Raw genomic sequence first — 208591 nt, 5'->3', positions numbered from 1 at the left:
ATGAGAAATCATTCCTGCCCTCAAGAGGATTGCAGTCTGGGAATCCACACACCCTGGAGCCCGCGCCACAACTAGAGAGAGAAAACCCACACGCCACAATGAAGAGCCCACGCGCTGCAACAGAAGATCCCACATGCCTCAACGAAGATCCCGTGTGCCGCAACTAAGACCCAACGCAACCAAAAACATGGGAAAGACAGCTAACACAACCAATTATGATAGGATATTGGCTCCTGCTGCCTTAAACCTATCCCAAGGCCATTATCAAATACAAAAGAACAGACAGGAAGGGCACTGAACAGCTGAGCTGACTCTTAAAGAACAATTAGGGGGACTTCCCTGGAGGAGGAAAGGAGGGAAGGGAGGGAGGGAGGAAGGAAGGAAGAAAAGAAAAGAAATGGGTAAAGATACAGCTGGGAGGAACTCTCTCAGCTTCAGAACAAATCTCAAATACTGACCTTTGAAACTATCCCTTCAAAGAAGCCTGAATTTTTTTTTTTTTTTTTTTTTTTTTTTGCGGTTGGCGGGCCTCTCACTGTTGCAGCCTCTCCCGCTGCGGAGCACAGGCTCCGGACGCGCAGGCTCAGCGGCCATGGCTCACGGGCCCAGCCGCTCCGCGGCATGTGGGATCTTCCCAGACCGGTGCACGAACCCGAGTACCCTGCATCGGCAGGCAGACTCTCAACCACTGCGCCACCAGGGAAGCCCAGAAGCCTGAATTTGATTGGATCAATTTGTGGAGCCATTTATTCCCCCAGGGCGTTGTTGAAAAATATAGCAATCAGCCAGCAACTAGTGTAGTTTAACAGCTGGGTGTGGTCGGGGAAAGAGACAAGGAGAGATCTGTGCAAATCACTGTCCTGCTAGGGTGACTGTGGGCATAACTCCCCCCTAAGTAGCAATATCAGAGGCTTCACACTGTGTGTGTGGGTGGGCAGTGGGGAGCAGATAGACTCACTAACATAATCCTGCCACTCACTAAACAAGGAAACTGGTTTACTTGGACAAGAAACAAGGAATTGCTAAACTGGTTTCCGAGGTGGCTGCACCATTTTACATGAGGGTTCTGATTTCTCTACATTCTTGCCAACACTTGTTATTTTCTGACCTTTTGATTATAGCCATCCTAGTGGAGTGTGACATGACTTGAGTCAGTTTTAATTTGCATTTCTCTGATGACTAATGGTGTTGAGCAGCTTTATCAGAAGCCCTGGAAAATTCACAAATATATGGAAATTAGACAATACAGTCCTACATAACAAAATGAAAAACAAAAATGAAGTAGTCACACTTACCAATTTCAAAGCTTACTACAAAGAAACAGTAATCAACAAAGTGTGGTACTGGCATAAGGATAGACCTATAGATAAGTGGAATAGAATTCAGAGTCTAGAAAGAAACCAATGTGTCTATGGTCAACAAATTTTTGACAAGGGTGCCAAGACCATTCAATGGGAAAAGAATAGTCTTTTCAACAAATAGTGCTGGGACTACTGGATAGCCACAAGTGAAAGAATGAATTTGGAACCTTACCTTACATCATATATAAAAATTAAAAATGGATCAAACATCTAAACGTAAGAGCTAAAGCTATATAAAACTCTAAGAAGAAAACAGAGCTTCATGATGGAGGATTTGGCAATGATTTCTTGGCCAAGACACCAGAAGCACAGGGAGCAGAAGATAAATTGGACTTCATCAAAATAAACTTTGGGGAATTCCCTGGTGGTCCAGTGGTTAGGACTCGGTGCTTTCATTGCAGTGGCCCAGGTTCAATCCCTGGCTGGGGAACTAAGGTCCTGCAAGCCGCGCCATAGTGCAGCCAAAAAAATAAAAAATAGAAAGACTTTTATGCTTCAAAAGACACTATTAACAGAGTGAAAAGGCAACCCACAGAATGGGAGAAAATATTTGCAAATCGTATGTCTGATGAGGGTTAATAGCCAGAATATATAAAGAACTCCTCAACAACAACAACAAATTTTAAATGGGAGCATGACATGAATAGACATTTTTCCAAAGAAGATATACAGGTGGACAAAAAGCACCGGAAAAGATGCTTAGTTGTAAGGGAAATGCAAATCAAAACCACGATGAGATACTTCTTACCCATCAGGTTGGCTATTATAAAAAAACAAAAACAGGGACTTCCCTGGTGGTACAGGGGTAAAGAATCCACCTTCCAGTGCAGGGGCGCGGGTTTGATTCCTGGTCGGGAAACTAAGGTCCCACATGCTGCGGGGCAACTAAGCCTGCATCTCAGAGAGCCCACATGCCGCAAACTACAGAGCCCACGTGCCCTGGGGCCCGTGGGCCACAAGTAGATAGAGAAAACCCACACGCCACAACTAGAGAGAAGCCCACGTGCTGCAACGAAAGATCTCGCATACTGCAACTAAGACCCGACACAGCCAAAAAAATTAAGAAAATAAATAAAATAAATATATTTTTTAAAGGCAGCCTTATTGAGCCATGTCAGAGATTTAAAAAACAAAACAAAACAGAAAACAGCCACTGTGGTAGGGGATGTGGAAAAATTGGAACCCTTGTACATTGAAGGCAGGCATGTAAAATCGTGCAGCTGCTGTGAAAACAGTATGGTGGTTCCTCAAAAAATTAGACATATGAATTACCATATGATCTAGCCCTTCCCCGTCTGGGAATATACCCAAAAGAATTAAAAGGAGGGATTCAAACAGATATTTGTACACCCGTGTTCATAGCAGCATTGTTCATAATAGCCAAAAGGTAAAAACAGAAAAGTCCATCAATGAATGAATGGATAAATGTGGTGTATACATACAACGTATATTTCCTTCCTTAAAAAGGAAGGAAATTCTGACACATGCTACAACGCGGATGAATCTTAACCACGAAGACATTATGCTAGGTGAAATAAGACAGACACAAAAGGACAAATATTGTAAGATTCCCCTTATATTAGGCACCTAGAGTAGTCAAATTCATAAAGACAGAAAATAGGATGGTGGTTGCCAAGGAATGGGGAGTTATTGTTTAATGAGTACAGAGTTTCAGTTTGGAAAGATGAAAAATTTTGGAGAGACACGATGGTGATGGTTGCACAACAATGTGAATGTACCTAATGGCACTGAAGTGGATACTTAAATATGGTTAAAATGGTAACTCATATATGTTTTACCACAATAAAAAATGGATCAAAAAAATGGATCAGAGACCTAAATGTAAGAGCTAAGATTATAAAATTGTTGGAAGAAAACATAAGGGTAAATCTTCATGACCTTGGATTTGACAATGAATTCTTAGATACAACACCAAAAGCACAAACAGCAAGAGAAAAAATAGGTGGTTGGACTTCATCAGAACTAAAAATTTTGTGCTTCAGAGGACACTCAAGAAAATGAAAAATAACAAAAAGATGGGAGAAAATATTTGAAAATCATATATATCTGATAGGAGACTTGTATGTAAAATATATAAAGAACTCTTACAACTTAATAATAAAAAGACAAGTAGTCCAATTAAAAAATGGGTAAAGAAGCTGAAAAGACGTTTCTCCGAAAAAGTATACAGATGGCCAGTAAACACATGAAAAGATGCTCGACATCATTGGTCATCAGGAAAATGCAAAAACTGACTCAGATCACTTCACACCCCACTAAGATGACTATAATCAAAAGGTCAGATAATAACAAGTGTTGACAAGGATGTAGAGAAACTAGGACCCTCATATACTGGTGGTGGGAATGTAAAATGGTGACGCCACTTTGGAAACCAATTTAGCAGTTCCTTAAACAGTTAAACCGTTACTACAGGACCCTGACATTCCACTCAATGGAACGCAGTGAATCCCTTGCATTCCATTTTTATGCAAGAAAATACATGTCCACAGAAAAACTTGTACAAACATTCGTAACAGCATTTTACATAATTGCCAAAGAGTGGAAATGACCCAAGTGTCCATCAACCGATGAATGGATAAACAAATGTGATACATCCATACGATGAAACATTATTTGGCAATAATAAGGAATGAACTACTGGTACACAGTACCACATGGAAGAACCTTGAAAACATGCTAAGTGAAAGAAGCCAGACTCAAAAGACCACATCTTGGGCTTCCCTGGTGGCGCAGCGGTTGAGAGTCCGCCTGCCGATGCAGGGGACACGGGTTCGTGCCCTGGTCCGGGAAAATCCCACATGCCGCGGAGCGGCTGGGCTCGTGAGCCTATGGCCGCTGAGCCTGCGCGTCCGGAGCCTGTGCTCCGCAACGGGAGAGGCCACAACAGTGAGGCCCGCGTACCGCAAAAAAAAAAAAAAAAGACCACATGTTATATGATTCCATTTACAATGAAATGTCCAGAATAGGGAAATGTATATATAGAGAGAGTAGATTTGTGGTTGCTTAGGGCTGGGGGCAGGGAGGTGGGAAGGGATTGGGAGGTGATAGCTACAGGGCCTGGGATTGCTTCTGTGGTGACGAAAATGTTATAAAATTGACTGTTGGTGTTGCACATACCTATGAAGATACTAGAGACCACTGAATTGTATACTTTAAGAGCTCAGCTGTGAGAAGAAGAGAGACGGCAAGACGGAGAGGCAGGTGAGGGTGTAGGGAAAGGTTTCGGTGTCTGAGAGCCTGGGTCAAGGGCACAGGTGGAGAGAGGGCTTAACCACGGACAGCAGAAGAACCTCATTCTGAGCACAGCTTCTCAAGCTTTTCAGTAGGATGGGGGAGCCGAGCTCCATCGGACACCTTATTCCCAGTTGCAAAACTACCTCCTGGCATAAGGATGGGAGAAGTTTGTGTTTCCTCGCCATAAAGCCAATAAGCTAACACAGGTGGTGACCTCAATTACCAGGTAGTTATCTTGAGAACAGGTGTTAATGGGTTGTGTCTGCCTGGCTCTGGCTTTAAAAGGGAGTGAGACTCTTTTCTCTCTGCAGTCCCGGCAGATTGCCTGTGATGCTGCACACTCTGCTTTAACGTTTATTCAATAACAAAAGTATTTCCTTCCTCTACTACCTTGTGGAGACCAATTCTGGATTGGAAAACATTTTTGCTTTTTAACAGTTCTCAAGTTTGCACCTGCTCCAGGATGGGGTGCACCCCACTCCCGGCTCAAGCTGATACGAGTCTGAGGACCACGATACTCTGGCCCTAACTTCCCTCCACCTGCCAGCTTGGGCCAGCTCCCAGCACAACGGCCCTTAGGCAACCTGCCCCTTTAAGAGCCCCCCCCTTCCCAGCTCCTCCCTCAGGCCCGATGGCCGGATTTCCTGGTTCAGGCCCAGCCCTTTAAAGCTGTGGCTCTATCCTTCTGGCAGGTTGTGTACTGAGGCTGAGGGGGCGGCTGAGGGGGCCCTGGGTGCCAGGCAGAGGCACATGTGGGCTGTGACAGGTGCATGTGGGCTTCGGGGGCGCACAGGATGCTGGGACAGGGTGGATCCTGGACAAAGCAGAGCCTCTCGGTAGTGGGCCAGACGTGCCATCCGTTAAGTACCTGCTGTGTGCCAGGCACCATGCCATGCCTTTCCTGCACTTTCTGAGGGGTATTATTTTTCCCATTTTACAGATCGGGGAAGGGAACGGAGCTCAGAGCAGCTGGCTGAGTTACCCAGGGCCAGACAGCTAACGAGGGGCAGAGCCAGGATCCAAACTCAGGTCAGTGTGACCCCAAAGCCCTGATGTTCTCTCCCCCGCATCACCTGCCTGACAGGTTTCACTTGGTGTTCCTGTGCGCGGGAGAGTAGGGGGGAGGAAATGGGTTTTCCCCCCTCCCCCTAGTGCCAGTACTTGGGGGCCTTCCTCCTGCCAGGAGCTGCTTGGAGATGCTGCTGCCGCTGCTGCCGTGCCTCGTGCTGTGCCTCCTGCTGCTGCCGCTGGCCGTGCTCTGGCGGCGGCGGCCGTCCCAGGATGCCAGGCTGTCCTGGCTGGTCCATCTCCAGCACCGTGTGGCATGGGGGGCCCTGTGCTGGGCAGCCGCCTGGCAGCGGAAGAGCCTAGTGCGGAGCACGCTGCACGCGGGCCAGAGCCAGCAGCGGGCCCTGAGGCGGTGTCTGCAGGGAGCCCAGAGTCCCCGCTGTCCCCTCAGGGGGAGCACAGGTGTGTTTCCCAGGGTCTGGGGAGGTGGCCCAAAGAGAAAGAAACCCCATAGGACAGTCAGATTCCGGAAGCTGAAGACCTCCCTTCCCCCTTCTACTGCCAACACAGAGGGACCTGACCCAGAGACCCTACCCAGGCCCGAGATTGTTCAAGATGAATTTTCCCATCCTGGGCCCTGACAGCCCCTCTTCCCCCAGGCCTATTCTGGGTTCCTTCCTCAGGGGCCTCACCAGTCTTACCTGAAACTCTTGGGAAACTCTGTGGCTTCATGAGGATTTTACGATGTCTTTGGAGCTACAGATATAGGCGTCTTCCGGAATCATCTCCCTCTGACCAAGGCCAGCCAGCTCCAGGAGGAAGAAAGTGGAGTGCAGCTCTTGCCTCCTACCTCAAACCAGTACCGTGGGGAGGTCTCTCTGCAGGTAAACTGGGAAGGCTGGAGCCCAACCCCGCCAGAGACCCCTAACTGCAGCCAAACCCTCCCATCAGAATGGGAAACAAACAAACAAAATACCTGGGGCCTCAGGGTCTGGCTCAGGCCCAGGGCCAATGACACTGCCTCTTGTCTCCCTCCAGGCCACCTTGCTGGGTCTGGCAGCCCTAAAGAAGACCTGCCCGGAAGTGCTGGCCCCAGAAGGCACGGCCCGTGTGACCCCTTCCTCCCCTTGGCCCTACCCGCTCCCTTGGCCTTGGCATGCCCTGGGCCAGTTGGGCCCTGCTGGAGCCAAGGACCCTAGGGCCCTGCTGCTGGAGGCACTGAGGTCCCCGGGCCTGCGGGCTCTGGAAGCTGGGACGGCGGTCGAGCTCCTAGACGTCTTCTTGGGCCTGGAGGCCGATGGCGAAGAGCTGGCTGAGGCATTAGCTGCTGGGAACCCAGGAGCATCTCTCCCCAGACGGGCAGCTGAGCTGCGGGAGGCCCTGGAGCAGGGACCCCGAGGACTGGCCCTTCGGCTCTGGCCAAAGCTTCAGGTGGTGGTGACTCTGGATGCAGGAGGCCAGGCGGAGGCTGTGGCTGCCCTGGGGGCCTTGTGGTGCCAAGGGCTAGCCTTCTTCTCACCTGCTTATGCTGCCTCTGGAGGTCAGCAAGACTCAAGGGTAGTGAGGTGAGGGCAGGGGGCAGAGGTCACACAGCTAGCTGCCGAGTCGCAAGCCCTATATAAGCATCTCATCTAATCCTGCCCAACCAGCAGCTCCATTTTACAGATGAAAAAACTGAGGCTCATAGAGGTTAAGAGACACACACATTTACACCACACCAGCATTTAATCACAGGTCCATCACCTCCAGAACCACCGCCCCTTCCCAATTAAGACCTTAGAGGCAGAGGGCTGAGCCTGGGGGAGCCAGGAAGGGTGGAGTGGGAGGGCAGCAGTGGGATCGATGCTCAGAGGATTGGGGACTGGGATCCAGGGTGAGGGGCTATTGCCCAACGGTACCACCAGATGAAGAAGCCACTTGCTCCCCACAGGGGCGGTGGGCCTGAGTCTGTGGCCAGAGCAGCCCCATGGCCTGTACCTTCTGCCCCCTGGAGGCCCCTTTATTGAGCTGCTCCCACTCAAGGAAGGAACCCGGGAAGAGGCTGCCCCCACCGTCCTACTGGCCGAAGCCCAGAAGGGCAAGGAGTACGAACTGGTGCTGACTGACCACACCAGCCTCACCAGGTGACCACCTGGCTGCCCACCCCCAGGCCACCTCAGGCCCTCTGGAACCCTGCTGAAAGCCAGGGGCATGTGCTAATGGGCCTTTGGGCCTGACCTCACCCCCACTTCTACTCTATCAGGTGCCGCCTGGGTGACGTGGTCCAGGTGGTTGGTACCTACAATCAGTGTCCAGTCGTCAGGTTCATCTGCAGGTAAGTGACCCCCTGGGTGGCTGAGAGATCATCCTTTTGCCCTGGGTTCCTCTTCCTCCTGCTTCCTCCTCCCCAGGCTGGGCCAGACCCTGAGTGTTCGAGGCGAAGACACTGGTGAGGACGTGTTCTCTGAGGCCTTGGGCCGGGCGGTGGGGCAGTGGCCAGGGGCCAGGCTGTTGGACCATGGCTGTGTGGAGAGCAGCATTCTGGGTAAGCTTCTCCACTGGCTCCTGCCTCCCGTCCTTGGCTCGACTGTCCCCCAACCCATACCCATCCTGCTGGGAGATCTCTAGGAAAGAGAAAAGAGTTAGCCTGCTTTGCTGCTCCTAACAAAAGTCCTTCCCCATATCTAACTCCCATCCCTCCTGCTGCCTCTATCCATGTTCTCTCCATTCACCCCACTCCCTGCCAAGAAACTCCTTTTCTCCCCGCTGTGAACCTGGGAGTGGGGAAGAGCAGGTGGCGGCAGTAGGCTTCGGCTTTCGATGCTGCCTTGTTCACAAAAGCACGTGTCCACGATGCGGGGTTTGTCTACAGATTCCTCTGAGGGTTCTGCTCCCCACTATGAGGTGTTTGTGGCACTGAAGGGGCTAAGGAACTTGTCGGAGGAAAATCGAGACAAGGTACACGAGAGACAGGGACAGGGTATGACTGCATGTCCCTTTCACTCTGCACGCCCCCAGGTGCTGTGGGCACAGGGGAGAGATGGGGAGGAGGGGTGTGGGCGGGAGAACCTCCCTGGGGCTCTGGGAAGGGAGGGATGAGTCCCACGGACACACACGTATATGCATGAAACTGCTACCCACGCATTCCCTGGACACGGCCGTGCATGCCTCACCACACGCCACCCAGCCCCACACCAGCCTCACGCAGGCCGTTCTGTTTCCAGCTTGACCACTGCCTTCAGGAAGCCTCAGCTCGCTACAAGTCCCTGCGGTTCCGGGGCAGCGTGGGCCCTGCCCGAGTCCACCTGGTGGGGTGGGGGGCCTTCAGAGAACTGCGGGCAGCCCTCGCTGCCTGCCCCTCAGCCCCCTTCCCTCCTGAGATGCCCCGGGTCCTCAAGCACAGGTACCTGGCCCAGTACCTGCAGAGGAGGGTGCTATCCTGAGCTGAGGCCTGCCCACTGCCCTGTTCACCCTCACGGGCTGCCTCGCTCTTTCCTCTGGGGCCCCTCTGGATGGGGAGCCCTTGGCCAGGGTCTTCGAGTGTCAGCTGACGGTGGCCCATCAGAGCTGCTGGGCCTTAGGGAGGCCCGACCTAGTCTGTCAGTTCTGAGGAGTTGACTTCAGGGATAGAGCAGACACCAGCAGTGCCCCATCTGGAGCCCCCCGGCCCACCGTGGAAGTCCCTGGGGTTCCAGTCCACGCTGACAGTGCCTGTGTCTCTCAGCCCATGCACCAGGCAGGCTGGAAGTGTTGGGAGTTAATGCTCTCAGGAGTGACCCTCAGTCAGCAAAGGAACAGGAGCTGGTGATCGCAGACCTCAGCTTCTTCGTCCCTCAGTGGGACAACCTGAAGCGTATTCTGCATTGTCTCCCTCGGAGGGTCACCACCAGTTGCCCCCAGCGGTAACCCTCTCGTTAACAAAGTCCTTGGTTCTCCTTCTTTCCCTCCCGTCCCTACTCCCTTATGTGCTTTCTTGGATCACCGCCCAAATAAACCTCTTGCACCCAGAATCTTGGCTTGGGGTCTGCCTTTGGGGAAACCAGTGGTCCCATTCGCTCTGGTGCTGCTGCAGCCTGGGCTCCCCTCCCAGCTTCAGCTCTGGACACCAGGGCTTTCCCCACACTCCCCCTCTGGGCTGGGGCAGGCCCTGAGTGTGTGGGCCCACAGAGCCCTCGGGGACCCCTACCACAGCCGAAGTCAACCCAGAAGACACAGAGCCCCTCGTCCTACCTCTCCCCATTCCAAGCTTTACTTAAATGTGGAGGGGCTGCTCCCCAACTCCCCTTGCCCTGTCTTAGCACGAGTCCCCTTCCTGGCCCAACACCCGCAAATCACTTCCATGGGCAGGCCCTGTACTGTAACTCATAAAGAATCAGAGCAGGAAGCGGCTCCAGAGACCATCGGGCTTAACCGTCCATCTTACCAGTGGGGAAACTGAGGCTTCGTGGGGTGGTGAGGTTTGCCCAAAGCCCCGCAGCTCCTCCTAAGTACCTCGGCACCTGATCCCAGTCCGTGGCCAAGCCTCAGGTTCTGCCTCTGAGTTACCACTTCTAGATTCCATGCCCCACATCCAGGCCCCTGCCCCCTCCCACCCGTTCCCCCACCAGCCCACAACTCCTTCCTGCTCAAATCCTCCCACAGCGCCTTGGCGCCCGTGAGATCAAGACCAATCAGCTTAGCCAATAAGACCCTTTGACCCACCCTGGCCTCACTTACCTGTCCAGTCACCTCTCTCTTGTAAGAGAAGTGATCTGTGGACCACGCCTTACTTCCCGCGAGAAATAAGCGCTGTCATGTCTAGGTCTTTGTCCCTTCTTCAGAATGCCTTCTCCCCTGACCTTACTTGATGAAACCCACTTTTCATGCAAGGCTTTTTCAGAGGCCTTTCTCCACTGAGCTAGCCTTTTGCCGGGTCGCCTCCCCACCTGGACTTTGGAGCTCCTTGAAAACTGGGCTATATCCTATGCACACTGTCACTCCAGTGCCCAGAGCAGGGCCTGGCATGGAACTGGTGCTCAGTAGACAATGCCCTGGATAAGACATCAGCCTAGAGATGGCATGTGTCCTTCACCCCATGGTGGCTCTCTCCCTGCTGATGGTGGGATGGGACTCCATCCCTCCTGTCCAGGCAGCCCAGCCAGGTAGGAAGGAAGCTGGGGATGTTGAAGGATCTCACCAGGTTTTGCTGCTTTCCTCCCACTGCCCAGGGTTGGCTTTCAAGTTTCTCCATCTTGGAGGTTGGTGAAAGGGACAGAGGGAAGAAGAGAGACAGAGGGGAGGGAGAGCCAGCTAAGAAAGCTTTTCCGTGGAGGAAGAAGGCCCTGGAGCCTGAAGGCCCCAGGAGCAGTGACAGGAGGACGGGGGGAGAGGCCTGTTGCCTGGCTGCCCTCTCCCCCCACACACATCCTGTGGGGAGTGAGTCTCACGACTGCCTCCTTTCCTGCCCCTAATTAGCAGCTCCCCTGACACACTGTCCCACACCAGCATCCCAGGCAAGGCCTCTTTTGTGCTCCCAGATTCCTAGGTGCGAGTTGGCCTCATTAGTGCCCGGAGACCGCCCCATCTCCAGGGAGCAGGCGGGCAGACGGGGGCGGGGAGGTGGCCAGGAGCACAATGATCCACCTCCAGTCTCTGAGTGCCTTGGTGCCGTTCCTTGGGCCCAGCCTGGAGACGGCCCTCCTGCGGGAGGCTAATCTTAGATTTGCCATTGTCTGGCCCCAGAGTGGATGCAAGTGCCCATCTCTCCCCCGCCACCCCAGAGCACTATAAACCCCAGGACCCTGGTAGCGGGTTGCAGTTGACAGCCTCCAAGCTCCTGGCTATTTGGACGACTGCAGACGACACCTTTCCCGGCTACGCCACTCTGAGCTCCAGACACCATGAATACTCCTTCTACAAAGGTAAAGACCCGGGGACGGAGGGGTGACTCATTAGGCCAGGGGCAATGAGAGGGCCTGCTCAGGGAGCTGGAAGAAAGGTTGAAGGTGTCTAGCTCTTGGCCTTTTCCCATGCGGGTTCTGAGGCAGCGGACGGGGTGGACCCTTGGCTGAGTATCTGCCTTGGCTAACATTGCATTGTGCCGTGTTCTCCTAAGGGTTCATGTTTATTGAGCCTTCACTACGTATTAGGTGCTGTTTGCACCTGTCATCTCATTTCATCCTCCCAGAAGCCCTGCACAGTAGGAATTATTTAATACCCAGTTTACAGGTGAGGATGTTGTGCTCCCTGAGAGGGTAGGAAACTGGCCCAAAGCGACTGAGCTGTTTCCCCTGCAAGGGAGCAGCCGACAAGACAACAGCTTGGATCCTGCCAGTCCTTGATTTGCACGTGTTTGCCCACTGTGGGGGGGGGGAGGAGCGGATAAATAGGGCCTCTGTTTCCCTGAGCTAAGTTTCCACAAACGTCTGGGGCAGATTCAGACATGTCTGTTTTCAGGGGGAGTGGTCAGCGCTCTAATGGGTACCCAGAGGAGAGAGGGATTCATTCTGTCCAGGGGGTCTCCAAGGGTTTCCTGGAGGAGATCCTCTGCTAGGTCTTCAAGGACGAGTAGGTAAAGGAGCCAGACACGAGCCCTTCTCCAACAGAGCCCTTCAGACAGCTCTGCGCAGAGACAGGCAAGCTAAGCGACAGCGAGGGAGGAGCACAGGCCAGGAGGGGGCGTGAAGCCAGCTGTGCAGGGCCCGGGCGTAGGGGTTGGATGCGGGCGACCCTCAGCGCCCGGTCTCCGCCTCCCCAGGTCTCCTGGGCCACCGTGACGCTGCTGCTCCTGCTGCTGTTGCTGCCGCCTGTACTGCTGTCGCCCGGGGCGGCCGCGCAGCCTCCGCCCGACTGCTGCCGTCAGAAGACGTGCTCCTGCCGCCTCTACGAGCTACTGCACGGCGCGGGCAATCACGCGGCCGGCATCCTCACGCTGGGCAAGCGGCGGCCCGGGCCCCCGGGCCTCCAGGGCCGGTTGCAGCGCCTCCTGCAGGCCAGTGGCAACCACGCGGCCGGCATCCTGACCATGGGCCGCCGCGCAGGCGCAGAGGCAGCGCCGCGCCCCTGCCCCGAGCGCTGGTGTCCCGCTGAGGCCAGCTCGTCTGTTGCGCCCGGGGGACGGTCCGGGGTCTGAGCCCTTGCTCAGGTCCTGTCCTGGCCCTACCCTGGCCCTGCCCTCTCCCCTCTGTCAGCCCGCCCGGTGTCAGCCCTCATTAAAAGGGCAATAAAGACGAGTCTCCCTCTGTTAGTGTGGCTGCTCTCTGTCCCGGTGCGGTCGCGTCCCGCCCTCCAGGGGGCGTGAGAGTCTTTCTAACTATAAAGAGCCAGAAAACCTGGAGGCTCGGGGAAACCTCAGCTTGGGCGTCTTTGAACCCGAAACACTCTCGGGCGGGGAGCTCCCAGAGCAAGGAACTGTGCAAGGCCCTGGGGTGCGGAGAGAACCGCATATGTGCGTGCTTGGAGGGGAGGATGGGGACACACACGTCCCTCGGTGCTCTACCAGTCATTCTGTATCGCAGGGCCTTTCCGGAGAGACGCAGAGGAGAGAAAAAGCAAGCAGAGGAGCGGAATCCGGCTGGGAAGGAGGGAGCTGCGCCTGCCGAAAAGGCAGGGAATCTGAGGTTCAACATAAATCTTCCAGAGAGCTGCAGCGTGGGGTAGAGAGTCTGGGGGAGCAGTGAGGCGTTGAAGGGGAGGCGGTTAGGCTTGTGCAGCCCAGATTGTGAAGACCCTCACAAGTCGTCAGGCTTTTCACTTTATTCTGTAGGTAGCTGAGAGTCAGGAGAAGTTCTTAAGTGGAGATGCGGCAAGATCTTCCTGCAATTAACCGAACACACCTGGTACAGGTTGAATTGTGTGCACACACACACACCCTCCATTTACATGTTGAAGTCCTAACCCCCAGCACTTCAGAATGTAACCTTATTTGGAAATAGAGTCTTTGTGGACGTAATTAGTTAAAATGTGGTCATAACTGGAGTAGGGTGGGCCTCTAATCCAACATGATGTGTCCTTATATAAAGGGGGAATTTGGACACATGCACACAAGAAAAACCCACGTGAACATGAAGGCAGAGGTGGAGGGATGCATCTACAAGCCAAAAAAGGCCAACAACCCACCGGAAGCTAGAAAACAAGCATGGAGCAAATATTCCCCCACGGCCTTAAAAAGGAACCAACCCTGCAGTCATCTTGATCTTGGACTTCCAGCCTTCAGAACTGAGCCAAAAATTTCTGTTGTTTAAGCCACCCAGCTTATGGTACTTTGTTCCAGCAGCCCTAAGAAACTAACACCCAAAAGTAGAGATGTGGCACTTTTAAGCAATATATCATCCCAGATAATGCCCAGCTCAGACTCAGCGTGAGGGTGAGGAACACTGGCCTGCCCTCTCCCCAGCCCATCTTCCCTTTGTCACTGGCTTTGGCTGTCTTGTTCTGGCAAGCAGCCACCCCAAGCCACCACACTCAGCTGCCCGAGTAATTTTCTGCTTCCACAGTGAAAAAGTCCTGTGTCTGGTCTCACCTGGGTCCTTCTTGCTGCTGCACTTATTTCGTTTTGGAGAAGAACAAAATCCACCAGCGCACCTTTGGAGATTTACAAACTGACTGCCCAGCTTGAAACTATCTTTCTCAGCCCCAAACTTGCTTCCGGCCTCTCTTCCACCTAAATGGTAGCAGAGAGAAGGAGGGTTAAATCAGGATGATAGGAAGAGGGAGAATAGGGAGACAATTGCTCACCAACACATTGCGTGCCAAAGGTATGCATTATACTATTAAATTCTCACAACCATACGAGGTAAAAATTATTAGCTGCATTTTACAGCTGATAGTGAGAGGCAAAGTCACACAGTAAGTGGCAGAGCTGGGATTTCTACCCAGTGGACTCCAAAGCTCTTTTCATCCACACTGCTGAGCTTAGAGGCAGAGCTCGCCAGGGTGCCCTACACAGACTGAGGCACAGGTGAGGGTTAAGTAGTGCATTCTAGAATTTGAGTTTCCTGCCTTCCCATCGATCCTCCACCGGCAAAACTAGCCTCTTTAACACTTGCTGTCTCACACTGGAGCTCAGGGAGCTGGGGGTGCTGTGAAATACCCCAACTCCAGCAGGCGGCGCTGTGAACCAGACAAGATTCCCAGGGTGGGCGGTGCGCGGGGAAGCCCGAGGGGCGGAGACACAAGGAGCAGCCAGGGAAACACACGTGGGGGCGTGGCCACCCTGGAAGGTGGGCGTGTCTGTCATTCAAGCCCTGCCCCACCTCTTGGAGCCTCGGCTCCGGGTGGGCGTGTCCCGAATTCTCTGAGGGAGAGACACGCGTGGGCCGCTCCCCACCGGGAGGAGAGCAGCAGAGAGGGGTGAGGGTGCCTCTGGTGGCCCCTCCCCGTGCGGGGCCACGTGGCGGGCGCGGGCCGAGCCCGAGGGAAAGAACCTGGCCCGTCGGGAGGTGGGGGGGACCGAGGCGGCGCCGAGACGAGCGGAGAGCTGCTGGATTCGGAGCAGAGAGGCGGCGGCGGCGCCGAGAGGGAGGGGAGGAGGCAGGCGGGCGCATGGGGCGCCCCGGCCTCGCCGGCAGCGCGCCCCCTCCGGCCCGGCAGCGCTGAACGCCCCCCGGCGCCGCGCCTCGAGCCCGCGCCCCGAGGCCATGCCGGTCATGAAGGGGTTACTGGCCCCGCAGAACACCTTCCTGGACACCATCGCCACCCGCTTCGACCGCACGCGTGAGTGGGCCGGAGGCTGAGGCTGGGGGTTCGAGCTAGGGGTTAAGTCTCCTTCGGCGCTGCGGGTCTCCTGGATATGGTGAGAGAGACCCGAGGGGAGGAGAGAGAGTGGAGTTGAGGGTCTAGGAACTCCCAGAGCCAAGCCGCGGTAAAGGAACAGGGCTGGGGGCGCCCTGGGAGGGGAGGCGGGCGAGGACCAAGAGTGTGTGGGGGGCCAAGGTTGGGGTTGTGTGACTGGAAGCAGGAAAGGCTCTTTGTGCGGCAAAGCGGAGAAGAGTCCTTGGGAGCCGCCCACTCGCGGGCTGAGCGCTGCTGGAGGCGTGTGAGGGGGTATCCAAGACGCGGAGGTGGGACGAAATGGGCAGACGCTCTGGGGTCTACTCCCAGACGACTCCAGCATCCACTTCCCTCAGAAGAAAAAAGAGAGAGAGAAAAGATCAGACTTCGGCAGGACCTAGCTTGGATTGAGGTCACGCGCCCCCGAGCCGTAGAGCTTCTGTGTCTGAGGGAGGTGAGGCAGGAAGAGGGGGGTGGTCTGTGTGACACAGGGAACTGCCTACACCCCCATCCCAGCTTGGGTTCCAGGTTCAGCACCTTGGACAGCCACAATCCTCCTTACCCGCCTCTTCTCCCGCCGTTCCCTTTTCCTACTTTGGTACTGAGAGATCTCCCCTTGCCCCCTTTGGGACACCCTGGCTGGGATCTGGCAGGTGGGGGGAGCGGTACCTGAGGGCGGAAACCGAGCCGCCGGGGCCCTACCCGCCTCCCCACCCCGCCCCCACACACACCTCCCTTGTTTCCATAGCGCCCATCACCCAGGCAACGGGCCTGGGATGGAAGAAGGAGGCTGCTTGCCCAGGGCCCAGCGCCTCCCAGGCTTCTGCAGTATCCCCATCAGTCGCTCCACCCCCAGACACTCAGCCCTCCTAGCGCCCCAGGACTGGTTGTGTCTCAGATCCCTTCCCTCAGCTGAGACTGTCCCTAGATGGCCCACAGAGCCCCCCTGAGGCCTCCCGCCCATTGGAGCTGGAGGGAGCCAGCTCAGGTTCTGTTGCTGGGGTTGCTGAAGCCACACCTTCATTGCTCAAGCCTGTCAGACTTTGAGCACTGGGACAGACCCTCTGAAATTAGCTAAGGGATGCTAAAAAGAGGACCTTTCCTGAAAGGCAGGGAATAAGGATGCTACTCATCACTGTCTTTTTCCCCCAACAAAGGAGGTTTGTGAGTTTGGATAACTCTGCCTTTGCGTCTCCTATCAATAAAGTGGGCACGATCTCACCAGAATCTCTGCCCTGTTCACTCTCTAATAGGGTGATAGGACAGTGGCTATGGATGTGCTTTGAAAGCTGGGCGAATGTGGGGCATCAGTTCACCTTCTCAGTGTAACACTTACTATGTGCCAGGACTTGTTCTTCCCAGGTAACTCATGTAACTCTCACACCAACCATGCAAGGAAGATATATTATCCCCCACTTTTCACATAAGGAAGCTGAGTCACAGAAGAGTTCATTAACTTGCCCAAGGTTACACAGTCAGTAAGTGGCAGAGGTGGGTGCTGGAGCCCATGCCCTTACCATGCTGTGCTGCCTCCTACGGTAACAGCTCACCAGCTTGAAGGCAGGAGGATGAACCTCATGACTTCTCGGGGTTCCTTTTCCAACCCCCTAGTAGCCCCTCTCCCAATCCTCCCACCCTTAAGTCCTTGTCCTTTTGCTCTATCTCTTCTTACTCTCATTTCAGAATATTCCAAAGGGGATCCAGGAATCACATGGGAGCCTGGGAAGTTTCTGGCTCTGGGATCTCTGACCACAGCTTGGGGGAGGTATGGCCCACCTGGAAGCTGAGCTCTCCTTCTGGCCTTGACCTGACCTTGACCTCTTCTTCCCACAGACGGCAACTTCCTGCTGGCCAACACACAGGGCCCACGGGGCTTTCCCATTGTCTACTGCTCCGACGGCTTCTGTGAGCTCACAGGCTACGGCCGCACTGAGGTCATGCAGAAAACCTGCAACTGCCGTTTCCTCTACGGTCCAGAGACCAGTGAGCCAGCCCTGCAGAGGCTGCACAAGGCCCTGGAGGGCCATCAGGAGCACCGGGCTGAAATCTGCTTCTACCGAAAGGATGGTGAGGGGGCCTAGCCTGCCCTGCAGTCCTGCCCAGACCACAGGCCTTAGCCAGAGTCCACTTGGCACAGTGGAAGCCTGGGTGCTGGTCCCCACACTGCCACAAGCTGACTGTGTGACACTGAGTGCATCCCCGACCCTCTCTGGGCCGTGGTTCTCCCATCAGGAAGGTGAAGGAGATAGCTGACATAATCTCTGGGCTTCTTCCCAGCACTAAACCTTGGCCAAGCCCTTTGACTATGCCCAGGAACCAAGGGGGATGAGAGAGAAAGAGATGCCATGGGCTGCTCACCCTCTTCCTCCATCTCTCCACACCTACAGGCTCAGCTTTTTGGTGCCTCCTGGACATGATGCCCATCAAGAATGAGATGGGGGAGGTTGTACTTTTCCTCTTTTCCTTCAAGGACATCACTCAGAGTGGAGGCCCAGGACTTGGCCCCCCAGGAGGCCACAGAGACAGTAATCATGGTAACTGCAAGTCTGGGGAGAAGGCATGAATGATCAGAAGTCCTTGCCCAGGGTCACAGAAGACCTCTCCCTACTCAGCCTCATGGGATGCACCCCCACTTATCTCCGTACCCTTCTTCCCAACAGAAAAGTCCCTTGGTAGGAGGGGAGCCAGCTCGAGACTTCGATCCACCAGGAGGCAGAGCCATACTGTCCTACACCGACTGACTGGCCACTTTGGCCGCCGGGGCCAGGGAGGCATGAAAACCAATGTGAGTCCTATCTCCACCCCAGCATCTTCCAGCCGTGTTTCTGAGGCACCCTTGTTACTGTGTCCCTGTTTCTCTGTCTGTTTGATCTCCCTCCAGAGGCTTTTTCCTCTGTCCGTCCATTTCTCATGTACGGTTCTCTGCTCTATCCCATGTTCCCCCACATCTCCTTCCATCCCCATCTCCCTTGCTTCCTTGTGATTGCCAATACCCTGCTCTGATGATGTCACAAGGGGGGCACGAAATCACTAACTGTGGTTCCAGGGAGAAAGCCCCCACTGGGGGCCTGGCATCTAGCCCTGTGTACCACTCCTAGGACCCTGATGAAGCCACGGGTCTCCAACCATCTGTGCAGTGTGTTATGGCTACAGCGAGTGGGGTGCACCATGCCATCCTCCCCTCATCCCTGGGGTATACTCTTCCTCCACTGCACCCCTAGAACCCAAGAGGAACTTGAAGGAGAAGCTAGTGACCTCTCAAGCCAGGGCTTGTGCCTGATTTGTCATAATCACCTTCTCAAGCAAGGTGAAGGTCAAGCCTTAGAAATACCTACCCCCACAAAAAACATGATTGATTCAAAAGGGGGCCTGAGCAGTAAGTTGGCAGAGGAAGGAGGTGTCAGGTGCCAGCCCCGACCCCCTCTCCTGCACGTTCTAGCTCCTCTCGTGGTCACGCCTGCAGTGCCCACTCTCCCCTTCCCCACTCCTTACCTCTCCCTCCCCCCAACCTTGGCTCCTCTTTCCCCCGAGTGTCCCCAACCGCCACCCCTCTCCCCTTAGAACGTGTTTGAGCCAAAGCCATCAGTGCCCGAATACAAGGTGGCCTCCGTGGGGGGGTCCCGCTGCCTCCTCCTCCACTACAGCGTGCCCAAGGCCATCTGGGACGGCCTCATCCTCCTCGCCACCTTCTACGTTGCGGTCACCGTCCCCTACAATGTCTGCTTCTCGGATGATGACGACACCCCCATCACTTCCCGACACACCCTTGTCAGCGACATCGCCGTGGAGATGCTCTTCATCCTCGGTTAGATGCTCTGCCCCACGTACCCTGGCTGGTGGGCTGGAGGGACCCACTCATCCAAGCCTCGCTCCATCCTGGGCCTGCAGGACCCAGGCAGTCAGAGCCTACCCATTTCTGGGTCTTTTAGTCCTCATGGTCCGTGAGCCCTGACCCCTGACCCCTGGAGACTTCAGCCTTTAGACCTCTCCTCCCTAAGGACCAGCCTGAAGCCCAATGCATCTTCCCCATTCCTGCGTCCACCTCCATTCTGAGTCTCTTGCCCTTGGCCAAGGCCCCCTAGTAACAGCCTCTTGCACCCCCAGATATCATCCTGAACTTCCGCACCACCTATGTGTCCCAGTCCGGCCAAGTGGTCTCTGCTCCTCGTTCTATTGGCCTCCACTATCTGGCCACCTGGTTCTTTGTTGACCTCATTGCCGCTCTGCCTTTTGACCTGCTTTACGTCTTCAACATCACCGTGGTAAGTGTTCCCTGTCCCACCTTGCAGCCTAGCTGCCCAACTTCAGCACAGCATCTCCCATTAAGGGACCCACCTCAGTCCCAGACTCAGTCATCTGCGAATATTTGTCAGGCATCTGTGATGGGCAGAGCCCAGCGCTAGAAGCTGAGAAGGGTCCGAGAAGCTCTGTGCTCTTGGGGAGCTCAGCTCACAATCTCTGAGGGAAGCTGTGACAAATGAAAAGCTAAGTAGGGCTACCAAGGCGGCATTGGCCTGAAGCCAAATGAGCGGCACTTTTCACATTTCTATTTAACAAACAAAGGATGAGCATTTAGCTGTCTGCAAAGCACTGTGTGTGGCATGGTCACTGTGGAGAAAAGTGGTAAGAATTCAGCCTCTCGGTAGCTAAGCTGGTGGGAACAGCAGGAACAGAAGAGCTGAATGGAGTGCAAGATGGGACCAAGGTATTGCTGCGTGGGGGCTGGGCACGGAGCTAGCCGACCTTGGAGTTCCAGGCTGGAACGTGGGCTCCCGCAAAAATGATCTGAAATCTGGCCAGTGCCTAGGAAGCCAAAGCATGGCAGATGGGCAGAGGCTAGGGTGGTCTGGGAAGGGTTCCTGTGGGAGGAGGTGAGAGCAGAGCTAGACCTTAGACAGACTAGAACCTGACTGGCAGGAGACAAGAAGAGGGAGCATCTGGGGGGAGCATAGTAAGCCAGGACAGGGAGGTAGAGGCTGCGGAGTGGATTCGGAGGCGGAGAGTCCCAGGACCTTCATCCTCCCAGCTCCCCGGGGACTGCCTGGAGGCGCCCTAGGTGGTCAGCTCTGAACCTAGCTGGCAGATACTAGGTCTTCTCTGGCCCAGGGAGAGGGAGTCCCACCCTGTGTCCCCAGACCCCCTTGGTTGCTGAGTGGGGAGGTGGGGAGCAGTTTCCCTGTGTGCTCCTCTCCCTGCCACCCTCAGCTATAGCGGGAAGCCACCTACACGCAGCCGGATTTACCAGCCGCCAACGGGCTGTGGGCCTCTTCTCCTGGCTGTGTACACGTGTGTGCACGCTCCCACACACGTGCATGTGGGTGTGTCTGCCCTGAGGCTCCAGCCATTCCAAGCAGGGCTCCCCACCCCTCCCCTGAGTGCACCCCCGGCCCCCCGGGTTTTGTGCCCACCAGGCAGTTCCCCCTCCTCTGGTACTTTCAGGACCACTTTACAGTTTACTAAGTTCTTCCACACATCATCACATATGAAGCTCACAGTAACCCTTCAGGGCCGATTCTCGTATCTCTCTTTCTCAGAGGCAGATGCAGAGGCTCAGAGAGGTTGAGTGGCTTGTTGAAGGTCACACAGCTAGCAGTGGCAGGCAGGAGACTGGAACCAGGTCTCTAGACTCCTGGTCTGGTATTCTTTCCAGCGTGCTACCCTGCTTCCTGGGAAACCAGGGTACCTGAGCGGATGGCCTGGCATGAGGGGAGAGGAGGAGCAATGTGGGGCTGGAGCGAGGCCGAGCAAAGACGGAGGAGAAGTGGGCACCGGCAGAGTTGTGGACTTGAAGGAGCCAGGCCTGAGACATTCTGGTCCAAGGAGAATGAGAGGAGGGCCCCAAGGGAGCGGGGCCCAGGGGCAGGTGACAAAGGGAAGCCTTGAAGAACTCAAGGTTGGAGTCAGGAGCTCTGGAAGCTGGGGGCAGGCATTAAGCCCTGGAGAGGGTCCATGTGGGGGAATCAAAGCCACCTCCTCTGCAACTCCCTTGCCTAAAATTAGAGAAAATGGCAGGCAGTGACTCAGGAGCTGTGTAGGGCCAGGGCTATGGGGGATGCTCCTGGAGGCCCCTGAAAGGACAGTGAAGGGCCTTCATACCGAGATCCCCAGACGCTGCCCCAGAGCCCCCAGCCCTAGCCCCCAAGCTGCCCCACCCAGAGTATCAAGAAGATAAGCCCCCACCTGCTCATCATCTAAGACTGGAAGGCTAATCAAAGCACAACGAAAGCAGAGTGGTAACGTTAGCTAACGTTTACAGGACCCTTGCCAGGTGCCACTAGCTCCATCAACCCTCAGTGAACCCCACAGGGCCTGAGACCTCACAGCCCAAGCACCCTCATCCCTGCTCTCCTTCCCTCAACATTTCGGTGTGACCCTCTCATCTGCAGCTGACCCACAAGGGGCGAGGTCCCTAAACCTTCCCCTGTCCACAGCTGATTGTACCTAGGACACTGGGGACTTTGAGCACGGGCCAGAGATCTTTCTGTCTGTTGCCCCGCTTCTGACCCAGACTTGCCCTTTCACCAGCTGAGGTGCTAAGAGGCAGTAGAGCACAAAACGGACTTTGGTGTCATCTCAGATTTGAGTCTCAGCTCCATCATTTCCTTGATCTGTGACCTTGAGCAAGTAAGTAGTAGCCTCTCTGAGCCTTAGTTTACTCCTCTGCAATCTGGGAATGATGATGATAATTGGACTGAAGGCATACTTTTTTAATGAGGATTACAAATACTTAGCCCAGTGCCTGACACACGTAATACTTACTGTTAGCCATTATTAGTTTCAGTGTTACCCTCTCCCCCCTGCATTTCCTGGTCACCTTCTCAGCACAGCAGGGATACTTTTCCTGGGGCAGCTTCCCCTAGCTCTGGGGCATCTGGTGGCAAGGCGCTGGCAAGGGACGTGGGGTGCCGGCTGACAGTCTCCCCCACCGCACTCGCTCCTGCAGACGTCGCTGGTGCACCTGTTGAAGACAGTGCGGCTGCTGCGGCTGCTACGGCTGCTGCAGAAGCTGGAGCGGTACTCGCAGTGCAGTGCCGTGGTTCTCACGCTGCTCATGTCCATCTTTGCGCTCCTTGCCCACTGGATGGCCTGCGTCTGGTATGTCGTCGGGCGCCGGGAGATGGAGGCCAACGACCCGCTGCTCTGGGACATCGGTGAGCCATTGACCCCAGGCTTTCACTGACCACCCATCCACCTTCCCTGTCCACACAGGCCCCCAAGCTGACACCTCCACCAGGATCCCCACCCCTACTCCACATTCCTCCACTCATCCGACAAACATGCACGAGCTCCTTGCCGGATCAGGCTTGGGAATACTGATTTGAAGCCATGGGCTCTGCCTTGGGGGGACTGACAGCATAGCAGGGGTGCAAGACCAGTGACAGGCAATCAAAATACAGTATGGGAAACACTCTGAAGGTGGGGAGGTGTTCTGGGCAGAGGCTAAGTACCCCTGACAGGACTCATCTGGTGGCTCCCCACTGCCCTCAAAGTCAAGTCCACCCTCAGTCCACACGGTACATGGGCCTGCAGCCCTCTCTACCCCTACCAGACTTCCCTTCCTCCGAGGCCCCCTCTGCTGCTGCCACCCTGGCCTCCCTCCAGCACCCAGGATGTACTGCTTTCTCACTTTGGGCCTTGAACGTGTTTTCCTCTCTGGAATCCTCTCTCTTTTGTCTTCCCTCCCTTCTTCCTAAGCCACTTTTCTATCCTTGTGGTCTCAACTAAAATGCTCTATCTTAAGGGAGTCCTTCAGGAACCATACCCCCACCAAACTGGGTTGGCTCCCCCTAACCCATTATGATTCCCGAAGACATACTTCCTTTTTAGTAGCTGCTTTCCACCTGTAATGATTTATTTCATGTCTTTCCCCTCCAGACTGTAAGTTCCACCAGTGCAGGGAGCGTGTTTGGGTCAAGTCCCAGCACCCTGGGACACAGGAAGCGCTTAATAAACTATTAGGCACTGGAAGGGGCCCCTAAACAGTCAGCCGTGTAGGGAGTTGGTAGCCTTGAACTGCAACGGTAACCACTTCACCGTGGGGTGGCCGGGGCACGGGCTGCTCCTCGCATTTCTTGTGCAAACCTCCCCTCGCCTCTGTAAATACTCGACCAAGGTCAAGTGAAGGCAGTTCAAGGAAACCCCACCCTCCCCTGCTCGCGCAGCCGGGGCTCCTTGCATCCCTCCACCCCCTAGGCTGGTTGCACGAGCTGGGCAAGCGGCTGGAGGTGCCCTATGTCAACGGCTCTGCGGGTGGCCCGTCGCGGCGCAGCGCCTACATCGCTGCGCTCTACTTCACGCTGAGCAGCCTCACGAGCGTGGGCTTCGGCAACGTGTGCGCCAACACTGACGCCGAGAAGATCTTCTCCATCTGCACGATGCTCATAGGCGGTGAGGCCGGGCCTGCCAAGCCCCCGGGGTGGCCCTGCTAAGCCCAGCGTGTGGGTGGGGAAACTGAGGCCCAGGGAAGGCAAGGAGTCCACCCACGACCAGACACGCGTGCATTTATTCATAGGTGTTTGCTCAGCACCTGCTATGTGCTGGCCCTGGGGGGATGCCACAAACAGGAGGGTCTCTTGCAAAAGGAATGGGAAGCCCAAGTGCATGACTTCATGGGGCGGGCGGGCGGGCATGAGAGGAGCATCGAGTCTGACCCCTCTCAGGACCACCCTCTGTTCCCCGCCCCAACCCAGCACCTAGGCACGCAGGAGCCCACTGGTTCACCTGCCCCTCCCCCAGGAATCCCGAGACCCATCCAGGGCAGGGGGAGTTGCGGGGGGAGGAGGCCGGAGGGGTGGCCGCCCCTGACTGACTGCTGTGCGCCGCAGCGCTGATGCACGCAGTGGTGTTCGGGAACGTGACGGCCATCATCCAGCGCATGTACTCGCGCCGCTCCCTCTACCACAGCCGCATGAAGGACCTCAAGGACTTCATCCGCGTGCACCGCCTGCCCCGGCCGCTCAAGCAGCGCATGCTCGAGTACTTCCAGACCACGTGGACAGTCAACAGCGGCATCGACGCCAACGAGGTAGTGCGCGGGGCTCCCGGTGGTACCCAGCGCGCGGAGGTAAAGTGGGAAAGGGGTCGCTGCCTTTCAGCGTTTGGGATGGAGGCAAATGGGGTGCAGGGAGACGAGGTGCTGTTCACAAGGGCACGCACCCACCGGAATCCACATCCCTTTTCCTCTACACATGGCTAATGCCATGCTCCTTTCAGCCACCATCTTCGAGCACCTGCTTCCGGCCAGTCTCTGTGCTGGACACAGGGGGTTGCGGAACGATTACCCCCAGCCCTTGCCCTCGGGAAGGCACCCGTCTGGTGAGGGAGGCAGATGGGTAAACAAATAGTTACGCTGTGAATGGGACTGTACTGGAGGGACTTGGTGCAGTGGGTCCCTCATTTTGTCTGGGCCTAGAGGAGGCAGGGGAGGTGTCACAGAAGAGGCGACATCGTGAAGGACAAGAAGAAAATTGGCCTGGGGCCAGAAGGCCATTCCAGGCAGTAAGAGCAGTAGGAACACAGGTCTGGAAAGATTGACGCAAAAGAGCAGGGTGAACTGAAAATAGTTCAGCGAGCCTTCAGGAAAGGGTGTGTGCGCGCTGTGGAGGGGTGAGGGACAGAGGAGTGAAGAGACCAGGCTGGGGAGGCGGGCAGGCCCAGCTCATGCATGGCCTTGGATTTAGATTTTATCCTGCCACATTTTTAGGCTGGGGAGTGGCCTGCAGATCCAGGAGGTATTTCTGAGAGCAGGAGCCTTGGGACTTGGTGATGCGCTGGTTGCAGGAAAGGAGCTCAAAGTGATTCTCAGGTTTCTGGTTTTGGCCGAGGGTGGGATGGAGGCATTACAGGAGGAAGATTGGACTTAGGGGTGAAAGTGAGAGTCCAGGGTTGGGCCATGATGAGGGTGTGGTGCCTATGGGGGATCCAGGTGGAGGTTGCCCCGTGGGTAGTTGAAAATACAGGTCTGGACCCAGAGATAGGGCTCCGGGTTCACGGGGAGGTAGAAGTCCTGGCTGGTTGCCATGATGCAGGGAGAGTGTGGACAGTGAGAAGACAGCTGAGGAAGAGGAGCCTGGGGAAGAAAGGGGGACAAGAGGGAGAGGTAACCAAGCCAGGGTGGCCGAGGGGCTCCATAAGACGAGGATGGAACCAAACCATGAATGTTAAGTTTGGCTCCTGGGAGGTCATTGGTAAAATTCAAGGTCTAGTGTAACCCTGCGTTTTACAGATGGGGATACTGAGGCCCAGAGAGAGGAAATGGATTGCCCAAAGTCCACAGGGATTTATGCAGAGCTGATTTCTAGTCTCCTGACTTCCAGTTGAAGGCTGACCCACCAGGGATGGTCCTTGCATACATGGGGTTGAGTAACCAGGATGTGTGAGTGACCAGTGTGTGTAGCTGTGAGCAGTGGACAGACAGGAGAAGACCTAGTCTCTGCCCCAGGACTTGGGTTGGGAGGTCCACACACAAGTCAAATTGAGGTGAGACACACAGAAGTCTTCCTAAAGGTCAGAAATGGGTAACTTGAGCTCTGTCCTTGGAGACAGCTCAGCATATCTGTAGAGCTCAAGTAGCAGCTTCAGGGGGATGGCCAGAATGACTTATGCCCCTTATGCAGTTACTGCGTGACTTCCCAGACGAGCTGAGAGCTGACATTGCTATGCACCTGAATCGGGACATCCTGCAGCTGCCGCTGTTTGGAGCAGCGAGCAGGGGCTGCCTGCGGGCCCTCTCCCTGCACATCAAGACCTCGTTCTGCGCTCCGGGCGAGTACCTGTTGCGCCGCGGGGATGCCCTGCAGGCGCACTACTATGTCTGCTCCGGCTCACTGGAGGTGCTCCGGGACAACATGGTGCTGGCCATCCTGGGTGAGGATCCCACCACCACCCTCTACCTACCCCAAAACCTTCCCACAGAGGCCTTGGGAGTAGCCAGGAATCTAGGGACTGGGTACTCTCTCTTGGTCCCCGCATCCTACCACCATCCCCTTTAGACCATACCCCTTGGGCTCTCCCCTACTCCCAGTGGCCATCCCTGAACCCATCAACCCTTCCCCAGTGACTGTCCCCCAAGTCAACTGATCCTTTCCCATTGCACCATCTCCAATTCCACTGACCCTTTTCCATCGACCCTTGACTCCATTGACTTCTACCCTTTAACTGACCCTTCTGGCCATTCTTTATTGATCATCCAATTCCATCGATCATTTCTCCAGCTTTACTGACATCCCCAATTGACTGTCTCCCAACTTCACCAGTCATTCTCCACTGACCTTCTGCCGACTCCATTATTTCCACCAATCCCATCGATTGACCCCGCTTCAGCCATCCTTCAAACACATTGACCATCCCTCATTACCACTAATATCCTCTTGGTCCCTCTGCCCCAGCTGTCTGTCCGCATCTCTTACCCACAGGAAAAGGAGACCTGATTGGGGCAGATATCCCTGAGCCAGGGCAGGAGCCTGGGTCAGGCACAGCTCCAAGCTGCGTGCTGAAGACCAGCGCCGACGTGAAGGCACTGACCTACTGTGGCCTGCAGCAACTGAGCAGCCGAGGGCTGGCTGAAGTCCTGAGGCTCTATCCTGAGTACGGGGCTGCCTTCAGGGCTGGCCTGCGCCGGGACCTCACCTTCAACCTGCGCCAGGGCTCTGACACCAATGTATGTAGACTCCCTATGGCCTCCTCCTCTCTGAGGTCGCCTCCTTCAAAGTAGACCACCCCCCAGCCCCAGAGAAAGCCTCACGAATTCCTTCCACCCTGAAAACATCACCTCTCAACTCCAGCCACCCCCTTCCATTGCCCCTTCCATGCTTAACATCTTCCAACCCACTGACCCTACTCCACTGGCCATTATCCAACCCCATGGACCATGGCTCACCACGTGTACTTCCAACTCTACTGACCCATCTCCTGTTGGCCCCGCTTCCGCCTCACTCCAGACTCCTCAAAGGACCCACCCCCCCACTTCGTGTGCTTCTCCTCCATCAGTTCCCTCCCTCTCTGGACTGGGCCTCATCCCCTGGGGCTTCCTCTTCTCCACTCACCAAATGTTTCCTGGGCCCGTTTTGGTTTAGGCTCTGGGCCAAGTCTGTAGTTTACACCTTAGACCTTGGTCTTTTACTGCTTTTCAGACTTATGTTGCCACTCAGGATTTCTCTGAGTCAGAGTTGGGGGTATCTCTGACTCAATTCCACAAAAAGGCCCCACATTCTCAAACCCCACGACACTGATGGGTGAGACTAGGAGGTGGTGCACCGGGGGAGCCGGGAGGTGTGAGTCAGCCTGAACCCCGCCCCCCCCACCCCCCGTGTTCCTGCAGGGCCTCTGCCGCTTCTCCAGATCCCCTCGCCTCTCCCAGGTAACGCACCCTTCCTTGCATGGGAGAAGACGGGAGTGGGGGGCACCTTTCCTTGGCTGCTGTGCTCCAGGGTGAAGGGAGAGGGGATGGAGAGCGGCAACCGCCAGTGAAGGCTGTTGCTTACTGAAGGCGCCTGTTGGTCACTGCCCTGTGACATCAGCTGCCCCCTCTGCCCACAGACCCGCTCGGAAAGCCTGGGCTCCTCCTCAGACAAGACCCAGCCATCCGTCACAGAGGCTGAGGCTGGGGCCGAGCCTGGAGGTGGTCCCAGGCCCCGGCGGGCCCTCCTGCTGCCCAACCTCAGCCCAGCACGGCCCCGGGGCTCCCTGGTCAGCCTTTTGGGGGAGGAGCTGCCCCCATTCTCAGCCCTTGTCTCCTCTCCTTCCTTGTCCCCGACCCCTTCCCCTGCCCTGGCTGGCCGGGGCCACAGCCCCTCCCCTCATGGCCTCCCCAGGGGCTCTGCTGCCTGGAAGCCCCCCCAGCTTCTCATTCCCTCACTGGGAACCTTTGGACCTCCGGACCTCAGTCCCCGGTGAGACGCCAGCCTCCCCTGCCTTCCCTATACCCCTGCTGGCTTCCAGAACCTTCTCTGGGCTCCGTCCCCAGCATTCTGACCAGTGCTCCTCCCCATGTGCCCACCCCGCCCTACCTGATCCACCGCAGCTTGCAACCCCACTCGTCTTTGACGGCTGCTCCTCCCCAGCTCCCTGGCACCGCAGCCCCTTTCACCCTCTGCCTGCTGTGCTCTGGCCCTTACCCTCTCCCTGTGGGACTGATGACCACTGCCTCCGTCCCAGGATAGTGGATGGCATTGAGGACTCTGGCAGCACAGCAGAGGCCCCTACGTTCCGGTTCAGCAGGAGGCCTGAGCACCCTAGGCCTCACTCACAGGCCCCTCCTACAGGTAAGGGCCAGCAGTGGACTTCAACTCACGTCACCCATTCATCGGCCGTCCATCCATCCATCCCACATGTAGTAAGGGCTTACCAGCTGCCAGGTGCTGTGCTAGGAACACGCAGATGACCCAGACCTGGTCCACACTCCTAGCGAGCTTCCAGTCTAGTGGGGGAGACACCTGTGTACTCAGATAAACGATTCCAGAACAGGGTGCTAAGTGCCGTGACTGAGACAAAGAACAGGACTCTGAGGTAGGAGAGGAGGGAGCCTCTAACCCTGCCTCCTAGAGGAGGGGACACTAGAGGTGGGTCTTAAAGGGTGGGCAGGAGTTTGAGGGGTGGAGCAAGGCGGTTGGTGAAAGGTATAGAGGTATGACCAGAAGAGCAGTTGTGTTCAGATACCGAAGAGAAGGAACTTCCCTGGCAGTCCAGTGGTTAAGACTCCGCGCTCCCAATGCAGGGGGCACGGGTTCGATCCCTGGTCAGGGAACTAAGATCCCAATGCAGGGGGCATGCCACATGGTGCGGCCTAAAAAAAAAAACAAAACAAAACAGATAGCAAAGAGAAGCTCCATGCTTCTCCATGGGGTGGAGTGGGGAGGGGCTGGGGAAGTGATAGGGCCACGAAACCATCCTGAAGAGCTTGGGTTTCCCAGCATCCTGACCCCAGAACGTCCTCTCCCCTTGCCCTCTGCCTGCCCAGTGAAGGGCCCAGCCCAGGCTGTAGACTTGAGCTCCCTGTACTCACCCAGCATCCCTTCTCCCCACTCCGTCTGCAGGGACCATGCCCAGCCGGGAAGTGGCCACTGAGGCCGAGGAGGTGAAGGAAAAGGTCTGCAGGCTGAACCAGGAGGTGGGTTGGGGCTGGCCCCTCCCCTCCAACCTTGGGATCAGAGATGTGCTTAGTATAGGAGCATTTCAAAGGGTTTGGAGCCAGAGTCCTGAATTTGGATATTCACACTAGCTGGGAGACCTTGGGCAAGTCCCACAATCACTCTGAACTTCAACTTCCTCATCTGAAAATGGGGAAATCAATACGTTCTTCCCAGAGTTGTTGTGAGGATGAGATGAGGGCGCATACATGCCTGGCCCAGTCCCTGGCACACCGTAAGTACTCAGGGACAGCTACTTCCATCCCTCCAACTGGCTCAGGTGGTCCAGCCAGAAAAGAGGGCCTCTCCTCCCTCCACCGCCGTGGGATTTGCTCCTGCAGGGACCCTCCCCCCACTAAGTTACATGCTCCAGTCCTTTCCGGCCCTCTCCCCCCGACGAGTGGGGCAGAGGACTGGGAGGCTGAGCAGGCCTTCAACCCCAGGGAACCTGGACCCTCAGGTCTGAATCCTGGTCAGAAAGAGCCCTGATCCTGTTTGCCCAGGCTGTGCCTCCGCCTCCCCCTCAGGGATGTCAGAGCTGCGTCCACAAAGCAGCCAGGTCAAGCCCTTGAGCCCCCGGGAGTGCTCGGGGCCTTCCCTGGGTTCTGATAAAGAGCAGGCATCCCATGGGGCGCACCTGGGCTGGGGCGGGCCCTGAGGCTGGGGGCGGAGCTAGCCCCGGTTTGGCAGGATTCAAGGTCAGCCCTGCTTCCGCATGCGGTTCTTCTAGACCAGTGGTTCCCCAACTTGGGTGTCCATCAGTACCCAGAGAACCTGTTAAAATGCAGACTCCTGGGCTTCACCCAATCTGGAATGTCTGGGGTGGGGCCCAGAGATTGGCATTTTGACAAGCTTTTCAGTTCATTCTGTACTCCCTGAAATTTGAAAAACGCTGAATAGACACTTGAGCTCGTGTGGTGTATCACCTGAGAGTAAGCCTGCATCTGTCACTTCGCAGCTGTGCGGCCTCTTTGAGCACATTTTTCTACATCTTGTCAAAGTGTGTGTGGCGGGGAGTAGCAAGAGCTGTCGTCCCAAATCCTTTTTGGAAAGAGGCTGGGGTATTTACCTCTAGACAAAAATAACCCCTGTCCTGTCTTCTTCTCAGGGTGGCCATGAGCAGAGAGTGGGTACGAAAGAGCTTTGTAAACTGTGGAAGGGAGTGCACCTAGGAGGGTGGTGATTGTATGGCACCTGGGAGACAATGTGATGTGTTTTCAACAGATCTCCCGTCTCAACCGGGAAGTGTCTCAGCTTAGCCAGGAGCTTCGACACATGATGGACCTGCTACAGGCCAGGCTGGGTCCCCCAGGCCACCCAACAGTCTCGGCTTGGACCCCAGATCCTCCTTGCCCACCACAGAGGCCTCCATGCATCTCTCCCTGTTTGTCCAGACCACTGCCTGGCCTCCAGGATACTACCCTCGCTGAGGTCCACTGCCCAGCCAGTGTGGGGACAGCAGAGATGGGGGCTGCCCCCCCCGACCTGAGACCCTCCATGCTGTCCCCTTACCCCTCAGAGCCTGACCCTCTGAGACCCTCCCCAGTGCCAGAGGCCTTACCTCCGAACTCAAGCCTCATGAGGCACAGCTTCCGGTCCAGGTCAGACACGTTCCACTGACCCTGGCCACGGGCCCAGGCCCGTTTGGGGTGGGCACTGACGCCTGCCATCCAGGGAGGGGCTGGGCCCCTTGGCCTCCTGCCTTGGGTTAGCAGCCACCAGATGGTCTGGTTGGCTCTGGATTCTCTGACCTTTTTAACAAAGCCTGGTCACTTCTGACCCTTTGCCTTTTCCAAACCCTCCTCTATTCTCCTCTGTGAGGGGAGCCACCTGAGGCCGTGGAACCCAACAGGCATGAGATGGACCGCAGTGCCCACTGAGCTGGGCAGATGAGATGTCTGGCTTTCTCCCCAGGACCTGGAGGCAGGTAGAGATGGGGGAGCAGAGAGGGGAAGGGAAAAGCCCCCAGATCCAGCCTGGGAAATGAAGACTGAGGCAAGAGCAGGCAGGATCTTGGTGTCTACAGCAAGAGGGATGGATTGCAGATTCCAGTGCAGAGGTAGCTTAGTGATACCGTGAGGTCTTTTGTCCCAGCCCCCAGGTCTCTGCTGGAGACTTTGAAAGCAATGTTGCTTCCAGAGGGGTAGGTTTGAGATCCTGGCTGGCATTTTTTTTTTTTTTTTTTTTTTTTTTTGCTGCGCTGTGCGGCTTGTGGGACCTTAGTTCCCCAACCAGGGATCGAACCCCGGGCCCTCAGCAGTGAAAGCTCCCAGTCCTAACCACTGGACCACCAGGGAAGTCCCCTGGCTGACATTTGAGTAACCCAAGACTTCTTAGGCCTCCCACCATCAGCCCAAGCTGGAGGGGCTCACCTTCCCCACAGCTCACATAGGAAATGAACCGATGACCCCAGATATGCATTCTTTGACTCACAGCATTTTTTTCAAAATATGAATGAGTTGTCACACTGAAAATCAGGAGAGTTCACATAGAAATCCAGATATTCCAGCTTCTCTAAGCAAATTCGGGAGATCTGGCGACACTGGGCCAACGCCGCACCTGGTAATAATCAGCTGGTGTTGGGTGGCCACTGTCCTCTTTGGAAGAGACCTGCACTCTCCACTTCTTTGCAGTCCCCACATTCCTTGATCATCTCCTGACACCCAGCTAGCTTCCCTCATTTGAATTCTTTATCTGGTCTCTAAGGGTATCTTAGTTTGCAATCCCTGCCTTAGAGTGTGCTCCCAGGTTCCTTTACCCCAGTGGGTGCCTTTTGGGCCCAGTAATGTCTATTTCTACCCCTGGGCCTGGGCCTGTCAACATCTTTGTTTCTGTCTCTCTGCAGGCCGACACTGAAAGTGGTCTCTTCTGCTGCCAGCAACTTGCAACAGTCCCAGCAGCACTCCTCCCCCTCCCCCACCCCCAGACCTCAGCCACGCCTGTTCTCCCCCTTCCAATATGGTCTCACTCAGGGCTCTGACTTCTTGAAAATTCACCCCGGTCTCCAGCTCTCCTTTACCACCCAACACCCTGGGCTCACTTTTGGATAGGAAATAAACTCTTTATTTTTGTAGTTTCTGGCTCTGGCTGTTTCTGGAGGTTGGTCTGATAGCCCCAGGGCTTTGGAGGAACCTACACAATAGTCACTCCCCCACAGTACCCCAGGGCCCTGTTGCTGTCTCTAGGAGGGCAAAGGTGCCAACCAATCCACTTGGTACCATGTGCACGCCACCAGAGGCCCCAGAGATGAGGCAGAAACCTTAATGAGTCACTATGGGCCCATTACACCCACCCTCCCCCCAACCTGGTCAAAGCCACAGATTCAGACACGGTATGTGGTAAGGGCCCTGACTCAGGTCCACCTCCAGTCCTGGAAAGGTGGCCCATGGGACTCCCCACCAATCCTGCATTAACCGATGCTCTACCTGTTGCAAGCTAGGTACAGCAGGGTCTGGAGGAAGCCCTTGTCACCAGCCAAGAACCTGCTAGGAATCCTGCTCTACCCCATCCCCTTTGCTCTCCTAAGGTCTCTCTTCTTTCTTAGCTTTCACTTCTCTGATGATCACTGCAGGGGTGGGTGTTATGGATGTTAGAAAGAGGTACCCTGGTGACCAGATGTGGGCAGCATTGTGGCAGGTTGTCCCAGACAGGTTGCAGGTCGATTCTCCAGCTCAGGCTCCAGAGTATGATGGGTGTTGGCTGGCGTCATAGCAACAAGGCCCACAGCTGTCTATAGGGTGAGCTTTGATTCCATACAGGTTCCGAGTAGTGTCCCTGGGGGTGGGATGCAGAAGCAGAGGAGATGCTGGTCTGTGTTGGGGGGTCGGGGGCGGGCAGAAGCAGAAGTGGTCTTAATCCATACTGAGGGGAGCAGAAAAAATAGAAATAGTCCTGATCCATAGGAAGGGCAAAGTGGGGACAAACAGAAGTGGTTCCAATCTGCATTTATGGATGTATGGGGAGCGACAAGGCAGAAGTGGTCTGACTCAGTATTCGGCATCAGAGACAAGGGCCGGTTCTGGTTGTGGATGGAGAGAGGCAGGGGCAGGGGCGGAGGTTGGGGTTGAGCCAAAGACGGAGGGTTCCGGTTTACGGCTGGGCAGTAGCAAGAGCTCTCCCTGTGATCCCACCCAGTAGCCTCCAGAGAGCCCTTTCTATAGTGCTTCCATCATCTTTCTCATCTCAGAATGTCCCCAACAGTCGGGCTCCCAGAACTGACTTGGCCCGAAAGCTTGGACAGGGGTTTCTCCGCGTTAGGGAGCGCTTAGGGCTGGTCCACGCGGCCTTACGTGCATATTCATTCACACCATGTTTTTCCTTTCCCAATTCTGCACACACAGCCTTCTGCACTCTTGCAACGCTCCGTCAAACGCCTCCCCTCGGGGCGCCTGGAATCCGTGATGACGCGGTCGGCAGACCTGGCCTTAAAGAGTTCCCGGCCGGGCTCCGCCTAGCCGGCCGCCGGCTCCACCCTAAGCCTAAATCCCAGGCGGCCACCGGCTCCTCCCAACGCTGCGAACTACAAGTCCCGCCGTCCTTCGCGCGCGCTCTCCCGCCTCTCCCGCACCCACGCCGGGACCGCCTGTGAGTCGGCCAAGAGTGCCTCCCATTGGTCTCTCCGCCCTGTCAGTCGCCTGGGAGTATTGAGGGGCGGGTTGGAGGTGGAGATCCGGATCCGGAGCGGCTGAAAGGCGGAAGTGGAGGCCGGAGCCTGGGACACCGCTGGGGGGAGAGGAGCGGAGCCTGTCCGAGCCCCGGCCCCAAGTAACGCCGCCGCCCCGGAGCCGCCGTGAGTGTGCCTGTCCTGGGACGCAGTGTCTCGTTCGTGTTGAAGCCTCTCCGGGGCGGCCCTTCCTCCCGCCCAACCCTGGCTTAGGGGGATACTGACCCCTCCCCCGACCCGTAGCCCCCTCTTAAGGGGCTCCCCAGGCGTCGAGCCAAAGCGGGGGAGATCTTTTCTTTCCTTCCCTTCCCTGCCCTTCGTGAGCCTTGGGAAACTCCTATGGCTCTCCTCTGGCCTGTCCCGGTCCGGTTGTGGGAGGGAGAGACCCTAAGTTCCTCTCCCTCTGCTCCCAGAATTGGAGGAATCTTTGTCAGGTGTGAAAGAGCCTGTCCCCCTTCTCTTTTAGAGGTAGCCAGGAGTGTTGTCTGTCGCCTCTCTTGTCCCCAGCCCGTCCCCCCACGCCGCCCCGCCCCGTCCCACAAAAACAGTTGTCGCTCCAGCCCTAGAGGAATTTTATCTCGATTTCCTGGGGCTGGGGCGGGGTGGGGTGGGGGGGTCCTGGCTGAGACGGCTCCCACAACTCCTTAACTTCCTCTCTTTCCTCAAGCCAGAGAGCCACCCAGGATCTCAGCAGAGTTTAAAGTCTGGGTCACTCTTTAGGAATGAGCTGTCTTCTCCGTGCCTTGCCCCCTGAGCCCCCAGCCCTGTCCTCTGGTTGTGTTGTGTCGTTCTCTGAGTGTATCTCTGGCTCTTCCTGCCTCTGAACAATTTAGCTGAGGTTTGCTCGATCCTAGCTACAGATCACATAGATCAGGATAGATCTGCCCATTCATTATCATCTCTCTCCCCTCCTCCTCCCCCCTTGCTGGAGTCTCAGCCCTGTCCTCCCAGAGCCCGTGAGTGGTTCCAGGCTGCCTCAGAGGGACTGCTCCTCTTGGGACTGCTGTCTGTTGGTCCTTAGAGAAGAGAAAAAAGACCAAAAATAAGGAGTCTGGAACTGAAGAGTCCTGGGCTATCTCTTTCCCACCCTAAACACACATGCTCACCTCCCTGATCAACAGGTCACACCACTTTTAGTCCTAGGGTCTATCTCCATTCCCTTCTGGGCTTGATCAAGTAAGTTGTAGATTGCAGAGGATTAACTTGATGCCACTGTGGTGGCACCTCTGGGTCCTTAATGTGCAAATTTTTGTAGCCCAAGGAATTCCCACACATGCCACAAAGTGCTGATGCTCCCCACCTTTTCCGAGAGGCAGCCGGTACTGACATCTGATCCTTGTCCCTTGCTTGGGACTTAGGTGCGTGAAATGGCTGCTGTCTCAGACCAGGCTGGGAGGTTCTTTGTTATGTGGCCAAAGTACAGGCCAGAGACTGCACCTTAATGAGAGCAGCCTGACTCTGAGGCCATGACTGACCCTTGCTATCTACAGTGGAGGAAGGGAGGGAAGGCCATGCAATCTTTGGGAATTTCTGTATCTCTTCAGTGTTCTGGGCCATCTTTACTGCCCTTGGATGCTACTTATAAGTGTTAAAGTTGTTTCGTCTTGAGAGCTTTTTGACCTCTTCTGGACAATCACCAGTGTCTGACTCCTGCAAACTTTTGAGCTAGGCCTGGGATGCACTCCTTTCATTTTTTATGGAACAACAAAAAAAGTTTCTTGTCAGAGTCAGCAGTAGAATCACAAGCTCTCTCTCTGTGGACTTCTTTGGAGGGTTGTTGGAGACTTCTATGGCCAACCTGGTTTCTCTAATCTGGTCAGTCTGTGCCTCTACTCACCGGCCATTGGTCTCTGACCAAACTTACCTCCTCAGTAGTGGGCTGTAGTTTCTGGAACTCTTTGGGAGTCCCAGGATGAGGCTGGCCAGCCTTCCAAGGGGACCTTCTTTGTCTGGACTTGATCTCCCAGCTCTAATTCTAAAGCAAGCTTTTGAAGGAGAAGCTCTCCCTTTCAGTGAGACAGGAAGGCGCCAGTGCCCTGACTGGTTAGGTGGCCACTTCTGGCATGCACAGATTATAGAGTCCAAGCAGAGATCTGCCACTGCTTGGCAGAGAGGGGGACGGCTGTGTGTGGGCCAGAAGCCCCTCCCCTGTGATGCCCTTCCTCTCCTGCTTGCCTCTTACAACCAGTGGGTCTTTTTCTGCCTTTATACTATAGAAGGGTGGTAACAACTGATTTTTATAAATCAGTCTAAAGTTGCCAAGTTCTTTTCACATGGGTTCCTCACATGTGTTCCTGGGAGATTGTGGGAATTGTATCTCCACTTTAGAGATGCTGCTGAAGGAATGGAAGTAGTTTGTCTTAGATCACACAGTTAGAAAATGGTAGAGCTGGGTCTTGGGATTAGATGTGCCTCATCTTGCCTGATAGCGGGTCCTCCTTTGGTCTGTTTGTGGAGGGAATGGACGTGCGGGTGAGCAAGCAGTGGCCCAGATCAGATTCTTTAGCATCCTCATCAGTGGCACTCCTCCTCTGCTTCCGGTATTCTTCCCCAGCCCTACCGCACCCTCCTGTCTTCTTTCTCCTCTGCCTCTGGGGACCATGGCAGTTATGGGTCCTGAGTCAGTACTCTTCAGGGCCTGAGAGTTTGCTCACATCTGCATGCTATTAATTTCTTGGGAAACTGAAAGTCAGGATGGCTAGAAAATGAAAGTAAAAGTGAGTGGACTCAGGGGTCCCTCTGGGCAGGGTGAAGGGCACAGGGAACTGGTGGAGCTGGCCTCTGCTTAGCCCCCGCAATTCTCCTCTGGTGCTGCCTACTGCTTCTAGTGGGAAGGATGTGGCTATCTATCAGGTGCTCCTTTCACTAGAATTTACATGGAAACACAGAGTAAGGTCAGAAATTTAAATTCAGCCCCACCAACCAGGTACTTCTTAGACCCTTCTTCTTCTAACCCTTGCCTGGTAAACAGAGGCGGTGTGGTGGGGTGGAAGGCACGAGAGCCTTAGAGTCAACCAGGCCTGAGTTGTCATCTGGACTCCCTCATTTACCAGTTGCGTGGCCTTGGGCTTGTTACTTGACCTCTCTGAGCCTCTCTTTCTTCCAGTGAAATGGAGATACAAAATATCTTGCTGAATTAGAAACAAAGGGTAAAGCTAGTCCATTCCCTGGCACAGGATAGATAATCACGAGGTCCATGGAGTTTTGAAGGTACATCATAATTCATCCCTAGGATTCTGATTCAACATTTCTGCCAGTTTTCACTGGGATGCTCGGTGGTTTGATGGATGGTTCCCATACTGTCTTGTTCCATAGATGGTAAACAGAATTGTTGTGGGTTCTATTCCCATTTTACTGAAGAGAACGCTAAGACCATGACTGTGCGCCTCCTGCTGGGGTTCTCAGACCCAGTGGATACTCAGAGCCACACATCTCTGCATCTTCTAGGCACTTCAGTCTTACTCAGTTTTCAACATTTTTATACCAGAACAATCCTGGATCTATTACAGATTGGAATGCAAAGTTTGCATGTATTTAAGCTAAAACAGGAAACTTGAGGACAATATTTTGATTGCAGCAGGCTGCTTTGGGTTCGATTCCCAGATTCCTGGAAGTTTGCATTTTCTCTCCCCCAACTTGAGTCGGGATACTTTTGTTGGGGCCATTTCAGGTAGAATTTGTAAACTAGGATGTGCCCCAACCCAGGTAATAGTGCTTTCAAGAGCCTTGGCAGGGGAGAATTGGAATATTTCTTAAGGAGTTCTCTGCATTAATAGCTTGGTTCTATAAAAGATTAGTTTTCAGAGTAAACATCCCCATCTCTTGTATATAGGAACAATAATGCAAATAAAAGCTAAACTTTTTGAGTTTTGCTTCCGATGTGCCAGGCACTCTCCTTTGATCCTCGCAACAGCCCCAGGATGAAGGTACTGCGTTCAGTCCCCAGGTTACGGTGGGGACTCCATAGTGAGTGGCAGAGCCGGGGGAGAAAGTCTGTGCTCGGATCCCTCCTCACCCTGTCTCTGGGCTAACTGCGTGCTCTTCCCTTTGCACGGAAGGCCCTTCTCCACCTCCTGCCTGGGAGCAGCATCTCCCAGCTTTTCTCTCAAAGCGCAGTTGGAACATCACTTCCTCTGTGAAGCCTCCCCTCCCTTGAAGGAGGCTGAGGGCTTTTCTCTTCCCTGTACTTTCCTCTCATTGCTCCTTGTCTGCCTCCTTGTCTAGTGTGTGAGCCCTGTGGGGGCACCGATTGTGTCCTGTTTTATCTCTGTGTCCAGTCCCACTGTGACACCCAGCATAGTAGGCTGTGGTTGTCCAAGGAAAGGGCAGACATTCAAACCTCCCCTTGAAGCAAACGCCTGCCCGTTTCCTCTAACATACACAGCACAGATGTGGTGAACCTGAGATTCATGCTCACGTCCCTCCGATCCCAAAGTCTGAGCCATTTCTTCGTCCATCCTCCGCAGAGTTGCTCATAGATAAGAGAGCGGACAGGTAAACAGGATGAACGCTACAGTACAGATGATATAGGGGGTGGAGACAGGTCACAAACTAAATTTCCAGAGGGTACAGCTCTCTGTCCGGCACAGTTTCATCAGGAAAGGCAGCATGGCTTTGGCCACCCACGGTGTGCTGACCCCCCTTCCAGCATGCGTGTACCTGGTCAGTGTGCCCCCACAGCTGTGTGTGGTTTGGCAGCACCGACCCCAGGTCAGGGCTGGGCAAGGGTCTATGGAAGTGAACTCAGCTCTGGGCCCTGGATGCTCCTTCGCATATCTGCACAAGGCTCATTCTTGAATAAGGGTGGGCCTAACAAGGGGGGTGCCAGCAGAAAAATTGCAAAGGTGGTAGAGTTTCCTCCCAAACCGCCACACCTGGTCTCCACTGTGATTAACGTCTTACATTATATTGTACATTTGTTGCAATTAATGAACCAGTTATGATACGTTATTATTAACCAAAGTCCATACTTTATTCACATTTCCTTAGTTTCTGTCTAGCGTCCTTTTTCCGTTCCAGGATCCCATCCAGGACACCACGTTACCTTTTAGTTAGTCTTACCTTTAGTCATGTCTCCTTAGGCTCCTCTTGGCTGTGACAGTGTCTTAGGCTCTCCTTGATGTTGATGACCTTGAGAGTTTTGAGGAGTATTGAGGAGTCATGTTTTATAGCGTGTTTCTCAATTGGGATTTGTCTAATGTTTTTCTCACGGTTACACTGGGGCTATGGGTTTGCGGGAGGAAGACCTCAGAGCCATTCTCACCACATCGTATCAGGGGTGTGTACAGCCAACGTGACTTAGCGCTGTCAGCGTCAGCGTTGGTCACCCGGCTGAGGCGATTTTTTTTTTTTTTTGACTGCGCTGGGTCTTCATTGCGGTGCGTGGGCTTCTCAATGCGGTGGCTTCTCTTGTTAGGGAGCACGGGCTCTAGGTGCACGGGCTTCAGTAGTTGTGGCACACGTGCTTAGTTGCCCTGCCGTATGTGGGATCTTCCCGGACCAGGGCTCGAACCCGTGTCCCTGGCATTGGCAGATGGATTCTTAACCACTGGACCACCACGGGAGTCCTGAGGCGATGTTTGTCAGGCTTCTCCACTGTCTCCCCTCCCCCATTTTGTGCTGTCCTTCTTGGAAGGCAGTCCCTCTGTGTAGCCCACACTTGAGGGGTGGGGAGTTAGGCTCCTCTCCTCCAGGGCAGGGTATCTACGTGAATTACTTGGAGTTCTTGTACACAAAAGATTTGTCTATCCTCCCCCATTTATATATTCAATTATTTATATCACTATGAACTCGTGGGCATTTATTTTACACTTTGGTTTATAATCCAGTACTACTTCATTTTATTGTTCAAATTGTTCCAACTTTGGTCATTGGGAGCTTTTTCAGCTCCCTTTGACCTACCCCCATCATCTTGGGGTTTTTTGTTTTCATTTTTGTTAGCACTTCCTTACTTTTTGGCACTACAAGATGCTCCAGGCTTACCTTGTGTATTTCCTGCCCTGGTCCTGGAATCAGCTGGCTGTCCAAGGCCACTCCCTTTTTAGCAAACGCTTCCTCTCAGTTATGTTGATATGGAGTTTTGTGGTCAGAGTTATGTTATTTCTCCTCTTGATGGTTAGTTGTAGTCACCAAAGCCTCCAGAGGTAGGTGAGGTGGAGCTGCGCCTGGGAAATCCACCCCTGGAGACTCCTGGGAGCTGACCCCAATGGCAGGCGGTTGCTTCTCCATACTTCTGCTACCCCTGCCTCATGCTTTTTGACTGATCCAAAAATGGTCGGATTTGCTATTTACTCTGGAGTTTACTATCCAGTTGGGAAGGTGAGGTACATAATCATTGAGTATTTCAGGTGCTAAGTTCTCCAGCTAAACCTTCCAGGTCTGGTAGGCGAGTCCATGTGGTCTGGGCCAGCGTTCTTTTGCTGCCATTCAAAAATGGACCTCCCCTTTGGGAGGGTTCGTGCAGGGTTTGTGGCTCCAGGCAGGCTCAGGGCAGGCTGTCACTTTGAGCTGTGATCCTGAATCATTGAATAGCTTAAATCCTTCCGTTGTACTGTCATCCTTATGAAGATGTGTAACATGAGCCCTGCTGGAAACACTAACTTGGGATCTTAACAGGAGTTGGTTTACAAGCCTCTGGCCTTCTATTCATAGCTCCGTGTGTGTCCCCTTCAGGTGGCTCTGTCAGAAGCATCCCAGGCATGGGGGAGGGCGTGGGGGAGGGTGTGGGTGGCCTCCCTAACCCTGGCTGCTCTCCTAGTCATCAGATTGCTCTCCGAGCCGCTCCAAAGGCTGTGGTGATTAATGACACCAATTTCCAAACCTCTAGCATTTGCAGCCTGTTTTTTAAAAGGAACTCTGGTGTCTTTGTCAGCTGTCCTAGTCCTGTCCCCTCCCCCTCTCCACCACGGAACTCCTTCCCTTTCCTGAAAGAGGCTTTGAAATGGAAGGAACGGCATTTGGGCTTTAAGATGTTTTGTGTTGTAGGGTTTTTTTGTTTTTTGTTTTTTTTTAAGAGTTCATGACTTGCCTGGTTAGGGGCTTTAACTCACTGTTGATTTTTTTTGGTTGGTGGTGGTCGTCCCCCCCCTCCATTCTTGTGGCTTTGGAAGCCAGTCTCTAGAGAATAGAAGGTTCTGGTTGTTGACAGGACATAGGACATCAGCTGTGAGCTGCTCCTTTTTCTAGGGCACTGGTGAAAGTTGTTGTCTCAGTCTGTTTGGGCTGCTATACAAAATTACAACAGACTGGGTGGCTTATAAACGAGGAAATTTATTTCTCACAGTTCTGGAGGCTGGAAGTCCAGGCTCAGGGGGCCAGCATGGTTGGGTTCTGGTGGAAGCCCTCTTCCGGGTTGCAGATTGCCGACTTCTTGCTGTGTCCTCGCATGATGAAAGGGGCAAGGGCGCTCTGGGATTCTCTTTTAAAAGGGCACTAATTCCAGTCATGAGAGCTCTGCCCTTATGGCCTCACCTCTCAAAGGTCCCACCTCCAAATACCATCACAGTGGGGATTAGGATTTCAACATAGGCATTTGGGAGAGGGACAAAAATATTCAGACTAGAGCTGTTGTCCTACTCAGCATTCTCTCCAGATGAGGGGCACTGAGGAATGGGGTTCAGGGAAACGGGAAGCAGAAGCAATATGTGAATAAATAGTGTTTGAACGTTTACTCGAGGAATCCACTTCACAGGGACTTCCCCGCCACGAACGTTTATTTATCGAGCGCTTGCTCTGAGCCAGGCCCTTTGCTGGGAGTCTTCGGTGCATCCTTTACCCAGCAGCCCTGGGAGATGGGTGATGCTCATCTCTCTATTTTACACGGGAGGAGATGGGTTTAGTGACACAACACAGAGTCACCCTAGGAAGTGGTGGCTCCAGGACTTGAACTGAAGTTTGACTCCAGCACTTGTGCTCTTCACCCCTGTGTAGAAGGAACCTAAGAGGTCCTGTCTGGGGTGGCGAGGTGTCCCCTTTGCTGGGCTATGGCTCTGTTAGGGGATCCAAACTGTCTGGCAGATGGATGTGTATTGAAGCCTTCAGCTGCCCCGTTCACTTGCCAGACCTAACCGGGCTGCACCTACATCGCAGGCTCGGTTCACCACATTTATGAACACCCACTGTGTGTCAGGTTTGATGTTATGTGCTGTTAAAGGGAAACCCATAGTCTGCCTTTGCGAATTTTGTAGCATGATCGTTTCATCTGCAACATGCCCTTAGCTTCTCTCACTTTCTCACTCCCAACCCTCAAGCCCCCAAGTTGTCCAACCTCTTGCCACCCGCAACAGTCGTGAAGATTTGGGGCTATGAAGTAGAAGTGTGATTCATTCATCGAAACCTGTTGAAACCCATTCATTGCCTGATTTCTTCACTTCACCCTTCTACGTTTTGTTCGACAAAAATTTAATAAAGAGGGCTTCCCGGGTGGTGCAGTGGTTGAGAGTCCGCCTGCCGATGCGGGGGACGCGGGTTCGTGCCCCGGTTAGGGAGGATCCCACATGCCGCGGAGCGGCTGGGCCCGTGTGCCATGGCCGCTGAGCCTGCGCGTCCGGAGCCTGTGCTCCGCAACGGGAGAGGCCACAACAGTGAGAGGCCCGCGTAACAAAAAAAAAAAAAAAAAATATTTAAGAAAGAAAAAATCAGCCTAAAATATTGTTCTTTGGCACCAGGGCTCCTGAGAGCAGCCATCATCCCTCAGATCCCACAGCAGGAACTTTGACCTTGTTTCTCGTTGGTTGGGCAGCCTCTGACCATAGCGTGTGTGGTGTCTGAGCAGGAGGAATTTGGTTTTGCCAGATCTGATACCTGACTCTCTTTTCCCCTGCTTGCCTCTGAAGCATGACCTCTGCCCTCTGCTCTCTGTTCAGGAGCTGAGGGCAAAACAAAGAGGGTGGTAACTTAAACTGACTTTCTGTTTTTTTGTAAAGACAGGAAGGGTTTGTGAGAGGTGTCAGTTGTTGGCATGAGTAGCTCGATCAACAGGTGTTGCTGATGATCCTGACTTTCAGCAGAGGTTCTTGGAGTCTTTCTGGGCCTGGGGCAGCAGCAGAAGCAGCAGCTGTTCAGGCAGGTACTCCTGGCCCCTGCAGAGACCTTCCCAAGACAGAGGGATCAATGGGCCCTGTATTGTTGAGATCCTAGTTAGCACCGTCTGGGGAAATAGTAACTGCGTGAGCATAAACAGCTCAAACACAGAGTAATGGTGAGGCTTGTGGGTCAGCTGGTCTCCTGCAACTGTCCTGACTGGCTTCCGCATGACCTGTGCTCCATCCTGGGGCCGTGGCAGGTATAGGTTGTGGCCAGGGAAGAAGCTGAGCCTTGTCCAGCTATCTTTGTGTTCTACCTGGCACCAGCAGGTGAAGAGCTGGGGCGGTGGGGGGGAGGTGAGCCACCACACAGCCTTGGTCCCATTCCCCCCGCACCCCGTACCCCGTACCCCGTAGCTGGATGCGTGTGTGGGTTTGTGCCACCGAAAGTGCCAGACTTCAAATTGGGCTTTCGCTTGAGGCTTCTTAGAGAGCTGCCCCGCATGGGCCTGGAGAGTCTGCCACAGCCTTGCTGGCTGAGGTGTGCTGAGCCGGAGGCCAGGCCCTCTTAGGGAGATAGTCTCTTAGGAGTAGCACTCGTAGGGCCGAGAGCCCCCCCGGTGCCTCTTCGAATCAGTAGGCAGCACGAGCCTTGCCTGGTACAGCTGTAGGCAGACCGCTGTCTGGCTGGCTTTCCCCATGACCCCACCACCCAAGCGCCTGGCTCCTCTGTGGCCAGCAGGGCCGGTGAATGAGAACCCTAGAGCTGCCCCTGAATCCCGGGGCCCTTCCACAGATGGTATGGGCAGCCACAACGGCCAGGCTGTGTCAGCAGATCCCTGTAGATAAGCCCCTGCCCCCACCAGCAGCCTTCCTCCCCATGGGCACAGGAAGAGAGGGACTGGAGGTTTTCATCCGGGGCCTGAAAGTTAGCGCTGACTCTGCTTCTCCTCCTCTCCAGGGAGCCCGTCTGTGGTTGAGAGCTGAGAAAGCAGCTTGGAGATCGGAGAAGGATTTCTTGGTGCTCTTGCTGGGGCAGGGCCGCGGGAGGCTGGGGGTCTGTCCTCAAGAGTGGCTTCCACCCAACTCGGCCTGGCATCTATGCTGAGCGACACAGCCGGTCTTCCCGACAAGGGAGAGGGCTGCAGGGGCAGCTGTGCTCTGGCTGGCTGCTCCTGGCACAGTTCCAGGTTCAGCCCGGACACCGGGCAAGGGCCACTCGGTCATGCGTATCCAGGGTTTAAGCCTCTTGGTGCCCCTGCACACTGGCCCCTTTTGCAGGTGTTGGTGGAGTTCATGGACTCCATGCTCACAGGCGTCACTGTGGTGCAGGAGTCTGGGCACTCAGCCCCAGTAGAGTCTTACTGTTGAAAGGGGAGTGAAGTGAAACTGCTCCCAGTTAAGGGAGTTGGGTGGGCTGGGGCAGATTTAAGGGCCTGCCCCAGCGGTAGGGGGCCCCCTCTCCCTCTCAGACCCCCTCTGGGATGATTTCCCTCCCTTCCCCCTGGAAAGGGAGTTGTCTTGCTGTGGCTCTGTAAAGGCAGCATACCCTTCCTCTCCTGCTGCCATCTCCCGTCAGCCCCCTACTTACTGGTGGGAAGAGGCTACAGCCCTGGCCTGACACACCCTGTCAGCATCTCCCCGAATCTCAACCTGCACCGTTAAGCTTCTGGCTTCCAGGGCCCAGCTTCTTCTGTGACACGCTCCAGGTGAGAGACAGGCTCTCTGTGTGGCAATTCCATAGTCCTGGTCACACAAGGAAGACACCCCTCTCTTTGATTCCACCCCTAAACCCCTTTTCCCTCTGCAGATATGCTCTGGACTGGTTGGGGAGTGCAGAGCATCACACCATCATAACCTCTTTCTCCCTGCTGAAAAGACAAGCGTCAGCTTCTCTTTTTACTATCGTGAAGCTTTAAACAACTTTAAAATTCTTTAGCTCACAGTTAAGTACAAACAATAAATATATTCTTAATATGTATGCAGCAGGCACATTTGTTTATGGTGAATCCTGCTCTCTTGCCCCTTATTTGTTTGGGTATCTTTGTTCTCTTTTGGCCCTCTTCTAATTCAGACAGCATCTTTTTCATAGTCTTTTTTTTTTTTTTTTTAATTTGTTTATGACTGCGTTGGGTCTTCGTTGCTGCGCGTGGGCTTTCTCTAGTTGCGGCGAGCGGGGGCTACTCTTTGTTGCGATGCACGGGCTTCTCACTGCAGTGGCTTCTCTTGTTGCGGAGCACGGGCTCTAGGCGCGCGGGCTTCAGTAGTTGCGGCACATGGGCTCAGTAGTTGTGGCTCGCGGGCTCTAGCGCGCAGGCTTCAGTAGTTGTGGCGCACTGGCTTAGTCGCTCCGCGGCATGTGGGATCTTCCTGGACCAGGGCCCGAACCCGTGTCTCCTGCATTGGCAGGTGGATTCTTGACCACTGCGCCACCAGGGAAGCCCCTTTCTCATAGTCTTTACTCTGAATTGTTTTATACTAAGACAGAAAATATTTTATGTACAGGGGAGCTAGATTGGTATCATATTTCTAAGCTTTAATTTTTCATTGCTGTATGCAAAATTCTATACCAGCAGCATTTTTAACGTTTTTATTGACATGTAACTTACAAACAGTGAAGCTTACAAATCTTTTTTTTTTTAAATAAATAAATGTATTTATTTATTTTTGGCTGCGTTGGGTCTTTGTTGCTGCGCGCAGGCTTTCTCTAGTTGTGGTGAGCAGGGGCTGCTCTTCCTTGCGGTGTGCGGGCTTCTCACTGCAGTGGCTTCTCTTGTTGTGTGGCACGGGCTCTAGGCGCGCACGGGCTTCAGTAGTTGTGGCTCGCAGGCTCTAGAGTGCAGCCTCTGTAGTTGTGGCTCACGGGCTTAGTTGCCCTGTGGCATGTGGGATCTTCCTGGACCAGGGCTCGAACCCGTGTCCCCTGCATTGGCAGGCGGATTCTTAACCACTGTGCCACCAGGGAAGTCCTGAAGCTTACAAATCTTAAGTGCATTTTTACATTTGTAGACATCCATGTATCTACTTCCCAAATCAAGATATAAAACTTTTCCATCCAGCAGCATGTTTTTTAAATTTGATACAAACTCCTTTTCCCATAGTTAAAAGCCATATTTTATTAAAGCATAGATAGAAGGTGGTGGCCCCATTATTCTTAGTGGATGTGATGACGTTATTAATATTCTTGGGTTTTCTATCTCTGATGGTGGAGCCTTTCCGGAGTTATGAGTCCTGGGCTCGGGCTCTGCCACCACCTGGCTGTGACCCTGGGCAGGTCACCTTGCCTCACCTCCATCTCCTTCTCTGTAATTATGAAGAGGAGTTTTGAGCTTTGACAACCAGTGAGTCAAAGCTACTTAGTTAGGCTCTTAGTAGTATAACAACCCTGCCGTTCGTTAGAACCTCACCTTCAGGAGGGTACTGTACCATGCACACCATGTGTTGTTTCATTTAACAACTCTGTGTGACTGGTATTAAGTAATGCCATTTTATAGATAAGGGACTGAAGCTGACAGCGGTCACTCATCTGCCTTGGCCAAGGTCACTCAACTAATAAACGGTGGAGCCAGGCTTTAACCAAACCCAGTTCAGCCTCCCACGTCCTGACTGCTAGTTGTGCTGGGAAGGAGCGTGGGGACCTCATGGGGCTCTTGGCTTGTGTTGCTTCAGATTCTTCTTTCCTCTGTCTCTGCAACCAGCTCGAGGCCTGCGTAGTCCTGCTGTGAGTCTTCCCTGTGGTCCTGGGTGCCAGTAGTGGTGGTTTTCCCTTTGAGGACGAGCTGTGTTCTTGAGTCTACGGGTAAATCATCTCCCCTGCTGTTCTGAGCATTTTAATGTCTTCTACCTTAGCTTTTGAACCTAATTACCTCTCCCGTGTCCCCTGATTTTTTCATTTATTCTCTTTAAGCTAACAGGTTGCTTCTGATGTCCTCTTGCCCAGCTCTCAGGGTGTTAAATATTCAGGAATGCTTTTATCCAGAGTAAAGTGTAGCTGGAGAGTCACCCGCCAGAACCGCCTCCAGGGGCCCTGGGCGGGCTTGCTGGGTTCTCCGCACCACGCCCTCCCCACTCCTCTCCCTGTCCTGGTCCCAGGGGGCCCCAGGCTAACCTTGAGTGAGCCAGTCTAGAGCAGACCAGCCTCTGGCCAAAACAAAATCTGGTTGGTTTCCTTAATCTGCTCACTATCCGAGCTGTGCCGGGACTCTCAGCTAGAGGAAGTCTCCGAAGCAAACAGGAAGCACGAGAGAGACACCCACCAGCTGGAATTGCTCACTCTTTACCAGAAGGACAAAGAGTATGAAGTGGGTGACTTCATGGATTAGAGAAGAGAAAGGTGAACATTTCGAGTGGAGGCTGGGGGGAGGGGCAACATTCCAGCAGGATCTCGCATCTTGGAGAAGGCTTCAGGTGTTGAATAAAGCCAGGAACCAGTCTCCACCGCCAGCCTGATCCACCTGTATTGTCCACGGTACCCATCTGGGGGGCGCCTTTCTCACATTCCTCCCTCCTTCCTGTGTCAACTGCAGCTCTTGGGCTTAAATCAGCCTCCTAGAATCACTTGGGGATTATTTTGTTTTATTATTTTATTTTTTTGACCACGCCGCACGGCTTGTGGGATCTTAGTTCCCTGACAAGGGATTGGACCCGGGCCCCCAGCAGTGAAAGCACCCAGTCCTAACCACTGGACCACCAGGGAGTTCCTGGGGAACTTGTTTTAAAAACATTGATTTCTGGACTGCACCTCTAGAGATTCTAGATTCAGTTGGTCAGGCTTATTTTCTAAACGCCCCGGGTGATTCTGATGAAGAGAAGTTTTGAGACCCACTGACCTACAGTGTCCAGAGCAAGGAAGAGCAGCGTCCCGCTCTTCTCTCCTCTTTCTCTCCCCGCTTGGCCCCAGGATGGGCTGGGTGTGTGCCCATTATGCCTGTTCACGGGCCAGAGTGTTTAGGAGCTCCGATCCCTTCTGCCTTTTCATGTGCCCCGTGGGGAAAGGTGTAGGGTGCCCCCGTCCTCGAATTCTCTCCCGTTTCCTGTGAAGACGTGGGGTTGGGAGTGGTGCTTGTTCTCGTGGCCTCTGAAGAAACCAGGTTTCTGATTTGGAGCGTGGCGGAGGGGGTCATGGCAAGGAGGGGCCCTCGAGGTGCTGCTCTACCCATTTCAGCAGCTTCATGAAAATATCCAGGAGGAAATTCATCCCACTTGTGTGTTTTTCCTGGTGCTGGAGAAACTGGTTTTTAAAAATATATATATATTTTTGGCCTATTCTGTATCTTATAAGGAACTTTGACCACAGCTTTAGCTCTTAAAGGGAATTGGATTTTGGTCTGAAAGAAGGCTTTTACCGGGGACTTCCCTGGCCGTTCAGTGGTTAAGGCTCCGTGCTCCCAATGCAGGGGGCACGGGTTCGATCCCTGGTCGGGGAACAAAGATCCCTACAAGCCACGTGGTATGGCCAAAAAAAAAAAAAAATTATTAAAAAACCAGAAGACTTTTACTGTGCCATTTTGGGGTATAATTCCATCATTTGACTGTGCCTCTGGGTAACTCTAGCTGCTGGTTCAGGAGGAAAGATTCCCACAGTGGGCTTGCCTCCCCCAGACAGCAGGCAAGCTCAGTGAATTCACCTTTACCACCTGCCAGGGGCTCCGTCTCTGACTTCCCAGTCTTGGGAGGAGAGGGCATAGGGCTTCCTGGGGCTCAGAGTGTGGCCTTTGCCTGTCTGAGGCGCCTCCATGTCTCCATGTGCCCTTCATGGCACAATCCGCTTCCTCTGTGCTTTATTGTCTGGGAAGGTTCAAGACCTCTGCTCACGTGATCACTAAGTGGGTCCAGGTAAACCACGAGGCAACAGGCCATAAAAAAATGCTGTGTGTGCCTGCTCAGGTATCTGTGGAGGGCAGGACCAGCATCCAGGCAGAACATGTCACCAGGCGGTTTGCGCCAGGCGGAGCACCCAACAGCGCTTAAGAAATGCAGACACAGGCCCTTCTCCAAACCTTCATCGGATCTCCGGGGGCTGGCTGCACAGGTGATTTTGTTGTGCAGACACGGTTGAGAACTGAGAACCACTGCATGAAAGTTATTTGTCTCTCCTGGCTTGTTTAAAAAATCAGATTCTGTCTGGGCAGGTTTGGAAACGCACTGGTTTGATAGGGACGAGACTTAGATGTTACCTCTGTTTTTCTTGACTTGTAGATGCTGGTTACCTCCTACCCCAGTGGCCCTCAGCCCCAGCTGCTTTGGTTTTCTTGGCATCAGAGTCTTCACCTCTGTTCCCCTCACCCCACTCATTCATACCTCCTTCTCCAGTGCCCCAGCCACACTCTGTCGCCTGGCCAAGATTATGTGTCACGTGGATTCGTGGTAATAACCAACCTGTAATTCCATCGTGGTTTCCCATCATTGCTGTTGCCTGGCCCGGCCCTGGGCGACTCCCCCCACTGGTGGCAGGAATACACAGGGACTACAAGATCACTGTGACTGTCAGCCAGAGCCAGCCCTTGCTGGGCCAGCAAAGCTGCTGCCACTAAAAGAGTCTCTCATTCACCCAGCAGCCCGAAACCAAACACAGAGGGTGGGCGTTGCCTCCACCGTTCTTCCTACAGCCGGGAGGATGGCTGGCGTCCAGGCACCGTCACCATGTGCTGGGTGGCCTTGAGCAGGGCATTTAACACCTGAGCGCAGGCTGTTTATCTGAAAAATGGGAGGTGGTTTTAAAGCTTAAAGGAGATAATCGTTGTGCAGGCGTTCAGTAAATGTTAGCTGTCTCTGAAAATCATTTCATTTGGTGAGCGCTCTTTGAATTCCCTGTGTGTCCAGAACATAGAGAGGAAGGCAGCAAAGAAGCCAAAAGCACGGCCCTCACCTCAAGGGCCATAGTGTAGAATCTTGCCAACATCACTGACTGGGGTGAAAAGAGAAAGCATCTTCAACTAAAATATTTCAAAACTGGCGTTTCTTGTCACTAATTGAGATTCCCCCCCCATGCTTCCTTCCTTGTACTCTTGGGGAATAGGTGGCCCCCGCTTCAAACCTCTTTTCCTTTAGTGCCGTCCAGAAAGGAAACTGTTGTTCCTGGTTAGTGAATCACTCTTCCTGAAGCTCACTTTTTAAATGAGTTGCTGGGAGAACTTGGACGTGGAGAAACGATTTGAGGTTGCACAAAGCAAGCCCTCTGTGCCTGCTTCTCGCATGAGCACAGACCATTGCTTCCCACAAACGTTCCCCTCTTCATTCACACCCCGTCCTTTGACTGTCAGGGAACGCGCTCCCTGCGTTCAGGGGCAGGTCAGGGCTGTCTTGCTCCGAAGACCCTTCCTGCATAGACTCTATTCTGCACAGGGCATTCTCATCCAAACCTTTTCTTCTCAGCTTAGGTTCAAATGCCGCACAGCGTGTTTAGGACACAGTACCTACTCACAGTGCTCGTTTGTCAAACATTCTGTGTACGTTCTGATACCTTTTAGTATAAGTCTTCTAGAGGCTTCTGGAGATAGCCTCCTCATCCTTCTTTGCAGTTCCAAAACTTAAAAAAAAAAAAAAAAGTTGGCGCCTCCGAGGGTACCACTGACTGAGTGACTAAGATGTCAGTGCAGGGGCTTCCTTGGTGGTGCACTGTTTGAGAGTCCGCCTGCCGATGCAGGGGACACGGGTTCGTGCCCCGGTCCGGGAAGATCCCACGTGCCGCGGAGCGGCTGGGCCCGTGCGCCGTGGCCGCTGAGCCTGCGCGTCCGGAGCCTGTGCTCCGCAACGGGAGAGGCCACAACAGTGAGAGGCCCGCGTACCGCAAAAAAAAAAAAAAAAAAGATGTCAGTGCAGGAACACCAGCTGCCGGGTGTGCAGGTCTTGGTCATGGTACCCGTGTTTGTCTCCGCCCTCCCACACCTCCCCCTCGTCCTCCCTCAGCCCTGCCTCTGCCAGTGGAGAATGGAACTGAGGTCTCTATTTAAAAGGGAGCTTTGGCAGCTGTCTGACTGCCGGCAGAGCTCGCTGGCTGTGGTGTGTGTTTGGTTTTTTAATGTGTGTGAGACTTCTGGCCCATCAAAAACGAGAGCGCTGGGGGGAAGAGGCTCAGGATGAGGGAGTGAAATAAGGCTTTGATTCCAGCCTCACACTGAGACCGGAGATGGCAGGACAAAACAGCTCTTTTGATAACGACTTGCACCTGGCCAGGCCCTGGTCCCTGAGTGCCCGGGAGGTTGGCCGAGCACCTTGTCTGAGGAGCTTCCCACCGGGACTCCCCGTTCCCTGGTTGGCCTCAGCACCCACTCTGGCTTTGCACAGAGGCAGGCTGTGATCTGAGCTACCAGACCGCACGCAGGTCAACTGTTTGTTGAGCTAGATCCTAGTGTCCGCTGAGCCATTTTCTGGTGCCCTGTGTTGCCTGTTGACTTAACTGTCACCAGGCTGGCATACGCCCATTCCTCTCCTGTGGGTGTTTATTTGTATGTGAATGTTCATATCTGGGGATGGGAGGTCAGTGTGTTTGCCCAGAACTGTGAGCCTAGAGTTGGGGGACCACTTTTCCCTTTACTGTCGGACGGCTGTAGGGCCAGGAGATGTGTGGTACAGCCTAGTCAGGGCTCGTGTCCTAACTTGCGAGAAGCCGGGCAGGGGGTTAGGGAGAGGGGAGGCAGTCAGCCAGGTCATCAGGGCGGGCCAGTGACCTGTGGTTTAGGGAGGGCTCACTGGGTGGCAGTCTTTGGCCTAACCCAGCACTTCCGATTTCTCCCTTGCAGTTGGAGGCCCCTCCCCACTAAGTGCCTCTTTGCACAGCACTGGCCCCCGCCCCCACGCTCACCGGCACCACTGCAGCGGGACGGGCCATGGCGGGTCGGGGAGGTGCAGCACGACCCAACGGACCAGCTGCTGGGAACAAGATCTGTCAGTTTAAGCTGGTCCTGCTGGGGGAGTCCGCAGTGGGCAAATCCAGCCTCGTCCTCCGCTTTGTCAAGGGTCAATTCCACGAGTACCAGGAGAGCACAATTGGAGGTGAGTGGGCCCAAGGGAGAGGGGGTGGCCTCAGGGAAGTGGAAGAAATGCCTTGGCGTGGAGGAGAAGGGAAGCTGACTGCCCAGAGGCTAAGCATGCCTGGGGCAGCAGCACCTTGCCTCATCTGGGCCCTGGAATCAAACCCAGCAGCTGGTCTCCATGTCAGAGTCCCAACAAGCATCTAGTAGGAATTAGCTGAGATTCGAAAACTGCCTTCCTCTCCTGGTTCCGTCTCTTGATTTCTTTGTGTGGCCCCGGGTACACCCTTCCACTGGCCTGGGGAGGGAGAGGCTGCGTCTGCCTCTCTGAGGGTTCTTCTTACCGCTACCAGGCAGTGCATTTATCCCGGCCTCCCCCACGTTCCAGAATGGGGAAATGGCCTCGTAAGTGGGCTGGTGTTTCTGAAGCTGACCTTTACCCCTTCTTGAGCTCTGAGCCCGTCATTGATTTCCCAGTGGTCAGCATTTAGCACGTGAGGGTCTGGACCCAGCCTCCTGCCTCAGTGGCCAGTACACACCCCGAGGGGCTGGGGCCGACCTTGGGCTTGAGTCATCCTTTTTCTACCCTCTTGGTCGGCAGGAGGTTTCCAGGCAGCTGGAAACAAAGTAGGCCGTGTCAGCAGTCTTCTGTGCCTCTGCAGCACTGGAGTCAGGAGCTGGAGAGGGGAAGTGAGGCGGTGCCCCAGGCCCCTCAGGGAGGAGGGGGGAGGGCCGGGCAGGAGAGCGGGCTTCCTGCACAGAGCCGTCGGGATCCTCTGCTGCGACTCCCACCTGCCAGCCCCAGCTGCGAGACTCCTTTGAAGCACGTGCACAAGTGCCGTGTGTTCCCCTGCCTCCTCAGGCCAGAGATGGGGTCACTGTGTTCCCTGAAGGTCAAGCCAATCAGGAATAGAGTCGAGGGCAAAGCCGAGGGTGGCGGCTAGCCAGCGTGCCTGGAGGTGGCAGGGGTAGCGGGAAGCCGGCCACCCAGCCCCCGCCTGGCAGTAGCACGGCGTGTACTTCAGTCACCCCAGCGTGGCTGAGTGTGTGTGAGAGTGTCCTCAGGACACCGAAGGCCAGCCATGCCCCTGGGCTGGAGCAGACGGAGGAGCTAGGACTGTTCTCTGAGGGGAGGGAGGAGAGGAGGAGCGTGGGCCCACCCTTTTGTGCTTGGAGCCAGGCTTCTCCTAGACTTTCCCTGTCCTGCCCCTCGCCGCTGTCCTTCAGAGAGGGCTCCTGAAATGGCTGAAGTACAAGCAGGCTTCCCTTCTCCTCCCACTCTTGCCTGGCTGGGTCTGTAAAGCCTGTGCAACCCCCAGCCCCCTCGACTCACAGAAGCGCCCGTTCCACCTGCCTTGTTCGGCTTCTCTGGCCGCCGGGTTGGGGGTTTTCGGGCTTCTAAGTGCAGATACATGAGGGTGTCTCCTCGGCCCCTCTGCGCCTGGTAACACTGCCCTCCCTCTTCCAGCGGCCTTCCTCACACAGACCGTCTGCTTGGACGACACAACAGTCAAGTTTGAGATCTGGGACACAGCTGGACAGGAGCGGTATCACAGCCTGGCCCCCATGTACTATCGGGGGGCCCAGGCTGCCATCGTGGTCTACGACATCACCAACACAGTAAAGATTTTCCCTTGCTTCTTGACCCTTTGTTCCTGAATGGGGGGGTGGGCACATTTCCTCTGGTGTTTGGGGGTGTCTCGCCAGAATCTCCAGGGTGATGACATCTTAGACACCTCGGCTCTGCCAGCGCCAGCTTCTCCAGTGAACAGCCCTGGGCAGAATGCCTGCTCCGTCCTGTTGACGCTCTGGCCCTGTCTCCCCAGGATACGTTTGCACGGGCCAAGAACTGGGTGAAGGAGTTGCAGAGGCAGGCCAGCCCCAACATCGTCATCGCGCTCGCGGGCAACAAGGCCGACCTGGCCAGCAAGAGAGCCGTGGAGTTCCAGGTGGGGGACGGACCAGGCCCCGGGGGAGGACGAGCCAGCTCCACTCGGCTTCCCCAGGCTGCTCGGGCTTTGTGAAGGGCTGCGTTGGGCGGCAGCAGGGGAGCTTCTGTTTGCTGTCCCCTCACGGCTCGAGCATGGGCCTAAAGGGGATGCCGTCCACCACTCCGCCTTCTCTGTCAGTGGTGGTGGGGTGTGTGTGCATATGGATAGCAGAAGCTTCGGCTAATTTTTTCTATGAACTGGCTTTTTAACGAAATGGTGAAAAAGACAGACTTTTTCAGGTAATATGTGCACATAGGAGATTGTAAACAGTACAAGAAGGTATACAGGATGAAATTTGGGTCTCTGACCCTAGAAACTCAATCTCCCTTCCCCCAAGTTCCTTGCAGTTTCTTGTCTTTCTGGAAACATGCAGAAGCGTATGAATCCCTTTCTTTACATACTATATACTTAACTTTTTTACCACTCCCCACCCGATGGACTTCTAGGTCGTGTGTAATTGCAAAAGACTGGAAACAGTGCCGTAGTCGACATCCACATACTTTTGTCCAAATGTGCGAGTGTATTTGTAGGATAGCTTTCTAGAAATATTTCCTAGCCTAGTGATTTTGAAGAGCAAGAAGGCAGAATGGGCCTATGGAGACCCGAGTCAAACTTCTGCTGACGTGTGTGAGCTGAGAGGTGCTGTATGTAAAGTGGGGGAGCTCAGAGCAGGGGAGCCTTAGGCCTGAACACCCCTGTGTTGTCTCTGTTGTGTGGAAGACACTGTGATCAGGGAAGATTTTTATCCTGGGCCTCAGCCCCTGCCAACTGTCAGTGTTTCCCTCCCACCCACTTTCTCACCTCCATCCAAATCAGGAAGCACAAGCCTATGCAGAGGACAACAGTTTGCTGTTTATGGAGACATCAGCAAAGACTGCGATGAACGTGAATGAAATTTTCATGGCAATAGGTAAGTTGCCTCGGCTCCCCTCCCCCAACCAGGGTGTGTTACTTGCCTGCTGTTCTGTAGTAGGTCTGTGGGGTCCCTTCACCAACAGATCTTTTACCATTTTTGATACTTTGATAAAATTGTTTTCTTTTTCATCTGACTCTCAGATATAGATCGCTCACTCCAGAGGTTTCTGAAGCCTGGGCAAAGTCTCACCCTTCACTTCCTGACCCTGCAGCGTACCACCCACCTAAAGCTGTACATCACCGGCCCCCTACCCACTTAGGATTTTGGGGGTCATTTGGCTCTAGAGTCATCCTGTGTGGGTTTGAATCCTTGCTCTGCCACTTACTAACTCTGTGGTCCTGGGCAAGTTATTTAACCCCTTTGCCTCAGTTTCCTGAAAGACCCAAAATATACTTGGCACGTAGAACACACACCCATCAGGATGTTGGGTGGCACCCAAGTGGACTTGGGAGAGTACTAGGGTTCCCCCACAAACACCCATCTTCCCCCTCGTCTCCCAAACAGCTAAGAAGCTTCCCAAGAACGAGCCCCAGAATACAGCTTGTGCTCCGGGCCGGAACCGAGGAGTGGACCTCCAGGAGAACAACCCTGCCAGCCGGAGCCAGTGCTGCAGCAACTGAGCCCCCCTTACCTGCCCACTGCCCCCACCTCCTCCGCCTCAACGACCCGACTGGAATCCACTCTAACCAATCGCACTTACCGACTCGGGCCACCACTGGGGGGCAGGGGGAGGGGCCCACCATGGTTTCTCCATATCATTTTGATCATAGGCCGGAGTGAGTTATTCCACCTGCACCTTTCTGTACAAATACTAATTCAATTTTAAGTCTTAAGTCACTTTTTTAATATATATGATCTGCTCTTCCCACTTCTGCCCTTTCTACTGCTCTCCCACTCTTCCTTTGCCGGTAGTAGCCACGTGCCCCTGTTCCCCCCACCCTGGTGTATGGGGAGGCGGGGGTTGGAGCAGTTCCCCTTCTTTCCCTCTTGCTGATTAGCGGGCTCAGCAAGAGCATCCGTATCCTTAACTGTGTTTGGAGTGCGCTTCGTTCTGGGTGACGGGGCAGGCCCCAGGGGCCAGGGAAGGGGGAGGCAGCTCTTCCCTCAGCTGGCTGTCATCAGGCTGCAGCGTCCCCTCCCCACCGCCTGACTCACAGCTGGGAGAGAACCCACAGCATTACCACAGCATTATTGTGACAGCCACGAACCCATTGCCCACAGCCCCCTTCCCCCTCGTCCTTGGTCACCCTGACCTCTGGCTCTGAGCCCTGTTCTGACCAAATCACAATGATGAGTATTTGGGGGTGGGTGGGTAAGGGGGGGTAGTGGGAGGGGATGGAACCAACTTTTTCTGTATTTTGTATTGTATGTTTTCTTCAACATGTAACCAATCAGTATCTTGTCAATATAGTCAGCCGATCGATCGACCTCCTGCTTGTCTTCCTTGTCTTTCTCTGGCAGAGTTTATCAGACCGTAGCCTCTCTAGCTTACTTGAAGTTAATTTAAAATGAACCTCTAAATCTTGTTAAACAAAAGCTTTCTTCCCCCCCCCCGCCCCCAAAGTGAGGGGATGTTGGTGGTCATGGTAACCAAGAGAAAGAGGCCAGCTGTTACTGCTCTAACTGGGTGGAGTGGGGTGAGAGTGAGCTGGGGCTGAACCTCACCAAGGTTGAAGTTGAGGGCCTTGCATTTGCCTCTCCCCCAGCCCCTCCAGGTCATATTGGGGTATGTGCAGTCTGTATTTGAAAATAGTTGGGTCTCTGAACACCAGAAACAACCTCTTTGGGGTTTTCTGATTAGTCTGTACTAGGCTCGTGAGAGATGGGGTCCTCTCACCCTCTTCTCTGAAGAGGAAGGAACACCGACGACCTCTGGAACCTTGGACTGGTCATAAGGCCAAGACGGCAGCCCCACACTGGGTCCGAGCCGTCTGCTCCCTAGTCTCTGGGGGGCCCTCTGCTGGTTCTGGAGTCAAGTGATGCTGGGGCCCTTTTGGCCCTCTGCTGCTCCCTGCTGGTCCAAGCAGTGAGCTGAGCTGAGTAAAGCAACACTGCCCACTCTTCCCCCAGCTTCCCGGGGGCCAGATTTATCGTGGACCACCACCTTGAGGTGCCTTTCCTGCCCCTCTGGGCCCTCCACCTGGCCTCCCTCTACCTTTGTTCTACCTCCCCCTCTGACCCCAGCCCCAAGAAACGACCGCAGACTCTGAAGCTGTTGTGTTGCTCACTACGGTGGTGGTTTACTGGGTCAGGCTAGTTTGGAACCCTTCTTAGAGGCACGGCTCCTGAGTCTCGAGGCGGGTCCTGTTTGGGCTTCAGGGGAAGGCAGCACCCGGCACTGGCCACGGACGCACAGCTGGCCAGAGGGGGTCAGGCAGCAGGTCACGGCGGCGGGATCCAGGTCCGGTGGTAATGACATTTGCTGGTGCACCTTCTGCGCCACGCGGAAGCCGCTCCCATCCGGGTCACAGCCCTCCAGTTGCCGCTGGCCAGTCACCATCAGGCATCCGCCGTCCACTTGAACCACCACCTCCTCAGGGGTGAAGCCGTGGGCATACATCTTCATCTGGAAGCCACCCCGTACAGCTGCCACATCTTCTGCGGGCTGCCGCACCGGCAGGGTGCACCTGGTTCTGTTCAGTAAAGGCCACGCTGGGACATCGGGACGCCGACTGGCTCCCGTTGGGGAGACTGCTACTGACCCGCTGCATCCGAGTGAGCAACTGCTGTTGAAGGGCGCGAGGCTCCGAATGCAGCCCTCGGCGCTGGGCCGGGGGGCGGACGCCGGGAGCGGGGGCCCGACGCCGGGAGCGGGGGCCCTCGTGGCCCCGCGTGGCTCCGCTCCTGCTCGCGCGACGCCTCCCCGCTCAGGGGGCTCCCTTGGCTTCCGGCGAGGTTGGCTTCCACAGAGTATGGGGTCAGCTGTGCACGTCCTACCTCCATGGGTCAGGTTGGCAGCCGCCCTGGCGTCCCCTGCTGCTGCTTTTATCTCGGATCCGGCCGCTTTCTCGGGCCCTTCCCCACCTTAGTCAGAGGGCCCGGCCGGGGCTGAGACCCAGCCGGATAGGCCAAACGGGGCTGGTGGCGCTCAAGCCCAACACTGGAGCTGTCACCAGTACGGAGCGGAGATGAGATTGAGCCGCCGGGCTCTTGCCCTTCTGAGAATCGGGCCTGGGGGGAAGGAGGACTGTCCTCTGAACAGAGCCATCAGTGTGACCGTGGGGTCATCCATTCTTGGAACGTCCTGCAGTTCTCTGACCACGCACAATCCTGCGACACATGGGGACTGGGAGGTGGAGGCGCCTTCCTGGTTTCCTTCATTCCATCCCGGGCCTACTGTGGCAGCTCAGAGCTGGGCTCTGGGACCACAATGATGAAGACTTGGGCCCTGCGTGGGAGGTGCCCACCGTGTGGGCGGGAGAGCCGTTCCGCCCTCCTCTGCCTCTACTCCCTCTCCACCTTGGGAGCCTTTTACCTGACCACGGCCATTACTGTGGCGCTCAGTGCTTATAAAATAAACCCTTTTTGTTGAAGTATAATGTACGCAGAGAAAAGTGCGCAAAGAGAACACACCCGTGTAACCACTTAACTGGTCAAGAAATAGAACTGCTGCTAAATCGCCACGCTGGGTGCAACTCTGTGTCCCGAGACGTGTGGGATAGGGCCAGGGTGGGGGCAGGAGGGAGATGCGCAAGAAGCCAACTCGACTCCAGGCCCCAGGCCTGCATTTTCACCCTTGGGCTTGGGAGGTGATTCCCCAAACAGAAGCCTGTGTTCTGGGGTACTTCTCCTTGTCCCAAGAGCAGCAATCTTTACTATCTTGGAAGCCTTCAGTAGAGATTACAAGTGAGGAGGAGTCAATCTGGGGTGCTCGCTCGGGCCTCACTTGTCTGGCCAACATCAAGAGACAGGACAGAAAAGCCTGGAAGCTGGAGGCAAAGGGAGCGACCGTGAAAGACTACAATTCCCATCATGCTTCGGGGCATGGACGCCTGCGCACTGAACGCCGGTTGCCCATGCGGCCCTAGGGCTGGGAGCGCCGCGCCGCGCTGCGCCGCGCTCCGCTGCGGGGAGGCCATGACGGAACCTTCCCAGGCCTCGACCCCGGCTCCGGCCGCGCAGCCCCGTCCTCTTCAGTCCCCAGCCCCCGCCCCAACTCCGACTCCTACCCTCAGCCCGGCTTCGGCCCCGACTCCGGCTCCCACTCCGGCATCAGCCCCAGCCCCAGCTACAGCCCCAGCCGGGAGCACAGGGACCGGGGGGCCCGGGGTAGGAAGTGGGGGTACCGGGAGCGGGGGTGATCCGGCTCGACCTGGCCTGAGCCAGCAGCAGCGCGCCAGCCAGAGGAAGGCGCAAGTCCGGGGGCTGCCGCGCGCCAAGAAGCTTGAGAAGCTAGGGGTCTTCTCGGCTTGCAAGGTGGGGGCGGGGCCTGGGGTGAGAGGGGGCGGGGTTTGGGGCATCCTAGGACTTGGGTGGGAATGGGGGCAAAGTTCTGGCTGGGGAACGGCTTCTCACCCCGGGTTACAGGGTTATTGACTGATTCTTCTGCCTCCAGGCCAATGAAACCTGCAAGTGTAATGGCTGGAAAAACCCCAAGCCCCCCACTGCACCCCGCATGGACCTGCAGCAGCCAGCTGCCAACCTGAGCGAGCTGTGCCGCAGCTGTGAGCACCCCTTGGGTAAGGCAGGTAGTGCCCTTGGAGCTGGGGGTGGGGGTGGAGGTGCCGGGTCCTACTTGGACAGGATGACTTAATGCCACATAGTTGCATCTCTGAAAGACCGAAGATGCCTCCTAAAGAGGAATTGGTCTGGGAGCGTGTATGCCCCAGGGGAGGAGAAAGGAAATCTGCCAGCCAGAAGAGACAAGAGGCCACCCAGATAGGAGCGGTCAGTCTCGTTGCCGGTCACGCTGATTGGAGGGACTGAGGGTGTGTCTTGGCTGGCGATGAAAAGGAGTAGGAAGCCCTGTTGATTTTTTCTGTTTCTTTTTCCCAACTGCCATTTATCCTTACAGCCGACCACGTGTCCCACCTGGAGAATGTGTCAGAGGATGAGATTAACCGACTCTTGGGGATGGTGGTGGACGTGGAGAATCTGTTCATGTCTGTTCACAAGGAGGAGGATACAGACACCAAGCAGGTCTATTTCTACCTCTTCAAGGTGAGCCTCTTCCAAGTGAGTGTGCGTGGGCGAAGGAGGGAGGCTGGGGGCCCTGCAGCTCTGTATTCCGCTGACCTCTACTCCTCCCTCCTCTTCTTCCAGCTCCTGCGGAAATGCATCCTGCAGATGACTCGGCCCGTGGTGGAGGGGTCCCTGGGCAGCCCCCCATTTGAGAAGCCTAATATTGAGCAGGTGGGATGAGGCAGGTGGTAAGAGGATTGGGGGCATCTTGGAGGAGTGGGGAGGCTGTGTTATCCATTCCCCCCCCCCCCCCCACCGCCCAAGCTGAGAACAGGGGAGAGGTTCAGAGAAAGGAGGATGCTTTGGGCTAACCTCAGGTGGGCATGGAGGTGGGAGGGGGTATAATTTCTCCTCACAGACAGCTCCAGAGCAAAAGCCGCAGAGAGCCCCCTGCCCTCAGGAAGCACCTACTTTTGAATAAGAAGACCCTGCTGGCTGCCCACACCTCCTCCCGTTTTGTCCCCTACCTACCTCCCCTTCTCAGGGTGTGCTGAACTTTGTGCAGTACAAGTTTAGTCATCTGGCTCCCCGGGAGCGGCAGACAATGTTCGAGCTCTCGAAGATGTTCCTGCTCTGCCTTAACTACTGGAAGCTTGAGACGCCTGCCCAATTTCGGCAGAGGTCTCAGGCCGAGGACGTGGCTACCTACAAGGTCAATTATACCAGGTAGGTCCAGCCAGGGACAGCATGGGGGAGGCTTGTAGGCCCAGCCTGGGCTTTCATTTACCACCTCCCTGCTCCTCATCTGCTCTGCAGATGGCTCTGTTACTGCCACGTGCCCCAGAGCTGCGATAGCCTTCCCCGGTACGAGACTACTCACGTCTTTGGGCGGAGCCTTCTCCGCTCCATCTTCACCGTTACCCGGCGACAGCTGCTGGAGAAGTTCCGGGTGGAGAAGGACAAGCTGGTGCCCGAGAAGAGGACCCTCATCCTCACCCACTTCCCCAAGTAAGGCTTATTCTGGCCTGTCAGGATCTTGCACCACGTTCACATCCTCCCTGTGGTCCCCTGTTTTCCAGGAGGACTTCCTGGATTGGTCCTTCCTCTCACTCCATGAATCTTCTGGGATGGATCTGGGCCTCTACCTGGGAGACTTGCCCAAGGCCCAGATATAATTTGCTAGCTCCTTGCCTTTTCCTGTACTAGTCTGGGGATGACAGGTACATGGCCCGAGTGCTAACAGTGCCCACGCCCCTGGTAGACATGACTAACTGTTTCCCATGGGGTGTGGACGCAGCTCAGAATCCTTCTCACCACAGCACTCCTCAAGAGCTTACACTTGAGGTGAAACTGCTTTTCACCCCTGTCCTAGCCCTTTCTGTAAGATTTTTCTCTGTTCTGCCACACCATCTCTTCATTTTAAAGCTGGCTTACAGCCACCCAGTTCAAGAAGCCTTTCCCAACTAATGCAGGCCCTCATGTGCTTCTCTTGCCACCAGGTGGCAGTAAGAGGTGGCAGGAGAGGGTGGAATCACATTTTGATACTGAGGCCCAGGGTGACTGGGTGCCCCGCCTGGCATACAGCACAGGATGGCTTTGGTTCAGACCCTGTCTCCCTGTGCTGTTCACCGTGGCATACTGGGCTTCTAGTCTCTGTTCTGGATCATCCTGTCCTCCTACCTTCAACGGGGGCTCCCAGAAGACAGGGAGCTGTGCCTCTTCCTCGTCTGAAGGCAGAGGCTGTCTCTGTCTCCCAGTTCCCTGAGGGCGGCCTCCAGGCCTTCCCGTGTCTGGCCCAGGCTGCTCCCTCGGTTGGAGGACAGAGCTGTGGGACAGACTCTACCCTCCCCCCAGATTCCTGTCTATGCTGGAGGAGGAGATCTACGGGGCAAACTCTCCAATCTGGGAGTCGGGCTTCACGATGCCACCCTCAGAGGGAACCCAGCTGGTGCCCCGGCCGGGTATGTGCCACACACAGTAGGCTTTCTGCTTGGCCCTCCTGGCTGACCTTAGCCCCGCAGTGGAGGAGGGGCTGCGAATGGCAGCAGTGGGGAAGTACAGGAGGGCTCAGCTGGGGGTGGGAAAGCCTGGATCCCTTAGAGGGACACACCAGCACCTTCAACCTCCATCCCCTGATTTTTTCATCTCTCTCGCAGCTACAGTCAGCGCTGCGGTTGTTCCCAGCGCCCCCATCTTCAGTCCCACCATGGCTGGGGGCAGCAACAGCTCCTTGAGCCTGGATTCCGGAGGGGCTGAGCCCATGCCAGGTGGGTGCTTGACCCCTGACCTCTACCCCTCATTCATCCCTCCCCCGGCCCCTCTTGCTGTCCCTGGGAGACTTTGCCAGCTTCCTCAGCAGGTGAGAAGAGGAAGCTCCCAGAGAACCTGACCCTGGAGGATGCCAAACGGCTCCGTGTGATGGGCGACATCCCCATGGAGCTCGTCAATGAGGTCATGCTCACCATCACGGATCCCGCGGCCATGCTGGGGCCTGAGGTGGGCAGCCCAGCTTATGGGCCAGTTGTGCTGGGGGTGGGGTGGTGGCTCACCACCTGAGACCCCAGCTCAACACCCCTCCTCCGGTGCCCAGACGAGCTTGCTGTCGGCCAACGCCGCCCGGGATGAGACTGCCCGCCTGGAGGAGCGCCGCGGCATCATCGAGTTCCACGTCATCGGCAACTCGCTCACACCCAAGGCCAACCGGCGGGTGTTGCTGTGGCTCGTAGGGCTGCAGAACGTCTTCTCCCATCAGCTGCCACGCATGCCCAAGGAGTACATCGCCCGTCTCGTCTTTGACCCGTATGTCCCCAGGAGAGCCCAGCCCCAGGCCACCACACCCGGGCACCTCCTCCTTGGCCTCCCCACTGCTCCCCAGGCCTCCTCCTCCAACCCTGGGCGATTCTTGCTCCTTAGTTCCCAGCACCGTGTACAGCTCAGGCCTCCGGGGTGGTTGTGAGCTCCTGGGGAGCATTTGGGGGACAGGTAGGACCTGTGACCTGACCCCTCTCCCCTCAGGAAGCACAAGACTCTGGCCTTGATCAAGGACGGGCGGGTCATTGGTGGGATCTGCTTCCGCATGTTTCCCACCCAGGGCTTCACGGAGATTGTTTTCTGCGCTGTCACCTCAAATGAGCAGGTCAAGGTGAGTCCATGCCCCTGGTCCCAGCTCCATCCCACCCCCTGCTTCTGCTCTGGACGAGGTCAGAGCAACACAATAGTGACACAGCTGCCCCCAACCCTTCTTTTAGGGGCCAGACAGTTCTTCACACCCCCACAAGGTGGCAGTTGTACTTTGATAACTGGATTAAGGAAACACTTGTTGACATATGGTACGCCAGAATCAGTAACACTTTTATTTTGTTTTCTTCTAGTTTTATTGAGATATAACTGACATGTAGGACTGTGTAAGTTTAAGGTGTACAGCCTGATGATTTGACTTACATACGTCGTGAAATGATGACCACAGTAAGTTTAGTGAACATCCGTTATCTCATATAGTTACAAAATTAAAGGAATAGGAAAAAAATGCTTTTTCTTTGTAATGAGAACTCTTCAGATTTACAGTAACACTTTTAAACGGACCTGTATTTCTTTCGTCACAAGAATGTTCACGTATGTCGGGGAGTTAACTTTTATAACAGCACTTGTGCTGGGTGATAGTCCTGGTTTCTGTCCTTTAATTGTTACAGTAGACCCACTAGTAAGGTCCAGGGTTGTCCTGTTTTATTTATTTATTTATTTATTTATTATAAATTTATTTTACTTATTTTATTTTTGGCTGTGTTGGGTCTTCGTTGGTGCGCGCGGGCTTTCTCTGGTTGCGGCGAGCGGCGGCTACTCTGCATTGTGGTGCGCGGGGTCCTCATTGCCGTGGCTTCCCTTATTGCGGAGCACGGGCTCTAGGCGTGCGGGCTTCAGTAGTTGTGGCGCACGGGCTTAGTTGCTCCATGGCATGTGGGATCTTCCCAGACCAGGGCTCGAACCCATGTCCCCTGCACTGGCAGGTGGATTCTTAACCACTGCACCATCAGGGAAGCCCAATTTTTTTGTTATTTATTTATTTTTTAATACTCTTTTTAAAAAATGTTTATTTATTTATTGTTTATTTGGCTGTGTCGGGTCTTAGTTGAAGCACGCAGGATCTTCGTTGTGGCATGTGAACTCTTAGTTGCGGCATGTGGGATCTAGTTCCCTGACCAGGGATCAAACCCGGGCCCCCTGCATTGGGAGCGTGGAGTCTTAGCCACTGGACCACCGGGCAAGTCCCTTGTCCTGTTTTGTTTTTATTTATTTACTTTGTAAAATGATGCAGCCACTTTATTTATTTTTGGCCTCGCTGTGCAGCTTGCAGGATTTTATTTCCCCGGGATCAAACCCGCGCCCTCTGCAGTGAAAGTTTGGGGTCCTGACCACTGGGCTGACAGACACTTCCACCGTTGTCCTGTTTTACATAACCCATATCTGCATGGTGCCTCTTTGGTCCTGACGTGTGTGGAAGACAGTCTCTTTGGGGTTCAGATATTGTGATGAGTGGGGCCCTTGTGATTCCCCCTCCCCTTTGCTCCAATTCTGAGGCCCAGGGACTGGGAACTAGCTGCCTGAGGACCACAGCTTCCTGGTTGGGTTTAGATGCAGGCCCTCCCTGCCATAGCTGGCCACCTGACTTGGACACATTTCCTAACATAGCTGAGTTTCAGGTGTTTTTCTGTAAAATGGAGGTAACGATAGCTGTTTCATGGGTTAACTTGAGGATTACTCTGTAAAGAACCAAGCACCACACCTGTTCCAGAGTAAGCTCTTAGAAATCCAGCATCCTTCGCTTTTCTCCCCGTAAACTCCCCTTCCTCTGCCAGTCGCCTTTCCTCCTACCTGACTTGGATCCCCTGGCTATTCCCACCTCCTTTCCAGTCTGCTCCCTCCTGTCCCTGCCCTCCCCTCCCTGCCCTCCTGAGACCTCTCTAGTCACAGGCCTGCCCCCTGCCCCCTGAAAAGCCCTGCCCCCTTCCCCTGCAGGGCTATGGGACTCACCTGATGAACCACCTGAAGGAGTATCACATCAAACACAACATTCTCTACTTCCTCACCTACGCCGACGAGTACGCCATTGGCTACTTCAAAAAGCAGGTGACCCTCACCTCACCCCGTTTGCCCACTGCCTGGGGACAGGGGTCATTCTGTCTCATCCCCAATGTGGATGGAGTAGGAGTCCTTCGTCTCCCCTGTTCCATCCCACACCTGCGGGGGAGTCCTTCACGCCTGTATTCCTCCCTCCTGCTGCTGCTCCAGGGAAGGATAGGGTTCTCTAGGGCAGTTGGGCAGGCTGGGGGAGCTGGGAGGTTCTGGGGGTGAGTCGGGGGGTGGGTAGCCAGCCTGGAAACATGCCAGGGACAGATTCAGGTTGGAAAAGGCTTGCTGATGGATTGGCCGTAACTCTCCACGCCTTAGGGCTTCTCCAAGGACATCAAGGTGCCCAAGAGCCGCTACTTGGGCTACATTAAGGACTATGAGGGCGCGACACTGATGGAGTGTGAGCTGAACCCGCGAATTCCCTACACGGAGCTGTCCCACATCATCAAGAAGCAGAAGGAGGTGTGTGTGCATGTGTGTGCGTGTACTCGCACACACACGCACGTCTCCATGGGGCTTTTCATGAACGTGCACTTGAGGGTGAACACGTGTGGATGTGTACCACGTGTACACGCATGTGCGCACGCACATGAAGAAGGATGGGCCAGGGTCTTGGTTCTTGCTCTGCCTCTTAGGGGAAATTAGGGGGGCCTGACTGTGGCCTGGGAGGGTGGTTGCTGGAGCTGGGTTGGCCCCTCAGACCCTTCCTTCCCTCAGATCATCAAGAAGCTGATTGAGCGCAAACAGGCACAGATCCGAAAGGTCTACCCCGGGCTCAGTTGCTTCAAGGAGGGTGTGAGGCAGATCCCTGTGGAGAGCGTCCCCGGCATTCGTGAGCAGGGGTCTTGGCTGGGGAGGGGGTGTACTGCTTGGGGTGTAGACAGGCATTCTTAGGGGTGTTCTCCCCACTCCCCACTTTGCAGGAGAGACGGGCTGGAAGCCGCTGGGGAAGGAGAAGGGGTGAGTGTTGTGTGGAGGGAAGGGAGGAAGGAGGGGGAGGCAGAGGGCCCAGGAGCCTCAGACTCGGCCTCTCTTGCCCCAGGAAGGAGCTGAAGGACCCAGACCAGCTCTACACGACCCTCAAAAACCTGCTGGCCCAGATCAAGGTCGGGAGACCAGGCTCCCTTCTGGGGGTCCCTGTGCCAATGGCTGCGGCTTTCTGACCCAGGGTGGGGGGTGGCTGTCTCGAGCTGGGCGGGGGCACAGTGGGCCTGGCCTCAGCCCGGCTCTCCTCTGCAGTCCCACCCCAGTGCCTGGCCCTTCATGGAGCCCGTGAAGAAGTCGGAGGCCCCAGACTACTACGAGGTCATCCGTTTCCCCATCGGTGAGGACCCCCCGTTCCAACTCCTTCCTCCCACACCTGCTCCGGCTCCCTGGGCCGTGCAGCCTCTGAAAACAGTGCCCTTCTCTCCTGCTGCCCAGACCTGAAGACCATGACGGAGAGGCTGCGCAGCCGCTACTATGTGACCCGGAAGCTCTTTGTAGCTGACCTGCAGCGGGTCATCGCTAACTGCCGCGAGTACAACCCCCCGGACAGCGAGTACTGCCGCTGCGCCAGCGCCCTGGAGAAGTTCTTTTACTTCAAGCTCAAGGAGGGCGGGCTCATTGACAAGTAGTCTGGCTTTGGACCTCGGCCTCAACCTGGAATGCCTCCACCTCGGCTTCTGATCTAATCCCTGGGGTGCCCTTGTGCCCGGGTCTGCCTCAGTTTGAGACACTCCAGCCAGGGGCCCTCCAGCCCCCGATCCTGCAGCCGTTTCAGGGCCCTGGGACACCCCCAAGCCTGCAGCTCTGTCCCACCCTTCATTGTGTCTGACCTTGGGAAGGGGTCTCTCAGGTCTGGGGTTCAGCCCCTCTAAGAGTGGCTGGTGGCCAGAGGATGAACCCTGTCCAGCCCTGGTGGCCCCCAGTCCTGCCTGATCCCCCCTTCTCCCCACCCCCACCCCCAACACACACACACACACACACACACACACACACACTCCCCCAAGCTATGGAGTTTTGGAGTCCTGGCCCTGGCCCAGGTCACTGTTTCCTCAAGGGCAGGATTGCCAACTTTAGCTTGAGTGAGGGGGCTTCAGGGGTTGGAAGTTCAACCTGGACTGGAGGGGCCGTGCCTCACCCTGCACTGTTCTGTTTGTCCCCCAGGGGTGGGGGGCATGGGGACCATTCATTTCCTGGCATTAATCCCTTGGAGGGAACAATAAAGTTTTGGGGTTTTTATTCTCAGTGTGATTGTTTCTTCAGTAGAATCCTGGCCTTAGCAGACTGACCCTGTTCCGCCAATACTGCCTGCAGGCTGGGGCTGTTCTTCTCAGCAAGCCTCATGCCTGTCCCGCGCCCCCGGGGCGATGGGGCTTGCCCGGCTGCAGCCCCCCACTTCTCCCTGCTGTCTGCTCCTGGTCCAGGTGAAGACTCCACTCCTGGGGGAGGGGCTAGCAGGACCCAGGAGGAAAGAGAGGGTGCCTTGCTGTCAGCAGCACTTCTCCCCCTCCCTCCACCCCTCACCCTCTCACTCCCCCCTCACCCACCATAGCCCCCCACCCGGGCCCCGTGGAGCGCACAAAGTTTTTTCTGTGGGGCAGCGAAGGGAGATTCCTAGGTTGATCTCTGCAGTGCTGGCTCCTCCCCTCAGTTTCAGTTTCCATTTCCTGCTCAGCGGAGCCCAGCAGCATCTGGGCTAAGCCGGCAGGGCTGCAGGTGAGACCCGGGCTGGCACGGGGCAAGTGTGGTCTGTGGTACTCAGCCTTTCCCCTGCCCAGATCGGTTTCCGGTAGGTCCCACCGTTGCCCTGCCCCCTTCTCCCTCAAGCTGGATGGAGTCCGGGGCACAGGGAGTTCCCTACGCAAGACTGAGCTGGCCAGGAGTGGAGAGTGGCTCTGAGGGGTGCCGGGCCTGGGAGGGAGCCAGGAGGAACAGTGGTCTGAGCTCCCTGCCATTTCCAGAATGGAGCTGCGACCCTACCAGTGGGAGGTGATCATGCCTGCCCTGGAGGGCAAGAATATCATCATTTGGCTGCCCACGGGCTCCGGGAAGACCAGGGCAGCTGCTTATTTGGCCAAGAGGCATCTAGAGACTGTAGACGGAGCCAAGGTGGTTGTGTTGGTCAACAGGGTGAGTGTCCTGCCCTCCCCCCAGCGGCGTCTCAACTCCTCGGGTGCCTCTCAGGACCCTCCGGAACTCCAAAGCGGCTGTGACCGTCTCTAAGCTCACCTGTCTTTTCACCCATTCCAGAACTCAGCCATGTCCTGGGGGTCACCTTACTCCCCCTATTCCCCAGGCCCTGATCCAGCTTCCTCTCCCCATCTCATTCTCCACCCCCAGGTGCACCTGGTGACCCAGCATTGTGAGGAGTTCAGCCGCATGCTGGGCGAACGCTGGACCATTACAACACTGAGTGGGGACATGGGGCCACGAGCTGGCTTTGGCCACGTGGCCCAGAGGCACGACCTGCTCATCTGCACAGCTGAGCTGCTGCAGAAGGCACTGACCAGCCTGGAGGAGGGGGAGCATGTGGAGCTCAACGGTGAGGACTGGGGGCAGGGGGAAAGGGTGCACCCCTGAGGCCCCCTGCCTGCCAACCCCAGGGCTCCTGTTCTAGTAAAGGTGTTGGGACATTTCATGGGATGAGGCGTTCCCCATTCACCAAACCCCAGCATACACCCCAGTAGAAACAGACCTGGCTAGAGTGCAGGGTCTTGGGCAGGTACCTTCCCCCAGCTGAGCCTCAGTTTACTAACCTGTAAAATGGAGGTAAATCGGCCCTGCCTGGTCCATTCTCTGGGGCCTAGCTGCAAGCCGTGAAGGGAGGAAGGAATTCTCAGATGAGTTGTGGGGACTACATGAAACAGCTTATGGGAGGAAGGGCTTTGCAAACTTAGGTAATAACCTTCTCTTGTGTGGCTCCAGCCTTCTCCCTGCTGGTGGTGGATGAGTGTCACCACACTCACAAAGACACCGTCTACAACGTCATCCTGAGCCGGTACCTGGAGCTTAAACTCCGGAGGACCCGGCCGCTGCCGCAGGTGCTGGGTCTCACAGCCTCGCCAGGCACTGGCGGGGCCTCCACGCTCAATGGGGCCATTGACCACGTCCTGCAGGTCAGCTTGGCCCCTGTGACCCTCCCACCAGAAACCTCCCTAACCTGTCCTGCCTTACGCCATGCCCATCAGCCCTCTCCAGACTCCCCCAGGCAGGGTTCAAGCCACTTCCCCACCTAAGCCCCAGCCTCGAATGACTTCTTGTCGCACTTATTCTATCTCCCAAGTCCACTCTGGCTTACAAAGTCCCACGTGACCTAGGCCTTGCCTACCTCCGACCCTCATTTCCTGCGCCCTTCCCCTCACTCCCACTATTCTGGCCTTCTCTCTGTATCTTGAGCACGGCAGGCTTGTCGTGTCTCAGGACCTTTGCACTTGCCATTTCTTCTGCCCTGAATGCCTTTACCCTGCACTTTACTTGTCAGGCTCTTTCTTGTCATTCAGGGAGCAGCTTAAATGTCACGTCTTCAGAGTTTTCCCTGATCATCACTGCACTCTTTTTTTTTTTTAATTATTTATTTAATTATTTATTTTTGGCTGCGTTGGGTCTTCATTGGTGCACATGGGCTTTCTCTAGTTCCGGTGAGCGAGGGCTACTCTTCGTTGCGGTGCGCGGGCTTCTCTTTGCAGTGGCTTCTCTTGTTGCGGAGCACGGGCTCTAGGCGCACGGGCTTCAGTAGTTGTGGCACGCAGGCTCAGTAGTTGTGATGCATAGGCTTAGTTGCTCTGCGGCAACTAGTGGGATCTTCCTGGACCAGGGATCGAACCTGTGTCCCCTGCATTGGCAGGCGGATTCTTAACCACAACGCCACCAGGGAAGTCCCACTGCACTCTTTCATATCATCCAGTTTTATTTTTTCAGAGCTAGTTAACACTACGTGAAATTCTCTCATTCTATTACTCTTTTTTTTTTAATTTTTTTTTTTTTTTTGCTGTATGCGAGCCTCTCACTGTCATGGCCTCTCCTGTTGCAGAGCACAGGCTCTGGACGCGCAGGCTCAGCAGCCATGGCTCACGGGCCTAGCTGCTCCGTGGCATGTGGGATCCTCCCAGACTGGGGCACGAACCCGCGTCCCCTGCATCGGCAGGCGGACTCTCAACCACGGTGCCACCAGGGAAGCCCTTAAATTTTAATTTATTTATTTGGCTGTGTCAGGTCTTAGCTGCGGCACACGGGATCTTCGCTGCGGCATGCGGGATCTTTCATTGCAATGGGCAGGCTTGTCTCCAGTTTTGGGGCACGGGCTCCAGAGCACGCGGGCTCAGTAGTTGTGGCGTGCAGGCTTAACTGCCCCGCGGCATGTGGGATCTTAGTTGTGGGGCCAGGGATCGAACCCGTGTCCCCTGCACTGGAAGACGGATTCTTAACCACTGGACTACCAGGGAAGTCCCTCATTCTGTTACTCTTGTTTATCACCTGTCTCCCCAACTCCAATGTAAGATGCTCTGTATCCCTGGTAACTAGAACAGCACTGGGCACAGAGAAGGAGGTCAATAGCTATTTGTTGAATACATGAGTCTCCACTCCCAATGGCCCTGCCTCAGCCCATCCTGCCCCAAAGCTCTGCCCATTGTCCCCACAGAACCCCCCATTCCAGTGAACCCCTCTCTGTTGCCCCAGCTCTGTGCCAACCTGGACACGTGGCGCATCATGTCATCCCGGGACTACAGCTCCCAGCTGCAGCACAGCCGCCAGCCCTGCAAACAGTACGACCTCTGCCACAGACGCACCCAGGTGCGTGGGGGGCGGGCCGTGGCAAGGGGTGGGGTCTGGTGTGAAGTTAGAGCACCTGGGGTTGAGCTCTGACTCCACCCTCACTAGCTCTGTGGTTTCAGGTTATTTGCTTTTGTCTCAGCCTCCATTTCCCCTTTTTGTGAAATGGGGCAGATACAGCCCATGCCCTCAGCCTGCTGTTTCGTTGGACTCAGATGCCACCGTGGGCATCTCTCAAAACCCTGGGCACGCTTTGCAAACCGTAAAGCTGGGCCACTTTGTGCTGAGGCTGTTCCAAGCTCTCTCCTGCGGTGCAGACACTGTCTGGTGTCTGCTATGACAGGGCTGGACAAGGACTAGACATCACTGTGCTCAGGCCAGAAGTCAAGGATTCCGACGTAGCAGGAGCGGGGGCGGGGGTGCAGGACCCCGACCTCTGCCTCCAGCCAGGACTCCTTTCACACCCCAGCCGGCCTCCCTGGGGGGCTCCCTCCTGTCCAGCTCCGATGTGCCGGCAGTAGCGGCGCAGCTTCACCCGGAGATCAGCGTCCCCGCTGGGTGCCCATTCCCCCGATGTGTGTGGGAAACCCCTCACACCCTCACTCTTCTTGTCCAGGATCCGTTTGGCGACATGCTGAAGGAGCTCATGGACCAAATCCACGACCATCTGGAGATGCCCGAGTTGAGACGGGACTTCGGGACGCAGACCTACGAGCAACAAGTGGTGGAGCTGAGCCGGGATGGTGCGAGGGGCGGTTCTAGGGAAGGGGTGTGCGGCCGGGACGGGCCGGGGCGGGGCCAGCCTGGGCGGAGCCTTTCGGGGGCCGTAGTCTAGGCGGAAGTGGGCCCTGGAGGGGCGTGGCCACTCAGGCCCTGCGAACCCTGCCATCCCTCAGCGGCTGAGGCGGGGCTCCAGGAGCGGCGGGTGTACGCGCTTCACCTGCGTCGCTACAACGACGCACTGCTCATCCACGACACGGTCCGTGCGGTGGATGCCCTGGCCACTCTGCAGGATTTCTACGACAGGGAGCGCACCACTAAGACGCAGATCCTGCGTGCCGAGCGCTGGCTGCTGGCGCTGTTTGATGGTGAGGCTCGCAACTGAACTGAAGGTCAGAGGCCAGCCAGGACGCAGGTGCCAACGTGGGTGGGGAAGGTGCCAACGAGGGTACTGGGGCCCGAATTTTCTAACCAAAAGTCAAGGCCGTGGATATGACAAAAGATAATATGCCCTCATTTGTGAAGGTTTGCATAGATATAAAAACGAATTCATGTTTTTGACAGAGATTTTTAAAAAACCATTTAATTGGGACGGTCCTTGAAGGTTTGGGATGTGTGGTACCTTTAAACTGGGAAAGTGAGGTGGTCAGAGGATGAAATGTAAGGCTAGAGGAGGCCTCAGCACAGGCTGGAGGGCAGGGATCTTTCTGAAGAGACCTGAGTTGAGTCAGACCCCAGGAGCAAAGATTAGCATGAAAATGTCCAGGGTCATCCTGGTAGCTGGGTTGAAGAGGGGTACTGGATGAGGTGTGTGAGCAAAGGATTCTACACTGTAGGCCCCCGACCTAAGGCTGGGCAGGCAAAGGGTATCTTTAAATGTGCTTTTGGTGCTGTTCAGGGGAATTAGGCAGGAGCAGGTGTCGTCAGGCACCCCCGGACCCCAAACTCCTGTAATCTTATCCCCATGAGTCCCCCACGCCCAACCCACGCCTTGCCCACCTCCAGACCTGAGTCCTGCGCTTCTGCTTGGGGCTTTTCTGGCAGACCACAAGAATAAGCTGGCCCACCTGGCAACTCGTGGCCCAGAGAACCCGAAACTGGAGGTGCTGGAAGAGATCCTGCAGAAGCAGTTCAGGAGCCCTGACAGCCCCCAGGGCATCATCTTCACCCGGACCCGCCAGAGTGCTCACTCCCTCCTGCTCTGGCTCCAGCAGCAGCCAGGCCTGCAGCCAGTGGCCATCAGGCCCCAGCTGTTGATTGGGGCTGGAAACAGCAGCCAGAGCGCTCAGATGATCCCGATGACCCAGGTGTGGGTTCTGGGGAAAGGCGCTGAGGGTGGGGCTTCCCTAGTGGAGAAAGGGAAGGGACAGGATCTTCAGCACAGAGCAATGGGGGACTGATTAGCTCCAGGCAGAGGGCAGAGAGCTGGGGGGAAGAGGTAGACACTGAGATCCCCAGTGTCGAAGGTTCCCCCAACCTGGAGATCTCTGGGGGAAGAGAGGCAGAGGCTTGGGGATCTGCAGGGAGAGGCGAGTGATGTCCTCAGGACAGGGAATCAGGGGTCTGGGGTCCCTTGCATGAGAAGAATAGGTCCATGAGAGCTCCTAGAGTAGAGGGGCAGGGACCTTTAGGGACTCCTAAGGGAGACGGGGGTTAGATGGGTACCTGGGAAGATGAGCAAGGTCCTGGGGCTACTTGAAGATAGAGGTGGGGACGCAGGGTTCCTAGGGAAAGGGGACAAGATTGTGAGTAAAAGGGCTAAACCAGGAGAGGCTGGGCTGGCAGGAAGATAGGCCTCAACCTACCTCATTTACCATCCTCTTTCTCCTCCCCCACTTCCCCCCAGAGGGACCAGCAGGAAGTGATCCAGAAGTTCCGGACTGGTACCCTGAACCTCCTGGTGGCTACGAGTGTGGCAGAGGAGGGGCTGGACATCCCCCAGTGCAAGGTGGTGGTGCGCTATGGGCTCCTGACCAATGAGATCTCCATGGTCCAGGTGCCCAGAGCATCCCTCCCTGAAACAGCCCTCAAAGGATGCTGTGTGGGACCCCAGCCCCACTCAGACCCCTCTGTTTTCTCTTTTCCCAGGCAAGGGGCCGTGCCCGGGCCAGCCAAAGTGTATACTCATTTGTGGCGGCCCAAGGTAGTCGGGAGCTGAAGCGAGAGCTGACCAATGAGGCGCTAGAGACGCTGATGGAACGGGCAGTAGCTGCTGTGCAGGAGATGGACCGGGCCAAGTACCAGGACAAGGTTTGTGGGCAGCCTGAGTACCCTACGGGGAAGGGGACTGAAGACACTCTGCCTAGAAGGTCTCTGACTGCCACACACATACACTCCCCTGGTCCCCCTTCCTCTGGGGGCTAGCCTGGCCCACCTGGGGAAGATCTGAATGAAGGGAAAGGTAGAGGCTGGGGATGGGGCTTCCAGGGAAGGCAATGGCTGTTCTCCAAAATGCCTTGGCAACAGGCCTTATCCAGGGCTTTGAATTTATCCTCATCACCAAATATTTTGTGTATCTGTGAGAGCCGCCTTACAGCCCTTCTGGAACCAGGCAGCAGGGAAACAAACAGACACATCCACAAAATAAGCCCAGAACCAGGGCTTAAGTCAGTTCCCCTGAGGCAGGGTCACTATCGTCCAGCCTTGTTCAGGATGGTCCCTATTTACTCCTGTTGTCCCAGCATAATTATTAATGATGCCCCATGTTAGATTAAAAGAAGCCACTTTGCACAAAATCCTCCAAAGAGGGAGTAAAGATTCAGCAAAAAGACTTGCCTTCCTCTCATATTTTTTTCCACCCCATATTTTTTTCCACAGAGCTGCTTCTAAAAAGTCCAGGGATGGTTGAGGAAGTCCCTTCTGGGTGCTAATAATCTGAGGTCTTTGGGAGCCCTTTGTCCCCCTGGGAGCATTCCTGGGGTCAGGTCTCTCAGGCCCCAACCATGCCCCATGTCCCCTCCCACCCCAGATCCAGGCTCTGCAGCGGGCAGCCTTGGTCAAGCGGGCAGCCCAGGCGGCCCAGCGGGAGAGTCACCAGCACAAGTTCCTGGCAGAGCACGTGCGGCTCCTCTGTGTCAACTGCACGGTGCCCGTGGGCTGTGGGAGTGACCTACGGAGGGTGGAGGGTACCCACCACGTCAATGTGAACCCCAACTTCTTGTGAGAACTGTAGAAGGGGCTGTCGGGATGGGAGGCGGGGAGAGAAGAAGGGTATGATGGGAGATGGAGAATCCCTCCCATCCAGACAGTGCTTTGAGGGTTTGGAAGGTTAAAGAGCATTTTAACAACTACCAAGTATGCGTTTTCACGGTAGTCTGAGTAGACAGGTCTTATCATCACCCCACTTTACAGGTGAGGAAACAGAGGCTCAGGCTAAGTGACTTGCCCAAGCTCCCACAGCCCCTATGTGGTTGAGCAAGAGCTGGAATTCAGGACGCCAAATGCTGAGGGGCCACAGACTGGCCCCCTGGTCCTACCTACTTTGTTTTTTAATATTTATTTATTTTTGGCTGCATTGGGTCTTAGTTGCGGCACTCAGGATCTTTCGCTGCAGTGTGTGGGTTCTTCGTTGTGGCGCGCGGGCTTCTCTCTAGTTGTGGCACGTGGGCTCATTAGCTGCAGCACATGGGCTCTGTAGTTGAGGCGCACGGGCTCAGTAGTTACGGCACCTGGGCCTAATTGCCCCGCAGCATGTGGGATCTTGGTTCCCCAACCAGGTGGTCCTACCTACTTTGAAGACATCAAGAGGGGCTAGTTGTCCCTGAGCCATCCCCTCATCTTCCACCCTCTAGAGGGTAAACTTTCCCTATCCTCCATCCCTTCATTATTTATTAGGTACCTGCTATGCCAAGGATCTTCACACAGGTTCTCTCATTTGAGGAGGTAGCATTTCAACTAGGACTTGTCTTGAAGGATGCACTGGGTTGGAATGTGAGATGAGGAGAGGCAGGGATGATGCAACGGGAATAATTCTGGTTGACTTGAGTGGAAGAGATGGTGAAGGTTGAGATTCTGAAGGAACACAGACTGGCCTGTGGAGGACCTTGAAGGTCGGGCTTGAAAGTTCAGCCTTTGTCCTGTAGGCAATGAGGAGTCTTGGAGGGATTTTGAGCAAGGGAATGTCAGGGTCAGATGTACATTTGTAGAGGGTCACTCTGACAGTTGGTGGAAGGATGATGTGGGGTTGAGAGTAAGGATGGAATGGGATGGAAGGACGGGGCAGGGAGAGCTGTTGGGGGACTGTTGAAATCATCCAGGTGGGTAGTGCTGAGGTCTGAGCGTGGCAGAAGAAGGTGCCGTGAAGGCAGCCTCTCGACAGGCAGGAAGGCCCAAGGCCCAGGCGCAGGCTCGGCAGGCAGGAGGGCATGAGATCTGGGGCTGGGGTTGGGGGTGTGGTCCATGAGGGCTGTGGCCACGCCCATTCTTCTCCAGGATCTACTACAACGTCTCCCAGGAGCCTGTGGTCATCAACAGAGTCTTCAAGGACTGGAGGCCTGGAGGTGTCATTAGCTGCAGGAACTGTGGGGAGGTAAGTGCTGGGGCCGTGGCCCTTAGCACGTCTTGAGAAGTCCTCGGTCTGAGAGAGGAAGCCCAGCCTCTGCCATCAGGGTGCCCTCACTGGGATGGGGGAGGCAGCCCTGCCCCAGGAGCTCCCAATCTGAGGAGTTCCACCCCTGTCTTAGGGAGCCCACAGTGTGATGGGGGAGATGGCTCTCAGGCTGAGGTGGGAGACATAGGCCCAGCATTCATGAACTCCGACCTGAGGAGAGAAGCCCAGTCTGAGGACAGAGGTGCAGACCTGGTCATCTCTGTCCCACCCACAGGGCTGGGGTCTGCAGATGAACTACAAGTCAGTGAAGCTGCCAGTACTCAAAGTCCGTAGCTTGCTGCTGGAGACACCGCAAGGGCGGGTCCAGTCCAAGAAGTGGTCCCGCGTGCCCTTCACCGTGCCTGACTTTGACTACGTGCAGCACTGTGCCCAGAGCCTGGCAGACTTCTCCCTGGACTGACCATCTTGTCCCTGCAGTGCCTGCTGTAGCCTGCAGGGGGCAGGAGAATCCACAGCAGCCACCGTCTCCTGGGCAGAGCCTGGGTCCAGCCCCTCCCTCCCGAGTCACCAGCTCCAGGCTCCCGGCTGACCAGCCACAGAGGAACCCTGGGCGCCCAGGCTGGCTTGGACTCCCACACTGAGGAAGCAGCTGGAGAGCCACAGCTCATCCCAGACCCCCCTTACACGTACACAGACACCTTCGTATGCAATGGCTGGAGCTGGTGGGGGGAAACTGAGGCAGAGGCCCCACTGTACTAGGCATCGCCAGTTTCCCTTGGCTTCAACATTCCTTCCCTGCCAAGGCCACTTGTAGGCTTTGAGATTCTCCATAAATTAAAAATAAAGAAGTAGAACTCATGTAGAAAGTGGGTGGTATTTTTAAAACAGATGTGTTGAGGTATAATTGACATAACTGTCCATATTTATGGTGTGCCGTTTGATAAGTTTAACGTATGTATGCGCTTCCACAATCAAGATAATGAACATCACCATCACCCTCAAAACTTCCTTGCTCCCAATGTAATCCTCTTCCCCTTCCCCATCCACCAATCTGCTTTGTGCTGTATTTCTCTCTTTTTTTTAAGTTAGTTTTGTTTTAATTAATTAATTTATGTTTTGGCTGTGTCAGGTCTTGGTTACGGCATGCAGGTTTCTTTCTAGTTGTGGCACGTGGGCTTCTCTCTAGTTGTGGCTTAACTGCCCGTGACGCGTGGGATCTTAGTTCCCCGACCAGAGATCGAACCTGCGTCCCCTGCATTGGAAGGCAGATTCTTAACCAGTGGACCACCAGGGAAGTCCCTGTGCTGTATTTCTAATGTTCAAATCTTTTTAAAAAAAAATTTTTTTTAACACCCCTCTTTATGGCTATCATATAACCTTGATTTGGAGAGAGCATCAAAAGTCTAAATTTGAGAGCCACTGAGAATGTGAGGCCTTTCTGCCTCCTCCACCCCATAATAGGCTCATACCCCAGTGCCCCCCTCTCCATCCTCTCCTAACCCCCAGGTCGTCTCCCCTGGGCTGAGGAGAGGCTGAGATCCAGGATTTGAGGGGTAGGGCTCAGGTAGGCATGGGGGGGTGGGAGAAGTTGTAAAGGCCTAAATTTTCTGTTCTCGTTTTAACAAGAAAGGAAGAAAAAGAAAGGCAAGATCTAGGTTGATTCTTCAGGGAAAGGGCTATTTCTGTAGTAAGCAGCCCAGCAGGCAGGAGTCACCTTCAAGAGGAAGGGAGGGGGCTAGGGCAGAGATTTGAGAGCAGGATGGCAGTCCTTCCTGCCATCTAACCTCCTTCCCTCTGGCTACATCCCTGGTCCTGCCTAAGGGTAGATGGGAAATAATGTGCACTCCCTTCTCCCAGCATCTTTCTTCATCTTCTGATTGAAGGCTGACATTTCAGTACCAGTCTTTTTGGCCTCCACTCCCCCAGAGAGTGTACCCCTCTTTCCTAGGGCCTCTCTTCCTGCTATTCTCCATGGCTCCAGGAGTCACCCTTCTCCTCCCTCCTGTCCCATCTCTGCCTCCCGGGGCCCCTTCTTCTGCCCCTCTGCTCCCCACTTCACCTTCACTTGTGATCTCTCCTGCCAGCAACGTGCCTTTTACAGGTCAATAAAATTAGCGACTGGGGGCAGCGGGAGGGGGGCAGGGGCCCAGGGGTGCTAAGCTCAATGGCCTTGAGTGTGGCTGGATGCGCGGAGTCCAGATGCCTGTCATTCCAGGGCTGAACAGTGACAGCTGAGGGACCTGAGCTGGTGTTGAGGGCAGGGGTGGGGGTGGCGTGGGGTGTGTGTGTGTGTGTGTGTGGCTGTGTTGCTGGGAGAGAGATGGACTGAGGATAAAGATGACCTGGGCACCTAATGGTCCCCTCGGTGGCCTGAGCCCCTACACAGCTGACCCCTGGATGGGGGGGCCCTGACTTTAGAGGACGTGTCCTATCGCGCACCCACCTTGCCAGGCTGGGAGAGCTTTCCTGAGCTCAGCTGGAAGGGGGAAGGCAGACGAGGAGGGGTTCCCGGGCTTGCTTCTTCGTGTGAGGGGGTCTTCATGCGGAGCCACTGCCTCCTGGGCACTTGGGTAAGGCTGCCTGAAGGAGGGCACTTCATGAGGTCCTCAGGACCCAGGAATCCTAATCCCAGCCCTCAGAATAGCTAGAGCTCCAGAGCCTCCCTAGTGGCCCGGATGCTCCCCCCCCTTTATGCCCACCTGAATAAACCGGCCCGCTCCTCCCCGCGGAGACTCGGGGCGGGGCTCGGCCGCCGCTCCCCCAGGCCCCGCCCCCGCGCCGGCCCCGCCTCCGCCTCGGCAAGCGCGAAGCCGCTGCGCTACGGAGCGCGGTGAGAGCAGGTGGCCGCGGCGGGCTCGTCTGTGCCCCGCAGGTAAGTCAGCGACGCAGGCTGGTCCACGCTGAGGACCTCGAGGGCAGTGCGGGAGAACAAGGCAGCCCCTTCCACCTGTCCTGTGCCCTCGCCTCAAAACTGGGGGACCCCAAGGGGCAGGGAGGATATCCCTATTGGATCTGAGCACTGATGCTGGGCATCTAGGTAGCGGGTGAGACTAAACTCTGGAGAAGTTTAGAGGGTCACGGCTGGCGTTCCTTGATGCCGAGGCAGGCTGTGAGGGACAGAAAAGGACAGAGCCGGACCTGAGGCACGCAGCTTTCTGGAGGAGAGCAGGTTACGGGTGGTGACTGCGGGGCTCCGGGTGAGGAACCTCACTGACTCAGAGTGCCCCGTGCCTCATTCAGTGCAGCATCCTACTCCCTCCTCCCACTTAGGGGGTGATGGGGTGACCCAAACGGCCTCTGAGGGAAAATGCGGTAAGAGACACTGCATACCTGAGTTGGAGCCTGGGTTTTCTGGTGTGCCCCAGGGCACCTGCATCATTTCTTTACACCCTGGAAACAGGTGTGTGGGGGTGAAGGGGAAGAGGGAGCAGGGGCTGGTCCAGATGGCCTGGGGAACCCAGAGAGCCTGGGGACTGAATAGATCTTCTCTGCGTCCATGTCCCAGAGCCGGATGGGGGAGGTGATCACAGAAGTGGGCGTTATTGTAGACGTGGGTGCATTTGCACCTTCTGTGTTGGGATTTGGGCTGTAGGGAAGGGGTCCTGCCTCCTAGGACCTCGAGGAAGGCTTCCTGGAAAAGGAGGTCCTGAGCTGACAGCTCAGATGGGATGCTTAGAGCTCTGAGCCACAAAGGAGAGTCAGACTTTGGGCCTAGCTGCTGTGTTAGGGTAGAGCAGAGGACCCCAGATAGTAGAACGGAGGGAGGTCAGGGTGCTTGTGTCTGGATCCAGCCAGCACCCCATGGACCTTCTAGAGATCATCACAAGCTAACAGACAGACCAAGACCCAACTCAGGTGGCGGGGCTTTCTGTGTCTGTCTAGTTTCCCCATTCCATTGTCTCCTCTCACCACATACACTGTCACTGTCAGGAAGTTCTGTCTCCTATCTGACCTTCATCCCTTCTGCTTCTGTGCCAGCTTCTTGCTTCTGGGAGGCGATGTGCTATGGTGGAAAGAGTGGGGACTCTGGGGTCACTTAGACTTGGGTTCTGTCGCCTCTACCTACCGTGTGACCTTAGGCGAGTTAGTTCACCTATGAGTTCGCTTCCCCACCTGTAAAATGGGGATAATAATAGAACCCACCTCATAGGGCTGCAAGGATTAAATGAGAATGTGGGCATAGAGTGCTTAGCACAGTGCCTGGCGCCTGGTGAGGGCTCAACAAGTGCAAGTGTCCCCTCCTGGGTAGGACAGCAAAGCCGATCTGCCAGGGGTAGGGGTGGGGTTGGAAATTCTTTTTTAAACTTGGCCAAAGAGAGCCGTGCCCTTCACCCCCACCCCCACCCAGCCCCTGCTGGTCCCTGGATCTTGACTGGGTCTGTCTGGGCTGCCCAGGTCCCCTCACCACCTTCTCCTTAGTCACCCTGTTTTTTGTCTCCAGGGTGAGAAGACAGGGCGGGGACCAGCAGCAGCCCACTTGGGGAGGGCTGTGCCTCAGGGGAACAAACTGGCTTAGAGACCCAACCAAAAAAAAAAAAAAAAAGCCCTGTTGTCATCACCTCTCTGCCCTCCCCACATCCAGAAATCCACAAGTTGGGATCAAGCTGCACTAAATTTTTCCAGGAAGATAAATAATACAAGTGACTGAAAGTCCTGTTTGGGGACTGTCCAAGCTGCCCTCCAATGGAAAGACAGCTCCCGTTCCTGGCCCGAGTTCTGGAGGCTGCCAGGGAAGTCTGGGTCTAATGAGCGCCCTTAAACCTGGGTGAGGGAGGGGTGGCCCATACCCTGGCTGGGTGCTTTCAAGGTCTCTGCTCTGACCCTCCTCTTGCCATCCCTCTCCCTGTCGGGTGAGGAGTACTCAGCAGGGCCAAGGGGATGAGCCTGGGTATCCCCTTCAAGACCACAGGCGCCACACCTGTGACTCCGGAGGTCCCTGCCCAGAAGGTCACTGGCTTGCTCCCAGCACATGCAAGCCTCTTCCCTGGGCCTGTTCTCCTCAGGGCAGGTCATGCCACTAGTGTGTGCACCCCTAGACCTGAAGGACACCTGAAGATGGCTAAGGGACAGCTGTTTGCAGGGCGCGAAGATGGAACCAGGATGTGAGTTGAGGCTGGGTGTCGACCTCCATGCCTATGAGTCCCTTGCAGTGTAGAAAGGAGCTGGCAGTAGGAGGGGGGGCTGCTGGCGGGGCGCAGGGTGGGAGTGGAGCTGTCTCTCCCTGTACAGAGTTGTTCTGCAAAACTCCCAGGAGTCAGAGGCATCTAAATTGGAAGCTGGTCTTCCAGGACATTATGAAAGTGTATTTGTCAAGGTGGGAGGTTAGAACTTATTTCTTTATTTTATTGGGTTTGCTTTTGGGCCGCACCACGCAGCTTGCAGGATCTTACTTCCCCAACCAGGGATCGGACCCGGGCCCTGGCAGTGAGGGCGCTGAGTCCTAACCACGGGACCGCCAGGGAATTCCCAGAACATATTTTAATTAGCAGTTTACTAGCTCGATTTATAACTTTTAAATATTTAGACATGGGCAGGTGGGCCCCCATTTGTCCTCCTGCTTCAGGCCCTGCAAATGTTAGAGGTGGGCCTGGCAGCATCTGTGACCGAAACCGCTATTTGGTGAATTCCCTTCCTGCTCTCTCTGTCCCCCAATAGCACCCCTGTAAAACTGGGCTTAGGACACGCCCACCTGGACCAGGAAGGAGCTGCAAGGTGAAATGAAGACTGTCAGCTGCCACCGACAAGCAGTCCCCCCTTGGGCCTGCTGACCTCATTCTCCATGCCAAAACTGGGACATTTAAAAAATGTCCTGTGATGCTTAAGAGGGAAGGGATGAGAGGGAGAGAGGTTGCTAATCTCCTGACTGTAGGGCGGGTGTGGGCACTCACTGGACCCAAGGAGCAAGCAGGGAGTTCAGTGGGGCTGCAGCAGCAGGAGGGATGGAAGTCAGACTGGAGCAAGATCAGGGCTGGACCATTTCTCCAGCTGCCCTTCTCAGAGGGCGTGGGGCCCGCAGCCAAGAAGGGGGCCGTGTGTCTGGAATGTGGGTCCTCCTCTAAGTTTGGATCTTGGGCTTTGGATGAGGAAGAGTGTGGGGGCCAGCTGGCCGGGCAGTGGGGTCATCCCCAGCCGGAAGGAATGGCACGTTGGTCTCGACTGGAGCTGAGTGCCCTGTGGCACCTGAACACACCGTCTGTTCAGAACGAGAGGCGCGCAGCCTTCTTGTGGCCGCCTCCGACTCACTCATGGGTCCTGACTGGGCTGCTTGAGGATCAAACCTGCTGCCTTGGCCTCATTAGCGCTGTGAAGTGCTTGGTTGAACTGGACACACACACACACTCGCATTCAGACACACACCCAGGCAAGCATGCCCACCCACACCAACCCACAGACGTCACTGAACCGTGGCGCACACCTAATCACCACTGCAAGTGCAATCCGAGATACAGATCCCCCGCGGACCCATCCTGACACGTGCACTACACCAGCTCCTTTGCCTTCATTACAGTTCACATTCCCTCTCCCCTATTGGTGACTTCTCATTCACCTTGGGTGACCCACCAGCTCCAGTGGCCAGGGCTTGGCTTACTTGAGGGTGGTTGGGGGCCAGATGCCTGCAGGGGTTCAGCGTTAGGGACAGGAGGCAGCCATGCCGCCCTCCTGGGACTCCCTGCAAACCCCGCCAGGCTCAACAATCGGCCCCTCTGTTCCCCCGCGGCTCTCAGGGAGTGTCTCCAGGTCCCTGTGTAGTTCTGGAAGCCTCTCAGCCTGTACGGGTGTCTGTCCCTGTGTCCCGTGTGCTCTCTGGGCGGCCCTCCCCCTGCTCCTGTGCCTGTCATTTTCTGTCTTTCTCTGAGTCTCTCCTTTTCTGTGTGTCTTTCTTTGTTCCTCTCCCCTTTTCTCTGTACATCTGTCTCTGTCTCTCTTAGTCTCTTTCTGTGTGTGGCTCTGCCCTTCCGTCTGTCTCTCTGGCACGGACACATGCCGCCTCACTCTCAATCTCCTTCCTTGTCCGTTGGCTCTGTGTCTCTGGTCGTGTGGCATCTCACTAGTTCATCTTTCTGTGTCTGTTTGTCTTTGCCTCTCCCCATCTTTGCCGCTAAGTCTAGGTCTCTGTCTCTCCAGTCTCTTTTCCTCTCATGAGGCGTCCCAGGGAACAGGACAGCCAGGTGTCTCTGAGTGCAGAAAAAGGTGATAAAGCGTCCCCAGGCACTGCCATCACCTCTGGCCCCTCCAACTGCCAGGAAGGGGGAGGACTATCAGGTTCTGGGGAGGACGGATGTCGGCCCACCCGCCCCAGCTCCTCTGTTGAGAACTTGAGAATCTGGGGGCTTTGGCTCCAGACAGAAATATTCACAGCATCTTCTTCTGCAACAAGGCTCCAGGTCACAGGCCTGGGAGCAGGGCTGGGGGTTCAGAGTGACGAGGGAGAGAGCCCCTTGTCTGTGGCCTTGAGCCGAGGGAAAGGTCTTGGGGGCTACGAGTCTTCCTCAGAAGCGTCACTGACCAGAAGCGTCGCTGACCACTGACGCTTTTCTTTTTCCTCGAAGCAGCCCAGCTCAGCGCACCCACCCCAGGCCCCAGTGGATCCAAACCACCACTGCGCTCCCCGCCCTGTTCCAAACATTTCTGCCAACTGCCCCAGGGCCGCGGGGCCTGTTCAAACAGCCTCCCTGCCCTCTCCCACAGCCTCCCCACTTCAGGGGGCCTCTCCTCACTGCCACGGCTTCTTGGCTTCTCTTACAGGAGCGGCTGTGTTGGCTGTTTGTTTATTTGACTAAGGTTTCCTCGGGTGGGGTGAGGACCAACTCCATAGGTGCTTTCTTCCCCCACTTCAGATGCCCAGGCCAGAGGCCAGGCCGGGCCCTGCCATGCTCCAGCCGCCCTCACTGCCCTCCCCCAGCACCCCCATCAGCCTCTCCTACCTCCCCAGGCCCCAGACATCTCTACCCTCCTGATCTCAGGTCTGTTGGTTCCTACATCTGATGCCAGCGACCCCCTTCCCACTGGCCGGGCAGGAGAGGGAGCTATGACACAGCCCTGCAACCCCCATCCCTCACCTGGGGTTGGCGGAAATACCCTGAGAAGGTGTTGGGAACTGGATCCCTTGGGTTCTCTGGGGGTTCCCAAAGAGAACACATGGGGTGTAGTTTTCAGAATGTGGGAGACGTCTGCCCACCTGCCTACCCACCCTCACTGGCTGAGCGTGGAGCCAGCGGTAGAACAAGACTTCAGTGGAGGAATATTTCTCTAATGGGTTTGGGGCCCTTCCCAGGATTCATCCCAGAATGATCTCCCTCGGACCCCAAGGGTTATTCTGTCCCTGGATTTTGTATGGTACTGTACTGGGTACAGAACTGCCACATCCCACCCTATGAAACCTGGAGAGGTCATGAAGTCCCCATCCAGGCAGAGTGTGGACTCGACGCCAGGTCTCCTCATTCCCCACAGCTAGGCCTCCTCCCCGGGCTGGGCAAAAAGGAGCCCAGGCTGACTTGGCACTCCCTGCATCTCACCCTCACCCACGCCTCCTCCATCTTCACGGGCTGCACTGGAGACTCCCGTGTCTCCAGCTGGGGAGGGAGTGTAGGGGCACGAGTCTTGTGACCTTGTTCCGAGATCTGCTGTCCTAGTTAGCGGCTTCCTGAGGGGAGAGGGACACGAGAAGCTTTTAGAGATGGTTGCAACCATCTGGGTGCTAATTGAGAATGCGACTGTCCCTAGGTTGAGGCCGGGGACAGCTATTCCGGGGCTGTGGGATGAGGTGTGGGAGCAGAGAGGCCAGAGGGGGGATCAGGAAGTTTCCCCAAATAGCCTGGCCAACAGCCAAATGTGGGAGCCAGGCCTGGGGGGGGGCAGGGTGCCTAGCCCAGCTGGGGTGGGGGTGGGGCAGCTGGCCAGTTGGCACATGGGCTCGGACCTTGGGAGGCTGGGCAAGGGGCAGAAATGAAGCAGAACTGGTACTGTCCCCTCCTTTCTGCTGAAATGGGCTTCTCCAGAACCTGGTGTCATGAGTAAGAGGGGGTTAGAGGTGGAAGACTGTTCCCTTGCCCTGTCTCTTTGCTCTCCCGGGGCTTTTGTAAGCCCTAACCCATCCCCCCGCCCCTCACCCTGGTGCTACTGATTTATTCATTCATTCAACAAATATTTATTGGGACTTCCCTGGCGGTCCAGTGGTTAAGAATCCACACTTCCATTGCCGGGGGCACGGGTTCGATCCCTGGTTGGGGAACTGAGATCCTGTAAGCCGTGTGGCACAACCAAACAAACAACTATTTATTGAGCACCTACTACGTGTTACAATTTGGTAGGCCCTGCCCTGGGAATTCAAGGAGGAATAAGACAGGGGGAATAAGAGAGCACATGAGGAGGCAGGGAGGACATCTACCTTAAAGAGGGCAAGGAAGGAAGGCCTCTCAACGGTATTTCAGCATCAGCCATGAGAAAGAGAGGTAGGAGCCAGGGGGAAAAGAGCGCTGCAGACAGTAAGAACAGGTTCTGAGACCCTCCGGGGTGAGGGAGAGCTTGCTGTGCTCCGGGGAGAGAAAGAGCCCAGTGTGGCTGGAGTATCATAAGAAAGGCAGGGAGAGGTACGAAAACAGATCCGAGGGGCACAGGATATTTTGACCTGGACATTTTGACCCAAAGGATGTTTTGAATGCAAACATTTTAAATCAAAACATACCAACACTGAAGACTTTTAGAAAGTGTTTTCCAGTTTGAACCCTATTCATCCAGCTTAACTCCTTGATCAGATTTTTCCGTTTTTCCCCTACAATTAAACAAATTTCCTTTTTTTTTTCCATTCTATTTTAATTTTACTGAAATTATTTTCACTGGCATCGATTCTGTGTAGATTTTGCCACCGAGATTTGATTCACTGATCAATTTCACAACGATCAAAGACCCCCAACCCTAGTCTCTGCCATTGCGTGAGTGACTGGGTAAACTCCAATTTTGGAAGATTCGAACGTAAAAAGAGATTTGTGGTCAAGATTAGATTCCTGTGTCCACTTTAGTCAATAACGAGTCTTCCTGTATCTGGTTCCTAGCTGTTACCAGTGTTACTTCTACCAGCCATAGCCTTAAGTGGAGAGTTGCATTTATATCTCAGTTAATCTGTGGGCAGGATGGTGGGTTGCAGAGGAGAAGGGTTTTGGGAGACGGGTAGGGGCCAGATCTTCCAGTCGGTAAGGATTCTCTTAAAGTGAAGGAGGGACTTCCCTGGTGGTCCAGCGGTTGGCACTCTGCACTTTCACTGCCATGGCCCAGGTTCAATCCCTGGTGGGGGAACTGAGGTCCCGCAAGCCGCAGAGTGCGGCCAAAATAAAAAATAATAATAATATAATAAGATAAAAATCAGGGAGTTCCCTGGTGGCGCAGTGGTTTAGAATCCGCCTGCCAATGCAGGGGACACAGGTTCAAGCCCTGGTCCAGGAAGACCCCACATGCCGCGGAGCAACTCAGCCCATGCGCCACAACTACTGAGCCTGCGTTCTACAGCCCGTAAGCCACAACTACGGGGCCCTCATGCCTAGAGCCTGTGCTCCGCAGCAAAGAGTAACCCCCACTCACCGCAGCTAGAGAAGCCCACGTGCAGCAAAGAAGACCCAATGCAGCCAAATAAATAAATAAGTAAATAAAATTTTTTAAATAAAAATCAGATTTGATATTAAAAAAATAATAATAATAAAGTGAAGGAGAAGCCTTTGGAGGTTTTATGCAGGAGAATGATAAGTTCAGATCTGCCTTTTTTTTTGCGGTACGCGGACCTCTCACTGTTGTGGCCTCTCCTGTTGCGGAGCACAGGCTCCAGACGCGCAGGCTCAGCGGCCATGGCTCATGGGCCCAGCCGCTCCACGGCATGTGGGATCTTCCCGGACCGGGGCACGAACCCGTGTCCCCTGCATCGGCAGGTGGACTCTCAACCACTACACCACCAGGGAAGATTTGCCTTTTAAAAAGGCTCTTCTGGCCATGTGGAGAATAGACTGGGAGTGTGGGAGGTGGAGGAGTGGAGGCTGGTGAGGAGGCTATGGTGCTAATCCAGGTGGTAAAGAGAAGTGAACAGATTGAAGACAGGTTAGGGAGGTAGAAAGGGCCAGGTAATCCCATCTCACTCCCTGGATCCCACCATGGCCCTCCCCACTCCCCCAGAGTGACCTCCATGTCATTCCTCACACCCTCAGCTCTTGCCCCTCCCTTCCTCTGAAGCCCCAGACACCCCAGGGTCCGACCACTTGAAGTTTGCACAGGATAGAGACCGAGAACTAGGGTGTTTTCCTCGGGGCTCCCTCCCAGTCTGTCTCCTGGCTGAATGTGGCGAGGGAGGGTGAAGGATGCCCTGCTGAGGTTGGGGTGGGGGGCTGGGAGGGGTGGGGATGGCCCTCAGGCCCACCTGCCCAGAGCACATGGCTGGAGCAGCCAGGGCGACCACAGATCTGGCCGTGAAACAGACCCAGACACAAGGCGCTTGTCTGGTCCGTGGCTCCAAGCTCTGGGTGTGACCCTGGGCAGGGGTACAAAGGGGCCTCTGTCGGTGCGGGGCACAGAGCCCACCTGGGCCAGGCCAGGCGCCTGAGGAGTAAGGGAGGTGGGCCTTGGGGTGCTTGAAGGGAGAAGGCTTGAAGTAACTGACCTGATCCTCAGTCTCCTCGCCTGTAAAATGGAATCTTAATCCCAGCCTCCCAGAACTAGCGCATCGTCAGGACCCACTTTGTTGACTGACTAAAGCATCACCTTCCTGGAATCGTGTATTTTTAAAAATTAATTAATTAATTAATTAATTTATTTATTTATTTACTTTTTGACCGTGTTGGGTCTTCATTGCTGCGCGTGGGCTTTCTCTAGTTGCGGCGAGCGAGGGCTACTCTTTGTTGCGGTGCGCGGGCTTTCTTGTTGCAGTGGCTTCTCTTGTTGCGGAGCATGGGCTCTAGGCTTGCGGACTTCAGTAGCTGCAGCACACAGTCTCAGTAGTTGTGGCTCACGGGCTCTAGAGCACAGGCTCAGTAGTTGTGGCGCACGGACTTAGTTGCTCCACAGCATGTGGGATCCTCCTGGACCAGGGTTCGAACCTGTGTCCCCTACATTGACAGGCGGATTGTTAACCACTGCACCATCAGGGAAGCCCGTGGAATCATATATTTTTAAATATTATTTAACAAACACACATAATGTACGATATACCTGTTTGCTAAACACTGTACAAATATTGACTCATTTAATCCCCGTAACAACTCTCTAAGAAAGATACTATTTATCCTTATCTTACAGATGGGGAAACTATGGCACAGAGGTGGCCAAGGTCCCACAGTTGGGAAGTGGCAGGGGCAGGATTTGAACCCAGTGTGGGGATATGGCTATACTACGCTGCTTCCCTAAAGGGTGAGCATCCCTTAGGCCAGGCAGCTAAAGCATGAGGCGGGGCGGGGACCTGATTCTTCAGCAGGGATGTAAGGGGATTCTCTCCCATCCCAGGGCCTGGCCCTTAGGGCAGGGCTGAGAGCGTAGTGGGAGGGAGAGAAGTCAGACTCCACGGGAGGAGTCCTGGGATCAGAGACCCAGGACAGGAGAGGGGGGTGGAGCAGGGATTTCCAGGAGCAGGTCACAACCCTGCCACCTTTGGCCCAGTTGTGGGAGCAGCTGTGTCCAGCAGAGGCTGGGGTAGGTTTGGTACTCCTTCAACCAGGACGAGTCCTACCTGTGGGGTGCCAGACTTGGAGCCACATGGTTGGACATGAAACATGGACATGGAACAGAATGGCGTGGGGGCTTCGGCCAAGAGGCTGAGGAAACAGAGTCCAAGCCCACAGCGGTGGGGACCTTCTGTCTTCACTGTTAAGCCCAGGAGCATGCGCAGAACTTGACGGCCTGAGAAAGGAGGCGGGGCTTCCCAGGCTGAGGTCAAACAGGTGGGTCCTTTTGCTCCTAAGCAGCAGGGCGTGGCTCTGGACAGGACAGTGCTGGAATCCCAGACCACACCTCTAGGCCTGTCTGCTCTTCAGAATCACCTGGGTGCTTGTTAAAAAGGCAGACGCTGAACCTCACGCCAGCCCCTGAATCTGAACCCCTGGGATTGGGGCCCAGCCCAGGATGACCAGCAAGCTCCCAGGTAATGTTCAAGGGGCCAGCCATTGGGGAAAACTGCAGGGTGAGGGGTTCTCACCCCTAGCTGCACGTGGGAATCACCTGGGCAGAATTGAAAAGTCCTGGTGCCCAGGCTGCACCCTGGACCAAGTTCATCGGAATCCCTGGGGAGGGGCCCCAGCATCATTTTCAAAGCTGCCCAGGTGATTCCAGTGAGCAGCTACAGTTGAGGACCCTCAAGCGGGCCTGTCCCTCACATCAGCCAGCTCTGGGCTGAACCGTCCTGTCCTCAGAGAGGCCTTTCCTGGCCTCTTGTTCTCCCTGACCTTGTGTGTTTGTCTGCGTATTGACCTGACCATCTCCCTAGATTGCAAGCCCCGTGAGGGACCCTTAGGACTTTTGTTCACTGCTGGATCCCCGGGGCATAGAATGGAGGGCCTGGCATAGAGTAGGTATTCAATGAATGTTTATTGAGTGAGTTTATCGAGCCCCTACTCTATGCCAGGCCCAAAGGGAGACACTCTCCATATATATCCCTTAATTTTCCCAACAACCCTGCAAGGCAGAGTCTATTGTGCCCATTTTACAGATCAGAGGGGTGAAGCGACTTGCCCAAGGTCTGATGGCTCCAGAGCCCAGGCTCTGTCCTGGGGCCCAGGCTGTCTCCCAGCCAAGGCCTTCTGGCAGCCTCTACTGTGGGAAGCAGCCTGGCAGCCTGGAGGCTGAGCGGAGGGCCTGGGGGGCATAGGGCATGTTGACACAGCCCATCCCCAGGGCGTTTCTTGGAGCCTCTCTGCTGGTTTTGAAAGGCTTCCTTCATGGCCTGCAACGGCCCTGTGCTTCCACCCACCCGACTGATCTGAGAGGAGGACTCCTTGTGGTCGGCAGCTGCTCCCTGGCCAGCAAGGTGGACCACGGCCACCCCACCATCTCCCTCAGCCAGTGGGCTTGGAGTCTCTCCCCCACCTCGTGCCCCAGGTGACCCCAGATCCTCAGGGTCATCCTCAGCCTCCCCCTGCCTCCATCCTTCTGAGGTTAGGATGCGTTAAGTTCAGTTACTTATACTGAGGAAGAGGAGAGGACCTCAGGGTCCGGTGGGGTGGGAGCATTCTGCTGGACAAACTAACTAAATAAAAGCATCAGGAAATGAAGGGTGGGTTGGGGAAACTCAAAGATCTTAATTTCCTCAGGGTTGATCCTGGCTGGTAGTCAGGGCCTCTCCCGGCCTCTTCTGAATACAGCTCTTTAAGTAAGAGGGAAGGTAGCCAAGGTCCCAGTGAGGACCCCTGGGCCCTCAGCCTTTCCTTCTCTTCCATGGGGCAGTATGGGGAAGTCCCCCCAGTAAGCTGACTGCCTTCTAGACTGCTGCTGTTGCAATGAATATTCTGGGGAGGGGGCTACCCCTGCTGTGGACACGTCAGTTCCCAGCCTCCTCTCCTCCAGCTTCGGCCTCTCCTACACAACACAGGCAGCTTTGCCAAGCTGAGTGAGGAGGTTGAAATAATTTCCATTGCGTTGGTAACAAAAAAAGTTGGATATAGCTCTGGGCTGGGAAAGCCTGGGGACGGGCTGATAGCCTTGTGAGGCAAGATGACAGGCAGGAGGGGAGGGGTCTAGTCTGGGTATGGGGAAGGGCACCCTGTGTTGGGAAAGGGGATCATTGGTGAGGTTTTGGGGGTTCTGCCCAGGCCCGTTTGTCTTCCCTCTCTTTTGCCCCATTAGTTTCCATTGCACAGCTGTGAGGAAGTTCTTTCTGCAGTCTTACCACTGTCCCTCCTGCTTTAACTAACAATGTCATCCCCTCACATCACAATGGCTCTCTATAGCCTGCAGGGTATTTTCTATTTGTTATCTTATTTAATCTTCTTAGCTGCCAGCCTTGGGTTAGGGGAGTTATTATTCGTTATTATTATTGTCATCCCCATTTCACAGATCAGGAAACTGAGATGTGGGGAAAAGGGCCGTGTTCCCAGTCACAGGTCAGTACGTGGCAGAGTTGTACTTAAATGCATGTTTCCCTGATTCCAACTTACTCCGGTTCTCATGAGACTCCCCCAGATTACTTTCACAGACACACACTTATCCCCTCCCCTGGCTCCTCCCCTTTCCATCTCACCACAACTCAGAAGCAGCCCAGGCCTGGAAAGGTCGTCCTGTCCATCCTACTGCCTCTAAGCCAGTGCAATGGAGCCTCCGTGTGGCCCGTATTTGGAGCTCATCTGGCCATGTTTCCAGGAGAGGGTGATGGTGGCAAAGTCAGGGGAGTCGAAGGCGTCAGCTGCTGCTGCTTCTTTTTATTGTTTGTTTGTTTTATTTTATTTATTTATTTTCTTATTAGTTATCTATTTTATATGTATTAGTGTACACATGTCAATCCCAATCTCCCAGTTCATCACACTACTACCACCACCGCCCGCCACGTTCCCCCCTTGGTGTCCATACGTTTGTTCTCTATATCTGTGTCTCTATTTCTGCCTTGCAAACCGGTTCATCTGTACCACTTTTCTAGATTCAACATATATGCGTTAATATATGATATTTGTTTTTCCCTTTCTGACTTCACGCTGCTGCTTCTTTTTGAGCAAAGACTTTTAAAGTTTAATGTGAGAATCTCATCCTGATTACTGAAAACTGAGGACCTCTTGCGCGTCCAAGAATCCACTACTGACCATGCGCGAGGAGCAGGGAGACTGTGCTGGGCCCTCCCCCCACCCCCCATCCTCATGCATGTTGAGGTGGCTGAGACTTTAGGTTTTGTGTTTTGTTTTGTTTTTGTTCTCAGCGGAAAGAGGTATTTTTAGATCATGGTAGGCATGATTTGGGCCTCCCTACTTCAAGACCTGGACCAGGGGATCCCAGTCCTTCCCTTTTACATCTAAGAAGTTGATGTTCTAGGAAGGAACTGCTGGCGAGTCTGGGTGTGAAGCCAGTCAGAGGGCACAGAAACTCAGGGACCCAGAAGGTCATCACGTCTCCCCACCCCATCGTCCCGGCTGGGAAACCGAGGCCTGTGGCTGTTGTCTCCACATCATGCCTGCCCAGAAGTAAACCAATTAGCACCGTGTCTGGTTCTGTGTTCCCAGCGCCTGTCTCATTATTTGGGGATTTATGTCTCGGTCACCGTGAAGGACAGCTGTCCCAGCTTCCCCTGGGGGGAGCCCGGCCAGCCATAGAGCCCGGCGGCGGCAGCAGGTTGTGCCATCCTGCTTCGGGCAGGATGGGGATTTAATTTCAGAGGGATTTGCAACAAGTGGGGAGACGCCCTGGGCACATGGTGGCTCTGGGCTATTTTAGGAGGCAAAAGGCTGGCCCCCTTGAGGGGAGGGCTCTCAGCCGTTAGTGATTCTGCCCTTTCAGTGGGAACGGAAAGGACCCATGATGGACAGGGCAGGCCCACCTGAGGTTGGGGCTTCCCCCGCCTTCCTGGAACACAGGGGCCTAGAATTACTCTGCACCCCCAACCCCAGGTGGGGCCATGAGCAGAACAGGAGCTGCTGTCTGGGCAGGGGTCTTTGGCTCCTCTCCTGAGCCCCTTTGCTACAGGCTTTGCCTCAGCTGGGGCCCTTGGTGTTATTAGTATAACCATCTCCTATCTTTGTGATAGGGATTTCTATTTATTGAGCACTCAGGGGAGGCCCTGCGGTGCAGGGAAAAGGGCACAGCCTTAAGGCCAGACATACCGGGCTCCCATTCTGTATGGGCCACTTCCAAGCTGGGCATAACAGCTTGTGTGTGTTACGTAAGTCCCTTCACCTCTCTGAGCCCCGGCGCCCCGTCTCTAAAGCAGGGACCATAACACCTCATTAATGATACCCGTTTTATTAATTGGGCACATATTATGTCAGTCATTCTGCAGGGATGATCTCACATCACCCTCTGCCATGTTATTATGTGTTCTTTTTTCCTTTCTTTAAAACAAATTTTTTTTTTTAATAAATTTAATTTTGGCTGCGTTGGGTCTTTGTTGCTGCGCGCGGGATTTCTCTAGTTGTGGCGAGCGGGGGCTACTCTTCATCGCGGTGTGCAGGCTTCTCATTGTGGTGACTTCTCTTGTTGCGGAGCACGGGCTCTAGGTGCACGGGCTTCAGTAGTTGTGGCTCGCGGGCCCTAGAGTGCAGGCTCAGTAGTTGTGGCGCACGGGCTGAGTTGTTCCGCGGCACGTGGGATCTTCCCGGACCAGGGCTCGAACCCGTGTCCCCTGCATTGGCAGGCAGATTCTTAACCACTATGCCACCAGGGAAGCCCTATTATCTGTTAATTGTCCTGTTTTACAGATAAGGAAACTGAAGCTCAGAGAGGGAAAGTAACTTGCCTCAGCCCACACAGCCAGAGCAAGGAACCCAATCCATTTTTTGTGCCCACAGTGAGAGTTGGTTCGTCCCTCAAATCCAGCAATATGTGTTGGTTGCATTTGGTGTGCCAGGCACTGTTCTAGGGCTGAGGATTCATCACAGACAAAACAGAGGAAGAGGAGATAATGGGATGAGACTGAGCAGCAGGGAGAACTGAGTGGCCCAACTAGAGACTCCGTAGCCTTATTTAGACTAAGGGTCATTTTTCTGGCGGCATTGGAGGGGGAGGACAATAACTAGGGGCCTGAATCCCTCCTTGGATGAGTGATGGGCGGGAAAGGGAGCACCAGCCCAACCTGGCACCTCCAGCTCTCATGACGAAGAAGAGGTTTTCTGTGTTTTCTTCCTCCTCACCCACCTTTATAGGAAAAATGTCTGGGTATATTGGGATAAGGCCTTTAGAGGCACCATTACATAGAGGAAAGAGGCCCTAGAGTTTAGAGTCAACCAGATGGGGTTCAACTTCAACCCTTTCTAGTGTGTGACCTCAGGCAGGTAAACTAACCTCTCAGAGCTTCCCTTTCCTCATCTTTAAAGTGAGGAGAGGAATACTGACTTTTCAAGGCTATTTGGGAGGATAAAATGGATCGATAAAGCTGTGGGAAGGGTCTGGAAGGCAGAAGGCTCACAGCTGAGAGCAGTGTTGTGTGTGTGTGCAGCGTTGGAGTTCAAGGGCGTGTTATCCCTGTGTATCTAGGTGAAGCCACGTCTTTGTGGTGGCACTAAGCTGGCACTTGTGGTCCTGCTGAATGATTTCATCAGGCTGGGCAGAATGGGAGAGCCAGCAAGCCCAAACACAAGGTCTGGTGGTCATAGTTCGAGAAATCACGCTCTGGGCAACTAGATGGGGAGGCTGAACTTGCCAACATATCACGTGAAAGTAGACATGGGAGGTCCCCTCAGCTCTATATAGAGCTGACTCAGGAGGGCAGAAAAGTTAAGGGCTGGGCAGCATTCATAGAGGACGGGATGGAGGATGGGGGGAGGTGATTATCTCCTTTGCTCTGTTCTAAGCAGGACATTGAAAGCCTAAGTAAGTTTAAGAGGGATGTGAGTGGGGTCATAAAACCTCTGGAGACAAATTTTTATTGAGTTGTGCAGTTCAGGTCACTGGATCACCATGCAAGGGACTGAGCAGAAGGGAATGAGTAAAGGCCCAGAACTAGCCTATTCAGCACAGTGGGATGGCTGGGGCAGGGTTTGGGGGACACAGTTCAATACAGTATGATAAGTGCAGTGTTAGGGCCCATAGGAGATGCCCTAGGAGCATGTAGGAGGGGCTTCCTGGAGGAGGTGGCCATGTAAGGAAAAGAATAGTTGAGGGAAATAGGTCTGTTTTGCTGGGAGAGGATGGCCATGTAAGGGAAAGAATAGTTGAGGAAAATAGGTCTATTTTGCTGGGAGAAGAGACCCCTGAGGAAGAGGCTGCCAGCCGTCTTCGGCAGGCTGTGGAAGTCAGGGTGGGTTTTTTCTGCATTACCAGAGAGCAGCTCTAGAACCCTTGCACAAGCATTACAGGAAAGCAACTTCCAGACCCCATATTGACGAGCTTTCTATCCTCGAGAACCATCCATCAGCGGAATGGGCTGTGTTGTGAGAGAGTGAGTCATCAGTATAGGCAAGCAGAGGCCAGAGGCTAACCTGTCAGGGATAGGTTACAGAAGGGACAGGATGACCGCTAAGATCCCTTCCAAGTCTGAGCAACTGCAGTTCCCCATGGACAGACACAGGATGTGGACTGTGACGGAGAGAGATGTGACTGGATCAAGTTGTGGGGGGGGGGGTGCTGGGGGATGGCGAGGTACCCGTGGGGGACCATGACTGTCAGCCCCACCCTGCACTGATTGATTTGTGAGTAACCACTTTATTGAGATATGTCACATAGCTTACAATTCGCCCATTTTAAAGTAATTTTATTTATTTTTGGCTGTGTTGGGTCTTCGTTGTTGGGCGCAGGCTTTCTCTAGTTGTGGTGAGCAGGGGCTACTCTTTGTTGAGGTGCACGGGCTTCTCACTGCAGTGGCTTCTCTTGTTGAGGAGCACAGGCTCTAGGCACGCGGGCTTCAGTAGTTGTGGCTCGCGGGCTCTAGAGCGCAGGTTCAGTAGTTGTGGCGCACGGGCTTAGTTGCCCTGCGGCACGTGGATCTTCCCGGACCAGGGCTCGAACCCGTGTCCCCTGTGTTGGCAGGCGGATTCTTACCCACTGTGCCACCAGGGAAGCCCAGTTCGCCCATTTAAAGTGTACACTTTAATGTGGATTGACTCTTAGCGTGGAAATGAATTCATGCATTCGTTCAACAACTCTTCACATGGAGCATTTATTAGGTACGCATCAAGCTTTGCGCTGGTGCTTCCGATATCTGGGAAATAAAGGCCCTGCCCCCATGAGGGAGACAGGCAAAAGCATTACATCCTGGGAGATGTGCTAAGAGGGAAGTTAACCAGGGGCTGGGATAAGGTATAATGGGGCTGGGGAAATGGGGTCCTGGGGAGGTGATACTGGAGTTGAGGCCTGAGTGACGAGGAAACAGCCCTGTGAAGATCAGTTCCAGGCTGAGGCAACAGCAGAGGCCTCAAGACAGGAGTGAGTTGGTGGGTGTGAGAACCAGAAGTGCTGGGAGGGAGCGGGCATGGCATCTCCAGGGCTCCCCACAGCGGGACCTCCTCTCTGGAAGGCCTCTTTCACGTGAAGCCTGCCCGGAGCATGAGGTAGGGTGCGCAGCAGTGGTACATCTTCTTTAGGTACATAAGCCATTCCTATCCCCTTTTGGGGGGACTCCCCAATAATGGAATGATGGCAAGAGCTGTTAGGACGTTATGCCACTGGCCCCTGCCTCCTGCCCTCCTCTGCTTGGCTTCATACCCCTGCCTTGTGCCCTGATGCAGCCCAGACCCAGTGCACTGATTCCCTGGGAAGAATCAGAAATGTCTCCCAGCTGCACACACCGGTGATATTTCCCCAGCAGGCGCACCGGCCTGGTTTGGTGCTCTGACCTCCCGGCAACCTGGAGTCTCCTTTTCGGCGCTCACTTCCTGAGTGACTTTGGACCAGTTGCTTAACATCCCCAATCTTTCATCTCCTGCTGTGTAAAATGGGAATCAAACCAATCTGGGCTGAGTTGTTATGAGGATTGAATGCCATCCTCCTGGCACCCAGGAGGTGCTCCATGAATGTCAGCTTCCTCCTTCTCCCTGAACTTCCCCTGAGAAGAGGGGCTGGTTTACAAAGGGGTAGGGAAGGTCACAGCAGGCCACTGGGAGGTGGCCACTTTGGGGTCCCCTCCCCTAAACTCTGGGACCCCTCTGAAGGCGAGGAGCGCTCAGGACTGGCCAGCCAGGGGTAGGGAGGATACTCACCCATGGGCCCAGCCCCGCCACCAGGAGAGCCCCTGGGTCTCCCCTCCTCTCCTTCCTGGGGAGCCCCATCGAGGGGAGCAGCCCCTCTCGCAGCCTGCTCGCCTGCCCTCCGTTCGGGGCGGCGTGGCTCCTGGCACCTGCTTCTCGCGGGCCGCCCAGGGGCGGGCTCCGGAGACTCCGCGGCTGCCCCGGGACGCGGGGGCCCGGGACTCACCCGCCGCTCACCTCTGGGAGCCGAGAATCCAGATCGCCCCGGGTGGCCGCGGGCGGCTGGATGCGGCCCCGCTCCGGTCGGGAGCGCCCTTCAGGTAGGGGCGGGCGCGGGCCATGGGACCGCACTCCTGGCTCCCCAACCGGGACCGACGCGCCGCTGGGGCTGAGCGCCCGAGAGGGCCCGCGCGCGGGGTGGCGGTTTTGGTGTCTCTGTAGGGCTAGTGGCAGCGGCGAGGACCCTGCCCCGCCTTGTGCTGGGGTAAGGTGGGAGACAAGAATCACGACTTAACCGGAAACAGAGGTTGGGAGCTGGGACAAGGGTGATGGCCAGAGGACTTCCAGCTCCCACGAGGTAGGGGAAGGGAGGCTGGGGACCACGGGGCAGAGACGGTGAGACTCTCATCCTAAAAAGGAGGGGACCGTTCTCTGCAGACAGGGGGCTCCACCAAATAACCTACCTTCTTCGTCTAAGTTGTTTAGAGACTCCAAAAGTCAACCCCCCCTTATTAGCCCCTGGGATAGAGTAGAATGGAAGGGGTGGGGGATGGGAGATCTGTTGTCTTTTGGGGCAGGGGTGCAAAGAGTATGCTCTCCACCCTCGGGTCCCATCCCCCTCATTCACCGTCTTTGGAGGCCTTCCTGCCCGCCCCTCCCCCTTCAAGCAGAATGCTTCCTCTTCTGTCAGGGTCAGGGGCAGAGGCTGGCCCTCGCGGTCCAAGGGGGAGGCAGGATTCTATCTCCCACCCACAACTCTCACAGTCTTAGGACGTCTCAACCCTCCTTCCTCTGGCTCTCAGGACGCATTCACTCAGCCCCAACTTGGAAGTGCTGATAGGGAGGTGCTCCCCATTGTGGGACAATCGCGATGGGGAGCACGGATTGGGGGAGCCGCTGTTCAGTCTTATGGGGAGTTGTGCTGGGCGAGCAGGCGGTGGATGAGGCTGAGCTGTGCCAGCGTCCTGGGCAGGCAGTGTGGAGGGTCTCCTGCACAACAAGTAAGGTTCCTAGGCCTTGCCTGGCAGCAGAGGCTAGAACAGGGGGTACTGAGGCTCATACCCCCTCCCCTACCCCCACCTCAGAGGCAGTGGTTCTGTGTTGCCACTGTGGACCCTGCAGGAGGGATGCAGCTTAGATTGCAAGAAGGACTTCCTTCCTGAGGGTGGCCTGAGGGTCTTTCAGGGGAGTCTCAGTGTCCAGGAGAGGCAGCCCTTATCTCTGGGGGTGTCAGGAGGGAAGGAGGCCCTCTGGGACTCCCAGCCAATAGGGGGTGAGGACAGATTGGGGGAAGAGAGGGCCGGGGGGGGGGACGGTGACCTCATCTCTGGGCCATCGCTCTCCGTCACCTCCCATGCCCCCTCTCTCCCATCCTTGGAGCTGGAGTGTTGACTTTCAGCACCTCTTATCCAGCTCACCCTTGAAATCCCCAGCACCCAGTAGTCCCCAGGGAGAGGTGACCGGCTTTCTCTGTCATCACTTCGGGGGGGAAGACAGACACGGCTGACTTGGTTTGCCTAATGGATCCCCACCCCGCCGCATCTGACACCTGGACCGGCTGTTGCCCAGCCCCAGGGCCTCCTGTTCTGGCCAAGCAGGGACGTGTGGGTTGGGGGTTGCCGTGGCTGCCCCCACTCGCGCCATCCCACTCCTCGAGGTGGGGGTCTCTGACTCCTTTGGGGAGTCTTTTGTGTGAGTTGAGAGACCCCAGCTCTCTGGGCCATCCCACGTCGGGTGCCGCTCTATGGTGGCCGCACAACTGAAGTGAGTTATTGCCCTTCCTCACCCTGCAAAGTGTCAGCCTTGGGAGAGTAGAAGTGGCAGGAAAGAGAGACCAAAGTGCTCAGTGGTGGCTCCTTGGGGACACTGAGGGGGCAGCCAGGCCCAGGAGGGCTCACACTCCATTAGGACGAGAACGGATGAGGCCTCTCTTCTTCCAGGCACGATCCCACACTCATGCTCGTGACCCTGTGAGTGACGGGGATGGGGGCCGCCGCGGTGTGCACCCCCTGCCCCTTCATCATAGGATGGTACAGAACTGACCCTTTTCACCTGCCTCTCTTTTCGACTGTGAGCCTCAGCTTCCTCATTTGTAAAGCCTCACGGGGTTGTTATGAGGGTTAACGGAGGTGCTGTCTACACAGTGCCCAGATGGCAATGGACACTCTCCATGGGGCAGTTCTTTCTCTATCCCCCACCCTGCCTTTCTCTGGCAGCTGAAACAGACAAATACAACTTGGCTTCCCCCCTCCCACCCCAATCTGAGAGGCAGCTGCTCTGTGTTGCCACTGCCCACCTTCAAAAGACCTAAGAGATTAGCCCAGCCCCACCCTCTCTCTTTGAAGAAGGGGAACTGAAGCCCAGAGGGGCAGGGACTGGCCCAAGGTTGGCTGGCCAGCCAGGCTCCCTTCTCAGAGGCAGGGCCTGGGACCTGGCTCAGGGACGCGGGAGGGTAGATATTGACAGACCTGGGGAAAAATACCGGAGTGTAGTTGGGCTCATTAAGGGTTTGGTGAGGGAGCCCTTCATGCCCTGCCAAAGGCTGGAACAGGCCTAGAACCTTCCTCTCCTGTTAACCCTTTGGCAAAAGCAGCGCTTTCCCGAGGACACCCTTCCCCAGGCTGCGGCTGAAACAACTCCCCGCTCTGCACTTACGGCCTCCAGAGTTCTTTCTATCCACCCCTCTTTGGATAGTACAGTCAGAGAATCCCACACAGTGCCCGAGGACTCCACTGAAACCTGGGGCCCTGGGACTTCCCTGGTGGTGCAGTGGTTAAGACTCCGCGCTCCTGGTGCAAGGGACCCAGGTTCAATTCCTGGTCAGGGAACTAGATCCTACGTGCATGCCACAACTAAGAGTTCAAATGCCACAACTAAGAAGCCCGCGTGCTGCAATGAAGACCTGGTGCAACCAAATAAATTAAAAAGAAAAAAAGAGGCTTCTCTGGTGGCGCAGTGGTTGAGAATCCACCTGCCAGTGCAGGGGGACACGGGTTGGAGCCCTGGTCCGGGAGGATCCCACATGCCGCGGAGCAACGGAGTCCGGGCGCCACAACTACTGAGCCTGTGCTCTGGGGCCTGCGAGCCACAACTACTGAAGCCCGCACACCTAGAGCCCGTGCTGGGCAAGAAGAGAGGCCACCGCGGTGAGAAGCCCGCATACCACAACGAAGAGTAGCCCCCCGCTTGCCGCAACTAGAGAAAGCCCGAGTGCAGCAGCAAAGACCCAATGCAGCCAAAACAAGAAAAAGAAAAGAAGAAACCTGGGGCCCTGAAGCCCACTGTCGCCCAGGAAGAAGGGATGGAAATGGGCCCTGGGGCCTGCCTGAGTGCTCCTTTCTGATCCCCTCTAGCTCCATATGGATGGACACACAGACAGACAGGCAGACAGCAGCCCTGGCCTCCATCAACTCTCCAGCGCTGCTTTGAGCCTGCCTTCAAGTACTGGCTCCCTCCCTGCTGCAGCCTCAGCCCATCTCTCGGGGAAGGTGAGAACAGAGGGAGCTTTACCCGCTTCCCGCATAAATCAGACAGACAGACACCTGGGTACACGCATGCTCTTTTCCTCTGCTTTCACCTGGTCTTTTCCCAAGTTAAGTTCAATTCTCCCCCTGTCTTCACACCCCTTACTCCCAGCCTCTCTGGCTCTGGCCCCCACTCTCCCTGCCCAGGGTGTAGCACCTCCCTGCCTGCCAGGTAGGGGCTGGGCATCCCTGAGCCTCCCCAGAAGCCCTTCTCTGTATCTGTAGCCCCCCTTCCCACCCAGCAGTTCAGATCAGGACTTGGCAGGCTTTAAGGAGAGGTGGGACGGGGCCATGAAACCTCTCCATGCTTGTTCTCTAATCTATGAAGTGGGATAATAGGTCAATAATGGTACCCACCTCATGGGGTTGTGAAGTTTAAAAGAGCTCCTGTGTGTAAAGCACCTGGCACACAGTAAGCTCTCGGTAAACAGAGGTGTAGTGATAAAGAAGAGGTGGTCTGGGCAGCTGAGTGGTAGAGAGGGAAGCAGGGAAGCTTCCAGAAGCAGTTCTTGTACTGCCTGTCCATGTACTTTGAAGCAAGTCCCCTCCCCTGCTCTGGGACTCGATTTCCTCTTTTGTTAAAGACAGTGTGTCCTATCCAAATGTGGGTCCAGCGAGGGTGAGTCATGCTGGTTCTGAATAGGGGCCAGCAGGGGGTGTACTGGCTTCTTGATGCCCACAGCAGGGGTTAGACTGACCTGTGTGTGCCCTAAAAATTGCCCACCCCTCCACATTTTCTTGCTGGGAGCCTTAGCTGAGCTGGAGTGGTGGAGCTCCTGAGAGGACAGCTGTGAAGCCGGGGTTAGGCAGGGCAGGCTGCAGCAGCCCCAGCAGCCTGGCTGGGGGGGGGGGGGGGGGGGGCACAATTAGCCCCGGAATCCAGGAGGGCTCTGTGAGCTCAGAGGCTGTATATCACAGGGGTTTAATCAGCCCCATGGCAGGTATTTTTGTCTGCTCTCTTGGGCTATGTCCTGGGCCTGCCTGTCATAAGTTGCACTGAGATTTCAAAATACCCCTGTCCCCTTGCTGGTGGAGCAGGCAGCTCTCCTGGGCATGGCCAGGAAAATCTCATTCCCCTGAAGCCTCTTCCCCCTGGCTGGTTGGACCCACCTCCCAATACCCAAACCTGGTACTTTCTTCCTGCTCCTCTTTCCTGCTGGGAGAGTGGGGGAAGACTTGTAAAGGCAGGAGAATAGCTGTGATGACCTCCATCTAGAGGTGAGAGCAGGTAGACTCTCACAAGGTGATGGAGTGACTTTCCAGTGTACCCTCCGTGGGCAGAGCTGTCCCCTGGACCCCAGACATGGTGCCCAGGAGTTTGGCATGGCTCAGAGGGGGCAACCTAGTTGCCTCAAGAGTGTGGAGGAGTGGGGTCCACCACCCTGCTGGGTGGGGTACCGAGTTCCACCTCTTATCTTCCCGCTAGATGCTCTCTGCGCCACCTGGAGGCTATCTCTCATACTGCAGCCCAGCCAAACCACCAGGCACAGTGCCAGGGCCCCTCAAGTCACCAGGCACCTGGGACTGCACAAGGGTCAGATCCATGGTGTATTCGTTTTCTAGGGCTGCCATAACAAAGCACTACAAACCAGGTGGCCTAAACAATAGAAATGTCTTGTCTCACAGTTCTGGAGGCTGGAAGTCTAAAATCGGTGTCATCAGGGTTAGTTCCTTCTGAGGGCTGTAAGGAAGTCTGTTCCATGCTGTCGTGGTCCGAACGCGGGTTGGAAAAGAATTTCCAGACACAAAGCAGAATGTAAAGAAGATGGAATTTATTAGAGGGAAGGGTCACTGCCAGAACAGCGGGCCGACTTCCTAGTAGTCTGGGAGAGTCGAGCCCGAACATGTGCTATTGATCAGTTTTTATAGCCAGAAAACAAAAGAATGGTCCGAGGTGAAAATTTCCTTTACTGATTGGTCGAGGCACATATACCTTCCTTCTATAGGGTGGGAGTGGGACAGGGCATATGCCTTTCCTTATTTGGGACAGGTCCCGTTGCCCAGGTGGGCGTCTGCAGGGCATGCTTCTGGTGGCCGCCCCCAGGAACCAGGGAGAAATTCCGGCCCTTCCCCCAGTGTCTCACGCTGGGCCTGGTTCATAACCTGTTTCCCCTGCCGGCCAGCAGCCTGCTGTTCCTGGTCTCTCCCATGACTCCCATGTGCTGACGTTTATAGGACCCTGAGAGGCGTTTTATATAGATCAGCTTGTCTAATCCTCACAGTGCCCTTATGACTTGGGAACTGTTCCTCATCACCCCCATTTTACAGATATACAGATGAGAGGACTGAGGCTCAGGTCACACAACCAGTAAGTGACAGAGCTGAGATGTGAAACCAGGTGGGGGTCAATATAGAGCTCGTGCTCTTTTTTTTTTTAATTTTAATTTTTTTAATTTTAATTTTTTGAATTTTTGGCTGCATTGGGTCTTCGTTGCTGTGTGCAGGCTTCCTCTAGTTGTGGTGAGCGGGAGCTACTCTTTGTTGCGGTGCACGGACTTCTCATTGCGGTGGCTTCTCGTTGCGGAGCATGGGCTCTAGGCGCGTGGGCTTCAGTAGCTGTGGTGCGTGGGCTCAGTAGTTGTGGCTCGCGGGCTCAGTATTTGTGGCGTATAGGCTTAGTTGCCCCGCGGCATGTGGGATGTTCCCGGACCACGGCTCGAACCCGTGTCCCCCGCATTGGTAGGTGGATTCTTAACCACTGTGCCACCAGGGAAGTCCCAGAGCGCGTGCTCTTCATTACTGTGCCCCTCTGTTCCATTCACTCACAGTCCCCACACACGTCGTGACAGCCCATTTTGTGGGAACATTGCCTGCAAAAGTGACAAGCAGCTTACTAAGAGCAGGAGGTGGGGTCCAGGGACTGCAGGCAAGCTTCTTGGCTGTGAACTTGAGAAATTAATTTTCTTTGTTCAGATGTGGGCTCCACTACTAGACATGTGGCCTTATGGGAACGTTATGGCATCACTTGACTTCACTGGGTCTAATTTGCAAAATGAACACAAGTCTAAAGACACAGGAAATGTCTTTTAGGAGGATGTATTGGTTCGCTTAGGCTGCTGTAACAAAGAACCACAGACTGAGTGGCTTAAATACCAAAAATTTGTTTTCTCCCAATTCTGGAGGATAGAAGTTTGATAGAAGTTTAGGCTCAAGGTGTAGGCAGAGTTGGTTTCTTCTGAGGCCTTGTTCTTTTGCTTGCAGATGGCCATCTTCTCCCTGTGTCTTCCCATGGTCTTCTCTCTGTAAACGTCTCTGTCCAAATTTCCTTTTCTTTGTTTTTTTTTTTTTTTTTTGGCCGTGCCACATGGCTTGTGGGATCTTAATTCCCCAACCAGGGATCTAACCCGGGCCCTCGGCAGTGAGAACATGGAGGCCTGCCTGTCCCAGCACTGTCAGCGCCTGGCCTGCCTTGGGCCAGGCTAGTGTCTCCAGTAGCCTTTCTGCTGGCTCTCCCTCCATGTCGCCTGCTTTCTGAGAGCCCTGCTCTCCCTCTGAGCGCTTTGCTCTGAGCCCTCAGGTGTCGGTCCCCCAGTGTGTGGCCATTTCTGACTCTTGCAGATACCCCTGCATTTTACTGCTGCTTGTTTAAAACAGCCCCCCTTCTGCTCCCTTTTGCCATCCTTGGGTTGCGGCTTTCAGAAGGCCAGGGAGTTTCAGCTGGGATATGGGGCACAGGCATCTCTGGGTCCCCAAGCCCTCTTGCTCCTTCTGTGTATTCATTGCACTCGCCTTTGTTTACTTGTCTCCCGATCTGCCCAGGTATGAAGCGGCCACTGAGCCCATCTCCCCCGGGTGAGAAGGAGCCCCCCGGAGGATCTGCAGCTGCTGAGTGCCCCCCTCGGCCTCCAGAACCACCTAAACCCAAGCGGGAAAGAAAACGGCCGTCGTACACCCTCTGCGACGTCTGCAACATCCAGCTGAACTCGGCAGCCCAGGCCCAGGTGCACTGCGGGGGGCGGGCCCACCAGAGGCGCCTGCGGCAGCTCAGCTTGGGAAAGACGCCCCTGGGGCCAGGTCAGTGTGGAGGGGCGCTGCTCCCACAGATTTGGTTCTGGGCCCCTGTGAGGGGCTCTGGGTCTGTGGCCTCTCTCTGTGGGGTCTTTTGGTCTGGGGTACCCTCCATGGGGTCTTAGAGTCTGAAGTTCCCCAGATGCCATCAAGTTTTTTTGCATCCGGACAGCCCTCTATGGGGTCTCTCAGGGCCTGAGGTCTGAGGCCTTCTCTGGATCTGGGGCTCTCCCTGTGGGGTCTTTTAGGACCAGGCCCCCTAAGCAGCATTTCTCCAGCCAGGAGCCCCCTGGCAGATAGTTTTCCAGATAAGGGCCTCACCTACGGGGCATCCCGGGCTCCTGCTCTGGTCTCTGAAGGCCAGGGTCAGCGAAGTACACGACACTCCGGCTAAGGGCTGAGAGGTGGTCAGGGGAAGAGCGGGGAGAAGCCCCTCTCCCTTTGGCCACTGGACTCCTGGCCAGGATTTCGGCCTCTCCCTGGCTGGCATGACTCTGCAGAGGTTGGGCTGCAAGAGGGCCGCTGGCTGCAAGGCAGATTTCTGGGCGAAGTGGGTGAATGGATTCGTGAGTATGATTCCAGCTGACAGGCACATGGGAGTCATGGGAGAAACCAGGGGCAGCAAGCTGCTGGCCGGCAGGGGAAACAGGTTATGAACCAGGCCTAGCGTGAGAGGCAGGAAGGGCCGGAACTTCTGCCTGGTTCCTGGGGGCGGCCACCAGAAGCATGTCCTGCACACACACGCTGCAGCCCAGGTTGGTAGCTTTGCCAGAGGGCTGCACTCTGACCTCTTGAGGGCTGCCTGTTGTTTGGGTGAGTGTTTATGGGATGCCCTCTGTGCTCCCCACACTGTGCTGGGGCCTGGAGACGTTCCAGTCTTGCTCCTCCCGCCACGGCCCCCAAGACTGAAACTGTCTTTTAGGCTGAGACAGATACGAAATGAGCAGATGAGTGTTGTGGGTGCTACATGGGACATGACCCCAGGGGTACAAAGGAGAAAGGGCGATTCTACCTGGGGTTACCACGAAAGGCCTCCCGAAGGAGGGGGGCTGCAGTGAGCTTCGGAACAGGGGTCAGAGGAGAAGGGACCTCGCAGAGGTCACTGAATAAGCAAAGCAGGGAATGCTCTAATGGCTGGTACCATCTTCCCCACCTGAGCACTTGGGGCTGGACCCCAGGATGTGACTCTGAATAAGGGCATATTCAACTGTATGGATGTTTCTGGAGTGTGCGTGTGTGTTCAAAATTCATTCATTAATTCATCAAATACTTACAGACAGCTTACTATGTGCAAGCTGCTGATTGGGGGTATTCATATTTTTATTTTTATTGTTTTTCTATCGAAGTAGAGTTGGTTTACAATGTTGTGTTAGTTTCAGGGGTACAGCACAGTGATTCATATATATATATATACATATATATATATGTTCTTTTTCAGATTCTTTTCCCTTTTAGGTTGTTACAAAATATTGAATATTGAGTATATTTCCCTGTGCTATACAGTAGGACCTTGTAGTATTTTTTATTTTTTTGTATTTTTCTTTATTGAGATATTACTGACATATAACAAATGTAAATTTAAGGGGTACAGTGTGATGATTTGATACATGTATATATTGCGAAATGATTACCACAGTAAGGTTAGTTAACACCTCCATCCCCTCACATAATTCTGAGTGTATGTGTACAGATAACAGTTAAGATTTACTTCCTTAACAACTTTCAAGCGTATAAGGCAGTTCTGCTAATCACAGCCACCATGCTGTGCATTAGATCCCTGGATCGTAGTTATCTTACAGCTGGGACTTTGTACCCTTTGACCCACATGTCCCCATTTCCCCCACCACCAGCCCCTGGCAACCACCACTCTACTCTCTTCTATGTCTATGAGTTCCGGTTTTTTAGAATCTGCATGTAAGTGAGAACATACAGCATTTGTCTGGGAATTTGTCTTTTTAAAAGGCAACAGAGCTGCCTGTTAGGAAAGAACTGTCTAGATAACTACATGCAGACAAGTTTGTCCAAGATAACAGCAGGCTTCATAGATGTGGGGATGGGCTCCTTTGAGAAGTGGGAGGGAGAGGTGAATTGACATAAGTCAGGGAACGCTTCAGAGAAGTGACACTGAAGGTGGATCTTGTTGGCTCTTGTCGCCCAGGCAGGGAGACAGCTACAGCAGCTAGAGCAGTGGTCCCCAACCTTTTTGGCACCAGGGACCGGTTTCGTGGAAGACAATTTTTCCACAGACTGGGGGGGTGGGGGAATGGTTTTGGAATGATTCAAGTGCATTACATTTATTGTGCACTTTATTTCTATTATTATTACATTGCGATATATAATGAAATAATTACACAACTCACCATAATGCAGAATTAGTGGGATCCCTGAGCTTGTTTTCACTTGCCACTCACTGCTAGGGTTTTGTTTTTTTAAAAAAAATATATTTATTTTGGCTGTGTTGGGTCTTTGTTGCTGTGTGCGGGCTTTCTCTAGTTGCGGTGAGCGGGGGCTACTCTTCGTTGCAGCGCATGGGCTTCTCATTGTCGTGGCTTCTCTTGTTGTGGAGCACAGGCTCTAGGCGCGCAGGCTTCAGTAGTTGTGGCACGCGGGCTAAGTAGTTGTGGCTTGCGGGCTCTAGAGCTCAGGCTCAGTAGTTGTGGCACACGGGCTTAGTTGCTCCGTGGCATGTGGGATCTTCCCAGGCCAGGGCTCGAACCTGTGTCCCTTGCATTGGCAGGCAGATTCTCAACCACTGCGCCACCAGGGAAGCCCCCCACGGATAGGGTTTTGATATGAGTCTGCAGGCAGTTGATTTATTGTGGTCTCTGTGCAGTCAGACCTCTCTGCTAATGATGATCTGTATTTGCAGCCGCTCCCCAGCGCTAGCATCACCGCCTCAGCTCCCCCCCAGGTCATCAGGCATTAGATTCTCATAAGGAGCCCACAGCCTAGATCCCTCGCGCGTGCACTTCACAGTAGGCTTCGCGCTCCTATGAGAATCTAATGCGCTGCCGCTGATCTGACAGGAGGCGGAGCTCAGGTGGTAATGCGAGCGATGGGGAGTGGCTGTAAATATACAGGAAGCTTCATTCACTAGCCCACCGCTCACCTCCTGCTGTGCGACCTGGTTGCTAACAGGCCACGGACCAATACCAGTCTGCGGCCCGGGGGTTGGGGACCCCTGAGCTAGAGCAAATGCACCCAGGCCTGAGGCCATGGCTTTGCAGGGACAGCAGGTGGTGCTGGGCTGGGCAAGTGGCTGGCGTGGCAGGAGGTGAGCAGGGGCTGCCTGTAAAGTCCTCAAAGCCAGGCTGGGCATCTGGCCTTCGTCCTGAAGGTGACAGGCATCGCTGAAGTGTTTTGAGCGGAGTAGTTAGTGTTTTTAGACGTCTCTGGTGAGGGGGAAGGGTGAGTCTCGCGGGTACATGAGAAGGAAGGGGGAAGGATGGTGGAACCAGATTCCGGGGTCTTTTCTGCAGGACTTGGTGACTGACAGGATGTGGGGCCAAGGGGAAGGAGGTGCCAAGGATGACTCTGGCTTAGGGGATGCTGTGTGGACAGTTCCGTTATCGGAAAGGGGGCGCTGAGAGGGAGGCAAGGGTGGGTGGGGAAGGCCATTCCTGTGACCAGAGGACTTGGTCCCACCCCTGCTCCCCTCTAACGCTGGCTTTTCAGGCCTTCCTTCCAGGCAGTGGTCCTTCCTTCTCTCCCCCACCCACCATCCCAGTGTGGAGAGAGCAGGTGGGGTGTGAGGAAAAGGACCGCAGCACTAGACACTGGTGGCCACAGACAGGCTGCCCAGAGGGATGGGGTCCCCCTTCACTTGGCTTCCCTTTTCTCACAGTCCTTATCCCCCGAGTACAGGGTAGGTTTGGGGGGTCACCAGGAGACACGATGCCTGGTACTCCCTCCCAAGATTGTTAAACAACACCTCGTAAGTCATTGGCCCTCCAGTCACCTGTCCTGCATCACCAGCCTTCCAGCCCTGCGCTGGCCCCGTGCAGGATGCCGGGATTCTGTACTGAGCAGTGCTGGGCATTCACGGTCTGGAGGGAAAGACAGCCACGGGGCCAGACCATCCCCCACCACCATGCTAAGAGGAGTGAGCGGCACTGTGGGAGCATGGTGGGCCGGGGGGTGATCTGTGACTAGAGCGAGGATGTTGCATCCTCAGATTTCTGGGAGCCCTGGAATCCCGGGGCTCCAGCGGAGAACCTGTGTTCCATTGGCCTGGTTATCTTTTTTTTTGGCCACACCAAGAGGCACGTGGGATCATAGTTCCCTGACCAGGGATCAAACCCGTGCCCCCTGCATTGGAACCACGGAGTCTTAACCACTGGACTGCCAGGGAAGTCCCTTGGCCTGCTTATCTTTGACCCTACTTCAGGTCATGACCCCCCAGCAAACCACCCCCTCCATGGACTCTCCTGTCTCCTTGGCCCTCTGGGAGTTGGGGGTGGGAGAGGCAGCCCAATGCTAGCAACTTTCCCCAGGGGTGAGGGAGTGGGGACCTCAGTCATGCGGAAGTCCTCTCAAGGAGGCTGGACCAGAGCAGAGAGCCCTGAGGGCACGGCTGACTGGGGCACCCTCCGGAAATGGAGAGAGTCACGTCTACTTTCAGGCAGCTTGAGGCAAAGTGTGAGGAGCCCTGAACGCAGGGCTTTGTTCCTGGACACCTGAGATCTCAGTCCTGTGGCAGCCAGGAGGGCCGCCCCTTCCCTGGGAGGGTGCTGAAGTGGTGGGGGTGACGGCCCAGTCATGCCCCTTCGAGGCTCCCTTTCTGGGAGGCCTCCTGGGGCTGTCACTCTGATTAGGGGTCTGGGGGGGCTGGTGCCTTGCACAGTGACAGGCCGTCACGGGCAGTGAGGCGGGATCCTGTCTGGAGGATCCTGTCCCTGAGGCCATCTGTGGGAGGGAGATATGGGGGGCGGCTGTCCCCTCTCTCAGCTTCCTCACCAATGCCTGTGTCAGAGGCCTCCTTACTCAGCCTCACCCAGCTGCCCACCATGAGTCAGCCTGGAACACCTAGGAAGGGGAAACAGCACAGGATGGGGAAACAGCAGGAACCGCACCCTTCCCCAGCCCCTCCTCCAGGTCATTCCCCCACCTGCCCTCCTCCCGATCTGTCTCCCACACAGCAGACCCTTTCATCCCTCAGGAATGAGCCATCTTTCACCCTACCTGCCCCCCATGGGAGGTGTGGGCACCAGGAACCTCCGCCTCAATGTGGCTGAACTCAATGACCCTACTGACCATCACACACACACACACACACACACACACACACACGTGCGTGCGCGTACCCCTAAACAATTTTAGGTAGTTCTTGAACATCTGTAGAGAGAAAGGTTTGCTGCCTCAACCCTCCTACCTCCAACCTCTAGTGTAGATGTTGGGCCAGCACCGGGCTTGGGGGACGGACACCTGGACCTGGACCTTGGGGAAAGAGCTGTGACCTACCCCCAGGGCCAATGAGCATGTACTTAGGAGATGAACTGTTTGCAAAGCACTTCCACAAGCAGCACAGCATTCCCTCCTCACCCAGCCATCCCCGGGCGTAGCTGACTGGCATTCAGCCCTCACTTTAGAAACTAAGATACTAGAACTCAGAGAGTGTAAGCAACAGGCCTGAGGCCACAGCGAGGTTCAGATCCCAGCATCTCTGACTCTGAATCCTGTCCCTCACGTGCCTTCCCCACCTTGCTGCTGAGGAGAGCAGCATACCTTAAGAGAAATAGAGCCTTAATGTTTCAGGAATGGGGAGGAGGGATGGCCCAGCGCAGGCAGACCAGCTCCCGTGACAGGCAGTTCAAGTGCTCAGAACCCCTGCCTTGATGTCCTCAACTGAACAATGGGGAGATGCCAGCCATCTCCCGCTCTGCTTAGGCTGGCTCGGGACAGGGAGGGGAGCCTTCTAACTCCAACTGGTTCCTCCCCCTGTCTCTTGGCAGGACTGACCCAGCTGCCCAATTTAGGGCGCATCCCCTGTTCCCCACCATTGCAACATGATACCAGCGGGGAGAGAAGGAGATTTCAAAAATGACTTAAGCTCTGGCTTACCGAAATGGCCAGACGGGACTCGGATGGGGAGCACAGGGCAGACACTAACGGGGACAAGAAAGCAGAGACGGAGTCAGACTATATTGGATTTCAGGGCAAAGTTGGCTGCAGCTGTACCAGACACCCCTGTGCCTTTGGGGACGGGAAGGCATCAGAGTGGCAGATGGAGGCTGTCCCCGGCCCTGCGCCCTCAGACCTCTCCTAGATCCCGTTCTAAGCAGCCCCTCCACCTCCTCTCCTAGTCTTTGACTGCAGAAGCCTCCGGCTGCATTCTGAGCCCCAGAGATCAAAGGCCTTGAGCTTGGGTCACCCCTGAGTCACTGGCTTGATGAGCTCCTCTCCCTCCACTCCCCGCAGATGGATTAATTTCAGTCCCATCAGGAGGCCCCGGAAGCCCTCCAGCCTGTCCCCCCGTGGCTTCAGTATCTCCCTGGGTTTCCAGTTCCTCCTCAGCACCCCTCCCAACCCATCCCGAGGCCTCTGCATGCCTGTTTCACCTTGGCTCCCGCAAGGCCACTAAGAAGTTCTTGGGGTCTAACCAGTGCCTCCTGCGGTTCTCCTTAAGTGGCCGGTGATGGCGGTGCCCTCACTCTCCCTGGACAGCAACCCCTCACAGATGTGAACCTGACCATCAGCACCTCCCCCCAGGGGCCACCAGGAAAGGCAAAGCTGTCTGGGTGGAAATTAGGGGGCTTAGCTCAGATCCCTGCCCCCGCAGAAGACAAAGGTTCCGTCTGTGTCTCTGGGTGGGTTAATTAGCTCTGGGCTTGAGTTTCCTTCCTCTCCCCACACCAGCAAGTCCTTCCTCCCACAGAGCCTCTTCCTAACAAACCTGTTTTCAGGGGCTGCTGCCGCCACCCCCTCCCCAGACCTTCTTTGCAGCTTGAGAACCGGCTACTCCAGAGATTACGGGTTATTGTCTGGTGGAGACAGGATGCTGGGGGGGTGGGGGGCTAGCGCTGGGACCCGGGCTTGGAATGCGAGACTGGATCCAGCTGTGGCTGGGCTGTCTCCTCTCCCGCATTCCACCCCCCTCCCGGCACCAGGTGCTCAGGTGAGTTAGGAGCCCGCAGGTTTCAGGAAGAGGAGGGGGAGGAAGAAGCCAAATCAGAAGAGAAAAGATGGGTGGGAGGGAAGGGTGCGGGCAGATGAGGCGCGTCAGAAGTTCTAGGTGATCAGATGAACACCCCTTCCCCGCTTCCTGGCATTGCCCAGGTAGCAGGTCCGGCAGTCCAGGTACTGAACTGCAAGCCACGTGCGCTCGCTTCCCCCTCTCTGAGCCTCGGTTTCCCCTGCAGCAAAAGGAGGTAAATAAAAGGGGATGGGGGGGCTTCCCTGGTGGCGCAGTGGTTGAGAGTCCGCCTGCCGATGCAGGGGACGCGGGTTTGTGCCCCGGTCCGGGAAGATCCCACATGCCGTAGAGCGGCTGGGCCTGTGAGCCATGACCGCTAAGCCTGCGCGTCCGGAGCCTGTGCTCCACAACGGGAGAGGCCACAACAGTGAGAGGCCCGCGTACCATAAAAAAAAACAAAAACAAAAAAAAGGGGATGGGGGCAGAGGATAAGTAAGGCTAGATAGGAGAACGGGGCCCCTGCGGCAGCAAGCCCTGAGGCAGGGCTTCAAAGTTCACAAGAAGAATTTTCTGGCAGGCAGAGAAGGGGCTGGAAGCACCTCCTGTCCTGGAGGCCTCTGTGGGCAGGGTCAACTCTTCGCTTCAGTATAAGAGGCACTAGGTCCCCGGACACCCTCCCCCTGTCCCCATACCTTCGGGGAAGAAGCGCCCTGTTCTTTCCACCGGTGGTTGGGATGGGGAAACCAGGGAACAGGCAGCGCCTTCCTGGAGAGGGGAGACAGGGCCCGGTAACCGTGGCTTCCCAGCAGAAGCAGGAGCCCCTCCCTCGCACCCTCCCCTCCTGTCCCTCCACTCCCCCACCCCTTCTCTCCGGCTGGGTCTCATTCGCTTCTCACTCTGCGCTCAGCGGTTCCTCCAAAGGCAGAGAATGCTCTTGGGTGAGTGCTGAGGACGCCTGAGCTGGGGGGTTGGGGCGGGGGCTTCCAGCCGAGAGTGGGCCTCTCCCCTCTCCCCTGCCCTATTCTTTTCCTCCTGTTGTCGGCCCCCCCAGAGTCGTCTGTTTAGAGGCTCCAGTAGCCAGCTGACTCTTGGTACCTTTTCCCAAGTTTAAGGATGGGCAGGGGGAGCCCCCACTCTGGCCGGGAGCAAAGGTGGGGCCGGGGTGGCAGGAATGGTCGGGAATCTGGAGGTCCAGACTGCAGGAATGAGGCTGCTGCGCTCTGGGGCAGGTGTGCATCATCCGAGGAGCCGCTACAAAGGTTCCTTGTATCAAATCACACCTTCAGCTGCCTCTAAGGGGCTGCCTGGAGGAGCAGGGGTCGGGGGTTAGAGGCAGTTGTTAATGCAGCAGAGGAGAGAGCCAGGCGCCCACTGAGGTCCAGCCACCGCGCTGGGGTCCACATCAATGCCCCCCGTGCTTCGCTCGTGGTCTCCGGGCTCACCTCCCCACACAGGGCTTGCCTGGTCCTTTCTGAGGGAAACAGCCGTTACCCTTTAAGGATGTGGGGGATCTCCTTCCACAAGGGCAAATGCTGGAGACCATGGGGCTGGGAGCAGAGTTCCTCTTGTGACTGGGCTCGGGGGTCTTCCTCAGGTGCAGGGAGGGCGGGAGTCTGGAACATCAACGCCTCCACAGTGCTGGCCAGCCCAGGGTGGGTTGGGGGCGCTGGGGAATGTGGGGAGGAATCCTAATCCTAGCGGGGAGTGAGCAAGCTGGGGGCTTGGTTCAACCTCTCATTCCCTGCCTTTGGCGCTCTCTCCCTCCTGGACTCCCTTTCTTCAGAGTTTTGGTTTTATCTGTGATAGAAACGGCAACTTTACTATTTGAGAGGTGTGTGTGTGTGTGTGTGTGTGTGTGTGTGTGTGTGTGTGTGTGTGTGTGTGTGTGCGCGCGCATGTGCGTGTGCATGTCTGCCTTGGGGAGGACCCTACCATCTGCCCCTATGGCTCGAGGCGGGGGTGGGAGGGGGACTCTGGGTTTGGCTACATGAGCTTGTGTGTGTGTCAGATGCATTTAATTTTGTAAGGGTGTGTGTGTGTTTCTGTATATGGATGTTTGTGCACGTGCACCTCTTTGTGATGTTGTGTGCCACTGCATGCCTGTTGTTCTGTATTGTCCGTATGTGCGTCTGTAGGGGTCTGCGTGTCCTCGTGTGTCTGTCCCTCTGGGTATATATGATCTGAGTGTGTCTTTGTTGCTCTTGCCTGTCTGTGTGTTCACGCATGCTCATGCGTGGCCTCTGTGCCCGCCCCTTGGCCAGCAGGGGTATCTGTCTGTCTCTGCGTGGGTACCACCTCCGTATGTACACACATCAGTGTGCATAGACGGTCTCACCATAGGGAGATGTGTGTGAGTGTGTGCCTTGGTGTCTGTCCCTGTCACTATCTGTGTGGATGCCTGTGGACCTCAGGGTGTGTGTCCCTGTGCTCTTCCGTGTGTATCTTTCCCAGTGATGGCAAAACAGCAGGACGTAGTTTCCCCGGATTCTCTCCCTTGGATGGCAGGCAGGGTGATGTTATTTCATGAGACACCTGCTCTGCGCCCCTGCCCTAGGCTCTGTTGGACCCCTGGGGGTGGCCTTTTCTCCGTCACTTCGTCTGGTTTATTCCTGTTTGATCAGAGTAGCAACCCACCCTCTTGAGGCAGCCATCCAATGAGCCCCGGGTCCCGGCTGTGGACCCCTGGCCAGGGGTGGGGAGGGACTGCTCTGAGACACTTAGCCAGGGTGGCTGTTCTGTTGCAAGATGCTACCCGAGAACACCCCCCAACACACACCTGACCGTTTTTGGGGTGCAGAATTCTAGACCCGTCAGGCTGTGTGGTACCATCTTGGGACGGGTGGGGGCTGCCGTGTCTCCCTTCATCTGAGCGCACCCACAAGCCAAGTGGCCACACGCGTGTGTGCATGTGTCATGACTCGTGCGTCATCCCAGCGGCCCTGGGGGCCAGGGCTCACAGTGAATGTCAGAGGCAGGTGGTGGGCGGCTCAGAGCAGCGCTGCGTGAAGGGGGCTGCGGGGAGCTCCCAGCAACCACTGGAGAGGCCCTGATCTCAACGTGTGCCTTAGGCCTTGAGTGGGAGAAGAGTGTACCCAGTTGTGCAGGGGCTGGAAGGCATTTCCCGGTGACTTTGTGCTGACCAGAAGGGTAGACTGGGTCACCAAGTGCCCTGCACCCCCTGTGCAAACAGCCTCCACACCCAGCATCTTATTTGGTCCTCAGACCCATTCCTGTCCTGCCCCTTCCTCCTTACCCAGCTGTAATTTCCACTTCACAGGTGAGGAAACTGAGGCTAAGTCCTGGGCTGCCAAGGCCTCAGAGTTTGATGTCATTACTGGAGCTCCACTGCAGGCTTCTAGGTCTAGGAGGGTGGGGTACCACCCACATTCCTCCTGCAGGGAAACCCACACAGGGGTGAGGGTCTCCTGGGCATCTGAACGTTCTAGGAAGAGGTCACTCCTCCCACCCACCCCATTTGTCATCCCTGTTACAAATAACTCATTAGATTAAAACACTGATTTCCTGGGAATTCCCTGGTGGTCCAGCAGTTAAGACTCTGCGCTCTCACTGCTGAGGGCCCAGGTTCAATCCACATGATTTTCTAGCTCACCCGCCTCCTGAGGTTCCCCACAAGGCCGGAAGGTCAAAATCCCCAGCATTCACTGTAGAGCTTCCATACCTCTGTTCTACCTTGAGCTTTGAGAACCTGCACTCGACTTTGAACTTCACGATGGTTCCCAATGGCTCTGCCATTCCCACTGCTGAAATGCCCTTTGCCTGGTGAAATCTCACTGACCCTTTTGTGAAACCTAATTGGCTCTCCAGGCTGATGACCTTCAGCTGCCCGCCTGCTCCTCTGTGATCCCAAAGCATTTTGTTCATCACTCGCTCGGGGCATTTGCCAGAGTGTAGCCTCCCTAGCGCTCCGCCTGTTTGGCTCTCACCAGTCCGCTCTCACCTGTGAGCTCCTCTAGGAACCCACGGATACCTGTGGTGAATGAATGACCACTGTCCCTCCCGCTGGCGGGGAGCATCCTTCCTGCGGTCTAACCTGAGCTGCTCCTGCTGCAGCGCACGCGGTGGGGAGGGTGAGAGCGACGCCGGGCTAAGGGTGCGCCGGGCCAGAGCGGCGGCAGGTGGGCGCGGCCGGCCGACCCCCGGGGGCGCCGCCGCCCTGCCCGCGACCCCGGCCCGCGCCGCCGCTGGCGCCTCTTCGCCCCGGTAACCGCTAGTGGCTGCTGTCGCTCAGTGGAGCCCAAGGAGACCGCGGCCAGAGCGTCCACCGCGCAAGATGGTGGCTCCCGAGACTCAGTGAGTGCGTGCGTGCGGGGGCCGGGGAGGGGAGGGGGCCGGGCGGGGCGCCCCCTCCAGGAACCTCCAGGCAGGGGGCGGCCACAGGGGCTGGGGGTCCTGCGGGAGAGGCGGCACGGCGCGGGCGGCGCCCATCGAAGAGCTCCTGCACCACGCGCCCCCCAGAGGAAGTTCCCCAGCCCTCCGCATCCAGGCCCCGGGAGGATGGGCTGCCAGGGGACGGGGCTCCTGCCCCTACTCTGCCGGGAGCGTGGACTCCTCTTGTGGGGTCCCGAAAGTAGGAGACCCAAAGAAGCCTGGGGAGGGGACTGGGGACCCCCATCCTGGGGCCATATAGACACTGTTTGAGGCTTAAGTGCTGGGTGGAGTGGGGACCACCGGCCAACACACATCGCCCCAGGGGCCCCTCAAGAGTCACGTCTTACATCCCGCCCCACCCAGCCGGTTCCCTCAGGTTGAGGTAGGAGAATGTCAATGGCTTTTGCCTGGTCTTTTAGAGCCGCGCTGTTCAGTAGAACTTTCTGGGATGCTGTATATGTTCTCTATCTGGGCCATCTAGTACAATAGCCACTAGCCACACATGGTTATTGAGAACTTGAAGTGTGGCTCGTGTGGCTGAGGAACTGAATTTTTAAAAATTTAAAATTCTGGGGAATTCCAAGGCGGTCCAGTGGTTAGGACTCTGCGCGTCCACTGCCGAGGGCGTGGGTTCGATCCCTGGTCGGGGAACTAAGATCCCTGCAAGCCACGTGGTGCGACCATAAAAAAAAAAAATTAAAATTCTGATTAATTTTAAACAGTCACATGTGGCTGGTGGCTACCCTATTGGACAGTACAGTTTCAGAATCTCCATCTTCCCAGGCCTCCTCCCTCCCTACTGTTTTGTTCTTTTCTCAAAAACCCAGAAGGGTGTCACCTTGACTTTGCACCTCCTCTCCATTCTAAGACCCTTTGGGTGGTGGGCTAGACAAAGTCACAGAATCACGGGATCTTAGGAGGAAAGGCCGTCAAAGGCAGCTGTTTTAGCCACCCATAAAGTGCCCAGGTGTCCTCTCCATTGCTCTCTCTGCCTGAGAGCTTGTGCTTCCTGATTCATTTACTGCTCAAATTTTGTGGAGCACCTGCTGGGGGCCAGCCGGTGGTTCCCTTCTCTGGAGTCCAGAGAGGAACAAGTAAATTACCTTACCTGCCCTCAGGGAATTTTCCAGGGGAGGGGGGCGGACGGCAAGAGCGCAAGCAATACACAGAAATAAGCATATCTGTAAACTTTGGGGAGTGCGCTGGAGGGAACAAACGGGGCAGTGACAGAAAATAAGGGGACTTGCTGGGGAAGGATAATTAGAGAAGCCTCCCCTGAAGACGTCATTATGCTAAGACCAGAGGGAAATTGGATTAGGCAAAGTGTTGGGAGGGAGGGTGGGAACATTCTGGAAGAAGTCGCAGCATGTGCAAAGGTTCTGGCGATGGGACTGTGGCACTCTGGAGGAAGAGAAGGCCAGTGTAGCTGGAAGGGAAGGGAGGCACAAGTGGCTCCCAGAGAGGTCAGCAGTGCCTGGGCATTTGGTAGGTCTTGAAAGGGATTCTGGTGCTGGCCTCAGAGCAATGGGCAGTCATGGAGGGATTTTAAGCTGTATGTTTTAAAAAGCCCCCTCTGGCTACTGAGAGTCTCTGACCCCAGACAGGGGTAAGAGTGGAGACCCAGAGTGCCATCGGGAAGCAACTGCCGTAGTCCAAGCAAGAGATGATGGTGGCCTGGACAGGGATGGTGGCAGTGGCATGGAGAGAAGGGATGAGTTAAAGGTAGATCGTAGAGGTGGAATCAACAGGACCTGTGGACAGACCAGGTCCTGATGCGGAAGAGAGTGCGGGTTGGATGGGCAGTTTTCCAGCCGGAGCAGCTGGGTGGGAGAAAGGGCCGTTTTCCTGAGCGGGGCAGCCTGGGAGAGGAGCATATTTTGTAGGGACAGATACAGGAGAGATCTGTTTAGAAAAGCCAGGAAGGCAGTTGGATGGAAAGGTGTGGTGCCCAGAGGAGGGTCCTGTAGAGATGGTTCTGAGCTCTTGGGACAGTTTGAGATAGGGAAGAAGAGGATGAGATGACATCAGAGGAGTGGCTGACGGGAGCAAGGAAAACCAGGGGCTGTGGTGTCCTGGAAGGCAAGAGAAAAGTGTGTTTCAGGGGGGTGTGATGAGCAGTACCAACTGCCACTCAGAGTCCAGGGGAAGAGGACCAGCAAGGTTCACCCACTTCTGGCAACATGGAGTGCTTCTCCTTACACTGAATGGGCTGCCCGTGGAATTCTACTCATCTGCCCTTACTCTACCTACCTACTAAGCGCCAGGTTCCACACAGGGCGCTGGGTGTAATATCAGGTGGGCAAGACAGTCACTGCTTTCTCAGAGTTTAGAATCAGCTAAACCAACAGCCTCAGAAACAGGAAGTTGTTGGGACTTCCCTGGTGGTCCAGTGGTTGGGACTTCGCCTTCCAGTTCCGGGGGTGCAGTTTCAATCCCTGGTCAGGGGAGCTGGGATCCCGCATGCCTCCTGGCCAAAAAACCGAAACAGAAGCAATATTGTAACAAGTTCAGTGAAGACTTTGAAAATAGTCCACATCAAAAAAAATCTTTAAAAAAAAAAAGAAGCAAGAAGTTGTTTCATATAGCCAAAATAATCCTTTCGTTCTTTTAAACAACCAGCTTTTGCTGAGAGCCATCTGCGTGCCCAGTCTTGTACAGGGACGTAGAGGTACAAAAATGAACAGATGTGATCTTGACCTTCCAGGAACCAAGTACAGAGATATGTAGAGCATCCCTGCGTTCACCATATTATGTCACAAAGACTCATCCACGGGGAATTATGGGAGAATAGAGGACAGGTACCAGCCCAGGTTCGGGGCGGGGGGAATTAGGGTGGCAGAGGGGATGCCTGAGCTGCTCTCCAGGTATGAATGGGAAATAGCCAGGGAAAGAGGAGGGATAGGGAGTTCCAGGCACAGGGGATGGAGGCAGGAGCAGAAAATAACAGTAACGTGTGTGGGACGTGGGAAGCCTTTGGAGCTGGCTGAGCAGACAGGAGTGGGAAGGCTCTGGAGGTGTCCAGAGGCTGGGGGGGGGGGGTCTCGCTGGCTCACGGTGAGGTATGTAGACTTAGGCAATGGACACCACCAGAGAGGCGGAAGCAGGGCAGTGACACAGTGGGATCTGTGTGTGGCCTTGCTCTCTGGCCGTTACGTGAGGTATGAATGTGGTGGAACAAAGGCAGAGGCGGAAGCCGCTGCGTAATCCAGGTGAGACGGTGCAGGCCAGGGTCTCAGCATGGCCTGTGGAGTCAGGGGGACTTGGGTTCTAATTCCACCTCAGCCACTTACTGCTTGGCGAACCTCGGGCAAGTCACTTAAAGCTCCCGAGCTTCAGTTTCCTCCTGTCCAAAGTGAGGATGATAGCATCCTCAGAGAGTACTTGCAAGAGTAATCTTGGTCTCCTGATGGGGTCACCCCAGTCCTTAGCACAGGGCCTGAGTCAGTTCGCACTCAGTAAATGGTAGTTCAGTAACCGTGGAGGGGAGGGGCAGGTGTGAGAGATAATGAGGAAGCAGAGGTGGCAGGTCTTGGCCATCAGCTGGACTCCTCATCCTCGCCTCGCGCCTGGCGTGGTGGTAGAGGGAGGGAGGTAGAGGCAACCAGCTGGCTGCCTTTAGTCTGGAACCCAGCCCTCGCTTCTGGGCTACCCTTCCCAGAACCACACAGCTGGTGTGTGTGTGAGCGTGCCCACGCGTGTGTTTAGGGAAGGGAGCTCCAGAGGAAACAAATCCCATTCCTCAGTCCTGTGGCTCTGGGAGCTCAGCTTCGTGCTAACTTCCTTCTGTTGACACAAATGACTGTGGCCTGATGGTACCAGTTATCCTTCGGGCGAGGAGCCAGGATTCAGCCCCGAGTTATTCGTGAGCCCTGAGAACCAGCGCTGTCTCGAGATTATACAGTGTGTTTGCATTGATGGTGCTGGTCTTTCCAGCTCTGAGTTCTGACATGCCTTGTCCTGGATACACGGAGACCCTTAGAGGGGGCTGCAGACCCCGTACCTCTACCCACTTTGGATAACGCTTTATGGCCCACTCCCAGTAGCCCTTCCCCATTGGGTCCAGTCCACCCCTCGCCCGGGGAGTCCTCTGTGGGCAGTGTGAACCCCCAGTGGACGCCTAACACCTCTCCCTTGTCTCTTTCACCTCCAGTCTCCCACCAGCGGAGTGGAAATAAACTTTCCGGGCTAAGTTAGATGGATGGTCCCCATTAGCCTGGCGGGCTGCCCCCCTCCTGCCTCCCCACCGACTCCCCTTGTCAAAGGAGGTGCTTCGGTGTGCGGGGCAGGCTGGGGGGACAAGAGCATCTGGGTGGGGGTTGGAGGCGCCCTGCCCCTCGAGCAGGAATGGTGCCCCCGGGGAAGAAACCAGCCGGAGAGGCTTCCAACTCCAATAAGAAGTGCAAGCGTTACTTCAACGAGCACTGGAAAGAGGAGTTCACCTGGCTGGACTTCGACTACGAGCGGAAGTTGATGTTTTGCCTAGAGTGCCGCCAGGCCCTGGTGCGGAACAAGCACGGCAAAGCGGAGAACGCCTTCACTGTGGGCACCGACAACTTCCAGCGCCATGCCCTGCTGCGCCACGTGACCTCGGGGGCCCACCGCCAGGCCCTGGCCGTCAACCGGGGCCGGCCCACTTTTGAGGGCCAGGCTGAGGGTGGAGGGACCTGTCCGGGCCTGGCGACCACCCCCAGCTTCAGGAGTGTCAAGGTGGAAGCGAACCCGGCCAAGGTGGCCGTGCTGACCACAGTGTACTGCATGGCCAAGGAGGACGTGCCTGACGACCGCTGCTCTGCCCTGCTCGAGCTACAGAGGTTCAACCTGTGCCAGGCGCTGCTGGGCATGGAGCACGGCGATTACTACAGTCCTAGGAGGGTGAGGGACATGCAGGTGGGTGGCAGCCAGGGCTGTGGGGGAGGGACTGAGGAGGGAGAACATCGAGCCATCTGGGCATGGTACCAGCACGCCAGGCCCCCGGGCAGCAGCCAAAGCACTTCATTCACACCTTCGCCCATCAGAGCCTTCACTGAGGGCGTACCAGGTGCCAGCTCCTGGGTGCCCAACAGTGAAGAGGCCGGACCAGGCCCTGTCCTCAAGGGCTCAGGTCCGCTCCCCTCACTACCTAGGTCAGAGGTTGCAAACTGGTGGCCTGGGAGCTCGATTGGCCCACAGATGTGTTTTGGTGGTTTTCACAGTTTTTAAGAAAACTTAAATTAGTCTCCAAGATAAACAAAAAACAACAACAAAAAAACCCCAAGAGATTACATATAAAAATGTGGATTTGTGACTTCTACTAAAAAGCTAGGTCCTGTGCAGTCAGGGCATGAAGTTCTGGAGTTGGAGAGCAGGGCATGGGCTTCCCCATTCCCTTTGGTTTATCCCTGGCCCACTTCAAGGTCAGTATCACCCATGTGGCCCCTGGGGGCATGCATGTTGCAGCTCTGTCCTAGGCACTGGCTGTATGAGTCCTGGGGGCTGGTAAGGGGGTGGGGGAGTTGGATCTCATCGCCCAGAGAGACGACAAACAGCACACAGTTGGGGCCCTTTGTAACTGGTAGGGAGTCAACGTGTCTAGCAGTTAATCCCTGAGCAGCAGAGCAGAGGGAGACCCCAGGAATAAGGCTGACAGGGGCAATGCTGTAGAAAAACACACACGCACAAAACGCTGTAGAATCTTTATGGTTCCTAAAGCATTTTTACACGTATAAGTACAACACAAAATTACATTGATGGGAATTCCCTGGCGGTCCAGTGGTTAGGACTCCACACTTTCACTGATGAGGGCCCGGGTTCAGTCCCTGGTCAGGGCACTAAGATATGAGTCACAACAACCTTTTGAGGAGCTTGGGGGCAGGTATCAGCCTGGCTTTAGAGCTGAGGAAACAGAGATGAACAGCGAGGTGAAATGATTTGCCCAAGGTCACACAGTAAGTGGCAAAGCTAGGGTTAGTCTGACCCCAGGCCTGTGCTCTTTCTATCACCCCACCCTGCCTGCCTCCCCTTCCCCGGACAAGCCTAACTCTGTCCTCCCTCCCTTTCTTTCCCTGGCTGTCCCAGGTGGCCATTGCCAGTGTCTTACACACAGAGGCCTGCCAACGCCTGAAGGCATCCCCGTATGTGGGCCTGGTGTTGGACGAGACCAGGGACTGGCCTGAGTCCCACAATCTGGCCTTGTTTGCCACTTCGGTGTCCCCCTGCGATGGCCAGCCTGCCACCACCTTCCTGGGCAGTGTGGAGCTACAGGAAGGCGAGGCCACTGCTGGCCAACTCCTGGACATTCTGCAGGCTTTCGGCGTGTCTGCATCCAAGCTGGCCTGGCTCAGCTCAAGCCTCCCCAGTGACCGCCTGGGGAGCGTGGGCCCGCAGCTCCAGGCTGCCTGCCCACTGCTCATGGAGCTGCACTGCCTCCCCGGCCGGACAGATCCCAAGCCCCCTGCCTACCTAGGTGAATATGAAAGTGTGCTGGATGCCCTATTCCGCCTCCATGGTGGCCCCAGTTCCCACGTGGTCCCTGAGCTCCGGGCGGCACTGGACCTTGCAGCTATTGACTTGGCAGGACCACGGCCAGTGCCCTGGGCCTCCCAGCTGCCTGTGGTGGAAGCAGTGGCTGAGGCTTGGCCTTGCCTGGTGCCCACGCTGGAGGCCTCTGCTCCAGCCTCACCTACAACCAGGGCACTGGCCCTCGCCCTGCGCCAGTTCACCTTTGTGGCCTTCACCCACCTCCTGCTGGATGCTCTGCCGTCCGTGCAGAAGCTCGCCCTTGTCCTGCAGCCAGAAGAGCCGGACTTGGCCTTGCTGCAACCGCTGGTGACGGCAGCTGCAGCCTCCCTCCAAGCGCAGCGCAGCTCAGGTGGGGCGCGTCTCCAGGGCTTCCTGCAGGAACTGGCAACCTCCAGCCCTGACTTGGGCCGCGGCCGCTGCACCTACCGCGGTGTGGAGCTGGTGGGCTACTCCGAGGCTGCCGTCCAGGGCTTGGAGCGGCTGCGGGGGGCTTTCCTGGACTCCATGCGGCGGGGGCTGCGGGACTCCTACCCCGGGCCCTCGCTGGACGCCGTGGCCGCCTTGGCGGCGATCTTCGACCCCCGCCGCTACCCGCAGGCACCCGAGGAGCTGGGCGCGCACGGCGAGGGGGCGCTGCGCGTCCTGTTGCGCGCCTTCGCCCCCGCCGTGGTGTGCCAGCGGGCGCTGGGCGACTTCGCGCTCTTCAAGCGCGTGGTGTGCAGCCTGGGGCGGCTGGGCCCGCGGGCCCTGTGCGCCAAGCTGGCGTGCGCGCGCTCTGAACTGCACGAGCTCTTCCCTGACTTCGCCGCCCTCGCCTCCCTGGCCTTGGCGCTGCCCGCGGGCGCCGGCCTCCTGGACAAGGTCGGCCGCAGCCGGGAGCTGCGGTGGTGGGGGCCGGGCGGGGCGGGGGAAGGCCGGGGCGGCCCCGCGGTGAAGATCGCGGTGGATGGGCCGCCGCTGCACGAGTTTGACTTTGCGCTGGCGGTGGAGTTCCTAGAGAGTGGGTGGGGCGAGGGGCTCCTGGGCTCGCAGCTCACGTGAGGGCGGCCTCCTCTCCTCTGTCCAGCTAACCCGGGGCCCTAGGCTCTCTAAGGGCCAAGCCGGACTTGACTGTGCTGCACCCAAGCTGACCTCCTAGCTGTGGCCTCCCATCCAACTTCGCCGTGCTTGCTCTGCTCCACGCTGAGTACTAACCCAGCCCCGTGGGCTGTGGAGGAGGGGCTGGATCGGGGGCGGGGCTCGGGCCAGTGGGCAGAGGTGCTGGGGTCTGGGGCACCCTAAATATCACTCCTGACCTTTCCAGAGTTTGGTGAGAGTAGCTCACCCCTTTCCCTCTGAACTCAGCCCAAGTTTTGGTCCTAGAAAAGTTGAGGGGCTATTGGTTGGAGGGAGGAAGACAGGGTCTGCGCAATTCAGGGGTTGAAGGAGAGGAGACTGGGTCCTTGACTGTTGGCCCCCACTTCTAGCAACATCTCTTCAGATGTGACTGGAGAGCAGATGACCACCCTTGTTTTTGACACACAGCACAGCACCCTCTCTGTGCACAAGCTAACAGTTCAAGGGAAGTGGTGGTGCCCTCCTCACCAGTAGGCTGCCTGAGGCTTTTCTCTATATGGCTGTGTATATCGACATACACATCTATAAATGTAAAATAAATCTATCCTATCTTTCACAGTGTTAATACACGAAATCTAAAAGGACTTACTTTGGTTTTGCAATGACAGGGTCCAAAAAAGTCCCAGGTGGACTCAATTTATTTCTAATTTTTTTCCTCCTCAAAATCTGGTTGCTCTCTAAGTTCCTAGCCTTCCCCTGCCCTTGCCTCAGACTTTTTTTTTTTTTTTTTTTTTTTTTGCCACGCCAGGATTTTAGATTTTAGTTCCTCGACCAAAGATTGAACCTGGGCCCTCGGCGCAGAGTCCTAACCACCGGGCTGCCAGGGAATTCCCAGCAGATTTTTTTTTTCTCGCCCACTGCTTGGCTTGTGGGATCTCAGTTGCCCGACCAGGGATCGAACCTGGGCCCCTGCCTCAGACCTTTAAGACCAAAGACTGTAAAGCCACAGTGCTGGACTGGCTGACTCCGAGATGCAGCCTCAGGCCCAGCACAGGGATGTCGGAGGGCTTTTTGCCTCCTGAAGGAAGCAGCTGGGGCCTCACCAGAGCTGGGGAACACATCCTTTCAGATTCCAGTGGGTTTCCCATCCCCTCTGTCAGCCCTTGCTGTGAACCATGTGGGGATCTGGACAGGGTAGGTAGTGAGAGGGGAGGGGGCTGGCCTCTCCCCAGGCCTCCTGGGTTTGGGTTTAATTTGCAATAAAGTGGAAACCCAGTGCATCGTGCAGTCTCCGTGGTGGTGTGTGTGTCAGGGGCCTGACTCCCTTGGCCTGACTCCCCTCTGGGCTTCATTTAGGTCGTTACGCTGCCCCTATGGGTGGGGTGGTGGTCATCCTTCTGGGCTGGCAGCCTGGAACTGTGGACTCCCTGCTTCTGCTTCCCCAGTGGTGGAGAGGAGAGGCACAGAAACGCGCTGTCCTCGCCCTGGACTCGGCCAGTGCTACTCTGTGAACAGGGAGACAGGGGCTTCTGCTCTCTCTCTACACCCAAGAAGCCCATCAGCCTCGTGTTCTGGCTGCGGAGGGAGGAGTGAGCCCCGTGGCTCCCCGTTTCAGACCCTGCCCTTCTTCCTCCTGCAGCAGGCCCGGCCTCCAGCACCCCCAGCCCCCTGCTGGCCTCCCTGCCCCTGCCCGCCAGGCCTCTGCAGCCCCCGCTGGACTTCAAGCACTTGCTCGCCTTCCACTTCAATGGTGCCACCCCGCTCAGTCTCTTCCCCAACTTCAGCACGGTACGGGCTGGGCTGGCGGGTGGGGGGCATGCAGCCGAGTGTGGGGGTGGAGGGGAAGGGGGGCTGCAAGGGCCCAGCTCTCAGAAGCTGGTCACCAGAGTGACCAAGTGCTCCAGAAATGGGGCCCAGCTCCCACTTAGGCCAGGGATCCAGGATGGTATCACCCCCTCCCCCCAGCAACTACTGCTGGGCCCTGGGGGGGCCTGTGAACTGCAGGTTTCACTTGAGTTTCTCTATGGGGATGTCTGTGTGCACTTGGGGTGTGCCTTTCTGTTTTAGTTTGTCTCTCTAGGACTTTGTCGTTCGTGGGTGTGAGCTTGTGCAGTGTGTTTATAAGCTCTGTGCCTGGGTAGTTGTCTGTAATTAGTGTATGTGCCTGTGTATCTGAGAGTTTTTTTGTGTCTTGGTGTCGACTGTGTATGTGTTTGGTGTGTGTCTGGCCTCTGAGTGTGTGTTTTTGGTGGTTTGGGTGACCGTAAGTGTGTGGATGTCGGTGTGTATGCCAGTGTGTATCTTCCTACTTGTCTCTGTAATTTGTAACTGCCTGTAAGCTTATGCGCTGTGTGTCTGTCTACTAGTCTGTATACACGGAAACATGTATTTCCATGTGTGTATGTGTGTAAATATGAAATTTACTTCACTACATGACCTATAAGGTACGTCCCCTTTTTTAAAAAATTTGGAAAATCAAATATAATCATTGATGAGCCCCACCCCATCCTGACAAGATGGTAGGAAATTCCGTCTCAGTCACCCTTGGGAGCTCCTTCCTTCCCACCCTCCGGGGTTGTGCAAACGTCCTATGGAGCCTGAGACATTTGGGGAGGGTCCTCTGGTCTTCGGTCCCCACTGTCACTTGCTGACATGCTCACTGTTCAGGCACATAATCCCTAAGAGGGGGTCAACCCGCCATCGTCCTCTTACTGGGGGCCCTGCAGGCCACTCTCCTCTGAAGTTCTGTCCTCTGCACGCCCCCGCCCTGGGTGCTGTGGGAGTTAGAGCCTCTCTCTCTTGTCAGGGAAGTTTCTCTCAAAGTTTCTGTTCTCTCTCTCAGGAAGGTTTGGAGAGTTCCTCTCCCAGACAGCTTCTGCTTTGGGCCCAACGACCTAGCCCCTGAGAAAAGGGAACATAAAAGCTTGGTTTGATAGAAGAAAAAAAATTTATTTAAAATAAGGAAAAGAAAAAAACACGCAAATTAATATGCCAGAGAAACGACCCTACTACTCGGGGAACCCCCCTCTGGCTTCCACTTGCTGCCCCTGCTGTGCCCGCCCAGCCCCCCACCGCCCCTGGGCCGTGGCTGTCCCTCTCCCTCTCAGACCCGGTGACAATGGCAGAGCTGATAAGATAAGCCTTATGTCCCCCAGCCCGCAGGTCCAGCGCAAGTCTGGGTTATGGGAGAGGAAATTCCAAATTCCTTTCTCTGCTTCTGCCTGCCCTCAACTCTCTGTCCCGATAGTTGTGACTCTTGCGAATGAGAAAAAAAAGAGACCAGAGGGGCGGCAAGAGATGCCAGTGTGATCGCCAGCGCATGGTTCTGTTCCGCAAGGTCATGGAGGTCATCCTGGCCATCCCCCTGCCTCTAAGCAGAAGCGTAGGCCTACAGAGAAGGTCAGCCAGGGAAGAGGCTGTTTCTTTTTCTCTAATATCCACAGACATGGGAAATTTCTTCCTCTGGGCTGGTCACTGCCCTCCTCCGTAGTCGTAGTTTTTGGCATTTTGCAGTGCCCGCCCCCTGCCCTTACTGAGCTGACCCCAAAGTTACTGTGCACTCCCACCCCCTTCACAGATGGACCCGGTCCAGAAGGCCGTCATCAGTCACACATTTGGGGTTCCCTCCCCTCTGAAGAAGAAGCTCTTCATTTCCTGTAACATCTGTCACCTGAGGTTCAACTCAGCGGTGAGAAGGAGTAGTGGAAACAGGCTGGGGAGGGGGCTGGAGACTGGGCTTCTGGGGTCTTTCCTGGAGGAATAGGGGTGGCAAAGGGACTGGGCTCCGTATTTTCTGTCCTTCGTTGCAGAAGAGCCCCTCCTGGTTCTGTATCCATCCCATCCTCTCCTCTCTCCAGATTCCTCTGCCCCGTCCCATCCCATCCCCCTGGGATTTCATTTCCCTCCCCTGTGCCTCTCTCCTGTGTCCTGGACCCTTCTGCCAGAGAGAAGGCTGCCCTTCCCTACTTCGGGTCCCAGGGGTCACCATCGGCTCTCGGTCCAGAGCTGAGTTCTTAATGCACCTGAGAGTTTCCAGAATGTGTTCATGCCTATCCTCTTAATGAGTTCTCTTGATACATCTGTGAGATGGATAGAGGTGCTATCATCAGCCCCACTTTTCAGATGAGGAAACTCAGCCTCAGAGAGGTTAAGTGACTTGCATGAGGCCACACAGCTGGTAAGTAGAGCTGGGATTTGAACCCAGGCCTGGCTGACCCCATAGTCCGCATGCTTTCTACCATGGCCCGCCCCTAGAGAGCGGACCTTCCCTGCTCTGGTGAGAGTGCCCAGGGAGGGGCCACGGGGGCCTGTCTTTCCTACTTTCGGGAGCAACAAGAAGGGACCTCTAGTGGACAGGCCAGATCTGGAGGGTTCCTCCAGGCCTTCAGGTTATGTAAGTCATGCAAGTGATGGACAGAGAGACTTCACTCTGAGGGAGGAACCGTTATCTTCTTCATACCAGGCCCAGCACAGTGCCTGGCACATAGCAAATGTTCAATAACTATTTGTTGGGAAAATGTACAAAGGGTTGAATGATCTGAGGTGCACATTCCCGAAAGTGTGGGGACTGTTCTGTTTTTCCACTTGTGCATTTATAAACCTGTTGGGAACTAACATTCACTGAGCACCTACTGTTTGTACTAGGCCCTTATCATTCATGTTCTCATTTTAATTCTCACAACTCTGTGAAATCAGTATTATCATCACAGAGCTCACGAGCGAGGAAACTGAGGCTCAGAGAGGTGACGGGACCTGCCCAAAGATGCACAGTTAATAAGCTGCTGAGGCAGAATTTGAAGCCAGGGGCTGCTTGCCTGGGAGCTCGTGTATGAGAATGCATTCTGTAAACCTCAGGGCCACACACATGCTGTGATGATGACAAGGATGCGCCCCCTGCGTGGCCGGAGCCGTGCCTCCCTCTGACCTGCCCCCTGCCCAGCGCCAGCTCATGGATGGGGCAGGTGGATTCAGCCAATGAATGGTGACCCCCATGCCCTCCCCTCCCCAGAACCAGGCCGAAGCACACTACAAAGGCCACAAACACGCCAGAAAACTCAAGGCTGTCGAGGCCACCAAGAGCAAGCAGAGGCCGCAAACCCTGGCCCAGGATGGGACGCTGGTGTCCCCATCCCCGACTCCAGCCAGTGGAGCCCCTGAAGAGCCACAGAGCAAAGGTCAGTCCTGAACTTTTCTCCCCCCATCCCACTCCAAATCTGGCTCTGACAAGGGGTTGAGCGATTTCTGCCTATTATTATTCCTGCTCGTGTGTATTCCATACATACAGGGAAAGGCACACATCACATGTGTAGAGCGCCACGGATTTTCCAGTCTGGATCTGCTGAGATGAAGAAATGTGTCACAAGCACCCCAGAAGCCCCTCCTTGGGTCCCCTCCCGGTCACTACCTTGTTGTTAGCTTCCTAGGGCTGTGATAACAAATGACCACAAACTGGGTGGCTGAAAATAACAGAGATGTGTTTTCTCACAGTTCTGGAGGTCAGCAGTTTGAAGCAAGGTGTCAGCAGGGTTGGTTCCTTCTGGGGGCACGGTTGGGTGGGGGGAATCTGTTTCCTTCCGCTCTTCTAGCTTCTGGTCGTTGCCGGCAATCCTTGGCTTGTGGATGCCTCATTCCGGTCTCTGCCTCCGACTTCACATCACATTTTCCCCAGTGTCTCTGTACTTTCACATGGTCTTCTTATAAGGACACCAGTCATTGGATTAGGGCCCACCCTAGTCCAGTATGATCTCGTCTTAACTAATTACATCAGCAAAGACCCTATTTCCAAATAAGATCACATTCTGAGGTTCCAGATGGACATGAGTTTGGAGGTGATGCTATCCAACCACCTACACCCCTCCCCCAGAGTAACTGTGAGCCTGACCTTTCTCACCAGAGATCAGTTTCACCTGGTTTTGGTTAATGATATACAGATGGTCCCCGACTTCATGGTGGTTTGGATTATGATTTTTTTTTTTTTTTTTTTTTTTGCGGTACACGGGCCTCTCACAGCTGTGGCCTCCCCCGCCGTGGAGCACAGGCCCCGGACGCGCAGGCTCAGCGGCCATGGCCCACGGGCCCAGCCACTCCGTGGCATGTGGGATCCTCCTGGACCGGGGCACAAACCCGCGTCCCTTGCATCGGCAGGCGGACTCCCAACCACTGCGCCACCAGGGAAGCCCTGGATTATGATTTTTTGACTTCACAACGGTGTGAAAGCCATATGCATTCGGTAGACACTGGACTTCCAATTTCGAATTTTGATCTTTTCTGGGCTAGCAACATACGGCAGTGGTCCCCAACCTTTTTGGCACCAGGGACCAGTTTCACGGAAGACAATTTTCCCACGGACCGGGGAGGGAGGGTTGGTTTCAGGATGATTCAAGCGCATTACATTTATTGTGCACTTTATTTCCATTATTATTACATTGTAATATATAATTAAATAATTATACAGCTCACCATAATACAGAATCAGTGAGAGCCCTGAGCTTGTTTTCCTGCAACTAGTTGGTCCCATCTGGGGATGATGGGAGACAGTGACCCCCGAAGTGTGTTGCTTATGTCCAGTCTACTCCGTAAGATGCAGCTTAATTGTCACTTGCCACTCACTGATAGGACTTTTTTTTTAAAAAAAAAAATTATTTATTTATTTATTTTTGGCTGCATTGGATCTTCGTTGCTACGCATGGGCTTTCTCTAGTTGCGGCTAGTGGGGGCTACTCTTTGTTGTGGTGCACAGGCTTCTCATTGCGGTGGCTTCTCTTGTTGCAGAGCATGGCTCTAGGGCACTTGGGCTTCAGTAGTTGTGGCGCATGGGCTTAGTTGCTCCACGGCATGTGGGATCTTCCTGGACCAGGGCTTGAACCCGTGTCTCCTGCATTGGCAGGTGGATTCTCAACCACTGCGCCACCAGGGAAGCCCACTGATAGGTTTTTTCTTTTAATTAATTAATTAATTTGTTTTTATTTTTGGCTGTGTTGGGTCTTCGTTGCTGTGCATGGGCTTTCTCTAGTTGCGGCGAGCAGGGGCTGCTCTTCGTTACGGTGCGCTGGCTTCTCATCGCAGTGGCTTCTCTTGTTGCAGAGTATGGGTTCTAGGGCACTTGGGCTTCAGTAGTTGTGGCGCATGGGCTTAGTTGCTCTGTGGCATGTGGGATCTTGCTGGGCCAGGGATCGAACCTGTGTCCGCTGCATTGGCAGGCAGATTCTTAACTGCTGCGCCACCAGGGAAGCCCACGGATAGGGTTTTGATATGAGTCTGCAGGCAGTTGATTTATTGTGGTCTCTGTGCAGTCAGACCTCTCTGCTAATGATGATCTGTATTTGCAGCCGCTCCCCAGCGCTAGCATCACCGCCTCAGCTCCCCCCCCAGATCATCAGGCATTAGATTCTCATAAGGAGCCCACAGCCTAGATCCCTCGCGCGCACTTCACAGTAGGCTTCGTGCTCCTATGAGAATCTAATGCGCTGCCGCTGATCTGACAGGAGGCGGAGCTCAGGTGGTAATGCGAGCGATGGGGAGTGGCTGTAAATACAGATGAAACGTCACTCCCTCACCCACCGTTCACCTCCTGCTGTGCAGCCCGGTTCCTAACAGGCCACAGACTGGTACCGATCCGATCCGTGGCCTGGGGGGTGGGGACCCCGATATACGGTAGGTGCATACTCTTTTGTGATGCTGGTCAGCAACAGCCGCGTGCCCAGGAGGGTAAACAACTGACACACAACCCATTCTGTGCCCATGCAAGCAATCTGTTTTTCACTTTCAGCACAGTATTCAATAAATGACATGAGATATTGAACACTTTATTATAAAACAGGCTTTGTGTTAGATGACATTGCTCAACTGTAGGCTAATGTAGGTGTTCTGAGCACATTTAAGGTAGGCTGGGTCAAGCTATGATGTTCCGTAGGTTAGGTGTATTAAATGCATTTTTTAAAAAAAATTTCCTTCCTTTTTATTGATTGATTGATTTTGGCTGTGTTGTGTCTTAGTCGCGGCACACGGGATCTTTCGTTGCGGTGGGAGGGCTCTTTGTTGCAAGGCGCAGGCTTCTCTCTAGTTGTGGCATGTGGGCTCAGTTGCCCTGCAGCATGTGGGATCTTAGTTTACTGACCAGGGATCAAACCCATGTCCCCTGCATTGGAAGGCAGATTCTTAACCACTGGACCACCAGGGAAGTACCTGCATTTTCAACTTATGACATTTTCAACTTACGGTATTTTCAACTTACGATGGGTTTATCAGGATATAACCCCATCAGAAGTTGCTGCGTGTAGCTGTATTTTGTCCTTTTTCATTGCCATGTAATATTCCATTGCGTGCCCCATCAACTCTTTTCACTATTCTCCTGCTGACAAATATTGGGATAGTTTCCAGTTTTCTCCGCTATGAATAGAGCTCCGTGAATATTCTAGCACATCTTTTGGGTGACTTCCACATATTTAACAGCTCCCTAATGACTGCAGATCATCAGGGCTGGGTGGGCTCTCTGAGACCACTGGATCCAACTTTATCATATCAGGTGGGAAAGCTGAGGCCCAAGGAGGCCCAAGTCTGCCCAGTGCTTTGGTGGGGAGTCTGGAATTCAGTGCTGGTCATATCTACACCAGGGACCCTTTCAATCTGCCATGCCACCCCCAGAATATCTGTGCTTAAAATCGTGGTCTCGAGAAATCATCTTGGGCCTCACACTCTTACCCCACGCCTTCCATCTCCCCAGCAGTTCCTGCAGCCCCTCCTCCTGGTCCCAAAGTCCAGCCACCCCTGAGTCCGGAACCCACGCCCAGGGAGCCGGCCCACTCAGACGTCTTGGATGCTGCCTCCTCTTCCTCCTCTTCCTCTTGCCCACCCTGCTCCCCAGAGCCTGGGAGAGAGGCGCCAGGGCCTGAACCGGCGGCGGCTGCTGTGGAAAGTGGTGTGAGTGGGGAAGGCAGGAGCGAGAAGGGGCGCCTCTACTGCCCCACGTGTAAGGTGACCGTAAACTCCGCCTCCCAGCTTCAGGCTCACAACACAGGTCAGTGCGCCCCTCACCAGCTGGAGTCCCGGGGAGGAGATGGCCCTCAGCAGGCGTGGGCAGGCGAGAGCTTCCGGGCACTTTGCTCCAGGGCTAGGCGACAGAGGCGCTGTGCTCAGCTATGGCTGGGCGGGCATTTCAGGTCCTCCCGGTAGTGCCTGAGGAGGGAGAGTCGGGGAGAGAAGTCAGGCAGCAACAACTGGAGGGTCATCACTGAAGACAGGAGACACCCCCCCATCTCTCCTTGCATCAGACCCGAGGGAATTGGGTTGGAATGACAGCCAAAGGGAAGCCGACCTGTTACTCAGCAACGAGGCCTTCCTTGGGGGATGCTGGCATGAAATGAGAACAGCCGGGAGGACCTTTGGGAGGGAAAGAGAAATCTCACATGGCTGGAGGGGCTGGCGGTGGCTGAGCAGCCTGGAGGCTTCAGGGGGCAGCCAAACTGACCTGGTTTGGAGGGGGTCTCCGTGGCCCCTGAAGCCCCTCTTTGGTGCTAGCAAACTGTCTTCTCTCCTCCCTCCAGGAGCCAAGCACCGGTGGATGGTGGAAGGTCAGCGGGGCGCTCCCCGCAGGGGCAGGGGCCACGCAGTGCCCCGGGGAGGAGCTGGACACAAGGCCAAGAGAGTGACGGGGGTCCGCGGGGGCCGGCAGGGGCCCAGGCCCCCTTTCCACTGTGCTCTCTGTCAGCTCCAGGTCAATTCAGAGACCCAACTCAAGCAGGTGGGGCAAGTGCGGCTGGGATTGGGGGTGGAGCAGGGGTGAGGGGGGTGGGCCCAGTGCCAGGCCAGGAGGAGGGAGCCTGCGGGGAGGAGGTGGGTAGAGCAGAGCAGGGAGCAGTGGAGGAAGAGGTGCGAGGCTCCTGGAAGGCGAAGGCCAATTCTTAACCTCCCCTTCCCAGGGCCGCTCCAGGGCCATGTGCATTAGGTGTGTGAATTGTGGGTAGAGGAAGGGTGAGCTAGCCGTAGTTTGGGGGTCCTTGGGTTCCTCATCTTGTTCCCAGTCTGTCTGTCTGTCCATTAGCACCTGAGCAGCAGGAGGCACAAAGACCGCCTGGCCGGGAAGCCCCCCAAGCCCTCCAGCCAGCACAGCAGGCTGCAGAAGCACGCAGCGCTGGCTGTGAGTATCCTCAAGGTATCTGTCTCCGGGCGACAGAGCTGGGACCCGGGTCCAGAGGGGAGAGGGTAAGGGGAGAGGGTAGGCCGGAAGGGAGGGCCAGCTGGGGGGCTGGGAGGAGGGGCAGGAAGGAAGCCACCCCCGTAGGAGGCTGCCTGGGCAGGGAAAGAGCTGGGGTTGGGTTTTTGGCTGTCTGGGGATCTGCTCAGAAACATTTCCGGGGGGAAGGTGGGCCCAGGTAGTAACCTCAGGGGCAACAGCGAGGCGTGGGCGTGCATCTCCCGGAGACCATCTCCACCCCCGCTCCCCATAGCCTCCTCCCTCGGCCCATCCTAAGATTCTCCTCCCTCCAGGCAGGAAGGCAGGTGGTGGAGAAAGCCCTTTGGAATGAATGTTTGGGGGTGGGAAGGGAGGAGGATTTAGGTTTGGAATCCTGACAGTCACGTTTCCCCCCCACTCCGCAGCAAAAAGCCCAAGGAGGGGGCCCAGGGAGGGGACGGGATTTTCCTGGGGTCAGAGACTTGAGTCCTTTCCTCTCTTCTCTGCAGTCTAAACTGGCCTTGCAGAAGCAACTCACCAAGACGCTGGCAGCCCGCTTCCTGCCCAGCCCGATCCCCACCGCGGCGGCAACCATCTGTGCCCTCCCAGGGCCCCTGGCCCTCCGGCCTGCGCCTACGGCAGCCACCACCCTCTTCCCGCCTCCAATCCTGGGCCCAGCTCTGTTTCGCACCCCAGCAGGAGCCGTTCGCCCTGCCACGGGACCCATCGTCTTTGCCCCCTATTAGCCCTCCTGGGGAGCCCGGGGCTGATTTCCCAGCAGTTGCCCTCCCCCTCCTCCTCTCCCCAAGATGCCTCGGTTCCCTGCGTCCCACAGGAGACTGCCTTTTACAGCCTAGGGGTTCCTGCCCAATCTAGGAAGAGCTGGGCTAATGCTAAGAGCCCTTCATTCAATCTGCACTGGGGATTCAACTAATGCCCCCACCCCCCCGGCCCGAGGACCATCCCTCTGCACCCTCCCCTCCCCAGGCCTCTAGGGCTAGCCCTGGGCTCCCCTCCATTTCCCATCCTGATTTATGGGGAACAAACTGGAAAATCCAAAGATCTATGCAAAATCCTAGCCCCAGCCCTGTGGTGCTCATTCTCCCACTCAAGACCTATATATACCCATGTGGCCGAGGTCCGAGGAATCTTACCTTTTCCTAGCCCGACCTCTATACCCATGCCCTGGGGGCAGGGAGGGGAGGCCCTCCCCATTCACTGGATTCTCTAGAGAATCACTGGTGTTGAGGGGGCCGTCTCAAGGGAGAAGCTAAGGGGACAGTCACAGCCATCCCAACCACAGGGTCTCAAGATGGAGTGGGTTCAAGGTTACCTGGACGAGCTGACCATTGGGGATGTGGTGGAAGACTGTGGAGGAAGGGAGCAGTGCTAAGTGGGGCAAAGCCAAGGGGTGGCTGGAACTGCAAGCCTCTGGGGCTTTCCATCCGCTCTGACAGGATGGGCTACGACGGGGAGGCCAGGGTAATGTGCTGGCCGGGCCCAGTTTTTAACAGAGGAAGTGCTCAGTCCCACACACGTCTCCTCTCTTAGCCTTTCATCGATTCCTCCTGAATCCCAGCTCTCGGGGCGGGGTGGGGGGAATGGGGGGGGTGACACTGGGTCTCCCTCAGACTATGGGTCCAGCTAACACCGAATCCCCCCAGGGCTCCCAAACCAAGAGCTTTCCCTTCCAGCTCTCACCCCAAACTGGCCCCTAGCGCTCAATTCAGCTTTCCCTTCCCCCACGAGCACCCCAAGGCCCCCTCACTGTGACTCACCTGAGTATTGGGATCCACTTGGAGCCACTCTCAAGACCCGTTTTCATGCTGTCAAAATTAATGTCATAACCTCCATCCCACCCCAGCAGCACTGCCACCCTCACCCCACAATATGGGACTTTGCCAGTATCCACCTGTATCTTTTTTAAAGCTGTTTCCAATGGGAGAACAAGAAAAAGCGGGGAGGGTGGGAAACTTTTTGATAACAGTTGTGGTTTTATTGTGTCCAACGCATCAATAAATCAATTTAAGCCCAAGCCTGTACACGCCCTAACTCGCCCAGCCTGGGCCACCTGACCCTGCTCACCTCTCCCATCTTGGGGAGAAGGGGCGTATACTGAAGGTCACCTGGCTGTAGTGTCTTCACCTATGCTAGGTGTGTACATCAGAAGCACGAAGTGGGCACGGGAAGTTGTGGGTCACCAGCTCACTTTACAGCGTGTTGGAAGTGTAACCACCCTTCTGAGCCCCCAGAGATCTGGCAGCTCCTGAGAAGCTGCTGTTGGCCGGCTTTACTCTGTTCAGGCATCTGAGGTAAGAGGGGAGGGCTAGACGAGCACCTTGCCCAGCCTCCACCATGGCGGCAGGCATATAAACACAGGTAATCTATAAATAGAAGTCCAGCTATCAGCTGAAAACAACCACAGGAAAGGGTGACGACCAGTCCCCAGGGCTGTGAGGTCCGTGGATCGGGCACTGGGCAGCCACTCTGGCAACTAGAGTGGGTAGTGCACTCCTGCCCCCTGGTGGTTGGGGGGTGGGGAGCAGTGTCCCAGCCTCCAGGGCCACAGGCATAGCACCTTGAAACGGGAGAAGCTAAGGGAACAGTGCAGCCAGCCCAACCATGGGCAGTACACACACAGGGCTGGAGAGGATCTAGATCATCTAAGCAACTGCCGTCACCTTACAGCTGAGAAAACTGAAGCCCCTGGAGGCGAAAGGCCTCGCAGGGCCACAAAGCCAGCTGGTGACTCCCAGCCCAGTCGGCATTCCATTCCACCTCAACCAAGAAAACGCTCCCTGAGCAGGAAGGGGAAGCAGGAAGCTGGGGGAAGAGTTGAAACAGAAGATTATGCTCCCAGCAGGCTAGCTTCTCTCAGCCCAGGAGAGGACAGGAGAGAGGTCAGGGTGTTGGATGAGGAGGCGCCCCGAACACCAGCACACACACGTGTGCACATCTACACACACACACACACACACACACAAACGAGACACCTGGATGCCCTTTCTCTAGAATCCAGGCTGGTGCCGTAAGCGTGTGAGTGTGTGTGTGTGAGGTTGGCAGGAAACCCGGAGGTGTAAGACCCCTGCGATAAGAATCAGACCCTAGACTGGGCACTTCCACACACAGCTCTGCTTCCTGTCCAGGGCCGGCAGAAGGGACAGTGATCCAAAACCACCCTAGACCTGCTTAAAAGCAAAAACTGATCATGTCACTTCACTGGCATAAATCCTATCAATGGCTTTCCATTGCTGTTAGGATACAGCAGGATGGGGGCTGCGGGCTTGGGGACCGCTAACCTAGACTATTTGCATTTCCCAGAGTTGGCAGGGAGCAAAAGTGACCTGAGCCTGGGACAGCCCAGCTGCCTGGCCTAGTGGGGAGCTCCCCCCTTGACTGGGAAGGACAGCTTGCCTAAAACCCCCCCTCCCTTTCCCCTCAACCCATCTTCCAGAGCTGGCAAGGCAGCTCTTCAGCCATCCAAGGAGCCGCTTCCCTTGTTCTTGCGGCTGAGGGGGAAGGCAGACTTGCTCTGGGGCTGGGTCATCCTGCTGGCCAGGTAGACGAAGGGCTCCAGCAGTGAACGGCGGTCAGCCACCGACACCTCCCAAAGCTTCACCTTCTCTGACTTGGCCCAGTGCTGAGCCACATCCGGGTCTACACGCCGCTGCTCCTGCAGGTCACACTTGTTGCCAAGGACCACGATGGTGACCTGGGGAAGAGGGACAGAGTAGAGGCCCGTGGCTGTAGCATGGACCTCAAGAATGGTCGTGAGGGCCAGTGACCACCTTGGGCTTGTAATGGAACGCCTGGAGGGGGTGCCAGATGGAGGCCAGAATTTGAACAGAGAGAGGAGAGGAAAAAGCAACCATTTCCACCTAAGAGTCCTAGGAGAGGGAAAGTCTCAATGGCTGATGGCTCATCTCTTCCTGTATTAGAAACTGTGAACGGGGGCCTCCATCTGGAGGAGTTCCATTACAAGCCCTGTGTCACCAATGCCTGATCATTACTGGCAGTCAGTTAGTTGTTGGCAAAGTAACCGGTGAGGAAGCGCTCCCAGAATGCCTGCAGCTTAAAGCGGGATTTGAGAACAAAAGGGCCTTCACAGGGGAGAGCACAGAACCATTATAAAGAAAGACTAGTGGGGACGTCTTAAACTGGAGAAGCCTCTTTGGTAGAGCTGCCTCAACATACGGCCACCTCTAGGAGTGAAGACACCCTCCAGTGGCCTCCATCTCCACCCTCCAGCTCTAAACCCACGTCCTGGCAAATCAGTGAAAAACAGAGCCTTTCCAGGCCTCCCAAAGCCAGCCCAGGGCCCACTCTCTCTCATCACCAGGGTTCCCACACACACCTCCTTCTTGTCTTTGGATTTGTCAATCTCCTTCTTGAGCAGCTCCACGCGCTGAAAGGACTCTCGGCTGTCCGTGCTGTAGACTAGGACGTAGCCGTCAGTGCAGGAGAAGCAGTGCCGGGGCAACTCAGCCCCATCTCGGAGCCCCCGGGTGTCGTAGAAACGCACCTGCTCCCGCACCCCCCGGTCAGTCTCAATGGAGCCCACGTAGATGTCCTCCTGCGTCTCGATCATCTCAGAACCTGGGACAAAATGAGGAGAAAACTTGTTTCTAGGGAGAAAAGAGATTGGGAACATGAGTGACTGAATATATCCTAACAGGCCAACCAGACAGGGAGAGAAAGGTACATGGGGGCTGAGGAGAGAGGGCCAAAGACTGCGAGTCTGGCCAGACTGGAATAACTTGGGGGGACAGCTCTAATCTCACGCTGATACCTTGCTAAACACAGTGTGACACGGAAGTTTTTCCTTCCTATCTCGGACATTGGGTTTTCTCTTTCCAGATGTCCTCAGTGTTGTAGAGTTGGGATCTTTCGGTGTAATGACCAGCAGCAGCGACCTTTAGCCTTTTCGTGTTGTGATCAAATCCTCTCCTCATTCTTCCACTTCCTCCACCATGCCTCACGCCCAGCAACACTCACCCACTACGTGGTTTCCGTACAGAAGCTGCTCCAGAATTGAAGTTTTGCCCACAGAAGCCTGGCCACACACGACCACCTTGCAGCTCTTCCCCATGCTTAGCTTTCAACCTTGAAGAACGGAAGCACACTGGGTGAGGCAGGATCAAAACCAAGGGCAAACTTCCCTTGACTGAGGACGCAAGTTCTGAAGTGGATGCATGGCCTCAGGGGTTCGGCCCTGTCTGCTACCCTAGGCAGGGTGTACTAAAGTGATGTGTCTATATCCACTACTGGACAGTTAGCTGTATATTATTCATCTTATTCCCAGTACGAGGCCAGTAACTGGCACAGAGCAGGTGCTCGGTAAGCGTTGCCATAAAGGGGGAAGAGAGTCGCTGGTTTAAAGGAACCACTAGCCAGGTTCCTTTCTGTGCACAGGATGTGGAGGACCAGTTGCTGAAGGGAGCTCTGGCTCAGCTCCCTCTCTTTAACCATGACCCCATGGGGAAATAAGCAGGACTATTATTTTGTGTGGATCTGTCTTATACCACTCTTCCTGGGGAGAATGGACAATTAGGAAGAACATTTTGCTTTCCCGTATGGCTTATCCAGACAATTAGTTCCCTCGAATTCCCAGTCAAGGCCATGGCTCAGATGAAAAAGACAGAAACAAAAGAGTGAAGGAATCTAAGGAAAAAAACGCTTCAGAAAAAAGAATAATTTTGTTTCTCTTGAACTGACAAACCCAGATAAGGCCTAGACACAGAAATCCCTTCTCTGTTTGGAGGTCCCAAACAGAGATCTCCTCGAAGGCATCCCAAACACAGGCTTCCCAGAAGGAGCCCCAGACGAGGATTCCGCCCCCGCCAGAGGAGAGATACAGAGATCACTCCCCAAAGGGATCTTAAACAGAAAGCTCTCCAAAGTAAACTCTTAGTACAGATCCCCCTCCCCGCGAGGGGCCTCATATAGTGAGCCCCGAAATTAAGGGATACCCCGACTGCTAGGCGGGCCTCCGGAACAGAATTCCCCACGAGAGGGCTCCCAGAGGGAATCGGAATCCTGCCAGCTAAAGGGTCCGGAAGCAGTGGTCGATCCCGGCCTCCCAGCTCCGTACCTCCTGGGGCCCTAGCAGCAGCCCGGCCGGGCCCCTCTACGCGCGGCGGGACTAGGGGTGGGGCAGCACGGCCGCAAACACTCGGATCTTCCTCCGGGTCTTTCCGGGCTCCGTCTGGCCCCGCCCCGTAGCTTCCATCCCGCAAGACCTATTTTGGCGGCGGAGAGCCGGCGCCAGCCGAACAGCGCCTCCAGAGGCCGGCGGGGAAATGACGGCCGGGACCTGGGCTGAATGGTCTCCAGAGCACAGGGTTCTAGGCTCCCTAGACCGGCCGGGTGCTGTTTTGGTGCCTCAGATGCCCATATGTTCTTTCTCTACAGGCTACTACAGTAACACTTTGTTTACTCAGTCATTTATTCATCCAATGTCTTCTGAGCTCCTACTCTGTGCCAGGTACAGGACCACGTACTGAGAAAAAGCGGAGGAATTAGACACCGTTGCCGCCCATTAGAATGTCACCATCTAGAGGAGCTAGACATCTAAACCAATAATTACAGTACAGCATGGTAAGAACTATTACAGAGGTGCTATGGGAGCACAACTAAGGGCATTTAACTTGGGGGCAGTGGGCATTACATTCTCCGTGGAACCTTCCTAGAGGAGGTCAGGTCCGTGTTGAAGTTTGAAGGGTGTGGGAGGAAAGGGTGGAGGAAATACGGCAAGAGTCATGGCATTTACTGGAACTACAAGTATTTGGGTTCATTATTGATGGTAGAAAGGAGCCAAATAATCAAAGGCCTGTGTGCTGGCCAAAGAGTTCAAACTGTATCCTAACAGCAGTGGAAAGCCATTGATACGACTTATGCCAGCGAAGTGACATGATCAGTTTTTGCTTTTAAGTGGATCACTCTGGTAAAAGAGTGAAGGTTGGAGAGAGGTGAGACTTGGGGTTAGTTAGACTATGGTAGTATTCCAAGTTTTCCAAAAAATGATGAGAATCTGAATTGGGATGGAAAGGAGATAGATTTGGGAGACATTTGGTAAGAGAATCAACAAGACTTGGTGATAACTTGGGAGTTTTAGATGCCGAGAACACAAAGGAGGAAGATGGTTAAAGACAGATGGGCCTCCTGCATTAGACTGTAGACCGTGAGCCATTGGCAAGCAGGTTAGATGGTCTGAGTCTGCGCTTTCCCAACCCAGCACAAAGTAGGTACTTTGGAGAGGGCTGTTGAATGACTGGCTGGCTGAATGACTTCTCTCTTCCAAACCCCTGAGCCTCTCCCATCTTCCGCTCCCCAGTGTTAGGTGTGATCTCAGCTCCCTCAGCACTGTGATAGGAAGAACCATGCAAGCGTCCTATGGACAATGGCACAGACTGTTTTACTGGAGAAGCAAGCAAGGGCGTCAGGGGTCTGGGGGGCGGGGTAAATCCTTTTAAAATTCTCTTGACCCATTCTTATTTTAGTACCCTTTAACTTTAAAATTTTAACCTCAAACTCCCCCAGTTTAACCTCAGGAAACCCCTATTTAACTCAAGTCCACAAAAATTACTAGTTTGGGTGAAGGGAAGTACTACGAAGGGCTGTGTCCTTGCCCCCTCTGAGTTCCCAATCCAGACTGCAATCGGCAAGACAAGCGTGCTGAGCACAGAGTTTATATGAGGGTTGGGAGCACTGAGGACACTGTAGAGCAGGGACCTCACCCCGCGAGCTACCTTATAAACTCCAGGACAGGGTCTGGGGCCCTGTGCCACCCTCCCTAGGCTTAATGCTGAGATGGCATTCCCAGGCGGCTGACATGAAAGCAGCCTCATAAAAAGGTCAGCGTCATTAGGGTGATGAACGAGTTGGTGCTTGGAGATCCGGAGGGGATGAAAGGCGTGGTGTGAAGACGCCCTGCGTTCCCCTCGCTTGGTTGGTCAGGGCTTCCAGGGGCCGATGAACGCTGAGGAAACTGGATTCAGAGTGTCTCTTCTTGCCTTTCGCGGGAGGAAGCTGTGGACATACTCCAAGGTCGGGAAGGTGGTAGTGGGGAGCACTTTCTCTCCAGGGTACAGGGTCACCGCGTCTCTACCCAACTCAGACTCCCTGAGCCTCACAGGAGACTCTCTAGGATTGGAAGTTGTTATGGCAACGAGGCTCTCAGAATACTGAGGAAAGCCAAAGCCTAGAGAGCCGACACCCTCCTGTATTCCCCCTTACGACCCACGGGTAAAGTGGCGCCTCCTACGCACAGAAACCGTCCTTGGGCCCCCGCTCCGGCGAGGAGACCACCCTGGACCTCCGGGGGCGGGAGGCCGCTCTGGCCCCAATCAGGGCCTCTCGCTGGTAGACGGGCCCGAGGTAGCCCCTCTGGGCGCAGCGCCGCCGAGCTGCTCGATGCTCCGACCGGAAGTGCTCTTCACCGCCGACCTCCCACCCGGCTCTCTGGTCCCGGCGGTAAGATGGCGGCTGCCGCGGAGTGCGATGTGGTAATGGCGGCGACCGAGCCAGAGCTGCTAGACGATGAGGAAGCGAAGAGGTAAGCGGGTGGCAGGGTAGGGGAAGGGGCGATCTTCAGCTCCATGGCTCCGGTAACCCCGTCCTTGCCGTGGTGCAGGCCCTACAGAGGCAATGCCCCGCCCTCCGAGAATCCCCCCTCCCCCATCTGAGATCGAGTCCGGATGGACCCCCTGAAGGGGCGCTCTCGGAGGTTTGCCCTCCTCTCCTGCTTCCGCCTGGCTGAGGAGCTGAGGCATGGCGTTGTTGCCCAGCAGAGAGGAAGGTTGTCCTCATTGTAGAGGCCGGGTCTCTAAGGGGGTCTCGGAGGTCTGTTGCCGGGGGGGGGGGGTGGCGGCGCGGCTGTGATGACGCCTTCTTACATCGCCCCCGACCCCTTCCTTCTCTTGTTAACTTCTGTATCTTGTGTCTCAGCCCTTTGCGTCTCCGAAGCTCTTGCTGTCCTCACTTCCTTTCCTCAGTAATTATACCCCAGCGAGCGCTAGTAGGGGCTCGAGGTATTGTGTGTCTCCGTTATTGACCTGGTGGTCCCTCGGTTACCCCAGAAGTCTAAGGTGATAGAGAAAGAAGGGTGAGGGGTTTTGTCTCGTGCTCCACACGTCAAACCCTCTCCTTCCACCCTTTCTAAGGTCATTCTTTCAGGGCTGTTTCTTAAATTAAGCAGCAAGGAGGAGGGCAGCTGCTTGGGCGCTGTTGGCTCTGCTGGGCAGCCGCAGTGGCTCGAGATTGCCAGTCCGGACTCGGCAAGGGAGCTGCAGAGTGAGTGGTTTTCGAGAACGCTCTGGATTTTGGCTACAGCTAAGGCAGGTTATTGGAAGTGGGGTTGGAACACAGTTGTGGGTAGTCATACTTGTCCTAATTCTGGAGCAGAATTAACGAAAAGCTTCTGGAAGTTTGGAGCCCTGTCCTCGTCAACCGCAGGTTAACTGACTACAGTTCTCTCAGTCTCCTTCCCACATATTTCATGTCTTTATACCAAGCCCATTATGGTTTCAGTCTGGAGGATTCGAGGTGGTGATTAGTTCATGAGATCTGAAATCAGGATTCCGAGAATTTTTACCTTTTTTAACTATCTAGGTTTGAAACATCAGAGGTATTCAGGGAGGCAGAATGAATAGTTATCAAGCTTAAGGGTAGTTACTACGGCCGGTGTCCCAGGTTCCTGATCTGTTGCGAGCAGGAGCTGAGAGCCTTGACAAAGTGTAGTAGGTCCCTGGGATATCAGAGAAGGCAGGAAACCAGAGCCTAGTCTCTGTCTGTTCCTGGTTTTGGGGTTTCACAAACCAGTTCTTTCCAGGTGTTTAGAATTAAGCATCATTAAGGAACTGCAAAACAGGACACAAAACTCCCACCAATACAGGCAGAACTTAAATTAATTGTAGGGATTTACTTTACTTGTGTTTGGAAGGAGTTCAGTGGTTCTTTGTGCTGTAATAGGGAGTTGGGCTATATGTAATTTAAAATAAACTCAGCCTATTTAGTATAAATCTCTGACGTAGGCACTGTCCTTAATTTGAGTTTCCCTTCAAAGTTCCTATGTAAAGCAAATTTTTTTCCTTAAAACAAAATCAGGCCTTTTATGATATTCTATCATAAAAAAACATAAAACAGGTGATGCCGTAATGTGACCACATCAGACACACAAAAAAGTATGGTATTTGGTAGCAGTAAACAGAATAAGGGAGGGTGTTGACTGATGTTAACTGCCTTATTTCATGGAGTTTTAAGATGTCATTGGTTGTAAAATGCACGATTGTTTTCTCTGCCACTAAGAAACTGTAACTGAAAAACGCATTCTTATGAAATAGACTTATATGTAAAACATACATAGATCTTTTTTAGACATAATAAAATGTAAATGTTTATTGTGTACCACTTATGTGAAAAAATCAAAAGGAAAATACAGTGAAATAAAAATATCACCATTTGACTTTCCGCCATATAAGGCATCCTTAGGAGGGTAAATACTGGGCTCTGTTAGTAAGAAAAAGCCTTGTTGATGTGTAGCTTTCCAAGGCTGAAAATGGAGTGGTGACTTAGAAGTTTTGGAGGAAGATTGTTTTACATTTTTCACATATCCTGGAATCCTCCTGTGTAGCCACAGCAGAGGGCAGGGATAGGCACATCTCTTACAAATGCCCTTTACTATCTGACTTGGTTAGTTATTAGGCCAAGTTCGTGTCTCTTGTTACAGTCCTACTCCTAGTTCACTTGGGGACACAGGAGTTGATGGGTCTCGGGTTGTTTTTGTAAAGTCCAGCAAGGAGTCCTTCTTTGCATCGTGGCCCAAGGGCATCCTGCTGCTGCTGCTGCTGAATTGTCACAGTCCCACGGGGGGGGGGGGGCGGGCACAGTGAGAGGAACTTTCAAGAAGTTGGACCTCATGGTTGTAGCATTTTAAATGGCTACATGTTTTATTTCCTTAGCATTAGAGTCTCTACAGAAAAAGAAATGGACTCCAGTTTTTTTGCCTGTCACTCTGGACAAAGTTCTTTTTCCCTTATAGCAGCTGAGAAGCTAAAATAAAAGATGTGTTATTTGGCACTCCAAAATAGATCAGGGTTCTGGACATGAAGATTATTATTTCTCTTTGCCCACCAGAATAGATAAAGCTGCTTGGGGAGCCAGAGGACTAAATTTCAGAGGTTTTACATTTCAGCTAATTTAAAAACTTACATTTTCCTGGGAAGTTGCTGATTGTTTTACCTAATACATGAATGCCTGTCTTGAGTGAAGGCTGTCAGGTCGTATTTCCTGGACTGGGGAGTAGTTTGGTCTCCGTAGGTGGTCTCTATTATGGTAAAATCGAAGGATTTCAAGTTGCTAATCAACAGAGGAAGTACTTCTGTGTCTCAGCATATATCTGGCCTGACTGGGCAGTGAGGTCCAAAAGAACCAATGGGAGCCATCGACTTAGGAGCCAAGGGCATCCTTACCTGATTCCTTGGGCTGATAATCTTAACTTCTCAGTGTCTGTTTTCCTGGTGGAGGAGAGCAAGAACAATTATTAGTAGGCCCTTTCTTAGTACCTAGGTATCGTAAACTCTTTTGGGATTTTGCCTTTTATTTTTCTATGAATATTGTTGGTGGGAAGCACTGAACCCTGAATCCATATCCTGGGGGCTGCTGTAGTTGCTATTAACTGCAGCTTCTTGGGGTGTTTTGGAGTTTGTGGCCTTAACTGCAGAGCTTGTGGGGTTACTTTTCCCCCTTCTTCCCCACTCTGTTTCAAATTCTTAGGTTTGTGTCCCCCTAAACTTTCTCTTGAAGTTCCAAGGCAGGCAGCTAGACAAAGCCTGCAAACTGAATGGGAATTTATCTTTGACCTGGAGCCCAAATCAGTGAGAAACACTGCTTTCAGCCTTCACTTTCATTTTGGTATGCTTTAATTGTGGGGTCAGAGATGAAGAAGTGGGACAAATAAGTCACGGTTAAGGAAGGGATAAAGCTAGGAATACAGAATCCTGAATACCAGCAAATAATTGATTGAATTGAACCCTGGTATTAACAAGTGGCAAAACTGTTAAATAGTCTTTACTGGAGCAAAGGTAGAGCACAGAGAAAGGGTCTCTCTGTTCCTTGCTGGTTTAATTCAGATTCATGTATTAACTGAAGCCAGGTAAATTGAGCGATTTTAATAAAATGTTGGGCCAAGTGAGTGGCAGTTGCTCTAGTGTCTAGGTCATTCCCAACAACCAGAACTCTGATTGGCTTAAAGATCAGCCTTATTGTACATTCCAACCAATCAGGAATTGGTTTAGTCTTTGAAGGTAGTATTTTTTAAGTTTTTAAAAGCTGCATACTGGGCACTTGCCTTTGCTTTCTTTCTCTAGGACTTTAGAAGATTGGAGAACAATGGTCAGTGGCTGCCTAGGTGCCTTGTGGTCTGCAAAGTCTCTGAGAGCCCATTTCTCCCTTACTCCACTAATGTTTGGTCCCCTTTCTCCAGTGCTGAGTGATGTGGAAGTTACTTAGAGGTCGTTCCAGGTATTCTTTTAAATTGTCTGGATTTCAGCAGTAAGAACAGGATTCAGCATGCAAGTTTTTCCAGTAGTTTATTCATTTTATTGGATTAACAGTTTTTTTCTTTCCCATGCAGATCCAAACAGCAGTTTCTATGTTTATCCCACCATGGCAGGGGTATGAGTGATTGAGGCTTTTGAGAATGGTAATATGATCAGGAATATTTGACTTTCAGAGTCTGATTCTGAGACCTAATACTCTGTTGGCCTATGATTTTGTGTGGGGTGGCCAGATTGTCAGATAAGCAAAGTGTTAACTGTCTTTTCTGATTCTAATATTAGGCTTTTGGGGAGGGTGTGTGAGGCAGGCAGGGCTCTCTCTTATTAGAGTTTCTGTCCTGAGAATTCTGCCTCGGGCAGTTTGCTCTGAGACAGTCAACCACCTGATGAGCTAAAGAACCACAAAAACTTGGGAAGCAAAATAACAGTTGACAGTGTAGACTTCTGACTCTAGTTCCCATCTCCATCTCCCCCCCTCTTTCCCCACCCCCACCAAAAAAAAACAACCAAAAAAACTCAGAAAGCAACCTTTTTCCTAATTATAGTTCCTCAGTTCTAGATTTTTTTTTTTTTTTTTTTGGCCGCACCACATGGCTTGTGGGATCTTAGTTCCCTGACTAGGGATCAAACCCGGGCCCTCGGGTGTGAAAGCACAGAGTCCTAACGACTCGACCGCCAGGGAATTCCCCAGTTCTAGATTTTTGATGAGTGCTAGTGTCCCCGTGAGGGTAGTGGGAGATGTCACAGAATGGGAAACCAAGGGATAGAAAATGGTGGGTTTGGGGAGGTATTATGAAAACAAGTCTCTGGCTAATGCCAAAAAGCCAGTGGCTTGTGTCCTCAGAGTAGCTTCTGAGAAGCTTATTTCTCAGAAGCAACTTCTTGGTTGTGTCTCCTGCCCCCAGGGGTAAATGAAGTTTAGGTAGGTGCCACTGATTTTGACACCTCCCATTTAAGGAACTAGCAGAAGTTTTTAACACAGTTGAGGCTGCTATTTCTGTGTGAATATCCTTCTGCCTGCAATGATGGAATTTCCGTCCGGATTGCTTGCTTGCTTGCTCTTTTTCCCCACTGAATAAGACAGCCACCTCCAGTGCGTTGCCTGGTGTCCTTCCCTACTTGAGCAGTAGAGAGAGCTGCTGCCTTGTGTAGTCTGTATCTGTGACTGCACTTGGTGCCTTTTGGTCTCTTCTGGCTCTGCCCCTGTTGAGATTCCCTGAGTGTCCAGACGGAGGACAGTTTGAAGTGGTATATTTTTTTCATCTTCATCTCCTTCTCTTTTTGGGGGGAGGGTGGGTGTTTTAACTGGGCTTTTAAGTGAAAGCAGAAGCTGCCTATTCTATAGGAAATTGGGTAAAGGAAGCTGGGTAGCCCACCCTTACCAACAGGTAGAAGTTGGATAGAGTCCACCCTCTATTTTCTCTGGACCTTTATGAAGCCTTTATTTGCTCTCAACATTTAGCGCCTTGCATTTTGGCAAACACTCTATCTGTGGAATTGTTCCCGCTCATATATGGCTTCCACCTATCCATGTGAAACTTAAATTGTTAGAGGATAAAAAAGAAAGAAATCGAATAATATGCATTTGGTAAGATGGAGTAAAAGGCTTCTGGGCTCCTTTTACTTTACTCTCTCATGAAGGTCAGAGAGAGTACAACATGAAACAGGCCCTGTGACATGCCTTTGGGAACAAGAGGTCTTGTGCTGTGGGAAGGAGCAAGGAATTTCTACTCTGAGACTGGCCAAGATCCCGTAAATTCTGAAGGGTGGAGGGCATTCCTTCATCAACGGGCAACTAGTAAATTTGACTGAATAAAAGAAATGGGTGCAACAATCTAGAGTAAGGGTGACATTTTGGAAGTAGTAAATATAATAGGAATGCATAAAGGATATTTGACTGGTTGGCAGTATAAAGTATTATTATTAAAGACCTGAGGGTAAAAAAAGGAAAGATATCTTTCTTTAAAGTTCTTCCTGCCAGTAAAATAGTCTCCAGGTCAGAGGCCCCTAAACGCTCCTCTGCTCTCACAAGAAATCACGTTGTCCTGAGTTGTAATTTTAGTAGATTTCTCTTCCACTTCTGGAGTAGCAGACTACATCAAGAAAATGCAAAGAAAAAGAAAAAAAAGATCTCATTCAAGCTGCTACGTCTGTTTTGATTTAAACTGGTATTAATGGCTATTGGAAGAGCGGAACTTTATTAAAAATACATTATTCTAGCCAAATACTTGAAATAAATAAGAGTACTGTGGTTCACCACCCCGCTTCCCCCCCTGCCCTTGGTCATTCAAAAATCTAATCAGTATTTCCTCAGTTGCAAATGTAGAATAGTGAAGCCATGTTAGTCTTTATTTTTCATGCAGTGGGGTAGAATAAATCTAAAAATGGTACATTACACATATACATGTGAAGTAATTCCAGAGAGAACCCAGAGATGTTGAGACGTTTTTTAAAAAAAATACTTGCCAGTGAATCCTGCATTAGTGAGAGTTGAGTAAAGTTTCTAAATACCTCTTTAATTTCTAGAAGATAGACTAGTTGGCCTAAGGCAAAGATATTGCTTAAGGTTCAACTTGGAAGTATTTAGAGAGAAAATGGAAGTTTTTATAGAGCATCTAATTTGGGGCACATTACGATTTCAACTGTGGTGTTTTAATTTGTTTTTAATTTATCTGTAAATGTGCAAAGTTGGCTGGTGATCATAAGCCCAAGTTGTCTGATTTGATCACATGATGCTGAGCCCTGCTAAGACCTGTGTGATACCAAATGATTCCCTTGGCAGTGTTTGTTGGAGTAATTAGCATCTGTGATGAATGAGTGCTAAATTGGGAGAGAGAATGGAACTGTGTGATCAGAGGATATACAGATTTTTCACGCACATGTAGTGTTAGAAGAGCAGGTTTTCATACTGCAGTTTTCTGATTGATGAGGTTGTTTCTGAAAAATAAATACATTTTAAAATAGCAAAGCAGAGCAAGAGTAGAATGTATTCTCCTTACCTACATCTGTCAGAGAGAAGGCCGGCCTGGCCCTCTGACACTGATCCCGTTGTGGGACACCCTCCCATCATACATCCAAAGAGGGCAGAGTTTTTGGAAAACCTTTCATGAGCTGTTTTCACAGGAATTTGTTGCTGGCTATTCAAGTGAAAGGACTGGTCTGGTAGAGGTAGTCATTCCCAGCATCTCTTGGTGAATCAGAGAAGTGAAGCTTTTTCTGCTTAGAGGTGATCCAAGGATTGGGTGGGGAACTGGATAAATTAGTTTTAATCCAAAAACCTTGCCACTCACAGGATCTAGCGGGGAAAACATGGGACTCTAAGATTTAGGAAACCTGTGCAGCCACCTTGGGTGCCTCACTAGCTCTTCGTCTGTTGGAGGACACGTGATATTATCACCATCACCACTTCAGAAGGCTGTTGTGAAGACCCTCATCGTAAATGTTTTGAAATTTTGAAAATGCACTAGAGATACAGTCTCTGTTAATAGTGTCATCGGGTCAGTTATGGCCAAGTCTATATTTTGATGTGGTGTTATATTTCAGGGTTTAGTCTGAATTTCATTCTGTGGCCACAGAAAATAGTCTGTAGTTTAATGTAGTCCCTTTTGGAATCTGTTCCTTTTTTTTACCTAATCCAGGTGAACTCAGTTAATCCTAATTCTTCCTTTCTTAGTACTGATGTGTTTTAGTTAGATACATGTTGTAACCTCACTTGGTTCTCAAATGAATTGACTGGCAGTGAGTGGAGTGACAGATGCCACCGCCAGATTGCCCTCAATTCCAGTGTTAACCAGCTCTTCTCCTTCTTTTCCAGTCCTACGCCTTTGACATCTCATCCTTCAGTCCCTTTGCTGTAAGGGCAACTTGAACAAGCTTCAGCCCTTTCTCAGACTCCCAGGCAGGACTTGAATGGATTTGACCCTGGAATTGTTCCTGATGCAGCCTTGTTCAGTTCTTGCTGCTGCCATGCTGGATTCCAAAGATCCACTCTTTCCTCGGCTGGTCTCGCAGGGTCAGGCCCATTGGTTAAAGCTTGTTGTGTATTTGGTGGGGAGGTTCAAGATGACGGAGGGACTCCACTTTGGGCGTTGGACCTGGAGGCAAAAAATAAGCATTCAGTCTAAAAGCACTAAGTGCCCATTGTTTAGGCAGCTGTTAATCAACCATGTTTCTATGAAAATAAGTCCTTTTCATAAGGCAGTTGTGTGGGAATAGCTAATTCTGGCCTGATGCTGTGCAGTGTGAGGTTAAAAACATGGTAACGTGTCACAACACAATTCTTCTTGTTCTTTTCTGCTGTGGGCTGACTCTACATTACTCGCTTTGTTTGCTCTAGAATGGAATCTACTCACCATTTACTAAAATGAAATGCATTTCTTGGGGGAGGCAAAGTCCAGTTCACTAGGTCTTGCATCTTAAAGGGAAAGGAGCCTTACTCTGTCTGTGACTGATTGTTAGGAATGTCATTTGGCTTGTTTAAATCCAGGTTGCAGTTCTGGAGTTGGATTTTATACGCTGGGCAGTTTTGTGTTTTAGTTGAAAGAAATTCATATTCATTGTTCTTAGCAGTACAGATTAATTTTTAAAGTCTTAGGCAATAGGTAGAGGTGAGTATTAGAGAGAGCTTAGCATAGTAGATAGGGCACAGCTCTGGGATCTGCAGGTCTGGGTTGACACCCTGACCCTCTGGACAGTTTTTAATCTCTAACCCTTAATTTCCTCTGTTGAAAAATGGGAATAATGAAACTCACCTGATAAGATAATGTATGGAAAGTACCTGGCCTCAGTAATAATTACTGATTTTCCACAGAAGTCGTCCTTTACATTTTTGCTGGAAAGCCAATGCTGAACTCATGGCCTCCACTGGAGTGAGTGTTTCAGGAAAGAAAGGGTATCTCTCTGTATTTCTACAGATTGTCCCCCCTTTGACTCACAAGCTTTATATGCTGATACAACGTCTGTCCAAGTGCTCAGATGCCTTTGGTTTTCCTCAAGGATTTGTGTGGTCTTTGCCACTAGCTGACTGAATAGAAGGCTAGATCTTTTCAGGTACAGTTTGGGCCTATTGCTTTTGAATTTACTACTCCATTTCTTCATAGTGGTTTAATTCAACTTCTGACATCCTGTGTTGGGGAAGCCCCTTCTTCAAATCTTTTGGCATGTCTGCTCTTAAAGGATAGGTTCTTCATAGTTCTTATAGTGCCTGGCTTAATTTAGAGTTGTTCAGCATGTGGAAAGTTTGTGCTTGGTCTTATAAGTCTTGCAGTTGGGGGATCCTTCTTGAGAACTTTTAATAGCAGATGGCCTCTTTACATCATTGTGACAGTTGGTGTAATAAAATTATTCAAATCCATCACAGTTCAAATCTGTCATTTATAGGTCATTTCCACTTTCCTTCTCCCTTTTTTTTGGCCATGCCACACAGCTTGTGGGATCTTAGTTCCCCGACCAGGGATCGAACCCAGGCCCCCTCAGTGAAAGCGCCAAGTCCTAACCACTGGACCCCTAGGGAAATCTCCCATTTTCCGTCTCCTTTCTGCTAGCAGACTTTTCTTGTTAATAGGGCTTGCCAAGACAGTGATGGAGAAGAATGGAAAGGGAGATCGCCTCAATAAAAGGAGGGTGGTTTTGCCAGTTTGTAGTTTAAAATACGTGAGTAAATAAAATCACAAATCTTCCCATTGCCGATGTCCATGGAATCAAGCTGTAAACTCCTATACCATCACCAAGGTTAAGAACTGTATTTTTGTCCCCACTTCAGCCAGCCCTTGAACTGGGCTTTTAGCATGCGTGGAGGACAGAAAAAGAAACAAAGATTCTTCCTTATAACAGAAATGCCAGATATTTAGCTATGTTGCAGTAATCATTTTGGTAAAGAATTATCTTTGTCACTCAAGTTGGTCATTAGAGTGATTTTGGGTATCTCTGATAGAGGTTACAAGTTTGTTCTTTGAGACATTGTTGGTCATGTCTGAATTGATTCTAGTTCTTTGGTCAAGAATATAATTTGCAATTATATATCATTGTTTCTTTTGGAAAGTACAGTTTGTCTCATGCACAGCTTCAAAAAAATGGATCTTGGAGTAGGGCAAAATTTTTGATATTCATAACCACGCCATTGGGTGGTTATACAAGGTACTAGAGGGATGGTTGAGGAGGCAGTTAAGTATCCACATAGATGTGATGGGCGGAGAGCATCAGTAGGTGGGTACTTGTTAGAGCATGGCACTGGCAGTCTATATTTTGTATGTCCCTGTCATCGAAGTTCTTGGTCTCTGCTGTCACTCAACTCTGTCCTCCATCTTAAACACCAATATGCTGTGCTTTTAACACCTTTGCGACCTGCTTTTGCTCTGCTTGTCCTTCCAGTGACAAATGCATGAGCCAGTTTTCAAGAGAATAAATCATTAAAACTCCAAGAATATGACCCATTTCACATTGAGAAATCAGTTGCCCCTGAACAGCATTACCTATAACTGACTTTCTGTAAGTTTGCTAAAGAGGCAGAAGTTGTGGCACAGTGGAAAGGAAATAAATATAAAAATTCTGTCTCTGTGAGAGAATGTCTAAATTTGCCTGTCCTAAGGGGAATGATTACAGGTAGGAGTAGTGAGGAAAGGTCAGGCGACATCAGAGAGGTTTCTTGATTTAGTTTGAATGTATCTAAGTGACAAAAAATAGCATCTGAAGAACTTGGATTCGTTCATTAGCACCTCCTTTTGGTCCATCAGCCCATCAAACAAATCTATAAATTCCTTCAAGTATCACATAAACTTTCAGCTCAATGTGCTGGGGGCTCTAGACCAAAAGATTGTTCCCATGAGATTACAGGGGTTATTCCCTCGGTATAGTAACATGATTCTCTTTCTCTTTCCTTTTCAGGGAAGCAGAGTCTTTCAAGGAACAAGGAAATGCATACTATGCCAAGAAAGATTACAATGAAGCTTATAACTATTATACAAAAGCCATAGGTGAGAAGGGATACACTGGAAAATAATTTGCCAAATATTGTTGTTGTTTTAAATTTTTATTTATTTAATTTTTTGGCTGCGTTGTGTCTTCATTGCACACGGGCTTTCTCCAGTTGCGGCAAGTGGGGGCTGCTCTTCGCTGCGGTGTGCCGGCTTCTCATTGCGGTGGCTTCTCTTGTTGCGGAGCACGGGCTTGAGGCGCCCGGGCTTCAGTAGTTGCGGCACATGGGCTCAGTAATTGTGGCTCGAGGGCTCTAGAGCTCAGAGTCAGTAGTTGTGGTGCACGGGTTTAGTTGCTCCGCGGCATGTGGGATCCTCCCAGACCCTTCCCGGACCAGGGATCAAACCCGTGTCCCTTGCGTTGGCAGGCAGGTCCTTAACCACTGCACCACCAGGAAAACCCCCCACCAAATACTGTTATAAATAGCTCCTCTCTAAGAAGTAGTCTTTCTGCATAGTGGGTTGATAACTGTTACTATGTGAAGTCTTTGGGTTTAATGTCCTTAGTGGCAGTGATCCCCAACCTTTTTGGCACCAGGGACCAGTTTGGTGGGAGACAGTTTTTCCACGGGGCGGGGTGGGGGGGATGATATGGTTCAAGCGGTAATGCGGGCAATGGGGAGCCGCAGATGAAGCTTCGCTCACTCACCCGCCGCTCACCTCCTGCTGTGCAGCCCGGTTCCTAACAGGCCGAGGACTGGTACTGCTTGGCGGCCCGGGGGTTGGGGCCCCCTGTTATGAGGGATAACTTTTTCTAGCTCAAGCAGGTAGTTCTTCATTTGGCAAATTAAAGGCAGTTCTAGAAATTCTAGATAATATGGCAATAAGATACCCACCTAAATGCATCTCAGACATTGCCAATTCATTTACCGTCTTAGAAAATGGTCTTTGTAGATATTAACAAGTCTTAGTTACCTCCATGCTCAATTTGCCAGTATATTTTAATCCCATGCCAGCATTTTTCTCACCTAACTTGTTTACAGGCTCCCCACCCCCAACTCAACAAATGCAAATTCATTTTCATGTCTTGTTACATAAAACACAAATCATTAAGAAGACAAATATGCTAACCCCTTAACCCATAAAGGATAATCAGTGGACTTTAAAGCTAAGTATAAATTATTATTATTATTATATATATATATATTTTTAAAGTATCCTAAGCAATTCTTTTCCCAAGCTTTTTTTTTTTAATGTTGGGGGTAGGAATTTATTAATTAATTAATTTATTTTTGCTGTGTTGCGTCTTTCGTTTCTGTGCGAGGGCTTTTTCTAGTTGTGGCAAGCGGGGGCCACTCTTCATTGTGGTGCACGGGCCTTTCACTATCGTGGCCTCTCTTGTTGCGGAGCAGAGGCTCCAGATGTGCAGGCTCAGTAGTTGTGGCTCACAGGCCTAGTTGCTCTGCGGCATGTGGGATCTTCCTGGACCAGGGCTTGAACCCGTGTCCCCTGCATTGGCAGGCAGATTCTCAACCACTGCGCCACCAGGGAGGCCCCATATTTTTAAATAACTTGTCTTTGTAAAGTGGTTGCACCATTGCTGCTGTCCGTTTGTCCAAGTAGTCAAAAATTTGGCTGTGGCCTTTTAGAGTATGTCAGCGTTCCTGTTACAGTTTGATTGCCTTGATATAGCTCTGAGGGAGACGGCCCCTGAGTTTTTGAAGCAGTGACCCATGCTAAACTTCGTTTCACATTCTTCTGCCTTTCCTGTAGATATGTGTCCTAAAAATGCTAGCTATTACGGGAATCGAGCAGCCACCTTGATGATGCTTGGAAAGTTCCGGGAAGCTCTTGGAGATGCACAGCAGTCAGTGAGGTTGGATGACAGTTTTGTTCGGGTATGTAATGGGGCTGTTTGGGGGGGTCTGAGTTGCTGTAGTTGGATTCCTCTAGCCCAGGGTTTCTCAGTTTTGACACTGTTAACATTTGGGGCGAGATAATTCTTTATTGTGGGGAGCTATCCTGTGCATTATAGGATGTTTTCAGTAGATCCCTGGCCTTTAACTACTAGATGTGAGTAGCACTCTCCTCCCTTCCCAGTTGTAACAACCAAAAATATCTCTAACGTCGCTGAATGTCCCATGGAAGGCAGAATCACCCCTGGTTGAGAACCGCGCTGCTCCATCCCTTGTTGGTTGTGTGTGCATGTTGCTGCTGTTGATTTCCTTTGGCTTGGCCAATCATGCTCCTTTTCTTCCCTCTTTGTGTTTCTTCTAGGGACATCTACGAGAGGGCAAATGCCACCTATCTCTAGGGAATGCCATGGCAGCATGTCGTAGTTTCCAGAGAGCCCTAGAACTGGATCACAAAAATGCTCAGGCACAACAGGAGGTATGGGTCTGATGCTGTCAGTATCAGAAGAAACAGCAGGGTGGTATATTTGGAAGGAATAGTGACTTGAGAATCAGAACTGAGATCTTGTCTCACTTCTGCCATCAGCCACACCTGGGTGAATGTGTGCAAGTCTCATAGTCTCTGAGCCTCAGCTTCCTTATCTGTAAAAGGAATTTTGCATATGATTTACAGCTTTGAAAATCTGTGCAATTTGGAGGGTTTCTGAGATAGCTGGGAGGATGGGCAGATGCGTCAAGGAACTGATTTGAGTGGGGTTAAAAAATTTGAATTCATATCCTGATTAAATTGGTAGCAGCTAGAAGATGTTTTAGTTGCATCTTCATATGTACCTAATTTACTCCTGGATGCATTTAGTGAGAATCTCACTGAACCTCTGACAGTGCCTTTTATTTTATGTATGTGTATCATGGCTCCTTTGTTTCTGACCTTAAGTTCAAACTGAGGGTAAAGGTTGGGCCTTAACCTTTCTGTTAAGGAGTCTCGGCTACATCTTCACCAAATTGATTTGTGAAAAGTCTGTGGTTCTGATTTTCTTGAAATAAACTCATCAAGTCCTTGTTGGTTTTTCTGGTTGTTGAATCTGCAACTTCATTAAAACTCTCTTATATGATTTTTCTGGTGTAGTTCAAGAATGCTAATGCAGTCCTAGAATATGAGAAAATAGCAGAAACGGATTTTGAGAAGCGGGATTTTCGGAAGGTAAAGTAAAACTGTGAGGAAGTCTCATCTACACTTTTCTCACAAAGTTCTCTGTGTGTGTGTGTGTGTGTGTGTGTGTGTGTGTGTGTGTGTGTGAGAGGTAATTAGAGGAGTAGTATGGTACAGAAGATCTAGAATAGTAAATTATCACTTTAATTTGGCATTGACCTTTTCTTTCCCTGTTTTTTTTTAAGACTTCTATTTATTGTTTTTAGAGTTTCAGGTTCACAGCCAAATTGAGAGGGAAGTACAGAGATTTCCCATATATCCCCTGCCCTGCACATGCGTAGCCTCCCCCATTATCAGTGTTCCCCAGAGGAGAATTCCAGAGGTACATTTTGTTACAACCAAGTTTTTGGCAATTATGAATAAAGCTGCTCTGGATATCTTTGTGCAGGTTTTTGTATGGATATAAGTTTCAACTCTTTTGGGTTAATACCAAGAAGCACGGTTGCTGGATCCTATGGTAAAAGTATTGCAAGATTGTTTTGCAAGAAACTACCAAACTGTCTTCAGAAGTGACCGTATCATTCTTCATTCCCACCAGCAATGAATGGGCGCTTCTGTCGCTCCACATCATCAACATTAAAAACTTTTTTTTTTGTTAAGGTTCTTATTTTCTTAGTTATATTTCGCTTTATCATAAAAAGCGGTATGAGTTTGTTACTTGAGTTCGTTCCTGTTTCTGATATAAGGTATGCTGGTTAGTAGAGGAAAAGCCAGTTGGAATTAAATATTAGGTTTGGATAACCCATTTTTATTAGAATAATGAGAGCTAGCTTTAACACCTGCTTTGTGTGATCTAGATGGAGCCATAAATAAAAGATAAAGGCCCCTTTTACATTTTTGAATAGTGTACGTAACCTGTCGTCATACCTTTTGATGTTAAGCCTTTCCACAGAAGCACACTACCGTCCTTTATGGAGCTGTGTGATAGTACGTGAAGAATGTACATGCCAAAGGGATTGACCTATGTGAAGTATGGGAAAGGTATCAAAGTTCCAGGTATCTTTCTAAGTCTTATTTGTAGTGGTTATCTCTCATCTGAGTAATTCCTGATTCCCTTCTTTAGATGGAACTTGGAAGTAGCTTTCACTAGAGTTTCAAAAGGGGAGGTAAGTGGCCTCCAAAAGGGTTAAAAACCACTGATCAGGATCAGTTTTCAGGATCACTTATGATTGTATCATCCAAGGACTGGAGTCGTCACTTCATATGTGGGAATTTGCTCAGTGCTTTCTGTAGCAGGTACTCAAATGCGTGATAAAAGGGTACAGTTAAGAATCATTCTTAAGTCACAAACTGTGACAGTCTTTTATTTGGTAATATCTGATTAGCTTATACAGAGTCCTAGCATTAACTTATTAGCGTCCCTCTTCTGTCCATTGGTTTTAATAACCACAGTGTCCTTGTAGTGCAGTTCATACTTTGTTTTGTGTGTGTGTGTGTTTGGAAAGCAATTCTGCCCCGTGTCACATTTTTAGAGCTTTGCATAGGCAAAAGCTTTGTCTCAAAAGGCGGTCTTTTGGGTTTCTTTTCTTTCTTGCCCACCCTGGAGCCAGAATCCCTAGTCTGTGACAGAATCCTCTGTTTGTGACATCCCAGCACCCCCACTGTAGTTCATGGTGATGTCACAAATGAAGAATTATGATCCTGGCAGGGGAAACAGATGAACTTGGAAGAAACAAAGATCTTCTTTGCCTGCAGCTGTCCATAGTCATGGGGAGGTGGGGGTGGGAAGTGAGGCTCCAACTGACACTCCCCACCATGAGCTAAACCCTCTCCGTACAGAACGTCACAAAGGCAGCAGGTTGTGGCTGCTTACATTTTGACTGACTGCCCTCCTCCCAATTCTTTTTCTGTTTAAGGAGGGGAAAATTAGCACCATGACTGCCCTGCTCAGTACCTGCATTTTCATATTGTCCTTAGAACATAAGCTGTGCCATTCAAGGAAAGGTGTCCCCACCACTGCTCTGTTGACCCTACGGAAAGCCTTGCCAGTGCAACAGCTCATGGTGTTTACCTACTTCCCTTTATTTTTAAATTTAAATATTTGAGTAGGTGCTATTCTTGGTTCAAAAGTTAGAAAGTATAAACAATTACTCAGTGATAAGTGCTCCCCCCAAACTTATCTTCCATCTGCCTATTTCTCACCCTTTAGGATAACCACTGTTCTTGTTCTGTTTACTGCCACAGTTTTGTTCTACATAAACAAATACAAATACAGCATTTTTTTGGCCGCGCCTCGTGCCTCGTAGGATCTTAGTTCCCCGACCAGGGATTGAACCCTGGTCCCAGCAGTGAAAGCACCAACTCCTAACCATAGGACCGCCAGGGAATTCCCAACAAATACAAAGATAGATTCTTAATTTTCTTTCTTTCTTTCTTTCTTTTTTGCATGAAAGGTAATAACGCTCTGCAAAGTTCTGTACCTTGCTTCCCCCCCCCCCCCACTTAATAGACCTTGGAAGTCTTTCCATATTAGTATATGCAGAACTTCTTCATTCTATTTTAGATCCACATAGTAGTTAGTGTTCTAGTATATGAGTGTCTACATTGCCTAACCAGTCTCCTGTTGATGGAATTTGAGTTATTTCTGCTTCCAGTTTTCAGACTTCATCTCTTCCTGATCCCTATGACCAGATTCTTAGAGGGAACGGGTGTCCCTTAACTCCAGATTTCTCCATTGGGTCAGTTATTCTTGGAGGAGAGTATGATTCAGGAAGGATTTCCCAGGAATAACAGATAAACCAAAGTGAAAGCTCAGAGAACAAACTCAGAAAAAATAGGAATATATGGAAGTCTTTATGAAGCTGAAAGACTGAAATAATCTCAGCTGTGTGTGTGTGTGTGTGTGTGTGTGAGAGTGTGAGAGAGAGAGAGAGAGAGAGAACCTTTTTGGTTTGTATAGCAATGTGTTAGGTATAGTTTAGGACTATTGAAAGCAAACTAATGATTAGATATTTCTGTACTAAAGTGGAAGTGGAAGAGTGGCCACCATGTGAGGCTTATGCCACAGGAAGGAGGGAACTGTGAGCAATTTCAGTAATATAGGGAGTAATGATTCTTTATCAGGTTCTCTTTTTGGTATTCCTTGTCTTATTAGTAGGCTAAGCATGATGAATTATGCAAAGTAGCAAATAATGGTATTTCTACTAGAAGAATGTGAGTTTTGATCACAGTCACTATCGATATGATTCCCTGTGGAGGCACCTTAGTATGGTGATTAAGGTTATAGGCTCTGGAGTCTTTGTGTCTAAGATCAAATTCTGTTCCTATTTGGTCCAAGGTCCAAGCTTTGGTGACCTTGAACAAGTTACTTAATCTCTACTTCAGTTTTTTCATCAGTAAAATAAGGGTATTAATATTACCTGCTTCAGAAAATTGTTGTGGGCATTAAATGGGTTAATATATAAAGTACTTAGTAAATGTTTGCTGTCATCATTATCATCTGGATCGGCTGCTCTCCTCATTTCAGTGGTTTAATCAAATAAATTAGGGGTGTGTTTGTGTGTGTGTGTGTATATATATTTGTTTGTTTGTTTGTTTGTTTAAACAGGTATATTCTTAAACTCTGGTATTACTTCCCTTTGAATCTGTTGCCTGTAACCAAACTAAAGTCAAGACATTTTCTGGAGTCCAGGATGAAGAACCTTATTTGCTTTCTTCTTCCCCATAGGTTGTTTTTTGCATGGACCGTGCCCTAGAATATGCCCCTGCCTGCCATCGCTTCAAAATCCTCAAAGCAGAATGTTTAGCAATGCTGGGTCGTTATCCAGAAGCACAGTCTGTGGCCAGGTATGAAGTCAGGCCAATTTTGTATTAAAATGCCAGATACCACTGGACGAATGCTGTCTGGCAGTTCCCTACAACAGGAGTTAACATATTGTCCTGTAGGTAGGCCAGCCAGGGTGATCAGACCTTCCTGGGACTTAAAGCCAAAGGTTAGACCGGGTATTATACCGAAAATCCAAAGGTATTTATGTAGGAGTTCAGTAGGTACTTGAGCTATATGTGAAAGAAGAGATGTGTGGATTTTTTGGTGTGTTTTTGTTTTTTTAAATGTCCGTTTCTTTCTACTCAAGGGGTTTGTGAACTCTAAAGGGCTGGATAGTAAATATTTTAGACTTTGCAGGCCGTGTTGTCCCTGTTAACAATTCAACTCAGTCACTATAGTGTAAAAGCAGCCATAGATAATAGATAAACAAATGGTGTGGCTGAGTTTCAATAAAACATTATTTACAAAAACCAGCAGCAGATAGGATGTGGCCTGTGGGCTGTATTTACCAACCCCTGATCTAATAAAGATTGTGAGACACAAGAAGTATATAAGGATAGATACAGGTGATTTATTTGGGGACAGGTTGGGAAGAGTGCTTGGGAATCTACTTTTGGATACTTTCCATATTAGACACATGGTCAAGAAAAAAACTGGCCAAATGATAGTAATGGTGGGGGAGATCCTAACCACAGCTGAATGTGCCCCTTTCTGGCTATTGCAGTGACATTTTACGAATGGATTCCACCAATGCCGATGCTCTATATGTACGAGGTCTTTGCCTTTATTATGAAGATTGTATTGAGAAGGCGGTTCAGTTTTTTGTCCAAGCTCTCCGGATGGCTCCTGACCATGAGAAGGCCTGCGTTGCTTGCAGAGTAAGTTCTAGGCACCAGATCTGGGTAGGAAAGAAAGCTTTCTTTTTGAGCCTTTTAGAGAGTTAGGGTGGAAGGTTTTAGAATCACAGGGAATGTGATAGCACTTCTTCCCTCCTTGCCAGGATGCTTGATCCTTTCATGAGAAATTATTTCAGGGCAACTTTTATTTGCCTAAAGGTAAATGTGATCTATAGGGTCAGATCCTTTTAATATGTAAGTGTGTTTTTTCTTTTTTTCTTCCTTCAGTGAAGAAAAGATAGTAATGCTTATCCTGGGGAGTGGAGGTAAACCCTGGGTAACACAGGTCTCATTGGTATTCTTTTATAAATCTTGGTTTCCCCTGTCCACTCTGTAGGAAGCACCAATGAGCAACAAATAGCCCAGGTGGTGGGGTTGCGCAGGGTGGAGGGCCATGTGATGCTAAACCGCTAGGATCTAAGCAATTGAAAATAGACTCTGGCCTCTCTGTGCAGTGGCCTCTCAGACGAGGCTTTCTGGATGTGAACTGACCTCCCCTTGCTTTTCTCTGTAGAATGCCAAAGCACTTAAAGCAAAGAAAGAAGATGGGAATAAAGCATTTAAAGAAGGAAATTACAAGCTAGCATATGAACTGTACACAGAAGCCCTGGGGATAGACCCCAATAATATAAAAACAAATGCTAAACTCTACTGTAATCGGGGTACGGTTAATTCCAAGGTAAGCACTTGGTCTGGGGCTTGGGGCCTATGGAGATATTTTTAAGGGCCAACAAAGCAGTCTTGGGAAATTTGCCCAATGAGGGTAAGCCAGATGAGAAAAGGTTGATGTTTCAGCTTGTTAGGAACTTCCTTCTGAGAGGCAAGCTTTTAGTTTTTCTGTGGAATTTAGGGGCACTTGAGGGACAGTTCGGAAGGATATTGCCACCTGTTGTTCAAGTTTCTTTCTTCCAGTAAAAGAATGGCTAGAGGCTTTGGGACAATTTTTAAAGCAAGTATTGCTTCTTTTTGCCTAAGCAAGTGATTATTTCTTTTTTAGGAGTGATTTGGAGGAAATTCGAGTATGAGGCAGGCTTAGTTTTTTTCTCCAGTATAACTGATGGTCACCATGCTCAGTTGAAAATGTCCTAAGTTCTGTCCCACACAACTGTCAGAAAGAATAGGCTCCTTGCTCTTGCAGAGTCCTAGTGGTTTAAAAATCACAGTAATTCTGATCCCTCCAGTTGGCCTCTGGAAGAATAGGAGGCAAGAACCACCCTTACTCTTTCCATGTCTTGGTTGGGCACTAACCTGGAATGGTAGAGGTGGTTTATCCTTGCAGATAAGTGTGCTTTGCTTCCATCATTTAGAAAAGAAACCAATTTTGAATTTGGTGTCCTTAACCCTCTGAGATACTGGCTTTCCAGTGACCAAGAATGAGTGTGGCGGTTAGGGGGCCAGCATGACTGATCGATCCTCCTAGAATTTTGAAGCCATGCCCACAGCTTCTGGGCTCCCTCAGTCACCCAAGATGTGAAGTATGACTGCTCCTCTTTTTCCTGAAGCTTAGGAAACTAGATGATGCAATAGAAGACTGCACAAATGCAGTGAAGCTTGATGACACTTATATAAAAGCCTACTTGAGAAGAGCTCAGTGGTAAGTTCCTCTGGTGGGTGGGAGGAAGAGGGTGTTGCTGCTGGCCTGCCAGGGGAATTGCATTATGGATGATGAAGCAGACCCAGGGATGTTGTGAGGTCATTTGGTCCTTCCCCCTGCCTCTAGGTGGGATTGTTCCAGCCCTAGACTATCTTTATAGACCTCCAGCGAAGGAGATTGCACAAGCTCCCTCAGTCTCCCATGCCAGTGTCTTACGCCCCTCACGGTCAGTAAGTTTCCTCTGATGCCTGACCCAAATTCCTTTTGTTAAAGTTTAAATCCATTTCCTTTGGAGATTTTATTTTGTGTCGTACACTTTTGCTCTAACTTGGCATAGTGCTTGGTGCTTGGCACACAGTAGGTGCTCACTCAATTAATGTTTGTTGAATGAACGTATGGTGCTTGGAAGAGGAGGAAAGGTATCTCTTGTGATAGTTGAGAGTTGTGCCTATCCTGTATGTTCTGGGTTAGGGAAGCCAGTCTTTTGACAGGAAGGGATTTAATCTGGCTCAGCCTTCCAGCAGTATATGGAAGCCCCTTTTGAAATATCCTTGTCTGACTAGGATACTCCTGCCTAGGTCTAGTGCTCAGATTTGCCTTCAGAGTCAGGTTGCTCCCCAGCATACTTGTTCATTTTATTCTTGACCCCACTAGACTCTTTTCTCCGGACAGGAACATGAGCAGGGGCTAGGAGAGACCTCTTCCCAGAATCCGTCTTTTCTTTTTTCAGGTTAATCTCCCAGCCGGAGAAGAATGTCCTGTCTTTAAAGTTCCTAAAGGAAGACCTATTTGTTGTATACCAGTCCTCCAACACCCATCCCATTCCTTGTCATGAAATGGCATAGCCAAAGACAGGTGCTGTTACTGCTACCTGACGAGCCCATAGTTCTTCAAGCTTTCCAGTCTCACCAGTTGTGCAGAGCATGGGCTACTCCCCATTTAGTTTTCTCAAAATTATCCACGTTTTTAAAAGATAGGAAAACTCCCGTGTGTAGTGCTTTTTTTTTAAGTGAATTTCTAAGTAGATGACTAAATCTGTCCAACAAACATACACGGAATTATATTACAGATTCTGTGAGACCAACTGTCAGTCATCTCATCTTTTCAAACCACTTGCAGACACACATGGAAGACAAAAGCGTACCCTTTGACCCAGCTAAAGACTTATTTTATCAGACACAAAATGCTATATACATGTTTACTGCAGTGTTATTGTAATAGCATAAGAGGAGAATCTCACCTAGATGTCTAGTGGGAAGGGGGTGGCTGGATACATAATACTGTATCAACTCAATGGAACACTGTAGTGTTTGAACAGCGTTGGGAAGAGAACAGAAAATTCTGGATTTGTTAGGAGGGTAATGGGATGAAGGACTTTGTTTTTCATATGTGCAATAAATAAAAATCAGGAATTGCTTTGATCAGATAGCTCCTTATCTTTGTGGTAGAAACAGAACTGTTCTCTTGAGTGGCTCTGCCATGAGATCCTGCCGCAGAGGACAGCGTGCACTGTTCGGCACAGTCGGCGGAGGGCTTGGCAGCAGTCCCCTCAGGCAGCTGGGATTGACAAGAAGTACTGGAGATTAGTTCAGGCCAGAGCCTTACGAGAGCCCTGACTACTGCCCCAGTCCGCCTCAGCTCACCCCTACAGGTGGGGAGAGGCCAGATCTTTGCTACATTTCCCATGATGGGCTGGAGTTTTCCATTTGTCCTAAAGCTCTACTTTTCTACTTTTTCTTCAACTTAAAAAAAATATTTTAATGTAAGGATGTCCTTGAATTAAAAAAAAAATGTGAAGTAAAAATGCAAGTCACTAATATAAGCTTATTTAGTACATTATGTAGGGCCTGGTAAGTCCATCAAGGTAGCTTGTTTGTCACATCATTTCTATACCCAGAGCTGTCAGTTCTTAATTTTCTGTTACTTCAGTTTATATTATTATACTCCATCCTGCAGATGGGTTCTCTGTACTCCTAGTAGCATTTGTGCCTTGCGTTTGTGGGGCATTGGTTTTGTCACCATTTTTTAAAAGTCATTAATCAAGATGTGGCCAGAAAATCAGATGCCTAAGATGTTGGGCTTCACTTTTGCCAGCCACATCAGTAGTGCTCCCCCTGCTCTGGCCTCTAAGCCTGGTGGGGCTCTGTGATGTTTGCAAAGATCGGCTTGTGTGGCAGCAGTGTAATAAATTGAACCTCTTTGTGCAGTGGCTAGCTGCACTGCATGGTCACTTCCCACTCCCCAGCTGATGGTGACTGTCTGGAACTGCTACCAGAGTCTGTTTAATCGGTAGGCCAGTCTTGGAGCCAGTGATATTATCAGGAAAATGCCCTTTACTTCTGTGGAAGAGACACTTAAAAGGTCTGGCGATCAGCCTGTCAAGCTTGTTTCCTCCCATCTTGGGCCAGGGGCCCTCCATTCTTCTGTGCTGTTGAAGTAGAAGCAAGCCTGTGTTTACGTCTCCTTTTCTATCTCATTAACCTACATCTCTCGGATTGATTAGTCTTAATGGAAGCATTTGCCAGCAGCCACCACCTTGAACTTGATCCTTCCAGTGGCTGACGAATCCCACACCTCTGGATTGGAGCTGGCCCTGCATGTTTATGGTACTCATTGTTTCCAAGCTCTTCCATATCCATTGACCTCACTTGATAGTTTTTCTCCTGTGTTTCAGTCCCAAGTAATCAAGTAGGTACCTTCACGTTTGTCTCTCCTGAGGTGATCCAGATGCCTCTCGGTGGCTCTGAGTGAAATCAGAAGGAACTTTCTCCTCTTGGTTGCTGTCTGCTCAGAGCAGAATATCACTTTGCTGGTTAGGTGCAAGTGGCATGAGACCTCTCTCTCTCTCGAGGACTTGGTAGTTCATTTTTCACATGGCTAGCTTAAGGACTCCTGTTTCATGAAGCGTCTCAACCAAAAGTGTGTGTCTCTCGCTTGAGCCGCGCCTCTTCCCCTAGAGTGGTACTGAAGGCCACTGCTATTTACGTCGCTGTACTGCCCTGTATTTCCTTCTCAGTTACATGGACACAGAACAGTATGAAGAAGCAGTACGGGACTATGAAAAAGTGTATCAGACGGAGAAAACAAAAGGTAAAGGAGTTCGAGAGCATGTTTCTCAGGGAATTGTGTGGTCTGACTTGTAGGTCCTAAAACTGGACATAGGAGTAGTTTGATTCAGGGATGAATGAACCTGGAGCTTATTTGAAGAAGTGAGCAGAGACCCCGAGAGTGGGACAAGGCACCTGTTTTCTGGTCCCCAGTCCTCCCTGTCACTTTCACTTGCTTTTCTGTGTGATGAGGCCAATGTGAAGAACATACCTAGCAGTAGATTTTTTTAATCTCCAGAAGAAAACACCGTAAAAGCCCCTGGTAAGGTTAATGAGGCTTCTGACTCCAGGGCATCTGGGCGGGGCCTGGTAAGGGAAGCCAGAATCAGGCGCGTCGTTGACGCCAGATGTCTTCCTCCAGAACACAAACAGCTCCTAAAAAATGCACAGCTGGAACTGAAGAAGAGTAAGAGGAAAGATTACTACAAGATTCTCGGAGTAGACAAGAATGCCTCTGAGGACGAGATCAAGAAAGCTTATCGGAAACGGGCCTTGATGCACCATCCAGGTAGCGCGGGTGGGGAGGGGGCTCGGTGCGAGGAGCAGGCTAGGCCGGCCGCTGCCACGCTCAGTCCAGCACGAAAGCCTCAGAGAGGCTGCTCAGCTGGAATAAGGTGTTGCTCAGTTCCATACCCTCCAAGTTCGGGAAGTACCAGATTCTAAAATCAGGGATAATGTGGTCTTTCTGTCAGACTTTGTTTTCTTCAGGCTCTGAGTTCTTCCCATACTCCTCCCTTTAGATCGGCACAGTGGAGCCAGTGCTGAAGTTCAGAAGGAGGAGGAGAAAAAGTTCAAGGAAGTCGGAGAAGCTTTTACCATTCTCTCCGACCCCAAGAAAAAGACTCGATATGACAGTGGACAAGACCTGGATGAAGAGGGCATGAATATGGGTGGTGAGTTGGCAGTTGGTTGGGGCAGCCTAGGATGAATCTGACAGCTGCGGAACGTTACCATTTTTTTAAAGACACTCCAGAGGGAGAGTCTTATGTAATCAGCCAGTGATGCGCTGCAATTTGTAAAGTGCACTCTGATAAGTACCCGTAATGTGTGAGGTACTCTGATGGGTGTGGAAAATAACAAAGGTGAATCAAACATTCCCTGACGTCCGGGAACCCACAGTCCAGGGGTTTGCAAACTCTGGCCCATAGGCCAAGTCTGACCCCTGGTCTAATAGACACGGAGTCCAACGAGGGCAATAAAATATAGCAGGTGTCAAGGGTGCAGAGTGGGTGCCAAGGAGGTCAGCACTAGCAAGGGAAGGCTTGGGTGTGCAGAAAAGCATAGCACCTTGTGGGAGCTACCAGGGGCTCGGCTAGGAGGATAGAGGGTGCTCGAGGCACAGAGCGGTGAGAACTGCACAGAAGCTGGCTCAGACCTCAGCAGGCCTTAGAGGCTACAGGAAAGAATGTGGGCTTTTCCTTTCGGCTGGAAGTTCTTTCTTCCCCCACTGCAAAGTGTTTGCTGATACTTATGCGTCTCCCACATTCCTGTAAGCCCTCACAGACTGCAGTTTCCCCAGAAGACCTAGAATGAAGTAAAGTGCAGCCGTGAGCGTCATTGCTGACTGTGAGCTTAGATGGAGATAAAAGAAGCCCCGAACAATGCCCAGTTCTCAGACCGCTGCCTCTGACGCCAGGCCTTTCTCTTCCACTGAGAAAATGTACTGGAATTTTAAATAAGGTTGATGCTCTACAGATAGTTCTCACCTTGCCAGTTCGTGTGTATGTGTCTCTGTGTGTGTGTCTGTGTTATAAAACCTAGTTTTGGACTTTCTGACGGTCCAGTGTTTGGGACTCTGCGCTTCCGCTGTAGGGGGCATGGTTTTAATGCTGCGAGGTGCAGCTCCCCCCCCCCCCCCGGCCAAAAAAAAAATAATAAACATTGCTCTGCCCAGCAGTTGAGAAGAGTTGTAAGCAGTCGAAAGCTGTTGAAGGGATACAAGTCGGGGAGCCATGGACCTCATTTAGGCTCTGGAGATGTATTTGTGATGGCAGTGAGGCGAGCTGGTTTGGAAAGGGTGAGGAGGAGGGAAGACACAATCACTAGGAGAGAATCGGAGGGTACAATCGGGAGACAGTGTGAGAATCAACAGGAGTGGCTGCAGAACATGTTGGGCGAGGCAGAGGACTAAGTCAAGAGTGGCTTTGGCACAGCTGGCCTGATGGGGCTGTTCCCTGAGCTGGGGACCCAGGAACATGAGCAGATACACAGGCAAAGAAAAATTCACTTTTGGACACGACGTGCCTGTGGGTGGGATTGGCTGGTGGAGATAAATCCTGTGCAGCTTAGGGAGTTAGGCAGACTGGCGGTGTGAGACCTGCTGTGGCCTGGTGAAGAAAGCACGGTGCTAGAGGCACACAGGAGTTGGCAGTGTTGTTTTGTTGCTTTCACTGGCCGCGTGATCTTGGGCAAGTTACTTGAGCTTCTGCTTAGGTTTTGTTGAGTATAAATTGGTACTCAATGATACAATGTATGCAAAGTACCCAGCACCGTGGTTGGCACCTGGTAGGTGCTTAGTAAACTATAGCTTTTTTCCTGGCATACAGTGTAGACAGAGTATGGCATCAAACACATGCAGTAAATCATAGGTCTCATTCTTATATACAGTCTTAGTAGCACTTAAGTGATACATTTTAGTCTTTTCAGTAGCAGCCCCAGCATTATAGGGAGACAGTGTGGAGAAAGTCTTACGTCGTAAAGCGCAAATGGCATTTCCAGTTGTTGAGAAGGCCCAGTGAAGTGGGTTGAGGCAAAGAAAGCTTTCCTTTGGGACCATGCTTGGAAGAAGGGAACACATCCTGGGAGTGGGATCAAGTAGTGGGATCACCTCTCGTCGGTGAAGTTTGGGGAAAGGAGGGAAGTGATATTATCTGGGAAAGCTTTGGAGACCCATTAGAGAATGGGTCTCTCTTAAGTTCCTCTTCAGACACTTCTAATTTTTTCACCTTTTTGTGCCTTCTCTGCTTCTCACTTTGCTTCGCAGATTTTGATGCGAACAATATCTTCAAGGCATTCTTTGGCGGTCCTGGGGGCTTCAGCTTTGAAGGTGGGTGTGCCTGAGTTCCCAGACCACAAACCGACACAAGGACTCCCCAGTTAGGCAGCACTAGGGGCCCAACAGTGGAGGCAGCAGAATTCTCGTCCAGCAGTACATCTACACCCTCGGGTGCTGCTGAGGATGGAGGAGGGGTTTGCGGGCACACCAGCACAGGGTCAGGGAGACGTCTCTAAGCTTCCTAGTACCGGAGCTTCTCTGCAAGAGTGAAGGTGTTAGAACTACGCACGTGCAACCTGCTTGCATGCTCCCTCCTGCACCCCAAGGCCCAGCCTGTTTGATACCCTTAGAGGTTTGTCTGTTTGAAGTAGCCCTTAAAGACTCTCCATAATCAGGGCAAACTGATCTTCCCCCAGAAAACCCACAGAGCCAGCTGACAAGCTTTTCTTTTCCCTACAGCATCTGGTCCAGGGAATTTCTTTTTTCAGTTTGGCTAATGAAAGGAAACCATCCAGAACCCAGAAAATGCAGACTTGCTCCGTTTAACCTCGAATGTGGCTGGACACAGCTCACCTCCTCCCTTCATTATGATCCACGTACTTAGAGCAGTTTCGTTTTCTCAGTTGGATACCCAGTGTCTGTGTGAGTGGGGTGAAGGAAAGGGAGCCAGTGCCGAAGACTGCGGGTAGGGGAGGGAGGTGGGGGGTGGACAGGGCAGCTTGTGAATTTTTGTTTTACTGTTTAACTTTATTAAAAAAAAAAAATTAAGAGAATAAAATGTTTTGACCCTTTCTGGCACTTTGCTCTGGCAACTGCTTTGTGTCACTCCAGAGTCAGTGGGCCAGAGCTGAGCCCCCAGCACGGAGCTGATGCCCACGTGGACTTTAGGCTCCGCGAGCCACCCCACGAGGGGTGGGGGCACCTGGGGGCAGGTGGGGTGCTGGCTGCCCCCAAATCGGCTTGGCACAGGAGTGCTGAGCAGGCCCTGGGGATGCTGCCGTGCCCAGCCTGATGCCAGTCATGGGGCAGCGAGTTCAGAAAACACATTTTATGGTAGGGCCACCAGAAATCACTAGAAGCTGCATGTGTCCAAAGTGGGTGCCAGGTGTCAGGCTGGGCTAACTCAGAGGTTTACACGGGCTCTGAGTTCTCACTGCTTGAGGGAGATGGTGACAAGGACAAAATCCTGCCTTTTTGACCCTCAGACCCTTTCCAAGTGGGACAGGCAGCTCCTGGGTGCAGGGATCTGGGCGCTGACGTCAGCTCACTTAGCTGGAAACAGCATTCTTAGCAAACGCCCCTTGACTTCTCCACTGGTGTCCCTTCCTGTATGGGAGGCAAGCAGGGGGACGAAGCAGTGGTATATGTCATGCTGTTCAGGTCAAGCTTTTGTGTTTGTGGTGAATAATTTCAGTTCCAGGCAGACACACTTGAAGCTTTGGCTGAAGCTCTGATTTTGGTGCTTTGGGTAAGTAGAGATGGCTGGGTAAAGACCTTGGCCCAAATAGCTATTTCTCTTCCATCTGAGCCTCTGCCCCTTTCTTTTCAGTCTTCCCCCTTTAGTGCCAAAGCTGCGCTGAAATGCTGACTGCGTGAGGCCTGGGAGGTTCCCATGTAGCCATCCAGGCCCCTGTTGGCTTGGAAGAGTCAGCTCTTCCCTTGTGTTTGAAGTGGCACTGATCTGAAGGTGGCCTTCCCTAGAGAACCGCAGGCACACCTGTGGGCCTGTGCCCAGTTGCTGGGGGGTGGCAGCTCTGTGCTCCACGTCCCTCACGCCGGCCAACTCCCACTGCCTGTGTGCATCCAAGACCAGCCTCTCTCCCTTCTGCCTCCTCGTGAAAGCCAACAGTGTTCCACTGCCCAGCCTCGCCGCAGCTGTGCTCAGCCCGCAGAGGGGAGACAGGACCGATGGCCCCAAGCTGGGGACAAAGGCAGTCCTGATGCACCCGGCCCTTGCCCCAGGGAGACTGAGCTGGGCACAGAGGGCGAGAGAGACTGCACGCAGCTAGGATTAACACGATTTATTTCATTATCAGTCTTACAAGTTGCTGAGGTTGGGCAAAGCCAGGATAGTAACTAAAATCCCGGGCACTTCTGTCAAGTGACAACCCGATTAGCAAGGCCCTGTTACTGAGCAGAGGACAGCAGAGGGCACCCCAGGAACCACAGCACCTGCAGCGATGTTAAAAGCCCCTTCCCAGAGGCACCGGGTGGGGCTTGGCACGAAACTGCTGGGGGCCACTCCATTGGCTCTTGGTACCCACTGACCCCCTTTAGCGGAGGCACAGAGGCCTCCGGAGGCACCAAGGAGGCAAGATGGGCTGGGCAGACAGCAAGATTGGAGCTCTCCCACCGAGGCGCTGTCTCTGGCCCTGATCTCCCCATCCACACGACAGAGCTACGCCCCTGGAAGGATGGCAGCCCACCCGCTTCCTGGGGTGAGACCTGTAGCCAGCCTGGGATGCGGCTGCTGCTTATTGTTTTCTTCCCTAGTATCAAACTGTTACCTAGTTACAGTGTGAGGAGGGGACACGCACTTAGGACCAAAGGTGGAAGGTAAAAACCCCTTTTCTACCCCGGTAAATAGCCCCAGGCTTTCTGGGGCTACACTGATTAAGAAATGGGATCAAAGCCCAGGGATCATCCCGTCTCAAATCCACCACTAGTCTTCTGTGGCCGTGGTGACCACCCCGTGAATACGAGCAGCGCTGGGGTGTCCCTCCCCACTAGCCGGCCCCGTGTGGGGCAGTGGGCCTAGGGGCCCAGCAACTGTAAGCGGGGCTTGGGGTCGTGGCTCCGGTCCAGGCCCAACTCTGGCCCAGCCTCGTCAGCTTTGGTCCAGGTTCCTGAATGGCGCCTACCCACCCCCTTGTGTTGAGAGCTTGAGCGTTAGAGGGGAAGGGGGTGGGCAGGAAGAAAGAGCAGTTATTTTACACGTTTTTAAAAAGTTACAAGAAGGTTAACTGAGTAAAAAAAAAAAAAAGAAAAATCTTAAACCAAAAATCAAGCAGAGGGATGCTTCCCTCTCCTCCCCATTCCCTTGAAAAGAGCGGGGGCCTGTGGCCCGGGAACACTCAGATGATGGTGCAGGACTGAACGGCGCCACCCTTGCGGCCGCCCCGTGTGGGCACGGCCTTGCCCTTCCCGTAGTACCCCGTGAAGATGGCCCTGACCTCCATCTTCTTGGCCAGGTTCAGCATCCAGCGCCCACTGCCCAAGGAGTAGAGCTTGCCCCGGCTGAGCTCACCCACCTCCTCGCCGCGGTTACCCCCCTTCTCCTGCTTCACAATCTCTAGCAGGTCAATACCCGTCTGCACGGCTTCCACATCACCCGCGCAGCCCAGGGTGATGTGCGCGCGGCTGCCCCGTGCCAGGCTGTCAGAGGGGGACAGCTTGTCCACGTCGTTTGGCCACAAGGCCAGCTCCTGCTCACTCAGCTCTACCCGGGCTCCCGTCGTCTTGGGTGTCACAAAGAGGGCAGAGATGGTCAGCGTGAAGGCCTTGCCGTAGGATTTCTTCACCACCTACGGAGAGAGGACAGAGGACTGAGCTGGAGGTGGCGGCATCAAGAGAGGACAGTGAGTGCCACCGAGCAGAGCCCGCAGACATCCACATCCACGGCCATGTGCTGGCAGGATGTCTTTCCACTGACACTGTCCAGGCTGCTTGAAAAAATGAAGGTGCCAGAGAGGCAGGAGAGAGCAGGCGTGAGACGCAAGGCTTCTTGAGCTCAGGCCGGGCTCCCCACCCACTAGCTTCAGGGCTCATTCACCTGTAAGAGACAGCTGAGGCTAGAACCTTCCTCAGCGTGAGGACTAAAGAAGAGCCTGGGGCTTCCCTGGTGGTGCACTGTTTGAGAGTCCGCCTGCCGATGCAGGGGACACGGGTTCGTGCCCCGGTCCGGGAAGACCCCATATGCCGCAGAGCGGCTGGGCCCATGAGCCATGGCCGCTGAGCCTGCGCGTCCGGAGCCTGTGCTCCGCAACGGGAGAGGCCACAACAGTGAGAGGCTCGCGTACCGCAAAAAAAAAAAAAAGAAGAGCCTGACAAGGGCTGTTGTCGTTACTACTCGACTCACCCTGTGAAAGCACCCTGGTATCCAGGCACTATCCTGGAGGGTGGGGTGAGGTCGGAAATAAAGGACTTTGATCCAAATCGACTCCATACACTTTGGCTTACATTATATCTGATTCTCTGAAAAAGCCCATCTCTCCGATTTTGACCATGAAATCTTCCCTATTTTGCTCACACCCCCTGGTCCTAACAGTGTCTAGTGCATAACAGGTGCTTAATAAACACTGCTAAATGAATGAACAGAGATGGGAGTGAAAGTGCTGTGTTCATTCATGCAGCTGTGGTAGGTGCTAAGGATACAAGGTGAGCCACACTGTAAATAGTGCTGCCCTCAGGGAGCTTCCATTCGTGTGGGAGGAGACCAATGAATAAACAAAATGGCTGCATTAACCTAGGCAGAGAAGTGGGGGAGCTGGCAGAGGGTCAGGGACGGCCTTGCTGTGAAGGCAACCTGAAGGAGGCTGGAGTCGGCCAGGCCCGGTGGTTAAGGATCCCATGTCAGAGGCTGTGGGCGGGGCTGGTACCCCTAAGCCAATAAGCCTCCCTGTCGACACTCCCCACTTCAGAGCGCAGCCAGGCTTCAGACTGGGGGTAAGGGACTTCTAGCCTTTGGAACTGAACACAGGCTTAGAGGCCAGAGCAGGAGCTGCTGCCAACCAGCATTCTCTGCGCATCTGCAGAAGGAACAGGCTCTGATGGGCAGGCCCTGCGGGGCACTACACAGGCTTCGGTGAGCTGGGGATGGAGCTGCCTCTTTTCCTGAGAGGCTGTCTGGTTTGTGGTCCCTGCCTTGAGCCGGTACCCATCTCCAGAAGACCCTGCCCTCTCCCCACCTCAGCCAGGTGTCCCCGAGGAGCACTCACATCCTGCTGGGCGTACTCGTCTGCCCCAGCGGCCTTCCCATAGTCACAGAACTTGGTTGTGCAGTGCAGCACGCCCGGGGGTCTCTTCCCAAAGTAGGTGACCAGTTCCATCTTCTCCCTGGGCTCATCCCCAGAGACAACTGAAGGGAGAGAGAGTGGGGCAGTCAGGGCGGGAGAGCAGGGGCATTGCAACATCTATCACCAAGACCATGGGAGACCCAGAGGAAACAAATCAGACATTAGGTATAAATTTGCAATCCACTGTAACTGAGCGATCCACTACCATCCATTAGTTGGTCAAATAGCAACTCTGGAGCTATGAAAAGGTGTTGATACGCGTTCCCTGCTTTATGTTCTGCAGATGTTTACGTCTCTTACCCAGATGTGAAAACTAAGGCACTTGTAACCCAGGGGTAGGCGGCATATGCCACGGGAATCTGAACTGCACTAGCTACGCATCTGGAAAGAGGGAAGCAGCTCATGAAAAATGGGGCAGAAAGAAAAAAGAGGTTGGGAACTGTGTGGTATAATGGAAGGAGCCCGAAACAGCATAATTAACATCCAGCCCACTTCCAAGCCTGTGGACCTGGGGCAAGTGATTGACCCTAACCTGTCAATCAAATACAACTTGGGGTGGCCACACGTCCCAGTTTTCCCAAGACCACCTAGGTAAGTATTAGTCGTGCCCCATTTCACTCAGCGGCCACTTGAACAAGAAGTTACCTGGTCACTGTAATAATAGGTAGCTTACAGCCTTGTTTGGCGAAAGCAAGCCTACAATGGGCCTGGTGCAGGAAGGGTCTTGGGAGGTAACAGGATGACATTATGCGGCTGGTAGTTTCGATGAGACTTGGGGTATCCGTGATTTCAATTTCCAGACTTCAAGCCTTGTCATGGCTAGCTTCAGAGTCACTAGGCTTTTCCTGTTTACCCCCAGGGTTGAATCCCTGTGAAGGACGTCGCTCACCCTCCACAGGGGAGGGAGACCTCTACACTGAGGGCAGGCCTTGTTTGTGGCCCATTACATTTCTCCTGCTGTGTCCTGGGCAGAAGGATCCCAGTTTTTAATGGTAAAAGCAGCTTCAAGAGGCAATCTCCAGGGCAGAACCAGCTCTAACTAGGAGCCCTGCCTTGGGAGCTTCTCTGCCACGCTCTTCACGGGTAAAGGGCTCACGCCCGGCTGGTGCAGGTACCACAGTTCCCCGGTTTCCCAGCATTCGAATTTTAGGAGCCAAGATAAGAGTTCTCTGAGAACTTATACCGGCACAAATTACCTCTGACAATGCAAAGAAACACGGGTGGGGATATTTCAAGTATGAAGATAGTCTAACATCAGGGGGAACTAGGAATGAGTTAAAGGAAGAACAGATGATTAGTGGGAGTGGGTGACATATTCCCCAAAGGGCCACTGGAGAAGGAGGGCCACCAGGGTCCTTCCCTATCCCAAACCTCCCCTCTCGATGGAGCAAACAGCCCCTGCAGGAGCGAACCCTGGTCCAACCCAGTAAGGGGAGGCCCCTCTAGAGGCAACAGAGTCGAGCTTTCACTACAGCTTTGGGCAAACCCGGCAACCCTTCTGGGCATTTTCCCATCTGCAAAAACGAGGGGCTAGACTAGGGAGACTTCTCTGGAGCTGTGGGATGCCACAGGAGGTGCGCTGGATAGCTCAAGGCCTGGGAACCATCGCCAGTGGAGTCACAATAGTCCAAGTTGTCATTTTTCTGCAGCTTAGGGCTGCATGGCATATTCTATTCTAGAAAATAGTTCTGCTGCTAAAAATGAGTTTGAGAACATCGGACCAGATTCTCCCTCCAAGGTTTTACGAAATGTTGATGTAGTAATTTGTTTTTCCCACCTCTAAGACGGGGTCAGTGGCCTCGATCCAGGCTGGGAGAGCGCAGATGGGGAGCAGAGGGCAGGAGGAAGGGTGCGGTGAGAGGGAAGGTGCCTGGCAAACGCCTCTCCCGTAACCCACGGAGCGTCCACCACCCAAAGCGGCCTCTGCCGGTACCAGGTGAGCCCCCTGCCTCCCCCAGTGCTTTGAGAACAATGGCCCCGGGCACGCAGCACCCTGTGCCCAGCAAGAGGGGCTTACAAATAAGGCTAACTGCCCCCACCCGCCCCCACCCCGCCACCTACAGTGTCGCAGCTCCTTCTTGAAGGCCTTGTGGTTGCCCAGCTCCTCGAGGAAGGCCTGGCCGGCTTTGCGGAGGCCCTCGGAACTCTTCCTGGTCAGGAACCAGCCGAAGTAGAGCGGCAGGAAGTCCTTCTCCAAACCAGGCTTCAGCTTCTTCAGATCGTCGGCTGACAGCTGCCACTGGTTCTTCTCCTTGAGCTGGGCACAGTCCAGCCGCCACGCCGTCTTGGGCTCCACCAGCACCACCTGGTACTGGTACTGGTCGGCCAGCTCAAAGAGTTGTTCCAGCCGCTCCCGCTCGTGGTTGGTGTCATCCAGCACGAGGACCCGGACGTCCCGGCGGCAGTAAGCAGCCAGGTCCTCATCCAGCTGCTTGTACTCCTCGGAGAAGGCCCCCCGGGCACCGGGGTTGATCTTGTAGGTGTCGGCGGACACCATCTTGGTGCCATCCCGGTACCTGTCCACGATGACCCGGGCCAGCGTGGACTTGCCGCTCCCGGGCAGGCCGCGCAGGATGAAGAGCGTTTTGCATTCCTGCAGTGCGGCCACCGTCTCCTCGTCCTGCAGGAAGGGAAACTGCAGCTCTGGCTTGTCCTTGGCCCCTGAGGATGACATTTTGCGGAAGAAGATCTTGGGCAGGAACGTTTGGCTCTTTCGGGAGAAGCCTCTATTCTGTGTGAGGAGGGGAAGACAGACATCAGCCAGGTCACTCAGGGCCACCCCGCCAGCTTCGCCTCCTTGTCTCTGGCCTCTTTCTAACCGGGAACCCCAGCTGGCTCAGGTGCTACGGCCCTGATTGACAGGCACCCCTGGTGCCTTGGGCACCCTTCCAAGCCTTGGGTTGCTGGACGTCTCTCCTCGGTCCTCGAGACCTGATGGCTTCTGGCTTTGCAGGATGGAGAGGAATGCTTGTCTGAGCGGTCCTAAACTCTTTCCTCTAGTGAGAACCGTAGCCTCAAGGATTAGCCTCAAGGATCGCCCACTGCTGCCACCTCGAAAGGAAAACGGTGCTGGAAGTGCGTGCAGGGGCGGGCCTGAAGCCTGCGTTTCTAGGAGTGAACCCTAACTTTATATTCCTGGCACTTATTAAGGATGACCTCTTTGGAGATGGGGGTCTCTATATCTGGGCAAAGCCATAGCGGCCGTGGCCCTGTGGGCACAGAGCAGGGTGAGGGTGGAGAAGGGTCACCCAAAGACCGCCTCCCTTCCCCCAACAATGCCAGTGACAGATAATACTCTCTTGTCTGGGATGGGGGGACAATGGTCCCACAGAAGGGCTGGCGGGGGGCAGGGCAGGAGAGCGCTAGACAAAGGGCTTCATTCAGCACGCCTGCCACCTCCTCCTCCTCTCCCTTGGACCCCCCACAAAGTCGTGGTCTTTGTGCCTGCCCCAGGACTGGGCGGTTCAGGGCACCTGCGTCCAGGGTCTAGCTCTGCTCACCCCTTGCTGTGTGTCAGCAGCACCTGAGTCACTTGTTTTCCTGCCTGCTAAAACCCACAGGTGACAATCAGTAGTTTTTACTGTACAGCGCCTTCTCCTCTAAACCGCGAGGCCCCACCTCCCGCCAGCACCCTGAGTGCTCGGCTGGCGTACCTTTATCTCAGACAAGGCCCTGGGCAGGGGAGGGCGCCGAACGCCAGCCCAGCGCGGGCCCAGCGCATGCTACCCCGGCCCACCCGCCAGCCGGGTCGGCTCCGGGGCAGCACCTTCTGCAGAGCGGTTCCCTTCCTCCTCCAGGTCCGTCCGCACTCCCCACTCTCCCAGCATCACCCCTACCTCAGGCCTGTACCGGAGGGCCAAGAAAGCCCCGACTCAACTGCGGAACTTCGGGTCCTCATTTGCATGCCACTTCCTCTCCCAAATTCCCCAATACTCCCGTTTTCCGTTAAGGTGCCACCCCGGCCCGGTTTGCTTGCTCCCCTCCCGGCCTTCCCGCGCCCGCTTACCATGATGAGGAGGGGGCGCCGCCGTCACAGCACCAGCTCTCCGGGGCCGCCCGCCTGCGCGGAGGGACACGGAGTGTAGCGGTGACGCGACCCCACTGGGCACCGCCTTACATAGCCCGGGGGCGGAGCGCGCGCGGGCTGGCCCCGGGTGGGCCAAGCCCGGCCCCCTTTGCGCAGGCGCGGCGAGTCGAAACCCGAAACTGACTCGGCGCTGGGGCGTGGCGGCAGTGCTGCCGGCCGCCCTCCCGCACGCCCGCACGCCCGCCGCGTGGGGCACCTGGGCTCCGAGGCACCTGTGCGGCGACGTACGCTGGGGGAGGTGGGGAGTGGAGGGCTTGTGCGGCCTCTTCTTCTCGTACAAGGTAATGATGAACTCCTTGAAGAGGCAGGCAGTCACCCCTCCCGGGTCCCGCGCCGAGATTAGGTTGAGGCGAGGGAGGCAGGGTCGTGCAAGTACAAGGTCGAATCCTGTCTTTATTTTAAATTTTGATATTTTACTCATCATCGGGTTTTGCATTAATTGTTTTTTACAGTATTGCGTTAAAATACTTTCTCTTCCTTATTGAGTTTTTTGGCCCTACGTTCCTTAAAAGTTGCATCTGAAATGCCTCACTTGCCTCCCCCTAGTCCGGCAGGTCCCAGCCTCTGCCCCAACCAACCCCAGCCGTTTGGGACTAGGATGGCAGTGGCCAAAGGGGCAGATGAATAATGTAATGAAATCCTAACTCGCGTCCTCAGCTGCTCAGCCACCCCCTCTGTGAAACCACTGAAAGCTCAGTGGGTGGGTATTTAAGAGCTTCCTGTGCACCAGGTGCTGTGCTAAGCACCCGTATAATCTTTACACCAGTCACTGAGGCAGGTACTCGTTACACAGAGGAGGAGACAAGCTGGAGGAGCCTGGTTTACTTGACTGTACCGCCCGGCCCTGGGGTGGCACAGGTGGGTCCAGCCGCAGCTCCTACTCTCAGCTGCTCCCTGTTCGTGGGCAGACACCTTCCTTCTCCGTCTGGGCTCCTAGAGTCCCACCAGTGCCAGCGTGCACTTCATTCTGTTTTCAAGGCTTAGGGGTTTACAAGTAGGTCTCCCTCACTGTGTGATGGCTGAGGCTGTCCCATCCTTATTTCTTCCAGAAAGCCTCCCACAGTGCCCTGCACACAGTAGGTACTCAGCAAGACCAATGGCCAGCAGCTGGGCAGACATACCTCTACTCCCAGGCCTTTCTCTTTCCTCCCCCCTTTAAGCTTTTTGAGCTCCTTGGAGCTCGTCCGTTTCTTCACTCTCCTGAAACCCTTTCTTCTTAGCACCTTTCTCATTTCTTCCATGAGGTCCTTGCACAGGGCCTGGGGAGGAGGACCGCATTTCACACCTTGGTCACATTCTGGGTCAGGCCTTGTTTGGGGGGTCTCCGTGTTTCTCACCTAATCAGAACATCAGAGTTCTGCTTGGAAAGTGGTACCCCATGCCCACTCATTCATTCTCTAAGGCTCTTCTGAGAATGGGTGGGGGTAAGGAGGCAAAATGACAGACTCAGGGTTTGTAAGAGTGAAAGATGCACATTTAAAGGGAAAACAGTAATAGAAAGAGACAGAGGTGACCTGTGGGACCCAGTCCACATGTTTTCCTATTAGAGACAAATCTCAGCTTGAAGGTCCAGTTTAATAAGATCTCCGTGGTCCCTGTGAACACCAGCCTCCTGATCGTAATGCCTACTCGATGGCTTCATTCGTCTTCCTTTTCATCTTTTTCCATTTTTTCAGAATTTTCTGTTATTTCCGGTTCTCTTATTTCTCCCGATTCTGTTTTCCCCAGTGCTCTGGACCCTCTTCTGCCGATTTCTGAAAGTGTCTACTCTAGTCCTTCGGACTCCCTCGTGCTTGATTCTTCTGAGAGGTTTTGGTCCAGTTCTGAAGGCCTCCTGTAAATTTCTCTTGTTTCCCCTCTGTTCACTGCTGTTAGTTTCCTGCCTGCTTCTCCAGATTGTCCCTCGGCAACATCTCCTGGACCTCCCTCCATCGCAGCTGGTCCTTTTCTCCTTGAGGGGCTGGCTTTTTCTACTTCTTCTCTCTGCCTATGTTCTTCTGGTCCACTAGCTGTGATCCCCAGGGTTTCCTTAGACAAGTCACCTTCGGTCTCTTTCTCACTCTCCATTTGCTCCTGCTCGCACTGCTTCATCACCTTCTCGGTGACCTTCTCGGGTTCATCTCTCATTCTCATCGTTTCCTTCTCCTTTGCCATCACTGTTATACTATCCAACGTAGTGGCATCTTCTGAAAAACAAGAGAAAGGAGGGAAGAAAGGTAGAAGTTTGTCCGTCTCCGGGCCTGGGGGAACCCCAGCCTGTGGGGGCCTGTGTTTCTAAGAGACAGCACCCCTTTCCAAAATGAGAAAAGGGATCATCATTTACTGAGCACCAGCTCTGTTCCTGGCATCATGTGAGCAACACAGATTATACCGTTCAGTCATCAAAAAATTGCATAGTGGGGCTTCCCTGGTGGCGCAGTGGTTGAGAGTCCGCCTGCCGATGCAGGGGACACGGGTTCGTGCCCCGGTCCGGGAAGATCCCACATGCCGCGGAGCGGCTGGGCCTGTGAGGCATGGCCGCTGAGCCTGCGCGTCCGGAGCCTGTGCTCCGCAACGGGAGAGGCCACAACAGTGAGAGGCCCGCGTACCGCAAAAAAAAAAAAAAAAAATTGCACAGTGTTACTGATTCGAGTTTGCAGTCGAGGGACCTGAGATTGATAAAGGGGAAATCACACACGATGGTTACATTGCAAATAAATAACTGGCAGAGCCAGGATTTGAACCCAGGACAGTCTGCCCCCAGACCACATTCTTTCTTTTTCCCTACGAGAACTAGCACAGGTGCTGGGAAAGGACAGAGGCTTCTCCTCCAGCATGCCCATTCTGCATTTCCCTTCGTCCCTGGGAAGCATATTCATCATTTGTTGGGAGGTTCCCCGTAAAAATGTGAGCAGATTGTGGTGGAAGTTCGGATGGAGAGCAATTTTACAACCCAAGGGATCTTTGCTCGTTGTTTTTACCAGCTACAGAGAAAAGTTACCAATCCCTTCCTGAGTCTCCTTCCACTTCCTGGAAGTCCTGGTTTCTAAGCCGCCTATAGGGGCTCTGGGTTCAGAGCAGGAAAATGACGTGGTTTGGCCAAGACACATGCAATGCTGCCACCTGCTGTCCGGGAAAGGAAGTGCCCAGCAGCGGCCGGCCTCAGGGCCTTCCGGAGGAGTTTTCAGGATGCCTTTCCCAGCACCCCGTCGGCCAAGGGAGGAGGATGCTTGGAGCGTCTGCCACTTCCCTGCTGTACCCTTCACATTATTGCTTCTGTGGCTTCTGAGCGCAGTTCCAAAGGTGTGTGGAGGCAGAGGCAGATCTTCTCTGAGGGGATCTGGCCACCACGTGGCAGGTGCTGGATAATAAAAGGCTGTCATCTGCCTGCTCAGGTGCCCAGAAACCCCGTGCCCAAATTCCCGCTGCTGTACCTGGATCAGAGAGGGTTTCAGCCTCGGTGCCTGCAAGGGGCTCTGTCCCCCGAGGAGCCCGGAGCCCCAGCCCCAGCTACCCTTTACTGCGATCTGGCTGGAGGGAGGGCCCCTCAGAGGGGCAGACAGAAACTGCACAAGCGTGGGAAAAGCATGGGTTCCAGGGGTAGGCTGCTGGAGACTGGAATCCGCTGTGGGACTTTAACCCCTCTGCCTCCATGTCCACACCCGTAAAATCAAGCACGGAATACTTATTTCTTAGTGCTCTGGGATCAGAGGAGTCGGTATGTATAAAGCTTAGACGAGCGCCTGGCATGCAGGAAGCACCGAGTGGGGGTCAGCTTCTCTTATCATCCCTGCCCCTCTGGGGCCCGTCCCTGGTCCCTGTCGACTCCGTGGGGCCTGGAGTCCCAGCCACTTCCTCTTCCCTCACTCCTTTCATGGGAGCCAGTCAGACAGCCTAGAGCAAGGCGGGGGATCAAAGGCCTCTCTACTCCCTGGAGCCCTCGGGAGAAAGAATGTGATAAGGGCTAGACCGGCCAGCAGGAGCACAGCCCTGCCACCTATGCACCTCAGCTGGCCCTTGGGTCCCCTGCCCCGACCCCTGCGCTGCCCACTGCTGGCCCTGAAGACCAGCTGCCGGCAGCAGGGGAGCGTGTGGCTCTGAGTCAGACTGCTGTGTGACGTGGGCAGATCATTCAGGCTCCAGTGCCCCCAAAACAGTACCTACCTCCTAGGTGGTGAGGACCGAGTGAGATCATTCTGTCTAATGCTTAACCCAGTGTCGGGCCAGTGGTTAAGAGCCCCCACAGTGTAAGCTACTGTCATTCCACCTCTGTGTCTGCTCCTGCTGTTTCCCACCGGAAATGCCCTCAACCTTCCATCTTGTATCTGGAAAATGCTTGGGCATCTTTTGGAGCCTGAAGCAGAAGATTCTCCCTCTTGGAAGCATCCCCTACCTCCCCACAGAACTGGGAGCGCCCCTGCCCGGGCCCTCACAGCAGAGCACTGTCCCCCTGCACAGCAGGCTCCGGTGCAGGAGCCCTGGTCGCTGGCAACTCTAATTGCCTGGCTCTCCCACTGGGCTGTGGGCTCCTCCAGGGCAGGGACCGAGCTTCTGTCTCCTCCCAAATCTCACACCTTCCTGGCACGTGACAAGCGCTCAACAAATAGTTGATGAATTGATTAAAGAAATACGGGAGTACTGAAGAAATAGGGCAGACAGCACGGGTTCTGACCCCAGCCCGAGGTCTCCCTCTCCTGTCCCAAGAAAGGCTGGGGTTGGTGGCGGCACTGAAATCAGAATACTTGGTGAGCAGTGCCAAGCTCCCGACCGAAGGAATGGCAGGAAAGCATGGCGAAGACTGCCAGAAGGAAAGCAGAGGGAGCGTTCTGAGGTTGCCGTCTTCGGGGCCCCAGAACTCACCTTTCTCCTTCTTATCTTTGAGTATCTCCCTGTAGTTGGTTTTCTTCAGCTCTTCAATGATGCACTTGTTGACATCGTCCAGGGCCTGTGGGTGGCAGAGGAGCTGGTGAGCTCTCTTAACCCCGTGTGACCTGTCGTTTCCCCACCCAAGCCCCAGCGCCAGGAGGCAGGGCTGTGCAGAACCCTGCCCCCTCCCCTTTCCCCTGGCTCCTCTGAAGACTGCCGCCCTGAGGTTAGTGGATACTATGCACTTGGAACTCCCCACACTAAGTGGTATGAGAGATAGCGCGGCTTGCAGGCAACTCAAACTCATTTCCCTCGGGCTCAGGCCTGTTCTGGGGGGTTGCGTCTGTCTACTGAGTCCCACCTTTTTACCTAAAGCTTCTCTTGGCTTCAGCCAGCGTAAAAGAGACAAGGCAAGCCCTTCAGCCCTCAGCCAGGCAGCAAGCCACGGAAGGGACTCAGCCACACCCTGTGGCTGGGGGCTGGCCTGCCTTCCGGGGGGCTCCCACGGTGTCTGCAGGACGCCCGGGGACCTGGAACTCAGCCTGTGCGCATCTTGAGGGCAACTCTGCCCTCTTCGTCGCAGCCCTCCCCCTGACCCCCCCACCAGGGCAGAACACCACTAGACACTCAGGAAACGTCTGCCGGGCCTGGACTCTCTTGTGCAGCGCTGGTCTGCCCCCCTCGTATGCTTTCCTGCCTGGAGATGCCATTCCGGGGGGTGAAAGGTCAGGGGCCTGATCCCATGAGGAGCCACTTAGGGCCGTGGGTCCATTTGGCTTGACAGGCGCTTCTCTTTGCCTCCTTTCAAAACCTGCCCAGCCTCCAAGGCGACCTCAAACCCTCCTTGAGGGGAAAGGCCCAGCCCTGCCTACCCACTGAGGCTCTCACGCTGCATCCCCTGGTCCCTGTCGCACGGGTCAGGAACGAGGGCATTGCGTTCTAAGCTTCCTGTAGACACCCCACTTCCTGAGGGCCGGGACCACGGTCGTCACCTTTGGTGCAGTGATGGGAAGACTTTAGATCTGCACCGTGTGGTACCCAGAGGCCTCACGTGGCTATTGGGCACTTGAAACATGGCTGGTGTGACCGAGGAACTGAACCATAACTTTTACTTACTTTTAATTCCTTTTACTCTAAATGGCTGCCTGACGAAGCAGCGGAAGTGGGTGAGGCCATCACGCTGATTTCTTACTGACTCCTGGGGGGGGGGCGGGGGATGGGGGGGCTGGTACTTTTCAAACCGCAAGTCCTAAAATGTGCTTAGAAGGGCTCAGCCGGCATTAAAGAAAAGGAATGAAAAGAAAATAGAACAGAGTAGGAAATAGCGTACATAGTAAAGGTAAATATGTTTTGTGAAACTTTCTATTTTTTGTCTGTTTTTTCAAAGAAAAATATGTGTATTGAGGTGAATTCTCTGGCAGTCCGGTGGCTGGGACTTCGAGCTTGCACTGCCGAGTGTGCGGGTTCGACCCCTGGTCTGGGAACTAAGATCCTGCAAGCTGCGCTGCAAGGCATGGCCCCAAAATGAGAAGTTCACAGCATGGGCACTGGCTGGGCTGCTGTATAAACTGATGGCGGTAACAGTGGAAAGCCACTGCCCTACCCAGAATGTGCCCTGCGGTTGGGGGGTGAGAAATATCTGGGGCTGAGAGCCCGGGGGGCCCACCCAGCCCCAGAGCCGGCCCAGCGGGGAAGAGGCTCACGTTGATGATGGCCTGCTGTGCCTGGCTGTTATGGACGAGCTTCGCTCTCTCCAGGGCCTTCTCAAAGTTGTTCACTGCCGACTGGAAGTCTCTCAGCTTCACTGAAGAGCACGAGGGAGACAGGTAGATTGTGACATTGTGTGCTGCACGGTGCGGCTGCCCTGCAGGTGCCAGCGGCCCTCGGGAGCAGCCCCAGGCGGGCAGCATCTGGGCCTCCCAGCACCACCCTTTCCAGACATTCCTGGGTCCCCACCCAGGACATTTCTGGTCCTCACCGCTAAGGACCAGAACCTGAGAAGCTGAGCCTTGGATGTCAGGTGCAAAGAGTCAGTGAGGGAAGGGGTCTGTGCCCACATCATGCATCTCCAGGGGGACAACTCCATCTTGCCCCACCTTTAGATTGTTCCAGAAAAGATCTTTTTTTTTTTTTTTTTTTTAATGTTCACTCAAATTTGTTAAGAACACTGTGGAGACCAAACACATCTGGACGGGCTGGCTGTGACTCGTGGGCCAGCGGCTGGGACATCAATGCCCACGCTGGTACAATCCGAACCCAGAGAGGAGGCAGCTCCCCCGAGCTCACTCACCGGACAGGTTAGTGCTGGGCCAGGGATGACGGCCTATGGACTGATTGACTGCCCTTGAAAAGAGGTTAATTTCAGGAAGGATGGAGAAAAGTGCTCACCTGCCAGGGTCTGGGAACACCACACTCCACTTTCTTTGCACACCACTGCTTCCTCTTATCACTGAGGACCCCAAGATCCACCCCTCCCCATGAACTGCTTTGGGATCCCCGGGGAGAGAAGGGCCTTGTGTCCATAAGTCAAACGGCAAAAGGCCTTATATCTGAAAAGCAATTCTAATATAGTTCTGAAAGTCTGTGGAGTCACAGTGAATGAGGTCAATACATATTTCTTTTTCAAACACATTTGAAAAGAAGGAAAGTCACTGTAATCCCTCAGAGACCACCCTGAATAAATGTCGATGTCATTCGGACACCGCAGGTCGGAACAGGAGTCATAAAACTTACGGGAGTGACGCAGTAAAGGCCGTTCCTTTTAACTGAATCTATAACCTGGAGTTAGCTTCATTCTGGGGGCCCTTTTCCTCTTCTTTTCCCCCCTCTGTGTATCCACAAATCTATACATTTATATTTACATTTTCGTTGAGCCATAAATCGACTTTTCTAAGGATTGTAATTGTTTCTCATCTGTGTTAGAAACACTTACGGGAAGCTGACGAGAGGGCAGGAAGGAAGAAATGAGTGTTTCTGGAGTGCTCGCTATATGCTAGCTCTAAGTGCTTACACGCCTAAGTATTACCTTATTTCTTCACACCGACCCTCTAGGTACCTACTATTGATATAATCATCCCTATTTACAGAGGACGAAACTGAGGCACAGGGTGGCATTTGCCAGGAGGGCCCAGAGCCCAAGATCTGCCCGCTCGGCTGTGTTGCCTCTACAACCCAGTGGCTCTCGGGCTGCTGCACTCGATTGGAACTAGGATCGCGCAAGCCCTGCTGCACAGACAAAGAAAGAAAAGTCCTCACAGGAACAGGAAAGAGTTCTAGGAAAAGACACAGTAACCATGTCTTCCCCAGTTTACAGTTTTCAAGTGGTTTTCTCTATGTTTTTAGGAAAGAATCTACAAGACGTAACGAGGCCCAGGAGGCCCTGTGGATCTGGCCCCTCACCAGCCTCCTCTCTCCAGACTTTCCTGGCCCCCAGCAGCTTGACACTGATCTCCTTCAGTTTCTTAAATCAGCCAGACTCCTGCCCACCTCCCTAAATGCGGTCCCTTTGGCTGAAAAGTTCTGGCTTCAGATCTTGGAACAGCTGGTGCCTTTGCATTCTTAATGTTTCTGCTTAAACGTTACTCCTCAGGCATGCGGGCAGGATAGTTACCAGTTTTGCTCCCTACTGTATGCCCAGCTTTGGTGCCTAGAAGGTGCCAGGTAAGCATCTGTGATGTGAATAAGTGAATGTGTGGTAAGGCCCCTGATCAGAGCACCTATCACGCTTCCTCCTTCTCTGGGGTCAGCTGTGTGCCCGGAGCAGGGCAGCTCAGCACAGCGATTAGAAGCCCGAGCTCCACTGCTTGCTTATTACTGTAAGCTATTTGTTTTTTAAGTTCATATTATGAAACATTTCAAATATACAGAAAAGTCGGAGGAATAGTATCACGAGCCCCCATTACTCATCACCCAGCTTCAAATATCATATGACGTCACTTGTATGTGGAAGCTTAAAAAATGATACACATAGGGCTTCCCTGGTGGCGCAGTGGTTGGGAGTCCGCCTGCTGATGCAGGGAACACGGGTTCGTGCCCCGGTCTGGGAAGGTCCCACGTGCCGCGGAGCGGCTGGGCCCGTGAGCCACGGCCGCTGAGCCTGCGCATCCAGAGCCTGTGCTCCGCAACGGGAGAGGCCACAGCAGTGAGAGCCCCGTGTACCGCAAAAAAAAAAAAAAAAAAAAAAAAAACCGCAGGAAGAAAAAAGATACACATAAACTTATTTACAAAACAGAAACTGACTCACAGACTTAGAAAACAAACTTACCAAAGGGGAAAGGTTGGGGGGAGAGATAAATTAGGATAAATTAGGAGGTTGGGATTAACATATACACACTACTACATATGAAACAGATAAGCAACAAGGGTCTACTGCACAGCACAGGCGACTCTACTCAGTGCTCTGTAATAACCTATATGGGAAAAGAATCTGAAAAAAGAACAGACCTATGTATACGTGTGACTAAATCATTTGGCTGTACACCTGAAACTAACACAACATTGTAAATCAACTATACTCCAATATAAAATTTAAAAATTGTTCAAAATACCAAAATATCACCAATCTTGTTTCATCTGTTCCTCCTCACCCCTGCCCCTTGCTGTTTTTTAACAACTTTATTGAGATGTAATTCACTTAGTATAAAATGCACCCGTTCGAAAGTATACAGTTCAATGATTTGGGGTAAATTTATAGGCTTGTGCAATGATCAGCACAACCCGATTTTAGAACTTTTCCATCACCCTAAAAAGTTCCCTCACGTGACCTGGGGCAATCTGCTGAACCCCGTGGAGTTTCCGTTTCCCCAACTATAAGAGGACAATGATGCCTCCATCCCTGGCTTGCGTGGTGATTAGGTACAAGAAGGCACACGTAAAGGCTACCGAGGCAAGAGGAGTGGAGCTGTTTTCATGACCACATGACACTGTGCTGGTCTGCAGATGACTTCCTCAAGGGCAGGGCAGCTCTCAGGGGCCCCCAAGCCCTACCTGAGCTTAGCTTAAACTAGGCACTACATACGCTGGTCAAAATGCAGGGGTTTAGCCCCACTCTCAGAATCGGAACTCTCAGCGCAGGGATACACTGGGATGGTAAGTTCAGGCCACGGGATTCCCGGCCCTGACATGGGAAACGTAGGGTGGTCCTCATGGGGCCCATACCTTGTGCCTGTGCCACCAGAACACCGGCGTTCAGCTGCCACTCGATGTCCCCTTCTTCCTCGGCGCACTGCAGGGACTTCTCACCATAATTCTGGGCCTGCCAGGCCTGGTCCAGCTCCAAGTAGCAGCGGCCAATCTCGTGGAACAGCCAGGTCTTCTCCAGGGTGCTTTTGGCCAGAGGGATCTTCTCCTCCCATCTGGGGACACAAGAACCAGGGTCGGCTCCTTCCGCTCAGGCCCTGCACTCGGCCATAGGAGGCCGGGCTTCCTACTGGTGGCAGAAGAAAAACTGTTCTCCAACTACCAGTCCTTTTAGAAACGGGGGTGGAGCTAACAAGCATTCACATATTTTTAAACTACCAAAGTTATTTTGGTACATCTATGGGACTGGCTTTGATGATGCAAGGGTTGAAAATAATGTTTGTAAAACAGGATTTGAAATAACATAATAACATTTAAGAATATTATTAAGCACATGTAAGAGAAAATCAACACAGAAAAAAGACTGGAATGAAAAAACAAAATATCAATAAAAGTAAGAGCAGGATTAGAATTAGTACTTGTCTTTGGGTGGTGGGACTGAAGACTTTTTCTTTTACTTTTCTATATTTTCCAAATTAATATTTTAACATTAAGCACGTATACTATAAAACGTTTTATTATAAAAAGATACAGCGATTGGTTCAAGAGGGTGGAGTAGAAGGACGTGCTCTCACTCCCTCTTGTGAGAACACCAGAATCACAACTAGCTGCTGGACAATCATCGACAGGAAGACACTGGAACTCACCAAGGAGGATACCCCACATCCAAAGACAAAGGAGAAGCCACAATGAGACGGTAGGAGGGGCGCAATCACAATAAAATCAAATCCCATAACTGCCGGGTGGGTGACTCACAAACTGGAGAACGCTTATACCACAGAAGTCCACCCACTGGAGTGAAGGTTCTGAGCCCCACGTCAGGCTTCCCAACCTGGGGGTCTGGCAACGGGAGGAGGAATTCCTAGAGAATCAGACTTTGAAGGCTAGTGGGATTTGATTGCAGGACTTTGACAGGACTGGGGGAAACAGAGACTCCACTCCTGGAGGGCACACACAAAGTAGTGTCTGCATCGGGACCCAGGGGAAAGAGCAGTGACCCCAGGGGAGACTGAACCAGACCTACCTGCTAGTGTTGGAGGGTCTCCTGCAGAGGCAGGGGGTGGCTCTGTCTCACCGTGAGGACAAGGACACTGGCAGCAGAAATTCTGGGAAGTACTCCTTGGCATGAGCCCTCCCAGAGTCCGCCATTAGCCCCACCAGATAGCCGGGTAGACTCCAGTGTTGGGATGCCTCAGGCCAAAAAACCAAGAGGGAGGGGACCCAGCCCCACCCATCAGCAGACAAGTGGATTAAAGTTTTACTGAGCTCTGCCCACCAGAGCAACAGCCAGATCTACCCACCACCAGTCCCTCCCATCAGGAAACTTGCACAAGCCTCTTAGATAGCCTCATCCACCAGAGAGCAGACAGCAGAAGCAAGAAGAACTACAATCCTGCAGCCTGTGGAACAAAAACCACATTGACAGAAAGATAGACAAGATGAAAAGGCAGGAGCTATGTACCAGATGAAGGAACAAGATAAAACCCCAGAAAAACAACTAAATGAAGTGGAGATAGGCAAACTTCCAGAAAAAGAATTCAGAATAATGATAGTGAAGATGATCCAGGACCTCGGGAAAAGAATGGAGGCAAAGATCAAGAAGATGCAAGAAATGTTTAACAAAGACCTAGAAGAATTAAATAACAAACAAACAGACATGAACAATACAATAACTGAATTGAAAACTACACTAGAAGGAATCAATAGCAGAATAACTGAGGCAGAAGAACGGATAAGTGACCTGGAGGACAGAATGGTGGAATTCACTGCTGTGGAACAGAATAAAGAAAAAAGAATGAAAAGAAATGAAGACAGCCTAAGAGACCTCTGGGACAACATTAAACGCAACAACATTTGTATTATAGGGGTCCCAGAAGGAGAAGAGAGAGAGAAAGGGCCTAAGAAAATATTTGAAGAGATTATAGTCGAAAACTTCCCTAACACAGGAAAGGAAATAGCCACCCAAGTCCAGGAAGCACACAGAGTCCCATACAGGATAAACCCAAGGAGAAACACGCTGAGACACATAGTAATCAAACTGGCAAAAATTAAAGACAAAGAAAAATTATTGAAAGCAGCAAGGGAAAAATGACAAATAACATACAAGGGAACTCCCATAAGGTTAACAGCCGATTTCTCAGCAGAAACTCTAAAAGCCAGAAGGGAGTGGCACGATATACTTAAAGTGATGAAAGGGAAGAACCTACAACCAAGATTACTCTACCCAGCAAGGATCTCATTCAGATTCGATGGAGAAAACAAAAGCTTTACAGACAAGCAAAAGCTAAGAGAATTCAGCATCACCGAACTAGCTCTACAACAAATGCTAAAGGAACTTCTCTGAGTGGGAAACACAAGAGAAGAAAAGGACCTACAAAAACAAACAATTAAGAAAATGGTAATAGGAACATGCATATTGATAATTACCTTAAACGTGAATGGATTAAATGCTCTAACCAAAAGACACAGGCTTGCTGAATGGATACAAAAACAAGACCCATATATATGCTGTCTACAAGAGACCCACTTCAGACCTAAGGACACGTACAGACTGAAAGTGAGGGGATGGAAAAAGATATTCCGTGCAAATGGAAATCAGAAGAAAGCTGGAGTAGCAATACTCATATCAGATAAAATAGACTTTAAAATAAAGAATGTTACAAGAGGCAAGGAAGGACACTATTTAATGATCAAGGGATCAATCCAAGAAGAACATATAACAATTATAAATACATATGCGCCCAACATAGGAACACCTCAATACATAAGGCAACTGCTAACAGCTGTAAAAGAGGAAATGGACAGTAACACAATAATAGTGGGGGACTTTAACACCTCACTAACACCAATGGACAGATCATCCAAACAGAAAAGTAATAAGGAAACACAAGCATTAAATGACACAACAGACCAGATAGATTTAATTGATATTTATAGGACATGCCATCCAAAAACAGCAGATTACACTTTCTTCTCAAGTGCGCACAGAACATTCTCCAGGATAGATCACATCTTGGGTCACAAATCAAGCCTCAGTAAATTTAAGAAAATTGAAATCATATCAAGCATACTTTCTGACCACAATACTATGAGATTAGAAATCAATTACAGGGAAAAAAAGGTAAAAAAACACAAACACATGGAGGCTAAACAATACATTACTAAATAACCAAGAGATCACTGAAGAAATTAAAGAGGAAATCAAAAAATACCTAGAGACAAATGACAATGAAAACACGATGATCCAAAACCTATGGAGGCCGGGCTACTCCACCCTCTTGAACCATGGGATGCAGAAAAGCAGTTCTAAGAGGGAAGTTTATAGCTGTACAAGCCCACCTCAAGAAACAAGAAAAATCTCAAATAAACAATCTAACCTTACACCTAAAGGAACTAGAGAAAGAAGAAGAAACAAAACCCAAAGTTAGCAGAAGGAAAGAAATCATAAAGATCAGAGCAGAAATAAATGAAATAGAAACAAAGAAAACAATAGCAAAGATCAATAAAACTAAAAGCTGGTTCTTTGAGAAGATAAACAAAATTGATAAACCATTAGCTAGACTCATCAAGAAAAAGAGGGAGAGGGGCTTCCCTGGTGGCGCAGTGGTTGGGAGTCTGCCTGCCGATGCAGGGGACACGGGTTCGTGCCCCGGTCCGGGGGGATCCCACATGCCACGGGGCGGCTGCGCCCGTGAGCCATGGCCGCTGGGCCTGCGCGTCCGGAGCCTGTGCTCCGCGGTGGGAGAGGCCGCAGCGGTGAGAGGCCCGCGTACCGCAAAAAAAAAAGAAAAAAAAAAAAAAAGAGGGAGAGGACTCAAATCAATAAAATTAGAAATGAAAAAGGATAACGAACACCACAGAAATACAAAGCATCCTAAGAGACTACTACAAGCAACTCTATGCCAATAAAATGGACAACCTGGAAGAAATGGACAGATTCTTAGAAAGGTATAACCTTCCAAGACTGAACCAGGAAGAAATAGAAAATATGAACAGACCAATCACAAGTAATGAAATTGAAACTGTGATTAAAAATCTTCCAACAAACAAAAGTCCAGGACCAGATGGCTTCACAGGTGAATTCTATCAAACATTTAGAGAAGAGCTAAACCCACCCCCTTCTCAAACTCTTCCAAAAAATTGCAGAGGAAGGAACACTCCCAAACTCATTCTATGAGGCCACCATCACCCTGATACCAAAACCAGAGATACTACAAAAAAAGAAAATTACAGACCAATATCACTGATGAATATAGATGCAAAAATCCTCAACAAAATACTAGCAAACAGAATCCAACAACACATTAAAGGGATCATACACCATGATTTATCCCAGGGATGCAAGGATTCTTCAATATATGCAAATCAATCAATGTGATACACCATATTAACAAATTGAAGAATAAAAACCATATGATCATCTCAATAGATGCAGAAAAAGCTTTTGACAAAATGCAACACCCATTTATGATAAAAAGTCTCCAGAGAGTGGGCACAGAGGGAACCTACCTCAACATAATAAAGGCCATATACAACAAACCCACAGCAAACATCATTCTCAACGGTGAAAAATGGAAAGCATTTCCTCTAAGATCAGGAACAACACAAAGATGTCCACTCTCGCCACTATTATTCAGCATAGTTTTGGAAGTCCTAGCCACGGCAATCAGAGAAGAAAAAGAAATAAAATGAATACAAATTGGAAAAGAAGAAGTAAAACTGTCACTGTTTGCAGATGACATGACACTATACATAGAGAATCCTAAATATGTCACCAGAATACTTCTAGAGCTAATCAATGAGTTTGGTAAAGTAGCAGGATACAAAATTAATGCACAGAAATCTCTTGCATTCCTATACACTAATGATGAAAAATCTGAAAGAGAAATAAGGAAACACTCCCATTTACCATTACAACAAAAGGAATAAAATATCTAGGAATAAACCTACCTAGGGAGACAAAAGACCTGTATGCAGAAAACTATAAGACACTGATGAAAGAAATTAAAGATGATACCAACAGATGGAGAGATATACCATGTTCTTGGATTGGAAGAATCAATATTGTGAAAATGACTATACTACCCAAAGCAATCTACAGATTCCACGCAATCCCTATCAAATTACCAATGGCATTTTTTACAGACCTAGAACAAAAAATCTTAAAATTTGTATGGAGACACAAAAGACCCCGAATAGCCAAAGCAGTCTTGAGGGAAAAAAACGGAGCTGGAGGAATCAGACTCCCTGACTTCAGACTATACTACAAAGCTACAGTAATCAAGACAATATGGTACTGGCACAAAAACAGAAATATAGATCAATGGAACAAGATAGAAAGCCCAGAGATAAACCCACGCACCTATGGTCAACTAATCTATGACAAAGGAGGCAAGGATATACAATGGAGAAAAGACAGTCTCTTCAATAAGTGGTGCTGGGAAAACTGGACAGCTACATGTAAAAGAATGAAATTAGAAAACTCCCTAACACCATAAACAAAAATAAACTCAAAATGGATTAGAGACCTAAACGTAAGACTGGACACTATAAAACTCTTAGAGGAAGAATACTCTTTGACATAAATCACAGCAAGATCTTTTTTGATCCACCTCCTGGAGTAATGGAAATAAAAACAAAAATAAACAAATGGGACCTAATGAAACTTAAAAGCTTTTCCACAGCATAGGAAACCATAAACAAGACGAAAAGACAACCCTCAAAATGGGAGAAAATATTTGCAAACGAATCAACGGACAAAGGATTAATCTCCAAAATATTTAAACAGCTCATGTAGCTCAATATTAAAAAAACAAATAACCCAATCCAAAAATGGGCAGAAGACCTAAACAGACATTTCTCCAAAGAAGACATACAGATGGCCAAGAAGCACATGAAAAGCTGCTCAACATCACTAATTATTAGAGAAATGCAAATCAAAACTACAATGAGGTATCACCTCACACCAGTTAGAATGGGCAACATCAGAAAATCTACAACAACAAATGCTGGAGAGGGTGTGGAGAAAAGGGAACCCTCTTGCACTGTTGGTGGGAATGTAAACTGATACAGCAACTATGGAGAACAGTATGGAGGTTCCTTAAAAATCTAAAAATAGAACTACCATATGACCCAGCAATCCCACTACTGGGCATATACCCAGAGAAAACCATAATTCAAAAAGACACATGCACCCCAACATTCATTGCTGCACTATTTACAATAGCCAGGTCATGAAAGCAACCTAAATGCCCACTGACAGACGAATGGATAAAGAAGATGTGGTACATATATACAATGGAATATTACTCAGCCATAAAAAGGAACGAAATTGGGTCATTTGTAGAGACGTGGGTGGATCTAGAGACTGTCATACAGAGAGAAGTAAGTCAGAAAGAGAAAAACAAATATCGTATATTAATGCATATATGTGGAACCTAGAAAAATGGTACAGATGAACTAGTTTGCAGGGCAGAAATTGAGTCACAGATGTAGAGAACAAACGTATGGACACCAAGGGGGGAAAGCGGCGGGGGTGGGGGGGTGATGAATTGGGAGATTGGGATTGACATGTATTAAACTTTTATTTTAAAAGAAATATATGTATTTTAATGTAAGAAAGATACAAGTGGGTAGGTAAACACTCACAGGCCTGTGTCTTTTGGCAGCTAGACACCAGGGGCCAATCGGGAAACCATATGACGTGGAACAGAAGGCTCTGGTGATCAAGTCTATTCCAGTCAAACCACGAAGGCCTGAAGGACAATTTCTCTCTGTGTGGTCAAGCCCGCTCCCGAGTCTCCCTGGGGCTGAGTCACCCCACTGGAGCAGGTCACCAGCCCCAGGGCTGGACATGGAAAGTCCAGAAGTTAAGCCCTCTGGAGAGCTCAGACTCCATTCCCAGTGACCCCATGTGACTGCACAGACGGACAGAATAACCGCTGAAGGGCTCCCAGAAGTCAGTGGTCCACCTGGTCCTGAACTTGCCCAAAGTAAGGGTCACCTGGAGTACTTGTTAAAGTCAGATTCCTGAGCTCTAACCCAGACCTGGAGAATGAGAATTTCCAGGGGAGAGGCCCAGGAATTCATACGCCTAACAAGTGTCCTCAGTGACTCCTGTCACTGGGAAATTTGGAGAAAATAATGATTCTATTCTATTAATTAATTTAACTGATGAGCCACAGAGTTTACAAAGTGGCTTGCCCCTGGTCGCTGAGCACAGCCAGGAGCCAAACTCTGGTCTTCTGATGCCTCTTTGCCTGACATCCTGCCCCAGCCTGGGAGTCCAGTGGGAGGGTGGGATGTCCTGGCCCCAGAGTAGGGAGGGGACAGTCCCGGGTCACTCACGTGTCAATGGCTTGCTGGAATTTCCCAACTCTGGCAAAAACCCTGCCAATGTTGTCCAGGGCCCTGGACTTGGCATCAGGAAGATCACTGTGGGGAAGAAGCAAGACAAGGCCATTCTAGGCACTACGGAAACTGAAAAGAAGGCAAAGACGGGCCAGTTGGAGGGACGATGCCCAGGCTGGCAAGGCTGCGGTACCCAGGCCCTCTTGAGCCCTGTGGCCGGGAACGGACATTATCGGGACTTTTCCGGAGGGCAAACAGGCAACAGCTTGCAAAGATATCCCTTTGGTCCAGCAACTCCCCTTCTAGGAATTCACCTCCAGAATATAATGTAACAAGGACACTCAATAGAGTGTTGTTTGTAGTAATAAACAGTGGAAGCAATCTGAATTCAATCAGTGCAATTTTTTGTGTACGAAAAAAGTCCCTGATATATTAAGTTAAAAAGTCAGATTATGGGAGCACATACAACGTCCGTTGCCCCATTAAGTGTTAAAAGTGAATGTGCGGGCCTGAAGCAGAAGCTGTGCTCAAAGCTCTGACAATGGAGGAAGGGGCCACGAGCCCGGGAGTGCAGTAACTGCAGCTCTAGAAGCTGGAAAAGGCAAGGAAACAGATTCTCCCCAGAGCCTCTGGAAGGAGTGTGGCCCTACCAACACCTTGATTATGGCCAGGGAAACTGCCTTCAGACAGCCAACCCCCAGAACTATAAGAGAATAAGTGCGTTGTTTTAAACCACCAAAAAATAAGTAAATAAATTAAAAAGCGGGCATTTTAAAAAGAAATGGAGAATCTAAATCTAACTATTAACAGTGACTGCCCAAGGGAAATGAGAGTATGAAGGAAACTTTTAATTTATCCACATAATCTACATTTTTTTTTCAGTATTCACGTGTCATCAGAAAAGTGATGAATATATTTCCATAAATGGGGGGGGGAAGGGATGGAGGGGGAGTTTGGGGTTAACAGATGGAACTATTATGTATAGAATGGATAAACAACAAGGTCCTACTGTATAGCACAGGGAACTATATTCAATATCCTATGATAAATCAGGTGGAAAATAATATGAAAAAGAATGTATATATATTTATAACTGAATCACTCTGCTGTACAGCAGAAATTAACACAACATTGTAGATCAACTATACTTCAGTAAAAAAAATTTACACCTTAAAAAAAAAGGTATTTCCATAAAGAAAAGGCAATCGCTCCCCCCTACACTGGTTCTTTACTATTACCATATTACCATATGAACATTCGGATCTGTTAAAAAATACCTCCTTCCCAACAAATAAACCAAGAAAGCCCTCCCCCAACCGCAGCCCCCTCCCTCAGCATCCCTCCCTGACTCCCTCCCTTCTCAGGCAAGCTCCCCTTCTTCCCTTCGCCCCTCAGCCCCTGGCCCACAGTGGCAGACTTCCTCGTCTTCCAGGAAACCCTGCTCTGATTTACTCTCCCCACCGTGGCCGCGCTGCCTTTTAAATGCAAACCTGACCAAGCCATCCGTCTACCCGCGGACATACCCACATCTGTCTGCAGTCTCAGCGAAGCTCTGTGTGTGCAGGCAAAAGGGAACAGCCTCAGTGTCTGTCCGCAGCGATGCAGTTACCTACGTGCGTACTGTGGGTGCCGAAATACCTTTCTATGAAGCTATTCGAAGAATGAGACATTCCTTTCCAAGGCACGTTCTTTTTTAAAAAACCACATAAGTGAGTCACTTCTGTTTTAAAAATCCTATGTACGTGTACGTGCACATAAATATGTAGGTAAATACATTGCAAAGGGGCCAGGGGGACGCATCTCAACGCGGCCCTGGGGAAGCGAGGGAGTGTGGTGTTGAGGGCTGTGGGGAGACTTAGCACCACACAGCTCTGGGTCGAGCACAAGGCCGTGGATGGGTGTGAAAACAAAGCCCTCATCGGCCCTCACTCCTTCCGGCTAGGTCCTCCCTCCTCACTCCCCACAGGTCCTGGCCCCCCTGCCCAGCACACGAGCCGCCGTTCCCCCAGCCCTCCACCCCTGCCCTGTCCCTCTGCCTAGGGAGTCACCCCTCTTGTCCTATCTTTTCCTTCCCTCCTCCCTGAGGCCCCCTCAGCTCCTCTCTCTTCAGCTTCTGGGCCACGTTTACTGCTCTGATGTCAGCCTCCCCTTCCAGAGTGGGTGCTCTTTTCCGGTGTGAATAGACAAGTTGAAATACGTTACTTTGTTCATAACAATAATGTGTACTGTTATCTTTGACAGTGGTGGGACTGAGAAAGCCTGCCATCCAGTCATCCACAGAGTAATCAGAGAAAGGAATTGAGGGCTGGGGTCACTGAAGAAGCTGCTCAGACAAGTCGGGATTTGAGCTGCGCCTGGAAGGATGGTGGGCTTTGGAGGTGGGGGCAGGGTTGATTCCACTGAGGACACCCGTGGGGCGCACAAGTGAGACTCATGGGTGAGACTGGCGGCCCGGGGACTTCCCTGGTGGTCCAGCGGGTAAGACTCCAGCGCTCCCAATGCAGGGGACCTGGGTTCGATCCCTGGTCGGGGAACTAGATCCCGCGTCGGGGAACTAGATCCCGCATGCATGCCGCAACTAAAAAGATCTCACATGCTGCAACTAAGACCCAGAGCAGCCAAGGAAAAGAAAAAAAAGACTGGAGGCCCGTTTGTGGATGTTGCAAAGGAACTAAGCTTGTTTAAGGAACACCTCTGTTTGCTTCATCAGCCAGTTAGCGCACATGCATCACATGCCCATTACGTGGCAGATGCTGGGAAGAGAAAGGGAGTAGCAAAGTCCAAGGTCTACGGGGCAGGCGAGAAACGTACGGCGTGTGGAGAGGGAGCACGAGGAGGGCTGCTAAGTCACTCTGGGGCACATGGTGGGCTTCCCCCAAGAAAAAACCACTTCTTTACAATTTGAAGGATGGGGAGGAGGGAGCTGACGAAGAAAGGGCTGGCAAAAGAGAAGGCTGAACAGAAGCAGAGCCGAGAGGTGCTGGCCAGGGCTCAGGATGCCCAAGGGCCCGGAGAGAGCCTGGTCAACCGAGGTCAGGGTAAGTCAGGTCAGGAAGGACGGTCTGAGCTGAGCAGACCCGGGCGCTGGAACTGTCTCCCGACCACTGGCTTTGTTTTGCACAGAAGGGCCAGCTGGGCGGCAGGAAACCCAGGTCGGAGGAAACAGGCAAGAAGTGAGGAAGGTCTGGACTGAGTTGTGGGAGGGAAAGAGAGAAGGGAATGTTTTAATTTATTTTTATTTTAATTAATTATTTATTTTGGCTGCGTTGGGTCATTGCTGTGCGCGGGCTTTCTCTAGTTTCTCTATTCTTCATCGTGGTGTGCGGGCTTCTCATTGCTGTGGCTTCTCTTGTTGCGGAGCACGGGCTCTAGGCACACAGGCTTCAGTAGTTGCGGCGCGTGGGCTCAGTAGGTAGTTGTGGTGCACGGGCTTAGTTGCTCCGCGGCATGTGGGATCTTCCCGGACCAGGGCACGAACCTGTGGCCCCTGCATTGGCAGGCAGATCCTTAAGCACTGCACCACCAGGGAAGTCCGGGGAATGTTCTCTTGATGGCAGGAGGAGGCGTGGATGGGCCACGGCGGGCTGGCGTGAGCGGTGAGGGGAGGGAGGTGTCTGGGAAGCCACCTTGGCTCCTTCCTGGGGACTGAGTGGCCACCAGTGCCACCTTCACGGATAGGGGGCCCTGAAGCAAGAGATTTGGCAGGACGATGAGGGGCTCCACTTTGGACATGTTAAATTTGGGGCTCCTGTGGGACATCCAAGTGGAAACGCCTTGGACTCTGTTGCATATGCAGGTCCGGAGCTCAGAAGGGAGGCAAGAAGTAAAGATTTATGTCTTTAGGGCACGGGAGAACGTTGGATCCAAAGTGCTGTATATACTTATTTAATCCTCAAAATCCCCATGAGTTGGTATTATTATGCCTTCATTAGAGATGAGGAAACTGAAAGGGTCAGCAACTGAATCAAATCCACACTGCTTCTAAGTGCCAAAGGCAGGAATCAAATTCAGGTCTGTCTCCAAAGCTGGTTGTTGTTTGCTTGTTTTCTACTCCTGGAATGGCCAACATGTGAGATTCCTGCTCAGCGCGGTGAGGGCAGGTGAGAAATGAGCTGGGAACGGACGGACGGCTTCTAGGACTCGGACGAGCAAGGGGGAGAACACAGGTGCCGGGCGTGTTCAGGAGATCCGGTTTGGCCCAGAAGGGTGGACTGACATTGGAGGGCTGTGCAGAAGTGGGTTCCGAGAGGGCCCTGAGTGCCAAGTGAAGGCATTTGCTTTTAACCTGCAGGAGGTGAGGGCCCAAGGCCTGTGTGTCAGCAGTGGAAGGACAGTCGACAGGTGAAAATCAGCATGTCTCTGGAGGTGACGTGTGGGAGCAGCTCGAGGCAGGGAGAGGTGAGGGCTGACCTGAGAGGAAGTGGGAGGATGGGAGGGACTCCCCTGGCGGTCCAGTGGCTAAGGCTCTGTGCTCCCAATGCAGGGGGCCCGGGTTCGATCCCTGGTCAGGGAACTAGACCCCGCATGCCACAACTAAGAAGTCTGCGTGCCACAATAAGAGATCCCACATGCTGCAACTCAGACCCAGTGTGGCCAAAATAAATAAATAAGTTTTTCAAAAGTTAAAACAGAAATGGGAGGATGGGAGACTGAGAGAGGCTCAGAACAGTGGGGTGAGTAGAACCGGGCAAGAGAAGGTCACAAATGACTCCAGAGGTTAGAACCAGGGTGCCCAGAAAGCGATGGTACCCCTGAGAGGGGCCATCAAGTCTCGGGAAGAGCTGGTTCCCGAGAACCAACACAGCAGTCATCACGGATACGCAGCGCTGTTCTGAGATCTTCATGTAAACTTCTGCATGTCGCCCTCCCTGCTACCCTATCGGGTAAGGGCTACTGTTTTGTCCATTTGACAGAGGAGACCCAGGCTGCAAGAGGTTAGTTAAGTGCCTGCCTAAGGCCCCACAGCTGGGAGGTACAACTTCGAAGCCCAAGCTCTTAGTCAGTGCCATGGTTTCCGAGGCCCTGCTTGATCCAACCCCTACCTGCTTGGTCCAGTCTCCTCTCGGCCTTAAGCCCCCTCCTGCCTACCTCTGGGCCCTCCCACAAGCCAAGTGTGTCCCCAACACCCAGTCAAGTCCTCCTGGAATACACTTTTCGTAGCACCGGGTCCTGTACTTTTTCCTTATGACACTTATCACAGTTGCAATTTATTAGCTGTGTCACTTTTTGTTTTATCTCTGCGGGGAAATGAGCCTTGTGTCTGGTCACTGCTGTGTTCGCAATGCTAGCAACATCTGGCATGTCTGGAGTTGATGAATGCTTGTGGAGATGACATAAAAATAAAAATATCCCTAAGAGCCAAACCACTGGGAGCTTCTTGGAGTCTGGGGCCACTACCTTCCTTTTGTGGCAAAAAAAAGCTGACAGTCTAGGCGTGCCCTTGTCCTGGGTAGGTGGCTCCTCCCTCTGGGGGAATCCACCTCAGGCACGCAGGGCAGAAAGTGGGAGCTCAGCCACCAGCAGCCCTGGCAAAAGGCCGAGACGTAGCCCCCGCCCCAGGCCTCGGCCGCTTGGCCTTCCAAGCCCTTGCAGGCACTCACTATTCCTTGGCGATCTCCAGGTCCTTCCTGTGGCTCTGCAGGGCTGCCACCATCTGCCCCAGCTCCATCTGGGCGTTCCCTATGCAGCTGTGCAAGTTTCCAACCAGTTCGTCCTTGTTGGGCACCTCCTCTTTGTTCCATTCCAGAACCTTCTTCAGCACTTTTTCAGCTTTCTGAAGGCTGCCTTCAGCACTGCCGCTGGTCAGCACTGGGAAGGGAGAGAGGCAATATGGAGCGGGGAGCAGCCCCCCCACCGGATGACAGGGGGGCCCACTTCCCCCTCCAGATTCCATCCACAGGCCAGCGAAGCCAGGGGCTCCTGCTGCCGTGCGGCTCTGTCCCCACCTGGCCACAGGCCCGCCCTTCTGAGAACACCACCCACACATGTCAATGTCCTCCAGGCTCTTGAGGATGTAGCGGGCCGCCTGTGAGGGCCGGCGCTTGCGGTCCCCCAGCCGCTTCTCTTGCATCAGTTTCCTGTCCCGCTCCCTGGCGTAGATGGGCTTCTGCTGCCTCCAAAAGTCACTGCGCCTGTCCAGGTAGTTGACGCCCGTCATGATGAGGTCCTCCACGGTCAGGCCGTGCTTGATGGTGCCTCTGATCAGGTCTGTGGGCAAGGGTGTGGGGAGGCGTCTAAGGGGAGTCACCTCCTCTTGGCTCAGGGTCTCCCTGTGGGGACCTCTCCCTGGAATTGGGGGACAGTAATGAAAGCAAGAGCACATGGGTGGGACAGTGGGTCTAACTGGGTCCAGACGAGGCCATAGCCCCCTTCTTGAGGAACTCTCATGGCACAGGGCTTCGAGCATAGGCCCCTTACGACAAGACATGAGGAGCTAGCAGAAGCAGCAGCTGGTAGACAGCTTTCTGAAAAGCTCCCAGCCCTCGCGGCTCCCTTATTTCAAGCTGTGTCCTCACAGAAGACAAAGTAGAAACGCACAGCCTGCTCCAGGTCGCCAGTGACAAGCAAGCCCCCAGGTGCCAGGTGTGACAGTGCAAGCCGGGACCCGGAGGGGCATGCCCGAGCTCTGCCCACCTGCCTAACCAGAGGTCAGAGCTGGGAGCAAAGCTGCAAGGCCACTTGGGTAATGCTCCGGCCACCTCTTCCTTCCATGGAAGCTCCTCTGCAGGGAGGGAAGCATCCAGGCCTGTTACAGAGGAGTTGTGCCAGCAGTGAGGCTGCCCCTGAGACGCACCCTGCCGGGAATCCTACACAGGACCTTGGGAAGTCAGTTCTGGAGAAAAGGCATTGGCTTCAAGGGTGACCCCTGCTCAGGCTCAATAGCTAATGGCAACACTCCCACCACCCATGTTTATAGGAGACAGTCATATAATGAATGTCTAATGAGGAAATAGGCTCCGTCCTATCTCCTCTCCCTGCCAGCATGGTGTGGTGGGAAGAGTGCTGCACTGGAGGTTAGGAGGCCTGGGCTCTGCTGCCAACTCCACCACTAGCTTGCTCGTCACCTTGGACAAGTTACTCCCCATTCGGGCTCTAATAAAAGGAGGGATTAGAGAAGATGAGGTTTTAGGACATTATGGTTCCACGGTCCTAGGATTTCCCTTCTAGCACCTCCAAGCTGGATTCCTTTGCCCTCTGTACAGACTGAAGGCTCAGGGGATCCCCCTCTGGGGACCGCAGTGGTAAATCTTCGGCGTTCCCTCCCAGGGTACCATAGCACTTAAGAGCTCTGGTTCAGAAACTGGACTTCTTGGATTCAAATCCGAGAGCCGTGTCACTGAGTTACTTAACCTCCCTACGCCTCAGTTTCCTCATCTGTAAAATGAGAATGGTAGCAAAACCTTTCCAGAGGAACGTGTCGGCAAATATCCTTTGAAAGGCTCTGCCTCTGGCTTATACGTTAAGCATCCACCCCAGATTTCCTTCGCCCCGAGTTCCCTGTTGCAAAAAAAGTGTCTGAAACCTTCATCCAACAAGAGCTTCTCCAGATACTCCTTGTCCACGTAGAGCTCGCCCAGGAGCTGTCGGATGGTCTTCTCGCTCTTGAGCGAGCCCTTCCGCTTGGACTCTCTCTTGGGATGGTGTACGAGCTTTCTCACGGGATGAGGCTTCTGCTGGGCTTTCACGCTCTGGGAATACGGAGCAATACCCAACAGAGCCTGAGAAAGGAGCCTGGAGCACCCAGCCAAGGTCCCCTGAGCCTGTGATCCCAGACCGCTCCCTCCAGGACCTCCGTGGGCTGAGAACCATGGAGTGTGTCTGGTCCAGGAACAGCTACACTCCCAAAACCCCTCAGGAGCTGGGGCAGAATCTCATGACTGCCCGCACTGGCCAGGAGCTCATCACTCCCAGGCACGAGGGCCGTTAAGACTTGTTTTTTTATTGGAGTATAACTGCTTTACAGTGTTGTGTTAGTTTCTGCAGTACAGTGAAGTGAATCAGCTCTATGTATACCTATATCCCCTCCCTCCCAGCACTGCCCCATCCCACCCCTCTAGGTCATCACAGAGCACCGAGCTGAACTTCCTGTGCTCCTCAGGCACGTGTGGCCTCTGCCTTCCGAAGGAGATGATGTCAGAGCAGCCAGGGCCCTTACCTCCGCCTGCTTGCTTATGAAGGACAGGTCCCCTTTGTTCTCCAGCTTAATAGAAGAAGGACCTGCAAGGACAAAAGCTGGGGCTCAGGTCGGCCGGGCCCCCAGGCACAATCTATCACATATTTTATGTGGAAATAGTTGCCTTTGGCAGGAGGATGGTGGAAGCTGGCTAGCAAGCAAATGGTTCAACACTCTCCTAGGAGTCAGGCAGCCCCCACTAGCCTAAGGCCACAGCAGGCCCTGGGCACCAGGGGTGCTCTCCACTTCCACACTCTGCCGCCCACAGTGGCAAGCTCTCCACCCACCCCCACCCCCACTAAGCTGATGGGCAGAGCCAGCCCTTGGTGCGTATGAGGTAAGGGAGGAAGCCAGGGACCGGGGAAGGCTGGGCTCAGGACCTCATTCTACCCTATGACACCAGGCCAAAAGAAGCCCTACTCGTCTGTCTTGGGGTGAGTAAAATGGTGCTTCTCATCTGGCTTTGGAGAGAACCAGACACTGCAGTACAGCGGATCGGGGGACTGGTCTTCCCAGTGGACAGTTCCTAATCCTCAAGGAAATCATGAGCGGCCAGATCCACGCTTGGGACTCCCTGTAGCCCTTCCGGGGGTGGCTGCCCACCCAGTGCACCTCGGGCCTTCCCCCAAACCTAAGGATTCCAGGAGCCTCCTGGATAAGGGCAGAGGCCTCACGGTCACTCACTTCCCACTGAGTTGTTGATGGCCTCCTGGGCTTTCTGAATTCCAACTCTGAATTCCCGATCGGGCCTCAGCTTGTAGCCTCGATGATAGAACACCAAGGCAAATTCAAAGTCTCCCATGGTGTACAGGGTCTCTGCCTTTTGTAAAATCCCCTGAAATGAGAGCAAGTCAAATCAAGGAGGGCAGACGAGGCCTTCTAGGACTCAGGTGTGGTGGAACAGAAGGGTCCCTGGCTTGAGGATAAATGTTGGGATACAGGGGCAGAGAGCCAGGCAAGTAACCTAGGAAGGGAAACGGCAATCGACTCCAGGCAGTCTGGCTGGTTCTTCAACCAGTACTAATCAGAGGCTGCTGCAGCCGGTGGCAGTGATGAAGAAAGAGTGAGTCCTCCCACCCTTACGGTCACCTTGCAGAAAGTCGGGTCGCCCTGGAGTGAAGCCTCAGCGTCTGCTAGGGATTTCTCCAGCTCTCCCATCCTGAGGAAGCACTTGGAGCGGGCAACCAAGCAGTTCTTATCTCCATTCTGAAGGTGAAGAGCCTGAGAAAGAAACCACTCAGATCAACGGGCACCAGGCAGGGTGAGGTAAGAAGCCGAAACGGACACAGCAGCCCAAACCCTCCTGCCAGAGTTTCAAGGGGACTCCACAGGCCAGCAAACAGGTCTTTGGATCTTTCCAGACTAAAAGCAGCGCCACACCGATCTCCGCTCAGTCAACTAGGTTATCTGCATGTGGCTCATCTGGAACAAGGTGAAATCACAAGCTATCGTGGAAACCACTGGTTGAGAAGCGAGAACATGCTACCCTGTGGATATTCGGAATTTCTCCTAGTGTCTGGGATGCCTCCAGTCCACTCAGAATCATAGGGTGTTTGGTGCATAAAAATTCAACCATGAGCCCGTAAATGGCTGCACAACACATTCAAAATACTATTCGGAGGCTAAGCCTTCTGGAGGCTAACAGAATGGGCTTTAGACAATCTGCAACTTGGTTATCCATTCCACGTGCCCTCTCTTCTTACATAGCTTATTTGAGAATGAATCACTATTTCAGGGGGTTAAGATGAAAGTACCGAGAAAATGGAAACTGTGATTTTGGCCCTAAAGTGGCAGCAAATGCTTCCCCTCCTCCCCATGTCCTCCCTTCTCTTAAGATCATTACCATAGTCTGCAGTGTACTGTCCTTCCTGAGGCATCAGACGGTACCCGCCCCTGTCTAAGACCTTCCCACTTTTCCAGGAAGAGGAAGTGGCTACTTTCTTTCCTAGAAAAGCCCACTTCTCACCTAAAGCTGTAGGCCCCCAGGATGTTCTTTTCTCACTACCTGAGCTTCTCCAGGATGAAACAGGATCCAGAAAGAGGAGAATGCGCGGGGCAGGGCCCCTGAACTTAATTGTTGGCCCATCCGATCAATTATTTTTGGTTTTAGGATGTGGTTGGTGATGCAAAGGGCCAAAAGACTCTAGGTAGCAGTTGAGAAGCTTGACTTTAGGGGGAGCCTTCGGACTGGTTACAGGGCTATCCTACCACTCACTTTGTACCAAGCGGGCTATTTGTTATAAAAGAAACAGTCATAAAAACATACAGAAGCTTATTTGGGAGACAGTACAGTAGAGTATGGTGGTTAGCACCTCAGCAGTTAAGTCTGAGTGCCTGAGTTTGAATCCTTCCTCTGCCACTCGTTAGTTCAGTGATCTTGGGCGTGTGACTCGACTTCTATATCAGTTTCCTCATCTACAAAATGGCGTAATAACAGCACCTCCCCCATAAGCTTGCCACTTAACAGTACGCCTGGTATCTTAAAATAGCACTCAATCCCCTTAGGGTCGAGTGAAGCTATTTATACTACAGTAAAGTTTTACGATGTTAGTTATTCACTGACCACCTTCCAGAAGCAACCGTGTGCCAGACTTCACTTCTGCAAGCAGCGTCCCAGCCACTCTCCCAGCCAGCTACGGGAAACTGAGGAAGGAGGCCAATCGCGAAACATTTGAGTAAAAAAGTAGGAGACGAGGTCAGTGTTAACACAGAGGTTGGTTACTAACAACCAGGCAGAAGGCAAGTGGGAATTGGTAGAAAACGGCCAAACAGGGGCTTATCTGTCACAGATGTGCATCAATCAGTAACAGTGGAATAATGGAAACAATAGGGTGGTTCAGGAATCATCAGGACCTCAGTGATGGGTGGCTGATAGGTTCGGAGCGCGACTCACGTTGCTGAAGCTATGGGCGGCTTTAGCGAACTCCCCGCACAGATAGAGCCGCTCGCCCTCCGCCATGTAAGAGGTGAAGGTGCTTGGCAGGCCTTCAGTTTCTGGGTCCGCCATGGTGACGCAATTCGGAGACGATGAAGCGGAGAAACGGAGGAAAAAAGCCTGAGAACGTCTGTCTGGCTTGTGGAACCTCCGTCTCTTACCAACAGGGAGACGTAGACTTGCTTCCGGCCCCGCCCCTCGCGCGCAAGGCTGAGTCCCGGGCACAACCGCTGCCAGCGTGCGCATGCGTCCAGGCAGCCGCGCGCTGAGCGGGGCGAGAGGAGTTCGTGGCGAGCGGCTGCAAGGCGCCCGCGAGGCGGGAGCGCTCTGTAATGTTGGCTGTTGCACGCTACATCGGTTCTTCTCGGCGTTGCGTGGCGTTCAGAGTTTACAGTCAGGAAAACAGGAAGAAGGTCGGGGGCAGAATTCCAAATAGGGGTAAGGCATTCGTGGCAAGGATATGTGCACGTGTACCACTATTAGAGGGAGAGAGCCCTGGGCTTTGGAGCCGGAGTGCTAGGTCTGTGTACACTCACTGCGTGACCCTGGGCCAGGCACCTAAGGACACTAACCTTCAATGTGACACATTTAGTGAGCACCTGGCAGGCCCGCACCCGCTCCAGGCGTTTCCTGATATCCTTCCCCATACCACCACTTCCCCCCAAAAAAGGTGGACTAGGTTCTTCTAGGTTCCAATAAACACCCTGCATTTACTACATATATTTTTTTAAGATTTATTTATTTTGGGCTGCGGGGGGGTGCTTTCTCTAGTTGCCGTGCGTGGGCTTCTCGTTTCTGTGGCTTCTCTTGTTGCGGAGCAGGGGCTTCTGGTGCGCGGGCTTCAGCAGTTGTGGCACAAGGGCTCAGTAGTTGTGGCTCGCGGGCTTAGTTGCTCCACGGCACGTGGGATCCTCCCAGACCAGGGATTGAACTGTGTGCCCTGCATTGGCAGGCGGATTCCTAACCATTGCGCTGCCAGGGAAGTCTCTACTACGTTACTCTGGAACGTCAACTTCCAACACCAACGAGATTATGAGGGCTTAGCCTTGTATTCATAGGGGGAGCTAAAAACAAACAAACAAAAATCATTGTTAAGGTTTAAATAGCAAAAAGATACCCTTAACGACGCACAACTATACACCAATGAGTACATGTAAAGGTGGCGAAACCTGAATAAGATCTGTGTGTATTTTCTAGTTGAGTTATTGCACTAAAGTTTTTCAAAATGTTACCATTGGGGGAAACTGGGTAAAGGGTACATGGGATGTCTTTGTATTATTTCTTAAAACTGCATATGAATCTGTAATTATCTCAAACTAAGTTTAATTTTAAAAAAGAATACCGTTAGTACCAATATAAAAAAATAACGTGATTTCTTTCCTGGAAGAGTTCTGTCTAACCAGGGAGAGAGTTGCATAAAACAATAATGACGGGGCTGCCCTGGTGGTGCAGTGGTTGAGAATCTGCCTGCCAGTGCAGGGGACACGGGTTCGAGCCCTAGTCTGGGAAGATCCCATATGCCGTGGATAAACTAGGCCCGTGAGCCACAACTACTGAGCCTGCGCGTCTGGAGCCTGTGCTCCACAACAAGAGAGGCCGCGACAGTGAGAGGCCCGTGCACTGCGGTGAAGAGTGGTTCCCGCTCGCCGCGACCAGAGAAAGCCCTCGCACAGAAACAAAGACCCAACACAGCCAAAAATAAATAAATAAATAAATAAATTTTAAAAAATAAAACCAAAAAAAACAATAATGACTACACAAAGTGATATTGTTATTCAAAGTTCCGTGTGCCTGTGAGGGAGATGAGGACACACGTACTTTAGAGCTACAGTAATGGCATTAGCATA

At 53.2% G+C, this 208591-nt stretch overlaps 11 protein-coding genes across 40 annotated transcripts; 7 read left to right on the top strand and 4 right to left on the bottom strand.

The window, feature by feature from the left end:
* Nucleotides 1-5065: 5065 nt before the first annotated feature.
* On the top strand, nucleotides 5066-12815 carry GHDC (GH3 domain containing). Of its 6 annotated transcripts, none has more exons than XM_067714140.1 (11): nucleotides 5066-5308; nucleotides 5557-5645; nucleotides 5800-6086; nucleotides 6387-6508; nucleotides 6663-7164; nucleotides 7555-7747; nucleotides 7867-7938; nucleotides 8015-8148; nucleotides 8476-8583; nucleotides 11363-11503; nucleotides 12340-12815. In XM_067714140.1, the coding sequence occupies exons 3-11, from the start codon at nucleotides 5813-5815 to the stop codon at nucleotides 12669-12671; spliced, it is 1878 nt and encodes a 625-aa protein (XP_067570241.1). In that variant the 5' UTR covers nucleotides 5066-5308; nucleotides 5557-5645; nucleotides 5800-5812; the 3' UTR covers nucleotides 12672-12815. The 6 variants fall into 6 exon arrangements, 5 of the variants coding, with proteins under 5 accessions (XP_067570241.1, XP_067570240.1, XP_067570242.1 ...); XM_067714139.1 differs by having other exon boundaries at nucleotides 5066-5382; XM_067714141.1 differs by having other exon boundaries at nucleotides 5066-5452.
* A 2117-nt stretch (nucleotides 12816-14932) lies between these two features.
* Nucleotides 14933-32552, top strand: KCNH4 (potassium voltage-gated channel subfamily H member 4). 4 transcript variants are annotated; one of them, XR_010937207.1, is made up of 17 exons: nucleotides 14933-15296; nucleotides 17187-17420; nucleotides 17741-17887; nucleotides 18014-18138; nucleotides 18915-19158; nucleotides 19458-19615; nucleotides 22297-22504; nucleotides 23547-23741; nucleotides 24179-24378; nucleotides 25970-26219; nucleotides 26768-27012; nucleotides 27673-27711; nucleotides 27891-28243; nucleotides 28509-28615; nucleotides 29387-29460; nucleotides 30704-31402; nucleotides 32325-32552. XR_010937207.1 is itself a non-coding variant. In XM_067714371.1 (16 exons), the coding sequence occupies exons 1-16, from the start codon at nucleotides 15221-15223 to the stop codon at nucleotides 31097-31099; spliced, it is 3051 nt and encodes a 1016-aa protein (XP_067570472.1). In that variant the 5' UTR covers nucleotides 14933-15220; the 3' UTR covers nucleotides 31100-32552. The 4 variants fall into 4 exon arrangements, 2 of the variants coding, with proteins under 2 accessions (XP_067570472.1, XP_067570473.1); XR_010937206.1 differs by having other exon boundaries at nucleotides 30704-31406; XM_067714371.1 differs by having other exon boundaries at nucleotides 30704-32552.
* Nucleotides 32553-34109: 1557 nt separating this feature from the next.
* On the top strand, nucleotides 34110-56472 carry RAB5C (RAB5C, member RAS oncogene family). Its single transcript, XM_067716277.1, has 6 exons — nucleotides 34110-34268; nucleotides 51907-52159; nucleotides 53606-53757; nucleotides 53964-54086; nucleotides 54945-55038; nucleotides 55549-56472. The coding sequence occupies exons 2-6, from the start codon at nucleotides 51994-51996 to the stop codon at nucleotides 55662-55664; spliced, it is 651 nt and encodes a 216-aa protein (XP_067572378.1). The 5' UTR covers nucleotides 34110-34268; nucleotides 51907-51993; the 3' UTR covers nucleotides 55665-56472.
* Nucleotides 56473-57292: 820 nt separating this feature from the next.
* Nucleotides 57293-57755, bottom strand: HSPB9 (heat shock protein family B (small) member 9). The gene is given in 2 exon segments (XM_067714223.1): nucleotides 57293-57668; nucleotides 57670-57755. Coding segments are annotated over 2 exon segments (462 nt in total).
* A 1294-nt stretch (nucleotides 57756-59049) lies between these two features.
* Nucleotides 59050-67515, top strand: KAT2A (lysine acetyltransferase 2A). 5 transcript variants are annotated; one of them, XM_067716251.1, is made up of 18 exons: nucleotides 59051-59460; nucleotides 59600-59723; nucleotides 60059-60204; nucleotides 60307-60396; nucleotides 60710-60891; nucleotides 60982-61173; nucleotides 62020-62126; nucleotides 62322-62432; nucleotides 62525-62661; nucleotides 62756-62964; nucleotides 63181-63307; nucleotides 65179-65289; nucleotides 65611-65754; nucleotides 66010-66124; nucleotides 66216-66252; nucleotides 66335-66398; nucleotides 66532-66616; nucleotides 66715-67515. In XM_067716251.1, exons 1-18 carry the CDS (start codon nucleotides 59122-59124, stop codon nucleotides 66906-66908), a joined length of 2514 nt encoding a protein of 837 aa, XP_067572352.1. In that variant the 5' UTR covers nucleotides 59051-59121; the 3' UTR covers nucleotides 66909-67515. The 5 variants fall into 5 exon arrangements, with proteins under 5 accessions (XP_067572353.1, XP_067572352.1, XP_067572351.1 ...); XM_067716250.1 differs by having other exon boundaries at nucleotides 62522-62661; XM_067716249.1 differs by having other exon boundaries at nucleotides 60059-60219.
* Nucleotides 67516-67568: 53 nt separating this feature from the next.
* On the top strand, nucleotides 67569-77173 carry DHX58 (DExH-box helicase 58). 4 transcript variants are annotated; one of them, XM_067716268.1, is made up of 13 exons: nucleotides 67569-67700; nucleotides 68238-68406; nucleotides 68617-68818; nucleotides 69202-69392; nucleotides 70954-71067; nucleotides 71663-71789; nucleotides 71943-72134; nucleotides 72811-73073; nucleotides 73613-73762; nucleotides 73855-74016; nucleotides 74735-74925; nucleotides 76198-76294; nucleotides 76590-77173. In XM_067716268.1, exons 2-13 carry the CDS (start codon nucleotides 68239-68241, stop codon nucleotides 76773-76775), a joined length of 2043 nt encoding a protein of 680 aa, XP_067572369.1. In that variant the 5' UTR covers nucleotides 67569-67700; nucleotide 68238; the 3' UTR covers nucleotides 76776-77173. The 4 variants fall into 4 exon arrangements, with proteins under 4 accessions (XP_067572369.1, XP_067572366.1, XP_067572367.1 ...); XM_067716265.1 differs by lacking the exon at nucleotides 67569-67700 and adding an exon at nucleotides 67939-67992; XM_067716266.1 differs by lacking the exon at nucleotides 67569-67700 and adding an exon at nucleotides 67942-68065.
* A 1891-nt stretch (nucleotides 77174-79064) lies between these two features.
* ZNF385C (zinc finger protein 385C) lies at nucleotides 79065-136130 on the top strand. 11 transcript variants are annotated; one of them, XM_067716263.1, is made up of 10 exons: nucleotides 79157-79187; nucleotides 100671-100805; nucleotides 104601-104855; nucleotides 125564-125712; nucleotides 127502-127612; nucleotides 128933-129098; nucleotides 132647-132940; nucleotides 133467-133663; nucleotides 133964-134074; nucleotides 134605-136130. In XM_067716263.1, exons 3-10 carry the CDS (start codon nucleotides 104603-104605, stop codon nucleotides 134839-134841), a joined length of 1518 nt encoding a protein of 505 aa, XP_067572364.1. In that variant the 5' UTR covers nucleotides 79157-79187; nucleotides 100671-100805; nucleotides 104601-104602; the 3' UTR covers nucleotides 134842-136130. The 11 variants fall into 11 exon arrangements, with proteins under 11 accessions (XP_067572363.1, XP_067572364.1, XP_067572362.1 ...); XM_067716253.1 differs by lacking the exons at nucleotides 79157-79187; nucleotides 100671-100805; nucleotides 104601-104855 and adding exons at nucleotides 115519-116292; nucleotides 120521-121257; nucleotides 122425-123217; XM_067716262.1 differs by lacking the exon at nucleotides 100671-100805 and having other exon boundaries at nucleotides 79065-79187.
* Nucleotides 136131-137417: 1287 nt separating this feature from the next.
* NKIRAS2 (NFKB inhibitor interacting Ras like 2) lies at nucleotides 137418-140327 on the bottom strand. 2 transcript variants are annotated; one of them, XM_067716278.1, is made up of 4 exons: nucleotides 140187-140327; nucleotides 139091-139198; nucleotides 138450-138691; nucleotides 137419-137807 (listed from the first exon to the last, which is right to left on the bottom strand). In XM_067716278.1, the coding sequence occupies exons 2-4, from the start codon at nucleotides 139182-139184 to the stop codon at nucleotides 137568-137570; spliced, it is 576 nt and encodes a 191-aa protein (XP_067572379.1). In that variant the 5' UTR covers nucleotides 139185-139198; nucleotides 140187-140327; the 3' UTR covers nucleotides 137419-137567. The 2 variants fall into 2 exon arrangements, with proteins under 2 accessions (XP_067572380.1, XP_067572379.1); XM_067716279.1 differs by lacking the exons at nucleotides 139091-139198; nucleotides 140187-140327 and adding an exon at nucleotides 138885-139054 and having other exon boundaries at nucleotides 137418-137807; nucleotides 138450-138720.
* Nucleotides 140328-141983: 1656 nt separating this feature from the next.
* On the top strand, nucleotides 141984-172030 carry DNAJC7 (DnaJ heat shock protein family (Hsp40) member C7). Of its 3 annotated transcripts, none has more exons than XM_067716271.1 (15): nucleotides 141984-142649; nucleotides 150464-150502; nucleotides 153532-153620; nucleotides 155334-155458; nucleotides 155838-155951; nucleotides 156600-156674; nucleotides 160351-160469; nucleotides 161174-161327; nucleotides 161860-162024; nucleotides 162848-162939; nucleotides 165956-166029; nucleotides 166408-166554; nucleotides 166787-166939; nucleotides 169030-169092; nucleotides 169501-172030. In XM_067716271.1, exons 1-15 carry the CDS (start codon nucleotides 142573-142575, stop codon nucleotides 169536-169538), a joined length of 1524 nt encoding a protein of 507 aa, XP_067572372.1. In that variant the 5' UTR covers nucleotides 141984-142572; the 3' UTR covers nucleotides 169539-172030. The 3 variants fall into 3 exon arrangements, with proteins under 3 accessions (XP_067572372.1, XP_067572373.1, XP_067572374.1); XM_067716273.1 differs by having other exon boundaries at nucleotides 141988-142649; nucleotides 150464-150661; XM_067716272.1 differs by lacking the exon at nucleotides 150464-150502 and having other exon boundaries at nucleotides 141987-142649.
* Nucleotides 171048-178222, bottom strand: CNP (2',3'-cyclic nucleotide 3' phosphodiesterase). Of its 2 annotated transcripts, none has more exons than XM_067716274.1 (4): nucleotides 178063-178222; nucleotides 176118-176787; nucleotides 173979-174118; nucleotides 171048-172565 (listed from the first exon to the last, which is right to left on the bottom strand). In XM_067716274.1, exons 1-4 carry the CDS (start codon nucleotides 178063-178065, stop codon nucleotides 172116-172118), a joined length of 1263 nt encoding a protein of 420 aa, XP_067572375.1. In that variant the 5' UTR covers nucleotides 178066-178222; the 3' UTR covers nucleotides 171048-172115. The 2 variants fall into 2 exon arrangements, with proteins under 2 accessions (XP_067572375.1, XP_067572376.1); XM_067716275.1 differs by lacking the exon at nucleotides 178063-178222 and adding an exon at nucleotides 177710-177964.
* Nucleotides 178223-179595: 1373 nt separating this feature from the next.
* On the bottom strand, nucleotides 179596-206941 carry ODAD4 (outer dynein arm docking complex subunit 4). The gene is made up of 12 exons (XM_067716270.1): nucleotides 206703-206941; nucleotides 204899-205030; nucleotides 204494-204644; nucleotides 203792-203853; nucleotides 203159-203324; nucleotides 201619-201843; nucleotides 201237-201444; nucleotides 195634-195720; nucleotides 188146-188342; nucleotides 184692-184792; nucleotides 182983-183067; nucleotides 179596-180329 (listed from the first exon to the last, which is right to left on the bottom strand). The coding sequence occupies exons 1-12, from the start codon at nucleotides 206814-206816 to the stop codon at nucleotides 179908-179910; spliced, it is 1950 nt and encodes a 649-aa protein (XP_067572371.1). The 5' UTR covers nucleotides 206817-206941; the 3' UTR covers nucleotides 179596-179907.
* Nucleotides 206942-208591: the final 1650 nt, after the last annotated feature.

The sequence above is a fragment of the Pseudorca crassidens genome, chromosome 19 (assembly GCF_039906515.1).
Source record: "Pseudorca crassidens isolate mPseCra1 chromosome 19, mPseCra1.hap1, whole genome shotgun sequence".
NCBI lineage: Eukaryota > Metazoa > Chordata > Mammalia > Artiodactyla > Delphinidae > Pseudorca > Pseudorca crassidens.
Note: the sequence above shows the minus strand (reverse complement) of the source record. Positions and strands in the feature narration are given on the sequence as shown.

What these genes read in the sequence shown, in the direction of transcription:
- CNP (XM_067716274.1), bottom strand. An exon ending in CAAGAAGGAGCTGCGACACT is followed by an intron (nt 174,119 to 176,117) that starts GTAGGTGGCGGG and finishes CTCTCCCTTCAG; the next exon opens with TTGTCTCTGGGGATGAGCCC. An exon ending in ACGAGTACGCCCAGCAGGAT is followed by an intron (nt 172,566 to 173,978) that starts GTGAGTGCTCCT and finishes CTCTCTCCGTAG; the next exon opens with GTGGTGAAGAAATCCTACGG.
- KAT2A (XM_067716248.1), top strand. Translation starts at nt 59,122, where the DNA reads ATGACGGAACCTTCCCAGGCCTCGACCCCGGCTCCGGCCGCGCAGCCC. An exon ending in ATCCTCACCCACTTCCCCAA is followed by an intron (nt 61,174 to 62,019) that starts GTAAGGCTTATT and finishes CCCTCCCCCCAG; the next exon opens with ATTCCTGTCTATGCTGGAGG. An exon ending in TTGGCTACTTCAAAAAGCAG is followed by an intron (nt 65,290 to 65,610) that starts GTGACCCTCACC and finishes TCCACGCCTTAG; the next exon opens with GGCTTCTCCAAGGACATCAA.
- DHX58 (XM_067716268.1), top strand. Translation starts at nt 68,239, where the DNA reads ATGGAGCTGCGACCCTACCAGTGGGAGGTGATCATGCCTGCCCTGGAG. An exon ending in CCATTGACCACGTCCTGCAG is followed by an intron (nt 69,393 to 70,953) that starts GTCAGCTTGGCC and finishes CTGTTGCCCCAG; the next exon opens with CTCTGTGCCAACCTGGACAC. An exon ending in GCTGCTGGCGCTGTTTGATG is followed by an intron (nt 72,135 to 72,810) that starts GTGAGGCTCGCA and finishes CTTTTCTGGCAG; the next exon opens with ACCACAAGAATAAGCTGGCC.
- KCNH4 (XM_067714371.1), top strand. Translation starts at nt 15,221, where the DNA reads ATGCCGGTCATGAAGGGGTTACTGGCCCCGCAGAACACCTTCCTGGAC. An exon ending in ACGTCTTCAACATCACCGTG is followed by an intron (nt 19,616 to 22,296) that starts GTAAGTGTTCCC and finishes TCGCTCCTGCAG; the next exon opens with ACGTCGCTGGTGCACCTGTT. An exon ending in GATCCCCTCGCCTCTCCCAG is followed by an intron (nt 27,712 to 27,890) that starts GTAACGCACCCT and finishes CTCTGCCCACAG; the next exon opens with ACCCGCTCGGAAAGCCTGGG.
- RAB5C (XM_067716277.1), top strand. Translation starts at nt 51,994, where the DNA reads ATGGCGGGTCGGGGAGGTGCAGCACGACCCAACGGACCAGCTGCTGGG. An exon ending in CCAGGAGAGCACAATTGGAG is followed by an intron (nt 52,160 to 53,605) that starts GTGAGTGGGCCC and finishes TCCCTCTTCCAG; the next exon opens with CGGCCTTCCTCACACAGACC. An exon ending in TGAAATTTTCATGGCAATAG is followed by an intron (nt 55,039 to 55,548) that starts GTAAGTTGCCTC and finishes TCTCCCAAACAG; the next exon opens with CTAAGAAGCTTCCCAAGAAC.
- ZNF385C (XM_067716253.1), top strand. Translation starts at nt 120,715, where the DNA reads ATGGTGCCCCCGGGGAAGAAACCAGCCGGAGAGGCTTCCAACTCCAAT. An exon ending in ACCTGAGGTTCAACTCAGCG is followed by an intron (nt 127,613 to 128,932) that starts GTGAGAAGGAGT and finishes TCCCCTCCCCAG; the next exon opens with AACCAGGCCGAAGCACACTA. An exon ending in TGAAGAGCCACAGAGCAAAG is followed by an intron (nt 129,099 to 132,646) that starts GTCAGTCCTGAA and finishes CCATCTCCCCAG; the next exon opens with CAGTTCCTGCAGCCCCTCCT.
- NKIRAS2 (XM_067716278.1), bottom strand. Translation starts at nt 139,184, where the DNA reads ATGGGGAAGAGCTGCAAGGTGGTCGTGTGTGGCCAGGCTTCTGTGGGC. An exon ending in GTACGGAAACCACGTAGTGG is followed by an intron (nt 138,692 to 139,090) that starts GTGAGTGTTGCT and finishes ATTTTGTCCCAG; the next exon opens with GTTCTGAGATGATCGAGACG. An exon ending in AATCCAAAGACAAGAAGGAG is followed by an intron (nt 137,808 to 138,449) that starts GTGTGTGTGGGA and finishes CCTCTTCCCCAG; the next exon opens with GTCACCATCGTGGTCCTTGG.
- GHDC (XM_067714140.1), top strand. Translation starts at nt 5,813, where the DNA reads ATGCTGCTGCCGCTGCTGCCGTGCCTCGTGCTGTGCCTCCTGCTGCTG. An exon ending in TCCCCTCAGGGGGAGCACAG is followed by an intron (nt 6,087 to 6,386) that starts GTGTGTTTCCCA and finishes TTGGAGCTACAG; the next exon opens with ATATAGGCGTCTTCCGGAAT. An exon ending in GTCGTCAGGTTCATCTGCAG is followed by an intron (nt 7,939 to 8,014) that starts GTAAGTGACCCC and finishes CCTCCTCCCCAG; the next exon opens with GCTGGGCCAGACCCTGAGTG.
- DNAJC7 (XM_067716271.1), top strand. Translation starts at nt 142,573, where the DNA reads ATGGCGGCTGCCGCGGAGTGCGATGTGGTAATGGCGGCGACCGAGCCA. An exon ending in CATCCTTCAGTCCCTTTGCT is followed by an intron (nt 150,503 to 153,531) that starts GTAAGGGCAACT and finishes TTTCCTTTTCAG; the next exon opens with GGAAGCAGAGTCTTTCAAGG. An exon ending in ATGCTCAGGCACAACAGGAG is followed by an intron (nt 155,952 to 156,599) that starts GTATGGGTCTGA and finishes TTTCTGGTGTAG; the next exon opens with TTCAAGAATGCTAATGCAGT.
- ODAD4 (XM_067716270.1), bottom strand. Translation starts at nt 206,816, where the DNA reads ATGGCGGACCCAGAAACTGAAGGCCTGCCAAGCACCTTCACCTCTTAC. An exon ending in CCGCCCATAGCTTCAGCAAC is followed by an intron (nt 205,031 to 206,702) that starts GTGAGTCGCGCT and finishes TTTCTTTCTCAG; the next exon opens with GCTCTTCACCTTCAGAATGG. An exon ending in CACAGCAGGCCATCATCAAC is followed by an intron (nt 183,068 to 184,691) that starts GTGAGCCTCTTC and finishes TGCCACCCACAG; the next exon opens with GCCCTGGACGATGTCAACAA.